This window comes from Balaenoptera ricei, chromosome 16 (genome assembly GCF_028023285.1).
Source record: "Balaenoptera ricei isolate mBalRic1 chromosome 16, mBalRic1.hap2, whole genome shotgun sequence".
Classification (NCBI taxonomy): Eukaryota; Metazoa; Chordata; class Mammalia; order Artiodactyla; family Balaenopteridae; genus Balaenoptera; species Balaenoptera ricei.
In genome coordinates this window covers 13,207,852-13,496,209 of record NC_082654.1, presented here as the reverse complement: position 1 = coordinate 13,496,209, position 288,358 = coordinate 13,207,852, and the positions used below count along the sequence as shown (strand labels likewise).

Below are 288,358 nucleotides of genomic sequence, written 5' to 3'. Positions count from 1 at the left end.
CTCTCTCCAGTCTCTCCCGGGAGCACATCCAAATCACTTGTAAATAAATTGTCATCTCAAGATCTGCTTCTGAACCCAACCTAAGACAGGTGCTGAACAAGGGCCTGGGGATCAAGACTGTGAACGGAGATGGGATCAGGGAGGGAGGGGAAGGTCCTTTGCTAAAATCTGACCTTGGAGGGGAGCCCTTAGTGAAGCTGTGGCCGGCACAGAGGTGGGGATGAGGTTGTCTGAGAATGTGCTAGAATCTATTTGACACTGAACCATGATCTTAGAAGGCTGAGATCTCACCCACTCTTCTGAATGACAGAGGTGGGAGGTTGGGGAGTGGACCCTGGCTATGAGAGGGACACAGACACGCTGGGTACTGCCTTGGGTCTGAGGCAGAGATTAGCCAGCAGGATTCTAACATTAGGGAGTGCTTTTAGGAACAAAAGCCGCACAAAAGTTAGGGAGGCAGGATTGGGCAGCGGGAGATTGGGCTGCAAGGCAATTGTAAAAGAGCCCCCAGCTGATCCCATGGGAACCTCTGGAATGGGCTGGTCCTTCAGAGATGTCCTGAATCAAGGCTGGGGGTGGGGTCTTTGTACTCACCCATGGACCAGTCACCGGACACTGGCTGCCCCAGGGAGAGGTATAACCTTGGACTAGGCAGCTTCCTCCAGAGGAGGGCAAGGTCTGGAGAAGGACTCAGTTGTGAAGGATCCAGGCTGCGCAGCATAGCAGACACCTGTTGACTGACGTCGACCTGTTCTCACCTGGCAGTTTCTTGTCACTGGTTCATCCAACCTTTGCGTAGAGAAGTTGTAGAAAGGAAACCTGCCTGCTTGCAATTCCATTTATGTCAACATGGACTTCCTGAGGGCTTTGTGTGAGTTGGGCTTTTAGAGACCCGGTGAAGATGAGAGATGAATAAGGCAAGGTCCCTATTCTTGCAAAACTTCAATTCCGACAGAGAGACACAGCCTTTGCCTGTGCAAACTGAAATGATAGTTCAGAAGAACTGATGTTTTAATGACTAGTGTTTACTAAGCACTTACTATGTGCCAGGCACCATGCTGAGTACTTTATAAGCATTAGCTCAGGCATCCTCTCAACAATTCTTGATGGCTAGAGAGTTTCTTAGCCTCATTTCACAGATGGATTCACTGACTTATCCTTGTTGCTGGTAAGTGGTCAAACTGGGGTTTTTAACTCAAACATTCTGACTCCAAAGCCTGAGCCTGAAGAACCACCCTAACTGTCTTTGTAGGAACTGAGAGGATGCTGGGGTTCCCTATAGTCTGGTGAGGAGTATCAGGGAGGACTGCCTGGAGGTGGTGGCACTGGGTCTGATATTGGAGCATGTGTATTAGGGGAGTGGGGTTTGCCCCAATGTCACAGAGAGAGAAGTCAATCTCTCATTGTGTAAGTGGTTTATGAAATGCTTTTTCCTCTGAGAAGTCTCCCTATATTCATCAGTAGAAGTTTAATGGTTTAATGGTACCCCCACTCCTGAGTGGAGGAGGAACTTTCCGGTACAGTCTCTTCAACTTTTGCAGATGCCTCCAGATCCCAACAGCTACATCCTGTCTCTGCTGTCACTCAGTGATGTACTGGTAAGTGTTTAACAACTGCTCTCTGAGAAACAAAAACAAAAAAGCAAACGAAAGCCACTCTGACTTGTAGTGTTTGCCAATTCTGTGGCATACATACTTCCACCTTGGCCAATTCATGCTACTAACGTGATGTCGCCGAAGGCAGAGTTGGGGAGCGATGCACTGTCGGCTCTCAGTGTGAGCTGGCTCCAGTGGACCACAGCCAGTCCCCCTCGGGGCTCGAACATCTCTATTGCCAGAGCTGGATCCTAAGGGTCCAACTTCTGCAGTGTCTGGGAAGAGAAATGATTCCCTCGGTCCATTTGGCTGTGGCTCAGTGGGTGTCATACTGACAAGCTGAAGACATGGATTTCGTTGTGAAAAGTCAGCTGTTGCCATGGAGGGGACATCTCCCAACCCCACTCTGGGACACTGCTCTGCCCACTCACCTTCCTCTGTGTCTGATGCTTCCAGGTCTGGATCTGCACAGGGCCCTCTCTGATGCCACGATAACCCCTCACACCTAGAGAGCATGTTACAGTTTGCAAAGCACTTTTCACAGCCATCTGATCATATAACCCTCCCAACAACACCACGAGTGGGTGTGATTACCATCAATGGACAGATAAGTCACCTAAGGGTAGACTTGCTCAAGGCCACACCGACTAGTAACTGGTGGCAGAGCAGGACCTAAACTCCATGGTCCGTACTGCCCAGTCTAGTACATTTTCATCTGTTTTGGGCAGATTGAGCATCACGAATATTTCAGAGTGCATCATAAATTGAAAGCTGGATTAAAAACCATGTGCCTGGATTTAACCTTTTAATTTAGAAATATTAATCTTAAAATATACCCAATTTTTTTCCATCATCGCCCATTTGGTTGTCAGTAGTAGGCACAGAGATTTGGGAGAAGCGGGGGAAATGACACTGGTCTTAGGTGATTCCATCCCTCCCTGGCTGGTTCTTTCTCTCCCCAGCCCCTCCCAAACCCCAACACTGCAAAGCTCAGGTGACTATGGAGAGGGAGGCAGAGGTAACATTTCAGCCCAAGGTGTTTTAGGTCAACAGCTTCTATAGTCAAGATGACAAAGGTATTTATTACAGGAAATCCCTGGCAAGGATGACCTATGCTTCTCAAAGAGACGGCAATAAAAGCACTTTTGCCCGGAGCATGGGACTTCTGAGGCTGATCTGCAAGTATCCCAGCGAGGCAGTATTAACATTCCTGCAGGAGGTGGAATCGCTCCTCTGGTTAGGAAGTCATGAACAGCACACACTGGAGCAGGCCAGGGAGATTTATACCCATGACCTGGCTTGCAATCTGCTGTCCTCTTAACTCCAGGATGGGACAGCTGCAGTGCTTGCCTAGGCGTCCAGGAAAGATAAACCTGCCCTCTGCCGGACACACCCTCTGTGTGAAGTCTCATCTTTTTTCTTCCAGTACAGTGTTAAATCTTGGATGAATGTTTCTAAAACTTGACTGATGTGGGGGAATTTGTTAAAAATACAGATTCCCAGGTTCCCCTCCACCATCTGATTTAGTAGGCTGGGGGAGTGGTGCAAAGAAGCTATAGTTTTAACAAGATCACTCATAATTCTTATGATTGGATACGTGTGATCGGATTTATTCAGATATATTCCATATATTCTGTAGGTGTGGCCCAGTGCTTCTCAAATGACACAGGGTCTGAATCAGCCCAAACAGTGCTAACCTTCTTATCTGGGCTGAAAATTTGCATCTCCAACACGCCCCCCAGTGATGGGAATGCTGCTTGTGTGGTGACAACACTCTGAGAGCCACTGGTATAGACAGACCTTGGAGCCAGACTTAACTTGTGTAGGCCTCCGTTTCAGCATCTGTAATATGGGGTCGGTCATAATATTACCTCTGAAGGGTTATGATGAGGATTAGCTGAGTTAATGTTTGTAAAGCACTTACGGCAGTGGCTGGTGCATGGTAAATTAGTATTATGTAGAAGTTTGTTAAATAGATAAAATAAAATGCAGCTTAGATTATAGGTGCCTATTCATTCATGCATTCAATGACTACTTAATGACCCTTACCCTGTGCTGGAACCAGGATAAGTATGGGACCAGGTAGTGGTGTGGGAGGTAAGGAGTGCTGGATTTCCTGCTTAGGGCTAATTCATTCTTCTAGCACGCCATTTCTCTGCCCAGACCTTAAATACAATGCAATGATCAACATCAGGACCAGTCCTACTGTCCTAGCATCCTGGACTTTGTCTTCACAGCACCCATCCTGATCCTTAACCACACATCCTTTTGTGCGATGGTTTAGTAGCTACACCCTCATGGACAGCATGCTTGGTAAGGACAGGCTCTGTCTCTGTGGCTCGTCCCTGCTGAGTCCCCAGCACATGGTGCAGTGCTTGGCACGTTGTAGCTGCTCAATAAATTTGTCGAATGCATGGATGGTGTGCAAGGATCAGCCTGGGTCACTCACCAGTCTTTCCTGACAGGCTTTCCCGCTGCCGTTCTTCACCCCTTCAATCCCTTTTCCCTCTGAACCTGGGGAGAGCATTCTAAAACCCGGGTTTGCTATGTTCACTCCCCTGCTTGAAACCTCCCCTGGGGTACTCTCTTTAAATAATTTCTTCTGTGGGCATGTGGAGTCCAAACTTCATGACTTATGAATTAATTCATGTCTCCATTTACAAATAATCAAAGCCACAAGGCTGCCAATCAGAACTGTTGATTAGCCAGAGATAAGAAGTGCTAATAAAATTTCAGCCCAAAGCAAAGAAACTTGATGTGTTATTGACCTTTGCAGATTTACCTTGGGAAGCAGGGTATGGTTCCTGTTAAGCTTCTTGAAATCCTAAAAATAGCTCAGAGATACCCTTTCCCCATAACTGCCTACTCAGACTCTCAGGGGTCAGGGATGCCTGATGGGGAAACCACATGATTAGGGGGAAAGGGCAAACTCCTAACCAGGAGTCGAGGCTCACATACTTGGCTTGAGCCTCCCTTTTGAGTTTTGTGTCTTGCTCCTTCCCGTTGGCTGTCTGTTCGTGGGTGTCTCCCTGACCAGGTGGGAGGGACTTGAGGGCTGAAGTCTAGCCCAGTACAGCATGTGCTCAAAAACTATGGAATAAATGAATGGCACTGCATAATGTACAACAGATTTACTTTTAAATTATTTTCTCAGATTATTTTTCTCGTAATTCGAGTTTTTCAAATTTTAATGCACAGGTGACCTTTATGAAGACTCGACATATAGGTTCTAGATCTTGACGTTTATCTACATGTAATAGGATGCTAAAATGTTACTCACTGGCAATTATAAAAGAATTGAAATAAAGAGGCCAGGACAGAGGATTTTCTTGAAAGGAGTAGTTGGTTGGAATGTGGTACATTTTCCCTTTTCACAACCTTTTTTCTGCTTCCCCCGTCACCCGCCAGCTGCCGCTGCCCCGTGGCTGCCCTGGCGGTGGTATTTGCTCCTTACTTCAAGCCAAAGGAGACAGGCTCGAGGGGGACCGCTCAGAAAGCTTGCCATATGTCCCCTAGAACTGGGGGCCTGGGTGCATGAGCATTCCCATGAGTCATCCCATGAGGCAAAGGGACCTGCTGTTGGCTGGTGGAGCAATGTGACCCCCAACTTCGAACATCTGAATAGGGGGACCTTTAAAAGGCATGCCAGTGGATGGGATGCCTTAAGTAGTGGGAGAAGGAGAAACTCCCAGCAGGCAAGTCTCCTACAAACCCAGAAAAAGCACCCTCTCCCTCAAGAGAGAGAGTGAGCTTTGAGCACCCACAGCAGCCAGCAGCATGTGATTACATCTGCAAGAGGCAATCCCCTTCTTCCTCCTCCCCTCCAAACCTGTGTGCTCACGGGCGGTTGGGGAACATGGGGAGGAGAAGCGTAAGGCCACCCTGTCATCATGGTCCAAGGCGGCCTCCCTGGCTAAAGTGAGGGTGGGGGGGCTGAGGAATTGTAACCCTGGGCTTGACATTTTAATCACTGAAATTAGACTGTGCTTGGGACTAAAAGTGACAGCAGGACTGTTTGTTATTGAAGAGTGACCAGAAAAGGGATGGGAGTTGACTGAGATTTTATCCCAGGGCAAGGAAAGAACACCCCACGAAGCTGGTTTGAAGGGACAGTTGGGCTTGGTGAGGGGAGGTTGGAGAAAGTTGTTCAATACAATGGTTCCACTACCACATTTACAGAGATATATGAAAACATATTTACATACATATACATATATAACACAGATTTATATCTGTACATGTGCATACAGATATAGCCATATGTATAAGACACGTATCCATATATACAAACTACCATTTTTGAGAATCCATTACTGCACATGCTCTAAGCCAGGCATTTTTACAGACATTAGCTTTAAATTTCAAATAGGATAGGTATTATCCTATTTTACAGATGATAAAACTGAGGATCAAGGGCATGAAATCTTTTCTTTAATATTGAAGTATAGTTGATTTACAATGTTGTGCCAGTCTCTGCTGTACAGCAAAGTGACTCAGTTATACACACATATACATTTTTTTAATATACTTTTCCATTATGGTTTATCACAGGATATTGAATATAGTTCCCTGTGCTATACAGTAGGACCTTATTGTTTAGCCATTCTAAATGTAATAGTTTGCATCTACCAACCCCAAACTCCCAGTCCATCCCCCTCCCTCCCCCCATCCCTCTTGGCAACCACAGGTCTGTTCTCTATGTCTATGAGTCTGTTTCTGTTTTGTAGATAGGTTCACTTGTGCCATATTTTAGATTCCACATATAAGTGATATCATATGGTATTTCTCTTTCTCTTTCTGACTTACTTCACTTAGTATGATGATCTCTAGTTGCATCCATATTGCTGCAAATGGCATTATTTCATTCTTTTTTGTGGCTGAGCAGTATTCCATTGTACATATGTACCACATCTTCTTTATCCATTCATCTGTCGATAGACATTTAGGTTATTTCTATGTTTTGGCTATTAAGGGCATGAAATCTTTTATCCCAAGATCACATAGCAGATGGCGGAGCTATAATTCAAATCCAGGTCCCCTTCCTTATCCAGACTATATCTTTGGCTCCCCTACTACATGCGTGAGCTGGGTCTGTCCCAAGGTCCAGGTTTTTTCCATGACCTTATGTGGCCTATAGATTTGGCAATTCCTGTGTCTCTTTATGGAGCTCTCTCTCTATGCATAGATAGGTTGTGATTAATTAAGCTATTGGCTCGGACTAACAGATTCCCCCTCCCTCTTAGCTCTCTCAGGTCTTGGGTGGCTTCTTCTGAACAACATAAGGTCACATGTCTAAGGCACATGAAGAAGGTGACTGGGCTGTGGAAGCCTGGGGGACCAAAATAGCGCTGAGGGGTGGGCAAGGTGGGAGTGGCATAGGGACTGAGCTCACAGCTTGATTATTCAGTAAAATAGGTTCACTTGTCCTGGTTGAATTTCAGCGTAAGCACATCTCCCTCCTTTCTCCCTCTGGTCCTCTGTGCACGCTGCCCATGTGGTCAAGAGATGTCCTTTGTCTCTGGAACAGTCACCTTCTGGGACCTTGCACAGCCCACAGAAGGCCATTTATCCCATCTCATTGGGCACCATTTTTGGTACCCACATGTGGTCTCCCTGAAGCAGGCTGTAACCCCATGGGGCTGCGCTGGGGGAAGTGGGGGAGAGCTTGTACACCAGCATTTCCCACTCTGCTGTTGTTTTCCTGACATTCTTTTAATTAGGTGCCCTGCATTTTCATTTTGTACTGGGCCCAGCAAATTATGTGGCTAATTCTGGAGGGGGGCACCTTGGTCTGACAAACCCCTGGGTCCTCCGTAGTGCCCAGCACCATGCAAATTCAGCCCAAACCATGTTGTGTGTGAAATTGTTAAACAGCAATAGGCCTGAGCTGCTTTGCGTGGTCTGTGTGGGTGTGGCCTGGGCAGGGTGATGCACGTATGTGTTACGTAGGAAGGCACCTCGTTTCCTGGGTTCCACCTGATGCAAGGGAAAAAAAATCCACTATAAATTGAGATCTCAATCAGGAAGTTACTCTTCTCAATGAAAGGAAAGAGATGAATTATTCCATCCATTCCTACACCAGAGCCGAACCCCAGAAACAAATACACAGAGCCAGGCATCTGGCCATAAAACCTTGAAAACAGAGAGAAACCATCCCCTTGGGTAATAAGTAATTAGCAGCAGGTATTTTACTAAAAGGATCAGAAGGATACCAAGCTTCCCTGGCAAAGTGACTGCTAGAGACCTGGCACTTACGGTGGCAAGGACAAGCACAAGGCAAGCACAAGCACAAGAACAAGCACATAGGCAATGACAATTAATGTTCTGCAAATCCCAAGAGCCCTACATACCAGGTGACCACTGATATGTAGGATCAGGGGCTGATCAGGAAAACAGAAACCATGTCAGGTATTTAAAACAGAGGGAGTGTAATACAGGGAATCTGCTACACAGGTGATATGCGTGAGCCTAGATGGCAAACAGGGTTCAGTGAAGTACTTGAAGATGAGTCAGGGGAGGAAGCCACGCCCACCTGAAGCTGGAGAAACAAAGGGAAGAGATGGCGCTCCTGGATCCCAGTGTGATCTGGAATCAGGCAGGACTGTTCAGTGAAACCTGGAGCTGCTGCCAGAGAAGACGCCCCAGGCAGAGAGGTAGGAGGAGAAACACCTGCCTTCTTCCCTTCCCCGACCCTCCACTCTCTTGCCAGTGCCTCCCACTGGCTGACACAGGAGTCTGGGAAATGCAGCCTGCTGGGTCATCCTGCTGTGATACAGAGCAGGGGAAGGATGTAGAATGGACCTGAGAGCAAAAAGGCCCAGGGCTGGCACAGCATCCTAGCACAGAATGGGAGGGTAAAAGACTACAAGAAGATCTCAAGGCTATGAGAAAGTCAGATAGATTTAGCAATAATAGTAACGCCAGCCATATATTGATAACACCATGTGCCAAGTGATACTTGATTTCACGGAAACTTTTATGACAGCCCTGTGAAGTAGGTGGGGTCTGATCCCCATTTTATGGATGAGGAAACTGAGGCTCAGACATTAAACAACTTGCCCTAGGTCTCAGCCACTCAGTGGTGGAGTTGGAGCTGGAGGTCAGGTCTGTATCACTCATAACTTTGCCTCTAACCACCACAATGTGCCCCTTGCTTAGCTATTCCTGGGCAGAGTGAGAGGGGAGATTGGTGATATCAGAATCCCCGGCAAATCATTCATAGTTTGTGGATACAGTTGTATTCAAGGGAACTGAGCCATAAAATGTCTAGAATTGTCACTTTGTGGACTGGTTCAGCAAATTCTTCTCCTCTCAACAAATTCTTTTATTGGTATCATGAAGTGTCAAGTTAGTGGCACCTCCAGGTAGGATTTTGGCCAAATAGCTAATCTGGTCAGATCCCTCTCCTGACAGTCTGGTCCCCAAAGTGGGAACTTCTAGTGAGCAGAACACCTTGAACAAATCTTATTCTGCATTGTCTTTTTTTTTTTTGGTAGCAATTCCAGTGGTTGTGTAGTGGAATCTCATTATACTTTTAATTTGCATTTCCCTGATGATTAAAGATGTTGAGCATCTTCTCATGTGCTTATTGCCCATATGTACATCTTCTGTGAGCTCTCTGTTCAGAACTTTTTTTTTTTTTAATTTTATTTATTTATTTTTGGCTGCGTTGGGTCTTCGTTGCTGTGCGCGAGCTTTCTCTAGTTGCAGCGAGTGGGGGCTACCCTTTGTTGCGGTGCGCAGGCTTCTCATTGCGGTGGCTTCTCTTGTTGTGGAGCACGGGCTCTAGGCACGCGGGCTTCAGTAGTTGTGGTGCGCAGGCTCAGTAGTTGCGGCTCACGGGCTGTAGAGCGCAGACTCAGTAGTTGTGGCGCATGGGCTTAGTTGCTCTCCGGACTAGGGCTCGAACCCGTGCCCCCTGCATTGGCAGGCAGATGCTTAACCATTGCACCACCAGGGAAGCCCTGTTCAGAACTTTTGCCTGTGTTTTTTTCACTGGGTTGTCTTCTTATTATTTATTTATTTATTTATTTATTATTTATTTATGGCTGTGTTGGGTCTTCGTTTCTGTGGGAAGGCTTTCTCCAGTTGTGGCAAGTGGGGGCCACTCTTCATCGCGGTGCGCAGGCCTCTCACTATCGCGGCCTCTCTTGTTGCGGAGCACAGGCTCCAGACGCGCAGGCTCAGTAATTGTGGCTCACGGGCCCAGTTGCTCCGCGGCATGTGGGATCGTCCCAGACCAGGGCTCGAACCCGTGTCCCCTGCATTGGCAGGCAGATTCTCAACCACTGCGCCACCAGGGAAGCCCCGGTTGTCTTCTTATTGAGTTGTAAAAGTTCTTTATATATTCTGGATGTATATTATTTGCAAGATATCTATCTATATATATCCATATATCTATCAAGTGATCTATCTGTCATCCATCTATCTGGTGAATCTTTTCTTATATCTGTTGCTTGCTTATTTTTTTTTTCCTTAATAGTGTCTTTTGAAGAGCAGAAGTGTTAATTTTGATGAAATCACTTTATCTTTTCTTTTTATGATTAGTGTTCTTTTTTGGGGACCCATCTAAGAAATCTTAGCCTACCTCAAGGACACAAAACTTCTCCTATCTTTTCTTCTAGAAATTTTATAACTTTAGCTTTTATCCAGGCCCATGACCCATTTAAAGCTAATTTTTAAATTTTTATTTTTTGTATAGTGTGAAGTCTGGGTCAAGATTAATTTTTTTTTCTATTTGGATATCCACTTATTCTTCTGGTGCAGTCTCTGGCACTTAGCAGGTGTACCCTAAAAATCTTGTTTTCTAATCTCCCCTTGACTTCAATTCCTAGGACCTGGAGAAGCTCCATGAGCAAATGAATGGGATCTCCCTTTACATGTGTTAGGAGAAGGTAATAAATCAACTAAGGTGTTCAGCAAGATAAAAAGAAGATCAGGGCATCTGCTCCGTCCAGGTGGTTGAAATCAGCACGTTTCCTGAGGAAGCTTTGCCCAGTCTCCTCAAAAGTGTTCTGCTGTTTTAACTGCTGGAAGAGTTTAATGATAAAAATATGTCCTGGACATGCATTTCTGTCAGATACGGAGCCCAGCCAATAGCCCTATTTTCAGACCTGACTGTAAGATGCTGGTGACTATGGATACCAGAAATGATGAGAAGTGTCATGATAGGCAAAATCAGACAACTCTGCTCTGACAAAGGTAGCTCCATGGCCTCAGGGCTTTCTCCTCTGTGGGAAGATGGAACCTTATCCCCATGTCATCTTTCTAGCCATGTCAACCTTATTCACATGTCATCTACTGTAGACTTGGGCACAGAGAAGCTTCAGGGAAGGTGTGGATCACCTGGCAGGGCAAGGCTGACCCACTTCTTACCTGCAGCTCTGAAATGACTGAGCTGGGGTGGGGGAAGGGGAAAGATAAGGAGGGATGAGGGTAGGGAAAAGTGAGGAGGGTGTGATTGATTGAAAAATTGGACAGGAATTCTTCACTTCTATCTAGGAGTATTCTACATCCACACCCTTGTCAGAGCTTCATGGTGGACAGGGGGGACCTCCCTGTCCTTTGACTTTGGACTCAGTCATGGGACTTGCTTTGGCCAATGGGATATTCACAGATGTAATGTGAGGGAGGATTGAAATGTGATTGCTCAACTGGCTTCCTCTCTCTGTGCTTCTGCTATTGCTGTGAGGTGTGTCTGCCCTGAGCAGCCACTGCCCTTTCAGTCTAAACCCCAGAAAGTGACATGTGGAGGAGAGCAAGTCCAGTTGAGTCACAGACCTACAAACAACAAAAATGAGTATTTGCTCTTAGTCACTGATATTTTGAGGTTGTTTGTTATGCAGTGTTATGTGTCCGTAGCTGACCAATACAGAGGGGAAAGCTGGTGTGTGTCGGGGAGGTGTCATGTTGATGGGAAGTTCCAGTTTCTTTCTTAGGATTCCAGCTCAGCCTGACAGCCCTCAACTAGCTGCTTCTTGATCTCCCTGGCTCCCCTGGTGGGCTTCAATGCTCTGCTTCTCAGAGGAGTTTTTGGAATGCGGGCTCAGCCAAGCCTGTTTTGAGTTACCCAGTATGGTAGATTGTTGGACTAATGACCCCCAATACATCTAATGCTTTCTGTGTCAATTTTCTTGTGTGCTTCTTTCCCAGAATGATTCTGAGCTTGGCTGTGTGACTTGCCGTGGGCAGTAGACATTAGCAAATGTGATGTGAGCAGAGTCTTAAAAAGTGCATGTGCATTGGGCTTGCATCCTCTTGCTGTTGGGAACTCGTCTGCCACTTGTGAAAAAGCTGGGCCAGCCTCCTTGAGGATGAAAGACCATGTAGAGAGAGGCCCCAGTCATCCTAGAAGCCTTAGACATGTGAGTGAGGATATCCTGGACCATCTGGCTCCAGGCGAGGCACCCAGGCCAGAAGAAGTGCCAGCCCAACCACAGGATCATGATAGCTAGTACATGTTTGTTGTTTGAAGCCACTACATTTTAGGGTGGTTTGTTATGCATCAAGAGCTAACTAATACACCCAGGCAAAAGATAGTTTGGAAAATCAGAGAGGCATCATTCATGCATATACACTTTTTGAGCACTTACTATGTTCTAGACATTGTGCTATGGGCTGGACTTGGGATCTTGAGGTAGGAAACAAGTTTGACTTTTCAAATGGAGAATCAGAAGGCAGATGGCCATGCAGGGGTTTTCTCTAAAGTACAATCAAGATCGGACCTGTGAAAGGTGGATGTTGACACAGTGGAGAGCAGGGCATCCAAGGCTGAGAAGAGTAAATCAAGGAAACACTGGTTAGTACGAGGGCAGAGGTCTGAGCTTCAGGTTCAGTTTAGGCTGACTGTGAGAGCAGCAGTGGGTGAAGAGAACAAAGGGGTCTAGCACTTGGGAGATGCCTGCCCCACACCGGAAACTCTGGTTCCTTAACTGCAACAGCAGGATAATGAGAATAATCCCTGACATCTGTTGCACACCCTCACACCTAGTTTCTCATTTGATTCTCATGACCTTGTGAGTAGGTGGGCCAGGTGTTCTTAGCTCCATTTACCAAAGTGGAATTGAGGTAGAGTGACTTACTCCAGGCCAGACGGCCACTAAGGGGCAAAGGTGGGCTCTGCTTAAGTCTAAGGCTCACTATGTCTACCCATCCACTGAAAATCTTCCAGGACCTGGAGCCCAGCATTGGTCCCACAATAGCCCTGGAAGGTCCAAAGGATGCAGGATCATGGGGCAAATAGCAAGGACTGGGATAAAATGGCAAGTTCTGGGTGTTGGTCAAGGCAGGGAATTAGGTTCAAGGGAGTTGGGTGGGTACCAAGGGCCCTGGAAGGAGGGAAGGAGAGGTTGTGTAGTGAGCAGGAAATATATGACACCAGTTAGTGAACAAACCAACCTCTCCACTACCTATCTACCCAACCATAAACCAACCATCTGTCTACTCATCCACCCATCCACCCATCCAACTATTCAACCACCCACTCAACCAGTCAACTATCTATCCACCTAACTATTAACCAACTACACATCCATCCAGCCATCCAGCCATCAATCCATCTAATCAAGCAACCATCCAAATAACCCACCAACCAGCCAACCTACCAGCAGACACCAAGCATCCATCTATTCGTTAGTTCCTTTTGCGAGCAATGCAGAGTGCTGGATGCTGAGTCTCACTTGACTCTTTTTTTTCCCCCTTGCCTCCCACATCCAATCCATTAGCAGGTACTTAAAAATATCTGCCCTAAACTATGTTTCAAATATGCCTCCTTCTTTCCATCTCCGTTGCTTCCTCCCCAGGTCATCATCATTGCTCCCTGACTCCTGAAATAGCCTTTTATCTGGTACTTCTGGTTCTGCCCCTGTCATTATACTGTGAGATGGATCACATCCCTTTCCTGATTAGAGCCTTTCAATGGTTTGCTCATCACACTTAGCAATAAATCCAGGCTCCTTACCAGGGTGATGGCACCCTGGCTGACAGCTCCGATCTCAACTTCTACCAGTTCTCCCTCTATTTACCCAACTCCACCCTTACTGGTGTCTTTTTGTTACTCACCTTCATAAGCTTGTTCCTGTCTTAGAATCTTCTCCTTTGCTTTCTACTCTGGAATGATCTGCCTTCAGATCTCAGCATGGCCAGGGCTTCCTTGGGGTCCAGTCTTTGGATGTCACCTCATCAGAGAGGCCTTCCCTAAGTTCCTGCTCTAAAAGAAACCTCCAATCTCTCTCTCATCATCCTGTTTCATGATCTTCAGAGCACGTATCACTTGAATGTATTTATTTAAACTCAATAATGAGTGAACAATAATGAACAATATGAACAAAAATGAACAATAAATACATTGTGGGTTGTTTGTTTCCATTTTTAGAATAAGCTAGATGAGAGTAGGGCCTTGCCTGTTTCATTCACCGTTGTATCTCTGGTGCCTAGAACAGTGCCTGGCACATGGTAGGGCCTCAGGGAATGGCAGTGGTGGATATTATATGCACCATCTGATTTCTCCTTGCTGCCCGATTTCTTTTGTCCCAGAGTGCACTGCTCAGTCTCACTTCCATGGCAAGGTGACCTAGTTCTTTCAGACAGAAGACGTGCTCAGTTCTCTGCCATCATCCTCCCAGCAGGCCCCCTGGGGGATGCCCACACCGTAATGTACATCCAGGCTGGTGCCTGTGAGGGCATGAGCTGACCGACTTCATTTTCAGGGCCCACCCCAGTGGGGTGTTGGCTTCACCATTTTCATGCAAGGACATCCTTCACCTTTTTTTTTCTGGGGCTTTGCCCTCTTGGATTCTCCCCCAACCCCAAAGAACGCTCCTTTTGGTATGAAATTAAGCAGATGGAGTCAGAGCAGAGCCTTGCAGCGTATGGCAGGACCGAAGCACATTGGAGCAAACATTCTAAGTGGAGAATGTCCCCTGCCTCAGTGAGCAGGGGGTTAATGCTGTGCCCTTGCCAGGAGTGCAGTAGTGAACGTGACACTGTGCTCAGCCGTCCCAAGCTGAGAACTTTCCAGATAGCTAAGTGTTTTCCTTCAAGCTCTTCACACTTAAAATATACTTTTAGTTGAATTATTTTGAAATGCACCATCCACATTATTTCCTTATTAAGAAGAACTCATGGAACATAGTTAGTCTTTGGCTTCCAGGCTCGGGGTTCTCATTTTGACCAGAAATGATTTCTGAGCCATAACACCGTGAACCCAGTGACCACAGGGCCAAATGGCCCCAGGCTGTAGAGATGTGGAGAGAGATCCTTGAGTCTGCTTTTCCTTTTTTTAGAAGGACTTTATTTTTTAGAGCAGTTTTAGGTTCACAGCCCCTAGAGAACGGCTAGGGTAAATAGGACTGGACCACCTTGGAAATGATGTTCCCATTCAGGGAAGCAGCCACAAGACTCCGTCGGTGGCTGGAGACTCATGCTTTAAAGGCAAAAGAGAAGGGGGAAGCCGTGTCCTTCTTGAGTCTTGAATTCCTACTGCCTTAAGCCTTGTAGGTGGCAATGGCCCATGCTTGGAGCAGCTGCTCACACATCTGTGTCCCTCTGCAGCCCTAAGAAGTGTGTTTGCTTGGCGAGGAATGTAGAGCAGTAGACTTGAGGTCTGGGTGGGTGGTGTGGTGGTTTACGGTAAAACCTCTCTGCTAAATTCTCTTCTTTATTGGATGTAAGGCTGGATCTGGGATTCTCTCATTCTTTACTCCTAGTATTGCAGGGCAGAGGTGACCCTATCTGGCAGCCAGACTCACAAACTCATTGGCAGTCACTGACATCTTTCTGATTGCCTAATGCGTGGTGGGCCAAATGGGAGTCCAGAACAGGGAAGGGGGGTCTTGCCAAAGAGGCATCTGGGGGACAGGAAGGAGGCTGTGTGTCCTTTTGTCCAAGTCAGCACAATGCAGGAGGAAAGTATACTGTGGAGTTCACCCCCATGTTCCTGGGAAGACCAGAATATTTTGCAAAACTAGCAGATAAGCGGTGGGTATGGGGATTCTGCCTCTGCCCTTGACACAGAATCCTGGAAAGATCAGGTCTTTGGAATCATGCAGATCTAGTTTTAAATCCTAGCACAGCCACTTACAAGTTGGGTGGCCTTGAGCAAGCAACAATCTCCCTAAGTCTCAGTTTCTTCATCTATACAATGGGAATACTAATACCTATTTGCAGGGTTTCATGAAAATTAAATGAGGGGTGGGGATGAAAGCTCGGCAGAGGTAGACATTCAATACATACTAGCATTTTCCATTTCTCCCTGTTTATAAAGACAAAACCCAGCCTGCTGCTTCTTTTCTCTTCTCTTTCCCTTCTCTTCTTTTTCCCTTGTCTGCGTGGGAACCGTATGCAGATGACTTAAGTAGTCTCTAATTATGAAGCTGGGAAATTGGGCAAGAAAGCACGGCAAACCTTTTATTTCTCTGTAGACTGAGTGTGTGCATGTGTGTAACAGGAGATTGGGTGAAGGAGAGTTAAACTTCCCCAATTCTAACCACAAACATACTGTAGGTACTATGATTCCTGTCTCTTTGTATCCTAAATGTTTTATTTTAAGGTCTGCTATAAAAGCAAGACATTGCTTAATTGTCTTGCTATAAAATATGTAAAGTATTACACTATTGGGGCTCATTAGCTAAAGCGGAGCTGCTGTTTAGAAATCCATACGGTGATACTTGTTAATGAATGCTGCAAATAATGCTGCTAACTACCTAAAGAGTAATAATAGACATGTCAGCTCGAACAAACAAGTCCCCAGTCCCCAGGGGGCATGGAGACGCTGGATCATAATTAGAGGGGCAGAGCAGACACTCGTATTTTTGTGGATATGGCTCTCTGTGTGCTTTTCCATCATTCCTTCTGGGTCAGCAGAGGTGGAGCGCCTCTTCCATCTGCACCCTCGTCTGGGTGAAGTCTCTTTTCCTGCCCACAGTGGAAGTCACCAATGGATGATCCTGAGAGTCAGAGTTCCATTTGCCAAAGTGTGGAGCTGTTAGGATTCTTATTTACAGGTGGAGCGGTGCTTCCAGTGGGTCTCTCAATCCCTTGAGGCTAAAGCTGAAGCTCATTATTGTTATCCACTCCACGGCTCTGAAGTCTGAAATAAACCAGAGTGGGTGTGGGGGGAGAGGGAGTATTTGGGGCGCTGGTGTGTTAAAAGCCATTTGGTCCTTGGAAAACAATATGACGGTTCCTCAAAAATTAAACATAGAATTACCATATGGTCCAGCAAGTCCACTTCTGGGTATATACCCCAAAGAATTGAAAGCAGAGACTCAAACAGATATTTGCACACCCATGTTCTTAGCAGCACTCAAAAGGTGCAAAAACAATCCAAATGTCCATCGATGGATGAATGGATAAAGCAAATGTGGTATGTACATACACTGGAATGTTATTTAGCCTTAGAAAGAAACGAAATTCTGGTACACGCTACAGCATGGATGAACTTTGAAGACGTCATGCTAAGTGAAAGAAGCCAGATATAAAAAGACAAATACTGTATGAATCCACTTGTATTAGATACCTAAAATAGTCAAATTCACAGAGACAGAAAGTAGAACAGAGGTTACCAGGGGCTGGGGGTGGGGATGGTATGGGAAGTTATTGTTTAATGGGTACAGAGTTGCAGTTTAGGATGATGAAAAGGTTCTGGAGCTAGATAGTGGTGACAATTGCACCACAATGTGAATGTACTTAAAGCTACTGAACTGTATACTTAAAATTGGCAAAATGGTAAATTTTGTTATGTATATTTTGCCGCAATAGAACAAAAAGCCAGTGGGTCCTTATTTAAGTCAAACTGGTACTCTATGATCAGATATGGCTAGAAACGTCCCACATTATGCCCTGACCCAGTGGTTGGGAGGAAGTGGGGTGTAGGCAGGTCAAAGGCATGGACAAACATTGGGATACTTCGTGGGCAGTGAACTAGGCCAGACCAGGGATGCTGGGGCTGAGGCAACCAGAAGTTGTCTCTGGTTCAATGTCGTGGCCTTTGGTCATTGCAGAAATGCTTTTGGGACTGGTGCTGCCTCTGTTCTTTGCTTTAGTTTTGACAGTGTCACTGGACCCCTTGACCTTTCTGTGAGACCCCTGAGAAGTGACATTCCCTTTCTTGGTTCATTTCCCCCTTCTGCCAGGGGAAGGGGCTGGTGAGGAGGCTCTCAGAGGCACCTGAAGCCTGGCATTCTAAGAAGCCCGGGACACCCCTGGAGGTCTTTGAGAACTGAAAGGTCCCCGCATCCTAGGCTGGGCTTGTGCACAACTTTTGAGGTCCTTGACAAGGAGGCATCCTGGACCCCTGCCCAGGCTGGGGACCTGGGCCAAGACAAAACCATCTCTCTACTGCTTTATGAAGTTTCCATATGAAAGTGTTAAATCCCAGGACTCAGGAGACAGACCACGTTCAAATCCTGATTCCTCATCTTACTGTTGATTTTAGCATATTAACCTCTCCAAAGCACCAGTTTCCACATCTAAAATAATGGGACTTGCCTCATAGGCTCATTGTGAGAATTAAATGAACTAATGTGAGTAAAATGCTTAGCTTGTGCTTGAAACATGGCAAATGTTTCGTATATAGTGGTCATCATTGAAATTAATAATAGGCATTTTTAATACTTAGGAATATACCTACCTAAGGAGACAAAAGACCTATACTCAGAAAACTATAAAACACTGATGAAAGAAATCAAAGATGACATAAACAGATGGAGAAATATGTTCTTGGATTGGAAGAATCAATATTGTGAAAATGACTATACTACCCAAAGCAATCTACAGGTTCAATGCAATCCCTATCAAATTACCAATGGCATTTTTTACAGAACTAGAACAAGAAATTTTACAGTTTGTATGGAAACACAAAAGACCCTGAATAGCCAAAGCAATCTTGAGAAAGAAAAACAGAGCTGGAGGAATCAGGCTCCCAGACTTCAGACTATGCTACAAAGCTACAGTAATCAAGACAGTGTGGTGTTGGCACAAAAACAGAAATATAGATCAATGGAACAAGATAGAAAGCCCAGAGATAAACCCACACACATATGGTCACCTTATCTTTGATACAGGAGGCAAGAATATACAATGGAGAAAAGACAGCCCCTTCAATAAGTGGTGCTGGGAAAACTGGACAGCTACATGTAAAAGAATGAAATTAGAACACACCCTAACACTATACACAAAATAAACTCAAAATGGATTAAAGACCTAAACGTAAGGCCAGACACTATAAAACTCTTAGAGGAAAACATAGGCAGAACACTCCATGACATAAATCACAGCAAGATCCTTTTGGACCCACCTCCTAGAGAAATGGAAATAAAACCAAAAATAAACAAATGGGACCTAATGAAACTTCAAAGCTTTTGCACAGCAAGGGAAACCATAAACAAGATGAAAAGACAACCCTCAGAAGGGGAGAAAGTGTTTGCAAATGAAGCAACTGACAAAGGATTAATCTCCAAAATATACAAACAGCTCATGCAGCTCAGTATCACAAAAACAAACAACCCAGTCCAAAAATGGGTGGAAAACCTAAATAGACATTTCTCCAAAGAAGACATACAGATGGCCAACAAACACATGAAAAGATGCTCAACATCACTAATCATTAGAGAAATGCAAATCAAACCACAATGAGGTATCACCTCACACCAGTCAGAATGGCCATCATCAAAAAATCTACAAACAACAAATGCTGGAGAGGGTGTGGAGAAAAGGGAACGCTCTTGCAGTGTTGCTGGGAATTTAAATTGATACAGCCAGTGTGGAGAACAGTATGGAGGTTCCTTAAAAATCTAAAAACAGAACTACCATATGGCCCAGCAATCCCGCTACTGGGCATATAGCCTGAGAAAACCATAATTCAAAAAGAGACGTGCCACAATGTTCATTGCAGCACTATTTACAATAGCCAGGACATGGAAGCAACCTAAGTGTCTATCGACAGATGAATGGATAAAGAAGATGTGGCACATATATACAATGGAATATTACTCAGCCATAAAAAGGAATGAAATTGACTTATTTGTAGTGAGGTGGATGGACCTAGAATCTGTCATACAGAGTGAAGTAAGTCAGAAAGAGAAAAACAAATACTGTATGCTAACACATATATACAGAATTTTAAAAAGCAGTACTGATGAACCTAGTGGCAGAGCAGGAATAAAGACGCAGACATAGAGAACAGACTTGAGGGCATGGGAGTGTTGGGGGGAAGGGGAAGCTGGGACGAAGTGAGAGAGTAGCACTGACATGTATACACTATCAAATGTAAAATGGATGGCTAGTGGGAAGCAGCTGCATAGCACAGGGAGATCAGCTCGGTGCTCTGTGACCACCTAGAGGGATGGGATAGGGAGGGTGGGGGGGAGGCTCAAGAGGGAGGGGATATGGGGATATATGTATACATATAGCTGATTCACTTCATTGTACGGCAGAAACTAACACAACATTGTAAAGCATTTATACTCCAATAAAGATGTGAAAAAAAAAGAAATTAATAATAGGTATTTTTAATGGTGGAAGAGAGAGCACTTGGATTCCTGTGGATCTCGGGCAATAGCCTGGATCAGCCACTGCAAACTCTAATACTTATCTTAACAGTTCATGAGATTGGAGGGCATAAGATAAGAATCTATGACTTCATACTCATGATAAAATAAATAAAGGGGAGGGAAGCTTTTCATTATAGTAGCTTTCAAACAATAGATGTAGAAAGAATGATGAAATTGAAAATTAACATTTGACATCTACTGTAGTTATAATTGTTTCAGGCAAGAATTATCAATGGGCGCTGACAATATTGGTTGAAGTTAGGATGAGAAACAGGATATTTACGTTGTTTCAAAGTCTTTCTCCATAAGATACTGATTAGTTACAGAGAGGAAAATGGTAGCTCTACAGTAGAGAAACCTGGAGACACCAGATGAACTTAGGATCAAAGTGAACATTACAGTAACAGAGACAAGTCAACACTGTTTGTCTCCCCATGTGGTGCTCTGAGACAGTGTAACACCCTTACCATGGTTTTCCTCATGAAAATGCGTAACCAGAACCCAGTCCTGAGAAAAACTCAGACACACTCAAATTGAAGGACATGCCACAAAAAAACTGCTTTTCCTCTTCAAAATGGTCAAGATCATGAAAGATAAAATTGGAAGACTGTTCCACATTCAGTGAGAGTTAAGAGACATGACAAGTAAATGAACTGTTGTCCTGATTGGATTCTGGACCAGGAAAAAGACAGTGGTGTGACAGTTGGTGAAATCTAAATAAAGTGTGTACATTAGATAAATGCTATTTTATCAATGGCAATTTCCTGATTTTGATAATTGCACTGTGGTTATGTAGGAGAATGTCTTTTTTTTTTTTTTTTTTAAGAAATACACATTAAAGTAGAGATAAAAAGGCATTATGCCTCCACCTTACCCTCAAAAATTCAGAGAAAAAAATTAAACTTATACACATATAAATTTGTATATATTAGAGAGAAATGGAGAGAATGATAAAGCAAGTTAGGAAAATGTTAACATTTGAGGCAGCTGGGTAAACGGTATATGCAAATTCTTTGTACTACTTTTGCAACTTTTTAAGTCCAACATTATTCCAATAAGAATTTTAAAATTTTTTTAAATTTATGAGTATTATCCTACTATGTAACTTCTCTTACCGTTCATCTCATTTAATTAATTTATTCCTCTAGGCCACTGTGGAAAGTAGGTACTGCCATTTCCCCCATTTCAAACATGAGAAAAGGGAGGCTTCAGCAAGATTCAATAACTTGCCCAAGTCTCAGCGCTAGTAAATGGCAGAGTTTTGATTTGAGATTTGATTATAGGTGGTTTCACTGCAGTGCCTGCATGCTTAAACACTTCATAAAAGGTATTGATTGTGTCCAATAGGGGCTCAGTACTCTGCATATGATGTTTTATTTAATTCTCGCTGTAACCCTTTACAGTAGGCAGTGCCATTCTGGTTTAATGCTTGGGAACTTGGCTACTCAGGAAGGCTAAAGGATGGGAAAATGTCCTACAGCTAAGAGACAGCAGATACGGGATTCGAACTCAGGTCCTTCTGAGGCCAAAGTGTCTCTCTCTACTATGCCATGTGCTTCCAGGCTGGGTCCAGGCTGGGAGCAGTCAACAGAGTATCCGTATCCTGGCCCACATCAGGCTAGCAGCTGTGCTGCCCTTCTTCCTTGTGGAACAACTATCTATCAGTTACAAGCATGGGCTCCATCTTCCAAATCTGAGGAGCAAAGTGCTAGTTGCACACTGGCGTGCACTGTCATTGATGGGGAGACACAGTATCATTGCGGCTGGGTAGACTCCTGGGGAAAAGCCTGCAGACAACACCATCCACACGATGATCTGATCTCCGTGAACCGTGCCTGGCTCTTGACCCAGCCTCAGTGGGAGTGGGCCTAGGGTTGGGGATCCTCTTCTCCCAGGGGCATTTCACTGTGGCCCATGGGATGTGGACTCAGGGCCTCGTTAAGAGAGTCTGCAGGATTTATCCACAGCCTCCAGGCCTGCCCCCCTCTCCGAGGGGCGACTGTGGACAGCATTTGCTCACAATTTTGGCAAGGCAGCCTGATCATGAGTTAGGTATAAAAATATTCAGGGGAAGACAGTGACTCATGATTGGGGAATTCGAGGGGACACACGCGATGTAATGTGGTTTTAGCACGAAATCCAAGGGGCCGCTAGGGTGTGAAAGAACTCGATCAGCAGAGGAAGAGGCCCGAGGGGGGACTATTAATTCCTTCAAACAGGCTGTAGATGTCACTTTGATATTTTCTTAGATTAAAAATATGTATGATGTTCATAGATGTGGGTGTTGGAATATGCAAATAAATCAACTTCCAAAACAGAGTCTTAGCCAGTTAGCGCTGGCTGCAGCTCAGAGGTCATGGAGTTCAGTGCCCGTGTTTTGGCCTGAGGTGGAAGAAGCCCCATCAGTCCCAACTCCCAGCCCAGTGCTTTTTCTCACTAAGTTCTCTCAGCCTAGCCTCCCCGCTGAGGCCTTCCCCAGCTCACCCTCGGCCTGCATTCCCCAAGCTGTTTTGCATTAGAATTCCCCTAGGTCAGTGGCTCTTACACTTTTTAAAAATTGTAACTCACAGTAAGAACTATATTTTACATTGTGACCCAGTACACACACACACACACACACACACACACACACACACACACACACTTGCCCCGGATCAGCAGTAGACAGGGTCCCAGTAGGAAACAAAATCTCCCTCCAAATGGTTTGAATAAAGAGACAGTAAAGGAGGGATACTGCCAGAGGTGTGGGCCGACTGAAAGAAACAAACAATGGCCGCTGAGGCACGCAGACACTCGCAATAGTGGGAAGCTGTTACCACCCCCAAGAGTGTGGAACCCTGAAGAAGGCTCCTGGCAGGAGCTGTGGTCCTGGGAGATGCAATCTTCATCAGAGGCGCTGCGCTGAAGCTGGGCTCGCGCTGAAGCCCAGCCTCTCTCTGCTCCAGCCTTGTGATCTCAGGCAGAGCTACCCACTGGCCAAACCCAACCGGCAATAAAGCCAAGGAGCTAGACTTGGAGGAGTCAGCTGCAGGGGCCCAGAGCAGAGCAGGGAAGGGAGGAAAATGGACGGTGACCGCGACGGGGCCCAACGGACAGGGTCCAGCTCGTGCACACAGACACTACTGGCCCGTGCGCCCCCTTTGTGAGTATGAGAAAAAGGGCACCCCCCTCTGGGGAGACACAGCCCAGTTGGCACACAGCCTGGCACATGGGAGAGCATCTCTGTGCACATGGCAAGCAGGTGCCCTTTCCTCCCGGAGATGTGGCCCCATATGAGAGCGTGGGTGGTGAGTGAAGGTTGGGCTGGTGCATGAAGGCCAACCTGCCAACTGTTCCCCACGGCCCTGCACACACATGTGCAAAAGCGAAATAAAATTTCCTGAAACAGTACTTACCATCGCTTGCTTGCATTGCATCCGTCTAGCTTAATCCCATTTCATCCCATTCCTTTCTTTCATTAAGAAATGCTGGTCTTGACCTGACAAATGGGTGGTCTTTGCAGTTTAAAAATATGCTCCTGAATGTGGGTTGGGGAGCTTCCAGAGCCCAATAACTAGGTGTAGCATTGTTTTTAGGGCCCAGGATGGACTTCACCTTGGCACTACTCACCCCCTGGGTCTAGACTTCTCAGGGGGTGCCCAGCCTGCCTGCAGGGGTGGGTAAGGCACAGAGCCTGTGCAACATTATTGTGGCTTTGGTGTTAGGAGGATTTGGGCTCAAATCTGGCCTCCATCATGAGTGACATTGGCTAGGTGACCCAACTTCTTTAACCTTCAGTGTCCTCATCTGTAAAATGGGCATGATAATTACCCAACTCTTAGATTTATGTAAGCATTAAATTAAACTAGATGAGGTCAGTAATACACATGACACATCTACATGCTCAACAAATATTGCAGCAGTTATTATTATTGTGATTATGGCTCCTAGGGACTCTGATTCTTTGCAAGGAGTCATCTCCCACCCCTGGGAATGGCAGGCAGAGACTTTTTTCTCAGGCAGATGTTGGTAACTCGGGGGTTGCCTGGTCTGGAGGGAGAGCTGGCTACCAGCTTCTGCTTTTCTAAACTGTGAATGAAATAGGCCAAGGATCAGCTTCTCTGTGCCCGGGGGGTACCCGGAGGATGGGAGAGGCCCCATATAGTCACTGGACACGTACATACAACATCCTCCTGGTTACTGAGAAGCTGGACTGAAAAGTCTGAATATTCAAAAATTTTTTCTGCACTGTGCTTTTATGAGGGAGAGATACACACAGATAAAACAGCCAAGAGCCAGGGTTTGTGCAAGAGAGCAATTTCCTGGGCAGGTCTTAGAGGATTACAGACTCAGCCCCGCCGTTCAGCCCTTCTGCCCGGATGATCACAATAAAGCCCGCTGCCCTCTTCCCCCAGGGCCGGAGTGGGGCAGCCTTGTCACTGCACAGCACTGGCAGAGTCTATGGTCACCAGCTACAGCCTTAAGAGAGGACAGCGTGCCACCCTTTCCCTACACTTTGCTTGGCCCAGTTTGGTTTCTCAAGTCTCACCTTGGAACTCCTTTGCCAGAAAGCCTTTCGTGACCATCCTAGTCTAGCCAGGCCCGCCCAGCCCCTGGGGTCCCTCTGTAAGCCCGCGCTGATCTCCCTCAGAGATAGCCCCTCCCACACTTAATGGGAACTCTCCTTTTGCTCATGGGACTCCTGGATGGACCGTGGGCTACTTGAGGGCAGGACCTGTCTTGATTCATCTCTGTGACCCCTGTCCCAAGTAGGAAGCTTTGCATGTGGCAAGCACTGATTCCAGGCTTGGAATGAATGGTGTGAAAAACATTCAAATGAATAATTTTTGAATTTCATGTCATTTTCCCCGTGTGCTGTGTGCTGACTACATTTGGAGGAGGCTACTTAGTTAAATTAAAACCAAATGCAAACCCAGATCAAATCCCTCCCACCTAAACTTGTCGTTTGTGTAAGTGGAGCATCAGGCAAAATAACTTGGGGGATGAAAAAGAATCAGGGCACTCCACGTTTCTTCTTTTTATTCTTAGGAACTTAGCTTAGGGTTTGTGGATTCTTCCCCTCACCCTGACCCCCAGGCCTGGGATGCACTCACTCACTCACCATCCCCCCACACACCAAATAAAAAGATCTCTGTTCTGATCACCAATGTAATATAAACTTATCATAAAGAATCAGACAATACATGGAAAAAAAAACCAAGGAAGAAAGTAAAAATTACCTACAAGCCACTCCCGAGAGATAACCCCTACTATCAGATTTGAGTATGTTCTTCCAGACTTTCCTTAGTGTATGTAAACACATGTACACATTTAAAAATAGATGTCATCATCTCCACAGCACTTTGTAACATGCTTTTGTCAACTAACATCACACCGTGACAGGTTTCCACATCAGTAAATACAGTTCTGAGTCATGTCATTGTTTTTAGAGCTCCTTTAAGTTTTATTCATTACATGGCTTTACCATACAGTCTCTCATGATGGGACATGTAGGTTGTTTCCAATCCCTCTGCTACTGGAAACAACACTTGCTTTGGACACAAACTTGTACCCAAAAATCTAGGTGGAGAATAATATTTTGTGTCCTATGAAAGGCTTCACAATACAGCTGTTTATTCCCCCACTAAATCGACTAATTAGTGTGGTGACAGCCTTAGAGTGAGAAAGAGTGTTTTCTCTTCCGCCCAGATAAATAGCCAATATCATCAGAAGGAAGACGAAGCCTTTTGCAGGGAGGCTGGGTATTTTTTCAAGTTGGTGAGGGAAACACCTGCAGCCCTCTCTAGCCCAGCGAGTTCAGGGAGAACAGTTTTCCCTGCGGCCATCGCGCCCGTCTTAGGGGCTGAAACCTTCCCTCTACCAGTACACAGATGCATGTTTTACTCTCTGGCATGACAACCTACTAGGGAAATACAGACAGAAAGCCCCAGAGAGCTCAATAAGGTGACATAAACATGCCTATGTCTCGAAGGTGAGAATTAAGATCAAGACCCGAAATCTTCTATCAACTTCCTCCCTTTTCATGAAAAAGGGTTTTCTTCCAACAGCCTGGAATCAAATGCGAAAACGTGCACCAGGATACAAAGGCACTTACATTTGTGAGCTCCAAGAAAAATCCTGGTGATGTAACTTGATTGTGTTGACAAATTAGCCTAATGAGAATAGTTTCCCACTACGAATTCATTAAGCAAAAATGTGCAAAGTAGGTATTTGCAGCCTATTAACCCTTAATTGGCTCAACACTGAAAACACTTAATTGTGACGTGTGTCACCAAAATCCCTAATGTAGTTCATCACTGGTAGACTTACAAAATTATACATTTTAAATGATGATCTTTAATTAAAAATTATTTGGGATTATCTTTAGCCCCTGGTTTAAAATGAGCAGCTTGGGTACACTTGAGAAAATGGTGGCAAAGACAGTAATTTTGGGAGGGTTGCTGTTGGCTTGTAATAAGAATTCTGCATATGGGGAATATGGAGATAAGACACAGGCAGTTTTCAAATAAGCTTCAAATGTTTCAAAGTCATATGGTGGAAAGTGCTGGACCAAAAGAGAGGAGAGGCCTTGCTCCTGTATGGCTGTGTGACCTTGGATACATCACTTCTCTGCTTTGGGACTCAGGGTCCTGATCAGTAAAATGTGGGGATTGGATTGGTCTGGTGCACACAGGAGAGAGATGAAAATAAGTATGTTAATGTACCCATTGGCTCAAACAAAAGTCAAGACACAATGGATAAGCTTCTCACTCAATGGGTCAATGAGCAATTGTCCTATAGACTCTAAAATGTGCCATGGAAACTTAAAAAATGGAAACAACAAAAAGTGGGGCTCAATTCACTTTCCTTTCTGGCTTCTGACCTCAGAACACTCACTGACACAGATATCTAACTGCCTTTCTCCTTCCTTGGTGGTCCCAGTGGGTGGGGAGGAAACTTTCATCCTAACCAACAAGCCCCAGATTGCAGAGAAAATACTTTTCCTAAGCTGGAAAAAAAAAAAGAAATTTTGGAGTTGCACTAATTTTCTTTACACCTTCTATATCCTGCACACTCCATTTCAGTGTCAAATACAAATTATAGTAGCATCTTTTGGCTCCCTGGTGACCCTTCATCACGTACACAATTTTAATGATCTACATTCTAAGGTGGTTGAATAGTGGTCTCCCCCAAGAGACGTGGAAGTCTCTGAGGTGTGTGTTCAAAAAACACAGCTGGTGGCAGACCTGGAAACCTCAGTGGGGTTGAACATGGAGCAGGTGGGGGAAGGGAGGAGGCTGACGCGATGACCTTGTCCGTCCAGACTGTTGCTGTCACTTCGGCAACATGGCAGCCTCTGGCCTGACCCACAGTGAAAGGAGGGGTGTTGGGAAGAGGGTGAGTATGGACTGGAGCAGGGCTGAAATGTCAGAAATACCAATCAAAGGGAAGTTGGGTACTCTTTTGTCACTGTGACTGTAGACCAGGAGTAAAGAAGGCCAGGTTCTCTGGGTGAGGCTCACCTTAGTTCTAGCGTGGCCCCATGGTAGGTCAACTGAACTTCACCCATCAGTTACTCAATGTCACTTGTGTACAAGACTCCAAGCTGGGAGGCAATGGAGCCTCCATCCATTTCCTCTCCTCTGCCTTCCACCCTTCTCTCCCAGCCAACCGGCTCGATATAATCAGACCATAGCTGCTCACTGATCACCTCTGGAGTTTTGCTGGCCTGATCTCACCAGGTCTCTAGGCTCATAAACTTCTATTGTTTGGGCTTGGCTGTTCCTTGAATTGCCCTCCTTGTCAATGGCGTGGACTCCATGACCCTTGGGCTCATTATGCTCTGACTGGGCTGTTTTTCTGGACCTCCTCCTGGCCAGGGCAAGCACTATGGCTGCGGGTGAGAGGCACCCACCTCTACCACTGTGGGGTCTCCCTGAGGCGGTCCCTCTCCCTTCTCAGTGAGCGGTGAGATGGGACACTGTGAAGCGTCACTAGCGGGATGTGAGGCGAGGTGCCTGATGTCATGGGCTTCAGGCCAGTGGGGGAGGGCTCATGACATCCAGGAACCAGCATGGCATGGACTCTGGGAGGAGCCACGTGGAGAAAAGCCAGAGGGAAGTCTTTTGCAAAAATCAAAGTATTTTGCAAAAATAATTTTGCAAATTACCTCCCCTGCTACCAAAGGAAACTATATAATCAAGTAAATCCAATAAAGGCAGAGCTTCCCTCATTGAAGTGAGGAATGGGAGTCTCCAGAGAACACTAAAAAGTTATAGTCACTCAGTGAATTCATGCTCCTTTAAAAAAAAAAATAGAACATTAAACGATTACACTAAAATCTACTGACGCCCCATGACCAGGCCCACTTCCCTCCCCAGAGGAAACCACGTTACAAGTTGGTGGGTATTCTTTTCGACCCATAATCCATGCTCGTATACACATCTCTGTCTCCATAGCATTGTCTTGAGTGTGTTTTATATCATTGTTATCCTACTGTTGATGATACAGTACCTGTACACACCTGGTTCATTCCTTTTAACTGCTATATAGTATTCCATTGTATGTATACTCCCCATTTTACACAGCAGCCCCCTATTGATGAGCATTTAGGTTATTTCTATTTTTCCTGGTCACAAACTAAGCTTGTGCATGTATTTTTAGGCATAGGTAAGAGAGTTTCTCTACTCTATGGAGGAGAATTTTCCTGAGAGCTTGGAAATCACTATGCTGGGGACTTGGGTGCGGGTGTGGTGGGAATGGCAGAGGGGAGGATGGATGGGAAGGCTTCAGAGAGGAGCTGGGCTTGCAGCAGGCTATGAAAGGTGAACCTGGGCTTCACATAGATGGAGAAAAGGAAAAGGGGGTCTGGAGTTGGGAGAGGCAGGTGATGTGGTCAAGGTGCCGACCCAGAGGAAACAGGAGGTTGGTGACTGGTGCCAGGGGAGGGGGGTTAGGTTGGCACGGAAGGGCATGCTTTCATGTTTTCTGGGGGTTTGGCGTGGGACAAGAACAACTCACAAAGGTGTTTGTAGGTGATGTTGGACCCAAGGCTGGCTCTTTATTAGGCACCAAGGTTTACCTCTGCCTTCAAATCCTCGGGGAGGCTGTGATCTTGTGCCAGCACTTGTCCTCTTCCCCTTGGCCCGGTAACCCAGGCCTCTCCTTTCTCTTGCCATCATGCTGCCACTCAGCTCTCACCCCTGCACAGCAGAAGGGAAGAGCCAGCAGCCAGGGTCACCGGTCTCCCCGGGGGTTGAAGGTCAGTGGGCAAGGCCCATCCAGGTGCTCACAGAACCCTTGGGAGGCTTGGAGGAGGATGGTGCAGGCGAGCCCCCTCTGGGTGATCCAGGGAGGGTCCATCTCTTGGGCCCTAGGTGGAGCCTCATTGCTTCACAGTGATGGAAATCATGGCCATTGTCTGCTCATCCGTTTGTTGTGCGCCTGGCAGGGAACCACGGTCCATAAAACTACTGTGGGGATGTGGAGAGGTGCCCTTCCAGACTGGTCCTGGGAGTAGTCACAGAAGCAGGACTCTGGGAGGGACATGGAAGCCTGAGGAGGGGGCTGCAGCGGACGTCCCTTGTCCTGGGTGGGGACATCACTCCTAAAGCTCACTTTTGCTCGAATACAGTCATATCAGGAGAAATCCTCTGACTGTGCCTGTTTCCCCACGTGCCTTAGGACTATCTCCCCAACCTCTTGACATCTCCCACAGTGGGCCTATGAGTTTTTTTTATCTTGCCTCTGGGGTAGGAGGTTCTGAAGACCACTGGGGAGTGGAGACAAGGGGTGACAGCATGCGGGAGGTCTCAACTGTCCTCCCAGCCTCTGTCAGTGTTCCCGCCCACGGCCTCTCTCTCCAGCCCCCTCTGAGGTCAGCACATGTTCCAGGCAAGAGGTCTGACACCCCGTGGGCTTCCAGGAGAGGGAGAGGTCTGAGTAGTGGAACTAAGGTTGGGGGGTGGAGGGCAGCGGGGTCGCCAAGGAAGCTGGGGCTGCCTTGTGCAGGTCCTGAATGCCAGGCTAAGGGGTTGAAACCATCTCCTGTGGGCAACAGGGAGCCACTGAAGGTTTCTGAGTAAAAGCAGCAAAGTGATCTGCTAGGGAAATGCAAGATGGATGGGCGGGGGCACGGGGAGTCCAGCTGGGAGAGACCGAAGGACAAAGAGCTGGTCTATGGGATAGTAGAGCAGGAGGCAGAGAAGGAAAAGCTACAGAAGAAAATCTGGAAAACTGAGTAACTGCACTGGAAAGCAGGGAGGTGATACACACACAGCACAGCCCCTAGCGGCTGCATTTTCTTTGGGAAGGACTTCCTAATTAAGGTGACTTTTGTCAGGTGGATGAGTAATTAAAAGTGCAGAACTTCTAAACTCTGAGGCCCTTAGCAGTCCCGGGTCAAAAATAATGGTCGGGTCCTTGGAGACAACGAATGCCAAGGTAACAGAGAAAGAGGTCTCCTTCACTGGAAGAATGTGTGGCCACAGCCTCCAGCAGCTACATCCACCTCTGCCCCCAGCTAGCGAGGATGAAACCTCTCTGACTTTTGTTTTCTCATCTGGAAGATGGGCACAGTGCTATCCCCCGTCTTTATGTTGTGGAGCCATTAACTGGGCTGGTGAACGCGGTGGGTGTTGACCGCAGAGCCTGGCACAGAGGGACCGCTTCGTAAATGGCAGCTGTCATTCATAACAGCCCGGCGGAAGCTTCTCTCAAAGCTTCTTCCTTCTCTCAGTGCTTCTCATGAGTCCCGTCTGATTTCAGATGAGTCTCTGCTCTCAGGATACCCCACGTGTCACTTTGCCCTGTCCCATCAGCCAGTCCTGAATTCCCGTAAGGATCCCACAAGGGCCATTTGAACTGCAGGCACTCACGGTTCCACGGGACTCTCCCCGGTGCCCTTTCTGAGGTCACCGCTTCCACAAGGGCCTTTGGATTCACAGCTTTGCCTACCTGTGGATTTCTCTCCCCTTTCTCCTGGCCGGTGATAGTGAAGGTGGGTATTTCTCTTGAACCTGGATTGGGGGAGTCGTGTGCTTTTGCTTGTAATAAAACCCAGCAATTTTGTTGGTCCAACACAGCCAAGTTTTTAAGACGATGGCTTTGCTAAAAGCCATGATATAAAAGGGACTTATTAACACTCTGTCCAGTTAGCAGACAGCTCTGAATGCAGTGCCCTAAAGTGTCCTACATGCTCTTCTTATCACATTGGCTGATTCTTCCCGGCATCAACGAGGTGATGCTAAACTTGGGTGCCTCTGGGATGGAGGGAGCCCCACATGAGGAGAGGTTTGGGGGCATCTGGGGTCCAAGGAGGCCAAGTGAATACACTGAAGAAAAATGCCTCCATGGAAGTGGACCATGGCCCAGGGCTGAGACCTACAAGTTCTTGGAATGTGCCTGATGGAGAAAGTGAGGATGGGTCGGTATTAGGGTTTCTTCTTTTTGCCAAGAATGGAAATGAAGCAGAGCATCAAAGTCCACTCAAAGCCTGGTGGCAAATTCCTGGCAGAGAACTGAGCTGTCCCCATGACTTCAGAGGTCCAGGGGACTTTGCTGTGGGGGAGAAGTCTGCCACCTCAGCATATGCATTAGGATTTGCATGTGTTCCTGGAATTACGGAATGTGGATGAAGACAGGTGCACCATTTGTGGCCTCGTTGTTTGCCTGTGCGTCAATGGCTGGAGGGCTCTGTCTTAGGAATGCAGAAAGGGTTAGGGAGCATTATGACACATGGGGGAGGCAAAAAGCCTCGCCAAGCAAGTCACAGAATTTATGGTGGGAGGTGACTGTAGAGGATGCTTTGTTCTCTTTTTATCAGCTCAGCATTCATTTCAACCTTCACTGGGAAACACAACTCATTTTTTTTCCCCCTGGGAGAAAATTGTCCCTTTCTATTCTTAAACCATTAGGTTTGGGTCAGTTCATATTACTCCCCGATCCAGGGTAAGCACGTGAGTCAGACCTGGCCAATCAGAGCATTCTACTCCCCCTTGGCCATGGTGAATTGTTCAGGGATGGGGCAGATGACCCAAGCCCATCTAATGATGCTGAATTCAGAGATTTTTCTTGATAGTATTGTGAATGAGGAACATTTTTTTTCTACTAACACTTAAGTCTGGAATTATTAGCAATCAGCTCTCTTTCAGAAGCACGAGTTCGTGTACAATTCTTCTGGAAGAAATTTGTAAGTCCTGCCGGCTCGTGACTGTCCCTTTTTGTTAATTCTTTCTGCCACACTCAAACTTGATTGCTGTTTAAAATGCTCTGACCAGTACCCGGGGATGCTGGATGTGTGAAATCGGTAAGCAGGCCATCTCGGAAAGGCAGGCAGCTGTGGGGGACCCAACATCATCCTATCCCCAAACCGGAGCTGTGAGCTCACGACCAACTAAGTCAGGTGCACGAAGCTCTGGCACCATCCCATTACCTGCCTATTAGTTTTGCCATCTTTTTTTCTTGTCCAACAATGAATTGATTTTCTTTAAGATAGGACGTGGTTACATCCTGCCTACCTTTTTCTTGCCTACTCATTGATGTTTTGCACGTGAAGACCCAGGCTCTGGGAGTGACTGAGAGGCTGTTAGTGCAGCTGGTGGAGTCCTTGCACAGGGTCTGCAGGGAGCTATCCGAGTTCTTCCCTACAAAGGACCGATTTGTGAAAAGAGCTTAAAGATGCAAGGATGCAGATGCATCCACAGAGCGGGGCATGATGAATAGAGCAGCCCCATCGGTTCCAGCCCCTACTGGCTTCATCGCAGGCATACTAAGGGAAAGCCAGTTATGTGATTCCGCAACGAAGACCATGGCATTCATTGACTTCCATTGCATAACAGAACTGGAAAGTTTGTGGGGTAGACCTGGCTTCCTCCATGACTTAAACGTCTGTCTTTCTCTCCCTTGTCTCTGCTCTGCTTTTCCCAGTGTTGTCTTCATCCTCAACGTAAGCCCCACATTCACATCTTTCTTGTGGCCAGCAGTCCCAGGCCGAGTTATTGCCCTCTTTCACCCTCATTTGGCTTAATCTCTGAAACAAATTCTGATTGCCAACTTGGGTCACAGGCTCTCCCCAGTCAGGCCCTAGGGATTGAACATGGAGTATTCTGATTGTCCAGACACCCTGGAGGAAGTAGGTGTGGCCCCTTGATTGACAGCCCTATCAAAATCAGGTGGAGTCAGTGCTGTTAATTTACAAAAGGAAGGGAAGCAAGGCATACCCCAAAGTAATTGAGATCTTCCATATTCATGGTATAAATTTCTTTTCACATGCCAACTCCAGCAGATTGATGTTAGCTGCCCATAGTTAGTGGATTAGAAGGCTACCGTTGATTAGCAGGGCCTGCCATGGGTGTAGGATATGGGTGCTGTGGACACATGCTCTGTTTTTTGCTGCATCTGAACTTCTAGGGCATGAGAGGCTGGAAGGTTCACATTGATTTACTTTGGAGGGAAGTTCCTAATCACACATCAGAGTTGCTGATGCAGAAATCCCAAGGCACATCATTAACTTGCTCCCAGCCTCTCTCCCCTATCCCATTTCCCTGCTTCACAGGAGCGTTTCCTCCCTGTTAAGGGCCTCTGCTTGGGCTGGGGGAGGAAGCCGGATACCCTAGCTGAGGACCCTCCTCTTCCCCTAGTGCCAAACAGAGGTCCTCAAATATTCCCGTTCTTGGGAGGAGGGGCTGTCCTGGGGCCAGGCTTTTCCATCCTGGATGGAGAAGGAAAAAAACAGGAGAAGAGACGAGATGACAGAGAAGAGAATAGAGTTCTGTAGCAATCTGGACGCTTTACTCTGAGCTGATTCTTCTCTCCCAGTCAACAGCATCCTGGCTGGTGAAGGGAAAAGGGCAGTGGCCAGGGCAGCTGGGGTTGAAAGCCATCCCTGACTCAATGAGTGGAGGCCCTCGGCACCTTCTCTGGGCTCAGTGTCCCCATTCCTGAAACAAGGGGTCAGTACTTTACAGCTTTCTCTAGCCCAGACTTTCTGGAGTTTGATGACAATAGTAGCTCTTTTTTCCTTCTCATAATGGTTTGTCACACAGGGCCAGAGAAGTGGTTCCTTCTAGGCACAGACAGATGCAATCCCATACAGATTTTTTTAAGTTTATTATTATTTTAAAAAATTAAAAAAAAAAAATTTTTTGCCACACCACTCGGCTTGCAGGATCTCAGTTCCCTGACCAGGATCGGACCCTGACCATAGCAGTGATAGTGCCAAATCCTAACCACTAGACCACCAGGGAACTCCCCAGATTTTTTTTTTTTTTTAAACAAAGGTACCTTTCAATAACAAAGAGAACTTGGACCCACGTGGTCCTGACATATTTGACCTCCATTTGCTTCACTCTCATAGGACGATGGTTTAACTGACCCCCAGTCCATTTTCAGTGACCATGAAACATGAGTTCAAATGCCAACTGTGCCTTACTGTATTACTTTTCTTCTCTTCTGCTGGGTGACCTTGGGCAAATCACTTTGCTTCTCTGAACATGATATCCTTCCTCCGTAAAGTGGGGATGTCCACTTATTGGGCTGGTGAGATATTCAAATATTTAATAAGTGTTTTGAAAATCATAAAGAATCGTACAGGAGACAGGGATGAGCTCTTATTAAACTCTCACTCAAAACTGGCCTAAGAATGGGCCAGAAATTCCTTTAGGCCTGTTTGTACTGTGCCTTGCACGTAGCAGACACGTGGCAAATATTTGTTGAATGATTGGAATCCCAGGGGCTGTTTGAGTTGTGGTGGATCTCCACATAGCACTCGGGCTGTGCTACTTTACGTCCCAACTGCGGATCTCTGATGGGACAGCTGGGAGGGTGGGTTGTGGGCCTGGAGGAGCAGGGCTGTCTGGTACCTGCTTGGTGCCAAGTCCACTAACTCGCCTGAGATGGGGCATCTGTCAGCCAAGGTAGGAAGATAGATTTCTAACAGCCGGTGGTGGGGGGGTGGGGGGGGGAAGGGGGCTTGTGTTTTTCTGATCGTGTTGTAGCTGTTTTGGGAATAAATTACTGTGACTTTATAGCCCTTACAGGAGTTTCTGGAAAATCTAATTGGATGAATCCCAAAAACTGAATTCTTTTTTGAGTTTCCAACTCCCTCAGATGCTCATTTGGAAGGAAAATGGGGTCGGCCTCTTTGCCTTTGACAGACACCCAATCACCCTCCTAACGGGGTCACCTCTCCTTGATCTTGGAAGTCTTTCTTTTCCCAAAGGACTCCAAGAACATGGCTGAGCCACTCAGACACACAGCCACTCCCCAAGGGTAAAGAGGCAGCTTTGGAAGGCTTGTCACCTCCTTGGCCAAGCGATCAAGCCAATCAGGACAGAGCTGGGGGGTGGGGCGGGGCGCGGGAGAAGCCGACTTCCCGCCCAGGCTCCTTGCCCTGTCCTCTGTTCCTCTCTCCTAAGAAATAGGCATTGACATCCAGCGAGTGCTTTTACACCGATGTAGGTGCACACGGCTTAACAAGCACTGGCGATGCTCTCTTGTCAATTAAATTAAATACCCAGCCCCCCGCCCCAGCCCCCATCTTAGAAAAATGCTCTGTGTAGCCAAACATCTGTAGCCCAGGATATGTGATCTCCCTCTGTTTTGTTTTGCTCCAGACAAAATGGTGGAAAAGCTGAAATTTATGCCTTTGGAATCTGAGGCATTAACCGTTGTAAATCAGCATTTGGTGCCCAAAGGTAACAATTACTGCTCTCGTTAATAGATTTCCCCAGCCTCCATCATAAAACAACTCTGGAAATGTCTCCAGGGACAGGGTGGGGGAAGCGTGCCTGGGGATCATTAACAGTCAAGCACCCTGGGCTAGAGGGAGGCCGCATTCCTCTCCCCAGGGCCAGCCCAGGGAACGTGAGAGAAAGTGTGCACACACACAGGGTCTCCCAGACAGGGCCGGGGTGCTGCTGACGTGAGGTGGGTGTGCAGGTCGAGCAGAAGCCCCACATCTGTGCAAGGCTTCCCAGGCAGGGGATCAGAAGCCCTGGGTCTTGGAGAGGAAAGGACTGAGGAGGGAGGACGGGGTGGGGGGGGGGGTGCTGGTGCTGAGGGAGGGAGGGAGGGAGGGAGACGTGCGGGTTGGAGGGCAGGGGGAAGGAAGGCTCGCATCTCTATGACTACAGGTGCCTTTCTTCTTTTGGGAACACCAGGGCTGGAGGGCATCTTGCCTTCAGTAGCGACCTGGGCACAATGGGGGGCCCCGGGGCTTGCCCAGGGTCACCTGGCAAGTCAGTGTCTAACTCAGCCACGACCATAAAGAAAAATGTAGAGGCCTGCCCAGAGGGTTGACCATGGACCCTTTCTGTCTCTCTTTGGTTGGAACATAAACTGGATTTGTACCCAGGAAATAATTTCTTCTGTTCTGCAGATGGAAGCAGGGTGACCATGCTGAGGCCACACACGTGGCCCCTGGAAACGGTAGATGAAGAGGCCTCGCTGGGCTGGAGGGGCTGGCCGATCCCCCTCCGGGCATCCCTTTATACCTGGGGATGGGTGTGACCGCGGGGCAAAAGAGAACAGAGAGTTCTCTCTGCTACTTGCTGATCCCCACCCTAGTTTTGTGTTATTTTTCTTTTCCGGTGGGATTCTCACATCTCTTTTTCTGGGATATTCGTTTGTAGAAAGAATCCATATGGGATTTGGATTCGACGGGGCCTGTGTAAGAATGCTAACTGCATCCTTAGCTGATGAACAAGCTGTGAGGCCTTGTGAAGGAAAGTCTCAGGACCTCTTCCCTCCTTGTCTGCAACGGGCACCGTGGTTCCTCCGTGAGACGGTGCTGTGAGGGTGGGTGCCCAGCTGTGTGCGCAGCGTGTGTGCCAGGCTGAGCAGCTGGCACGGGGTAGGTGTTCACAAAGTACTTTCTGAGTGAATGGAAAAGAAAAGGTATCTATTGGTGTAGAACAAGAGCGGGGTATCCTACCCTCCTGGGTCAGTTTAATTCTCCCCCTTGCAATTTACTCAGATGCAAGAAATCAAAGGCTTCCTGGTACTCGGGCAAAGCTTGGCTCAGAGAAGCTGCCACGTTGCTCGGGGCGCACAGCGGAGCCCCAGCAGGTGGTCGGCTTCCCATCCTCCATGTCTCCCGGCCCTGAACCTCGCTTCCAGCTCATAGCAACTCCACCAGGCTGATTGACAGAGAGCATTGCCCCTTGTTTGTTCATTTTTGCTGTGGTAAAATATACATAATATAAAATTTACCATTTTGTCCATTTTTAGGTGGGCAGTTCAGTGAGATTAAGTACCTTCACTTTGTGGTACAATCACCACCACCGTCCGTCTCCACACCTTTTGCATCATTCCTGTACTCGTGAAATGATAACTCCTCCTCTCCCTTCACCCAGCCTTGGTAACCTCTAATATTTCCTGTTTCTATGAATTTGACTGTTCTAAGTAAACTCATGTATGTGGAATCATACAATACTTGTCCTTTTGTGTTTGGCTACTTTCACTTAGGATAATGTCGTCAGGGTTCATCCGTGCTTGGCATGTGTCAGAATTTCATTTGTTTTTAAGGCTGAATAATATTCCATCGTTTGTATGTACCACATTCTGCTTATCCATTTGTCCATCAATGATCATTTGCGTTGTTTCCACATTTTGGCTGTTGTGAATAATACCGCCATGAACGTGGGTGTGCCACATCTGTTTGAGTTCCTGCTTTCAATTTTTTGGATATATACCTAGAAGTAGAATTACTGGATTTATGGTAATTCTACATTTACTTTTTTGAGGGACCACCATACTAACCCTTTTTAAAACTTTCCCAGTGGAAGGGCAGTGCTGCAGTGGTGGTGTCTGATGAGAATAGATGCTCTGGGCCTTTCCAAAGTTAGGGCTGGGGGCTGGGGGTGGCAGGGAGGACCCTGGAGCTGGCACAGGGCACCCTTTGGCAGTTCAGCACTGCCCCCCACCAACTGGGACCCGTTTTACACTAAGCCCTGGGAGAAACGAAGCACTAGCTCTGTTCACCATGGATGGACAGAGATTGTTTTGCTTCTTATGATTAAACAACAACTAAATCCCCCACCCCATGTATGCACACACCAACTCCAAATTTGGTTCAGAAAGGTAACTTAAGAAGATTTAAGACGTTGTGATTAAATACATGGGCTTTGGTGCCAGTTCAAATTCTGGTTTACAACAAGGACCTACTATATTGCAGAGGGAACTATATTCAATATCTTCTAATAACTTGTAATGGAAAAGAATCTGAAAAAGAGAATATGTATATCATTATATATATTATATATATATATATAATATATATATAACTGAACCTCTTTGCTATATACCTGAAACAAACACAACATTGTAAATCAACTATACTTCAATTAAAAAAAAGAACAAAAACCCAAATTCTGGTTTAGTCACTTACTAGTTAGGGATCTTGGACAAATCATTGAACCTGAGAGCCTCAGTGTTCACATATAAAATTGGTGTCACAGGTTGTTGTGGCCTTAGAGGGACATTGGATGTGAAAAGCTGTACACAGTCTTGGGCCAGAGGGAGCTCTGTCCAAGGACTGAGATTTTGTTCTCAGAGGCTGCTGACCACGCCATGAGCGGAGGGGTTAGAAGATGTCCCCGACTGGCCGCTTGGCTCTGCCTCACCTGCCTGCTCTGGAGGTGGAGGGTGCTTGAGCCCCGGGAGTTCCACGTTCACTGCCGGGCCTCCCAGGTCCCGAGGCTGGCGCTGCCTGTGGGGAACGGCCCATAGTGGGGGGATTTATTATCTCTGGTCTCCGGTGCTTCACGGGTCATGTGACATGGCTAATCCTTAATTACACCTAATGTTAAAGGTTAGTCCACCTCTGGGATGTTTCCCAGCTTGAAGGTGCCTATGGAAAATTAGTTCATTCATAAAACACAGTGTCAGGTTACAGACCCAAATGGCTTCCCCCAGCCTCTGGTGGAGATGGGGTTGGCGGAGGCCGCTGAGAAACATCCCCAAGCTTGCCTCCTGACTCATCCGTTACCTCTAACAGGGTGTCAAGTGAATGATTCCCTTCCAGAAAGATAGCAATCGTGCCCAGAGGAAGGGTGAGTTCAAAGGGCTTCAGAAGCATCGAACGATCACTCAGATGGACAGAGGTCAGCATGGGGGAAGATGAGGCCCAGGAAATTTCATGGTGGTTGTTCAGCTTCCCTGTTCCTCAGCAACTGTCCCCCCACCCCCATGGCTGCTATACTTTGTATGGTCAACGGAGACATTGCCAAGCTGCTGAGAAGTGCCGGGGCCCCGACTCCACCCTGGGCAGTGCCCCAGTGGGCGCAGAAATCATCACAAGTGCCGGCCCTCCAGGGCAGCTTTGCTGGGGCCAAGTTCTGCTTGCTCTAAAGATGACTTCCCATCAGTCCAAAATTTATTAAGTCATCCAGCAAATATTCATTGGGTACTCACTGTGCCAGGTACTATTCTAGAACCTGGGGATGGATTGCAGTGACCAAACAGACAAAACAAGAATGGCTACCCTCCCAGAGTGTCCATTCTAGTGGTGGGGGGAAAGACAGACAATGAACGAAATGTAGTAGTAAAATGATAGCGTTATCTGATGGTGATAAGTGCTATGGAGAGAAAGAAAGCAGAGGAGGGAGAGAAGAAATACTAGCCTGGGTATGTGCTGCAAGTTTTGATAGGGTAGTCAGAGAAGGCCTTACTGTAAGTTGAGAGTGGAGCAAAAAAAGGAAGGAGGTGAGGCAGTAAGCCATGAAGAGATCTGAAAGGACCGTTGCTCCAGGCAGGGCGAATAGCAAGCGCAAAGGCCCTGAGGCAGTAGGATGCAGGTATGTTTGAAGAGTAGCAAGGAGGCTGTGCAGCTGGAGCCGAGAGAGTCAGGGGAAGAGTAACAGAAGACGAGGTCAGGGAAAACAAAGACCATGCATCGGTTTCTGTGCCTCTAGCCCTGTGCTCAGTGTTTCCTGGCCTTGACCATGGATGTAATATGTCGGCTGTAATGTTTTAGAGTAGGGATCAGCAAACTACAACCCTTTGGCCAAATCCATCCAGCTGTTTTTGTAGATCAAGTTGGATTGGAACAAAGCTGTACCCATTCATTCACGTATTGTCTATAGCTGCGTTCAGGCTACCAGGTCAGAACTGAGTCATTGTGACAGTGACTGGATGAACTGAAAGCCTAAGATATTTACTACCTGGTCCATGTTTTAGGGCACGGGCTTTGGAGTTAGACCACATCGGTTCAAATCTCTGCTCATTTATTATCCAAGCGGCCCTGGGCAAGTTACTTAACTTCTCGGAGCTTTATCCTCCCATCTGTAAAATGCTGATAATATCTATCTTACAGAGTTTTCTGAGATTAGATAAAACAACTAATATGGAATGCATGCACCTGATAAATCCAAATACTTTTTAAGGAGTCAGCAGTGGGTGCACAGTCCTGGACTCACAGGGACAATATCTTAGCAAAAGTTTTCATTGGTCTCAGTTTTCATTAGTCTCAGTTTCTCTATCTGTTAAGTGGGGATAATTATTTGTGAAACTAAAATGAGATAAGGTGTATGGCTTGTAGCAAGCACATATTAAATGGAAGTTGCTGCTTTTATTTTCATCAGCTTTACCCTCCATCGTCTCCTGTGTGGGGGGCCATCTTCAAATTCTCCAGGATCTGGGAGAAAAATCCAACATCTGTCTGTATATCCATGTGCTGCTGCCCTGCTACCGGCTCCTGGTACGTACCTCAGCTGGTGGTGCCCAGAAGGGAGTGAGTATTAAAAGGCCTCCCTTTCCCACATCTTGACATCCGGCCTAAACCCACTGCTACCTGAAAGAGCGCCAACCTGTTCAGCATGTTTGAACTCGCAGATAACCTCTTATTTATTCTCAGAGTATCCACAAAGCTGAAGCTTGTCACGGGTTTTTATTATGTGGCAATAAGTACTGTTGGGGAAGGTCTATCTTCGCAAAGTCCAATTAGAATATTTATTTATTAGGCTCTTTTATCATCAGGTAAGAGTAATAGGAGGGTCATTGTAGGATTCTGCCCGCTGAAGCCGGTTTGAGCATTTGCCGATTGGCGGGGGTGGATGGCAAGTGGTAAGAATTTGGGATGGGATGGCGGTCTGGGCTTGGGAAATGTTGATTTTGTTGGAGGACTTTGTCACGCCGCCTGGTTGTGATGACAGTCCACTTGAGTTACATCGCATTAAAAAAAAAAGTGGCGAGAGTCCAGTGGTTGAAATGCAGACGCCCACACGTATTTATATTTGCAGTGCCTGGGCCATGTGTGCAGTGATACAGCGAACAAGAAAGTTGTGGAACTGAAAATAACATATGTCTGTCTCAAGTGCCAGAGGAAATTGTAGCACTGGCGAGAAGGGGAAGGGTCCAGATTTAGAGATGGGGAAAGAAATATGCTCCTTGTTCAACCGTGGTGTTTATACACAAGCCCTCATTTCTCCTCACACATAATGAACAGCCACAAAACTGACAGGAAAACAAATGCAAAACGGGGGGCAAGTTGATTGCTTCTTTGAGAGCTGGTTGGTGTAACTGAGTCCTGGATTGAAAATAAAGTTCAGGCAGATTGAACTCTGACCCCCCCACCCCCTTGTTGCAGTTTTCTGGGTCCCTGGGATCTTGTTCATGAGAACGAAGCTGTGGATGCAGCTGAAACGGGTCGAGGTGGAGATGGTTAGAAAGGGATTCCTGCTTCACCACAAACCTCCTTGACTTAAAAATGATTAAAATAAAAAATCTCCAAACCAATTACTTTCTGTCTCTTGAGAGCCAGAGGATTGTCTAGGGTTTTTCTGGACACAGGGACCCCGAAGATCATATTTCTCTTCTGGGTGGGGTGCTATTTTTAAGGCTTGGTTACCAGCCTCCAACTCTTAATTCCATGTGTCTATATGTATAAATAGATGTGACTAAATTTAAAAAGAAATAATATTCACATCTTTGGTTTTTTTCCATCCTCACAAAAAACAAGTAATGGTTTTGACTTCATTTTCCACATTTCTCTGCCGTTTTGACGTTAATCAGACACAGCCCAAGACTAGGAGCACATTTGGTCTTTGCAAAAAAAAAATTGAATTGGCCTCTGACTCCTCTGGATGGTTCTGTAATTCATTGCTCTCAGAGCACCCCTGACAACCCAGAACCCCAGCTCAGATCTCAGATCCAGCTGGAAACCTCCTACCACGGCCCTTGGCTTGAAACTAGACCCTCAAGATTTTAACATACATGTTGGCCAAGCCACTTACATCTAACTCCCCCTGCCTCAGTTTTTTCATCTGCAGAATGGACGTGATACTCTCACCACCTGTCAGGACCAGAAGAGGTTGGGAGGAGTTGGAGAAACACCCATGGTGGGTTTCAGAGTAGCTGCTGAAGTGAAATAGAGCCCGATGGCCACTCAGCTATTGTTTTCTGCTTCTTCCTCACCTTACTGGTTAAGTGTGGCCAACACCCAGTTTTCATGTCAGGCATGCTGGCCCCAGGGACCTGAGCCTGGGGGCTAAGCTATCACAGCCTGAACACCTCCTGCAGGCCAGCACCAGGTGCCTGGCCTTTGTTTGCTTGGTTACACCTCGCGACAACTGCCAGAGAGGCATTGCTGGTTCCATTTCACAGATGGGGAGACTGATGAGCAGCTGCACCTTTCACACCAACTGAAACGTAATACTCCCAGCGGTTAAAAAAATATGCTACAACCAACCAAAGAAAATGTATGCAGCTGTCTGTGGAGGAGGATGGGGCACGTGGGCAGAGAGCAGGGCATTCAGGCTGGAATCTTGGGAGGAGAACACCATATCCTTCCACATCCTGTGTAGTGGGTCTAATAGTATCACCCTTACCTCGAAAAAAAAAATGTGTGTCTACCCAGATGTCAGAATAAGCCCTTCTTTGGAAATAGAATCTGAAGATGTGTCATTCGTTAAGGATCTCGAGAGGAAATCATCCTGGATTTAGAATGAGCCCTAAATCCAATCACTGGTGTCCTTCCAAGGAGAGGAGAGGGCACAGACACAGAGGGAAGAAAGGCCATGAAGACAGAGGCAGAGACTGGAGCCAGAGGACGCTGGGAGCCACGAGGAGCTCCCAGACAAGGAAGGATGCTCCCCTAGCGCCTTTGAAGGGAGCGTGACCCCGCTGACACCTCAGTTTTGGACTTCTGGCTTCCAGAACGGTGAGAGAATAAATTTCTGTTGTTTTAAGCCACCGAGATTGAGCAATTGGTTAGGGCAGTCTTAACAAACTAACACCTTCTGACGAGCTGTTTACATTTGGTCACCAGAAATAAAGGCAGGCAGGAGCTAGTACTGAACACACACAAGCAAGGGCTAACTCTGTAAAGGGAAACATGAAATCTCTTTGGTAAAACAAAACAAAAGGCAGAAAGTCCCTTGTTCTTTCCTTGGAGCATGCCTTAGAGATAGAACCCCTGAGTCTGCGAGGAGCCCAGCAGTGTGAGGTGTGGGATCAGGGGAATGATGTAAGATGATATGATTTATTGCTTTGTTGAGCAATGTTTTCAGCTGTGGATCTTGCTTTCAAGCTTAAGCTATTGCTGAAATAACAGGCAGGCCAAGGGACTTTTGAACACACACAGAATATCTCTGGTGACAGGAGAGCGAGCGTGGCTGATGTTTCTATGGGGAAGTTGGGAGGTGAGCGGTTTGAAGACTTGATTATGGAAACACTGCACAGAGTGACCAATAATTGAGTGACATTGGGGTATGGGGAACACTGAAGTAGGCTGGTGCAGCCTTATCTCCAAGGGACTGATATGAGAAGTCCTTTACAACAGGACAGCAGTTGGGGGCCTCTAACCCCAACAGGTGAGCGGAAGTGCTGTAATTAGCATTATTGTGGTAACTAGAGACCTGGGAAGGGTCAACACAAATGTGAGGCCAAATTTTGAAGAGGACACATGATATGACAGATGAAGGAGGACCAGCCAAGAGCAAATCACAGCAGCTCAGCTGGGAGATGATGACAGCAGAAACCGGAATCTTGGCAATAGTCGTTGTTAAGTATCCCGCCATCCATGCGTGAGATACGCATGTGCATGTTGTATTTTTAAAAAGAGATTAAAGTATAATAATTAGGAGACTTTATTAATGCCTTTGGAGGAGTTAGAAATGATAATCTATATCCGAAATGACACACAAATCTCTTACCTGGCGCTGAGGGTATTTCTGGGATGACTTAATCTCAGGAAACTGGCAATCTGTCACTGGGGGAGGGCGAAGACAGACCTGCTAGGGAGGGGGGAGGGGTTTGTCCGGGAGAGGATGGGAGAGGGTTCTCTGGAGCGAGGGCTTCATGGCTGGGTGTCCGCCCCGCAGAGGAAGGACCACCTGCTCTCATCCATCTCTCTGTTGGAGTCCAGGGAGCTGGTCTTCCCACCAGGCTCTCAATCTGCGCTCAAATCACAGAGGTCAATAATTATTCAAGTTGATGAAAATGAAAACGTGATTTATAATGAGATAACAGCTCCCACATTTTGAAGGAGACAGTATAAGCCAGAGGCTCACAGCCTGCGCTCTGGAGTTTGAAGCTCGAGTTCAAATCCCGCCTCTAGCTGTGTGAGATCCACCTGTGTGAGGTCTCAGAGTAGTGGATGCCTCTGAAGTCATGAGATCAGCACATTGTATGTGAGTCTCGCATTGCTGAACATTAGAGGAGTGGGTCCTGGAACCACTAGTGGTTGTGTTAGCCGACGTCATCGCATTTAATCAGCACTACTGCACGGGGATGGGGTGGGGGTGTGTGTGGGGGAAGGTGTTCTTCCCTGAGTCATACACGAGGAAACTGAGGCTCGGAGGACTTGAGCGCTCGTTTGCCTGAGGTTCCTCGCCTGGCGCCTGGTGAGCGGCATCAGTGCAAGTCACTGTCTCTCTCGTGAGTCCGTGGCCTCACCATCCTAAAGGCACCGTGGAAGGTGGGCAGACCCACTTGGGTCCTCTGCTTCTGGCCACCTCCGCTTTCTCTGTGCCCTGCCTCCTTGTCCCAGCCCTTCATCTTAATTACCATTGGGAATGGACCTTGTCGGAAGCTGCTCTGGGGCCCAGTGGCAGGGCCACCCAACAACGATGCTCCCCCTTAAGAAAAGACCATCTATATTCCACCTTCTGCAACGCCTCCGTGAAGTTCACAGGCATGGCCTGTCCCTGGGGAAATGGACACCACGGGGGTGGGGCAAGGTCAGCCGTTCTCAGGTCTGATGCACACATTCAAATCACCTGGGACCACTTGCCAAGGGCCCCATGCCTGTACCCCAGCTGAGTCCAGCTGCTGCTCTATCTGCCCAGGTGAGTCTGATGCGCGGCCAGGCTTGAACACTACCACCAGGGCACACTTCTCCTTCTGGGTCACAGCCCTGCCGACATTGTTTTACATTTTAAACCCTCTCACCTTAGAGCAGATTCCACGTAGCTGGTGGAAGGCTCCAAGTCTCCGTTTGGTGGGTTGTTACCTGGTCACGTGAGGGCCACTGGAACCTGCTAGGGTAGGGGTGGGAACTGCCTTGTGAGGGTGATGTGCAGACCGTTCCCATCAAACAAGCAGGGGTGGTCTGCTCCCCAGGGACCTGTGAGCCCGTCCCCACTGTCCCTGCGGCTGGCACTTGGGGGGAATGTGGTCAGAGTCTTAAGGATCTTCATCCTCTGCTTCCTCAAAGGTAAGTCTTTAAAATGGCTCCCACTTTATGTGAATCTTCTAATCATGAAGAGTTTCCTTTATTTACTGTAATAATAGCTGAGTGACACTCAAGTAGCAGTGTGAGTCTTGTGACAACTCTGAGTTTTTGTAGGTGTTATTATTCTCATTTCATGGGTAGGAAACCTAGAAGTTACACTCGTTGGATGAATCACACACCAGGAAGAGGCAGAGCTGGGACCTGGCGCTGCGTCTCTGCCCTGCACTCTGTCTTCTCCCTGCTTGAGGCGGGCAGCTAGGTTTCCATATCACAGATGATCCTTGACATTGACACATATTCTGGGTGATCTTGGACAAGTCCTTTTTCTTGGAGCCTCTGTTTTTTTGTTGTAAAATTCTGAGAGGGTCACATTCTTTAAGGATTCCATCAAAGCTGATATTTTAAAGACAATACAGCTTTTAAGGTCACAGGAGACAAGGAATGTGAAAAATGTTCTTACAAGGAGAATGCCTCCTTGAGACGTGAGGGTTATAATTATAGTTTTCTATAACATTAGCTCTGGCCATTTTGAAAACATCTGGGCTACAATTGCTTGGGAGCAGGGCCACTTCTACCTTGTGTACCACTGTATACACTACATACAGGTAACATATACAGGTGTTCAGTAAAGGATTTTAAGCAAATGTTTTAACTTTGAAGTATAACATAGAGAGATGTGTATAAATCACAAGTGTACAGATAAATGATTTTTTTCAATTGAGCATACTTGTGTAACTACCACCCAAAATAAGATGCAGAATATACCCAGCACCCATCACAGGCCTCCCTCATGGCGCCTCCTAGTAATTACCCCCTGACTACTAACTGCTATCCTGACTTCCAACCACATGGATTGGTTTTGCCCATTTTTGAACTGCAATTGAATGGAATCATGTAGGATGGACACATTTCTTTCAATCTTATGTTTGTGACTGCACTCAAGTTATAGTGTGTAATTTTATGTTGTTCATCCTCATTACTATCTATATTCCATTGTATAGCTACCACTCAATGTATGTATTCATTTCACTGATGATGTATGTTTAGATTGTTTCCAGTTGGGGGCCATACGGAATAATGCTGCAGTGAGTAGGCTTGTATTTTGGAGCACATATGTACTCATGTTTGTTGACTATATAACTAAAAGTAGAATTGCTTGGTTATAAGGTTTGTACATGTTCAACTCTAGAAAGTCCTGCCAACTTTTTCCCCATTGTACTTGTACCAATTAATATTCCCATCAGCAATGTAAGAGAGAGGATTCTACCAGTTGCTCCACAAACTTGCCAAGACTTGGTATTATTGTATTATTTTAAAAAAAAGCTGTTCTGGTGAGTATGTAGTGGTATAAAATTGTGATTTTAGTGTGCATTTCCTTGATGGTTATTTATTTTGAACACTTTTTCTATCCAGTTACTGATATTTTTCTTACTGAGTGCTAGGAGATCTTATTTATTTATATATTTATTTTAATATTTATTTATTTATTTGGCTGTGCCGGGTTTTAGTTGCCGCACGATCTTCGTTGTCGTGTGTGGGATCTTCGTCGTGGCATGAGGGATCTTTAGTTGCGGCACGTGGGATCTACTTCCCTGACCAGGGATCGAACCCAGGCCCCCTGCATTGGGAGCCCGGAGTCTTAATCACTGGACCACCAGGGAAGTCCCACTAGGAGTTCTTTATATATTCTGGATATGAGTCTTTTAGGCTTACCTTCTCACTTTCTTCATGAATCAGAAATGAACAGAACAGAAAATTTTTTTGTTGTACAGAAACTTAAAAATTTTTTTGAGTAAGTTAATTACATATTAGTAGATGCTGCTAATGATAAAAGACTGAGTCATTATAGGAATTATTTCCTTTGGAATATTAATTCCTACATTGCTTTTTTCAATTTTTATTTTTTAATTGTAGAGATATTCTTAATTTTAATGAAGTCCAATTTATCAATCTTTTCCTCTATGATTTTTGCTTTTTGTATCTTGTTAAGAAAATGTTGTCTATCCTAAGGCTACAAGAATATCCTCTTATGTTATTTTCTAGAAGCTTTATTGTTGAACTTTCACAAGTTAGGCCTGTAGTCCCATCTGGGATTGACGTTTATGTATGGTGTGAGGTTGGGGTGACCATTGCTTCTTCTCCATTCAGATGGATCATCTTTCCTCCATGCATTGCAGATGTATGTTTATTGTAAACTGGGTAACCATATGTATGAGCCTCTATTCCTGAACTCTGTTCTACTGGCTCAGTGACTACTTCAGGGATGAATGGTGGATGGCCTGGGCCTCACATGTTCCTCATGAAGATGGAGGTTCTGAACTCTTGCTTTCTGAGGAGATCCTGTGCTTCCTCTGCTGAATCATTTGGTTTATCTCTGCCCTTTTCTGACTTCTTCCCATAGACACAGTTAATTGGCTGACAAAATTATCAAGATAGCAAAGGCTTCCATAACATTTACCAGGTCCTGTTCTAAATATGCTTGAATTCATTGAATCTTTACACAAACCCTTGATGTAGTCACTATTATTATCCTCATTTTCCTGATGAGAAAATTAGGGCACTGAGACCACATGGGTGGCATGTACCAGACATGGAATTTGAACCCAGGGATTCAGCCTTGGAGTCCATGTTCCTAAGCACAACACTGGGCTTTTTTTCAGCCAACAGCAGGAAGTAAAATGGTAGAGGACAAAATCACCCTGGCCTAGGAATGAAGACATCTGAGCTCTTATCTTGGCTTCTACACCTATTGGATGGGAGATTTTGGACACATTGGTTAATCTCCTTGAACCAGTTTCCTCAGCTAGAAAGCAAGAGAGTAAAATGATATTTTCAGCTCTGACATTTTACAATATCATCTCTCTGGAAGATTCCTAGAGAGACTGTGGATTTTTTGGAGAGAAGACTATTGTACAATGGAGACTAGGGTGGAGGCACAGATTGGGGAGGAGCCCAGAGAGAGTGGTGAGAGCCGGGTTGGGGGGAATAAGGAGGTAGGGAGGTGGGGGGAGTGGGAGAGGGAGAGGAGGGAATGTCCCAGCCCTCCAACCTGTCTCTTCCCATCTGCTTATCCCCTTCATGGACCCTCAGGTCCAGCCTATCAGATTACATGATGGAGGGGGTGGTGATGCCTAGGTGCTAAGTTTTCTAACTGACTCGCCTTCTGGGAATTTCTTTGAGAGGCTCCTGTTTGTTCCCAAGGCCGTGGTTCCTGTGTGAGCCTCCTGGGGGGCAGTTTCTCTGCCCAGAGCTGGCTAATTGTTCACCCACCGTGTCCACTCACTGGTGAAAATCACGCCAGGCTCTTCCATGTAGACACCAGAGGTCCATGGGGGTGTCTCGTGACCTTGGGGGCCCTCACAGCCCGAGGCCGGGGGCCTGGGAACAGTCTTTTATCATTAACTTCTGGACAGCGACATTGGTGGTGGTAGTGGCGGGGGGAGAGGAACGGTTAAAAGATAACTTAGAAATGTCACACAAGGAACATATGCTATTTTTAGACAAATTTAGAAAATTCAGATACACACAAAAAAGGAAACCAAAAAAGTGATCTGTAATCACTTAATCCAGAGATAACCACTATTAACATTTTGGCAGTGATTTTCTTTAGAAGTGTTTTGGATATCTCTGTTTCTCTCTGTCTTTGTAGATCTTTATCTCTGTATGTATGACATACGTATATATCTTTTTATAAAAATGGGTTGCAGTCTTCTGGAGCTAGATTTTTAAATTTGGCAATATATCGTAAGCATTTCTTCAATCACTCAACATCTTTTATCATCTTTAATAGCTGCATGACAAGCCATAGGTGATAGTTTCCCATCTTTGTTATTATTCGTTGTGAACACACTTTTTCATACATTTTTGAACATATTTCCTTAGGAAATTTTTGAAACTATCAGAATGAATACGTCCCAGTGATTTTTGAAAGATAATAAAGTTAATACTGTCCTCATCATTATCGATAAACATTTATACAGTACCAATAACAGTAGTAATTATTTTTTAATTGAAATCCTCATAGATTACCAACTCTCTCAGTAGGTCATCTCATTTAATTTTCTGAGAGGTTCTATTAGGTTCATTTATTCCCATTTTACAGCTGTGAAAATTGAGACCTTAGGAGGGGAAATGACTCCCCCAGGTCACCCAGTTGAGCAGGGCAGGGGCAGGAAGTATGTCTGGGCTCCCTCCTCTCCGCCGGGCTCCCTGCACCCAGCAGGGCATGTGAAGCCGCCCAGAACGAGGCCTCGGCTCGCTCTCCGATGCTCTGGACAGGACGGGAGATCGGCGCCTGCACACGGGCTGAAGATTGACGTCTGTCAAAGGAGGATCCCAGGTAACGCCCGCTTCAGAGCAGCCTTCCTGGAGCTGAGCCTTCAAGCGGGGAGAGAGGGAGCCACAGAAAAGCACAGAGAGCATGCCAGGCAGAGGAGGCACGGTGTGAGCAAAGGGGTAGGTCAGGGAAACCCGACACCCCTCCCTCCTCTCGCTCAGGCCCCTGTGCCGAGATCAGCTTACAGGAGGCCTGTTCTAGCACCTTTGCCAGACACTGACAGCGAATGTGTAGTGTCACAGGCAACGGGATAATAATGGAAATTAAATTTTCTGTTAAGCAGCCTTGTATATGTTTAAATCATTTCATTATACAGATAGAAATGTTTTTCTGATTTCTTCTATTTTCCTCAAAATGGTAATAGCCTTTTGCCTGATTCTAAGAATGATATCTATTCAATGGTAAAAAATAAAATTTTTACACAATACAGACAAGCATAAAGATACAAAAAAAAGGCAAGAAGCAGACCCTCCCCATCCTGAGGTAACTGCTTGGCGTCTGGGCTTTCCGACTCTCTCTGGGCCCACAGATTCATGGGGGATTTTCCTTGACAGTTTTACATAAATGGGATGGAGCCAAACACACTCTTCTAGTGCATGTTTTCTCACTCAGCAATCTGTCTTGGACACCTTCCCCTGTCATTACGTATGGATTTCCATCATTATTTTTATTTATTTTTGCAGAGTCTGACTTAACATTAATTCAAAAAGGTCAAATTGCCGGTGTATAAAATGTTGATTAAGGTGCACAGAAATTGGGGTTTGACTCTTCTCAAAATGACAAGGGCTTTGTCAGCCCTGGTGGCCTATGAACAAGGTATCTTCCTGTTTATTTTTTTTATGTTTACTTTTTTTATTAGGCAAATTTTCAAACTACTTAAAAGAAGAGAGAATAGTGCAAGGAACTTTCCAATACCCATCACCTGGATTCAACAGTTATCAAGATTTTGCAACATTTGCTTTATCAATCCTTTATTTTATTTTATTTTATTTTTTGCTGAAATATTTTAAGGCAAATCCAGTTATCTTGTCATTTTAGCCCTGCATCCTTTAGTATGCATTGCTCAAAAAAAAAAAAGATATTTTCTTATGCAGCCACCATGGCTTTCTTTTCCAACCTTCCTCCCTCCATCTTTCTTCCCTTCCTGTCTTACTTTCTAGGTAAGAAGTCTTAAACAGGCAACCTCATCTAGCTAGATTATAATAACATGATTTCTTTGTATTGCGGTTACTTTTACTTATGGTAACTGACACTAATATTCTGTTTAGGGTAGTGTAGTTTTGTTTTTTTTTAAGACAATACATTTATTTGAATAAAATGAATGGACAAGTTTAAAGAAAAGCCATGGAAAGGGTGACATGCAAATACAACAACACTTCCAGAAAGTGATTTGAGAATGGAAGATGCTGCTTTAGCTCATCCTCTTCTGAAAGGCATTTAGAGTGTTTCCAACTTTTTCACTACTAAAAACAATGCTGTAATGAATAATCTTATATATACATACCTCTGGTGCTGTCTGGTTATTTTCTTAGGATATATGCTTTAGAAGCAGAACTGCTGATTTTACAGGCTATGAATCTCTTAAAAGCCATGGTTTCCTAACCAGAGTGTACTGTATTTAATTTAATATTTTGTTCCTGTTTTTATTTTCTGGTGACTCAGGGTCATATTGAAGCATCAGCAATTGTACACTGATGGTCTTAGGCTTTCTGCACTTTTTCTGTACGTCTCCAGGCTATGATGCTGAAGCTTTTGCACCCACTTTTCATAGTGTTTCTGTCTCATCCTTTTCAGTAAATTTTCCTTTGTCGTTCTCTCCCAGCCTTTTAATTTGCTACTTCTCAAGTACTGTGAGCTGGAACAGATAAACAAGTTTGTGCTGATTGTACCTAAATTAAGGGTAAATAGACTCTCAGTAAGGGTCTGATGGGACAAACATGAGGCAAGATTTTTCTTAGGTCCTGCCCATCCCACTTCCTTTTAGATCTATCCTGCTTCAGATCTCTAGGGCTGTTTGAAGGGTGGCCGCTGGTGATGGTAATGGGAGTTACTGCTACTTAACGGCAGATAAAGTGACAAACGGAAAGTATTGTGGATCCCTTGTGCTCCCAGAGAGATTTTTCAGGATACAGCATGGATTTGCTACTTACCTCCCTCCATCCTTACAAGCATTTTGATGTAGCTGGAGTCAGTCTTACGACCTCTGATTTGTGGAGGAGGGATCTGTGTTTCACAGAGACCAGGTGATTTTCCAAAGGTCACACCGCTGGCTTATGGCAGAGCTATGACTCGAATTTCTTCTGCTTACCACCTGGACCAGGTGCACCGGGGGTTTGAATAATGGGTGTTTCTAGGAAGAGTGATGCTAATAGCAAAGAACCAGCGCGTCATGGGGCACTTGCCCAGCCAGCGCATGGACAAGGTCCAGGGACTGGGACAGACAGATTCACGGGAGCTCGACCGCTAGGGACAAGGCTTTTACGTGACTCGAGATGTCCTCAGCCAAAAGGACAGCTGGGCAGGAGTGGGGGCCAAGAACGCTAAGTCCTCATTACTGCTCAGCCTCCTGGCTGTGGAAGAAGGATCAGGGCCCCAGGAGTCCCCGAGCTGGGTTCCAGAGCCTTCCCGGCTGTGTGCCCTGGGCCAGGAAACACCCCACCTCTAAGCCTCAGCTGAAAAGAGGGGCTCGGACCCAGATCAGGGGTCTTCTAACTGTAATCCTGGGGAGGCCACCCCCCATGCACCTCTCCAGGTACCTCAGTCATTGAAGAGGCTCTGTTTTTTGTTTTTTGTTTTTAATTCTTCAGACTTAATTGGAAGGATTCTGATGCCAACATTTTTCTGAACAACTGACCAAAATGATCTTGCATGTTTCACTCTCATCTGCTCCTGAGTTTCCACCCCTGGGTCATGGTACTTCCCCACCCCACACTGACATTAACCAGCCCTTGGGGGACAGCCCGGGATGCTACCCCCGCCTCGTCCCCTCTGCTTCATTCTACCCATCCCGCTGCCTCAGTTTCCCTTTTAGCCCCTGGTACCATCCTGCCCCCTCTCAGTTGCCTGGTCTCCTCACTGGCCTCAGCCCTGCACTCAGCCCTCCACGCAGTTGTGTTCACTGCCAGCGGGAGAAAGCCCAAGACATCAGGCTTTCCAGGCCCTTCGGTCCTGCCCTCTCCTCTGTGTCTAACTCAGGGGACGGTTTCCAGGTTTCTGAACTCTGCTTTCTCTCATGCATCGGGATACAAGATTCCCTGTGCCCGGAGCTCTCTTTCTGGCCCTTGTCATCTTGGAGCTACTGGACTCATCCTGAAGACTCAGCTCAATTGTCATGTCCACAGTGAAGCCTCCTGCAAGCACCCGCCCCAGCCGATGAGTCACTTCTGTGTCCCTGCAGCTGCTGCTAAGATCTGTCACATCAATCCTCCCAGGCCTGGTTCCCCACTCAACCCCAGGCTTCTCAGGGTCTGAGATTTAAAACTTCACCCCAATCACAGATGTTCGGTGTTTCTAGCAAACCTGAGCTCAGCAAATGCTTGTTGAATGAACAGATGAGTTTCCTCTGCAGCCGGGCCCTGTGCCAGGTATGGGGGGCTTGCACCTCACCATTTGGACCCTGTGAACCTGTAGATCCTACCATGTCGACCCCTAGAATTCTCTGACTGCAGCTTTATGAGCACACACTTTAAAAAAATACAGAATTATACAAAATCAGATGTACTTACAACTGACAGATTAGACACACTCTGTCAAGCCAGTTTAGTGGATTGATTACTTTTCTATAGAATATGGTTAAACGGGTCCTGATTTTTGTCCGTTTTTATCAGTATTGATTCTTTTCCAGGTAGATTTTATAATGAATATTTGCTTCACTGACCAATTTTTTTTGTCCCTCATAAGGTTTTACAAATTATAGCATTTTCTGTTGTAATTTTCTTTTGTGGGTGTTATTTTTACCCAATCCAGGTTTTCTGGAACAAATTTTGTGGTAGACTTAAGAAACTTAATTAGCTTTTTATTTTTTAGAAGCAGTTTTAGGTTCATAGCAAAAACTGAATGGAAAGTACCGAGAGTTCTCAGATACTCCCGTCCCCATACCTGCAAGCCTCCTTCTCTATGGCTGTCCCCCACCACAGTGGCACATTTGTCACAACTGATGAACCTACATTGACACATCATCATCCTAAGTCCAGAGTTCACATTAGGGCTCACTCTTGGCGGTATACATTCTGTGGGTTTGGACAAATGTAGAACGACGTGTATCCGCCATGATAGTACCATACGGAATAGTTTCACGGCCCTAAAAATCCTCTCGGTTCTGTGTATTCATCCCTCCCTCCTCCCTAACTCTTGTGATAAAAATATGATCAGAATGATTTCAGTCTTTTGTTAATTCCAACTGTAAAATAAATTTTAACATGTTCAATTTGAACTATACTCAGTTATATTTTGTGTAAGTTACTTTTACAGGTAACAATTGATTAAAAATTAATCTGTATTTATTTTTCAGGTTATTTATGTGAAAATTGTGAGGAACCTTCTGTTGGATATTCCAGGCTTCTTCTAGGGACAAAGAGTAGCCAGGTGAAAATGGAGAAGTCAGACTGTCCCTTCTCAGACCCTACTGTGGCTCTCTTTACTCTGAACAAAAGCTGGTCTCGGACTTCCCTGGTGACGCAGTGGTTAAGAATCCGCCTGCCAATGCAGGGGACACGGGTTCGAGCCCTGGTCCGGGAAGATCCCACATGCCGCGCAGAGCAACTAAGCCCATGTGCCACAACTACTGAGCCTGCGCTCTAGAGCCCGTGAGCCACAACTACTAAGCCCAGGTGACACAACTACTAAAGCCCGCACGCCTAGAGCCCGTGCTCTGCAACAAGAGAGGCCACCGCAATGAGAAGCCCGTGTACTGAAACAAAGAGTAGCCCCCGCTTGCCACAGCTAGGGAAAGCCCACGCGCAGCAGCAAAGACCCAATGCAGCCAAATAAAACAAACAAATAAATAAATAAATCAAAAAACCAAAAAACTAAAAAAACCCCAAAATGGCCTGGTCTCTATCCCAGCAACTTAGAGAGCTTCAGTCTCTGGTCAAGGTCACGGAGCTTGTGTTGAGGACAGAATCAGGACCCAAACCCAGCCAGCCTGACTCCAAAGCTGATGTTCTTTCATTGAGCGCCTGCCTTGTCCTGCGACTGTCCCAGGTGACGACCAGGTTTTGTAGAGTCCCTTGGTGGAGGGTGTCCATCAGGTTTCGATGAAAGATCGTGGATCAGATCAGACCAACCCTGGGTTGGGAGACTGGGGAGGGTAATGAAAGCCTGTTGGAAGCAGGATATTGCCTTCTAGACCCAGTACTCCAATCAACATTGGGTATGACCTTATGCAAGCCATTTACCTTCTCTGACTCCTGGTTTTCTTATTTGTAGGATTCATTCATCCAACAAATATTTGTTGGACACATATGACATGCTAGATGCCAGACAGTGTCATAGGTACCAAGGATACAGCCACAAATAAAACAAAGTTCCTGACCCCATGGAGTTGACTCTGAACTAGATGGTCTCTAAACCCTCTAAACTCCATGATGCTATGGGGGAGTGCGGGGGGCATTTTGTAGGGATACAGAATCAGTTCAAGGCCAGTTCTGATCCGAGGGTAGTTGATCATTGGGCAGGAGAAGACAGGCTGCCCACTGTAAAACAATCAGAGACACAAATTGCCTCTAATGACATCAAGGACCTGCATAATTTGGCCCCTCTTGTCCTCTCTGGCATCCTTGCAGGCCAGTTTTCCTTCAACTCACCAGCCGAATCCTTTCCAGCCTACCTTAGGCTGGATCCCCCAGAAGCAGGCTCTGAGGTTAGTAATTTGAGTGCAAGCAGTTGATTTGGGAGGTGATCCTAGAAAGCAACAGTCGTAGAGTGGGGCAGTAAGGCAGGGAAGGAAAGGAAAGGAAGCCAAGTGTGTTCCATTACAGCAGGTTATTGCTGAGAGCAATTGGAACTCAGTCCTGATGGAGAATTCTAGGGGTGAGAATTCTAGGGGTAAACGCTAGGGCATTTACCCATCAACTCCTATTGAGCATTGGCTGAGGGTTGCTCCTAGAGGTATTAACTTCCTGGCATTTCCGGCCTGTTCAAGGCACCATCCAACAGAGAGCCCTCAGGCAGAGACTCTTGGGGGCTTGCAGTAGGGCACTGTGTGTGCTGAAAAGGTAAGTGCTGAGATGGAATATGGGGGGGGCTGCTATAAGGCCTCAGGGCCTTTGCACTTACTGTTCCTTTGATTGGAGCAAACTTCTCCCCAGGTCTTTGAAGAACTGGCATCTTATCCTTCAGCTCTCAGCCCAGAGTCTTTTCCTCTGACAGATCCTCTGTGAATTAGCTCCCCCCCCCCATCCCGGTACTCTCCATCATATCTTCTCGTTTATTTCTTTCATAGCGCATGTCACAATCAGAAATCAGCTTCTGTGTTTGTTTGCAGGCACTTCTGTATCTCTAGTGCCTAGAGAAGCATCTGGCTCATAGTTGCACTTCCAGAACTATTTTCTGCACACACATGTGCCATGTCATCCACACCCAGCTAAATACCAACATGCCTTCCACTCCCACTCCCAGACTTGCGACCAGAGAATGGAGTAAAGATTGAGTTTGGGTTATGGGGACACGAAGACACTGCTCAGGTTTTCATGTACATTGGCTAGACGTCTGCTCATCAGAAAAGTCTGAAGCCTGTATTGTGCTTTGGGAGATCGATGGTAGTAACACTCCAGCAGGGTAAGGGAGGCAATGACCGATACTGATGAAAATAGTGGAGTCTGCAAGTTCCCCGAATGACTGGATATTTTTACTTCTGATGTAAAGTACGGATCCCTTCTAACAGCCTACTTGTAGGTGTTAAATGGACAAGAGCCCAGTGAATGTCCTTCAAGATAAATTTCATGTCATCTTTTCTTGTTCAAAGAGGTTTATTCCATCCCTTCAAAAATCTGTAGGGTATCCTGCTTCTGTTTTTTAAAAACTATATTTAGTTTGCTTTGAAGATGAATAAAACTGAGATGCTATTATGTTCCTTTCCTACTTTGCAGCATCCAGAAATTCCTTTGCTATTAGTACTCTAGAGAAACAGATTTCTTTGATTTTTTTTTCCAGTTTAGAAGATCAAAAGCTGCCAGAAACTGTTTCAGAAGAAAAATAAATCTCTGAGAAGTTGGATTTGAAATTCTGAGAGGCCAGTGCCTGTGTCCACTGTGTCAGGAGCCATGTGATGAGAGTGGCTCTAATTGTGGCATCTGCCCCCTTGTGCCTCTCCGCCTCTCCTAGGGAAGCCCCGCCTTAGCCTCGACCTTCTGCTTTCTCTTGTGAAATCATAGAATATTGGGCTTAAAATTAAATTTATTGTAAATCTGAGCAGGCGGAATCATTTCCCAAAGAGAGTGATTAAAATAAATGACTCTCAGTCTTTGGAAAAACCCACTGTTTCTTGGAGATGAGGACTCAGATTATGGAAAGTTTTGAATGAAAGATTCAATTTTCTTTTGGGTCTGAACATACACTTCACATCTGTATTTCATCATCCCTTTTCTATCATAAAGGTAGTGCCTGAGGGACTTCCCTGGTGGTGCAGTGGTTAAGACTCCATGCTCCCAATGCAGGGGGTCTGGGTTCAATGCCTGGTCAGGGAACTAGATCTCACATGCATGCCACAACTAAGAGTTCACATGTTGCAACTAAGGAGCCTGCGAGCTGCAACTAAGGAGCCTGCCTGCTGCAACTAAGACCCGGCACAACCAAATAAATAAATAAATACTAAAAACAAAGTGCCATTGATTAAAAAAAAAAAAAAGTAGTGCCTTGACCAATTCCTTACGTTACTTCTCCTCTCTGCCCCGGGAAGGTTGAGGGTTTAGCAACCATCTCTCCGCACTTTCCTATGTGCCTTGGGACATTTGTGCTTTGGGCTGCCAAGAGGACTTGGGGAATCTCAGAATGCTGGTGGATGGAATATTTGGGAAGAACAGAAAAATCTCAGAAACCCCACTGGTAGAGGTCAGATACCCGGTAGGAGATAGAAATCAAAGAAGGGGAGAAAGGTCCAATATCACCTGTGTTGATGCTCTGGGAGAAAACAATAGAGACTGGATTCAGAGAAGACAGTGACCACAGAATCTTGGTGACCACACACATTAGAGCTGAATCCTGAAGCTGGGTCTTTCCCTGGTTTCCCAACTCAGCTTCATCCTTGGATTACACATAAATATTAAAATGATAAAAGTCAGAACATACACAGTAAAGTGGACTAATGGCAAAAGAATTAGAAAATAAAGACAAAGGAAAAAAATTAACACCATCCACAATCCCACCCACTCTGCAAAATGAATGGTAACACTTTGGTATTATTTTATACTTTGGGTATGATATAATATGATATTGGTATATATACATTACACAGTAAGTATATAAACAGGTGTATGTACATATATACACATTTGAACAATAAATATGTACGCATACATAATTGTTTTGATAAGTAAACAAGCATATTATAGATGCCTGTTTTTGTGATTTGCTTTTTCTCCTGGTATGTTGTAAAGATCTTTCATGTCCATAAATACATATTTTCATCTATATAATTTTTAAGTTTTGGGGTAAATAATTTTAGACAGTGAAAAGTTTGCAGAATAGTACAGAGAGTTCCTGGAAGGCCTTTGCCAAGCTTCCCCTGATGTTAACATCTTGCACAACCATAACATGATGATCAAAACTCAAAAATTAATATTACTAAACTACGAGCTTTATTTGGACTTCTCCAGTCTTTCCTCTAATGTTCCTTTCTATTCCCAGATCCAGTTCAGGATTCCACAATAATCTTAGTTATATCTCTTAGTCTCCAATCTGTGACAGTTCTTCAGCTTCTTCTTGTTTTTTGTGACTTTGACCGTTTTGAAGAATACTGGTCAGTTATTTTGTAGGATGTCCCTCAGTTAGGGTTTTTCTGATGTTTTCTTATGATTAGATTGAGGTTATACTTTTTTGGTAAGAACACCACACATGTCCGTTTCAGTGTATCATCAGGGGCTGCATGGTGTTGTTAACTGTTGATGTTAACCTTGATCAGTTTGTTAAAGTGATGTCTGCTGGATGTCCCTCCAGTGTAAAGTCATTATTTTTCCCTTTGTAATTAATAAATCTTGGGGAAGATACTTTGGGAGTGTGCAAATGTCCTTTTTTTGTTCAAATGTTAGTCTGCTGACTTTAGCATCCACCAGTGGATATAAATTGCAACAATTATTACTGTGATATTTTAATGGTGATTTTCTATTTGCTTCATTCCTTTATTAACTGGAATTCTTCAGTACAGAAGGGCAGCTTTTCCTCCCTCCCTCCCCCTCTCTCTCTCCCTTCCTTCCTTCCCTCCCTCCCCCCTCCTTTCTTTCTTTCCTTCTTTCTTTCGCTCTCTCTTTCCTTCCTTCCTCTTTCTTTCTTTTTCTTTTCCTTTCTTCCTTCCTTTCTTCCTTCCTTCTTTCCTTTCTCTCTCTCTCTTTCTCTCTCTCTCTTTTCTTTCTTTCTTTCTTTCTTTCTTTCTTTCTTTCTTTCTTTCTTTCTTTCTTTCTTTCTTGTTCTTTCTTTCTTATTGATTGCTCACTTGCTTTATATTAGTATGGCTGCATAGATATTTGTTCTTCTCTATGGTTATAATCCAATGTTACCTTTATTGATTTTGTTGCTCAGGTTGTACCAGCTCTGAACTTTGGGAGCTCTTTCTGGTTGGTCCCTAAGCCTTTTCACCAGATCCTCCACACCCCCGCCCCACCACCTTCCCAACCTTCCTTTGAGCACTTTCTTACTTTTTGGCACCTGGAGATGCTTCATGTGTACACAAAGCATTGCGTATTTTCCTTGACCAATGTTGGAAGCAACCTCTTCTCCAAGGAGCCCTAGTTCCTTTTATTGGAGAATGGTATTTAGAAACCAGGATCTGGCTAGATGTCCTCATCACTACCGAGATGTTATTGCTTCTAAGCCCTTTCAGCAGACAAAACTTGGAAATACACACACACACACATACACATACATACATGTACACTATTTGGTGCACACACACATATTTACCTTCATTTCTTAAAAAATCCCACGAGTTTATACTAATACCTCTTGTTCCAATGCAATACCACTAGTCTCATTCTAGCTTTCTCACTTTCCTTATTTATAACTTCCTCTGACATGAGAAACCCGGCCCTCATTGTCTACAGTATGTTGACTTAATCGTTCAACTAGTATATACACATAAAGCAGTTTCAGAATAGCTAACTCTTCCTGTAACAAAAATACAGTATTTGTGCACAGTTCTTTTGTCTTTAGCCTGAAAACATCCAGTCAACATTTTGTTTCACAAAGTAATTCAGGTTAGTTGTTTTTTCCTCACCCTCTTCAGTGTGTTAGTATGGTCCATTTGTAATACAGTCAGCTTCACTTGTTACACTAGGTCTTCCATTTGGGGTACCCTCCGCATCTTGATCTTTTTGAAGTTACACACAGTAGAATTCTCTCTTTGTGGGGTATGGTATTATGGCTTTTGACAAATTCATGGAGTTACATATCCATCATTCTAGTGCCGTAGAGAACAGGCCATCACCCCCAGCACTTCCTTCACGTGGTACCTTTATAGGAAACCCACCAATTTGTTTCCATTTCTGTAGTTTTACTTTTTCCAGAATATCATATAAATGGAACCATACAATATGTCACCTTTGGGGTCTGACTTCCACCGCTTAGAAAGTGCATTTAAACTTCATACGTGTCGTTGTGTGCATCAACAGTTCATTTCTTTACATTGCTGCAGAGTATTTCATTTTATGGATGTACCACAGGTTGATTTTTCTTTTTCTATATGCTGGTTGAAATATATATGGGTTGTTTCCAGTTTTTGACAATTACAAATAAAACTGCTTTAGGGCTTCCCTGGTGGCGCAATGGTTGAGAGTCTGCCTGCCAATGCAGGGGACACGGGTTCGAGCCCTGGTCTGGGAAGATCCCACATGCCGCGGAGCGGCTGGGCCCGTGAGCCACAATTACTGAGCCTGCGTGTCTGCAGCCTGTGCTCCGCAACAGGAGAGCCTGCGATAGTGAGAGGCCCGCGCACCGCGATGAAGAGTGGCCCCCACTTGCCACAACTAGAGAAAGCCCTCGCACAGAAACGAAGACCCAACACAGCCATAAATAAATAAATAAATAAATAAATAAATAAATAAGAGTTCTCATCACAAAGGAAAAAACTTTAAAAAAAAAAAAAAACTGCTTTAAACATTTATGTACAGGGTTTTTTGTGTGTGTGTGTGTGTGTGTGTGTATGTAAAACTTTATTTCTCTTGGATAAATACCTAGGTATGGGATTGCTCAGTCATGTGTTATGCGTATATTTAACTTTTGTAAGAAACTGTCAAACTGTTTTCCACGGTGGTTGTACCATTTTGAATTTCCAAGAGCAATGTATGAAATTTCCAGTTCTCTGCATCCTCACTTATGCTTGGTATTTTCAGTTTAAAATTTTAAACATTGTGGCCCTTCTACTAGATACATAAGTGGCACCTTATTGTGGTTTTAATTTGCATTTCCCTAGTGACTAGTGATGTTGAGCATCTTTTCATATACTTACTTGTCATTTGTATATCTTCTTTGGTGAGGCTTTTGTTTATATCTTTGCAATATAAATTTATATAATCTTTAAAACATCTTTTTGTCTATATCTTTCACCCCATTTTTAACTGGGTTGTTTGTTTTCTTATTGCTGAGTTTTGAGAACTCTTAACGTACTCTGGATACAAATCTTTTATCAGAAATGTGATTTGCAAATATTTTTTCCTACTCTGTGACCAGCATATTAATTTTCTTAACAGTGTCTTCTGCAGAGCACAAGTTTTAAATTTTAATAAAGTTTTATTTATCATATTTTTTTCTTTTATGGATTGTGCTTTTGAGGTCATATCTAAGAAATATTTGTAAACCTTAGGTTACAATGATTTTTTCCTGTATTCAACTAGACCGTTTTATAGCTTTATATTTAAATTTAGGTATATAATCCAATTAGGATTAATTTTTGTATAAAATGTAAGATTCAGAATGAGGGTTTTTTGTTTGTTTGTTTTTGCAGGCAGACCACCAATTTTTGTAGGCACCACTTGTTGAAAAGACTAGCCTTTCTAAATTGAATTGTCTCTGAACCTTTGTCAAAAGGCAGTTAACTATTTGTGGGGGTCTCTTTTTGGACTTTCTAATGTGTTAAATTGACATATGTGTCTGTCCTTTTGCCAATACCATGCAGTCCTCATTACTGTAGCTTGATAGTAAGTTAAAATTGGAGTATGAGTCCTCCAACTTTCTTCTTCTTATCAGGATTGTTTTGGATATTCTGTTATTTTACTTTTCCATATAACTTTTGGAAACAGATGTTGATATCTACAAAAAAGCTTGCTTCCATAATTCTCTGGCCATCCAGTGGTTAGGACTCTGCATTTCCACTGCAGGGAGTATGGATTCAATCCCTGGTTAGGGAACTAAGATCCCACAAACTTCACTGTGTGGGAAAAAAAAAAAAAGCTTGCCTGGGGTTTAGATTGGGATTGCATTAAATCTATAGATCAATCTGGAGAGAATCAATATCTTAACAATATTGAGTCTTTCAACGCATGGACATATCTTTCTCTATTTATTTAGGTCTTTTATTTTTTCATCAGTGTTTTATAGTTGTCAGCATACAGATCTGCAGATTTTTTGCTTGATTTATAGCTAAGCATATAATCCTTTTGTGCTACTAAAAATAGTACTGTTGTTACAATTTTAAATTTTAATCATTCATTCCTAGTAGATAGAATTACAATTATTTAATTTTTGTGTGTTGATTTTTAAAAAATTCTGCAACTTTTAGTTCAAGGAGTTTTTGATTCAATATTTTGATGTTAAAGATGATGTTAGCTGTAGTTTCTGATAGTTTTTTTTGTAGATGCTCCTCTATTTCGAAGTTTCTGAGATTATTAAAGATCATGATTTGAGGTTGGATTTTTTCAAATGCCTTTTATGCATCTATTAAGATGATCAAATGGTGTCTCTTGTTTATTTATATGGCCATTTGCATCACTTGGATTTTGAATGTTGAATTCGCCTTGCATTCTTGGACTAAGCCTCACTTGGTTGGGGTATATCATTCTTTTTATATATTGCCAGAATCTGTTTGCTAATATTTTTTGAGGATTTTTGTGTCTATGCTCATGAAGGATATTGGATATTGGATAGCTGTTGTTTTCTTTACTTGTAATGTCTTTGTCTGGTTTTCATATTAAAGTAATACTGGCCTTTTAAATGAGTTTTCAATTTTTTGCTTGGTCAACTTAGCTAGAGGTTTATCAACTTTATTGATCTTTGCAAAGAATCAGCTTTTGGTTTCTCTGTTATTTTTCTGCTTTCAGTGTCAATAATTTCTGTTGTCATATTTATTATTTCCTTCCTTCTGATTGCTTCAGGTTTATTTTGTTCTTCTTTTTCTGTTTTCTTAAGCTGGAGGCTCAGATTACTGACTTGAGACTTTTCTTCTTTGCAAATACAGGGAATTAATGCTATAATGTGCCCTGTAGGCACTGTTTTAGCTGTATCCCACCAATTTTGTTATGCTGTATTTTCATTTTATTACAGTTCAAAATAATTTTTAATTTTCCTTGAAATTTCTACCCTTTGATTTATGGATTGTCTAAAAGTGTGTTGTTTAATATCCAAATATTTGGATATTTTCAGGATATCTTTCTGTTATTAATTTTGAGTTTAATTCTGCTACAATCTGAGAACATAGTTTGTGTGATTTGTATTATTTTAGACCTGCCATGGTTTAATGGTCCAGAATATGGTCTATCTTTGTGAATGTGTACTTATGTTATCATGGTCCCTTAAGACACTGTATTTTGATGTTTTGGGCTGGAGTGTAAAATAATTTTCAATTGTTTCAATTCGATTGATAGCATTGTTCAGGCCTTATAAATCCTTACTAATTTTCTGCCTCCTTTTCTATTAATTATTGAGAGAGCAGTGTTAATATCTCCAAGTAAAACTGTGGATTATCTATTTCTCTTTTCAGTTTTACCAACTTTTGCTTCATGTACTTTGAAGTTCTGTTTTTAGGTGCATACATGCTTAGGATTGTTACATCTTCTTGGAGAATTGACTTCTTTATCATTATACAAGATTCATTTTTTTTTATCTCTGATAATATTCCTTGTTTTGAAGTCTACTTTGTATGATACTAATACAGGGACTCTGGCTTATTTTGGTTAGTGTTTGCATGACTTATCTTTTTCCACCTTTGTTTTTTTCAACCTATTTATGTCCTTATATATCCAGCATATAGCTGGATCTTGCTTTAAAATTTTTTAAATCTGAATCTTTTATTTTGTGTATTTAGACAATTCACATTTCATGTAATTATTGATATGTGTGGATTAAAATCTACCATCTTGTTAGCTGCTTCTTTTTGTTCCATCTGTTCGTTTTTCCTTTTTTCCCTTTTACTGCTTTCTTTTAGGCTAATTGAGTATTTTTAAATCATTTAATTTTTCTTTTCTATTGACTTATAATTTATGACCTCTTTAGGATTGTTTTAGTAGCTGCCCTAGGGTTTAAAATATGTATTTTTAACTAATAAGGGTCTGCCTTCAAATAATATCATACCATTTCATGTATGGTATAAGGACTTCCAACAGTATAGTATTCCCAGTTCCTTCCTCCAATTCTTTGTGCTACATTTTCCATACATTTTACATTTACATATGTTATAAACACATAATACATTGCTACTATTTTTGCCTTAGAGAGTCACTTATCTTTTAGAACAATTAAAATTAAGAAAAATGAATTTCATTTTACCTTCTCTTTTCCATTTCTTGGTTTAGATACAAAGTTCTGTTTGACATCACAGTCCTTCTGCCTGAAAAACTTCCTTTAACATTTCTCCTAGTATAGGGGTCTTGGCAATGAATTCTCTCAGTTTCTGTTTCCCTGATAATGTCTTTATTTCTCTTTCATTTAAAAAATATTTGTGCTGGGTATGAAATTCTGGAATGTCAGGGGTTTTGCTTTCTTTCAACACTTTAAAGATATCACTTCATTATCATCTGCTTGCATGGTTTCTGATAAGTCTGCTGTCATTATTATTTTTTATCCTCTATAGCTAAGAAGTCTTCTTCTCTGGCTGTCTTCAGAATTTTTTCTGTGACTTTCCCCCTCCCTCTCATGTACCTAGGTAGTTTTTTTTTTTTTTTTTTCTTTATTTTTGAATGTATCTTACTTGGTGTTCTATGACCTTTCTGGATCTGTAGTTTAGTGTCTGTCATTAATTTTAGAAAATTCTTAGCCTTTATTTCTTCCTATATTTCTTCTGCCTCTTTCTTTTCCTCTTCTTATGTGTCTGGCTGTGTCTACCCCAGTTAAGCAAGTGCTCTTGCCTTATCTCTCCTTCTAAGCACCTGTCTTTCTCCAGATTTTCAGTTAGTTGGCTGTCCTATGACCTCAGCTCTCTGATGGGTTCAAGAAATGTAGTAGTCTTGAAGCTTCTCTGGATTCTTTTTCTTATAAGAGTAGGAATGATGCTCTTTCCAGTTCTTTCCATCTCTTAGTGGAAACCAGGAATCTACAACATAATTTTAAAATAATTACATTAAATTTTATTTTATAGATGTGTTGTGCCTTGTTAAAACTATTCTCTATTTTTTTGGCATTTAGATTACTTAATATTTGTTTTTGTTATTATTACTAATGAAGCAATAAATATATTTGGACATACATCTTTGTGCTCTTATCGGAGTAGGATAAACTAGTAGAAACTGGATTGCTAGGTATGTATCTTTTGAAAAATTTTTATTAAGTGTTGCCAAATTGCCTTTCAGAAAAGGCACCCACCCATCAGCAAAGATGAGAATGTTCATGATTACAGTTTTGGGACCCTGGGGAAGCTGCCTCCATGGCATGAGTGACTTTCCCTCACCACAGACACGTCATTTGCTTGGACATGCCTAATCCTGACCCAGGATTTCCTAGTTTCCATCTCTGGCCAGCTCTCACTGCATGAAGCACTGCCAGAAAGGAAAGTCTGAAGTGGGACTAGATTAAATATTGATAAACCTCAGCCCAGGCTGTGACTACAATGTGCTCTTCTAATGGCTGATTAAGATATTGGAAGGGAGTTTGACATTTCCTGTCTTAGGAGTTCTAAACCAATTCTAAGGCACAGACCAACCACACTCATGCAAGACTGATAGCTTAAATTGGACATGGTGGAGATTAATTTCTGATCAAGGCAACTTTTAATTATTGTGCTGGGAAATAAATAACTGAAACAATCTTTAAATATTTTTGGTAGTGGGGGATGTTGTGGTTTGGATTTTTAATTCCAAATTAAAATATTTAATGCTTTATAAAGCAGTTGCTGTTTAAACTGCCAATAATATTTAACATGAAGTTACTCACCATTTCTTATCCTCATACTGTATAATTTATAACACTAAGCCCTTTCAATACTCCAAAATGCCAGATAAACTTTTCTCATTTGCTCTTAATTTGGTCACGCAGGATAATACCAACATCTGAAGGCTCTTTAAACTGCTTTTTAAAATGCATTCCTGTGAGATCACCCGTGCCCCCTCTGCTCCTTGTCATCAGCCATAATTATTTCCAATCCAAAGCGGCCCTTAATGCACTTATTAATCTGGCATTCTCCTCAGTATGAAGCATATTCAGCTCGATTAATTTTTAAAAACACCCCTTTTTTTATAGGGGACTGCAGATGCTTGGTTATTACTGAAAAGCTATTAGAAGCTAACACCTTTCTCTCCCCGGAGACTGGCATCGTCCTAGGCCTCCAAATGCCACCCTGTTTTGCATTATCAGCTGCTAAGATGAAGTATTAGAGTCTTTTTTTTTTTTTTCCTTTTTGCTTCAGGATTGGTAATGCTATTATTAGCTAATGGCAGAATCCTGCGTGGCCTGTGGATGGAGAGAGATGGTTCCTGGGCTAAAACAAACAGATTTTTAGATTTTCTGGCCTTCTCAGAGTGTGTACCTCCAGCTCTGGAATGCCTGTGATTCCAGGTGACAGAGACAGGACTGGACTGTTGGGGAGAGAGAAAGAGAGAGAGAGAGAGAGGAGGGAATGAGATTATCTTCTCTATCTTCCCCAGTGACCCCTTCCACTTTGGATGACACTCATAGACCATTTCAGGCACCCTGAAAACATCAAAAAGTCGCTGAGGCTGTTGTGTAGTAACAAAAAGGCAGGCTTCCTGTTTTCTCTGAAACTACAACAGGGACACAAGCAAAGTGATGGCTCTTGGCTTCATAACGCCTGATGATACACTGGCGGCTTGGGTGGGGACCAGGAGAGGATGCTAATAGATGATTTGTCAAGGTCTGTTTAGGGATATCAGGTTTTACAGCTTGGGGCTATGCTCCAGGTCACTTGCTGGGAAGCACTAGGGACAGGGAAGCCAACCTCTCAGAAATGGCTGTTCCTTAGGAACTGGTCACCGCCTGGGGTCCCCAGTGAGGAGGGAGTTAGGGGAGGACCATGCCAAGATTCAGAGTCTCCAGCGGAGGTTCCTAGGCTCTGGGGTTGAGCTCAAAGAGGCAGATATGGCTGCAAACCAACCAGATTAACAGGATGCTGACAATGCTTATCTGGTCTCACGGTTTCTCTCTCTGTCCTTCTCCGCACTTGTATTTGGGAAAACAGAGGGCCAGGATACAATGCTGGAGATGCTGAAGGAGAGACGACCATGGGCCATCCTGACTGCAGCTCTTCCCAGGAGCATCTCTGCTAGGGTGAGGACAGCCCTGGCACCCACCCACTGAACCTGGACCTCTGACCATGCGTCCCACCTTTGCTTTCCTGAGGCTTGGCCATTGGTCACATTACCCTCACCTGTAGATAGCTTCCTTAGGGAAAGTTCCATTAAAAGATTCATAGCCACAGTGCTGGGGGAGACTTTCTTACGTCCAGCTTACAGATGAAGAAACTGAAGCTCTGAAAAGTGAAATCATTTCCTGAGGCCATACTCTGATAGAGACAGGGGTCATCCCAGGCCTTGCTGTTGCCAGGGTCTGTGCTTATTCTACTCCAAGGCCCGCCTCCATGGCTTGGATGGATTCACTGGGGTCCTAAATCCTCACCAGCATAAATAGCCAGAAAACACACCACCGTGGTGAGTTTAAGTTGCCAGAGCTGGTCTCTGTCTGGTCGTCTCTACCACCATAGAGATTGATTTCCTACAGAAACTTTTTCAAGGCACTTTTCTAAAGGGCAGTAGTAAAAAAAAAAATCTTAGAAGGAGTTAAGATGTGGAACAGTGGCCCAAGAATAGAAACAACTCATGACTGAACTGTTCTAATATAAGGCTTTAAAACAATACTATTTTTTGTAACGCTATAAGGACTGTTTTACAGGCAGTTCTATTTTTTCTGGATGCCCCAAATAAATGCATTTTGTTTTATCTCAACATGACATTGCTTGTAATTTAAAACCCTCACTCGACTAATCTCCAAAGATTGTAGATTAACTATGATGATGCTAAAAATAACAATAATAGCCTCAACACTTTCTATATGTTGAGTGCCCCTGGACCACTCACCTGTACATGTTATTACCATTTTGGGGGCTCTGAGAAGTTCAGTAACTGTCTCAAATTTGCAGAGGACCAGTTGAAAGGATCCAGGCTCTGTAATTCATTTCTGATACACATTGTATTTTTATTTATCTTTTTGAAGAAAGTAATCTGACAGTAGCTACCAAGAATAAGTATGCATATACACTTGACCCTGCAATATGCCTTGAGGAAATCTAATCTAGGGGCAGTTTGACCTCTGGATCTTCTGCTTCTGGAGCAGACAAATAAGGATGTTTTTCTCTAGCATTATTTGTCATGGCAAAAAAAAAAAAAAAAAAAAAGAAAGAAAGAAAGAAAGAAAAAGAAAAGAAAACAATCTAAAAGAAGTCTATTAAAACAAGATTGAACGAACAAATTAGAGTGTTGATGTGGAGTGGTCTCTGATATATTAAATGTCAAAAGCATACTCCAGAGTAATATTTATAGTATGATCTTATGTTCGTAAAAACAAAATCAAACCAAACCAAGGTCGTATATGTATCTGTGGTCTAATTTGCATTTGTGTGATTATGGACGATGTCCTCCTGGCTGTTAATATGGGTTGTCAATGTGGTTGGAGGATTATTAACTTTTCCTTCTGTATCTTTCATGGATTTACTTGTTATAGCAAGCATGCATTACATTGTAATAAAAACACCGAATAAAGAAAATAAGAGGAATAAAGTCACCAGGCAAAGTCAAGGCTGAGGATTTGGGTTCCCACTTTATAGTCAGAGGATGTTAAAAATTAGCTGTGCTCTTGTTATGGGAAAGGTTATTCCTGCCACTAGTCATTTTGAATATGTAATGAGATTTTTCCATTTTTTAAACTGCTGGCTCCCGATGTTGTGTTCCTACACTTGACTGTAGAAAAGAATTTACATGTTAACACAGCTCAGCAATAATATAATCACTGCAATGGAGAATATTCTTCAGTTATCATAGAGTGCTTGTCTCTCAAATAACTTAATTTTTCCTCATGAGTTAAACAGCAGATATGGATGGCAGAATAGATAACAGCAAAGTAGAGGTTTGAATGAGCTGTGGTTGAACCAGAATGTTCTATCTTTCTAATAAAAAGTAATGCTGATTTAATGCCTGATAATGCACTCAACTGAATATTTTTAAAAGGCTGCTGAATAGATTGATTTTCTAATGGACTTTGCTCAGACTCATGCATGCCTTCCCGGTCCCTCAAGGAAGATTCTTGTTTCAAATGACTGAATAACTGAAATGAGTTCTACTCTTAGTCTAAAAGTTGTAACAGAATGATCAACCTCTGTTGAGAAATGTTTCTGAGCTCTAGGAGCCCTGAGGTGAGATTACAACCATGTGTGCAGATTCATTCTTACTCTAGATGTTCCAGTGACTTTTGTTTGATGGCTATCATAAGACCACTTCCTTTTGTGTCTCTCTCTACAGTGATTATTCTTGTAGAAGTCTTCAGATGACAAAGTCAGAACTCTCATCTACTAATTCTATCATCTGTGTCATTTTCTGTTTCTATTGATTGATTTTTCTCCTCATTACGGATTGTATTTTTCTCTTTCTTCGCATGCCTAGTGATTTTTTTTTTTTAATTTTATTTATTTATTTATTTATTATTTTTGGCTGTGTTGGGTCTTCGTTTCTGTGCGAGGGCTTTCTCTAGTTGCGGCAAGCGGGGGCCACTCTTCATCGCGGTGCACGGGCCTCTCACTATCGCGGCCTCTCTTGTTGCGGAGCACAGACTCCAGACGCGCAGGCTCAGTAGTTGTGGCTCACGGGCCTAGTTGCTCTGCGGCATTTGGGATCTTCCCAGACCAGGGCTCGAACCCGTGTCCCCTGCATTAGCAGGCAGATTCTCAACCACTGCGCCACCAGGGAAGCCCATGCCTAGTAATTTTTGATTAGATACCAGACATTGTGAATTTTACCATGTTTAGTGCTTGATATTTTTGTGTTCTTTTAAATATTCTTGAGCTTGTTCTGGGATACAGATAAATTCTTTAGAAACCATTTAGTACTCCTGGGGTTTGCTTTTAAGCTTTGTTGGGTGGGAACAGAGCAGTCTTTAGTCCAGGGCTAATTCTCCTCTAGTACTGAGACGATACCCTTTTGAGTATCTACTTGATGCCTGTGTGTTATGAGTGTTCCACTCTGGCTGATGGGAACACAAACTCTTCCCAGGCAAGTGTGAGCTCTGGTGATTGTACTGCTTAGTTCTATCCTGTGGTCCACCCCCCCACCCCCGCAACCATTCCCTTCTTGAGTAGCTTTCTCACATGCATGCACTGATCAGTACACCGCTAAAGACTCAAGGGGAGCAGGTCCATGGACAGTTCTCTCTGTAGCTTTCTCCTTTCTGTGCCACTGCCTTCATAGGTACTCCACCTTTCAAATTCCAGCCACCTTGGCCTCCCCAAATTCATAACAGTGTCTTTTAAACTCAGTGAGATTGTTGGGCTTGTCTGAGTTTCCCCACCTTGTGCTATGGTCTGGACACTCTCTCCAGCAGCAAGCTGGGCCAATCACAGGGTTCATTTTACTTATTTCTCTTCTTTCAGGGATCACTGGCTGTGCTGATTATTGTCCAAGATCTGAAAAATAGTTTCTTTTGTATCTTCTCCATTTCTTGGTTAAGGTGAGAGGGTACATCCAATCCCTGCTACTTTATCATTGTTGGAAGTGGAGGTCTTAGAGTGAAGATTCCCAACCTAAAATTCCAGGTGGGTTCCTCATCCCCAAAGGGTTCCATCATTGTCTTATAAATCTGTGGTGAAGTGGTGTCCCTTAGTGAGGCCCAAAAGCTGGAAAGTCTGACTCAGGTCTGGGAATTTTGAACAGGGTTTTGGATGTATGAAGAAACAAGATGTCCAGGGAGGCTTTGCTAGTGACAAGAAGTAAGATGGAACCTGCCATGTGGTACCCACAAGAGCTTCTTTAAATCACAAATTTGTTGCTTTCCTGCTCAAAACCCTGCAGCGGCTGCCTGTTGCTCCTATGGTGAAAAGAAACATCCTGGTCCTTGCCTGTATCTGCAGACTCATCTCCTGTCCCTGCCTCTGGCCAAGCTGGCTTTCTTTCAGTTCTTGGACCTTGCCAGCCTGCCTCGGGACCCACTCCTGGGCATGTTCTCACCTGTAGTCTCTGTTTATCTCTCAAGTCTCAGCTGTGATTCACTTCCTTAGACTAGCTAAGACCCCTTAGGGGTCTCAGAGCCCTCTGTACTCTCCTTTATAGCACTTACACCAGTGTGATGACAGGAGGCCTTGTTATCCATGGGTAATCATACTGGAAAGGCCACTTTAGACCAAGTTCACTTAACAAGGGAGCCAATATTTCATGGGCAATAGAGGGGATTTCTTTCTTTTCTTTTTTTTTTTTAAACATCTTTATTGGAGTATGATTGCTTTACAATGTTGTGTTAGTTTCTGCTGTATAACAAAGTAAATCAGCTATATGTATACATATATCCCCATATCCCCTCCCTCTTGCATCTCCCTCCCACCCTCCCTATCCCACCTCTCTAGGTGGTCACAAAGCACCAAGCTGATCTCCCTGTGCCATGTAGCTGCTTCCCACTAGCTATCTATTTTACATTTGGTAGTGTATATATGTCAATGCTACTCTCTCACTTCAACCCAGCTTACCTTTCCCCCTCCCCATGTCTAGAGGGGATTTCTTTAAAAAGGTTTGATTCAGACTTTAGCTGGAAAACTGAAGCTATACACTATAAAAATAAATTTATTTTAATCTTATTCTTTCCAATTTTAGAGTCTAATTTCCACCACACACTGCAGTTTTAGTATGAACAAAGAAAGAATCGTGTTGATAATTTTGAGAAATGCAATTTTTATGACAAAATAGGATGGTGGCAAGATATGGTTTCCCTAGCTTCATGTTTTTTATACTTTTGCAACACAAACATACAGAAAGCTGTTTATTGCAAAAAGGGTCTAGGGTTTCATGGGTTTTCCCAAAGGCTTTCTTTTTTTAAAATTTTTTTAAATTTATTTTTTATATATTTATTATTTTTGGCTGTGCTGGGTCCTCGTTGCTGTGCGTGGGCTCCCTCCAGGCACGGCGAGCGGGGCTACCCTTCGCCACCGTGCACAGGCCCCCCATTACGGTGATCTCTCCTGCCGTGGAGCACGGGCTCCAGGAGCACGGGCTTCAGTAGTTGTGGCCCACAGGCTCAGCTGCTCCGCGGCATGCGGGATCTTTCCAGACCAGGGCTTGAACCCATGTCCCCTGCACCAGCAGGCGGACTCCCAACCATTGCACCACCAGGGAAGCCCCCCAAAGGCTTTCTTAAACCACGTGATGGTCCAGCCATTCTGTTTTGACCATCAGTTTATCACCTCTGCCAAACCCCCCTCTTCCTTTTGTTACCTGATGAACTGTCAGAGCCCCATCTGTCATTGGCTTGGTGTGAGGTTTAAGTAGTTCTCTCATTGACGTCATAAAATTCTACAGCTTTGGTAAAGTCTTCAATTTCTCTCTGCAATTTGTTTGCGTTGTAATTGCATTGTACTGTCAGATAACCAAGAATGAAAGAAGATGGATCAAAAGTGATGACAACTCTTTGGGCCATGATAGACTCTGATGTTACATAGGTTGTTCAATTGGAAACTGAGCTTACAAGTGGTTGGTTCACTAATGCAGATTTTAAAAATTATTGTGATCATTTTTGTTTCTGTATGAAACCTCATGAATGTGGACACTTACTTAATATGTACTCAAGAGTATGAAGTCCCCTTACAAATGTTCTTGTACTTACTTGTATGATGTTGTCTCCCCAGATGGACATCAGCTCCACCAGAGAGGGACCTCTGAACCACAGGTGCCTAGAACAGTCCTGACCCAGAGTCAGGGATCAAGAAAATGTTTGCTGAAAAAGTAAACACACTAAAGAAGAGCCAGGAGGAGAGGCACCTGGGTAGAGTGGTCTCAGCTCATCAAATCATTCCATTGTCAGGGATTTGAGCTCCTTAAGATCAGAAACCTACACTTTGGTGGAAACCATTGTGTGGATTTGTCAAAATTCTTGCCTTGTTCTTAAGTAGTTTCCTAAGATGAGTGCATGACCCGGGTCTTTAACAAGTTCCTTGCATGGTTTTGGGAGATTTAAGCCTGTCTCCTAGGACTCACTTCTCAGGCCCAGGAAGGTATAATAAGGAACCAACATTTAAGCCCCAGACCATCTCTCAGAGGAAATGAAGTGCTTTTGATGATTTTCTTTACTCAGGAAAATGTCACTTGAAAGTGCTTACTTTGGGGATATTTTAGCCCCTGGGGATTGCCTGAGATTGGGCTTTCACCTGAGCCATATCAGTATCCCTGATGGCAGAGGAGGGTACCCCTGAAGACACATGCTGGAAGGACAATTTTTGATGTTTTATTGCAAAATTAGTGTAAAATTTGCATTTGATTTCAATATCATCCCAAGCGTACTTTTATACAAAACTAGTATCCTCCACAAACCCCCCTGAAACAAACAAACATACAAACCAAACCAAACCCTGAGAAAACAGTCCTTCAAGTGAAAATCATTCTCCTGGAAGATTCAACAAGTGGATTCTGTAGGCTTGTGTACAGTCAGGCAATAACCCCAAGGGTTTACATAGTCCAGTTTGTGAAACTCATGTTAATGACTCTTTTCTGGAAAAGTATCCAATTCCCTCCACTCCCCTCCTGCAAATTTATTCCCAGATGTGCCAGCAACCTCAATATCTGGGTCCTTCTAAGCACTGATTCTGAAATAGAAAAATAAAGTCACTCTTGGCTAATATATGCTCTTTATCACTTCCAGCCCCAGTTCCAAGAACACAACTTCATGAAATATCAGTTCTGTTCAGAGAGCATTTAGAGTGTTATTATGATCTAGTTCAATCACTTAAGAAACAGAGAAAACCCATATATGTTCCTCCCATTTCCATTTTTTTTTTTCTAGGTAACTTTTGAAAAGAAAATCTTTGGGTCAGTTTCTAAATAGATAAAAATATGAATTTAGGGGTTCAGCAAATTCTTAAGATTCATTAAGATTTTTCCTATTGCAATCTGGGGGTTTTCTCCTCCACAAGACATAGTCCCAGCTCTGCTTTTGCATTTTCTGAAAGCCTCACATCCGAGCAGAAATCTCCTTCTGGATTTAGATGTTGATAGTAATTTCCTTTCTTTGCATGCCAGGATCAGTTACAGTTTCTTTCTGGTCAGCTTTTTGCAACTTCATATTTTAGCCTAGAATCCAACAAGATCATAAAATGCTGAAGAAACGTTTTATGTTTATGCTCATACGTCAGGTAACCAAATCTCAGAATCCCTTGCCTCGAGGCAAGAAAACTCCAGAGACCCAGTTATGCCTCAACTCAGTTCATAGAATTTTAACTGCACTCATGAGTATTTGTTATTGAGATTTAGAATCACGGAATGTGACAGAACTAGAAGGGGTTTTTAATGCTCATTTAAATTTGATAATTTAATTGACTGTCCTCATTTTATAGAACAAGAAAGTAGGCACACCAGAAAGGTGCAGTGACTTGCTGAAGGCTGTACAGTGAGTTATAGGTAGGAGCCCTGTCTCCTGACTCATTGTGGGATACCACAGTGTATAGTTAACATTTGCTACATATCAAACCACCCCAAACTTAGAGGCTTAAAACAACCACCACTTATTTAGGTAATGATTCTGCAGGTCAGCAATTTAGCCTGGGCTCAGCTGGGTGCTTCTTCTTGTCTGGGTTGGGCATGGCTGATCTTGGCTAGGCTTGCTCATGTGTCTGCAGCCAGCTTGCACATTGGCTGGGGCTGGCCGATTTATGATGGCCTCATCTGGGATGGCTGGAATGACTGAGGCTTCTCTCCACATGGCAATCATGGGCTCCAAGAACAACAAGGGAGAGACCCCTCAATGTGCAGCCACTTTTAAAGACTATGCTTGTGTCGTGATGGCTTCCATTGTTCACAGCAAGCCACAAGGCCAAGCCCAGATGACAGGTGATGAAAAGAGAATAATTTGTGGTCAATTTGCAATTTGTGACACAGGGTGATATCCATTTTTGAATGACAGGATATCTTACAGGCCATCTTTTTAAGAGTCTCACTTCTGGTTACCTCGTATGACAATATTGACATGCAGTCTTTGTAAATTAAGTCATGGGATAGTCTCTTAAAATCCAATTTTTTCATTTCATCTGGTGCTGGGAGATTGTAATTTTTTGTATAGAATTTTCCTCCTGGAGTATCATCTTAGACGGACATATAAGAAAATTTTTAAAAAGCCATTTCTAGGGGCTTCCTTGGTGGCGCAGTGGTTGAGAATCTGACTGCCAATGCAGGGGACACGGGTTTGAGCCCTGGTCTGGGAAGATCCCACATGCCGCAGAGCAACTGGGCCCGTGAGCCACAATTACTGAGCCTGCGCGTCTGGAGCCTGTGCTCCGCAACAAGAGAGGCCGCGATGGTGAGAGGCCCACGCACCGCGATGAAGAGTGGCCCCCACTTGCCGCAACTGGAGAAAGCCCTCTCACAGAAACGAAGACCCAACACAGCCATAAATAAATAAATAAATTAATAAAAAAAAAAAAAAGCCATTTCTAGTCCCCCAATTTTTGGTGGAAACAGTCTTCCGTCTTCCAAAATGCTGTTGAAAAGAAACCCAAAGGATCTGTTTATCCACCCCATTATTTCTTGCATAGTTCCAAAGGGCAACAATAGTTTCACCCTTCATATTTTTAGGGCCATTATATGGTTTGTACATGAATCCTGACCTTTTGGGATATCAAACCCCATTGACTCCCATAACACCTGTGGAATAGTCAGGCATAGATTATTTGCCCCATTTTATAGATTGGAAAACTGAGGCTCAGACAGATTCTTGGTACCCTCCAGGAATTCCCATGGGGCCCCATAGGTGTGAATGGCTGTGTCAGTTTCCTCTCCCTTCAAGTCTATTCTCTAAGTCTTTGGGGGACTTAGAGAGTCACACATACAGTCCTTACATCTGCTCTATGACCTCTCCATCCTCAAGGACCATCGAGATGCAGCCCCTCTGGGCACAGGGTCCTGCCTTTCCTTCACTGAGCTGATCCAGGCACAAGGTGCAAGTCCTGACCTCCTCCCCTGCTCTTGGCACATCTGGGTGTCTGCATGTCACCCCCACATCATCCTCTTCTCCTCCACCTCCTTCTCCTCTAGGGTTAGTCCTTCACCCAAGATCCTGATTCCATCTGCTCAGGGGGACCAGGGCACCTTCCCTGGAGCAGGTGACATGTAAGCTGACCCCTGAAGGATGAGTAGGGTCAGCCCAGTGAAAGGCATGGGCAGTACTATGAAGCATTTTCTAGGCAAGAGGAATTGGTGGTGACCAACATGAGAACTGCACATGAGAGTTTTTATGACTGGAGGGTAGAATGTGTGTGTGCAGCGGGGGCAGCGGGAAGGGAAAATATGGATTCATCCCTCAACTGGGCCCACCACAACCTGAATTCACCTCAAGAGAAAAATCATTAGCTGGTGGGAATAAGTCTTGAAGGAGTGGCCATATTGATAGCCAGAGTCCAAAATTCACGGCCACCTGGTGCTTTCCTCCAGCTGGGGCCGGTGAGCACATATGAAAAGCCTGGAGTGGTGTGATAAGGGCCCTTTGCTGGTTTGTTGAAGGCAGGTTGTGAAGATGCTACCTCCACACCAGTCAGCATCTCCTCTATCAAATCTGAGTGCCTGGAAAAGTTGTACTTCCTCTGAGAAACTGCTGTGCTTTTGTTGGGTTGGTTTGTTTTAATCTGGTGGGTACCATGCATGGTTTGACTGTAACTGAATGTAGGTCCCTTTTTTCTTTGGCTGCTAGGAAGCTCAGGGATGACTGTTTCCCTAACATATTTTAAAAAATTAAAATAACTTTATTGATCTTTATAAATACAAATAGAATAATAATTTTAAAATTTCAACAAGACAGTGATGTATGAAAAAGAGAGTTTAAAAATCACTACAAATATTACCATGAGGTGAAAAATATTCCAAGTATCATTCTGTGTTTGTGTGTGTATATTTATCTGTATCTATCAATATCCATGAATGGACTTCAATACATCTATTTATTTTTACTTACCTACCTATGTATCTGTCTATCATCTATCTATCTACCTACATGTGTAAAAGTCCATTCATGAGAAAAAGATTGTATGAATTATGCATGTTATTTTTAATATAAAGTCTTAAAGTCAATTTTATTTGAATTTAAAAGAAGGAAAAGAAACTAAAGGGAAGTGGAAGGAATTGTTGAACTTGAAATCAAAGTTCAAGTTCAACTTGAAACAAGAGATATCTTTTTCTAAAAGATCTCTCTAAGGTTAAGAAAAGAGGTTTTGAAAAAAAATTGAGGTTGGAGTAATTATGTTTTTCTAACTGCATGTTTCAATTTTAGACACTATCAGTTAACACCCTGCCATGAAAGATGACGTTCATACCTCCTCTTCCTCCCTTCGCCCCACTACTTACTTTCTGTAAGCTTTATCATCATTTGATGATTGCCCTTTGAGGACTTATCATCATTGCCCTTTATCATCACTGCCCTTTGAGGACATATAAAATGTTCTCCGTTCACGCAGTGGTTTAGTATTAATTCTATGTCTAAGTAGAATCTTATGTCTAAGATTCTATTGTCACCATTGGCTCTTTTACCACATGTACTCCATTGCTGAAGTCTTGATTCTAATTTATCTCTCGATTGGCTGGATTTCATAGCCAAGTAGTTTGGTCAAGAAGCCACTGTATTCCCTCAGTTTTTAAAATGTGTGTCTTTTAATTCTTCTAATGTCTGAAAATGTTTGTTTTTTGCCTTTATAGCTGACCGGCAGCTTGAATGGGAGAAGTACCTTTGGTCTCCCTTTCTTTTCTTTCCTGTTGAAGTGAGTGTTCTTGTGCCATTGTGACCTTGAATGTTGCCTTGGAGCCGAGAGAGGCCTGATCCTCTCCCTCCTCGATGGTCATGGGCTTCTTTTTTTTTTTTTTTTTTTTGATAAATTTATTTATTTATTTATTTATTTATGGCTGTGTTGGGTCTTCGTTTCTGTGCGAGGGCTTTCTCTAGTTGCGGCAAGCGGGGGCCACTCTTCATCGCGGTGCGCGGGCCTCTCACTATTGCGGCCTCTCTTGTTACGGAGCACAGGCTCCAGACGCGCAGGTTCAGTGATTGTGGCTCACGGGCCTAGTTGCTCCGCGGCATGTGGGATCTTCCCAGACCAGGGCTCGAACCCGTGTCCCCTGCATTGGCAGGCAGATTCTCAACCACTGCGCCATCAGGGAAGCCCCAGTCATTTGCTTTTTATGCCTGGATTCTTGAGGAATTGCTACTTCTTTACTGAAGTTAAATTACTTAATCAGGACACATCACGGTGTTGAAAATTCTGAATTCATTTTTTTCTTTTTTTTTCCTGAAACACTATGGACTGTGGATTCAGTCCTTCCTGCATTTCAGACAGTGCTGTTTTATATTATCCAGTACTTTTTTCATTCAACACTTTTTCCATTCCATTTTTTGATTTCTCTATATCAGGGACACTAATTACCCTTGTGTTGGATTCTCTTAGCACTGATTTCTTTGTCTTTTTCATCTATGTTCTTTGCAATCATCCAGGTTTTCCCTCTTTGCCAGTAATTCAATTTTTCATATCTGTGATATTCTTGCTGATTTTCATTGTTATTTATTTTAAAATATTGTTGTTTGGTCCACACTTTATTTCCTCTAGTTTGCAATGACCATTTCCCTCTCATCCTGTTATTTTATCATCCCCTTCATCATTTTATTATGAAAGTTTCAAAGATACAGTCAAGTTGAAAGAATTTCGAATGGACACCCATATGCCCACCACCCAGATTCTATAATTAAAATTTTACTCTATTTGCTATAGTCATATATCTGTTAATCAGTTCACCCCTTAATCCACCAACCTCTCATATGTTTGCTGTTTCAAAAGCAAGTGTTGACATTGGTATAAGTCTCTCTAAATACTTCAACATGGATATCATCAAGTAGGGTTTAATATTTGTTTACAGTTATTTATTTTTCCCTTTGAGGTAAAATTTGCATATAATGAAGTACACGAATCTTAAGCATACCATTGCACCATTTGATGAGTTTTCCCCCAAAAATGTATTGTGAAAATTTCCAAATACACAGCAAAGTTGAACGCCTTTTACAACAAACAATTATATATGTATTACCTAGATTCTTCCACTGACATTTAATTATACTTGCTTTATCATACATGTAGGGGTAAACTGTATACACAATGAACACAAATCTTAACTGCACATTTGATTAATTTTAACAGATACATTCACTGTGTACTCCAAACCACTATAAAGATATAGAATATTACCTCATAAAATTCCCTCATGCCCCTTCTCAGCCAGTGTCCACCCCTACACCGAGGTAGGCACTGCTGTAATTTTTTTCTCCCGCAGGTTAGTTTTGCTTGCTCTAGAAGTTCATGTAAATGGAATCACATAGTATGTACTCTTTTGTGTAAGGTTTCTTTCTCTGAGCATACTGTCCTGACATTCATCTTTAATGTTATTTGTCCCTTTTTTATTGCTTAGTAGTTTTCCATTGTATAAATGTACTATTATTTATTCATCCATTCTCTTGTTGATGGACAGCGGGCATGTTTCCAGGTTTTGGCTACTATAAATAAAGTTGCTAGGAACACTCTTTTTGTAAACATACGCTTTCATTTCTCTTGGATAAATATCTAGGATTGGAATATGGGGTCATAGGGAAGGTGTACATTTAGTTTTATAAGACATTGACAGAAACTTCCCTGAACTGTTGTATTGCCTTTCACTACCACCAAAAGTATTTGAAAGTTGTAGTCGCTCCATATCCTTGGCATCATTTGGTGGTGTCAGTTTTTAAAATTTTTGCCCTTCTGGTACTGTTCATTTTGAGCTTCTTTTGAAAAAATCGGATCATGTTCTTATTGCCTTTTTCTTTTAGCTAAGGGACTTGTAAAGGATTTTCTTCTGTGGTTTCATTAATGTTTCTTTCATGATACATTCATGTCTGTCTTTTGGTGGCTGTGTTTCTTTTCCCCTTTGGGAAGAATGACCATAAACTGGACGTTCCTAGTTGCCTAGTTGCTATACCATTACTTTTTATTTGGCTTATGTTGAATAGTTATCTTTAGACATTTTGCTCTCATGGAGTGTGGTTGGCTTCTTGACTTTCTTTCCATTGTACTTGAGGATGGTTTGATTTTTCCCCTTAGGCTACATTATCTTTTTAAGTCAGGTTTATTGAGGTATGATATGCATCCAATAAAATTCATCTTTTTCCAAGCATACAGTTCTATGAATACTGGCAAATATATGCAGTTGTATAACTGCCATCACAATCAAGAGATATGCTGTTTCCATCACCTCACCAAGTTCCCTTGTTCCTTTGTAGTCAGTTCTCTCCCCTCCGCTCCCCTCTGTCCCCTGGCCCCAACCCCTGGCAACCATTGATGTGTTTCCTGTCCTTGTAATTTTGCCTTTCCTAGAATGTCATATAAATAGAATCATACAGTACGTAACCTTTTGGGTATGGCCTCTTTCACTTAGCATAATGCTTTTAAGATTCATCCATGTTTTTGCACGAATCAATAGTCTTTACTTTCTATTGCTTTATTCCTATTTTTTATTTATTTATTACTCAACTTTTTATTGAGTATTTTTCCACTCTACGGATGTACCACACCTTGTTTATCCACTCACTAGTTAATGAATATTTGAGTTATTTCCAATTCTAGGTGATCGTAAATAAAACTTCTATAAATCTGCACAAATATTTTTCACTGGGTGTTCATATCCTTTGCTACATTTTAAGGAATGGTGTTTCATATCTCCGTCACACGTTTTTATCCTGATGAACTCCAGTAAAGAGGCGTCTGAGTTAGATTCCCGACTCCCACTTTTAAAAATTCGCTAAATACCCTCTCTTGGGCTCACCACACCCAATCGGGGGCGTGTACACTATTCCCACTCTTGGTTTTGGATTATTTTCTACAATCGCCTGTCAGAGAGAGTCAGGACCCTGATTACAGCCCCATTTTTCCTGGTTTTTTTTTTTTTTTTTCCCCCAACAGCATTTTCTACTCTCTCCCAGTCAATGGAGGTAAAGCTGTGGATCCCCGTTTGGCTGGCTTCACTCCAGATCTGACAGTGCTAGGGGGGTGCTGCTGGCATACCGTTGCTCTCCTGTATTAGTCAGGGTTCTCCAGAGAAAGAGAACCAATAGGAGACATATATGTTTACATTTATATTTGTGTTTATTATAAGCTATTGACTCATGTGATGATGGAGACTGAACAGTCCCACGACCTGCTGTCTGCAAGCTGAGACCGAGGAACTAGATGGTGTGGTTCGAAGGCCTGAGAGTCGGAGACCTGATGCTGAAGATGCCAGTTCAAGTCTGAAGGCTGAGCACCAGGAGTGCTGCTGAGCACAGGAGAGCATCGGTGTCCCGGCTCAACCAGCACATGGAGGGCGAATCCAACCTTCCTCCCCCCTTTTTTGTATTTGGACCCTCAGTGGATGGGGTGATGTCCAGCCACATTGGGGAGGGCAATGCACTTGACTCAGTCTATTTATTCAATTGTTAACCTCTTCCAGAAACACCCTCACAGACACATCCAGATATAACGTGTACCCGGATAGCTGGGCATCCTGTGATCCAGTCAAGTTGACGCATACAATTAACTTTCACACCCCCAAAGGCTTTTGGGTGTGGGGAGAGTGGCGCTGGACACCTTGCTGCACTGAATCGTTTTGCTCTGCTCCTTAACTTTTTGTTTCTTTCCTTGGCTGACGCTTTTGAAGTTTAAGGCTTTGGGCTGAGCCTCTTTCCTTGAATACTGTTTCTTTCTTTCCCTTTTTTTAAAAAAATCAATTTCTTTAGCTATTAATGGAGGGCGGTTCCATATGCTTCCATGAGACATCCTAACTCAAAAATCTCCGCTTGCCATTACAAATTGTGCAGACATTTTCAACTTGTGCTTTCATGTCCTAACTTTTCCTCTGGCCTTTTCCTACTGTCCTATTCTGATTTTCCTTCCTTTAGATTTCTTCTATTTTAAAATTTTATTGTTATATGTTTATTTATAAGTTGTCTCAAATACTTTTTGGAATGAAGTGGGATATAAATAAATCCAAAAGATTAAGAAAATATCAGGATCAGTCAAGGGTTGCCTAAGACCTGCAGGATCCAGCAGCTGTTGGTAAGTCAGTGTTTTGGATCTAGTGGTGACTTCTCTGAAGGAAGCAGTTTCATGTTATGGCAGCCGAGACTGCGTTGATAGGAGTCACAAACTCAAATGCCTCTGGGGCCAGGCAGGTTCTACCAATTAGTGAAACAGGGTGGTGTAAGGCAATAGGGAGCGGTGGGGACTGTAGCAAACCATAGAGCACCTGTCCTATCTAATGATGGCTGCCATAGGCAAGCATGTGGGCTAATCTTGCCAGAGCTTTTAGAGGGACCAGATATAAGACAACCAGCCAGGCACTAGTTTTGAACAACCATTACTACCTTTTGTCATGAAAGCCTACCTTCGATGGAATCTTCGATGGAAATCCAGTAAGTACAGGAGTAAAGGTCAACTGGCTTAGTGGGTTTGAATGGGGTCGCCTGAAGCAGAGAACTCCAGAGCCCCCCCCCCCTTAAAGGTCACGTGACTCTGAGGAACAGGTTGGAAACCTTCAGACTAGATCACAGGCAAGGTCTTCCTGCTCTGATCTCCTCTTGTGTCTCTGTGCCTCTGGGAATTTTCATTAGCTTCCCAGCCCTGGACATGGTGGCTTTGCACATTATAGATTGTCCCTGAATTAACTTTTGGGCACGTGTGTGCTTTGCAAATTTGGAAATTATTTTCAAAGAATGTGGTTTTGTCTCATGGACAAAACACTGACTGTGTGTTTGTGTGTGTGTGTGTCCATGTGTGTGAATATGTGTGTCTGGGTGTATGTGAGTCTGAGGATGAGAGCACATCTGCTTCTCTTCTTATAGTTCCGTGAAGACCAAGTTGATCTTGTAGGGAATGTCTTGAGTTAGTGATATTCTAGACAGAGGTCAACAAACTACCACCTATGGGCCAAATTCAGCCTGTAGCTATAGTACAGTGTGTGAGCTGAGAATGGTTTTTACATTTTTAAAGGTTGTTAAAACAAAACAAAACATGTTACAGCGACTGCATGTGTCCAACAAAGTCTAAAGTATTTACTCTCTGGCTTGTTACTGAAAAAGTTTGCCAAGCCCTGTTCTGAAATATCTCATATTCTCATTTAGTCTGAACCAACCAGTCATAAGTCTTTAAATAAGCATCCACTATAGGAGCTGTATCAGCAGGCTGCTTTTTTCTGCTCTCAGCAGGCTGCTACCATGGGCTTGCTCACCGCTTCTCCTCCTGACCAGAGTGCTGCTGCCCAGACAGGGGAAGGCAGCCCGGGACTTGACCGGCCTGGAGAACAGCGGCTGCAGCCCTGCAAAGCCTGTGGCCAGGCTGAGCGGTTCACATGTCCCTCTCCAGGCCTGGTCCTCTAAGAGCTGGATTCCCCAAGGGGCTGAACTGCTGCCACATCCATGTTTGGGGATCTGCTGGCTTCTAGCAGCCCGGGTGGCAGCCGTATGATCCCTTTGCCTGAGTGATTCTCCAGGGCAGTGAAGACTTGGCTTAACTTTTGAATTCAGGTGGTCTAGTCTTCTCTGAGCCCAGGTGGGTCCCACTGACACTCTTTGGGCCACGTAAGAGGGTTCTGCTCTTGCAGGGGCCCCACGGCTGTTGCTTCCACTGCTAAAGCTCCGGGAGGGGCTCTTGGAAGCCATTCCAGCCAGCCGTCCAGCCCGTGGGCCCCTATGTGTGCCTCGCAGATGCTGGCTCCAGCTGTTACTCATGGTGTCTGAGGGCACAGCTCCCTCCCAAAGTCCAGAGGAAGACATTCACATTATAGTCAGTGGGCAAAATTCTACTCTGGTCAGCTGTTCTTGGGGGCTCCTGTGGACCCACCCTTGGGCTGAGAAGGGGTGCAGTGCACTGAGACTCAGCACATCCCCATTCAAATATGGCTTCAGCCCCAACTCCCACCGTGATCTTGGCAAGCTACAGTCCTCCTATGGGACTCAGTTTCCCCATTTGGAAAAGGCAAAGGATGGGCTAGATCTCTGCTTTTCAAACTGGGATCCCCCAACCAGTGGACAAAGCTTCTAAGAGATTTTTTAAAATATTCTATTTTTATTTTACTGATAATTTTAAAAAATTGTTGTAAATATTTTCTGGCTCATCTGCCTTGTCACCTTATACCTGGACATGGCCGCAAAATTTTAGTGCCTAACTTTTAATTGTGTTCAAGAGGACATCGGGTCAATCAGAACGACGTACTTAAATTCTCATGGGCTAATGAGAGAAAGAGCAGATGTGACTGAGTATTTGTAACCACCAAAGGCCCATGATGTCATGGCTTTCTGTGTCAATGAAGGTTTTTGCAATAGTTAGAAGAGAAAAAGTGAGTGGGAGGATGGAGTCATCACATAACACTTTTTAAGATCAGTCTTACCAAATGCAAACAAATCTGTACACTATCTGCCCATCCATGCTGTGAGCAGCAATGCCTCTTCAGCAAAAATGTCGTCGGCTGCATTATTTTAATGCTCTTCATTTTAATTTTAATGTTTCTGTCATTTTGTTGGCATTTAATCCAAGAATGCTTTTTGGTTTTCTAGTTGTGTAAGCGCTGAAAGCCTAAGACGTTTATTCCTAACTATCTCTGTGTCTGTGTGTATATTTAATACTACTATAATAAAAATAATTTAAGTCAAAGTTGGGGCTCTGTGGACATTTATTTCCCTTTCAAAATGACATGCACTTTACCCAAGAATCAATGGGTTAACAGAGGGGCTGTGGACAGTGTCTGTAAAGGGCCAGAGAGTAAATATTTAGAATTTGTGAGTCATAGTATCTCTGATGCAACTTCTCAGCTCTGAAGTTGATGGGCACAAGCTGTCATAGGTAATACGTAAACACATGGGCATGGCTGTCTTCCAATAAAACTATATTTACAAAAGCAGGCAGTGGGATGGATTTGGGCCTCAGGCCATAGTTTGTCGACCCCTGGTCTACAAGATGGCCGAGGCGTCTTCCTTCTCAGATACTTACTTGGCAAAGTAGTCTTACTGAGGAGATGGGTTTTCTCTGGTTTCTCAAAAGACCCTCCTCTTTTCTGCTGTATAAATTCCCCGGGGCGCTCAAAGGAGAGTTGCTGACAGCCCAAGTGAGGAAGTAAGGTTCTCCCTCAATGCTGGAAGGTTCCTTGCTTTGACTGTGGTTTCCGGCTTAGTCCCGGACCCGGAGTCAGGTGAGATTCCCTGTGTCTCTCCAGGTGACCGCCTCGGCACCTTCATGGGGGGAAGTGGTCCCCACTCCCTGGCACACTCACCTTGCCAACATTTGGAGGCTGTTATCGAAATAATCCTGTAGCCCAGCTTTATGAAGCTGGGCCCTTTTATCTTTCTTTATAAATCACCCTCTCCCTCCACTTAATCCTGCCTGGCCCGCTCCTCTGAACTCCCTCCAATCTGTCTCTGGTGAGCTGGTTCCAAGCATTGCTGGCTGCAGGCAGCCAGGTGCAGCCTCGCTGAGGCTTCGGGGAAAGGGAGGAGGCTCTATTTCATCTGCCGGACATGGGGCTTTAGCTGCAAATCCGCACACCTTTTCTCTGCTCTTGCTGAATGGAGCCCAAGCAGGTTATTTATTCAACATTCACTCAACTTTCATTTACTGAGCTCCCCATTAAGTGCCAGGCAGTGTGCCAGGCACTGAGGGCACAGCAGTAAAGATGATGGTGGTGCCACACCATCTTGGGACTAACAAGGAATGGATGGGCAAAGGCACAAATGCTTACATATTTTCAAAGTGCTATGGAAGAAACCAACAGGGTTGAATTGGACAATGGGGCAGTAGAGAGTACAGGGACATCTGTCCAGATAGAGAGGTTGAGAAGGTCCTCCAAGGAGGTGACATCTATACCTAGGCCTAAAAGATGCAAAGGAGCCAACAATGAGACCAGTGGGGGGAGGAACATCCCATACAGAGTAATAGCATGTGCAAAGGTCCTGTGGTGGGAAAGGACTTCAGAGCTTTATTGTGTGAGGAACAGAGAGAAGAGTATCTGCTCAGAGATTCCTGCCTAGTGGTTCTCAGGGCTGTTAGGGAAGATGGGCTTAGTAGAGCCCTAGTCAGTGCACGAAGTACATACCCATGCAGAGGTGAATACATGTGAATACTATTCACATAAAAGCCTAATAATCACACAACGAGCTTAATAATCATTATCATAATAGCTTCTGCTTAATTGCAAGGACCATATGCTCGACACTTCATTAAATTTATTAATATTCAGGGCAGTCCTTTGAAAGCATTATGTCCTCTCTTGCATTTTAAAGATGAAGAAACTGAGGTTCAGAGAGGTTAAGTAATTTGCCCAATGTCACACAGCTAATAAGTGATAAAACTGGGATTCTAATCCACAGCAGCTGGATTCAAAGTCCCTGTTTTATTATCACTTTGAGTCAAAGTTATTCTATTACATTTGGAAATAAATTAAGTCTCAGCTTGTTCATTCACACCCTATGCAAGATGCAGGCAGTACAGAGGTAAAAAGACACAATAGTGCTCTTGAGAGCTCATTGTTAATGGAGGAGACATGAAGAGGCAACTACAACGCAATGTACTGTGTGCTATGCCGGGGTCAGTGCAGGGGCTGTGGATGGAGTGGGGATGGGAGGTAAAGGAAGGCTCCCTAGAGCTGAATCTTGAATGGGAAAGGTGGGATTTGGAAAGATGCTTGAGGCAGAAGGAACAGCAAGCACAAAGGCTCAGAGGCATAAAAGCATCTGCTGTGTTCAGCTGTGGTCTTTATGTCATTTGGCCTGGCTGGAGCCCTGGGTGTGGAGAGGCGATGAGGACATACTTGGAGTGTTGGTTGGGGGCACCAGGTTGTGAAGGGTTGTGTTCTGAGGCCAAATTTATCCTGCGGTGATTCTGAAGAAAACCACTGAGGGTATTAAGTAGGTAAGGCTGGGGCCAGACTGCCTGGGACCCCAACCCTGCTCTTCACTCCTGTGTGGTCTCAGCATGTGGTTTAACCACAGTGTGCCTCAGTTTTCTCATCTGAAAAATTGGGATAGCAATAGCGCTTCCTTGACAGAGCTGCTGGGAGGCCTAAATGAGTTAATTCAGGCAAAAGACTTGGGAAGGGGCTGGGCACAAAGACAGCACTGAAAAGCATCAGCTGTCGTCGTCACCATCATCGCCACCATCATCATTTGCCGGGTCATGAATGCACCCACCATGCAGCTCTGTGGGTGCTGCCCTGGAGGAGGTCTCGCCAGAGACTGGAACACCAGTTAGGGGCATTGATACCAGTGCAGGGGGGCTGTGAAAGGAGCGGGACTGGGACACTGGGCATGGCAAGGGATGAACTACCTGGGAGATGAGCAGGAGGTGGAGGTGACAAAACCTGAGAAGTAGCTGGGAGCCTGGCAAAGGGTTGGCGAGGGGAGACTAGGATTAGGCCAAGGGTTTGGGGCTTGGAGGTCTGTGGAGAAGGTCCTGCCGGTCCCCAGACTGGGGGTGTACGGGAGGGGGAGCTGAGGAAGGTGGTGAGTTCAGTTCTGAGTATGTAACTTGTGAGGGGTCCCGGCGACATCCATGGGGACATGTCCTTGGATGTGTCACCAAGGAAGTGAGGCAACCACACCAGATCTCTTGGTTGGTGTGTGATAGACCAGGAGTCCCGTCCAGTTTTCCTGCTGCCCCGGGATGCCTGGGATGGGTTCCCAGATTCCCCATCCCCTGTTTTTCCTGGTACCACCTTCCTGTAAGCCGGTGATGTCTGCAAAGAGGCCCAGTCCCAGCCTCCGGCTGTTACTGGACATCTCAAGCAGACCTTGGTCCTTGCCTCCACGTTGCTGGGAGAATGAAGAGGACCCTGCCTTGCCCTCCCTCTGGCTGTGTTCTCGGGGTGGGAAGGCAGACATCTCAGACTCTCTCATGGCCCCGAGTGCCCCCATGCCGGCTCCTAGCCCCACCTCTAGCCACAGCTGGGGTCCTGGCCTCTGAGAAAGGGGAGCACCCCCAGCAGAAAGGAGGGCAATTCCACAGCACCTGGAAGGGCCCCTTCCAGCTGATGGGCTGGAAGGGCCATTCCACAGGGAGGTAGAGAAGGGGATCTGTAAGGCCAGTGAGTGAAAATGGGGACCAGGGCGGGGATGGGAGGGGAGTAGGGTCCCAGGGACTTGGGAATGTGAATCTTCTGCTTCGTCAGGCTCTGAGGGTTGTTTTTATTTTTATTTTATTTTATTTTTTTTAAATTCATAATTTTAATGAGGAGAGGAGGGAAAAAAAGCAACATCGAGTACAACAAGACAGTTAGTCCAATAGTAGCAGTCACAGCTTGCCAGTAATGCCATTTGTAAGTCAGTCAGAAGCTGCATTCACAAAAATGAGATACTCATTCAGTGTCTGCTTCCCTGAGGGTTGTTTTTAAAAGGCTGGATTTTGGAGGCTCAAGGACCCACGCATGTCTCCGAGTCCCAAGTCCTCTGCCTCTCTCTTGATAGACTCCAAATACATCTGGGACAGTCCAAGAGAGTGACTAGGGGCTGAAAACAGTCCGAGCTGAAGGGGGTGGGGGGAGAGCGGCCACTTATTACTCACACCTTCTATGTGCTCAGCACTTTACATACACCATCTCATTTGCTGTAAGGTAGCTGCTCTTACGGCTCTTTTATAGATGAGGAGAGAGTCTCAGAGAGTTTAAGTAACTGGCCTAAAGTCACACAGCTGATTAGAGGTAGAAGGTGGCCTGTCTGACTTCAAAGTCTGTTCTTTTTCCACTTCACTGTTTTAGTTTTCCCACTTCATCTGCTGCTTTCCCCAGTGGCCAGTCTCTCCACCAGACTCCTGTGATTCCCAGGCCTGACACAGAGTAGATGCTTATTTGTACATACAACACTGTACTTCCTGTTTCCTGTACACAGCTGTGTTTCTGATAGTGGCTGAAAACTGGTCCTTTAGCACAGCTTTGCCAGGTGCCTGGCTTAGCGGGAGGAACTCAAGTATGGGGATTACAACTAGTGTTTTTTAAATTTGAACCCCCAAATGGCTGAGTCAATGGGGCTGGACACTATCAATGTCTCCCTCTCCTGGGCTTAAAAATGGGGAAGAGATGCTATTGTCTGTGTAGATTCGAATCCACTAGGAACTTACCAGAAAATGTCCTGCCATGGAGCAGCCCAGAGAGGCCGTGTGTCCTGGTGGCCTTGGTTGGGAGGAACGAGTCCTCCCGGCTCAGCCTCCCACTGCCGGTTCCCCAGCTCAGTCCAAGTGCAAGGAACCGGGGCCCCAGGAGGGCCAGGAGCTGAGCTGCAAATGTCCGGCCCGGCCTAGCCTCTCTCAGCACATGTGATGCATTAGGCCCCAACGGCTCCCTAGGGGATTCCGTTCCCATCAACTCCTCCGCAGCAGTTCGGAGGTGGTGGGAAGATCAAAATGAGCACATTTGTGGATCATGTGCTGAAGCCTTGTTGGATTTGGGCCGTCGCGGCGGGGGTGTGGGGAAAGAGGCGACACTTGAGGCCCGAGTGAGGAGAGGGGTGAGCCCAGGCAGAGCGGGGGCTTGCAGAGGCCCACCCAGGGGCAGTGACCGAGCTGCAGTCAGTAGTCTGGCAGCCGAGCGTCCACGCTCCCAGACCCGAGCGAGGCCTGGACGCGGCTGCCTGGGCCCTTCTTCCAGGGCCAGGTCCTGGCTCGCAGTGTGTCAGGCTGTGGATCTAGTCCTGGGGAGGAGGGCGCCTGGCGGGCCGCAGCAGACAGAGCAAGCACCCGGGGGACCCGGAAGCAAGCTGCAGAATCTCTGGGGCGCGGTGGGACACAAATGACTTTCCCCAGCCTAGAGTCCATCCTGCCTGGGAGGCAGCCCTGCCGTCCCTGGGGATGGAGACCACAGGACCTCAAGAGACATCATGCCCAGAGCTTTAGCTCATGCCTGACCCCAGCCTGAGGCTGGGCAGAGTTTTTCTGTGGGTGAGTAGTTCTTTTAGTCACTTATTCATTGATTTAAAAAATTATTAAAAGACTATTCCATGCTAAGTGTGAGGAACGGGCCAGATAAGTTTCAATTCCAGCCCTTGAGAGAAGATTGATGCCTATGTAGGTATGAAATAATGAGCTAGTTATAGCATTCCTTTGTGTTAGGCAATTTTTGGTCATCCCCCAATTCAAGAACTCCACCCCCATAGCAGTCAATATCCCTTGCAAAATGCAGTCAAGTTCACTGGACCCCTTCTGATCCTTAGCGAGTCTATAAGTGTGGTGCTAAATGCATTTTGAGATGTGAATCCCTCCAATTCTCCTCTGGGTTTCCATCCCAGCGCAGCAAGGCAACCCCAGAATCTCCAGCTCCGGGACATGACCAGGAGCCCCGAACACTGGCTGAGCTGAGATGTGGGTGCTGGGCCGTAGGCTAGGTGCACACCTGTAAAGCTGTACTTCTCCCACTCCAGCCATAGGTCATGTGGAAAAATGAATATAGGTGAGCTTCCCAGACCACTTGCTAACAGCGCCAAACAACTGCCATAAAAGCCCCGGATGTTTGGCTCACTCTGAAGGGGTCGGCCTACTTTTCTGTTGCATCTTTGCCCCTGGGCCCATGTGTGTATGCCAGCTCGAGTATACTTCTTTCTCTTAAGGGGCACATCCTCTCCTGGACCAGGAAGATTTCACATTTGAAGGGAGCTCTGGCCAGACAGGTGCCCCAGGAGAGCCCGGCTCGGTGGGGTTCTTCATGGGCCTTGGTCTCCTGGCTTCTGGGCTTGAAGGCTGTGTCTGTACAGGTTTGATGAGAGCAGGTCCCATGATGGCCATGGCCATGGGATCTGTCCAAGTAGCCCCTTCCCTCTACTCGACCAAGGGAGGCAGGAGCAGGAGGGCCAGGCTGACCCCTAGAGTCGAGACGTGTCCACTTCCTGGCAGGTCACCAGCCCCTTCAGCTGGGATGATGGTCCACGGGAAGACCCGGAGGGACGTGTATACTGAAAGAAGGTTGAGCTCATCTCCACGGACAGGGTGAGCTTCATGAAACCCTCCAGTGAGGGCCACCCTTCGAGGTCCTCTCTCAGCAAACCAGCCCCATTCGGACACCAGGACGGCTCACTCAGAAGGGCTGCCCTGGCTGTGACTATCTGCTCGCACCTTCCCCCAAAGCAAATGCCAGGATTGCTAGAACGCTCATTTAAATTTCATTTGGAAGTGTCAGGCTGGGTGTTAATGAACAGAGCAGTTCTATCCCTGAATCCAGAGTTTTCAGGGCAGCACTCAGCCAAAATTCTCCAGCAACCACCTCAGTGGACCTACCTCCCCTCCCACATCAGAGCCCAGAACCATCTGAACCAAAATATAGCCTCCACTGATGGAGCCCCACTGTGTGTCAGCTTCAGACCAGGCGCTTTGCCCCTGATTTGGCCCATTCTCAGCACAAACCTGAAAAATAGGTATCATTATCTCCATTTTACACAAGAGGAAACCAAGGCCCAGAGAGGTTAAGTGACTCACCCAAGGCCACACAGCTAGGAAATGGCAGTGCTGGGTTGCAAACCTAAGTCAGCCTGCCTCCAGTGTTCGTGTTCTCTTCATTTCACGAAGCTGACTCCTATCTACCCAGGCGAAGGGAACTCAGGTGTGATACTTACCTGCATCACAGGATCTTAGTGTGGGCTCTTGAAAACAAAATGCAAGAGGGAGTAAGTGAGGGTGAGAGAGAGAGAGAGAGACTCTGTATGTAACGGGGTGTGTGTGTGTGTGTGTGTGTGTTTAGGAGGAATTTACACAGCTTTCATCAACTTCTTAATGCCCCCCAAATCACAGAGCTCAACGGTGGGGTTTCTCTGTCCACTGCAAGGTACTGTGTGACATTCTCAAGGTGTCCACAGCTTAAGTGAACTCCTGTGTCAGAACACAGGCAGAGGCCAGTGTCATTCTGTGGAAGCACGGAGACCTCTGATATGCCCCTTCTAGATGGAAGATGGCACGCTGCTAGTCTTCCAGTCTGGTACTTAGGGCGTGAACAGTTTGGAATCTTGTGGAACAGATACTGCCTGTGGCTTTATCTCAAAAACCGGAACCCTGAGGCTCAGAGGAGAGTAGGAAAACCCTGTTTGTTTCTCTGTATTCCCGGGGGCCTGCAGCGACCTAGCAACGCGCTGGCTCTGAAGAGCAGCATGCTCCCCTCCCATCCCTGAAAGCCAGTTCCGCCGCAGGTTCCTAGCAATTTGTGTTGTGTCACATTTCCACATGCAAAATGTGTTTCAGCATTTTTCATTAGATTTTTAAGGCTCAGATTGACGAGGGCGAGGTGAGAGGCAGACACGGGGGTCTAAGAGACAAAAGGTTTAGTAATGAGTTAGAAATTTACAAAACACGACAGCAAATATGGCTTCAATACATGATGTGACCCTTCAGAAGGCTGGAAATTACTCTTCGAAAATCATTCTGGCCTGACTTCAGAGTCTAATGGATGCTGGGATACCACAGATTGACTTTGAGAAGTGGGTTGGTATTGCAGGAATTTTTTAATTTCCTGTAACTCACAACAATTTTCTCCCAGTGAGGCTTTAGAATCACTCCTGCGATGGTGCATTGAGTGCATTTGTTGAACGATCTGCTGCATGAACCAGCTCACGCAGAAAAAGAAAACCCAATGAAGGAAGGACACAAATGGGATTACCTTCCCCCAAATCATTAAAAGTTTAGAAAAGACTTCCAGGTAAACGAAGGATCTGCCACTTAAGTTTATGTGTTTGAAAAAGTGAAGTAAAAATGGCATCACTTACACTTCTGAACTGAAAAGAATTTGGGAAAAGCAGATTATTATTAATTATTTTTAATAGCTTCTTAATCAACCCTTCAAACAAGTTTTTCAAAATCCCCAAAGGTGTCTAATTTGCATGACGTGTTTTTACTTTTCTATGCATTTCATTAGCAGCACTGTTTTTTAAAACCTAATAGCAAGACCGTATTACGCTTTCAGAAGATGGACCAAAAAAAAAAAAAAAAAAAGAACTCAAATGATTGCTCCAAAAAGTCTTGTGTTTCTTGTTCCATTTCAGTGGTGTCTTGCCTGTATCTTAGGGCGCTTATTAGAGCGTATCTGTCTTTCAGGAATCACTAAACAAATCCGTGAGAGTGAAAACCTCTCTGGAAGATGGGCTGCTGGACGTGATCTGCCGGGGCAGGGATTTATTAGGCAGATGACCCCTTCTTTTTCCCAACAGCAAATCCATTACAATAATGGGCTCCGGAGCCATCAGCAGGTCAGGAGGAGCCCGACGTGTGGACACGGAGCAATCCGCACACGGTTGCTTTTTACAATGTGTGAAGCCAGGCAGAAAAGCGGCACATTTGATTGAGAACAGAGGAGAGCGGCCGAGAAACCAGCCTTCCCTTTCCTCCAGCTTCCGGGGGCGGATTCGGGGCTGGGGAGCCTGAGAGATGACACTTGGCAGCCGAGGGTATGGGGCTGAACAGAGGGCCTGGGACCCGGAAAGAGAGGAGGGGGAGCTAATTAATGCTTTGCCCTGCTTGCCCCGCATTCCGCCTTTCCCCACCCCTGCTGCCGACAGGACAACCAGAAGAATAAATAGCAACGTTATCTTACCGTGTGCTAGGCCTTGTCCTAAGGGCTTTACTTGACTTCTCTCTTTATCCTGGCAGCAGAATAAGACATTTTATTACTCCATTTAACAGAAAACAATAATTTCATAGCTAACTGTTACTGAACACTATGTGGCAGGATCTGTACTATACATGGAATTAACTCAATGAATCATCACAACACCCAGAGGGATTGGTGCTATTTTTGTGCCCATTTTACAAATGAGGAAAGGCAGACACAGAGAAGTTAAGTAATTTGCCTTGGTCACACAGCTGGTGAACGGCAGAGATGAGATTTGAAGCCAGGTGGTAGGACACCATCTATTATCATCCTTCACGGTCCATCCTAGTTGCCTCTTTCCTCCCAGGAAGTCTTCCCATGGATCTGCGTGTCTCTTCTTCTTTGGCCATAGTTTATAGTGTGTGCTGTCCTCTGGGAGTATAAGCCCCAGGAGAGCAGTGCCATGTCCTTTTTCCTCTGTATTCTCAGCATCACCTAGCCCATTGCCTGACATGTAGCAGGTGCTCAAGACATATTTGTTGAATGAAGCATGTAATCCCAAAACAGCTTTAGTTTTGAACTTGAGCACTCGTTAGAATTTAGCACATAGGACATTGCTAGGAGATAAGGGACTGCGATGGTTGATTTTTTGCGTGTCAGTTTGACTGGGCTAAGGGATGTCTGGAGAGCTGGTAAAACATTATTACTGGGTGTGTCTATGAGGGTGTTTCCAGAAGAGACTAGTGTTTGAATTGGTCGACTGAGTAAAGAAGATCACCCTCACCAACGTGGGCGGCATCATCCAATCCCTTGACCGTCTGAATAGGACAAAAAGGTGGAGGAAGAGTGAATTTGCCCTCTTGCTTGAGCAGGCAATCTGTCTTCTTTTAACCTTGGACATTGGCACTCCTAATTCTTGGGCCTTTGGACTCAAATTGGGACTTACACCATCGACTCCCCTGGTTCTCAGGCTTTTGGGTTTGGACTGGATCTAACTACTGCTTTTCTGGACCACCAGCTTGCACAGGGTAGATCATATAATTTCTTGGCCTCCATAATCATGTGAGCCAGGTCCTATAGTAAATCTCCTAAATATATATCTATATCTACCTATCTATGATCTATCTTCTATCTATCTATGATCGATCTTTCTATCTATCTGTCTATCTATCTATCATCAATCATTTTTCTATCTATCTACCTAGCTAGCTAGCTAGCTATATCCTGTTGGCTCTGTTTCTCTGGAGAGCCCTGAAAAATACAGGGCCCAATACTGCTTATTAGATTTCAAGGTTATTTGCCTTTTTTTCTTACCTACTAATGGAAAATTCTCTTCCGGAGCCACACTCATTAGCACTCAGAGGCTGTCGTGGCAAAATCTTTCCAAAATAGCCCCAAGTATATTTGTGGGAGGAAAAGAAGCTAAGCCATGGACAAAAGTATTACAGCTCAGGACACAGGAAGAGTTTGAAATACGGGGCTGGCAGCCTCTTGCCTCTGTGCTGGGGCAAGGACAGGAAATTGCCAGGCCCCAGAGGGCTTGCATAGCTTTGGGGTTTCATGGGAGAGCAGCAAGGAGAACCAAAAAGACTTGGGCCAAATCCATGTGGAAATTATGTGGCCACGGTTCACCTTTTCAACGTACCTAGTTTCCGGCAACACAGAACTGATCAATGGTAGTAAAAGGCATGTAATTGGCACCTCTTTTATTATCAGACACATCAATCGAGAGAATCTTTCTCCAGTTGGAACAGAAGCTTAATCAAAGAGGTGCAGGGCTCTGTTTTAGGACAAGTCTTCCGTTTTCCTCTGGGCTCTCTCTTTGTTCACTTTATTCCACTACATGCACCTTTTGTTCACTCGCTCATTTTAATTCTTCCAGCAACCTTTGAGGGAGATGTTAGTCCCGTTTCACAGATGAAAAAACCGAGACATAGAAAACTTTATTCAAGAGAACTGAAGTCACACAGTAAGCTGGGATTTGAATCTGGGACTGTCTGATGCAAGAACCCAGGGACCCGACGCTATGGCGCTTACCTTCAGCCTGCCCATCCTGCCCTTTCTTCAGGAACAGGAAGGGATGCCAGAAACTTCTGGGTGGTCCTGAAAGATGTCACAAGAGCCCCAACTAGCCTGCTCACCTGTGCACCTATCATGGGCCTGGCATTTTACTACTAAGGCGATGCCTTTGGGTTAAAATACCGTCCACAGAAGTTTCTTGCTAAAAGATCCAACAGAACAGCTCTGGATTCTTCTAGAAGATGATAGTTAGAAGCCTGAAAAAGGGGGTAATAAAATCTACCTCGTAGGATTAGCACAACAATGAAAGGAAATACTGAATGTAAAACTCTGGCACGGGAGCAAAATCATCATCATCGTCACCCACAGCTCTACAAAGTTGTGGAGATTAAATACCGATTTCTGTTTCCATTTCATTTTAGCATGTTTATTGAGGGCTTGCCATGTGTCTGGCAAGAGGCTTTCACAGGCTGTCCTGTATACTTCTCTCATTGAATCCTCCCAAGGAGAAAAGGTTGAAATCCAGACTCATAGTAGATACTCCCTAATTGCTTCCTTTTCCTGAAAACAGAAAGGCTGAGTTGTGCAGACAGAGTCGAGGAAAGGCCCAGGGGGCGGGGCTCCCTGGAGGTGCTAAGGATGAGGTGGGCGGAGCTCCACATTCTGAGTCTCTCTGGGATGGCAGGCTGGCTCGTGAGAAGGGCTGGTGGGTGTGGGGTTGGACTCCGGCCAGGAGAATGAAGCAGGGTGCCCAAGACCCAGCAGGCTGACCTAAGAGTGCTCAAAACACAGTGAGGTGCCCCTGTGGGACTTGTAAGGGTGGCCCGTGCTGAGAGGAGGGGCTGCAAGTCCATCCTGATTCAGGACGTAGATTGAGACTTTTAATGTTCTCCTCTATACGGCTCTTCTCTCCTGAGCACATGAGAGGGTTACATATCCTGGACCTCTGCTGCTTGGTGGGCTATGTTAATAAATTTAGCCAATGGATTATGGCTGGAAGTGAAGTGATGCGTTTGTGTCTTCCCAGCTGAAACGCTGAATGGTCAGCATGTGACCTGCTCTGTTCTTCTCCTGTCACAGCAACACCCCCAGAATCATGTTGAGATGGTAGCCTCATAAGATGTGGAGAATGATTACGAACATCCTGTAATGTAACAGAACTCCCCTCCCTCCCCATTGGCTCACACTGGGCTTGTAGTATGAGCAATAAATAAGCTTTTATTATTTCACATCATTAAGATTCAGGGGTTGTTTGTTACAACATCTTAACTTGGCCAATCCTGACTGATACATTTTCTCCTTTGGGAAGTCACCCCAGTCTCCCCCACCACCCCCAAGAATTCATGGCTGGCCCTTCCTCTTCCTTACATCAGCTTAAAATTCCACAACCAGATCTCCCAACCATTCCATAAAATAAGTCCCTCCCTTATGTGCTATCATGTCACCCTGTTGGTTCTTCCTTTTGTTTAGTTATTTGTTTAACATCTTTCTCTCACATTGAACTGTAAATTCCATGAGGGCAGAGATCATGCTCTTTGCTCATGCCTTATGCCCAGTGTTTGGCATGATGACTGAAAGAATGTTGCTGGTGAGGAAATGAGCTCAGAGAAGAGAAGTGACTTGCTTAGGACCACACAGCAAGCAGGCTGCATGTCTCCACCCTCCCTAGGCTGACGCTCTTCCCATGTCTCAGTTCAATCCCCCGGGACGATGGTCCAATTAGGAAAGATTTTCAGTGCTGCGCTTGTCACGAGGGCTTCAGAGAATAAAAGAGCCCAGGGCTTGGGTTGGGACATGCCTTGAAGTGGCTGAGAGCTGAGTCTGAATCCAGGCTTTACCATCTGACAACTGTGTGGCCTGGGCATGTTATATCACCTCTCTGAGTCTTAGTATCCTCGTCTGTGAAATGGGCAATAATTATACCTACTTCAGAGGGCCACTGGGTTGTTGTGAAGACTAAATGAAATAATGCATGTAAGCTCCACACGGTGTCTCGTTAGAGGGGCTCAATGACCACTGGCAGTTATTAGTATTAGTATTGTATTACGGACTCCATTCTCTCTTCTGAAGGAACTCTGAGAAGCAAGAATTTCAGTCCATAGACGGGTCCTCTGTGGGGCCAGCCTCTGGGGAGATGGTGGCTTCATGGTCTGGAAGCTCTTGTCTTTCCATCCTTTCTTCCCATGCCTCCCGCCTACAGGAAGGAGGAAGGTCCCCAACACCTTTCCCACCACAACAAAACTGCTTCTTGGGAAAGGACTCACAAGCAAGTGAAGAAACCCTACAGGGCAGCTCATTCCCATGTCCCTCTTTTTACAAATGAGATACTGAGGCCAGAGAAGTTAGTGACTTGGCTAAACTCACACAACTCATTAGAGGCTGAACCAGCTGGACCCTCAGTGTAAATTGGAGGCACCACGTCTGTTCTCTCCAGGCAACCCATCATATCTAAGGGCAGAAATACCATGGGTCCTACTAAAGCAATGGTTCTTGACCATGGATGAAATTCCCCCCAACAGAGAACGTTAGGCAACGTCTGGAATATTTTTGGTTGTTGTAAGTCTGGGGGAGTGGGGCTGCTACTGGCATTTAGAGGGTAGAGGCAAGAGATATTGTTGCCTATCCTACCATGCTCAGGACACCCCCTCCCCCCCCCCCAACAAGGGATTATCCTACCCTGAACATCAATGGTGCCGAAGTTGAGAAAACCTGTACTGAGGGAGTTTCAGAGATCAGAAGGGGAAATCAGTTTGGAGGTCCAGGGACAACCATTCTACTTCCCTTGGATGAGGCCACAGAATAATAACAGCAATTCACACCAGGAAATCTATTTTACAAGGCAAAGGGCTTTCATGAGCATAGTATTATTTTTTTCCTTTTTTTAAAATTGAAGTATAGTTGGTTTACAATGTTGCAGGTGTACAGCAAAGTGATTCAGTTCTTTTTCAGATTCTTTTCCATTATAGGTTATTATAAGGTATCGAATAGAGTTCCCTGTGCTATACAGTAGGTCCTTGCTGTTTATCTAATTTATATATAGTAGTGTGTATATGTTAATCCCAAATTCCCAATTTATCCCTTCCCCGCCTTCCCCTTTGGTCACCCTAAGTCTGTTTTCTATCTGCCGTTTGCAGCCACATGGATGGACCTAGAGATTAACATACTAAGTGAAGTAAGTCAGGAAGAGAAAGACAAATATCATATGATATCGCTTATATGTGGAATCTAAATAAAATGGTACACAAGCATTGTATTATTTGACTCACAACAACTCTGAGAAAGTAGGTGTGATTACTCATTTTACGGATGTGAAAACAGAGCATCTGAGAGTAGGTACAACCTGCCCAAGGCCACACAGTCAGGAAGTGGGCAGTGGCAGGGCAGGGCTCTAGGCCAGATCTTCTGACTGCAAGGTCCTTTCCATCCTCACACCAGCTTCTCCCTGTACTAGGGCCAGGCCCTCAATGCGACAGAGCTGCCGGACTCTGCGGGAGGAGGGACCCTTGACCGTTTAGAAGGGAGACAACTTCCCAGCTACCTAAAATAAACCCTGCAGTAAATTCCACCTCACTGAGTCTCGCTGATCAAAGAAGAGGATCATCAGGAAAAAAAAATCCTGGGTCTTGGGAACCACTTCAGGGTGAGTGTGAAATTTTAACCAAAAGCACTGGGCTGGGGAGGTTTGTGGCGACAGGCGAGGGCCGTCGGCACCGTGCAGACGCCAGCTCACGGGTCTGTGGGCTCTGGGGAGGCTCAGCATCTGCTCAGAGTGAAGACACAATGGTGAACTTCTCTTTGAGGAGTAAACAGACTTCTTGCTTCTTGCAGTCACCTGGCTTCCCAGCAAAACTTTCCAGAAGGAGATTGGACCTTGAGCTGCTACCTCTCAGCTCTTGGCATTGGGGCTACCAGGCTGAGAAGGCCCAGGCTAGGGAGAAGGTTCACACCATCCCCATCTGTCAGGCCTTCTACTGGAGCAAAGGGTTAATCCTACATCACCCACTGCCTCCTTCAGCCTATGCTTGCCAAATGCTTTCATGTGCACGCAAAGTAATTTTGAATGTAATCATAACCTGTCCCCAGTAGATTTGAATGTAATCATAATGTGTCTCCTATTGTTGTCAATTGGTTTATCATTTATTGAGCCCCTACTGTGTGCTGCAGATTCACTGGTGAGCAAACCACACAGGATCCAAAACTTATGGAGTTTATTGTTTGAGGTGTGGGATGTGGGGGTGGACCCATAACCAATACATCAGATCAAAATGTGACACATGCAACAATGGCATCACAGAAGATTGATCTATTGATGGTCAGGGCATCAGGGAAGGCTTCCTGGAGGAAAGGACATCTGAGCTAGCATTTAAAGGATGGCTAGGAGTCTGGCAGCTGGAATAACTTATCCTACTCTTAGAACCTCTTCATTCAAACCCCTTCCTTAGGGTTCTCAGAACGTAGAACTGGGAACCATTGGGTGGGGTGGGCAGAATGGCTTCCCTGGATGAGCTGAGGGTTCTTGTAATTTCTCCCGGAGACGTGGCTCAGAGCGGGGGCAGATGTACCAACAAAGGTAAGATTTCGTTCATTTCATCCACCAGCCAGTGCTAGTAAATTGTGTACCTATTTTGTCCAGGTGCCATGCCAGGCTCTGGCTGTGCAGGCAGGTGGATCTCCAGTGCAGCTGGGGAGACAGACCTCAGGCTAATTACAACACAGAGAGACGTAGCACCACCATTGTCTATGTGGGTACTTTCTTGCTCTTAAATACTCTGTGTAGTTAAAGGCATGAACATTTATCAAGGAGTGGGAACGTGAGGAGGAAACCAGGCAGGTAACGAGTAAATGCTGTTCCCTGAGCCTGGATTCCTCTCCTCACCCTCTGGCCTACTTACCTGTTCTTTAGTTCAGCTCCAAAGGTCTCTCTCCAGTGAAGCCTTCCAAGCCCCCGGCCCTTGCCCAAGCCCCCTCCTGGCCTCCATGGCACATGTCACAGATTGTAATCACATGCGTGTGTGTATTAACCTCTTTTACTTATCTGCAAGGTTCTCAAGGCGGGGGAACCATTTCTGTTTGGCATCCCCAAGGATGCCTGGCGTATAGTAGGTGCTCGGGAAATGTTTGTTGGCTGAATGAACCAACATAGTCATGTGGTTATGCCTGCTGCAGAGATGTCTTGGGTTACTCATCCTCTTCTCCCTGAGGGACCATTCAACATACTCTCAGATTCTTCTTGCATTTAAGTCCCCTAAACATTCCTGCAGGGCTGATTTGAATAGCCCCAATCTTCATATGAGCAAATCAAGGCATGACATGCCAGGCTCCACCTGTCAGCTGGGCTGAAGACGTGACCTCCCTCTAGTTCATGGGTTCTGGGCTTGGGCTGTGCATTAGAATCACCAAAAGACCTTTGAGTACTGCGAATGCCCAGGGCACACCCCCGAGATTCTGATTCAGTTGCTGGGGGTGGACTCTGGAATCGTATTGTGAAAACGTGCTGAGCTGATTTCAACGTGCAGTCCCAGTGGAGAACACAGCTCTAGCTACAGCCAGAGAACTAGAGGACTAGGCCCCACTTGCATTTTACCCATGAGGCACCAGAAGCTCAGAGAGGGGCAGATCTCATTGAAAGCCACACAGCAAATGGGAGGCCCAGCCTGGTCCAACAGCCAGGCCTCTGGACATTGCCTCTGAGGCTGTTTCCCTGTGAAGGAAACTTCTCTTGAAGGCTGCTCAGCCCTTCCATGCCAGAGCTGGGTGCCTTTCAGACAGAGGAAAGGTGGCCACACAGGCTGAGCATCAGAGCTTGCAAACCCGGATCCCAGGTCTGATAGCAGCCAGGGCTCCCCCCGGGGCTCACAGAAATGCTTCTGTCTCTCTTCCCGTTTGTCCCCTACCTTCACTGGAGCCTGGCTGCATCACACGTGGTCCCCAGTGGGGCTGGTGCTGTTTGAGGACAAGAGGCTATCTCTGAGTCTGGGGCCCGTCCAGGCGCAGCCTCTCCTGGACCTTGCTTTCTGGAGCCTCGTGGGGAAAAGGCCACAGAGGCAAGCAGAGGCCTTCTGCTGGGTGGAAGTGGGGCCTCAGTTTTCTGCCTGGTCATACCCATTCCTGGCGGAGGATGAGAACACTCCCGCCCAAATGGGGCTCCATGATGGATGTGGAGAAGCAACCAAATGTCCCTCATTAATCACCAGCTCCATCTGGTTCCCCGCCTGATGGTTTTCAGCTGACTTGAAAAAGACCCAATTAGATCAAAACATTTTGACAATTTGTCTTGTGGCATGAACAGGTCCAGATCAAGGCTATGATTTCATCATCCGGGAGGGAGGAAGGAATTGCGGCGTGGGTCACGCACAGAGCTCAGCGGGACGTGGGGGTCTCCCCTGGGAGCCTTCCTGTGAAAGCAGAGAGTAGCCCACCTCCCCCTGGCCGCTGACCCTGTCAATCCCAAGGCCAGCAGGGGCTGCAGGACGGTGAGTGTCCCTTGGTTTGGGTGGAAAAGGCCTGGGTTGGGGGAGTATGGGTGGAGCCGAGAAGACGGACAAACAGGAAGGACCAAATATTTCAACCACTTGGGATGTGGGTGTCGGACGTGGACCAGAGTTAGAAGCTGAGATGTGACCGAGGCCAAGGCTGTTCCAACTTGTGTACCAGCAAGATACCCGGGGACCCAGCTGCTCAGCCCAGAAATGAGTGGCCTTGATTTCCTGGGGTTCTGGCCCCTTGAGATGGGCTCACAGATCCCAGAGATTCCCACGCTTCCTTTTCTGCGCTGGGAACTGGGGGGGGGGGGGGGGCCCAGCCGCAGTGGGCAGCGTTTCCTTGGAGCCAGAGCCCTTGGTTCTTAAAGACCATGGGTTCAGCTGCCCCCTGGGAAGTCCTTATGGGGAGCTCACCAAGAGACAGCCCCCCAGCAGACGGATGGCCACACCTCAGATTTGCTCACCGCCTCTCTCTCCGTTGCTTCCAGAAGGTGCCTTAGGACTGGAAATGCAAGTTAGAGTATCTCTCCCGACAAGTTCATTTCCCCAGCCCCCGGGCCAAACATGAGGTACGTAGGCACACTGGGGTGAGGAACCAGTCTTGTTTCTCTGGGCAGGACTGCTAACTCGGGCAGCCGGCCAGGCCGGGAGGGCCTGGGGTGTGCCAGCCCTGCCGCTGGCCTTCCTGGGTATCTGGGCGCAGGCTCTGGGAGGTGGGGCCTTGATGTGTGGGTCTGTCTGCTGCCTCCCCTGGAAGGGCTGGCAGGGGCTCCCCCGGGGGGCTGCTCACCCCCAGCGGAGCCCTCACTCACATCCCGCAGCCCCGCCGTATACACCCAGCTGATACACCCCACCCACTCCACTTCCCCGGGTCAAGTCGTACTCGCCATTTTCATGGCCTGTTTTGTTGTGTGCAGGCACGTGTGTGCGTGTGCACAGACACACACACACACAGACACGCACACAGACGTACACACGCACGGTGTTCACACATCCCCTCACCACTCTTTACCCCTTCTTCAAGTACTTTTCACTCACAGCCCCGCCTCTACCCTGTCCCAGGCACCCATGCCCACTCACCCCGCCATATTTACATCACATGCCCCTGCCACCTCACACAGACACTCACACAGGGACCCCATCTCAAGTGCCCCCTCTCAGGTCCTGGGACGCACTCACTTTGGCACACACACATGGACACATACACATGTGCATACATGTAATCTTCATCCAGACACACAGCTGGGCGGGGGCTGAGCTGGGCAGGGGACCAGGCACAGCTGCTGTCCTGGAGAGAGCCCATGTGTAGGGCAGGGTACCCAAAGTCTGACCTGCAGGCCTCTGGTTCCCTAATGAATGCCACCAAGGTCCCCTTGACTCTGAGCTCACTCTTACTGGCCTGTCTTCCTGGAGTCCCGAGCAACGCTTATTTCCCCTCCATTTTGTTCTTTTGGGAACGTGTTTCTTTCCTGTCTCTTTCTCACTGAGGTCTGTTTCCCTCCCTAAGATTCAGTTCCCCTTTGGTCTTTTACGCCTGTCTGCAGCCCAGCTCTGAGCGTGAGGGTCTTTCTCAAGTACGTGCTGGCACTCGGGAAGGATCCTGTCCAGCACGCTGGTGGGAGTGCAGGACCCATGGCCCAGGACTGATGGGTCTGGTCTGGTTCTCGCTTTGTGTCAAATAAGACTCCCCTCTCCGAAAAAGAATGATGGTTTTTGAGGAACACGGGCTTACACGATCACCAAGGACCCAAGGGGCTCCTGGTCTCTGAGCCTCAGGTGTCCCTAAGATGTAGCTCTTGCCCACTGGTCATGACCAGCCGCAGTACTTCCTGGCTGGACTTGGTCAATGTATTACTCAGAACACTTTTATTTGCAAATGACAGAAACCCAACTCAGACAAAATAAAAAATAAATCAATTGGCTTAGGTAAGTGGGAGGAGGAGGAGGAGTGCTTCCAGGGATTTGGATAGCCGCCAGATCCCCTCTCTACATCTCCACGGATGTTTCTGCATTGGCCTTGTGTTCTTAGATGCCTCTTTGGCTGCCAGCAGCTCTAGAGACAGATCCATAAGGTTTGTTACCTTAGGAAGGAGAGTTATTACGCCTCTCCTCCCAGTTTGGAAAAAATCAAGGAGATCTGTGATTGGCCCATCCTGAGTCATGTGCCGTCCTCCGAGCAATCACTGTCTCTAGGGAAGGTTCTACTGTGATTGTCCCACCCTGGGTATGACCCCACTTTCATAGCCAGAGTGGCAGATCCCTCCTCATCCAGACCCCTGAAAGAGGACCAGTAGGGAAGCATACTAGGTGTCCGTTACAATTGCCCGTTGCTCCCTCCCCCACCCTCCCACCCAGGATACGGGTAATGACAACAGTAGAGACTGGGACTCTTTTCTTGGCACAACTGTCTCCATTTGCATTCTCCTTGGCAAGCTTCTGCCCTAGAACCCCTGCTTCATGCCCCTAAATGAGGCATCCCTCCATCTCTCCATCCCCAAGGGGCTTGGGAGACTGTTCTTGGGTAACAACCAAGAGGGAGCTGAACAGAGCCCTGTTTTACAAAATTCAGCCCCAAGGCCAACCTCAGCCTCTGAACCATTTCATCCCTTATGCCATCTCCCTGAATCGCAGGTGTCATCTGGGTTTTTGCCCCTAAGGGCCCCTGGTCAGCACGGCCCACTGAGTCATGAGCTTGGCTTGTCAAGTATCATGTCTCAATCTCATCCAGTTCAGGGGTCAGCTGGGCACAGGACTCCTCTGTCCTCTTTTCTTTTGATTTCTGTGAGCACCCATCGGCTGAGTCTCCTGTGGCTGTTGGCCTTTCTGTGTTGGTTAAGGTGGGAGGTGGTCCACGTTAAACCTACCTTAGCAACATGAGCCTCTCTAGCCCCCCAGGATGGGTGCCCTGTAGTTGAGTCAGTTCATGCTGGGAAAGAGTTTCAAGTCTTTGGACACGGGAAACTCCATCATTTGACCCACTTTCCCTAAAGGATTTTGATGGCATTTCTGGGTGAACTGGCTTCAGCAGACCACCAACTAACTAGATTAATAACAATAATACAAATAATAACAATCAGGCAAATAATAATAATAATTGATGTGTGGTAGTAATAAGAGCAAATTCTGCCACTTTTGAGCACTTCCTTTGTGCCAGACACTTCATTCATCCCTTTTACACAATGTCATTGAAAACTTAAACTCTAATCCTGTGTGGTTCTCATTTGACAGACAAGGAATCCAAGGCTCAGAGAGGCTGAGGAACTCCTCCAAGGTCACACAGCTAGTTCAAATTCAGATTTAGGTTTCTGTGATCCTAAAGCCTTTGCTTCTAACCACTGTATCCTGTGTTTCAAAGAGTCCAAAACTGGAAACAACCCAAATGTCCATCGAGAGGGGAGTGATGACATCCAAACTGTGGACTATTAAACAGTTGCTTAAAAACGATGTCTGCCTGCATGTCCTGATGTGACATGATTTCAAAGACAATGAATAAGTGAGAAAAAGCAAGTTGCAAAAGATAAGTACAGAGAAGTTTCATTTAACTACTCTCCACACAATGGGACTGGAGCTGTATGCATTCGTGTACATGGAGAGAAAAAGGCCAAAAGATTATCCACCAACTGTGCCTCACTCTGGGGAGGGGAGCGAATCTGGGTGAGGGCCAAGGGTTCTTTGGCTTGATCTGTATTTCTGGGATTTTTCAGATGAACTTGGCTTCCTGAAGAGAGGAAACTTGTATCCTGGCTAGAAGTTTGACAGCCTAGGTTTACACCCTGGTTCTGCTGCCACTTAGGAGCTACGTGACCCCAGGCAAGTCATTTATCTCTGTTTCCACATCTTTAACATGAAAATAACCATCAGCACCACCGCCATTACAACAAGGGCAACGACTATAATAATAATAATAATAATAATAATAATAAAATATCACGTGGGGTTAATGCAGTTTCCCAGTCATAGCACTACTCGCATTTTATGCTGGATGATTCTTGGTTGTGAGGCTGGCCTGTCTATTGCTGGGTGGTTAGCAGCGTCTCTGGCCTCTACCCACTAGATGCCAGTAGCACCCCCTCAGCCCAATCATGACAAAAAATACCCCCGAGGGGGCAAAATCACCCCAATTGAGGACCACTGGATTAATGTGATGACAAAGTGAGTTAATTCACGCAAGTTGCTTAGGATGGTGCCTGGCACAGAGTGAGCCCTGGATAAATGTTAGCTCGCATTATTACAAGGGAGGGAGAAGATGGATGGAATGCCCTTCTCCATCCAGCCGAGCACGGGTGCAATGGTTGGTACAGGGGAAGAATTCAGGGCTGGAAGTCGGGGTGTCTGGGGTCTGCTTCTGCCCCCATCCCTCAGCGGGGTGACTCGGAGCTCACCTCTTCGGGCCTCAGTTTCCTTATCTGTGATAAATGTGGGGAGCTGCATGCAGGCACTCGGGTCCCCCCGGCGTCCTCCTCTGTCTCTCAGGGCAGGAGGGGGGAGGGGGATGAGCTCCCCGCCGGCTCCCCTCCATGACGGCCTAGGCTGCTGGCTGGCCGGCTGGGAATCCTTCTCGGACGTGGCCCCCTCCCTCCCTCCACAACTGTGGAGCAGATGCGGTCGGCGAGGCTGCTGCCCAGACACAGGTGGTACCACCTGCCACAAGTTCCTTGATTCTTGATCGTCCTACAATCACTTTTGGCCCCGAAACAATTTGCTGGGTGAAGGGAGAGGAGGGTCTGGAGGGAAACGAGGAAGAAAGGGAGGGAAGAGGGGTGGTTCGGGGTTAAGAGTGGCCTTTGAAGTTTGCAAGCATCTTATATAAAACATCCTCAGTCATTCCCCATTTGGATGATGTCAGGAGAGCACATTACCATCCCGAGATCAAATGCAACAGCCAGAATCACTTGTTGCTCACCAGGCTACAGTCATATATCAAGTATTCCAGGCACACGCAATTCGTAACTTTCCCTGAAACAGATTGATATTTTCCTCTTCCACTTTCTGGGAAGGAGACATCTGACTTTGCTTCGAGTGCAGTTTGGGAGGCGGTGAGGAAATTAAACCAGTGCCCATTGTCTTTGCACGCTGCTGGCCACACAGCTGGCAGCATGATGCCATTTCGTCCCTCCTTTGTGTTCATTTGGTGATGGGCCGTTTGTTGTCAAAGCCACGCAACAAACAGGAAATCTGAATTATTCTCTTAGGCTCTCCAGAATTGGGCCTAAATGATAAATAGAGCAGCAGGAATTGTTTGTGTTTTTTTTGTATTCTTATGTGTTCTGTCTTTCCCTTTTCCTTTTTGGTTATTTTGAACCCATGGTGTCTTCCTAGAGCAGAGGTACTGAAGAGCCAGTCAAACAGGGAGATGGGGATTTTCTCCTGCTTTCACTCCCTGAGAATAGCAGATTATCCGTTGTGAATCACCGGGGTCAACCCTTCTGTTTTACAGATGAGAAAATCGAAGGCCAGAGAGGGAAAGTAACTGCCCAAGGTCACACAGGCCTTGACTTTGGGCAATTTGTTTACCCTCTCTGGGTGCCACTCTCCTTATCTGTAAACGGGGATGTAGCTCCTTTCACGAAGTTGAATGATAGGAAGCTGAGAGAGTGGAAGTCCTTTCAATAATTGCGATGTGTCTTCCAAAAGCAAGGGCCTCTGAAACTCCCTGTTAGGAAGGTTTAGGAGCTGGAATGATGAACTGACATCAAACAGGATTTACCTACTTTTCTCTTCTGCTTTCTGTTTCTCTTCCTTATTTTACAAATCTGCGATAACTGCACAGAGCTGGAACTCGGAGTAAATGCAGGCAGATTTCTGAGCCCTTTGTGAGCCGGGGGTCACCTTGTGTCCTGTGGAATAAGGCAGGTGGAAAGATTCAGAGGCAGATTGTGGTCCCATGGAACCAGCTTGGGGAAGAGGACAGGCCAGTGCTGACCTCCCCCTGAAGGGGTGTCTGACATGGGGTGTCTGTACCTGTCCCTTTGTGGAGTGGGATGGATCATTAATATCAACCCACCCAGGCCCCATAGTCATACCCATGGATAATATCTGTAGCTGCTCTTGAGGGCAGCCAAGCACACAACAGGCAGCATAGCTCAGGGCTATGTGGGCTCTGCAGCCAATTGCCTGTGTTCAAACCCCAGCACTACCAATTACTAGCTGTGTAATCCTAGCCAAGCTCTTCAGTCTCTCTGATGTCAGCTTTCAACATTTTAATTATTTTGGAAATTATAACAATGCACAAATAAAAGAAGACAGACAACACACAAGTAAGCCATGAATCCCTGTGAACTCACTTCCCAACCTAAGAGGTAGACTTTTCCCAATATCTTTGCATCATCAGTGGCCCTCTTTCCTTCAGTCCCCTACCTCCACCAGAGAAGTAACTGTGATCCTGAAGTGTGTCTATGGTTCCCTTCCTTAAAAACAAAACAAAACAACACAACATAAAACAACACAAACTTTTTGTTTTTACTATTTACATATGCACCCCTAAATAATATATTGCTTATTTTTGCTTGTTTTCTTTTTTTTTTTTGAGCTTTAAAAAAGTTGTATTATACTCTACTGAGGTCTTGTGTGACTTGCTTTTTTTCCCTCTTAAAATTATATTTCTGAGATTCATCCTTGTTATCATGCAAGGTTGTGTTTCATCCATTTTTTTTCTCCCTGCTGGAGAAAATCTTGTTGTATAGATACACTAAAATGTATTTATCCAAAATTGAGCAGACCCAACTGCCTGGTGTGGTCCCTACCAGAACATTCCAAAGAAAAGCTTAGGGAAGCAGTTTCCTATCGTTGGTCAGGTTTGAGGTGAGATGCCCATTTTTCTCACCCAAGTTAACTCTGAGGCCCCCCAAAGCATGACCTGATTCAGCTCGGACTCCCATCTGCAGCCCAGGGATTCTGGGGCCAACCAACAGGGAGACAGTGCAGGGACCACCCAAAGGTGCAGGCTGGGATCGTGCCCTTTTCCCTCACCCAAAAGCTGCCTCTGCCCTAACTGTCTCTAGGTAAAACAGTCGCTTAGCTTTTCAAAGCCAAGAACTTCTTGGGATATTCCAAGGAAGGGCATTTCTTCAGAAGGTACACGTGACAAAACTCTTGTTCTGCGGTGAGCTGAGCATGCTGGGCTTTCGGAGACTAATTTCTTTTTTTTAAAGTGGAGGCTGGTGCTTTTCCCTCATCTCCATCTTTGCTATTGACCACCAGACTCCCAGGAAAGTGTGCAAACGCAGTTAGCCATGGCTTGTCACCAAAGACATTTATCACTTCTCAGCACGGTGCATGACCCCTAAATGAGACACCCAAATGCACCTGAAGGGGGTGCCTTTTTTTTTCTTGCTGGGAGTGACAATTTCCAAGCCATCTCTGACGCCAGGGTAGTAGTGACTCAGATTTTCCGACTTTTAAGCCCAAATCCACACGTCCCGCCCTCGAGGACAATGCTGTGTGACACGGGAGTTCACTTCTGCTTCTGACTCCAGTGAGATGTTCACCTTTGGGCACCAGCAAACCCTTCTCTGGTGTGGTGGTCCCCGAGGTCTGTCTTGAGAGTCCCCTCAGTGTGGTAGGAGGAACCCTACACCAGAGTGTGGGTGCTCAGCGAGACCCCAGGTGTGCCAGCAAGAGCCGCGCGATACCAGCACGTCTCCCCACCTCTCTGCACCGCAATCTGGTCATTGGAAAAACAGTCAGCAATTTTCAAACATTTTGTAAAACGAAGAGCCCTTTGGTCAAACAGAATCTTAAATGGAGCCTCAGTATAGGACAGAAAAGAGCCAGGCTGATTAGGCTGAAGCAGGCCTGGAGATCCAGATTTCCCCTTGCCGTCCGCTCTCCCAACCACAGAAATCCCCTAAGGTCACTTCAGGCACCGCAAGGGCTCCAGGGACCACAATGTGAAAAACCACTGAACTAGATAAGCCTCCAGAGCCTTCTTACCATTGAGCCTCTACAAAGTGAAGGTAAGATGGCCGGGCTGGAGATGTGGAATGTTAGGGGCTGAATTGTGTCCCTCCAAAATTCATAGGTTCAAGTCCTAAATCCCGGTACCTCAGAATGGGACTGTGTTTGGAGATAGGGTCTTAAAGAGATCATTATTGAAGTGAGGTCACTCAGGGGGACCCTATTCCAATAGGACTGGTGTCATTATAAGAAGAGGAGGTTAGGACACAGACACACACAGAAGGAAGACCATGTGAAGACATTGGAGGAAGATGGCCATCTAGAAGCCAAGGGGAGAGGCCTCAGAAGAAACCAACCCTGCTGACACCTTGATCTTGGACTCGTAGCCTCCTCGACTGTGAGCAAATAAATTCCTGTTGTTTAAGCTACCCAGTCTGTGGTACTTCGTCATGGCAGCCCTATGGACTAATACATGGGGAGATAGTTTCCCATAGGTCACCATTTTAAGGAATCCTGTTTATCCCATTCTAAAACGACTAGGAAACATTGTATGTCTCCTCTCAGAGGGTCTGAGCTCATGCCCTCTACAGAGTACATCCCTTTCTTTGGGAGGATAAGAGGCATGTTCTTGAGTTTGGCCGTGTCTGGTAGGGGGTCTGGGTTCAGCGGGCATCCACAGGGGTGGTGATGGTGGGCATGGTGACCAGAGCTTTGGGATGGCCTCCTGCTGGCTCTTGGTCTGTGAAAGGCTGGCCACAGGAACATTTAAGGCCTTTTAGGAATATAACCCAGGTTTTATTTTTTCCTGATCAAATGGTGTTGATCTAGTGCCCATAGTAACAATAGACATCAGTGGTAGAGCTGCGTGAAACTAGCAATTTTCACTTCACAGGAATTTGCCTGGGAAAATAACAGTTTTTCACCTTTGGAAACTGCCATTTGGTTTCATGAAAAATTCAAGGTGAAAAGAAACGTAGAAGAGCATTTTTAATTTTTCATGAACTGGATTATGGCAGAGGTGGTAGCTGTCCTGGATCTCACTTAGCGGTGAGAGGGTCCCCCGTGCTGTGGGACTGGAGAAGTGGGGGCTGGTGGAAGATGAGGGGAGGTGGGGAGCCCGGGTGGTGCCATCGATGTCTTTCCAAGGGCCTCTCCGGGGAAGGGGCAGGGCAGGGGTGGCCAGAAGCTCTGGGCAAGTAAAGAGGGACACAGGACTTTCGGACAAGTCACTGTCTTCTTTGACATCTTGCCCTGGGTTGTCTGGGAAAGGGTGAAGTTTATTTATCATCTAGTTTATGAAACTCCCCTACGTTCAAGTCTCAGTGACTGGCCATGTGTATCTGGCTTGTGCCTCCTTGGGGTTTTAAATGCGTGGGGTTCATTCATTCAATTACCCAGTTTCCCTTGTACATCTTGTTTGTGCAGTCACAATAGATACTGCACAGGTGTGTGTATGTGTGTGTGCCCACGTGCACGTGCACACGTGCGCATGCTCACTTGTGCACAGCTTTGGGGGGGAGGGGAGGGAGATGGCAAAGCTGAGGGCAAGGCATATAATAGTAGGATAAGATGTCACATCTTTACACTTGAAGAATTGGAAGTCTGATAGAAGAGACAGAATTTCTGCTCAGGAGACATCTGGAAAACAGTGTTGGAGTGAGCAAAGGTACAGGTCAAAGTATAAGGCCTGGCTCAAAAAAAAATTTGATACCTACTGAAGTTGTCAGTATGACTCGAGAGCCTTAAAATTGTAGTTCTTCTGAGAAACTATACTAAGGAAATAATCAGAAATGTAGTCAGGGATTGCAGCACCAAGATCTCTGCAGACTTATTTACAAAAGCGCTAATACTATGTATAAAGTAGACAACTGATGGGAACATATTGCATAGCACAGGGAACCCTACCTAATGCACTGTGGTAACCTAAATGGGAGGGAAGTCCAAAAGGGAGGGGTTCTCTCTATGTGTATGGCTGATTCATTTTGTTGTGCCGTGGAGGCTAACAGAACATTGTAAAGCAACCGTACTCCAATAAAAATTTTAAAAAGAAAAAAAGCTCTAAGTTGGGCACAATCCTAAGCTCTAATGATAACAGGGATTGGCTCAATAACCAAACAAGGGCCAATCTAGCTCTCTATCAGTTTTTTTTAAAAATTTATTTATTTATGGCTGTGTTGGGTCTTCGTTTCTGTGTGAGGGTTTTCTCTAGTTGCAGCAAGCAGGGACCACTCTTCATCGCGGTGTGCGGGCCTCTCACTGTCGCGACCTCTCTTGCTGCAGAGCACAGGCTCCAGATGCGCAGGCTCAGTAATTGTGGCTCACGGGCCCAGTTGCTCTGCGGCATGTGGGATCTTCCCAGACCAGGGCTCGAACCCGTGTCCCCTGCATTGGCAGGCAGATTCTCAACCACTGCGCCACCAGGGAAGCCCCTCTCTATCAGTTTTATAAGTAAAGTTTTATTGGCACATAGCCACGGCCATCCCTTTATGTATTGTCTGAGGCTGCTTTGGCACCACGATTTATTTCACAGAGTTCTGGAGGCTGCGGAGTGAGTCCAAGATCAAGGTGCTCTCAGATGTAGTGTCTGGTGAGAACTTGCTTCCTTATTCATGGATGGCCATCTTCTCCCTCTGTCCTCACAAGGCTGAAGGGACAAGAGAGCTCTCTGGGGTCTCTTATAAGGGTACTAATTCCTTTCATATCTTCCCTTATGACCTAATTACCTCCCCAAAGCCCCACCCCCAAATACCATTACTTCAGGGATTAGGTTTCAACATATGAATTTTGGGGGTGGGGGGACACAAACATTCAGTCTACAGCAGGTGGATAAATCAGGGAGGCTTCCAGAGGAGATCTACTTTGATTTGTGGGGTGAACTGGTGAAGGGGAAAGCCTCCATCTTCCTTTGTTGCCCGTGAGAGTCTTGAGCCTTCTGGGGTATGTAAGGGAAGCCTGGAGACAGGCCGCCTGATTGGCTTCTCCCATCCTGTGCAGGAATGAACCACTGGGATTAGCCCTGCCCCCATGCAGGCCCCTGGGCAAGGCCACATCACGTGGACTCAGAAGCCATTGAGGCCCCACTGATAGGGCCATGAGTCCAAAAGACCACTCTGGCAAAGGTGACCCTGGCTCCTATAGTAGGTAGAATACCCCCCAAAAATGTGTTCAAGTCCTACCCTGCAGTACTTATTTGGAAACAGGGTCTTTGCAGATGTGATCAAGTTAAGATGGGGCACACTGGATTAGGATTGCCCTTGTCCAGTGACCGGTGTGCTTATAAGGAGAGGGTAATTTGGACAGAGACACAAAAGACATAGGGAAGAATGCCACGTGGAGGTGGAGGTAGAGACTGTGGTGATTCATCTGCAAGGCAAGGGACGCCAAGAATTGCCAGCAACCACCAGGAGAGTGGCTTGGAACAGATTTTCCCTCAGACCCTCTAGCAGGAACCAATCCTGTGACACCTTGATTTTGAACTTCCTTCCCCTGGAATTGTGGCCTTTTGAAATTCTGGCCTGTTGTCCTAAGCCAGTGTGTGGTAATTTGCCATGGCAGCCCTGGGACAGGAACTGCTCTCTCCTGGGAGGATGGGCAAGGTCTGGCCCTCTGGCCCTCTTGTGTGTCCTTACACAGGGGTTCTCCTGCAACTTGTGTGCTCTACCCCATGGACCGTACCCCTCCCCACTGAAGCCAAAGGGACAAGGAGACCACCTGGCTGGGCTTCCAGCCTCCACAAAGGCCAACGCTTAGAAGGAGGCACACAGCTCTTTACTCACGCTCAGAGCAACTTCATGACCCCTCTTCCTTCAAGCACTCTTTGCCCTGCCCCCAGCATCTCCATCAGCACCGTCTCCAAAGCCCCTCCCCAGTAAAAATACAATCTGCATCCATGCAGCAAGGGAGGTCTCAAGCTAAAAGCTGCTAAAATTTGGGGGTGAGAATACAGAATCACAAATGCAAAACCATGTACAGGGCCTTGGAATGCTCAAGTTCAGAGAGGGGTCCTCCAGTGGAAGCTTCTGGATATGAATCAACTCAACATGCTTGTTTTGCACGTGCACTTTCAACACAGCATCCCTCTTCCTACCAGATTTCAGCCGCCTCTGCCGGGGGACTATTTCTGCTCTGAGGTGTAAGAGGCTGCTAGCAGATCCTTACTTGAGAGCCGGCGCTGAGGGGTGGGGAGGGAGAGCCCAGAGGCTGCTGCTTTTCTGAGAGGGTCAGAAGCTTGGCTTTGACACTATCTGTTGTGACTTAGTATTCCCATCTGTCAAATGGGAATAATGGTTAAAGAAAGACCAGAGGTGGAGACTCTGGCCTACAGCCTAACAGCTGTAGGTGCCAAGTAAGTGTCTATTCCCTTCCACTTCCCTTCCCTGGAGGGATCAGGAGCAGAGAGCCTGAATGTCGAGATCAGGGTCACTAATCACAAGCTCGACAGAGTGCCCCAGGGTTGACCTCACCTATGGGCCCTGAATTTCTTTTCTCTCCAAAAGCACCAGATAATCAGGGCTCACCACAGACTTTGACTTGGCCCTGAAAGCTTGTTTGTCAGGACGCAGCCTCGGGAGGGCAAGGGAGTTTCACATTTTCTGTTAAATTGCTGAGCAGCCACTTAGAAACCCCTGTTCTTTTGGTGTGTGCTGGGCCAGGCGGCTGCCCAGCTCCACGGCCTCAAGTCTGCCCACGGCAGGCGAGCCAGGCTTCGTGCGCTGTAGGTGAAAACTTAAGATTTCTTCTCTTGGCTGAGTCTCTCATTCAAGCAGAAAATGAGACATGATATCAAAAGCACATGGGCTCAGGGTATTAGGTGGCCTTTATGCGCCTGTCAAGTCTGGTGTCCGAGGGGCGGAATCTTGTTTATCTGATATCTGTAGTAACTTTTGGACGATTACGATTCCTGGGTCCCAGACCCTGTCAGATTTTCCTGGACACAGTAACAATTCTCTCTACACAGGGCTGGGAAGACAGTCTTTTCTCTGAGGCTCATGGGTCTGGAGGGCATTGAATAGTGGAGCTCATACCCCCATGCTAGGTCATCATCTGAGTGGATACACGGAACAGGTTTGGGGCTGTATTTCATGCTGCTTCTCCATGAAGAATGCGGGGTCCTGGTGTCTCTTCCCCCGCCCCCAACCCAGGGGGGAACAGCTGGGAACAGCTTCCATCAGCATCCACTGCCTCGTCAATGTAAATGCTGAATTTGGCAATGGGACTCCACGAATGGCCACGTTCATTCATGTGATTTGCCTTCGTGCTTCTCTGGGGTGGGATCTGGCCTGCTTTTTTCTCTTCACATAGAGCTTGGTTCAAAAGTAAGGACTTGAAAGACCCTTGAGGGCCTAACAAGGAGATGTCTGTGCCACCAGGGCTGCCACGGAGGCTGGAGCGCTGCATTTGCCCAGAGGAAGGGGTGCATTTATCTTATTCACACAAACATGACCTAAGGGCTAGCTGTGGTCCTGGGTGGCACCTGGAGATGTCGGCATGAAGGATGTTAACAGGGGAAACCCCAGTAGGTGAGTTAGTGGGGTGCACTCCTCCTTGTAAAGCTTTTTCGGTCTGAGGCCAGCAGAACTACAAGTCACTGTTACCCTTGTTTCCATGTCTATCTCCGTTGCTGTCTGCTGAGCTCCTACCTATGTGCTGGGAATATATATGCTCTTTATATGTGTGACTTTTTAGTTCTCAGACAGGTATTTTCAGCCCCAGTTTGCAGATAGAGAAACTGAGGCTTGGAGAAGCTGTTTAACTTGCCTAAGCACATGGCTTGCCATTGGTGGAGTGAGGAGTTGAACCCGTGACTGGCTGGCTCCAAGGCCAATATGTTGGAAGGCTTGGGCTGGCAGTTTTCCATGGTCCCTTGAATACAAATGGTTCACAGATGATGGGTCCACATTTTAAAAAACATATATATAATTTTTTTTAAATTGTGAAACAAAACTCACATATAGGAAAGTACATAAATCGTTAAGTTTACATATTAACGAATTATTGTAAGTAAACATTCAGGTAACTTTCCCTTAAGTTCCATTATGAGTCCCCCAGAAATCCCCCATACCCTCCACCGCTATGGCCCTCACGTGCAGTGGTGAGCCCTCTTCTGACTCTTACAGAAGACACTTCCCTGCTTTTCTTTTGTCTGCCTACACAGCAGTTTCATTTTGCCTTTTTTTTGAGCTTTACATAATAAGGATCATCGAGTACAGATTCAGCCATGTCTGTTTTTTTTTACTCAAAAATGCATTTGTGAGATTCATCTAGATTATCGGCAGTTTATCTGTTTTCATTGCCGTGCAGCATTTTATTATATGATTATTCCACAATTTATTTATCCATTCTTCTACTGATAGACCTTTGGATTGTTTCTAGTCCAGGGCTACTATGAATACTGTGGCTATGAACATTCTTACACATGTTGCCATGTCTCTGTTGATATACACCTAAGAAGGGAAATCTCAGCATCAGAGGACATGCATATCTTAACTTCAGTAGATACTGACAAAATGTTTACTAAAGTCCTGGTATCAGTTTGCACACCCACAGGCAGTGTGTGAGTGCCAGTTGCTCCATATTTTCATCAATGCTTTGTGTCATCGGTCTTTTTAACTTTAGCCATTTTGGTAAGTGCGTAGTGATGTTACATTGTGATTTTCAGGTTTTATGACTACGTTTGTTCTGGTGAAGTACGGATTAGTTTTTTCTGAGTAGATAGGACTTTACCACATGGAGTGAGGCTTATAGCAAAACTTACCAACGTGGCTGCTGTCTGGGCATTTTGTACCCTTCCTCTCTAATCATGGAAGTAGATAACTGCTGAGGATTTCCCTGGCTAAGCTCTCTGCAACTTGCAGAAGAGTGGTGTTGACCCCTATGTTTATAGCAGCACTATTCACAAGAGTCATGACGTGGAAACAACCTAAATGTCCATTGACAGATGAATGGATAAAGAAAGTGTGGTACATACATACAATGAAATATTACTCAGCCATAAAAAATAATGAAATAATGCCATTTGCAGCAACATGGATGCAACTAGAGATTATCATACTAAGTGAATTAAGTCAGAAAGAGAAAGACAAATACCAGATGATGTCACTTACATGTGGAATCTAAAATATGACACGAATGAACTTATCTGCGAAACAGAAACAGACTCACAGACGTAGAGAACTGACTTGTGGTTGCCAAAGGGGTGGGGAGCTGGGGGAGAGATGGAGAGGGAGTTTGGGGTTAGCAGATGCAAACTATTATATATAGAATGGATAAACAACAAGGTCCTACTGTATAGCAGAGAATTATATTCAATGTCCTGTGATAAACCATAATGGAAAAGAATATAAAAAAGAATGCATATGTATGTATAACTGAATCACTTTGCTGTACAGCAGAAATTAACACAATGTTGTAAATCAACTATACTTCAATTAAAAAAAAAAAGTGGTGTTGAGAAGATGGCTTATGGGAAATCAATGTGGGTGTTTGGGATCCAAGATCCTCAGGCACGTGTGCAAGTGGTCATAGAGGCCAGCCCTGCTCCTGGGCGGCCCTCTGCCAGCCCTGCACCCTAATGCCCGTCATTCCTGTTGTTTTCTTGTCCTGGTGCTGTCAATCACCCAAGATGTCTGGGGGCTGCTGACAGTCATACTGACATTTCCTGCATCTCTCTCTTGGTTCAGTTTTCCCAATGGAAAGAGGGGCTGCTGGGAAGATTGAATGTGATGGTGCACCCAAGCCCTTGGCACACGCCTGGTGCAGAATAGGTGCCCAGTTACAGGGCCGAGACTAGGATGTGACAGGAGAGGTAGGTAGGGGGCAACATTTGAGGAGGTGCTTACTCTTGGGTGCCGACCCCGAGAGTGAGTGTCTCCTTTTTTTTTTTTAATTTAAAAAATTTGTTTAACATCTTTACTGGAGTATAATTGATTTACAATGGTGTGTTAGTTTCTGCTTTATAACAAAGTGAACCAGCCATATGTATACATATATCCCCATATCTCTTCCCTCTTGTGTCTCCCTCCCACCCTCCCTATCCCACCCCTCTAGGTGGTCACAAAGCACCCAGCTGATTTCCCTGTGGTATGCGGCTGCTTCCCACTAGCTATCTTTTTTACATTTGGTAGTGTATATATGTCCATGCTACTCTCTCACTTCCCAGCTTACCCTTCCCCCTCCCCGTGTCCTCAAGCTACATGTCAAAGAATGAAATTAGAACACTCCCTAACACCATACACAAAAATAAACTCAAAATGGATTAATGACCTAAGTGTAAGGTCAGACACTATAAAACTCTTAGAGGAAAACATAGGCAGAACACTCCATGACATAAATCACAGCAAGATCCTTTTTGACCCACCTCCTAGAGAAATGGAAATAAGAACAAAAATAAACAAATGGGACCTAATGAAACTTCAAAGCTTTTGCACAGCAAAGGAAACCATAAACAAGACGAAAAGACAACCCTCAGAATGGGAGAAAATATTTGCAAATGAGTGTCTCCTTAAATGTCAGCTCTAGGCATCTCAGTTACCTCACCCTGGTCCCGCCCCTCTCGGCTGTGAAGACCCCGCTGCTTCTCTGCCTGCTGCTGCTTCCTGCATAACTTACTCCAGCCAGCGCTTTCTTAACTACTCATTGCGAAACTTCAGGGGATTCCAGGACCAATTTGCTGGATGTTTTCCACAGCACTTACAAAACACGAAATAGGACAGAAGAGAAAATATTAAAGTGCATGCTGCATAATAGGGGTAAGTATCGACTCGGGAAACTCAGTCTCAGCTCTACCTATGTATACATGTCCTAGGTTACAGTTTAAAGTGCATTGCTCACTATGGGTCACAGTAAAAAGGCATCGCGAAAACTGTCACTCCATCGATGACTTTGTATCATCAACAGTGCCCAGAACACCACCGACTTTCCCCTCTGCCTCTCTTCACCTATCAGGTTACTCCTGCCCCTCCGCGTCCCCAGCTGAGCAGCCCCTCCCCTCTGAAGCCTACCCTGGCTTCCCCAAGCAGAGGCCACTTCCTGCTGCTTCGTGGCTCTTCCATGCCTGGCATACCACAAGGAAGTGCCATTGGATGGTGAGTTACCTCCTGGGAGGTATCTGCCTGGGCTTAGATCCCAGCCTGCCTCTTACTAGGTGTGTGACCGAGGGCAAGTCACTTGTGCTCTCTATGCTTCAGTTTCCCTACTTGCAAAGGAAGGCTGATAATAATAATATCTCCCTCAGAGGACTGAGTTAATACATGAGAGCCTAGGCCAGGCCTAGTGAGCTCACAGGTGCTCACGGAGTCCTAGCAGTTATTTTACTTACAGCACAGGCCCTGGTGTTGTGGTCATTTCTTCGCCGTTTGGCGATTGGATTCCCTGCCTGCCTGCCCTCCTGGACTATGGTTCACCGCAGGAAGGGTCTGTGCCTGGTTAGCGTGTGTAGCTCTAGCTCCAAGGCCCGGGCCTGGCACACGATAGGTAGAGCCTCAGCCTCGCCCGCTTTGAGTAACCTCCATCCAGGACACAAGGGGCAGCTCAAGGTTTGTCTCCCGTCTACCTCTCCAGGGTGTCCTCTGGCCCTTGTTCTTCATCCTTGGGACCTCTGTACACCTTAGTGACGGTCACCGCCTGGTACTCTTGACAGGTTAAGTGGTTGGGGAACCTCTGAGAGGTGGGAGTGAGGCAGAAGACGCACAGGCTTGTATGGCCCTGTTGCTCAGTCCCTGCACCTTTGTCACTTGTTGCTGCACTGCTGGGCCAGCCTTTACTGGAGATGGGAGTAAATAACAGGAATTACAATGCCAGAAGGGGAAGATGGAAAACTGCCCGGTCCATGGGATTCCCACAAACTCTGAAGGAAAAGCACAAAGACAAGAGCAACCACCCATGGGGAGTCTGGGCTCTTAGCCGGGATGGCCCTGTCCTCCTTGGAGTTTGCCTCCTTCTTTAAACCTTGTAGATGAGTCTCTACCCCACATTGGGAAAGCTCCGTGCTCTGCTCGGAGGATTGGCCTGGCCCTGGAATTCATCCCCCTCCTTCGAGCAGCTACTCTGTGACCTTCAGTAATCTTTGCACTTCCTTTCCAGAAGCTGAGTGATTTGGTCAAGATTTAAAAAAAGATGAGCACGTGTGTGTGTGTGTGTGTGTGTGTGTGTGTGTGTGCGCGCATGTGTGTGTGTTTGGGAGGAGACCAGAGGGACTCCAGCAGGACACTTGTGGTGGGGTTGGCCACACCAAGTCAGGTCTTCCTCCAGATTTCCCACCAGGGGGAGGTGTGAAGGGATGATTCTTCCTAGTCATCCAGTAACAACTGGCAGATCGCCACCCTCACCCCCGAACACAGACACAACAGCAAATGAACACACTCACACACACACACACACACAACTGCACACACATAACCACAGCAACACGTGTATGATAGACACACACATCACACATACATCTATACATATACAACAGCATACATACCTGCCCATACACACACGTTCTCACATGGGCACACATATATGTGTACATGAGCAAACATACACACACACACACTTAGCTGTACCTCTTTCAATGAGAAATATTAATTCTCAGAGGTCAAACAGTGTAGACCATACTAAGACAAAAAACATTTCCCCAAATGCAAACTCATCCTCACCGACTCCTGCTCTCTAAGGGAAAAGCCTTTAGAATATTAATCAAGGTGGTCTCCATTTCCCTTTTAATCCTTCTCTGTCCACTCCCCGGCTGCCCTCTGAGAGTCACCTACAGAAAGAACTGGCACCCATTTCAGAGCCATTTACTCACCTATGGCTTCACAAAGGTAGAAGTTTTGGAATTAGCTCTCATCTACATCTCAGGAAAACTCACCTCCTGAGCAGGGCATTCTCTTGAGGGTGGAAGGGAGGGAGGCAACATGTGGGTTTACGATCCTCCTGTACAGGCAAAGCCCTGGGATTCTTGCTTCTATTACATACATAGTCCATAAGGCTTAGATGAGTGAATGAGTGGGTGAATCATCTTGCAGAGGTTTTGGAATCCAACAGACGTGGGCTTGAATCCTTGCTCTGTATTCGTGTAAACTTGGGCAAGTCACTTAGTCTTTATGAGCCTAAGTTACCCAATTGTAAAATGGGCATAATAATACTGCATCAGTTAAAGACGAAGCTATAGTAAGAAACAAAGAGATGCCAAAATACAGTGGCTCAAAAAAGATATGTCTATTTTCCTCTCATGTATCAGTCCTGCATGAATGACCACAGTTGGTGTGCAGTTCTGTTTGTGTGGTCATTCCAGGACCAGGACCCCTTCCATCATACTGCTCTGCCTCCCTGGGCCATTGTTTCTCAGCCACATGGTCAAAATTAATATGCAGAAGTGGGAAGGAGAGAGAGACATCACAGTAAGGGGCTTGCCTTTGGAGTTAAAGAACGACCCCAAAGTTGAACACAGGGCTCTCAATAACATTCCACTGATCTAAACATAGTCACATGACCAGACTAGCTGCAAAGGAGCCTGGGAAATGTAGTCTTTAGCTGGGCAACCATGTATTCGGCTACAATTATCTTCCTCTGGAAGAAGGGGGAGGTTGCTCTTTGGTGGATAACTAGCTGTCTTACCACAAATAGCCACATCAGATGGCTGCAGGAGGACTAAATCAGATAATGTGCATAAGCTGCAAAGCACAGGGCCTGACACAGTGCCTGCACTTGAGAAATGGGAGCTATTATTTAATAATTTCAAAGGAATTCTTTTAAGTTGAATGTTATAATATTGTAATCAGGGTGCATATTGTCTTGGTCCTTTGGTGGGGCAGGGTGGGATAGAAAAAATAAAAAGGTCCAGCCACAAATGTTTGGACAAGATCAAGGAGTGTATAACCTAGAAGGCAAAAGCCCCCTGTAGGATGTGACACCTGTTCCAGGTACATCTCAAGGTGGAGTTTTAGAGGAGCACAGGCACCCTAGAGATGTCTCTCAGGTATAAGGATATGAGGATCTGGCAATGGCAGGAAGCGGCAGCAATGAACATCGGGCAACCTGTGAATTTGTTCTCATGCCCCGGGTACGTTCTGCTTGTCACACTCAGGAAGTAAGTTTTCAGGAGGGTGAGGGAGAAAGCCAGCAGGATATGCGTGTTCATGGGGAAGGCTGAAGGATGCAATGTGATACCTGCATTCTAGTCGTCTCATCACTGGGTGAATCACCTCCCCTTTCCACAGTTCATTTTTGCCCACACACAAAATGGGGACCAAAACAATTCTTACTCTAAGGGGTGGATAGGAAGCAAAAGCAAGGTAATGGGTGTGCTGTAAACTCCGAAAGGCTCTACAGATGTGAGGAATTAGGGTAATTAAATAAAAGTGGGGGAAATCCATCACCAGCAGTCAGGTGTGTCCCCAGACTCTCTTGGGCTCATGTGGTGGGTGGGTGGAGCCCGCTTACCTGTCCAAGAGAAATGCCGTCCTGTCCCCCCGGGAGTGGCAGCAAAGCTGTCAGTCTTAATCAGAATTTCCTTTCTGGGAGCGGCTTCCTTCGTGTCACAAACTTGGCGCAGTTCAAACCTCTGCTTCAGGAGTTATTTTCTTTGGATTTCGCAAATCCTCTTTTACCCGGAGGAGACAGAAAGCTCCACATTTCTTTCCACCTGGAAATCACCACGGTTCTAAGGCTGTCCTTGTTTGCCTGCTAAAGACATGTTTGTGTGTCTACACCCCGCAATTTCCCCATGTAACTTTCATTACAGTTAATTGGCGTCACAAGATTAAGGCGGGCAGCAAGAGACAAAGAAGTCAGTGCCAAACGGGGCCTGGCCGGGGTGCTGGGAGAGTGACAGGCTTCTGGGGGGGGGATGACACCAAGTGGGAGACCCAAGTTTTTCTTTGGGAGTTTCTGCAGAAGGGGCTGCAGAGGTGCCCTGGGGGAAGAGCCCCAGACGGGGGTCCCTGTGCCAGGTTTAGGGCTGGAGGCACCTTTTTTTCTGATGTAAACTGGCCTGGAAGGAATGTGTACCCCTTTCTCTTTCTTATGGTAATTGGTAATAGTGGCACACAATACATTCATGACAGCAACCTTTCATGGGGTATCTAACGCGCGCTCATCTCCAGGGTGGGCATTCTCTCTGCACTTGGATTCTCACAGCACCTCTACGAAGGGTATGGTTATCTGCATTTTGTAGATGGGAAAGCCGAGGCTCAGAGAGGTTCCCTGATTTGGCAGAGCTTGTGCAAACAGTACAGAGCAGAGCTGGCATTCAAGCCCATGTCAGCTGAAAGCATAGCAGGACACTGGCTGAAGGTGGGGCGGGAAGGGAAGCCTGCCTGCCTGACATTGTTTTTAGCTGATGCCACACCACTTGGAGAGGCCCTCCCGGGCAACCTGTTTGGGGGCTGGCTGGGCATCTGGGACCCATCCTGTGCAGGGCTGTGGAAACCTGGTGTGAACATTCCTGGGGCTTCTAGGGTTGAGCCCCCTTTGTCTCCTGCTGTATTTAGCGGGCTCTCCGGAGTGCACAGCCCATGGAATCCACCTGTTCTCACCCCTTTTATTTACAAAGATCCATTTAACATGAAAACATTCCAAATATTTTTAGTATCTATGAATTGATAAAAACCAAAATGATAAAAATATACTCCCAATTTAATACTACTGTATTTTATACATCACAACATCTACATACATTAATAATAATGGTACAGATATAAATAGGTAATTCACAGAGGAAATTCACAAATGGCCCATAAGTATATGAAAAGGTGATCAATCTTACTAATAATCAGGGAAATGCAAATTAAAACAACAATAAGACATCATTTCATTCATCAGATAGACAAAAATTAAAAGATTGATACTATCTAGTATTGGCTGGGGTGTGGAGAAATGGTTACTTTTATCTATTTTCTGTTCACAGGAGTATAAATTGATGCAGCCAGTTTGGAGGAGAATGTAGCAGTGATTATTAAAATACAGCTCACGTGCACGCGTGCACACACACACACACACACACACACACAAACACACACTGGGATGTGGCAACTTTACTTCTTGGTAATTTTTCTAGTGTACAAGATGAGATGAACTTTGAAACACTGTATGAAATAGCAAAAACACTGGAAATACTAAATGCCTGTCAATGAAGGGGTGATTACACAAACAATGGAATATTCACACAATGGAATACTATGCAGCCTTTAAAATGAGTTAGCAGATCAATATATACCGACAGGGAAAGATTTCCAAGACATATAGCTGAGTGAAACAAACAAGCAAGCTGCAGAATGATAACATTGCCTGTGATGTTATGTGGTGGCCCTGAGAATAAGCCTCACACATCACTGGGTAGCACCACAGATTGAGGATCTTAGTTGTTGCACTTTGAAATCCATCTCTGTGTTTGAGTCAAGGCCGTGCTTCCCATGGGCTGCTCCCCGACCATGACTGGGTGTGGGAAGAACACTAAAGCCAACCTGTTCCTGGGAGACATGGGACTCCTTTATTGGCCAACTTTGAGCTCAAGGATTCTCTACTGGCAGTCTAGGCTGCCCCCACCTAACCTCTCCCCTTTCCTTCCTCGGGGTAAGACTTGCATCGTTGTCAGACGGTTATCTCAGCCTTCCTCCTATTTCCTCTTTGCTCCCTTCCTGCATGGCTCCCTCCCTATATCCTCTCATATAGGAATTTCCCTTAATGAGGTTCTCACGTGCTTCATCCTATTTTGGTGTCTACTTCTTGGAAGACCCAGTCTAGTGCACACCATTGATTCAGTGGTTCTCAAACTTCAGCGTGTATTAGAATCACCTGGAGGATTTGTTAAAACACAGATGAGTGGGCCCCCGACCTAGAGTTTCTGATCCAGTAGGTCTAGGACGGGGTCTGGGAATTTGCATTTTAACAAGTATCCAAGTGATGCTGATGACAGAGGACCACACTTTGAGAACCACTCTGTAAATGTATAACAAATGCTATTTTAAAAATATTTTTATAGGTTTGCCTAGGTATGTAAACATGAAGAAAAATATCTGGGAGGCATCACAGAAAAGTTATAACTGGGAGGTCTATGGGTTGAAATTGGCATGTAGTGGTGGTTAAGAGCATGGGCTCTGAAGCCAGACAGCCTGGGTTCAAATCCCAATTTACAACATGCTGGCTGTGTTATCTCAGGCCAGTCTTTAAATTCCCTGTGCCTCAGGTTTCTCACTGTAAAATGTTATAAATAATAGTACCAATCTCTAGAGTAGTCTGGAAAAGAATATAAATTAATACATGTAAAGCCCTTAGAATGATGTCTGGGACATAGTAAGTACACAAGTGTTATCTCATGCATTTTGAATGAAATGAATGTTGAAGGGGTCTTGAACTCTGAACTTTGTGCAACAAGAATTAGTTGTATTACTGGTATAATTAAATTTTTTTCAATAAAAAAGAAGAAAAATAGTTGTGCATATATGTGTGCTTGAAGCATATTCTGTATTCAATCTACACGCAATGTCTGGTGAAAAAATGAAGGCAGAGATTTCTTGCAAGGTTTTTGTTTACCCTCCACTCCCTGAGCGCCCCAAACCCATACATTTTGCAACTTTAAATAAGTCAACTGCCACTGTCTTGGTGGCTGAGTTTTTAAAAATTAGTGTAACCCAAATATAAGTTAGTCCCTATGTGACCCAGTCTATCTAGGGTCATATTCAAAGAAGTGCTATCCATTGGCCAAAATTAATTAAAAAGGAATTCCAAATTTGACTTACATCACCACGAAAACAAGGGGCGATACATTGAATAACCTCCACAATAGTTCTTAAAATGCTCTTTCCTCTCTCTCCCCGGGGAGAGCCTTGGAGCACTAGCGTGTTAACAGTTAAGTGTGCTGGTCTCTGTCACAGTGGATTTATCAAGAAATCAGTTTAATTAAGCCTGAATGTTAACAGGCCTCCTGTTTTTAAAGCGAGCCACTGCTACTATAAAATGTTCCCTTTCCTTGGGCACATAATCCTATTTTAATATTGAACTATTGACCAGGAACCCTTCCTGTCTCAGGCAGATTATCAAGCAGATCGTGTCCCATTCAGCAAAAGAAGACTGTCTGTCAGGGAGTAAAAATTAGAATGGTCTTCTTCTTTTTCTTTTTTTTGTGGGGGGTTTGTTTTCTAAATTTTTTCATACATTTATTTATTTAACACTTTTTAAAGACATATTATATTCTGGATCCAAAGCTAGGGACATACATGTAATATCTTATTCTGTCCTCAATACTCCACCTTTGAAACATAATTATTTCCATTTTTCAGATGAGTAACCCGAGGCTTAGGGAAGTTAGATAAAAGCTTATTTAAGTCACTCAGCTGGTCATTGGCTGAGCTTTTGTGATCTTTTCACTGTAGTAGCTCTTTTGCTGGATGAGGACATAGCAGGACAAAGCTCAGCTCCACCATTCACTATCTGTACGATGTTGAGAAAATTTCTTAACATCGTGAAGCCTCAGTTTTCTCATCTACAGATAAGGTAGTACCTATCTAGCTAAGGGGATTTTTGTGTCAATTAGATTAGTTTACAGATGTAGAAGTACTACTCAGCATGGATACACTGTAGTTATATCATGAGCCTTAGCGTGTACGGGTTAGTTTTTCCAAAAGGAAAACCACGACCAGCATTACGGTGGCTGATTTTGTCCATTAGCTCCCTTGTCACTCATCCCAGCTCCCTCCTAGCTTACCTTTTTGTATTATAGTTGCTCTGGAACTGAAAACAAAGCAAAAGTACATTTCCCAGATCCCCTTGCAGCTAGGTATTTGCATATGATGTGAATTCTGCTCAGTAGATGTGCCACGCAAATCTTGGAAGTGAAGTGAGCAATAGAAGATGGTAGCCACATGCAGGAAGATCAGACATGCTGGGGAGTGGGGTGTAGGCATCTGTGTTTGGAGCTGGCTCTGATGAAGTTTGTGGAGCCCATAATTCGGTATCATAGGTTCTGATCAGTGGGCCACAGAGACCATGGATTTTATAGCACAACAGTCTCATGGGTTAGCTTCCCAGTGAAGTGGCCCCCTGGCTACAGTATTTCTTGCAGCATCCAAATCTCGTTCTCTAGCACTCCTGGAGGTTCTGTGAGCTACTCAGTCTTCCTTAATAACACTCCCCTTCTGCTTAAGCTGACTGGAGTGGATTCTCTTGACTAGAAATAATGTTCAAAGACTGACATAGTATCATCCAGGAATATGGAACTGCAGCTGTTAACCTTGAGTGATCAATCAGCTGTCCATTGGCATATGGCCAGTGCTCTGAACTAAGATATTTAAAAATACATAACATGTTTCCAGGTTGCTCCATCAAGGCAAGGAATATAAGATTGATGGGGAACAGAGATAGTTTCTGAATTTTCTCTGGATTTTTCATTTGATGAATTATTTTAACAATCTATGGTAATTTCAAACTAAAAGTACTCATGGACTAGGAGACATTGATTGCAAAGGTAACATGGATATTTTAAAATTTAAAAACTAAGTTATAATTCGGCAAAACAGTAAAGGAAATTTCCATGTCCCCAAACACAAACCATATTTATGATACTGTTCTAGTTGCTGGTTTTAAATGGAAAACCAAAATATGATATTTGGACAAAATTAATAGAGATTCTACATGACAAAGAGATAGTGTGGGACGTCTCACAGAAAGCTAGAGCAGAGAGAGAGACTGGGATATGCGGTACCTAGCACCAGCTCTGCCACATCCTGGATGACGTGAACAAGTTAGGGACAGAATATGTATATGGCCTACTTTACTGTGTGGTGAGAATTAAGCGAGACGGTGTATGGGAATTGGTCTAACATGTAATAAATATTCAACTGATGGTGGATCCCTCTTCTTGTCTTCCCCTTACCTATTTCAGTAAATAGAGAGGTATAACCCAGTCAGTTGCTACTCTTCTCAAATATTATGCGAATTGAATTTTGGAACATGAAGTCATCTTGACATATGTCAGGGAGACTCCTGAAGGCCCCACTGTAAATCTTGTAAAACAAAGCTCCTTGTGCAATGTGGGAAACACTTCATATTAATTTCTTACCTTTCTAAGTTTGGATTTCTGCTTGAACTTTCATATTTTTTGTAAGGACAGGTCATACTTCTCCCACAAGCTTCAAGATGAGAGTGACCTTAAGAAAGTCCATTGTCTGTTACCCTAAATGGGTTTGGAGACCTCAAAATCTGAGGGTGAGAAAACAAGGCTGATCAAAGGAGAACCAAACCCAACGTCTGCTCTGTGGTGGGCCCTTTATAGAAATCTACTTATGTGAGCACCTGTCAGTGTGTTGATCTGAAACCCATCCTCCCCACCTCCCACTTCACCCATTCTTGCTTCTGCAGTTCTTGGTTCGCTGTTTAACTCTCCACCTCCACACCAGATTGTCCCTTCTACCACTGTTAACTTTGGTGACCCTTTTTCGACATGTCCTCCATTCCGACCTGACACTCCCTTTAGGCATGAAGACACCTTTGCCTTCTGGCTCCGTGCAGTAGACTGGGGTCAGAGTCACTCAAGGCACATTCTGTGTTGGTTCTTGGGATGTGCTCGGGAGGGGCACTGGGTACTTTCTCTTACCACTTGTTTTCCTCCAATGTGCAGTTTCCCCTACCAACCATAAAGACTTCATTTCCAAGCCTCTCTTGCAGCTAAGTGTGGCCATGTAACTAAGTTTTTGTTTTTAAGATATAAGAAGGTCTCCGAAGAATATATATTTTTTTGGCCTCACCTCGCGGCTTGTGGGATCTTAGTTCCCCGACCAGGGATGGAGTCTGGGTCCACAGCAGTGAAAGCACCGAGTCTTAACCACAGGACTGCCAGAGGATTCCAAGAATATGTTTAGAAGAAGGGACATGCCCTCTCTACCACTCTACCCTTCCTCCTTTTTTGATGACTAGAGATGAGGATATGATGTCTGGAGCTGGGCAGCCATCTGGAACCACGTGGTAGAACAGAGCAATCCCAGGTATATGAAGCCTGGGATTCTGATGATCATTGTGCTGCCATATTAGTCCCGAACTGCTGATCAGTGGACCTCATTTATGTGGAAGAGGAAAACATTTCTTCCGACTTAAGTCACTATTATTTTTCGCTTCTTGTTACTAACAATTGAATATAATCTTAATTGGTCAATAAACAGCAACTCCAGCATGCCATGCAGAGAAAGATCACAAGACCAGAAGTCTAGAGGTGGGATTTCAGCCACCATCCATCAATCATCTTGAGAATCATAGCGTTCACTTAGCCCCCTGCTTTCCCATGTATAAAAGGGATAGAAAAGTGGTTTTTATTCATTTTGAGTTACAGAGCCCTTTAGAATGTTGATTAAAGCTGTGGGTCCTCTCCTCAAAAAATGAAAATATATTCAAATACCAAGTTTTGCAGACAATGTCAGGAGAATTCTGGAGCCCTCTGAAGCTAGTCAATGAACTCCTTATTGGTCTAAACATCCAAGGATAAGAACCATTGAGGAGATTTCTTAGCTTTAGGATTAGATAACAAAGTTCAGTTTTTTTGGTTTTAGATTATTGTTTTAAAATACTTTTCAATGCCTTTCAATAAGGAACAAAATCAAAATGCATCTGAAAAAAAACTCAACCCCAAATCTCCCAAGAATACATTTCTGGGTATGTATATCTATATAAAATATATCAATATATAAAAATATCCATTAAAAACTGTATATGTATGTATATATGTACATATATTTTGGGGGGGGTTTTCTGCTGCAAAGAATTTAGATAAGTATATGATAAGCAGGGGACCTTCTGCCTATGGAAAGGGTCCTTATCACCATGTTAGTGCCAATCCTTAAACCTTCAGGTCGACTCCTATTTGGTACCTTTCTGGCGACTAAGCCAGGAGGCCACAGAGGGAATGGGTTACACATGCCGAGTGACCCCTTGAACAAATCCCCAACTCTGGGTGTGGGGTATATGAAGTAAGGATAAGAGCTCCTTAGCACTGCTGCTACCTGGGCTATATTTCTTCCTTAGATAAACAGAGGTAAATCTCTGTCATTGTCTCTATAAGGTATTTTTAACAGCACTGCTAAGTGAGCACTAAAGGGAAATAAACAAAGAGAAGAGAAAGAAAGAGAGAAGGTCAAGGGTAAACCAAGATGACCACACTTTGCCACTTAGAGGTTGCCCAGATTTTGCAAAACTCCATCTTCCTCATTTAGCTAGCTGTTTCTACACTGGAACAAACAGACCTTTCGAGAAAATAAAAGCTGAATAAGGAGCTTGGCTGTGTTCTTAGACCCAAGTGTTCCATGGGTTAGGTTAGCTATAAATTAACCAGTCTGCAAAGTATATAAATAAATGAATTGCTTTGTTCTGAGCTATCTCCAGTAGGGCTTTGCCTGCTCTGAAGGCTGGTGGACGTTCCACTGCCCAGAGCTTTTATAAATACTAATGAGTGACATATTGAGAAAAATTGTACCTACAAAAGCAAAGACTTCTTCCATGCAAATCAGGCCCCAATTCCCCACAGATAAGGATCTTTTTGATGGAACACATGCAAAATCTCCAGCTCTTAATTCTTTCATTAGTATTCTAGGCAGATGGCTGCCAAATAACAGAGAAAACTGTCTGAATTGCTGTGTCTGAAACCTAATATTGATTTGTTTAATAGTGTCAGGAAGTCAAAATTCACAAATCTCCTGTCGATTGTTTATGAGGCAGTTAGCAGAGAATTGGTTGCCCCTGCTTAATTAATAACTCATTACTGAAATTTGATTATATGCTTGAATGCTTTAAATGGGTTCTAACACAGCGTCTGCAAAGTGGTGTAGCAACGAGGTAAGGAGACTCTGAAAGCTTCCCTTTAAGGATTTCCCGAGGTCGTACGACCCAGGCCATTTTTGACTTTCCTTCCAGGGTCAACCTCGCTGGTGTTACTATGTCAGTTGAAAAGGTGTTCTGGGGTCACATGGACTGAGTAGAGGGTGCGTCTAAAATTTGGGATGGAGACATTTCTAGAAAAATCACTGACGTGAATATAATTTATTGATAACTTGATCAGAAGAGACGTATACGTGGTGTTGTCTGTGAAAGCATCAGTGTTGACAGTAAGAGCTCCTGGGGGGAGGTTAACTGGGGGAGATCAAAAACACTACCCCTTAAGTTTTGCTGTTTTAAAAAATAGAAATTCAGCGTGTCTAGTCACCAGGTGTAGACAGACTGGCAGGATTGGAGCCCGGGAGGTCCGAGCATTACCTGACCTTGTGCTTTGGAGGCTGGGGGTGGGAGGGAGGTGCTGTGCCACATGGCCCCGTGCCAGGGACGGGAGGGGAAAGATGAGGGCTCTCGTTAAAGTAACAGTAGAGCACACGGGTGTCTCCGCTTTATCTCCTGATTAAAATAATGCCTTTGGGAGATACCATGTCTGAGAGCTGGGCTTGGGCATGCTTGGAAGGGCAGCTCTCCACAGACCTGTGATGTAGGCGCTGCTTCCCATGGTCCCTAAACTTATAGCCCTCACCCCCCCACCCCTACTGCCACCATCCATCAGAAAATTGGCTTTGCCAGGGGCATCTCTGGCCAACTAGGGCTCTCTGAGTCTCCCTCTCTCTTTTTGTTTTAGGGGCAGACAGGCTGACCTGATCAGGGGAAGAAAGCAGGAGAGGGGCCCCATAGCTTTGTCCCCGTTCCGTACCCTGCCAGCTACTGTGGCATGCGATGGATGGGAGGAAGGGTGCGGAGGTGAGTGTGCCTCTCACCAAAGCATTTCCCTTTAGCGGATAATGGGGTCAAGTTCCCAGGCTAGCCCATAAAAAATTATTTAGCTCCCAGTGGATTAACCCTGTTAATTGGAGCATGTCTGTTGAATAGTATTGCAGTTATGTTACAGGCGAAATAGGACTTTGTGGGCTTGCTTGCGACCTAGCCTCCACCAGAGCATTATTGCATCATTCTAGAACATGGTTATTTTGGAAAAAATAAAAGAGCACATTCTGAATTCCAAACAGCCTGACTCACAAATGAACTTTTGGAAGCCAACCCTTTGCCATCAAGGGCTGCCTGTTTGCAGGCTCGCACAGACATTATAAAGGCCCGTCTTCAGTCAGTGGTGAGGCTGTGCTCACGGAGGCCGTGTCCCGTGGCCAGGTTCCTCAAGGAGCTTGTAGTCTGGTTGCTCTTAAGTGGGTACAGAGCAGCTCGAGACAGACCACAACAAAACCCCGAGCGAAAGGATACACAATATGGCTGCAAGATTTCAGGGGGAAGAAAGGTCCCTGCCAGCTGGTCGGCCCACGGAAGGCTTCTGGGAGGAGGTGGGAGCAGAATGAGGCCTTGAAGGGTGGTCAGATTTCATTAGGGGGTGGTGGAACATTCCAGGCAGGCACAGGAGTGGGCTGGTCAAAGGTAGGTTTTGGGGACGGCGACTGGCCAGGCGGGCTGGAAAGGAGGGTAATATGACCGGCCCGTCTCCTGCCTGTGATCTTAATTGAACCAGTCAAGCTTTCAAAATGAACAGTTGATCATTTGATTAAGAAGAGCCTTTGACTCTTTCAAGACCCACGGAGACTGATTTTTATCACAGTGGATCAGAACGGTTTGCACGGAGGAATGCTGACCAGATTCGGGAGGGAGGTGCTTGGCCGCTCCTGGGGGCCAGTCTGAGCCTCTCCTTCCCAGCAGACTGGCCCTCGGCCGGTGGGTGTTCAGGGCAGAGAGGACGGAAATTGCCGCCCGCTCAGGGTGGCTGGGTCCCAGGGCAGCGCTCACCCCTGCCAGCGGCAGGAACTTTATCAAGCCCTGCTTCAAAGGTAAAACCTGGGTTTCTCCCAACGGCCTCCAATCAGGAATGTCTCCGGATGGCTTCAGCTTGGCTTAAGCAGCTCCAGTGCAAGGAAAGTTCGCTGGTGTCTGCCATGAAGCCGATTTGTCAAAGTGCTATTAAGGATTTTCAGTTATACAAAAAAAAAAAAAAAAAAAAAAGGAATCAACTGTTTTTTTTAAACTCTAATTTATTATGCTTGATTACGCAGCTGGAATGGGAAGGTAGCTGCTGTTTGTAGTTAAATAACTCCTCACAATTTCTTAAAGAAATGATCTTCAAAGCTTTAACGGGTCAGTGGCTCAAGTACAAAGGAAAGATTGATTTTCTTCCTCCCACCCTTTGTTCCCAGAGTTTAAAACAGACACGTTTGGGTAAATTAGTTTGTCTATGTTATTAATGGAAGAAGTTATTAAACTCCCATAAATATATGGTGGTATCTCGCTTAAGATGCCAACTTTGCTTTAAGGAGAAAAAAAATCTCAAGAAGATAATGTGCAAAAGGTCTCTTGGTTCCTTGGGTCTATTGGTTTTTGTAAATTTCATTTCTAGATATGAATTTGGATCAGGGAGCTGGAGAAGGGGGCTGGCTCCAGATATCCCCCAAGTGGTGGGATAAACACCCAAGGAAGGAGACCCCTGCACATTTTTTAAAAACACTGAATTCAATGGAAAACATTCAGAGGCCCGACTGTGGTAGAGATGCGAGGTAGGGATGTGTGGGTAGGAAGATGCCGGAGAGCTATTCTTTCCACCACGAAGGGGATGATAAAGGACTATCCAGCTTTTAAACCTGAGGGGCTGGAGCATTTGATGGCTGGAAGGGGAAATGTTTTCCCTGCTCAAGGAGCCTTCTGGGGAGGGGGCTCAGAGAGGACTCACCGGAATGAGGGGGGCAGCCCCCAACCCAGATCCAGGGCCAGGGTATGAGGGAGACACAGCCATAGGACCCACCCACAGGGGACCAGGCCCAGAGAACTGGAGGTTCAAGGCTCCAGGGTGCTTATACAGGCAATCCCGCAACTGTGTACAGCACTTCACAGTTTATAAACCCTGAGTTCCGCGTCTCCTTGAACCTTGCAGTGACCCTGGGAGATACGTGGCACAAGGTTTGGGATCCTGATTTTTCAGATGATGAAAGTCAAGCACAAAGCACTTTCCCCCCTGAGTAGAAAAGTAAAGAAAATCATTTGAAAAGTAAAGAAAAGCATAAAGAAGAAAACCCAAACCACCACCAGAAGACATTTAGCATTTCAGGTATTTTTTGTGGGAACTTTTCTCAGGGGCTGCACACACCCACACTCACACGCAGGCACACGTGCACACCCATGTACACAAATACACATACACACGCACATGTACACACACAGGAGTGCTCAGTGTGCCAGGCGCTATCATAAGTGCTTTTTACATACGAAATCATTTAGTCCTTAAAACCACTCTATCAGGTAGGTACTGTTATTATCTTATTTTACGGATGAGAAAACAGAGGCACAGAGAGGTTTTGACTTGCTTAAGGCCACACAGATAGAGGCGGTGGGAGATCAGATTTGAGCCTGGACAGACAGACTGGCTCTAGCACCCTCCGTGTGTTCCTAACCACTCTGCATTTGGCCTTTTTAGGTGCCCATAGACTTATCTAATATGGGGGAAATCATGTCACATCTATACTATGCCTCATGAGCTTTGCAGATGCAATTGTAATTCTTCCAAAAAGGTTTTCAGTGGCTGCACCACCAGATGGAGAAGTTTGGGCCAGATTTATAGCTGTTTTGTGTGGGGTCCCACAACCCCGGACTGGACCTGGAGTTCTCAGGCTCCCAGATCACCACTCTTCCCACTGTGCACACTGTGGAAATAGTCACAAAATGAAACAGAAAGCATGAATCCAAAAGCAGCCCGGAGGCACTGGCAAACTCACCAGGGGCCCTGGGATCTGCAGAGGCTGCTGAGGCGGGATGTACAGCCCTGGGATACGCTATTTTTCCTGTCACCTAGTGGCCCCATCTTAAACCCCGTGTGAAAAATTAATTTTTTAATTTAAGACTAGGAAGAACTTTGTGTCCCCTGAGGAGCTGAAAGGCTTTGCTTTCCTCTTTCATAACTGACTGTCTTTCCCTTTTCGTTTTTGCCACCAGGAGGCTCAGTGTTAAATCTAAACTAGGGCAACTATGTGATGTTTTATGACCTGCACTTTTGCTCTCCCTAGTCTTGATGGTCTGCTCTTATTTGCATTTTCTTAGTTTCTGTTTCATGTTTACAAGGTGCCCTCACCCGCGTGTGGGACAAGGTTTCCTGGAACAGCACCCTCTCTTGTGCACACCTGCATCTGCTCAGGATTGGCGGCCTCACACAGCTGGGAGAGCTGGGAGCAATGATCGTGATCATTCAATTTTGTGCTGTGTCACTGTTTATAAAGCTCACAAACAGCCACAATCCTAATTAATTGTCCTCCTAAGCCTCCAGGGAAGGACAGAATGATCACGCTCAGCCTCACTTTTGAGCTGAAGAAACTGAGCTTGAAATAGAAGTGGCTTCACCAAGGCCATGTCCAAGCCTCCTTCCACCCCCTGGGATTTCTCTGGAAAGCACTGTGCAGCCTCCGTGCAGACATGGGAACCCCTTCCCTTTCCTTCTCCTGGCCTCACCTTCCCATGTGTGTTGGCATTTCCATATGCATTATGTGTCATGTTGGTGGCACGTGCGTTGGTTGGAGTTATTGCACTGATAAACATTTTATATTTTGAAAGTTATATATTGGTTTTAATGAATTATGGTAAGTGAAGCTGGTTTCCCATTTCCAGCAGTCATGTGATATGTTCTTCTAAAATAAATGTATTAAAATTGGTAATAAAAAAGTAAATCAACTGAAAGTAAAATTTTGAGTAAATAATAAAAAGACAGGTGTGTAGATACAACCAAGCTGGTGAGATGGCCCTATTCTTGGCTCACTGCCGACTTATGACCACATTTGCAGATAAGGGCACTAATCTCACAGGTAAGACTCTTGCCCATTGTTGTTCTCCAGATCCAAAGGAATGAATCCCTAAGATAAGAATTTTGGGCCAGCAGCAAATCAGAATCCTTAAGTCTGAAAGGCAATCAACACTTCCAATCAAATATTCAAGGATCAAGTGGTGTCAGGAGTTCAGGTTAGGTCCCCTCAGCCACCAGGGCAAGCCAGTTAACTAGCTCTGCACCTCCATTTGTTCATCTGAAAAATGGGTGAGCTCTGCCTGGTTAGGTTAAAGTTGCAGTTATTTCCCCCAAGATAGCTCAGGCTGGTTTCACCAGAAGTTGCCATATTCCTCTCCTTTCTTCTCAGCAGGCCCAGCCATTCAAGGTGATTCACTCTCAGGTAGCATGTAGTTGCAAGTAGAATTACCTCTGTGAGGCACTCCAAGCTCTGCAAATAACTCCATATGCCACAGAGGAGTTACTGTCTGGGCCTCAGTTTGCTCATCTCCGGGATGAAGAGGATGGATTAAGTCAGGTCTGGCAAATACGTAGTTGCATGGAGTGCTGTGTGTAGAATTCACCCAGGATCTGTGAAAGCGAGAGGACCAGTGATTGACCTCTAGCATTTATAGCTGGTGGCATGATTGTTGACATAGAAACAACCTCAACAGCCAGGATCCTCTGGGCCACTGTGGTCTTGCAGCCTATGCCCATGATCTCTACTTCTAATTTTTCTAATCACCCAAAAGGCAGATCCTAGAAAAAGTCTGCCCACCTGTCTTCCTTCTTTCTTTCTTCCTTCCCTCCCTCCCTCCTTCCCTCCCTTCCTTCCTTCCCTCCCTTCCTTCCTTCCCTTTTCTAGCCCAGTCTCCATGGTGATAACACGGTCCCCATATCTTAGGAAGGCTTAGGCTCAGGTGAGCCATTTGTAGGGACCATACAATTTATTATCTGTTCTGAGATATCTTTGAGGATGGAAGCGGCACTCGATAATTGTCACAGTTGTAACCTGGGACTCTTTTGGGGAAGCAGCATCACTTGAGGCGGTAGTTCTCAAACTTTACCATGCATAAGGATTGCCAAAGGACTTTCCTGGGCCCCCCCTTCAGGGATTCTGGTTCAGTAAGGTTAGGGCCTGAGAATTTGCCCTAGTTCCCAGGTGATGCTGGTCCTGCAGGTCCACGGACCACACTTTGAGAAGCCTGACTTGGAGCATAAGTGCCTAACAGTTCACAGAACTCATTCACAATGTGTTCTAATTGATCCTGACAAAAAGCCCAAGGGGGTCTGGAAAGTTGATATCAAAGATTCCATGTTAAGCTGAGAAACTGAGACTCAGAGAGGTTAAGTGATTAGCCCAAGGATACCCAGCCACAATGGGAGAAGCCCTTGTTCAAATTCAGGTTTACCAGCTCCCAGGCTCTGCTTTGGCTCAACAGGTGCCCAGCTTCTCAGCTCAGAAGTATGTTCAGAGCTGGCTTTGTGGCAATGCCTCCTTCTCAGCAAATCCTCTGACCCAAATTAAAACTAGCTCTTTTAAAAATAAGTCACAGGAATGTAATGTACAGCACAGGGAATACAGTCAATATTTTATAATAACTTCATAGAGTGTGTAATCTATAAAAAATATCAAATCACTATGTTGTACACCTGAAATTAATATAATATTGTAAGTCAACCATGCTTCAATTTAAAAAAAAAACTGGCTTTTTTTTGCTTTATAAATACCATTTCAGGTCAACCAAGAGGTCAGAGATTTGGGGTAAGAAATTACTTTAGCAATGCTTTTGTCTATATCTATATTTAATTAATATTTTAGGGTTTTAATCATTTTGATATATGAATGACTTAAAATATTTAAATTTAAATAATACATTGTACATAGTAGAATATTTGTGCTAGATAATTTCTGTTTTACATTATTGAAAAGGCGCTCCATTGCTAACACATCAGTCTGTTACTCAACTTCTGTACATTTAATCCTCGTGTATATTTTCAGGAATGCAGTAGAGGAATGCCTGTGTTATTCAACCTCTCTGTGCCTCAGTTTTCTCATCTGTAAAATGGGACAGGTAATAGTGCCTTCATGATAAGACAGGTGTGAGGATTAAATAAATTATTAAAGCATGTTAGAGAAGCATGCCTGGAAGATGCTGAGCATTTGAAAATATCAGCTATTCTTGTTTTATTCTCTGCTGATGCCTATTTTATTCTGCCCGTCAACATCTTTTGTCATTTTTATACCTGTACAGCAGTGAGCTCTCTCCAAGCGTAGGTCTATTTTCCTCCCTCTCTTTATCCGTCCAAGTCTTGCTTGCTCATAGTAGGTGACTAAGACCTACTTATTGAATGAATGCAGAGTGTAAAATGCTTAGGAATTCCAGGAACTCATAGAGCAAAACTATGAAACCTAAAGCATGAGTGATGGAACATTTCCTTGAGGCTCCGTGGAGTTTGCTGGAATAGCCCAGCTTGGCCACGACCCAGTTTCCAGCATCTCACTTTCAGCTGCATGGAACGTGTTATGGGCTGTATAGCACTGTTCCAGACACAAGGTCTTACAGGATTTCTAATGTGAGTTGCACTCCGGGCTTGGGAAGGCCTGAAATTGATGGATCCAATGGGAAAATGGAAAATGAGTCAGGTGGGTCTCATTCAGCCCTGAAGGCTGCTGATGGATTTGGGAGGGATAAACATTTTCCTCTGGATGCCTGGTTATGAAAGGAAAGAAAATAAAAGCAAGAATCTTAGTGGATATGGGAGATTTTGTGGTTTGGTCCAAAATCAGAACCGAGAGTGGGAATGAATCTCATGTCCAATGACAGGAGATTAGAGTCTAGAGTTGGACTTTTTAAAATAAAAATTCTCAATTGTCAGTTGCTTACTGAGCAAGGAGGTTTCATGGTGCTCAGGACTGGTGACAAGAGGAGTGCTATTGAATTTCACCGGGTTGGTGGGTTTCAGGGTCTCCAGCAGAAGCTCTGACATAGCCCTAAAGATAACCAGTCAATTAAAGAAGAAAAACTATTTGGCTTGGAAGTTGTGCTGTAGTTAGAACCTGCTGTGAAACAAACCACCCCCAAATATAGTGGCTTAAGCAGCCACTATATAGGTCAGCAAATATGGTTGGGCTAATGGTTGGGCCATTATAGGTCTAATTTGGTTGGGCCTAATATAGGTCAGCAAATTTGGTTGGGCTCAGTGGGCAGTTCTTCCTTTTTAAGTATGCTTCCTCGTGCATCTGTGGTCAGCTGCAGGTCAACGAAGTGGCTTTGCTTCCCAAGGCTGGCTGGCTATTAGCTGGGCAGTGGGGACAACTGGGACATTTATCTCTCATTACTCCAGCCGGCAAGGCTGGGCTCATTTAAGTGGTGGTGGCTGGATTGTGTGTGCGTTTGTGTGTGTGTGAGAGAGAGAGAGACAGAGAGACATAGACAGAGAGACACACGGGGGGGGGGCGGGCGGCGGCGAGAGCAGGAAAGGATGCAATGCCTCTTGAGACCTACTCCGAGAACTGGCATGGTGTTGCTTCTGCCCCATTTTATTGGCCAAATCAAGTCACAAGGCCAACCTAAATTCAGAAATACACTCTGCAAAATGCATTCCATCGCTTGAGGAAAGGAGCTACAAAATCCCATTGCAAAGGAGGCATGGATATGGGGAGAGGTAGAAATGGGGCCATTTTACAAACCACCACCGATTGGGAGGGTGATCCATCAAGAGCTGTTAGCAGAGTGAAGAAGGTAAACGCTTTGCACACTGAGAATGAGTGTGGCTGAGGATTTGGAAGGCTAGGCACTCTGCTTAGCTTCTTGTATGCCTGCTGGCTCTCTGGCTTTGTCCTTTGACCCCCTATATGTCAGTGTCTCTGGGTAGGGAAAGATCAGGACAGATAGCAGAGAATTACGTAGAGTTCTAGACCAACACTCGTGAACAGATTCTGTATCTGCGCTGCCCACGTGGTAGCCGCCAGCCACACATGGCTACTGAGAACTTGACATGTGGCTAGTGCAGCCAAGAAACAGAATCTTTAATTTTAGGTCAGTATTTATATAGCCACTTGTGGCTAGTGGTTACTGTACTGGACAGTGCAGTTCTAGGTGGTTGAGCCTCTGAAGAGACAAGGCTTTAAGGAGTCTGAACCAGCCAGCTGCTGAACCTTGGTGGGTTGGGGACATTGTCTTGGAGCTGTGTGGGAGCCAAGCCAGGCTCTGGGTACGGGTCAGCTGACCAGCAGGGCCTTGGTGGACCCTCCAGCGTTGTTGCCTTGTTTCTTCCTATTTCTAAGTTGGGCTGAGAAAAGAGGAAAACTTGTTGACTCCATGGAAGTCCAGAATCCCCTACAGATTTAGCCACTCTGTGTCCCTTGCTCTACTCTGAGTGGCCACTAATAGTGCCCAGAAAGGCTATGGTGCTATATACGCCCTGGTCCTTTCCTGTGCCAAGGAAAAGCAGAGCTCAGCAGTCCAGTCAAGGAGAAAGGAGGGTACCTACCAAGGAGGGAGACGGGTCCTTCCCATTTGGATGGTTGCTTCTGAACAAAGGGTCCACGTGGTCCAATGTAGCTTTTGAAGAGATTAAATTACTGTGCTAGCACTTGCTCACACGTGTGTGTGCGTATGAGTGCTCATGTACGTGGGCACACACACACACACACACACACACATACACGGAGTTTATTTGTGAAGGAAGGTACTTTTGGAGAGTTGGCACAAGATGCCCCAGTTCGGAAAAACTAAAGGTTTTGCTTCTGCTTTAATTGGGTTCAAAAAGATGACAAACCAAATCTGCCTCAGGGTTGGTTCTTGAAACTCACATTGGAATTTATTTTAGGACCTTCCCCATGTCACAGCACAATGCAGCCTGCAGAACTGATGGTGGACTTTGCCTAGAGATTTTTTTTTCCAATTGCCTTTCAACTCCAGCAGCAATAAATTGCCCAAACCAATCAGTCTTTGTATGAAAGCTGAATGAGGAAGGCTGCTCCCTGCCTACCTCACCAGTCTCTCGATCCCCTGATATTTCTTAAAGTTGGGACTCTATTGCAGGTAAAAGTTCTAGTTCCCTTTAAAGGATAGACTCTTTCTGGATCCTTCGATTAATTGGCTGCGGTGGAGACCTGCGGCTCCCGCATGGGCTTTTTGCAGTGGTGTGGGCGAGATTAGTTTTCTGCTATCACCATAATTTACAAGGCTCACATAACCATGTAACGACTTGGTGATTACATGGAAAATATCGTATAAATACATAGTAATTACAAGTTCATGCAGATTACTTGGTATATACATTTGAAGTTACTGAGTAGTTCAAAGATTAATTATCCTATAACTGGCAGTATTTAAATCATTTTTTTCTCATATACGAATACACTGAGGCGGATTTCAAGGCTGGCGAGGATGAGGATGTGATGAGTAGGATCTGAAAAGAAAAAATGAAATTTGACAGGCGTGGATTATTTAAAGCATGCGTATGTGAGCTGAACAGCCACGGACACTTTGATGCAAATCGTAGGGGAAAGAGCAGGGGGATGGTGTGTAGAGAAAGGTGCTGAACAAAGTAAGGATTTCCTGCCGGCGACTTGAAATTTAAACAAATAATCATTTAAATGGCGGCCCGGCATTACGTTCCGAGTTGTGTGCATTAATGTCAACATCTGGTACCAACATTTTGACAATTCTATTAAAATGCCCCAGCATTCCCTATCTAACACCTGTTAGCCCTAATTTTCTTTCCTGAGAAGCACACCAGTAGACAGGGTAGATTCCAAATCATTTATCACTTTTAAAGTGCTTCCATATGCGTGTTGGACCCAGCCTGGCCCTAGGCAAACATTTTCTGAATGCATTAAAATTCAGGACTTTTTTTTTTTTTTTTTTTAAGTGTAGACACCAACGTTTCATTGAATTCATGTCTGGTAATTATTAGCTTAAATTATGGCTCACACATGACTTGACAAAGTAGACCATGAATTAAAACACGCACGCACACACACGCACACACCCCAGAACTCTTCAATAGATGCGCCCAACTCCTACGTTGCTTGTTATTGAGATGTCAGTCAGTAATCATTAGGCAAACACTCTTCATGTAGGGAACTGCTAAGAGGCCCAGGAGTCCCAAGAGACAATCTAAAAATGTCAAAAATGTTACAGTATACATGAATGACACCAACAAGAGAACATGTGTTAGAGATGCAAGCAATTAGTTAATATATTACAAGTTTCAACCTCTGAGCAAAACAGGCAACAAAAATTTCCTCTTGACAAAAGACTACAGATAAGATCAGGTTGATTCCCAGACAATAGGATCTCCCTGAATTGGAGCAACCCTCCAGCAGGCTGGGAGGGAGGGATGATCTGGGGAATCTGGGGTCTGTAGGGTGTGAGTCACTAGGGTAGGTCTCGCTTTCCCTGGAAATGACTGGCTGGACGGCTGGGCTCTTGCAGTGGAGAAGTGGAGTCTGAAATGAAGGAAGACATCCGGTGCCCCCTGGATCCGGCTCACCACGAAGCTGCCTGCTCCTTGCTGGGGCTTCAGAATGAAAGTTAGTAGGTCGAATGAAATCTTATTGCTGTGTTCAAAGGAAAGGAGGTGCCTGTGAAAGGTGATGGGGATGGGGATATTATATGGGCAAATGCTTGTTCCTTGCTTTTCAGAGGAGATTTTAAAAACTAAATATTGTATATTACATAGTTTCTCTCCCTTTCTCTCCCTCTCTCTCTCTCTCACACATACACACACACACACACACAAACATGAAGAAAAAATGTTTTAAACAAAAAATCTTCCAACATATATACACATACAGAAAATGTGTTTTAGGCAAAGTACACATGATGTGCACTTGGGCGGGCTAAAGATTTGAATAGGTCCCCCGGAAACATCAAAGAAACACTAAGAATGCCAGAAGGCATGAAAACCTGAGTTCACCAACTCAAAATGTAAAAAAAAATTGTAGACAGTTAAAAATGTCCGCCCCTGTACACACGCACGCTTACACTTTCACACTTTCTCTGTTTACTAAATAACATTTCAGCACAGTTTTCATCTTATAAGGAAAGTGTTTGAAACTTGGAATAAGTGCACTTAATTAAAGGAAGGCTGTGAAAATGTGCATTAATCTGATATGACTAATAGCAAAGTGCATGAAATTGCTAATTAGAATTTCATTAAAGGTGCTGCTTTATCAGACTGTGAATATCACAACCTTTAAAATTCTTTCAGGAGAGCTTAATTCCTTTTCAAACAGAAATACTCTTTAAAGACATTTGATTTGTTCTGAAGGAATTCGTGGCTTAGGCTAGAACTTAAAATGTTGCCGATATTCCAGGAGGTGATATCAGAATAGGCATATAGATCAGGGACTTTGTTTCATTTGCCTGATGAATCCCTTTCTCCCCACCTCTATGGATTATTGTTCAAAAACCCAGTCATGAAAATAGAGTTGAGTCCTGGGTTTATTCCACATGTAATTTGTTTTCTGCTGAAGCCAAACATTTATTCTCTCCTAAAAGAATAAAGGAAAAATTACCTTAAAAGATTTTAAAGTCACTAAATATAAAATTAAACATGATAATTTTCATACTCACTTTAAAAAATAAAAAGAAGCAGACAATAAAATATTTTTTTTTCCCTTAAAGGAAAAAACCATCCATAAAAAAACAAAAACAAAAATAAAAAACCTCTTAAAATACTAATAACATTTCAATGATAAAACTGCACTTTTTAAAATTAGGGAAGTCCACTGTTAACAATAGCAAATGTATTTTTATTCTTTCTCTGACTTGCTTTCCTAGGTTACAGGGTTTTCTTACTTCGCAGTTTAATTATTCCTGACACTAAATCTGCATTTCAGCTTGCTCTTTTACCACTCAGATTTCAAAAGTTCTACCTTTCTATTCCTTCATCTTCTCCATCTTCAACCTTATTTATAGATTTATGGATATGAAATAGATCACCTCTATTTCTGTTCACTTTCCCTGAACCCAGTTCCCAAGGTTACCAATTGTATTTTTGAATTTGCAGCTTTTCCTGGTTGTTCAAGGGTTCTCACAATTAGTAACTGGGTTCTTTTTAATATTCAAGCTTGATTGAACAGTTACATTTTGTTGCTGAAAACCCATTAATGTTAATGAAAACTACAGCTCACTGAAAGCAGCAGTTTACTTTTACAGAAGTTGTTAAAAACTTAGCCTGGCTTCAAATTTGCTGAACACACCGGTTCACATTGATGTAATTTTGCAGAATTGAATATTTTAAATACACTTTAGAAACCTTGGTTTAAAAGCTAATCAGTCATATTTACCTGACGACCATATCTGAAAGGAGAGAAAATGAGAACAGAAGTAACTTTATTTGAGAAACAGTGATTTCTTCGGACATTTAAACAAATCTCAAGTGGCTTAATTACAGTTTGCTCTGATTTTAGCCCCAGCAAGAGGGATTTTCATGGCATTTAGATCATTTACCTACTGGGCTAGGTAACAGACAAAAGATTATGTTTTCCCTTCCAACATTTGGGAGGTACATTAGGACAATAAATGCAATGATTTTAAAAGATCGGTCTAGACTTAAATGAATGAAAATTAGGCTCGTTAACTGTAATGTCTGCAGTCCGAGGTGGGGTGTCAGTCTTGCCTATCTGTGGGCCACCGTAGTCAAACAAAGCTGCTAATTCGAATGTTTTAAGTTTCAGATTGAGAAATATTGTTCTAATATGGCAACAACGGGGCTGTTGTCTTTTCAAGCGCTCTGCGATTGCAGCCTCCTTCTGGCTCGTTTTATGCAAAACGAATGGCAGGTAATTGTGATTTAATTCTTTTCAAGTAAATTACAGTGAGTGCGTGACACAAAGCCACGGCGGACCCTCCTTTCCCTGTCAATAGTTGAATTGATGATGGCAGGAGTAAAAACAGCAATTGTGCACCACAGCCCTTCCTCGGCCCCCACCCCAGCCAAGGGCGGACCTGCCAATCAGGCCGCGCCACCGCGAGACTGGGACTCCTCGGGTCGCCGAGGTTCGGGGATGGAACGTTCAGTGTCACGGCGCGGGGGTCGCGGGGCTCGGGGCTCGTCCGGAGCCCAGGTGCCCACAGGGGTCAGCGTGTGCGCCCCACCGGCCGGGTGCCCACCGCGTGGTCACCGTGGTCACCAGGGGCTTATGGCGCTGGACACGCGCTGCCGAGTTGAGGGCAGAAAGGGTTCCCCGGGGGGGCTGGTGGTCCCCGCGCTCGGATCGTGGCTTAACTTGGCCACCCTGGCCTCCCCGAGACGCCCCGGAGGGCTTCCGGAGGAGGCGGCACGGCCCAGCTAGAGGTGGGGGAGACCGGGCTGCGAGCCGTGTTTGCAGGCGGCGCGGCGCGGCCGGGCTCTGAGCACCGGGGTCCGAGGGACCGAGGCCAGAGCACCAGTTCTCGCCCAGAACCTGCGAAGCCCAGGTGGGGAGGGAGCCGCTGGGGGAGGCCCCGAGGGGCATGGCAGGAAGGCAGGGTCACCTGAGAGGGGCGCATGTCGAGACCTCAAGCTCACTGCAGCCTGCCCGGGTGCAGTCGGTGCTCAATAATCATTGAACTGGCCACGAACGTTCAGTGTGATCTGATCACTTCCCATTGCACTTGAGCGAAATCCCAACTCCTCTCTGAGGCCCACAGGGTCTGTGTCCTCTAGCTTTTGCCTGGATTTGCAATGCCTGTCCTTAGTGGATAACTTGGAGCAAGTTACTTGACCTCAGCCATATCCACCTTTCCCTTTTCCTGGACCTCATCAAGCACCATTGGATCAGGCCTAGTAACGGGTGCCCAGAACATTAATACAATAATAGCTAACACTTGTTTAGCACTGCTCACGTGCCAGGAACTGTTCTAGGTGCTTCACGTGTGTTACACCACTTAATGAAATACTCACATCTCTCTGAAACAGGTTCTATTATTATCCCGTTCTATGCAGGCAGAAACAGGCTCAGAGCAGACAAGAGAGCTCGCCAAGTTTACACAGGCAGGAAGTGATGGGTATGAACTTGACACCAGAGCCTGCACTTCTAACCACCACACTGCATTGCCCCTCTGTCTTAGTCTCCAAGATGGATGAGATGCAGACTCGGCCGCCCAAGGGCACAGAGCCTCAGAAGCAAACAGAAGGTAGGTGGGTGCATGTGGTTTCCCGCACAGGGAATCAGTAGTGACACGCGATGGTTCTTAATATACACTGTATTATTAATTCTTTAAATCTCACAGCACACACAGCACTCTAGGAGGTAGGAAGTGATGTCATCCCATTTTATAGATAAGACGCAGGGAGGTCCAGCCGCTTGCGCCAAGGTCTCAGGGCAAGTAGGTGGCAGAGCTGGGATCGGCACCCACAAAGCCTCTCTCCAGGGCCCACGCTCGTAGCCCTGCCCTGGGTCAGGCCTCTGCATGTCAGTCCTGGTGTCCTGTGCTGTCCTCAGGTGGTTAAGAGGGTGCTGAGTCCCTTCGGTGTCACCAGAAACACCCTGCGCTTGGAGCAGAGCTGCTGCTCGCTGACGGAAACCCCTGGGGAGTTTCCATGACCTTGTCTTTGAAGTGGGGGGGGGGGTCACAGGTCAGCTCTCCCCGCCTCCCAGGGCTGCTTCCAGGAGTAATGGAAAGAATGGACAAGGAAGAGCCCCATGAAGTGTGAACTCTGACCTCAGAAACACTTGGTTCTGCGTGCCTGGTCCGTGCTGGGCACCCTGGGGAGGGGCCAGGCGACTGACCGACCTTAAGGATCAGGATGCAGGCCCATGAAAAATGAAGAGGTGATTATTTTAGTTACAAAACCAACAGCTATAAAGGAGGAATCTCGTTTGATGATGCAAATGATTAGAGAATTGGCTGTTACTTTGTTTGTTTCTAAGAGGACTGTATTCAAAGGCCCCTGGGAGAGCTTCACACCAGGCCTGGTGCTCAGTGTTTTATGTACTCCATCCCTGGGTCCTCCTGCAGCCTTGTGAGGTGAGATGACACTGTGCCCATTTTACAGACAGAGAAACTGAGCAGTGAAACCGTGGGGCTAATGAACGGAGGAGCTGGGCTCTGAACCAAGCCCTGCTGACTCCAGTCCTGGCATCTCTGCTCCAGAGGGTCCTGGCACAGACCTGGTGCAAGGGGGCTGCCCCTCTTCTCTTCTGGTTCTGAACTTTCAGCTTTCGTTGCAGCTTTGTCTGAGGGTCTCCCTCCCTCGACCCTGGTACTTTTACATCCTTCACCCCTCCTCAGTCCTGGGGGCCCCCACCCACACAGTACCTCTGTTGAGTGCCTGAGGGACGATCCCACTCCTCCACCCACCCTCCCACCAGCTCGCTGCTTTTGTGTAAGAGCTTGAAGTCAACACCTTGACTCTGTGCGAGGCTCAAGGTGAGCTGTCTTCCCATCCCCAGGACCTCACCCTGTGTGAAGCGGCACCTCAGAGGGCCAAGGGAGCGTGAGTACCGACCAGGCTGCCTTGGTTCCCCATCACGTTCATCCCAGGTCTGCTTCTAGCCCCAGTAGCTGAATTTATTTTGGCTTAAATGACAAAGTGGTCAGAGATGTTAAAAATCTACCTTCATGAAGCCATCAGGTGGATTGAATGGGGTCATGAAGGGGATGTCAGCTGCTCGTGGGCTTGCAGTGCCCACCCTACACGGGCTGGTGGGCTCTGCCATGGGGCTCCCAGTTTGCAAGTGGCCGGTGACTGTACTGCTATGTCAGCCTGCCCTTGGGCAGGTGCCCGCCCTCAGACCATGACTTCCGAAGGGGAGGGGCAGACTGGGCTGCAAGATGGGGGCATGAGGTTGAGGGAGATGCATTCTCTGTTTACCTTGAAGTCATGGGGTGGCCAAGGGCAACTGCAGTTGAGTGAGTCCAAGCATGGGAAGGAGTGTTTGCCTACGGAACTGGCTTGGGCACTGGGGATGGAGTCCCGGATCCCTCACTTACTAGCTGTGGGGTCTTGGGCAAACAACATAACTCTGTGCTTCCATTTCCTCATTCATAAACCTGGGATAGTAATAGCTGGATGTAGCTCAGAGGGTTACTGGGAGTTAATTATTCAATACATGGTATCTGTCATAGAGTAAGCAGTCAATAAATGATAGCTGACCCAAAAATACCAGCTCAAAATTATCTTCTCCATTCACGTCTGCCTTCACACTCAAAATACATTAATATGCAAAAGTCGTAAAATGGGATGCCTTTAAAGCTGTATGTTGACAAGAGAGAAACCTGAGGTGTATTCTGGGCCAGAACACTCACTACTGTGTGATCCTATGTAAGTGACTTAGTCTTCTGAGTCTTCTGAGTTCCAGTTTTCTTCTCTATAAAATGTATATAAAATTTAAAAACCTATTATTAATAATGAGAATTAAGTGGATAATGTACATAAAGCAAATGGTACTTACCAATCTTCTTCATTCCCTGCCCCTTTTTTCCCCCTCTGTACAAGTGCCTTTCCAAGGCTATGAGATGTGTTCTCCAAACCAGTTTCCTTCCCTCCTGGGGACACAGGAAGACTACAATTACCAACACCCTTTGTGGTAGAGGCCTCATGTGACTAAGTTTTGGCCAATGGAATGTAGGCAAGAGTAACCTATTCTACTTCCAGACCTGGGCCCTAAAATTTCTTATAAGGTCTTTCATGCTCATTTTCTCCTCCACCTGCCAACAGAATGTGGCTCAGGGTGATCTTGGATGCCCACATGTTGAAGACGGTGGAGCCCCGGCCAGCAGAACCCTGCCCTTCACTGCCTACTCCTTATCAGCGTGCTTGCACTGGGACATATGTATTAAAACCATTGAGATTTAGGGGTTATTTGTTACTGCAGCTAGCAGTTAGCCTATCCTGACAAATACAGAATATTATAGAACCTGTACCTAGTATATATACCTGCATATATTTATACAAGATTTGGCATGTATTTTAGGGTCTTCCTGGTCCCCATCCTCCTTAAGCTCATCTATATGACCCAAGTTCAGAACCTTACTGCCTTAAAGAACCAGACCCAGCAGTTGTTATTAGTGATGGTGGTGAGATAATTCCTGAGAGCAACTTCCTGGCTTCAGGGCCTCCCTATAGCAGAGAGGTTTTGAGGACAACTCCTTACTAAGAGATTATACTGTCAGCCTCCCCACTCTGGGCAGAGGTCTCCTGAGAGGGCATTGCTAATCATACAGACACTCTCCTTCCCGCTACAGTTGGCAAAGTGCCTGCTTTCCTCCTCATGGCTCGTCCACCACATCCGATGGGTCACAGGTCACAGGATCAGGCAGCGGCTCCTCTCAGCTGAGCCCCTGAGACTTGGCTCAGCCCGCCCCCCACCCCATCCCTGCCCTCCTTCTGCCTCAGATGAGATGGGCTCCTTGCCTGCTGGCTTCCCCATTAAATCGAGCGCCCCCTGGAGGCCAGGCTGGGCTGCATCCCTCCCCTTTCTCCTTAGAGCCAGCTGCAGGGTCAGGGTGTAGCAGATGTCATTTTTTTGGCACAGGATTGTTGATTTTAGGGATCAGGGGCCATCTTTATGGTGTTCTGGAAAAAAAAAAATCCTCAGCTTGGGTGAAGTTTATAATTAAAAATAATAATGATCTTAAGATACTGAATGTCTGTTCCTTTCCAGACCTCCTGTTATTTCTTTAACTTCTCCATAATCCTGTGAGGTGAGTTTTAAGTAGCCCGTGTGTAGAGGTGTAGAGATGCCAGGCCTAGTGTCCCAGAGCTGCAGGAGGCAGATTTAAGACTCCAACTGGGGTCAATCCAACGGTAATAATAGCTATGTTTTCCTGAGCCCTTACCACGTGCTGGGAACCATGTATCATAAGAGTTTTTTATGAAATATTTCATTTAATTTTAATAATTTCTTTATGGAGAGGGGACTACTATTATTTCCATTTTATAGGTGAGAAAAACCAAGCCTCAGTGAGATGAATGGTCTCTTTTCCCCAAGGTTTCATGGTTAAAAAAGGTGGTGCCCAGATTCAAATTCAAGTCACTCTTTCTTTAGAACTTGCACCTTCACTCGGCACCTTGCAATGCCTCCTCTGCCACTGGGAAAGTGCAGTAGGGACCAGGTGAATACTCTTCCAGGGGTCATGGCTTTGGGTGGGGAACCAGCCTGCGGTCAGGTTGACAGCCTGCTGAGTCAACACCTACTATGTGCAAAGTCTGACCCTGCGCCCTGCTGTGGTACAAGGGAGACCCAGACTGTCCCATGGCGTTGGCATCCTGGGAGAGAAGAGAGCTGTGTATCTCTACCTGCAACCTGAATAAGTCAGTGCCCTGGAAAGGATAGATGCTGCAAACTTCAGAGGAGAAAGAAGGCACTCAGGTACGGGCAGGGATGGCTTTACCAAGGAAGTGGAATTAGATGAGCCTGGTCTGCCTGGATTTGAATTCCAGCTAGCTGAGTGACTTTGAGGAAGTTACCTAAATTCTCTGAACCTCCATTTTGCCATGTATAAAATGGAGATAATAAAGGTACCGACCTTAAAGGATTATTGAGGATTAAATAATAATACGTCAAGTGCTTGGAACATAGGAAGCTCTATATTGTATACTTTTATTTACTCATTTCATTATCAAGGGCTAGTAGACTTTCCATAGGTGAAGAAGGGAAGTTTAAGGAACCAAGTGACCGTCATGAGCAAAGCTTCAGAGTTGAGAAAACAGAGAGTGTTTTTTGAGAATAATAAATAGCTCAGTTTGGCTGGTTCATATGGGAACAACAGAAGATGAGGCTAGAAAGAGAGCCTGGGGCCAGATTGATGAGGCAATGGGGAGCCATTGAGGGGTTTTGAGCAGGGAAGTGTCATAGCCAGAGCTGGGTTTTAGAAAGATATCTTGGCTACAGGGTGTAGGGTGGATTGGAATGGGACTGATGGGGAAATCCCAGGAGAAAACTATTGTCATCAGCCAGGGGAGAGAGTGGTGGCAGCTGGTAGGGCAGGAAAGTGTGAATTGGACCTTGTGGCAGGGGAAGTCCTCTGGAGCCTGGGACTCTGTAAACTTGGTGCTGCATGGGGCGTGGGCTACACACACCCTTGGCCAAGGGCAGGTGCGGCAGTGGTGCCCATCCTGGTCCAAGTGAATGGCTGGAAACCCACAGCAGGGTTTTCCTTTTGCAGGCCCAGGCTTGGGAGGTGGTCCTTCTGGGCATCATGTCATCACTGGTGTCTTTGTTCCAAGAAAGAGACAAAAGCAAAGTAGAGAAAGGGGGACCAGTCTCCTTTTTGTCCTGAGAACCCAGGGCACCTGGTATCCTCAGGGTGGAAAAGCCCTTCGATGGTCTGCAAACAGGTTCCAGAAGACTCGCTTGGAGGGGAAAAAGGAGGCAGGCTCCTTTTGGGTTTTCATCTAGGTTTTTGAAAAGCAAAGCAGACTGGCGAGAGCCGCCTGTCAGAGGCGTGTTTTATCTTAACATTTCCATGTAATCCTGAAAGCCCACCTAATCAATTGAAGATCATAAAATATTAGACTTAATGCTGCAAAGTGCTGCTTTTTAATTCACATAACAAGCTCCTAAATAATTCAAATAGCAAACAGACCCGGCAAGTCAATGGTGGGAGGCTGCCTGGATCAGCGGGAGAGTGTCAACACGTGCCGCACTTCCCGGATCGACTCCATTTCAAGAACCCTATTAAGTTAATTGCCGGTTGCTGACAGCAGAGAGCATGCTGGGAGCACAGCAAGCTTTATTAGCCTCTGTGGCATCTGGAGGCATCAGCCATTTTGCCCCTACTTGCAGGCACTGGGAGCAGCATGGAAAAAAGCAAATCAAATTATGAGACAATAAATGCTTTTGGCAACATGTGGGCATCAGATTCATTGGAGAATCCAAAAGAGTTCGAGTGTCAATTGTCAGCCTGTTAAATATTTTACAGCAACGCCATCTGTTGCAAAAGTCTCATAGGATGCCACGGAATTGTTACATCGTTTGGCATTGCATGGCCGATGCAGGTAAGCATTAGTGCCATTGAGGGGCCCCCATCCCCTAAAGAGACTACTGGGTGAAGAGAGTCCGTAAATAGAGCAGGACATTTTGGGATGGACGTTTAGAGAGCCCTTCCCACAGATCCCAAGTGTTATACATTCAGGTTTGTAGGCACACCTGCCTGGGTTTGAAGACCCAGTGGAGACACCCATGGGGTGCTGGAGATGGGCAGGGAAGGGAAGATGTGTGAAGTCAAGGTCCCCAGCCTTCTGTCCATTGGGAGATTCCCAAGCAGGGCATCACTTCCATGACTACCTGCTCTCGCCTTGGCAGCCCTGATATATATTGAGTATGGAGTGGGGTGGGGGCAGCCTGGCAGCTTGGAGATCTACCAACAGGCACCACTCTGTAGAATGGGGCTCTGATCTATCCAACGCCCACTTTTGATACATGAGAAAAAGCAGGCAGAGAGAGATTCCTCGACTGTCCCAAGGTCACACAGCCAGCCAGTTGTCTTCTGGCATCACCCCACTTTGTGCTGTTTCTCTTTCAGGCCTTAAGAATATGGTTCTATGGTGACAACCTAGATTAGATCGAGATTTTGATCCTGGTTCAACCATTTATTGTCTGCGTGGCCTTAACTTAAGCAAAATATGTAACTTCGCCGTCTCTCTATCCTGTTGGCAATATGAGAATGGGGGTGCTTACCTGGTGGAAGTCTTATGGAAAGGATTGAATTAATGATGGATGTTAAATGCATGGTTAGGGTCTCAAGCTCGATAGCTGAGGACTCAGCATAACTTCCTTCCCATCATGTGAGTGAGACACAGATGAGCAAGATTATTTACGCTTCTTGATGATTCTTTTACAAACCAACAATCTTCCAGTTTATTGGCTTTGCACATCTGAATTTTTACATCAAGTTTGCAGAAAGTGAGGCAAACGATGCTCTCAAATCTCTCCTTGCTCCAGTCCTGAGATCTAGTCTCAGTGTCTGTAGAAATGACACTTCGTCCAGAATCAGGCCCTTGATACGACAGGAATTCAATAGGAAAGAACATTGTGAATGACTGGTGGGTCTGAGGAAGCTGGGGGCAAAATCAACACAGGTAGAAGTACAGCAGGTGGACTGACTCTTTTGATCCTGGTCCTCAGGCTGCCCTGTGTTCATGGGGTCACTGCACTTCTATGCTAGAAGGGGTCTCAGAGGTGGAGTCCGGCATCCTCATTTCATGGGTGAGGCTCAGAAAGAGATGGTGACTAGCTTGAGGTCACACAGCTAGTTAGTGGTGAAGCCAGTAACAGGAGCTGGGTCTCCCCCGCCACCAGTCCTGTCCTCTTTCCAGTTCTCAGACGGTCAGGATCAACCTTCGTGGCACTCAAGCTGATTGTACCTCACCTAGGAAGAAAGACAGCGATGTCATTGGCTAAAGCCTCCCTACCTCCTGGCTTTATGAAGAAAGGATGTGCCATTGCCCCAAGACCTCTCTCTGAAAATAATAATATCCATTCATAACTAATCTGTATAATCACAACCAGCATTCCTAAGGGCTGAATTCCAGGTACTTTATTTACATTATCCATGGAGCCCTTTGGGGTAGGCATTACTGTAACTCCCATTTTTCAGAGAAAGAAGTTGAGGCTCAAGGGTTAAGTGGTTTGCCCAAAGTTACACGGCTGTTAAGGTTCAAAGGTAGGACTTGAATCAGGGTTTATTTTGACTTATATCCTCTTCCTGTGGCAGCACCCTGCCCCCACATTGGATTTGGGCTTAGGCTGGAGTTCTCTAGAAGGTGAAACAGGGAGGAATGGATCACTCACCTGGGGCCTAGCGCTAGCCAAGACCAGTGGGCACTAGCAAGAAGACGCTGTTGGATGCTCATCCGGCACCATGATGTTCTGCCCCCTTCTGCTCCCTCCCCCGCCTGTTTCCTGCCAAGAATGGGTTGGGAGCCAGGGACCCAGAGCTTCCCTTCTGCACAGTCATCAGACTCTAGTAACTCAATATATATGTTAGGATTAGGTCCAGCTGCAGCCAACAGAAAACTCCAGTAACAGTGCCTTAAAGGCATAAAGGTTTCCCCTCTGATGTACAAGATGTCCTGGGTAGGCTGGTGTGGTGGCTTCATGATCATCTGGGGCCCAGGCTATGTCTCTCTTCCTGCTCTGCCATTCCCAATACTTGGCTTCTATCCTCAGTTTTTCAAGGTGCCTGCTGCAACTCCAGTCATTGTGTCCACATTCCAGGTAGCAAGAAGGAAGGAAGAGGGTAAAGCAAAGGGGTCTTTCTCCTGTCATCTTTTCTCCCGTTCAAAGAACCTTCCCTCAAGTCCTTCCCTATGAGTTTTTCTTGTTTCAATGGCCAGTCTTAGTCACGTGGCCATACCTAGATGTGAGAGAGGCTGGGAAGCAGAATCTTCAACTGGGCATATGGCTACCTCAAGAATATAGAGGCTCGTGAGTGAGGAGTAATGGGAGAAGCAGCAGGCAGACTCTGACGTGGCACGATTCCGTGGCACCTCTCCTACTTGCCAAAGTGCTGATGACTGAGAATGGTGACTTTTTGAATTAGAGAAAACTCAAGCTAGCTTTGGTCCGAGTTTTGTAACGTATTTGGAGATAATTGGAAATGCCCTGGGATGCCACAGGCCTAGGATTGGAACCACTGTGCTTTCTGGGGCTGTTTGTTCCGGGGATGGCAGCGATGATGAAATCAATGGTAATTAACACTGTCAGCGACTTTCATCCCTCATGGTCCCCTTTCAAAATATGGATACGTTTTATTTCTCCTGTTCGTGACACATTTATTCTGCAGGTCTTCTGAGGTTGACTGGAGGATGGGTATCCTGTTCTGGAGGATTCAGATGATTACTGGGCTGTAGAAACAAACACAGACACCGCTGAGCCAGCTCCACCCATGTCCCAGGCACTGTACATGTGGCAGGTCATGTTATCCTCACAACAGGGGGAGGGATTATGATCCCATTTTACTGATGAAAAGTAGAGGCTCAGAGAGGCTAAGCAACTGGCCCAAGATCACACAGCTGGTGCTATGGACTGAATGTGTGTCTCCCCCCTTCCCACCTCACACTCTCTAATTCATATGTTGTAACCCTAACCCCCAATGTGATGGTATTAGGAGGTGGACCTTTGGGAGGTAATTAGGTTTAGATGAGGTCATGAGGGTGGAGCCCCATAATGGGATTAGTGCCCTTATAAGGGGATGAAGATGGCAGAGCTCTCTCTCTGACAGGTGAGGACACAGTGAGAAGGTGGCCATCTGCAAGCCAGGAAAAGAGCTCTCACTGGACACTGACTGTCCCAGCACCCTGATCTTCTAGGCTCCAGGACTGTGAGAACTAAGTGTGTTGTTTAAACCCTCAGTCTGTACTTCTGTTATAGTAGTCCGAGCTGACTAGGACAGCTGGTCAGTGCAAGAGCTGGTAGCTGTGTTTTCCGTCGTACCACGAGGCCACCTGGTGCATCGCCAGCCTTCATGCTCACTCCCCATTGCAGACGATGGCTCCTTGTGACAACAGGGTGGTCATCGACACCTCCAAGCATCTGCTGTCCTCAGAAGTCCTTTCTTATCTCCACGTCCTCCTTCTTTCTCCTCAAGACCCTCCTCTCATCTTGGAAAGACCCTGCACAGTTACCGCAGGGATCCAGCCCCATCACCTGCCCCCCCACGTGGGCTCTGCCAGTCACGCCTCCTGCCAGGACTCCACCTGGCTCACACTCTGATCCAGCCCCCATTCCCACATCTCAGCCCATCAACTTATAACCCACATCATCTGCCATCTAGGACCAGGGTCTGTAAATAGGAACAAAACATAGGCAGTCCGCAATCCTGGCACCCATCCCCAGCTCAGTGAGGGAAGCCACTGAGTCCGAGGACAAAACCAGAAGCCCCAAGAAGCAGGAAGAGCTGAGTGCAGCTGAGGCCCTGCTGCCCACCGGCGCCGCTCAGATTTTCATATGCGTAATCTAAATATATACTTTGAAAATTGAAAAGTGCTCACATATAGAATGTGGCTGCGGGGAGGGAACGCTCTCTTTGAACGTGTCTCTTTAAAGACAAAATTTGCCAAATGTTTTCCTGCCCTTGAGGAGACACTGGAACATGGCAGCGGATGTAAAATGGAAGTTGAAGTGTCTCTCCCAGGCCACCGTACACGTATAAAACAGGCACAATCTCTTCTAAGCGCTCATTAATAGCTGGTCTCTGAGGGCCCTGACAGCAGCCAGAGGATTTTGCTCATTAAAAAGGTGGCGAGGTAGTTTTGTGCCTTCCCCGCTTCTTGCTGCGTGATCCTGGTGTTTAGATGTCGCCAGCAGGCCCCGAGATTGCTGGACATGGGTGACTATTTTCGGAAGGGTTTGAGAGTGTTGCCCACTTGTTGGGGGGGAAGAAACCCTTGCTGTTTATCGAGGGGATTCGTCTCTCTTCAAGGTGGGCCCAGAACAGCATTGTCTCAAGACAGGTGCAGAGAGGAAAGTGCTTTAGTTTGTCAGCTAATAAAAGATCATCAGTGATGCTCAACACAGCATCATGGTCCTCTGAATGCCACTGTAACGACACAGAACCACCAGGCTTGGTCCTGGCAGGGAGGCCTGGGGTCTCCAGACCCTTGGAATTGCAGGGGATGACAGACAACCCCCTGGGTCTCGTCTCACATCCAGCAGTGCCCACTTGCAAGAGAGCCACTGGTTCATTCTAGAAAAAGAGGATCCCCAGCTTCTTTTACCCCCCCCCCTTTGTTTGTTCTTTGTTTTATTCTCCCACTTGTTGAGATCAATGTTTTGTCCTCTTCTTCTCCTCTTTTGTGAAGGGAGTGACATTGTCTTGTCCCCCTCGGCACATTTGTGGGGATGCTGGACAGTTTTCCCGGCATCCAGAGGGCCGCCTCTCCACCCTAAAACCTAAGTGGAGGCAGGAAGCCTCACTGGCCTCTACACTTCTGCACCTTCCACATCCACGTTTTACTGCTCTGGACCTTTGCTGTTGTTTTCTTTGACTTGCTTTCAGTGCCCTCCTCGTGGTGGCTCAGATGTCACCTCCTCGGAGAGACCTTTCTTAATGTGTCCACCTCTCCCCACCCTCAGCTCACTGTTACATGAACACAATTTGGGATGACCTTGTTTACTTGGTAGCTCCCTTGTTTATTGTGGTCTCACCCCACTCTGAGGGTAGGTCCGGGGGGGCACGAACTTTCCATCTTTTTACCTGTTTCCTCAGTGCTCAGCAAGGAGCCCGAACCCAAAAGGTACTTGCTTTATTGAATGGGCCAACAAACAGAGGAATGAGTGAGGGGTCCTTCTGTCTCAGAGCTGGGCTCTTAGTCGCTCCACTTGGAGATTTTTTTTTGTGACCCTTTGTAGCTTCTGTGCTGTGGTCCCCAACTCTCCCTGAGGCGTTCCCTGCAGTAATGCTATGGGGCTGCCCTACATGGCACATTAAATCAGGGTCACCCCAAGGGTACAGAGCTGAGATTAAGACCAGAAGAGGGTCACGGTATAGAGTTCCTGCAGGGAATGTTTCCTTGTTTGTTTTTATGGCATAGTATCAACACTGTGTTGAGAAACTCATTTATCTATTTTTACCCCTCACTAGCAGGTAGAAAATGTAATATTTTTGAAATGCTTATAATAAATTGAGTTGTTTAAATTAATCTAAACTTCAAAATAATTAAGCTCAATATTAATAAAATGGGTTCAGCGTTGGAAGGGGAGGGGAGATAGGGAGAACATTCTGAAATTATGATTATTTGTACACAAAGGGTACCTGGCTCATCCCTTGAAGGATTTGAGTTGGCCTACAGACATGCAGTCATTACCACTTCAAAAATCGACCAGAAATCCAAGGTGAGGGGAAATAAGACAGCAAAATCTGTTCAAGGGAGGACTTACTATGCAACACGTCCACCACTAGGGTTCAGATGCTTTGGGCTGCTACATATTTGGCTCTGAATGTCTGAGAAGCCAAAGCAAAGAGAGAAAGAAAAGCAGATGAGGTTTGCAGGAGGTTCGAGGCCTTGAGCTTTGGAGGGAAGGCAACCAAGAGGGGAGAGCAGGGGATAACCTTGACTCTTTTTAAAAAAAGAATTTCAAATAATTTCTTAAAAGATCAAAGAATTGTCACTCAAGGTCTCAATGTACCCATCAAGCTGCTGAAATGTCCCACCCCAGTTACTTAAAACTGCCTGGGGGATGGAGCTCTGATGGCCCAGGGGCACCACTGCTCAGAATCCCCCCAGGCCTCTGTCTGAAGACCCGCAAGTACAGCATCCCTTCCTGGGAAGAGCATATGATTATGCAGCTGTGTGATGGAGGCTCTGGGCGCGGGCTGTGATCAGGGTGAGGGAGGGCAGAGGGCCGGGGCCCTGAGACTGGGTTGGGTGGGAGGATGAGGGTTCGGGGCCATGCTGAGGACAGGTGCACTGATTTCACAGGCGCGGCACAGTGGGGTTGGATGACGTGGATGGTCAGTGGGATAAACGTCCAGTTGGGGCACTACTGAGCCATGCTCAGATGTGACCCTGGTCTCGCCTGTGCATGAGGCACCCAGAAGTGTGACTGGTCCACAGCATCCTTCGAATCCCCAGACTGTCCTGACAACAGGATCAAAGTCTCCTGCCCGAGGAGCACTGCGTGTTCTCAACTTTGTGTTGTCAGCAGCTGATAGGACGCTCAACAAATGTCCCTGAGCGAGGGAATGAATTGATGACTGAACAAGTGAGTGCCATGACTACCGTAGTCCAAATCCCATCTTTCTTTCAGCTGCTGTTCAGGGCCACTTCCTCCAGGAAGCCCTCCCTGAATTCTCCTGCCCTCCCTTCTCAGGACTCTTACGGTGCTGGGTGTGCGGCCAACGTGGAAACGCTTCCATCGGCGCTAAGAATAGGTAGGTCTTTCTTGTGTTTTCTGTTGTTCCTCATTCCAGCTGGACAAACTCATTTCTTCAACATACATTCATTCCATTCTTACCATACGGCCCACACTGTGTGAGACAAAAAGAATTCAAGACTAAACCAGACAACAAGGAGCTGATAGTCCAGTTCAGGGACTGGCCAACTACTGCCCAAGGGCCAAATCTAGCCTCTGCCTGTTTTGTAAATAAAATTTTATTGGTGCACAGCCATGCCCATTTGTTTACATATTGTGTGTGACTGCCTTTGAGTGATACAGGGCAGAGTTGAGTTGTTGTGACTGAGACCATAACGGCTGGCAAAGCCTGAAATATTTGCTCTCTGGCCCTTTTAGAAAAGTGTGCTGACCCTGGTGGAGAAGACAACCTAGAAAAAAGTCTAGGCGTGATGTGTGTCCTGAGGGGCAAGAACAGGGTGGCATAACTGAGACTAGCTGGGCTGGGAATGTGTGCTCCTGTAGATCAGGTGGCTAGGGAAAGCCGCTCTCCTGAAAATGTTATGTGAGCAGAGACACGGAGAAGAAGGTTGCCATGTGAACAGCTGGGCAAGAGCACTCCTGGTGGAGGGAACAGCATGTGCAAAGGCCCTTTGATGTGTTGGAGGAAAGGACAAAAGCTGAAGCTGTGTGGCCGAGAGCACCGTAAACAGGAGGAGGGTAGGAGAAGACGAGGGCTGGAGAGGTAGGCAGGGGCTAGATCCGTGGTTCCCAAGAGGGGGTGATGTTGCCTCGAGTTTGTTTGGGATATTTGTTGGGAGGGAGGCGCCATATATGTAGTGAGTAGGCACCAAGGGTGCAAGACTTCAATCAGTGCATCTAACAGTCCTACACAAAGATGGGCTGATCTGGGTCCTGCAGATTTTAGGATGTCCCAGTAGATATTCATGTAGGTGAAAAGCCAATTTCTAATGATCCGAGCCTGGACATAACTCTCTAATTCATATAAACAGAAAGTAATTTTAGCACAGTGTTAATTATATATATTGAATTTTCTAGGAATGGAGCTACTATATAAATTAAGGGATGATTGCTCTGTGTTTTGTTTGGAATATTACCAAGCGGTGTTCGCCATGTTGGGAAAATCATGTCACCCATGGCAACATCACTCTTGGTATCTGAGTCTCCAAAATAACACCCCTGTTGTTGTCAAGTCTGTGTTTCTAGTTGTGGCATTCACTATGATTTTACACAAACACACGTCCTTGTGTTGATTAGTGAAGCCGTGTCAGAGAACTTTCCAATTGAAATGCATCTTGTTTTGATACGAATTACTTCTTTCCCCCCCCCATATGAAAGTTAATATATTAATATATTGATTAAAACATCTTGTGTGTAGATAAATTATATCACCCCTGAATGCTGTTTCAGGATAGCAAAGGAACATTAGAAAATATTGGCTGAGAGAGGTCCCAGGGCTGGATCCCAAAGTCTTATGTGGGTCTTGATACAGGGTTTGGATTTTATGCTAAGAAAAATGAGGAGCCACGGCAAGATTTTAAGAAGAGTGATGGGTTCTTTCAGGCAAGAGTGATGATTACGCCTCCTCTTTTTCTCTTTGATCTTCCATCCCTCTCCTTCCAGCACCTGGCACAATGCCGGGTGCCCAGCAGGCACTCTGTAAATTAAAGTGCTACCAGCCAGAGCAACCTCGGCCCATGAGCTAAGCAGGTCTGTACGCCTCCCATACAAATGAGATCGCCGAGGCCGAGAGGGGTTAAGTTGCTTGCCTGGACCAGGTAACATCCAGTAAGTGATATCTGATAAAGAGGGGTGTATGTGTGTGTTCGGGTTGGGGGTACCTGTCTCCTTTTCCTGCCCCTGCGAGCAGTTCTTTGTGGTTTCCCTGGTTGCCGAGCTGCCCACTCACCCTGCCCAGGCCCACCGCTGCCCGCAGGCCTTCCTGCCTCGATCCTGTTACCTGACCGATGTTGCAGGCATCCCTGTGTCCCAGGAGTCAGCTTCTCCACCTTTAGACCCCAGGCCAGGATCTAAGAACATCTCTGAGAATATTCCCCAACACCTGCAACAGATGTGCCCACAAATTACCTGGTCCCAGGGGTGGGGTGCAGGCGAGGAAAGGGCAGCGCTTTCCTAAAAGCATTACGCACTTAATTTGCAAAGTTACATCACACATTTGTGCACAGGTCAACTTTCTGGGAGCTCATTTCAAAACCAGAGACAGGTCAGGGATCCCAAGTGTGTCCTTCACAGGGAAGGCTGAGCGGGGCTGTAGACACCCATGAGTATCAGATACTTTCACACGTGCAAGGGCAGATGGAGAGAGATGGATATTTGAGGGGTTTGTTTCATCTCTGCCAGTGCCCCGTGGCCTCCTCCACAGACGTCATCTCACTTCTTCCCAAGAAAAACCCCTGCCAAGTGCACATGAGCGGGTCCTCATCTCACAGGTGTGGAAATTGAGGCTGGACGAGGTATCACAGACCATGGGACATGGGCAGAGCCTGAACTTGAACCCAGGTTTCCAGCCTCCTAATCCCACATTTTCCCCACCACCCAATGCAGTAAGAGATGTGAACGGGGGTGATGTGTATAGAGTGTAGATGCACATACACATATAGCTACACTTAAAAAATTTTTATTGAAGTATAGTTGATTTACAATATTGTGTTAGTTTCAGGTGTACAGTAAAGTGATTTGGTATTCAGATTCTTTTCCATTATAGGTTATCGCAAGATATTGAATATAATTTCCTGTGCTATATAGTAAATGACCTTGTTTACAAGACAGAAACAGACTCACAGACGTAGAAAACAAACTTATGGTTATCACAGGGGAAAGGGGGGGAGCGATAAATTAGGAGTATGGGATTAACATATACACATTACCATATAAAAAATAGATAAGTGAAAAGGATTTACTTAGCTACATTAAAAAAAAAATGTAATAGGCCTGGGTACTTTATTTATAAGAGTCACAGAGAAAGCTATGGAACCTATGTGAGATTACAGTCAGGAGTGGATAAAGAACTGTTCACAGAACCAGTGAAAATAGCAAATTGTAAAAATATATAAGATTGAGTTCACTCTGCAATCCCGAATCCAGCTCATTCAATTGACAAATTAATTGTCTTGAATTACTATAGGTAATTTTAAGGTTTTTAAAAATTAACTCGAGGGTAGTTTCATACTCAGAAGAGACCATTTAGAAGTCTATTTGGTTTCTGAAATTAATATTAGATATATTACATTTGCAAAGTTAGAGCCCTAATTCTTCCTTATGCTTTTAAATTCTGCTTATAAAATGTATTATTCTAGTTATTCTCCTGGTAATTGTTTTTATTGTGGTAAAATATATATAACATACAATTTATTGTTTAAATAATTTTTAACTGTATAATCTAGTGGCATTAAGTCCATTCACACTGTTGTACGTATCTATACTTTTTTACGAAACATAAGAAATCTCTTCTGAAAATTCTAGCAAAGAACAAATGCATCAAAGGTTTCTGGGAGAAAAATCAGCCACTCATGCTCCCGCGTCCACTTCCCAGGGTCCAGAGAACACTTGTAAGCACGTCTGCATGTCTAGTAAGATGTGTGTTTCTGCCAGATTTTCTCAGTCTCTGAGGCTTCATTGCTTGTTACCACCTAGAGAGCATCTCAAACCCAAGCTGCCTCTTCCTCCCTCTATATTTCAAAGCAGTGTTTCCCCAACCAGATTTACATTTTCAAAAACCCTTCAGATAATCACAAACCCAAGAAACTTCCAGTCCTCTGAGGTTTAATTAGGAGAAACTCTCTTTCTGGTACTTCCGAGAGCCTGGCTCTAAATTTCTCAGCGGAAAGGGGAGGTTCACGGCGGGTGCGCGGGAGCCAGCAGAACCTCCCTTCGGTCCCCCCCTCTCTCCTGCAGTGGAGAGAAAGCTGTGTTGCAGGTCATGGAAATCACATTGTGAGTGTGCCCTGTATCATTAGGACCCAGAGAATGGGGACGATTGGAACACAGGATAACACATTAGCAATAGATAATAGAGTCTAAATAAACATAATCAGCTTTCCTCTATGTCTCCAGACCAAAGCTTATCTATAAATGCCCTAATGATGCCCCGCCAGCCAATTACTCATTTCTTGGAAGAGCCCCTTATTAATGGCGTTGCAGTGGCGGAAAAACATTAATTATTGGACACAGTGGGATCTTTTACGTTCTGTCTGGTCTGGACAGCACCAATTAATGCAACAATTATTATCAACGACTGAGGCAGCGTCCTGAGCTCAGCCAACCCGGGCTGACTCGATGGGGTGGGAGAACGCGTGCTGCAGGACCGTCACCCACACGCTTTTTACGGAGCCTGCTTCGTCCTCACTGTGGAAACTGCTGGAACAAAGCAGAGGGTGGCCAGAGTGTGTTGGTTTTTCCTTTTACGCCTCAGGATAGCGCTCCTGGAGCACTAAGTAAGGGAGAGGGAGAGGGGCCAGGCACTGGTCTGTTGTGTTGAGTTGCTAAGTGAAGCCGGTAGAAGATTGGAGAAGACGGGCCGCCTTCAGAGAGCGGAGCACCTGGCTTGGCCCCGCCCACTCCTCCAGTCCCTTCCCCCTCACTCATTACACTGCATCCCATGGCTTCTCTCTCGGCTTCTCCAATTCAGCTGTGCTCCATCCTGCCCCAGGACATTTGCACAAACCTGTAAGATCTTCTGCCCTTTGCAAGGCTACCTCCTTTCTGGATGCAGTATGAAGGTTCCCTCTGTAGTGAGGTCCTTCTGGAGCCTGAGCCCATAATATACCTTTCCCTTAATATGAGTCACTTCTTGTTCCTATTCTTTGCTCAGCATCTATCCCAAGTTATATTTTGAAAATGTATCTTATCATTTTATTTGTGTCTGTTTACTCCACAAGAATGCCACCTCCATGAGAGCAGAGACTTTGTCAGTTTTCTCCAGCATCTCTCTGAGTGTCTTGCACTTAGTAGGTGCTCAATAAATATTTGGTGAGTGAATGAATAAATCCATGAATTGTGTAGCAGCAGTTTATACTTAAGGGGCTCCATACTAGGTGCCACAAAGACTAAACCAGCTATTCTCTTGCAGAAATTCCATAGAGAAACCCAAACTCTTCTATTAATAGCAATAATGTCTCTTGCAAACTCTATGCTGACTCTACCTCTGCGTTTTAAAAGTGGTGAGCGTGCTTGAAGGGCCTTTGATGGGCCGTCCTGTAAAATACTGGCCTCTGTTATTACTCACATCATGGTACTTTATTGGAGATGGCTAAAAATGATTCTGCTCTGCCCAAGGTATAAAAGAGTTGCAGGAATGCTTTTATTTTTCTTTTCTCAGTGACGAGAAGAGAATCTCTTCTGGGAGGCATTAATTACAGAGCACTTTGGAAATTTGGTTCAGTGAAGGCTGGGAGAACTCCCCAGAGCCTTAGTCAGGCCTCTGAGAAGAGGGTATGCCCTTGTGGCCCTCCTGGAGAAAGAGCTCCAGGCTACTTCCATTACAAGTTACCCTTTGGAGTGTTAAAGCAGCTCATATGTGTTATTCAAAGTCAGAGCCAAGTTCAAGCAGCTTATTCAAACTTGCTGACTCTCAGCAACCCCCGGGGCCACTAACCTGGGTCCAGCCTTGTGCACCCTTGACTTAGATGGTCTTCTCCTGAGGTTGTCTCACCAACGTGGGACCATGGAAGCTTAAAGGCAGCCATGGGGAGTCCTTAGCCTGCGGCTGCTGTACAGATGTGGCCATGGCAGGCATTACCATCCCAGCTCTCCTAAATAACCTCTCCAGGGAAACATTTAGAAGTGACAGGGACACTCAGGGCATCTGTCAGGGCTGTTTTTGCTTTCATTTCCTGGAGAGTGGCAATGACCTCAACTCGCAATGATCTCACCCCCTCCGCACGCCTCCAACACATTTGGTCTTGACCCTGCACTTGGGCTCAAGTGTGGACTGCCCAGCGTCTAGGCTGTTTAGGGACAGACAGATTGTAAGCTGCTGGGTGGCAGGGTCTGCAGTGTCCCCACCCTGCTCAGTGCCAGCTTGGCGGTGTTGAGCAGAAGTCTGCTTCAGTGCCACGTTGCATCGACATCGTCAGTCTCTTCTTCCCTCCCCGCCTCCACGAGTAGCCTGTGTCTCCTGGAGAGCAGGAACCACAACCTATTCATCCTTTTATCCCCGGTGTCCCCAAAGGACTTTCAAATTCAAAATGAGTGAATGCCTGGGCCCTCCAATGAAGCTGTCCAAGAGGCGTGTGTCAAAGGTGGCGGTCCCTGCTGCAGAAGGTCCTTCCTTTTCCTTCTCCCCGAGAAGGAGCATTTTGGGTTACTGTGGACTTCTGGATGCCCAGGATGAAAATTAAAATGAAGCATTAGAGTGACGTGATTCCAAACAAGGAAGTTAGCTGATCTGGGTTCAAATCCTGGTCTTGCCACCTACCGTCAGGAGGCATTGGACATGCTACTGAATTTTCTGGCATCTTGGTCTCCTTGTGTCTAAGGTAGAAATGGTCACAGTCTCATCATGCGGGTGGGGTGTTCCGTGGGGCGATGTTAGTAGTGTTTAGCGTGATGTCTGGGACAAAATAAACCTCTAATAAATGTTAGCTGCTGTGATCACTACACTATAAATGAAGAGCTTCAGCACACGGGACTGAGGTCAGTTGACAGATTTGTACTGGGTGCCCACTGGGAGCTAAGCGTTGTCCTCGGCCCTGAGGGTGTGATGGTGACAAAGTTTGAATCTGTCCCAGAGAATCTGTTGCACATTAACCAAGCACGGCTTCCTGTCGACCAGAATCTCACTTATTCTGGAGACCCTGTCCTGCAGAAGGACACCTTACGTGGACACAGACTGTTTGATGAAGGAAAGGAAGGCCAGTGACCGTGGAGCGTGGGCTGCTTCCAAAGGCACCAGTGGCCGTGTTGGGGTGTATTTCACACGCTGCTGTAGTCCCCAGACTGTGCTGGATAATCATGAACCATCTTTAAATCAACCGGTGCCTGTAGCCAAGTAGAAATGCCCATGTCAGAGGATCTAGATCATAAATTATGGGCTGCAGTTCAGATGGTCTGCTGTTAGGACTTTAAATCAGGACTCGTGTTTGAAACTACTGTTTGTTTTCTCTGTTTGTGGCATCTTGATGTGTTTGACATTTCTTAATCAACTGATAGTGAAAAAGATCTGGTTACTAACAGCTGCTCAGGAGGACGACTGTCTCTTTCTCCCAGATCCCTTGGAACCACCCAAGTGAATGCTGTGTGTACCATACAGCAGCTATCTTGGTTGACCACTCAAATATACTTTCTAAATTTGGAGGAAATCAGTCAGGCATTTCATGTGATGTGGAAACAGAGAGGCAGAAAGGTATTTCATTTATGCAGATTTGATGTATAGGGTCTCCGGTTAGTGCCACTTGATTTCCTTTGATTTTAATTCCTCCTTCCTCCTTTTATTCACTCCCCACCCCTACTGCTTCCATGCCCAACTCTTTCTCAAACACGCAATAATTCTTGATTTTCCAGAATGTTGAAGAATATGGTAGTCACTGAAAAAGTGTAAAATTCCTTACCCCAAATTGCAGTGTCTCTTCCAATGATCTCCATTACTATTCAAGACAAATGACTTTACTTTTGAATTGAGAGTATTGTTTATTTCCAAAACAACAGCATAAGTTCCGTATCAATATTCAACCCTCTACTGTGCAGTCAGCAACTCCGGGCCGTTAGTGGAAAGACAGATGGAAAGCATTGTTCTTCTGGTCTGTGGGGTTTACTAACCCACAACAGTTAAGGAGTAAAACTCCTTCGCAGTTTGCTCGCTGCTCTCCACTTCTTCCCCCATCTGACCATATTCCCATCATGCTTGCTTCCTCGTGACATTTTGTGGCAAGTTCAATAGCTTCCTCAGTGCAGTACCCATCTGTGAACCTTGTATAATTGGGGTCCCTCACATAATATGTGTACTTTACATAATTGCTCTAACCGTGTACCTTATTTAATTGGAAACCAGGAACCCCTGAGCTATCTAAAGACATCATATGACTTTTATTAACTTCTGCCTATTTGCTTAGTTGCCCATTTCTATACTTGTTCTAAACTTTGATGAGGAAAGGAAATGCTGATTAGGTAGATACCAACAGAGTTTATTCACACAGTAAATGAAATATTGAATGAAAAGAAATGAAATCGGTAATAAATGAAACTCACAAAAATGTAAAGCCATGGTACTGAAGACTGTCTCTCTTGAGTACAAACAACACCTTCCTTTACTATGAAGATGGCAAAATCTCCTGGGCTCCGAATTGCCTCTGGGTAGGTTGCAGGTGGTGCCAGCAGGCAGAGGGTACAAGGAAGTCCTGGTGTAGTGAGTGGCTAAGAAAACAGGTCCTGAGACAGACCGGCTAGCCTTGAGATCTGGGGTAAGTTATTTGCGTTTGTGGGACCTCTGTTTTTTCATCTATAAAAAGAGCCATAATTAGCCCCCATCTCACAGGGCAGTGCTGGGCTTAAATGAGATAATTCATGTGATACACTTAGCACAGTGCCCAGCTCATAGAGAGTACTCAATAAAGGAAGGATAAATGTTTTTCTAATCATTAGAACCAGTTAAAGATGGCATGCACTTCCTTGGGGATGGGCTAGTGAGTCCCCTGCCACTGGAAGTATTTAAGAGGAGGCAACTGGCTTCTCAGAGTGTCTCGTGCAAAACAATTACCTGGAGAGATCGTTAACAGTTGACTTCTGATTTACATAGGTTCTGGATGGGGCCTGAGGTTCCGTATTTCTGGTGAGCTCCAGGTGATACTGATGCTGCCCTATGACCACACTTGGGTAGCAGGGAGCTAGTTGGTTCCTTGGGGGCAGGGGGATGCTGGAGAAGGTACGTGACAACCCAGATGGAGCAATGTGCTCCATGTTGTCCTATGTGGTGGCCACTGGACACGTGTGGCTATTGAGCATTTGCAATGTGGCTGAGCCCAAATGCAGATTAACTATGAGTGTAAAACACACAAAAACTTAGTATACAAAAAGAGGATGTGGGCTTCCCTGGTGGCGCAGTGGTTAAGAATCTGCCTGCCAATGCAAGGGACACGGGTTCAATCCCTGGTACGGGAAGATCCCACATGCCGCGGAGCAACTAAGCCCGTGTGCCACAACTACTGAGCCTGCGCTCTAGAGCCCGCGAGACACAACTACTGAGCCTACGTGCCACAACTACTGAAGCCTGTGTGCCTAGAGCCTGTGCTCCGCAACAAGAGAAGCCACTGCAGTGAGAAGCCCGTGCACTGCAACGAAGACCCAACACAGCCAAAAATAAACAAATATATAAATAAATTTATATAAAAAAAGGATGTAAAATATCTCTAATTTTTATATTGATTGCAGGCTGTGGTGATAATATTTTTGATAGGTTAAATCTTGTAGTAAAATTAATTTTACCTGGTTTTTTTTACGAATTTAGTTAATTTTTTACTATGGCTATTAGGAAATGTAAAATGACATGTATGGCCCACATTCCATTTCTTTTGGGCAGCGCTGAGCTGGACTATCCCCAGGTTCCCTTTGGACCACACGCACCCAGGAGCCTATGGTTTTTCACGTGGGCTCTAAGCTGACGTCCTTACGTGTCCAGCTGAGTGTCCCCCAGGGAATGTATGGTCTGTTTCCCCCCACTGCTGACGGCAGTGAGCAGGGCAGAGACAGAGCCCAGGGTCTCCAGCCTCCTGGCTGCCTGGGGCCGGGGCGGAGGGTGGGAGCCAGCCTGTGTGTCTCTCCCCTCAATCTCCCTCAGAGCTAACAGGCGACAAAATGCTGTGTCACTACAGGGATAACCAATTTCTACCTTGAAAATGCGACTTCTTGAAACTGCCTTTCTGGGGGAAAGTAAACTTCATCTTTCCTCCAGAGCTCCTCACTGAATTTACGCCTTGCCAGCCAAAATAACAAAGGCTGCCTGGGGGAGGTGTTTCCTTTGGGAGCTGGGTGTTCAGGAGCCCGGGGGTAGAGGCTCTGGCAGTGCCCATGGACGCAGCGCTGCCTCCTGGAAGGTCGCCTGCTGGATGTGGCTCGACGTCCCCTGAAGGTCTGGGGAACTGAGTCCTGTCACCCTGCAAATGACGTGGCAATTAGAGGTGGGGCAGCTGCTAGCCCAAGCCCCATAATTGCAGATTTGTAACATCATCTCTAATCTCTGCTACCCATGTCTAGCCCCCAACTTTTTTTTTGCTGTGCATGGTTTTTGCATGCATAGAAGTGAAACTGGAATCTGAAAACCACCTGCTATGTCATCTCCACCATTTCCATCTTTCCTGGTCCATAGTGACCGCTGGATACGAGGTTCTGATTTTTGCACGAGGAATGGGCTGTAACCCCCCTCCTATGACTTTGCACGGCCATCTCACTGGACGAGACCCAGCTCAGTGAGCAGTTAGAAGCTTGAATCCAGTCCCTACTCCTTTCTAGCTGGGGACCTCAGATAAATGGTACAGGCACTCTGTGCCTTGGTTTCCTTTCTGTAAAATAGTGACGGCGATAATACCCACCTCTCCCCTCGGCAGAGATCTTGTGAGAATTACTGAGATGATATGGTAAGGGGCGGAGAAGAGTTCCCCTCGCCTGGAAGGCTGAACATGTGATGGCGGTTATTCTTGGCTAATAAGGGCTCCCTGAACGGCAGCCCATTTTTTTCAGCTGGCAAATTACCTACAAGAGCCCCCAGATTGCACACCTCGTTGAGTAAGTCAGGTCCTGTGTGGCGATGATGTAACTTAACGTACCTATTTTTGGTGGACTTGGCAATTCAGGGAGTGACCGATTTCCCTGCACTTCATCGAAGCCATTGCAATGGATTTCATCAACCAGCAGGTTTTGAAATGAGCAAGGTTTGAAAGCATTTTCCTGCGACCCTGGACTGCTTTCACCCTGTGCAGCTCAAGTCAGGGCTGGGAGGGGGACGGGACGCTTCCACGATGACATCTATGTTCAAAATGATGGCAACGGAGATGGGAGGAGGAGACGAGCACACATGCCCAACTTGACTCTCCAGGGGCATTTGCTGCGTCACCAGAAGAGGCGAGAGGATTTTTGTTTGTTTGGTTTTTGGCCTGGAAAAGGGAGGCTTGAGTTTCCAGGTGTGTGTAGGACCTTTTGCAGATTGAATGACAGCGTCCTGGGGGAACACATATTGTGAAGCTCCGGCTGTAGGGAGACCTGCAGCTCCTGACAGAGGGTGGCATGGTTCCTAAGCATCTTGTTGGGCACCTTTGTCTGTGAGAATTTCTTAAGAAGTCTGAACTTGCACCCTGGGAAGAATCCTCGTGGATTTCTGTACCACCAATCCAGTCAGAGCAGAGGACTCTATCTGAAGGAAACTCCAGCAGGTACAGAGAATCTAGGGTTTTAAACTCTCTTTGGAATGAGGCTGCGTATGAATAAAAATGTATAGATACACAACTAACTCGTTCACTAACTGACTCAGTGTAAATTGAGTTACCAGTGCTGGTGGCTGATAAATCAATCGAGTCAAATCAAATGAGGTCGCTGCTAAGAGCAGAGGTTTGGGCTAGATGGTCCTGTATTAAAATCTTGCTCCACTGCTGTTAGCTGTGTGGTCTTGATCAAGTTACTCAACCTCTCTGAGCCCCAGTGTGCGTGTCTGTGTGATGGAAGACGAAGCCAAACTTGCAGGGTTGTCAGAGCAACTAGACAGGAGGCAGCCTGAGGTCTCTTGAACCTCCTGGTGCAGGTCCAGGCTCTGCTGGTCCCACGTGGCCCTCAGCTCACTGGCTGCTTCTCATCTTCCAGGTTTAGCTTAAAAGTCACCTCCTCAGAGAGGCCTTCCCTGATCACCCACGGAAAGCACCCTGTCTGCTCCCACTCCCTCTTACTTTCCATTGCTTTTTCTGGTTTGTTTCCTTCCCAGCTTGAGACAGAGTCTGCAATTTTCTTGTTTGTTTGTGTTTGCTTGCTGTTCTTTTTTATATGTTGATTGCTGGCTCTCTTGGGCCATAAGACTGAGGTCATTGAAGGCAAGGGCTTGATACCTATGTGTTGGGACCCGGAGTGCCCTGATCGGTGCCTGGATCACAGCAGACGGCTGGAGTATTTGACCAAAGATCCTTGTAACCAGGACAAACTTCTGAGCCTCGTCAGTCCTCCGTTTTTCTGTATCTGTGATACCAGGAGCCACTTTAAAGTGTTGTGGTGTGATAAGGGTACACTGAGATACAGTGTGGATTTCACTGAGTACAGGAGGTGAGTGACACAGAGCAGAAATCAATAGCGTTAGATAATATCATGAGATGGCGTATGGAGTAATCAGTGTCCCCTCTAAAACAAATATTTTTATTCTTTTTCCCCTCTGCTCTTCTCTCTCTGAGTTTGTACTTCTTACTTGCAGATACAAGTTACACAGAATGCAAACTTTGGGATAACAGACGTAACCCTGAGAAACGAGAAAAGAGAAAACAAGAGTTTTCGATTTCTCCATTTACAAAATGCATGATTTCATTTACAATGTCAGTGGAAGTGTCCACTGGGTGAGTTCACCCATGAACATGTAAACTGACCGAAGGAGTCAGTCTAGGTGGGAAAGTAGTATCTTTAGACTTATTGGTATATTCCATCAGAAGAAGAGCACAACTCTTTTCCACTGTGAGGTTATACAAGGACATTTCTACATGAACCCTGTGGCTGAGTTTTCTGGGATGGGCAAGTTACCCTTTCCCTTCCTAACTTTTGCCACGGCATTTGTTGAGACATCTCTGTTACCCGAGCGTGTCTCTCCTCCTGGCTCTGGTATGAAGCCTCCTCAGCTATTAAAAGAAGAGCTTAGACTGAGGAGAGTGTCCCGGGTACATGTAGAGTGAAAATGCTTTCACTCTTTCAATGTTCTAATGAGTAGTGAAGCCCTCTCTTCCCGTTCCGCTGTGTCTCAATGCAGTGAAGCAGGGATTCTTTTCGAATTTTTTTTAAAGCCACATTGTCTTTCGTCCAAAATAAAACTGAGGGGGAATCCAAGTACATGAAACAGATCACAGAGAGCTCTTGCGGTGGAAGTGAGGGGTGGGGCTGTGGGTGAAGAATCCTCCCCCCTCCCTCCCCTCCCTCTCGCAGCCCCCAGAGCACCTCTGAAGCGTCCCTAGAGCTCTGGGGAGCACAGTCTGAACCCACAGAATTACAGGATTGCTTGACAGAGCAGAATGGAATTCACTTTCTAAAACCTACCCGCTTTGAAGCAAACCTGGATTATAAGCTTCTCAAGGGCCAGGAGTATCTGGCGCCTATTGAGAACACCAGTGTGTGTTATGAAAGGAATTAAATGAGTTCAGCAGTCTGTTCTCATTTCAGAGACCCGCGTGGCTTTGCAGGTCCTGGACACATCTCCCTGAAGACCTTCATCATCTTTTAAGGCCACGGAGTCCCTGACTGCTCAGGGACTATAGAGCATGTGCTTCTGTGGCCTTTGCATCAGAGTGATTTGTGACTTCTCAGGTGGAACTGCCAGTGATATAATTAACATTTCAAAACTTTGCAACCACAAATTTAATTTCTTTTGAACATTTGGGGGCATTTAAACAGTAGCTTGAGTATTAAATTTGCACTTATGGGAATTGGGGAGGAGGGACATGGGGTAGGGGAGAAAGAGGGGAGAATTTCCCAAAACTGTATGAAAAAAGGATGGAAAACATTGTTGAGTTTTTGCTTAAAAAACAAAACAAAACAAAACAAAAACTTTTTTTTTTTTCTTCAATTGAAATACTGCTTTAAAGCATTGGCAGGCTTACAGAAGTGAAATGAAAAACAAATCCCACAAAAATCCTGGAGTACCATAAAAATAATGAATAAAGTAGTGCAAAATGCTTTGATTTCAGTAATATTTTTCAATAAAGCTGGTGCATTCCAAACAGATTGTGTTTATCTTGAAAGAGGCCTCTGCACCATGGCTTAAGAGTTTACAAAAAATCTGGTGGTCTTGGTTGTGATATGATAATTAAAAAGTACTCACATGGTGAAAAAGGCATGGGCTTTAAAAGTGGGCTGACCTGGGTTTGAATCCCTCCTCTCTTTCATATTACATGGGCCTTTTTAAGTAAGTGACCATCCTGTCTGGGTTGAGTTTCCTCACCTGTAAAAATTGAAGAATAATTCCTGTTTCAATGGGAAGTTTACATGTGTGAAAGCTGCTGAGAGGGTGTGTGGGCACTAGGACCGAGCTTGTTTGGGTAAAGATGCTAATTCTGTATTTGTGTCCAGAGCATTGCAAGATGTCTATAGTATCACACAAAGCTCATATCCCAACAGCACAGGAAATTACAGCTGTGTCCTTGTTCTTAGTTTCAATGGCATTTTTTACTGGAGAAAGCTTGAAAACTAAAGATGGATTTTAAGAAGGAAAAGAAATCACCCACAATCCCAATAAAAGATTGGTGTGTTTTTCTATGTCTATATATAATTTTTCTTTGGTCAATTTATATTTCTTGGCAAGAAAAGAGGCTTATTCATTGAGATTTTCAAATATATTAGAATATGATTTTACATACTATTCTAATTTCTTAGAATACTATTTTTATTAGTACAAGAGTAATGCATGTGCATTAAATTTTTACAGAGAGTGAAGGCACAAGAAGAAGAAATGAAAATATCACCAATGATCTCAATTCACAGAAATAGTCACTGTTGACATTTAGTTGTATGTCCTTCTGGTCATTTAAAAAAATTATATATATATATAACACTTTATACAATATATCAATATATATAATTTTCTTCCAGTTTTATTGAGATCTAATTGGTATATAACATTGTATAAATTTAAGTTGTACAACATAATGATTTGATATATTATATATTGTGAAATGATTACCACAATAAGTTTAGTTAACATCAGTCACCTCACATGGTTACAAATTTGTTTTTCTTATGATGAGATATATAAATTTAAATTTTAAAACTTAAATTAGGGACTTCTTGAGTAATCACTAATACAGACTACTTTCTTTGGATGAATATTTCATTGAGAATCCTTTCTACATCATTAACTTTTCTTGTGTGTCATAATTTTTAATAGTTGATATTATTTCATTGTTATATATCATAGTTTATTAATTCCCTATTATTAGTTAGATTTCAGTATTTTATTATAATAGACAATTTTTTGGTGAACATCCCCATAGCTAAATATATGTTATATCCATGATAGGTTTTTTAAAATAAATTTCTGGAAGTGGAATTTCTAGTGGACTTGCATGCACATTTTTAGGTCTTTTGCCAACGTGCCCTCCAGCAAGGCTATACCAATTTATCCTTCCACTAGTAATACATGAAAGTACCTGCTTCCGGGCAGAAATAGAGACACAGATGTAGAGAACAAACGTATAGACACCAAGGGGGGAAAGTGGCGGCGGGGGTGGGGAGGTGGTGTGGTGTGATGAATTGTGAGATTGGGATTGACATGTATACACTGATGTGTGTAAAATAGATAACTAATAAGAACCTGCTGTATAAAAAAATAAATAAAATTCTAAAATTCAAAAAAAAGTACCTGCTTCCTTGTACCCTTATGTTTATTATACTAGTAATAACAAAAAGAGGAAAGCTTTGTTAATTTGTCAAAACTTTTTGTACCTCATTGTAATTTACATCTTATATTAGTAGTATATATTTTCTATTTTGCCTTATCTTCCATATCTTTTACATATTTTCCTTTTTCATACTGGTTTGTTGTAGTAAAGCAAACATACAGAAAATGAATAAAGTACATTAATTAAGAGTACAGATAGATTAGTTTTGACAATTGTACAAATCTGTATAAACACCCAGATTAAGGTAAAAAATATTTTCGACACTCCAGAGTAGAATAGAACCTCCATTGATCTATTTGTCTAATCTTGTGGTATTGTCACATTAAAAAAAACATCATATACCCAGGAATGAATCTTTAAAAAGGTGTGCAAGACCTCTACTCTGAAAACTACAACACGTTATTGAAATAAATTTTAAAAGGTCTGAGTTAATGGACAGATACACGATGTTCATGGATTGGAAGACTCTATGTCATTAAGATGTTGATTCTCCCAAATTCATCTATAGATCAAATGCCATCCCAAACAGATTCTAGAAAGCTTTCTTTTTCCCCTGTGGATTCAACAAGCTGATTCTAAAATTTATATGGAAATTCAAAGGCCAAGAAAAGTCAAGGCAATCTGGAAGAAGAAATGCAAAAGTGGACTTATACTACCAGATATCAGGACATTAGAAAATGAGAGTAATTAAGACAAAGGAGTATTATGTGTAAAAGACTTGAACAGACATTTCAAAAAAAGGATATTCAAATGGCCAGTAAACATACAAAAAGGTTCTAAACTTTATTAGTCCTCAGGAAAATACAAATTAAAACCACAGTGTGATACCACTACAAACTCGCCAGAATGACTAAAATTAAAGGCAGGCATACTATGTGTTGGAAGGATGTGGCAAACTGGAACCCTCAGCTACTGCTGACAGGAACGTAAATTGGTACAGTCACTTTAGAAAATGGTTTGACCGCAGCCATTTAATTTAAACATATGTCTACCTATGATGCAACAATTCCATTTACATATTCAGCTGAAATGCACACATATGTTCACCAAAAGACAACCTTCATTAATGAAATGTCCACCAGCAGTAGAATGGCTGAATTGCAAGATATTCATACAATGGCATATTATTTGGCAATGAGAGTGAACAAACCACAACTACAAGCAAAAACATAAGGTTCAACAAAAGAAGCCAGACACAAAAGACTCCACACTGAATGATTCCACCTATACATGTAAAATTCTAAAATGGGCTAAACTAACCTATGGTGTTAGGAGTCAGGAAAGTGGTAACACTTTGGGGATATGCAGTGGCCGTTGGGGCATGATGAGGTTCTGAACTGGTGGGCATGTTCTGGTCTTAACTAGGTACTTACTATAAGGGTGTTTTCTTTTTGAAAATTCATTGAGCTGTGTACTTATGATTTGGGTACTTTAAATTTTGTATATTTCACCTCAATGACCAATGTTGTATAATCTTTTTGCTTTGTGTTGCTGAGGAGAATTTTGAGACCAGACAGGTTTTCCTTTCTTGGGTGAGATTATAGAATTTTCCCTAACCTAAGACTAAAACCTAATTATCAGAATATTTCTATATATTGGCTATTTTAATTAATATTGCCTGATCTTCAGGGAGCCCTTTTTATCTAAAGACTTATTTCTTCTTCTTCTTTTTTTAAGTTTTATAAAGTTTTCTTCTATTACTTATTAGATTACTGTATCTTCCATCTCCATCTTTTTTTTAATAATTTTTTTTAATTTAATTAATTAACTTATTTATATATTTTTTATTTTTGGCTGTGTTGGGTCTTCGTTTTGGTGCGAGGGCTTTCTCTAGTTGCGGCAAGCGAGGGCCACTCTTCATCGCGGTGCGCGGGCCTCTCACTGTCGCGGCCTCTCTTGTTGCGGAGCACAAGCTCCAGATGCGCAGGCTCAGTAGTTGTGGCTCACGGGCTTAGTTGCTCCGCGGCATGTGGGATCTTCCCAGACCAGGGCTCAAACCCATGTCCCTTGCATTGGCAGGCAGATTCTCAACCGCTGCGCCACCAGGGAAGCCCCATCTCCATCTTTCTGGCTATCTACATTGACATTCTTGATACATGATAATTGAATCTATTGAATTTTTTTTTTTAATTCTTTCTTTTTAAAATGTTCATCTCTTTAGGACTTCCCTGGTGGCGCAGTGGTTAAGAATCTGCCTGCCAATGCAGGGGACACGGGTTCGATCCCTGGTCCGGGAAGATCCCACATGCTGCAGAGCAACTAAACTAAGCCCTTGCACCACACAACTACTGAGCCTGCTCTCTAGAGCCTGCAGTCCACAACTACTGAAGCCCGTGTGCCTAGAGCCCATGCTCCGAAACAAGAGAAGCCACCGCACTACACCAGAGAGTAGCCCCCGCTCGCCGCAACTAGCGAAAGCCCATGCACAGCAACAAAGACCCAGAGCAGCCAAAAAAAAAAAACAGTTCATCTCCTTATTCTGGGAAAATTTCTTGGCCTTATTTTGTATTTCACTGACTTACAATTTTAAAAGTATTCAAAAACTGCTACTTGTTGCTTTCAATTCAGAAATTGTGCTTCCCATCATTTAATAGAATTTCCTGATCTCTGATGTTCTTTTTAACTTATCACTTGCTCTTGATATGGTGTTGAGAACACAAATTGGATAATTCCTAAAAACTTCTCCGCTTCTTGCAGTACCTATTTCTTAGGAAAGTATTTTCTCTGATCCCTCAGAGTGGTCCTCTCTTTTTGCGCATCAGAACCTTTTTGTAGAGACACTCAAAAAAGGGAGCTAAGATGGGTTCTGTTATTCCATACATCTTTACTGTATATTCTCCAGTCCTTCCCCTAGGTCCTGAAGATATAGCAGTGAACTCTCTAGAAACCGTCCCTGTTCTCATGGTTCTTATATTCTAACAGGGAAGGCTGACATTGAACAAGTGATTACACGTATGATGCATGGTGTACAGGTAAAGGGCAGGATCTGACAAGAGAGGAATGTAATCTAGTCTTGGTGAGCGATACATAGAGTCTTCTGGAAAGACTCCCTAAGAGAGTGATGTTCAAAATAAATGGCAGTTAAGGAGAGGGTGAAGTGAAGGCCTCCTTCAGTACAGAGTTGCTGAATAGCTGGTGGGGTTTCTCGAGCTGTGCTCTGTTTTTTGTCCTTTCTACTTTTAATGTATATGAATGTGTCACATGTATACATGCCAAGGCAGGCAATTCATGGGATAGGATGTTGTCTTGAACCTGAAAATATTAGCCGCCTGGGATCACAAGCCCAATTTGAAATCCCTTCCTATCAACGGTCATGAAAGACCTCTGTGGTGGTCAGTAGTATGTTATATAACAGTGGCCAGGACTCCAGCTCCTCTCCAAAGCTATGGAGGACCTGGGACCCTGACACCTTGACAGATGTCTTCCTCCAGCATTGACCCATCTGCTGTGAGGGTACCGAATCCTCTCTTAGGTGATCTGCTTAAGGGACGAGATTTCGGTGTGCACTAATATGCAAAATGCAGTGAACACTTGGGAGGAAATTCCATGATTTAGTTGCACAGCTGGGCCACATTATGGGTTAAGTACAATGCCGTGGGCTGGCCTGGAAGCTTCAGAACCAGGTACAATATATTTCTTTTGGAAAGTAGGTTGTGTGGTCCAGACAAACTTTGGGAAGCCAGTGCACTTGGGACCTGGACACTTCCTGTAATGCAGGAATATTTTCACACTGAATCTCTTATTTTCATATATTATGTGAAAGACCGTACACAAAAATAGTCTATGAGGGTCATGGGATTGTAGATGTTTCTCCCCCACTGTTTTCTAGACAGATGGTACTAAATTATGTCTAGAATTCAAATATAAAAAAATTCACTTGACATTGAGACATTATCACTGCTTCTGTTTCTTTAAGCCCCTTTTGGGACAGAGAAGCTTTTCCAGTCTCCTGAGCCAGACCTTCCTGTGTCCATGGGAACGACCAGCATTTCTGGGTGCAGGACTCAAATGTGTTCAAGAAGGAGAATGAGGACACATTCCAGATCTGGCAACAGAGGGAACGTTGACACCAGCTTCTTTTCCATGCATGCAGCCCGTTGAGAGCTGATGGAATTTAGGGAGGCTGGCAATGTGGGATTTGATCTTTGCAAATATGGATCATGAAAAATGTTAACTCCAGTCATAGATAGGAAACTCACTCTCCAACTTCATGAACCTGAACTTCAATAATTAATGGGCCAATGGCATCCTGGAGAATATACGGTGGCCCTGAAACTCAGTCAGTATTGAAGAAGAGACAGTCAGTGTCGTTAGGATTCATAGAAAGAGCAAACCCTCCTGCTGTCATTCCCTAGGCAAACATTGCTGAGAAAGTCAGCAGATGGGAAAGGGAGAGTTAAAAATCACTCTACGTGATGCTGACATCCTAACTTTGTCTATTGGGTTCATTGTGTGGCTGGTTGGCCTTGGAGAGCTTTCCAGGAAGTTCTGTTGCCCAAACATAGATGGGAGACGGGGTGTTACTGATATACAATGAAGACCCGGGTGGGACTTGGTTCCGCGTGCTTTAGGAGACCTCTCAGCCAAAATGAGTAGCCGTGCCGGGTGGTGGGCTTGTGAGAAGCTCTACTGCTGATCAGGCTGAGTGTCAGCCCAAAACCAAACTCACAGTCCAAAGAGAATCTGAGCCTGCTGTAGGCTCTCCCCGGCTCACATCCAAACAGAAGTGGGACAACCCTCCTTTCAGGCAGGAGCTCTAGTCAGGTCCCCCAGTTTTCACAGGAGGACATTAGTGGATCTTTTCCCTGCTCATCTGATGGTTAAAACACGTATCTGTGGACCCACTGGAAACCCGGAATGGCAGGTACCTGACAGGGAAGAACAGGTCAAGTTCACTGACACTCATCTTCAAACTTATGCTAAAGGACATAATACCTAGAGCAAAGTATCTCACGGGTGTGTGATTCACCCTAAAACACCCTAAACGATGCTGTCAGATGGAACATTCTGATGGAAGTTTTCTACATCTGTGTTGTCCAGTGCAGTAGCCACTGGCCATGAGTGGCTTTGAGCACTTGAAATGCGGCTAGTATGACTGAGAACTGCATTTTAAATTTAATTTAATTTAAATTAATTTAGATAGCCACAGTAGCAGTGGCTACTGCATTGGAGAGTACAGCTCTAAAATCTACTCCTAAATTAAGGCAGATCTGCACAGGCTCTTGAGTGTGTGATTAGAAATTACTGAGCTTTGATCCCTGGTCTGGGAAAATCCCACATGCTGCGGGGCAACTAAGCCCGTGCGCCACAGCTACTGAAGCCTGAGCACCTAGAGCCCGTGCTCCGCAACAAGAGAAGCCATCGCAATGAGAAGCCCGCGCACCGCAACGAAGAGTAGCCCCTGCTTGCCGTAACTAGAGAAAGCCTGCATGCAGCAACAAAGACCCAACACAGACAAAAATAAAAATAAATAAATACATTTATAAGAAATTACTGAGCTTTACTTAGGTTTATTTTTACTTCATAAGTATAATCATATCTCTCTCTCTGCATTCCTTGCTGGAAAATTCGTATCAAAATCTGAGACCCGGTTTGCAAACATGGAAGGCTCTAAGGCATCCACGTCACGTTTTAGCTTCATTCTTGTCTTGGTCAAAAATTCTCTTTTGAAGCGGAGGGACAGGCCGTGTTGGCTGAAAATTACTAAGCTTGTCTGGCAGTGAACTGGCTGAGACTGTGCACCACCCCCCTAAAATTTCCCATCTCCAGTGGGAGGAGTTCTATCAACTTAACTGGCCAGAGTCATCCCTCCATCAGAAGGGGCTGCAGGTCTCTTAAGTGCTGGGTAGTGGCATTTCCCAGCAATTTCTGTAAATAGTTGGCATCCTAAACTCAGTAATCTGTTTGTCCCCAAGTTCTATAGGACCATTCCCATGCTCACGTGGTAAGAGGCAGACCAGCGGAAGCCAGCTCTCCCCTGGAATGCAGACCCACTATGTGCTCAGCAGCCTTGCCCAAGCCCTGGCACTCTCCCCTATGGAATGATGAGAGGAAAGGAGGTGAGACTGAACCTCTTCTTGTGGACCCTCACTTTGTAAATTCCTCACCGCCACCCAAATCCCTTTCTTTATCCCATATGGTATCATGTTGTTGTAGTATTTTCTATCCCTTCACTATATCCACCCCGTTTTCTCTCTTAATTAAATCATTTTATCTTGTTAGGATGTATCCAATTTTTCAAGCTGCATTATACTCTTCAGGAAATAAGTCAACAAGACACCATTTAAATGAATCAAAATAAATAAAACATGGCAGGACGGGTTCCCGCTCACCTGGCCACCAACACTGCACTTCTGGGAGGCTGGCTGTCTTCGTGTAAATAATAGGAGGGGGGTTGCTACATTTCATAGCTTATCACTCAAGGCTGAGAAGGAGTCATAGGCTATTCTAGTACAAAAAGGCACAAGAACTATTCTTTCCAGCCTAACCTTTCCATTAGCTTGGAGGCAAGGCATCCTGAGAATTCTCCACTTTTCCCCGCTTCCTTCTGCAGGGTCTTGATGCATGAGTGGCGGGGATGGGAAGGCAAGAGTTAAAAAGAACCAAAGAGATGGTCATGGAGGAGAGAGAGGGCCTGAGAGAGAGGAACTGGGGGAATTCTCTGTGTTCACTGAGGGGCCAGTGACATCTTCATGGTCTAGGAGTCAGGCCCAAATCCCCACCAATCCACGGACTCTCTGGATTGAATTATATTGCTTGAATCAGAAGTAAAGAACTAATAGAATATTCTTTGGGATTCTGTGCTTGCTCTTGCCTGGCCGTGAGAGGAAGCTGCCTACCTCTTCTTTGCCCATCCATCCTTCCAACCACCTCCAGCCATATTTCCATGGCATTCAGGAAGAGTTAATAAATGCTGGCTCTTATGATTGTTGTTTGTTACATTTTGTCCATTTCAGTGTCTGTCATAGGTGAGGCCATTGCAGACCTCCTCTTCCAAGAGGCCAGGATGGGAGTGCTAGGGACCACATGTGAGACCACGCTATGAATATCTAGCCTCAAATGAAAAATGCAAGACTTTCCATTTCTTCCTATTTTCTCTAATCATTCCTGCTTCCCAGTCAAAAGAGAAACTGTTTAGAAAAATCAGGCCACAATTACCCCCGAGAGAAAATATGTTTTGAGTCTAGTGAAGGCCTTTGCTGAGTGACATTAATTATACTCATTTAGGTTTGACATTATTAATTAACCTTCTCAGCTGTTTATATTGTAGCCTTTTATTAAAACAAAATGATTAAAACAAATAATTAAAGAATATTACTACCACCTTAAATGTGTACATCATTTTAAGCTTACCAAAGGCTTTTATCCACAATCTCATATAACACACACAGATTCTACAATGTGAATATGGCAAGGCTTATTCTTTCTTTTTTCATTTTTACATTTTGGTAAAATATACATAGTATAAAATTGCTCATTTTTAGCATTTTAAAGTGTACAATTCAGTGGCATTGAGAACATTTACAACATTGTGCAACCATCACCACTATCCATCTCCAGAAATTTTTCATCATCCCAAACAAAAACTCTATACCCAGTAAACAATAACTCCCCATTCCCTCCCCTCCCCTCCCCCAGACCCGAGGAACCTCTAGTCTACTTTCTGCCTCTATGATTTTGACTATTTCAGGAACCTCACGTAAATGGAGTCATGCAATATTTGTCTTTGTGTGGCTTCTTTCACTCAGTATAATGTCTTCAAGAGTCATCTACGTTGTAGCATAGATCAGGATCTCATTTCTTTTTAGGGCTGAATAATATTCCATTGTACGTACACACCACATTAGTTCACCCATTCATCCATTGATGGACATTTGGATGGTTTCTACTTCTTGACTATTGTGAGTGGAGCTGACGTGATCATCGAAAAGCCTCATTCTTCTTTGACCAAGGTGGCTAAGTGATCCACCGAGTCTTGTGGAGGTAGAGCTCAGTGTCCAATCCTGACTGCATGTTAGAACGGCCTGGGAGTTTGAAAACAACAAACAAACCACGCTGGACGACCAGGATGGCAGATTCTCTGGACATGCAGCCTGGATGGAGCAGTTTAAAGAGCCTCTAGGTGATTTTTCTGTGCAGGTAGAATTGAGGGCCACGAAGCCCATAGCACAGGACCTCCAGGCCAAGCCACTCACGGACGTTTCCAGGCTTTCTCCTTTGGGTCTTCTCTCTCTCTTTTATTAAAGCCACCCATCACGATCAGTGCACCAAAGTAGATCCTCTTTATATCATTTTAGCCCATAATTTGGAGCAGGAAAAATAAAAAAAAAATTTTTTAATTCAAAATTCAAGCAAAAAAACAAAAACAAAAAACCCCCCAGCATATGCTCAACAGCGTGAAGCCAAATGCTGGTTTGTTGGCTAAATATATGGACCTATTCGTTTCTTGCATTTTAATCATCTCGTTTTAATAACACACCACAATACAAACAATTGTGCGGGTTAATTCAGCTCTGTTTAAGAAGTCTTGTTCTGTACGCCAAAGCTTGTTGTTCTGTCTGGTTAAATGCTCATGCATTAAAATGCTAATAATTAAACTGTTACGACTGACTAATGAACTCTGCCAGCGATAAATGATGGTCTTGTTAGATTCACCGCTCAGCAAGCCTCCTTTTGTACTGAGAAAGTTAAAGGTTAAAGTGCTCTTGAAACCAGTGAGTGGATCTAGAAGCAATTACAATTTTTCCTTGAAACTAATAGTTACTACAATAATGGTTCAATTCCAACCCAGTAAGAGTAAAAAAGACCAAAAAAAGGGGGGGGGATGGGGTTTGAGGGAGAATGACGCTGAGCTCTATTCATGGAGAAGGAGGTGCTGCTTTCTTTAGCCCACAGGGCAGGTGGTATGGTTTTTCAGATGAAAGTCTGCTGAGTTAACAGACATCCTTCCTAGAGCCAGTCTTCCCAAGAATGCAGACAGGAATGGTGATTTTTCAGGACACAGCAGCAGGTGACCCAGCGTCATGAGTACTATTTAGAGCATGATGGTTAAACAAGGCAGGAAGTTTCTCCCTGATTCTCTGTGTGATTTGGGGGAAGTTGCTTAATCTCTCTGGACCCCAATTCTCTCATTCTTAAGAGCAGAAGAATAATTACAACTCTCTATGGCAAACATTTGCTTTATCCTGCTGAGTAGTTAGTTCTCATTTTTCCATTCAGAGCCTCCAAGCCAAGCCTTGCTCCTGGGCTCTAGGGTTCACAGGGTTTGCGGGGGGGGGAGTTGATTCCAACCCCCCAGCTCCAGGGGTGAGCATGTGACCACGCCTGGTCAATCAGAGCCTCACATCCCTGTGGCCTCAACAGGGCCCAATCAGAAACAGTCAGAGCAAATCCTGGGGCTCCGGCCAGAGCAATCCAGAAAGCAGCGCACCCTTTACAGTGGACTTGAACCTAGAAGGCTGTGAGCCTGGAGCTGCCGGGGCCACTGCAGCAGAAGGCCTTCCAGACAAAAACAGAGCTGAGTAGGAGAGGCAGATTCTTGAGGAGCTGGATCCAGACTTACCCAGAGATTTTTCAGTGACTTGAGCCAGAATTTCCCTTGTGTCCCCCCTTTAAGCCATTTTGAGCTGAGTTTCTGTTGCTGGCCAGGAGTTTTTTCCTCATGGCTGAGGAGCGAAGGTAAAGCTCAGGCTCAGCCCTGCCTCCTGGGGCGGCCCCTCTGGAGGCTCCAGTGTGATGCCAGCTTCTCCCTTTGTCAGCGTCACAGGGCCCTGAGCATCGCCTGGGGCCGACTTTGCAGTTATAGGAGCTTTCTGTCTCCAGCAGGGCTGGGAATTCCTCAAGCGCAGGGTGACCGTACCCACCTCCCATGTGCTCTTCCTCAGATCCTTAAAGCCACGGGCAAGGTGAGCTTGACTTGGTCAGCTGTGGCAAAGACGCAATACTGCCAAAATTCCACAGTGACAATAGAACCAGAAGGCAGGGCTGGGGATGGAAAAACCTAAAGGCATTCAGGGCCTTCCCATCTGGAGACACTGTGCCCTTTTCTAAACATGCATTTTTTTTCTGGAGGAAGAAATGGAAGAGTCTGCTGGAAAAAAAAAAATCAACCAAGATCATGAACTCAATTCATTTGCAAGTTTCCTTAGCCATTCAGCTTGATCTTCGGACTCAAACTTAATGGTGGTCACAATTAACCAACCCGCAAGGTTTCTCCAAGCGTTTGGTGAGAGCGTGTGTTTGGAAGGATTATGGAGAGAGCAAAGCTTAGGATCTCAAGTCAGAACACTATCCAGCAGGTCATACATACAGTGACATACAGCAGGTCACTGCGCCTCTCTGAGACGCCTCATCTCTAAGATGAGGATAAAATCCTTGTCCTGGTATCAGGGGTGCTGGGGATAAGCGGGACCATAGGAAGGATAGTTACCCATTCGCATGGAGATCTCTAGTTTCCATAGAGCTTTCACACCTACCTTTGTGTTGGGCAAAAGTCATGTAAATGAAAAGCATGATACAAATATAAGAGGATTATTATATTCCCTTAAATTCTTTTCTGGTCATTTCATGTCTTCCTCGCCTCCCTAAAAAGTTAGTTCTGTTGGTAAATATTTACTGAGCATCTATTACTATGTGTGCAGTCCTTTGCTACGTGCTGAGGATACAGCCATGAAAACAAGGATGTGGTCTCGAGAGCTTTTATGGAGCTTATAGTCTAAAGGGGGGACCTACCAAAAAAAATCCTACAGAAAAATAAATGTATAATTACAAATGTGATGAGTCCTATGATGGAAAAGAGGGTTTTCCTATGATGGAGAGGGTTAAGAGAGTCAAAGGGGTCTCTGGAGAGTTGTGGAGGGGAAGGCAACTGAGAGATCTCTGAGAATGTGAGAGTTGGCTTGAGACCTGCAGAAGAATTCAAGTTGGGCCCCCAGTGGGCGAGAAGAGAGGTCCAGGCAGAGGGAGCAGGAGAGAGGAAGCAGCTCTGGGATCCCTGAGGACAGAGCCTGGGTCTTCTTCTTTATACCCTGTCTCCTGCTCCACCACAGTCCTCCCTGCCGCCTCAACATCCAAGGCTCCTAGCCCAGCACGGGGCACAGAGCTGGCTTTTCAAGGAGAAGAACAAGATGATCATTAGGGCTATTTATCTGCAGACCCATTTTCTTCCTTCTGAGCCCAAGGTTGGTGGTGTTTCCCTCCTTGTTGAAGTTGGGCATGAACAGGTGACCTGCTCTGGCCAGTGGGGTGTGGACAGAAGTGATGGGGGTCACTTCCTGGCAGAGGCTTGAAGAAGGATGTTGGTTTTGCCACCTGCCCTCTGCTGCAGACCAGATAGGTTCCTCAGTGGAGGCTCTGCTGGTATCCTGAGGTGGGAACACAGAACAGACCCCCGCCAACCCAGATAGACATGAAGTAGGACCTAAAAATAAACACTTGTGCTCAGCCACTGAGACTTTGGTGTGTTTTTGTGGTGACAGCATTGTACAAATTACAATACCATGGTACAAATTACAATATTATGATAATGATGTGAAATAAACATCATGAGTACTTCCTAAGAAGCACAAGTGAGGGTGGGGGAAAGTGAAACAGGGAAGGAGAAAAAGCCAACATGAAGGTATGTTATTGATGTCACTGTTGTAGAGCAATGAGGGCTCAACTGCCTGACCCTTGGAGCCCTCTGCCTGCCTTCTAGAATTTTCTGGCCATGGGACAGGACTCTGGAACACTCGTCCGCAGGACCTGCCCATGGCCCAGTGATGCTTACTCTTCCACAATTCCACACTGCACCTGCAGGTGGGCTCAACAGGATCCCTTGACTTTGGAGAAGTTTCCAAAGCAGAAAAGGTAGAGACATTCAGTATGCCCTGGAGAGCACTCTGCTAGCTGGCATAGAACTGTCCGCTGCTTTTGGTGAAATCAGAGTTGGTATCAGACACAGCCTGAGGGGCTGTGACATAGGACTCAGAAAGCATGTGCTACAGAGTCCACCAGCTGCATTACTGTCCCTTCTTCCAGTTTGTGTTTTGAGAAGAGCTTAGGAGATGAGGTCACATAGCACTGAGAATGCAGCTCCAAGTGTAGACCATGAAAGGCTAGGAAAAGATGCTGCTTTGGGGACTAAGTTAGGTAAATTGTGATTCACCTCTTCCAAGAAGCCCTCCAGGATTCCCTCTGCGAAAGTACCCTTGCCCTCTTCTAAACCTCTCTCTGAACTCTCTTTTTGTCCCAAGTAGAACTATCTGTTCTGCCCATGATGCCCACGAATCTCCCTCATGTCTGGACTCACACCAGATTCATCTTTGTGGCCTCGCTGTGTCCAGCATAGTGCTGGAACATAGCAAACACCCAATAGTTATATATTTTTATATTTATAACATATATATATATTTTTAAAATAGTGACTGAAAATTACAACCAGAATGACAAGTGTTATCAAGAGTGAAAGTAAAGTATAACTTACTGCACTAAATGGTATGCAGAATGAGTACTGAGCATCAGTACTTCAAGTGCTCAGTTTTTAATATGACAAATGAGTTTCCTTAACTTACTGAATCTATGTTGGATTTACAGCAACACTCCTCACAAGCGATAATATAACTAAACTACTAAACTACGTTTTTTTTTTATTGTGGTAAAAGTCACATAATATAAAACATACTATTTTAACCATATTTAATTGTATAGTTCAGTGGCACTAAGTACATTCACATTGTTGTGCAACTAAAAAATAAAAAACACAAGAGTTATATTTTTTGAGTGAATGGACAAGGGCATTTCAATTGGCACCAGTGGGATTGTCCACTTTTTTTTTTTGGTGAGGGTCATTGACCACTAATCATAAAAACAGTAAATATTTACTGAGGTTTTACTGGCTTGTGTTAGAAAATACTTTTACAGCCATCGTTTATATTCCACTGATGATAAACCTGAGGCTGAGGGGGTGAAGTATCCCAAGGTCCCACGGCGGGAAGTAGCAGAGCAAGGATTTGAACCGAGGGAGCTGACCCCAGTTTGAGGGCTCATCTCTCTCCCAGGCTGCACTGAAAGGGCACCAGGAGAAGATGGGGAGACTCAGTTGATTCCTAGGTCTGTTTAAGTCTCGAAAGAACCCCCTCCCCAGCTGGCATCATTTGGCTAAAGTTGCATTTTCGATCTTGTTTTGTGACCCCACTGTGGTGCATCATCTCTGTGTAATGAATGGGAGCAAGGGGGGAAGCCTGAGCCCCCCTCTCTTCTCTGGGGGTCACAGCCACCTGCTGACAGCCCGCTTCCTCCTGAGAAGCCTGGCTTCGTGTTCGTGACCTCTTCCTCAGAGAGAAGTAAGCAGAGAGGGAGAAATGGGATGCAAGGTTTACACAACTCAAAACCATATAGTTTATATCTTCTAGTGGATTCCTCCTAACTGCCTGATCTTCCTCACTCCACTTTCTCAGACTGGGACCCCCCAGATCAGGCCAAAGCCTTCTGTGAAATTCTTCACTGACGATGGGTACATCTTCTTTGTGACATTTGACATAATTGCAATTTTACATTGGTTTTCATGATTCTTTAATTCATGGTCTCCTTCACAAAACCAAAAACCACAAGGGCAGGAACCATGACTGTTATCCATCCTTCTATCCACCTATCCATCCACCCAAAACAAATATTTTGAGTGCCATCCATGCGCCAGGCGCTGATCTGGCCACTAGGGAAATTACAGTGAATGAAAGAAAATGTCTACATGTACGCAGCATTTTGGTGGGTGGAGAGAGACGATAAATGAGAAATCAAATACATGTAGAACATGTCCAGGATAAGTGCTATGAAAAAAAAAGTAAAGAAGTGTGGTGGTCAGCGGTAGAGTGATGGGCAATGGGGGCTCCTTGCCCAGGACTTCAAAGAAGCCTACAGATTTGTCTCCCAGAATTTTCTTCCAAAGGACAGGGCAGTCACCATCCCCCAGCTGGCAGCTGGACAATTTTCTACTGAGACCCCTGGGCTCCTGCTTCTGTCCCCTGCTTGGGAAAGAAACAAGTGAAAAGAGAGAAATAGGGAGTAAAATTTCCAGTATCCAGCAAAGGGCCTGACATTTAGTGAGCACTCAATATTAGACGAACAAATGCACAGATGGATGGATGTGTGGTTGAAAGGGTACTGTCATGGAGAAATTTGGGGATGGGCTGGAGGCTGAGGACAGTCCTGAACCCATCCAGAGGAGAGGTGGGCTTTGGGAGTGTGGGTGCCTCATACTGACATTTGCCAACTGCCCATGAAGGATCCTCTGGGGAAGATGAGACGGGCCCACGTGGCACCTACGGTACTCTCTGAGTCTCCTGAAGCCCCCCCTTCTCCCCCTCTCCTGGCATGAAAGGCAAGTCAACCTGATCCCTAGGTCAGTGTCCTGAGCCAAAGCCTTGAAGCAAAGGGTGGGGTCCTGGGGTGAGGCTCAAACCCAGGTGACCACAGGAATTCCTCTTCCTGGATCCACTCAAGTGCAACAAAGGCTCAACTGGCAGCTAAAGTAAGTTAATAAGAAAGTCGCATTGTGTACCTAATGAATTTTTTAAATCAATTATGAAACAGTCTCATTGGTCATTTGTTAACATCTTGAAACATCTTGAAACCTTTACAAATTAATTTGACTGTATTAAAAAAAACCTCTCACAGTCTGTTAACTCCATAAATGTGTTTTAAATTTGTTTTTGAATGCAACAACAAGCTGTGTATGTGTTTGTGTGTGTGTATGTGTGTGTATGGTTCAGAATGACCATTCCCAGATACGCTGCTCTGCATGTGAATGGGGTGCCCTGGCCCATTCACAGAGGCTGAGTGTTTGACTGTCAGTGTCAAGTGACAGTCCCGTCCAGGGGAGTGGCAGCGCTGGTACAGCTGCCCCCGTGTTTCTGACCGTCCTGGGCCAGCAGGGTGGCACCTCTGGAGATGCTGCTTAAAACTGCCACGCAGCCTAGGGCCAGCTCTTCTCCTGGGGCAGAGTTAGTGGCTGATGACTGCGGTAAGCGGCAGTGAGAGAGAGGGTCGGGTGGATGCAGCCATCCTGAACCCCAGAAGGCAGAGGGACACGGGAATCAGAGCTGGGAGGCCTAGCTAATGAGGGGGACACCGAGGCGGGCCCCCAATGCCAGGCTGCCTGGCGAAGCTGACAGCGGTCCTATTTCAGTGAAGTGCTGTTCTCTTTTAAGCCGGTGACATGGGAACAAATCAATAAGAGGGGGCTTTGCAAGACCCACGAAGCAAACTTCTCTGCCATTTTAGCTTCAGCCAGGTCCATGCCTGAGTTGTTTTAGGCACCCTGTTTGGAGAATGATACCCGCATCCTGGAAAGAGGCCAGGGGAGGCAACAGTCACTTGGGAGTGTTGAAAGGCAGGATTACAGGAGCTAAAAGTATTGAGCATTTGGAGGGGGGAAGGGACAGAGGGCCGGGATGTGGACAGTTGGGGACAACTTAATGGCTCCCCACTTTCAAGTCTGCAGAGGGTTTTGTAAGCACATCACCAGTCTTATTTCCATGGAGAATAATGATGGGCTTTCTTTTGAAACAGGAGGGAATTAAGTTAGACCTGAGGAAGACTGACTTGAAGTAAAGGTGATTTATCACAGAGATGATTCCCCCGACTGAGGGTGTAGAATCTGTCTCTTCCTGAGAACCTTTAAGAATCAAGCAGACATATCTGTTTTCTGAACAGTAGGTACAGTCTTCACCACAGAACGAAGTCTCATTCTGATCTGACGGTTTTCTTAAAAATTAAAATTTTCTTGTTCCCCATCTTATATTTCTACATAATCACATTTCTTATAGTGAAATATAGCTACGTTAAATTTGTATTTTTAAAGTTTTTTTTTTTTCTGACTATATGCTTACTGTTAAGTAATTGTGAAAAACAGAAAAGTACAAAGCAGAAGAAAAAAATTGAGATAGTCACTGTTACACTTCTTTCTTTTCTGGACACATAAATCTATAGAATTATTCCATCTAAAGGTTTGTACTTTGACTTTTTTTTAGCTTAACCCTGCTTCAAAATTATTTGTCCACATCATTACAAAAACCTTCAAACTTTTCCCCACATTAAATAATGTATCTTTCTTGTTTTGTCTACAAATGAAATACAAAGTAATATAAAATTTAAGTATTTCAGAATTAATTACCTAACAGGAAAAAGGGAAGGCATGGCCCTTCCCATAAAACTACCCATAGGAATAATGACTGTGAACAACTGGGGGTACATTTCATGACCCAAAGCATGTCTGATGACTTTATAATATCCCTTCAAGTGGATGTACTATATTTTATTTACTTCCCTGTTCCCATTGTTGAAGAGTTACATTTTCAGCTTTTCACTGAATCTCTGGTCTTCACTTATTCACCGTTTATGTGTTCATTTAATTTGTAACCGTTGGTGAGCTCCACATGCAGTCTTCTAGGTCATGAGAATGAAGAACAGATGAACAAAACAGATGAAACCCATGACCTTAGGGAGCTTCCAGTTTAGATAAGGACACTTGACCATAAACAAGTAAACACAGAGCATGTGGGAGGTGGTATGTGCCCCGGAGAAAACTCCGCAGGGAAGGGGGCAGACTGTGCCCGGTGGGTGGGGCCGGCTGGAGGGGCTGCCATGCGGGTTCCTGGGCCTGGGTGGACGCTCAGCCCGCAGCTGAGCTAATGACCATGACCGATTTCCTCAGCAGCCCTGGGAAGGCTCGGCCCCTCACTCCCTGATGCCCTCCTCCTTTCCCATGTCTGCTAGGGTTGAGTCTGGAGAATTCTACCTCACACTTTCTTCTCCATGTGAAAACTTCCCGAAAATTAAATTATCATCAGGTCTTTACTGTGCCCATTTTCTCACCTGCTCAGTACGCAACACAATTACAACAACCTGGGCTGATTGACAGAGACCAAAATCCCACGGGATGAGACAAGCCCCTCCCTCAGGACCCCAATTCTGCCTCCTCAGAGATGATCCCCCAGACTGGGCTTTCCACACAGCCTCAAAGCCTGCTTCTAGGCGGCCAGCTGGTGGTCGGGCCACCCCAGCCTTGTCTGGCTATCAAAGGACCCCTGGTCCGTGTGGGGAATGTGCTTCCACCAGCACCGTGTCCAGGCCACCCTGAGCCTCTGACAGGAGACACTGAAGCCCTTCAACCGGGTGACCAGGGAGGGGAGCCAGCTGCCTGGCCCCAGATGCCGAGAAAGCGCCTGTCCGGGGCCTTCCCCTCGCTCAGCGACAGCCCTCAGCTCAGAACGCCGCCTGTTTGGTAACGGAGAATCACTTAATATTTCACTTAAAGTCGCCCAATAATAAGTATGTTGGAACATTGAAAGCATCACCAATTTGATACTTTTTAGAATGCAAAAGTAAAAAGTTTTTGAAAGCATTTCGTGAGACAAGAATAAACGACAGAAAAGAAAAGCTGTCTCTATCACAGGGCCCATCCCAGCCCTCTCCTGAGTATCCAGTGTTCACGGGCCTGAGGCCTCCCAAGCAGGCCCCTCCTCCTAACACATATGCACATACTAGGAGCTTTATTTGTCCTTTTCATGGAAATGGAATCCTACTTAATAAATATCTCTCAACCTATCTTGCTTTGAATTCTTAATGGCTCTACAAGTCAGTGAATCTGAATCTACCTCAATCTCTTTTTTTCAAGTTTCTAAGCACCCACACACATATAATTTGCATATTTAAGATTTTATTAATATGCTGATTTTGAGGGCAGGTGTTTTTTTTTTTTAACTTGCTTCCCTCCACTATTCCCCCACCTCCCACCTCCAACTCATGCTAATATCCTGTTTTCTGTCCTTCTATACCCTTTTCAGTGCTCACAGAATCATACAGAGATAAACAAATATAAACACATGTATAAGATGATACATCAATGAAATGCACCACTGCTCTTGCTTTTCTCACTCACCATGTTATGGAAATCCGTCCCCACCCCCCAAATCTGATAATGAAGTTCTCATTCACTTATAGTGGGCATAAGCCTGATTTATTTGGCCATTCTTCTATTGATGGGAATTCATTTAATTTTTAATTTTAATTTTTGGCTACTGCAATGTTGTGCTAAACATCCTTATGTGTTTACACGCAGATCCATATCTCTAGGTAATTGTGTTTTTACTTCTATGGAATAGATTCCCAGGAGTGAAAATTCTGAAACTTTGACGTGATTTAAGGTTTAAAAGGAAAAGTTCTAGGGAAGGAAAACAAATGATGCATGTGATGTAAGCCCCAAGCTAGGAGCTTCTGAGGTTGGGACATTTTCCGTGGTCTAATTTTCTACCCTCATTCCTAAATGGTTCAAAGTTTTCCTTCTGCCTTTTATAGATAGAGCAATGGGGCCCCCAGCCACTCACATTCTCCCTGAGCCTGGTAGGGGAGAAAAAGCACTGAAGTAGGGGCAGGGACCTCTTACTAGCCTTGTGATCTTGGATATTTACCCAGCTTTTCGGCACATTTCTTAGTCTCCCCATCTGCAAAGGAACCCAGCTGGTCTGGTGCTGAGAGCCAGGCCACTGGGGACACCCACAAGGAGGATGTGGGTGAAGGTTTGGGAAGGTGCAAGCACCAGGCCCTAGTAAGGCTCCAGTTTGAACTTGCTCCCGGAGGCCGTGGCAGGTGCTGGGCTACGACAGCCTTCCTCTCCTTCCCATACCTACTTCTATGGCCTCCCTGGAAGATACAGCTTCACTTAAAGTTTCTTTTCCTTGATGGAAAAATCATGCAATTGAGCAGAACAAGCAACCATACATTTTAGCCTCAACACATGAATGAGTCATGATGGATGAGAAGGAAAAACCACAGACGCTTAAGGTGGTTTAGAAAATGAAATCTTTGTTTGAAGCCGGCTGGTACAATCTCCACTTACTCATTTGGCCATGTTGTTTATTAACCATGTAGCTGGGCCAGGATGAGCCAAGGGGTGGGGCAGGCCGCGGGCGGGGTGCTGTCTCACACTCGTCCTCCATACACAATGGAAGCTTGGACAAGAATAATGTGCTGATATCTGGTGTAACATTCACCGGGTGTCCTGGCACATACATTGTGATGTGCGCCATTGACGTTACAACCCCGGGGGAAAGGTGTGCAGACAGACGCAGTAAGGGGCACATTTACTTTTGAGCCAATCGAGGGATGCTGAGTTTCACTGAGAGGAAAAGGGGTTCCATGCAGTTGACTTTGTGGAGACAGTCCCTCCATGTTTATAAAAATCTCAGAGACATCACAGGACTTTGTGGAAAGAATGGGGATGTTAGGGAAACTGGCTCTGCCACCAAATAGCTTTGAGGACCTTTGTGGAGGCACCACACTTCTCTGGGCCTCGGTTTACCCACCTGGAAACTAAGGCCATTAGACTAGATGAATTCTAAAGCCACTCTCAGCTGTGAAACTCTAAGTATATTTTTAAATTAAAAAGAACGTTTAAAAAATATAACAAAAGAAATCATGTTCCTTATAGAGAAATCAGAAAATATGAATTGACCAAAGAAAGAAAATTGAACAAAATATTAAATTTGAAATCACAGTACTGAGAATAAAAATTGAAGAAAAATGTTTAAAAATGGAAATCATAAGACTGAGCAGTAAACATTATAAACCAACTCATGTATGCCCTCATAGGCTTTTTAAAATAGGCATTTATATCTTTTAGTATTTATATATAAATAAATAGGCATTTATATCTTTTAGTATTTATATATAAAATTTGTCCTTCTTGTAAACAGGGGATCATTCTAGACACAGAGCATTACAGTATGCTTATTTGTAACTTAGCATGACCCGTACATGATGAACTTCCTTTCACGTCACTATCAGCCGTGTTTAAAATGCCTGCAAAGTTCTTCAGCAGAACTAGGATGGATGCTCCAAATTTTATTAATGCTGGACACTTAAGATGTTTTGCATTTTCCAATATTATAAATAATGCTTGAAGACCATCCTGGTAACTACCTCTTCATATACATCTTAAAATTATGTCCTTAAATAGGATGATCAGAAAGGTATAAATGCATAGTTGATGGGTGCTGTGTGCAGAGCAGAGAGCAGAGGCCAAGCAGGGTCCAACATGCTTTGAGGGGGAGGCGAGGAGGGATGTCTGAGCCAACCAATAACCATGATTTTGTTGAAGGGAATCTCTAACTGTGTTGACTGGCCGGTTGGGATGGGGGTGGAGGGTGGTAGAGCAGGAGGGGGTTGGGTGGCTGGTTAGTGAGATGCTCGTAACCGTGTTCACGCGGAGTACCTGCCATGTGGGCAAGGGTCTATGGGATGCATCTGCAAAATCTTTCAGAGATATGCACTGAGTAGTGGGTGTTGATGAGGGGGAGGTGAGTAATCCTGTACTGCTGGGAACTCAGGAGAATGTTCTCTGATAACAATCACTGCTCAGCTATTCCCTGAGGAAAGAACTAAAAGGTTCTCCTCCATTGACTCTTGGAATGCCATTTCATTGCCCTCCTCATTATGAAAGGGAAGGATAAAAGTTGAGGTCTCATAAACAAGTGCTTGGAAGATTACTGAGATAATATGTAAAAGCATTTGAATTCCTTCATGAATAAGAAAAAATGCAGAATGAGAGTGGGTTTCGTAGCCCTGATAACTCAGCAGATGGTGGTGGTGCCAGTTCCTGAGTATGGTATGTGCTATGATTCAGAGGGAACCTCTCTGTACCCATTTCACAGATGGGTGCCCCTGGGGCGTGGCAGTCCAAATGATGGGTCCAACTCTATGCAAGAGAGCCACAGCAGAGCTGGAAACCCATTGCTTGTCCTTGGATGACCATCCCTGCCTTGCCAACTTTACTGTTGAGAGGTTGGAATGAGGTAATGTCTCAGAACGTCCTTTGTAAACTATAAAATATTATATGTCTATGTGAGAGATTACTCTGACTTATACAGCTAAGGTACAGCAAATTTTAAATGAAAAAAATCAAATGGCCAGGCTGTAGAACGCTAACTTTTCATATTCATTTTTCCTAATGGAACAATAAAGATGGAGAACATGTATTGAATTCTGCTGTGATCTAAGAGAGTCTATGATGTTTACCCATTTAATCCTCACAAAATCCCTGTGAGGTAAGTGCTACGGTTATCCCCATCTTACAGATGAGGAAACTGGGGTACAGAGAGGTTAAGTAATTTGCACAAAATCACGCCATCTCTACGTACTAAGTCTGCTGACTCTCGTAGTCTTTGATGCATCCCTAGATCAGAAAAATGTACTCATGTGCAGAAAAAGAGGACTTGGATTTGAGCTGACCATTAATGTGCCTTCAGAAAGTCTAGACCAACCCAAAGATTTGCCCCTCTGTTTTGCCAGCACAAGGCTGACCCTCCCAGGCTCCTTTAGTGCTCCGTGCACGCTTCTCTCCTGGAACAGAAAGGGTTAAGTTGACCCATGACCTGGAGGACCCTGAGACATTTTCCTTCTGTGCCACATATGTAGATGGGCTCTGAAGACGAACACCTCTCCTCATTGGAAATCATGAATTTTTATGAAGCCTGTCCAGAATTCCCAGAATTCAGCCGAGTGCACTTTGCAGACCCTAAAATGCTGTCACCATGGAAGGTTTCATTGCTTGCACCTGCTAAAACATTTGAGGCATTTGAGAGGCAGTGAAACACATTTGCTTTTCATTTTATCTGACTTTGGAAACCTTTGAAGTGTTTAATCGTAGAGCCCAGGAAAGATCCCCGCCTCTTAATCATTTACTCTGTAAGGCACATTCTCGGCTGGTAGCCTGTCAAGCAGAAACTGACCTAAGCCCAGTTTTATTAAGTGTCACATGCCCAGTCACTGTTCATTAAAGGTGTTTTAAGGTTTGAATTATGTAATTTATGAGAAAAAGAAATAAAAATTCCATTGTTTTATTAATATGCAGCCCAGGATCTCTCGCTCATAACAAACTTGAAGGAAAGTCGGGCGAAAGGACAGGAGGGGGGTGGCTGGAGGTGGTCTTCCCCGGCCCCCAATCCCCCCTCCACATCCACTCCACCCGACCCCAGGCAGGAGCCCGGCGAGTGGGCAGTGCCATCTGCCCCCTCAGAAGGGAGTGGCAAGGGAGCCATCCCAACCGGGCCTCCTGTCTCCCCGGCCTGAGACTCAATGACAAAGCAGCCACCTTCGTTCTCTTTCCAGTTCTTCTGTCTCTTTTCCAGAAATGCAGGAAGAAGCATTTCCAGAGTGACCCGGGGTGATGGTGTGAGTCACAGTCATTGAGAACTAATGCCCCTTGCTCTCAGGAGAGCTGGGAGAGGGCGTGGTGCCAGGTAATCGGCCACCTGTTTTAGGTGAATGATCTCATCGGATCCTCACCTTACTCTCACCTCATTGGAACCTCACCCCTCAAGGGGTGACTGTCCCCGTTTTACAGAAGAAACAGAGGAGTCAAGGTGGGATCCCTGGGCTGCCCTTGTCCTTTCCTCTCAGGTGCCAAAGGCAACCTGAGCCCAGGTTAGACTTCTCGGAATCATGCAGCTGGACAGGCCAGGAGGAGGGGACGGACCAGACCGGGTAACCTGTGCCTTATCTGGACTTGGGCTCTGCACAGAGGCCCAGCAGGACCCCAGCAGGGTTAGACACCTTCACAAAGGATATTTTTCAGAGAGCATTTACAAGTCCATGTCCACTGGAGGCTTTGCGCGTAGGTTGCTCCTTGCTGGATCTCCCTTATCTGATATGGTGGGACCTCCCCTTGTTCTGAGGCCCCCAATATCCTCCCTGGTTTCCCAACAAAGGTGAGGGAGCCAGCCCTGCATGCCTTGTGGTAGGGTGGCTTTGAAATCCTCTGGTGTTGTATGCTTATATACATCTTCCTCTGACCAGCACAATAAAGCACCCATGGGGGAAAGTCATTTTCCCAAATGCCCACGTCTCAGAACATTGAGGCCGTGATTAGGGTTTGAAAGCTGGTGCAGCTGAAGGTATTTCTCACCCCCCACGTGCTCCCCCCCACCACCAACTTTCCCCACACAGAGAGAATCATGAACTTGATTTTGATTTTGAACTTGATTTTCTTAATCAAGTGACTCATGTGCTACAGGTGCAAAGTTGCAACAGACATTTCCCCCTTGGTTCAAATTTGTGACCTTTTATTTCTGAAAGGGGATCTCAGGTGCTAAGTCTTTCTAAGACATCTCACAGGAATGGTGCAGAGTTTTGAGAACAAGGGCCCTTTAAAATCCAGGAGGGATAGGGGCAGGGCATGGTTAAAGCTAAATGAACTCCCATTTGGGAAGCTCCATGCTCCCAGCCAACGCAGAAAAGGAAAGGCCCTGTTTGCAAGAAGAGAGTTGGTGGGCCAGGTTTTACAAGTCGATGTCAATCATTAACCTACTTAATTTTGAATTACCAATTCCACTGATATTTTGACAGTGTTGGCTGCTGGCAATCTGGACTATAAGGGCTGTTGCCTTTGATCTGCCCAGCCAATTTCCATTAGCAGTAAAACCACAGACCTCTGCTGGGCCACAGGCCTCTGAGTTCTGATGTCTCCCAGTGCCTTGGGGGAGCTCTGAGCTGCTGGTCCCAATACCGAGAGAGCCTTGGGTAGAGTCTCCAGAAGGAGTCATCACAGATCGATCAACTCATTAATTCTGCTCAGTTTTCAGCATTGCACTAGGCACTGGGAAGCAGAGAGGAGTGAGTTATTTCAGACAGTTGGAGAGACAGGGTTTCAGCACACAGGGTTCGATACATGCTTGGGTGGGGAAGAACAGACAGCTGTGGGAGCTTTGAGAGGGGCATCAGGGAAGACTTCCCAGAGGAGGTGACACCTAAGCTGAGACCTGAAGCTGGGGTAGGAGTTAGCTGGGCGATGGGCAGAAAAGCAAAGGCGAGCTCAGAAGAACCTTGTAAACCCTGGGAAGGAGTTTGGAATTTCAGCCGAGGGTAATGGAAGCCATTGATTGATTTTAAGAAAGGGTGGGTACCATAGTAGATTTATATTCTAGAGCGTCAAGTGTGGAGACAGGAGTGCAGAGGAGCGGGAATGGGAGCAGGGAGACCCGGGAGGAGTCTGCCATTAGAAGGGGGGCTGCCAAGTGGGCATTTGGGGTTAAGTAAAGCCTAACTTGGGCAGATGTGTTGCTAGGGATTAGAAGGGAGATCCTGCCAGGAGACCTGACTCTTGGAGATGACAGAGCCTCCCCAAGACCACTAAAGGCAGGGCCCTTTTGGCATCTGTCTGAACCTGAGCCCACTGAGCCCCTACTCAGAGATGGAAACTCTCAGGGAAGTATATACAGTTACAGAGAAGGGAGGGCTCAGAGGCAGATGGGGAAGGGGTGCTCTCTTTTCAAGTCTAGTAAGATTTAACTAGACTGTTGGATAACTTTCAGGACTGAAAATTGAGGAAAGAATACCATGGACTCTAGACACACATCAGGCAAGAGCCAGCCCAGCTGCAAGAGGCAGCCATGGACAGTAGTGCAGGTTCAGCACACAAGCAGGTTGCCATGGCGGGTGGCCCTGGGTGGCAAAGAACTTTTGCCAAACATCGAGGTGTCTTGGCCTGAGCGTTGGAGACTATTTTTTTCCCTCATAGTGTGTGGTGAGGTTGGCAGAGGTACTCACCATACCCAATGAGACTCTCAGCACTTCCTTTCAAAAAAAGGTGTTAAATGTGGCCATCATCTCTCAATCATTATGATTTTTTAATTAATTGAACACTTACTATGTGCCGGCTCTGTTGCGTGTTTTCACGTGTTAGCTCATTTAATTCCCCCATCCCTGAGAAGTGGGCATCATTATGTCCATTTTCACTGATGGGAAAATTGAGGCTCAGAGAGAGTAAATCATCAGTGCCAGGTCACATGGCTGATACGTGGAAGAGTGGGAAATTGTCAAAGCATGACAGGGTCAGAGCATTAAGGGCTGGGGGTGGGGGGCATGTGATCCAATCTTTTCCGGCTGCTCCCTTAACCAGACTGTTGAACAGGAAGGCACCGTCCACCAGCTTGGGCAGCACATTTCCGATTCCCGCACATCCTCCCTTCATTCTGACAGCGCTGCTCACTTAGATGAAGCCACTTAATCTAGCTTTTTTGAGGCACTGGATGCAGATGAAGCAGGCAGACGAGAGGAGAGGTTTGCCTCACCTGGCCCACCCTCTAGCCACTTCTCCCGCAGAGTCAGTGGCCTGGTGAACGGGAGGAGCCCACTGAGTCTGGAGATGCAGTGCACTGCATCTCTGCTGCCACTGGCAGCTCTACAGGGATGTCTGTGGCTGTGGGGATGGTGCGTGGGACAGCGTGCTGCCGCATTAGAGCTGGTGGTAAATGTTGACCCCAGAGAAGCTGAGCGAAATGGGGAGAGTACCGCTTATCACTTGCTGCCACAAATGAGAGCAGTCCGATACCATCTCTGAAAAGTTGACAGCATCCGTTTGGATGATGCCTTATCCAAATAGACCGCTTTGCCCTGGGGGGTGGCCAGAAGGAGAGAGGACCCCCTTCTGATTTCATAGTGAGTTCTAGTGGTGAAGGGGGAGGACTTAGCCTCTATTCTGCGCCAGGCCCTCTGATAGGCACCTTGGTTATTTCACTTACCCCTCCTGGCCAAACATCGAGGTACGCGGCTTCAACATGATGTCTAAAATCTCAGCAGCGGAGCTGGTGCTCACTTACTTCTGACTCATTCTGAGGGGTGGGGCCTCATGCAAAGGGGAAGGATTGGGCAGATGGGGTCCATTTTAGAAGATGTGTAAAAATGTGTTGGTAAGCAGATTGCCATCATTTTAGATGGATTCTGTTATTCATAAAAGCAGTGCCTACCTTCTGACTTCAGTACAAGGGATATTTCCAAGATATCCCAGTTTGAAATTTAACCTACGACCATTGAGATTTTCATCCAAAGGAGGCAGTTATCATGGGGGAAAAATAAGATGAACACAAAAACTCTCCCTGCCCCCAGAAGAGAAGAGGACAGGTGCTGGCTTGCCAAGCGAAGGAGGTGGGTTTAGTGTTGTGGGAATTAGGTCCAAGTTGCCACACAAATGCTGGGGGTGGGCACAGGGGCCCAAGCCAGGTGTCCATTCCCTGAGGCTGAGAGGTGACATGATGGATGGGAAAGGGTGTCATGGGCCATCCCTCCAGGTTGGCCTGGCCTTTCCCAAATGACCCCCATACCGCCGTTCTCCCTAATGCAGTGACTTTCAAATTGTTTATACACAGTCTTGGGAAAGCCCGAAGTCCCATAAAAACTTTAAAAAATCATATTTTATCTCAATAATATAAAAATTAACAATTCTTTAACAAGACATCTAAACACATACTCTCTGTTGCAATGATAATTTGCTCTATTGTAGAATAAGCCTTTCATTTTGCTGTGTCTCAGACTGGGGTTCAAGACAAATTCTCCAGAATCTCTGAGTTATTTTTTTCCTTTAAATGGAGTCCAAGCACAGTTGGGGTTTGAGAAACCTGGCCCTCACGTAACACTACACTACCAAGCCCCCGAGATCAGAAATGGTGAGCAGATTACAAGGAGAGCCCCTCGTAGCCTCGCTCTGTGCCCGCAGGCTGTGGGACAACGGGAACGGAAGAAAATCCGTTTGCCCACTTGGCTCTTCTTCCGACCTCTAAGCAAAACCTGGCTTCAGAAATGATGAAACCCAGCCTGGTGGCATGGCTGCCAAGGAGGGGGACACAGCAGGGTCCCCGGAGACCCAGCCCATGTTAAATGGGAGTAATTTCCTGACTAACCCCTGATTCTCTCTGGAGGTGGCTCCTGGAATATTACTGAGTTTCCGGTTTGGCTGCTTCGGTCTGAAACAGCAAACATGTGCTTCCACTTTCTTGTGCACTGTTAAATATGTAGGATTTGGTGGCGGGGGCGTTGCCCAGAGCACGCCGTGGATCTGCAGCCATCTCAGCCGCTGGCTGGACACAGACCGCTGGGTTTGCCATCAACAATAATAGAAACATAGTAACAGTGGCAGCCATTGTTTACCAAGGTCTCACTATACAACGCTGTCTCATTTTATCCTCCCTCAGGGAGGATGGAGGGTGTTATCCTCACCCCCTTTTATGGATACCCAAAGCTTGGAGAGGTCAAGTGACCAGCAAGATCCCCTATACAAAACTGCATCCACAACCACTTCTCCCAACTTCAAGCTGTCACGAAAGGGGTTTGCTGAATACCTACTGGGGGCAGATCCTTTTAGAACCATGTCCAAACAGCAGCCACTTGTCCCACGTGGCTGCTGAGCACTTGAAATGTGTCTTGTCCTAAGTGAGATGTATTGTGAGTGTCAAACATGCCCTGGACTTAAAGACTTAGCGCAAAAAGGAGAATGCAAAACATTTCATTAATATTTTTATACTGATTATATGTTGAAATATTTTACATATATTGGGTTAAATAAAATGTATTATTAAAATGAAGTTTGCCTGTTTCTTTGAACTTTTTGTAAATGTGGCTACGAGAAAATTTATAATGACCTCCGTGGCTCTTGCCCTTTTTCTACGGACAGCGCTACCCGAGAGGTTCTGCTGCGCACGCGCACAAGGGTTCCAGCCTGGATCTCAGGCTGGTTCAGACAGTCCCAATCTTCAGGCTTCTCTCCTTGTGATGATGATGAGTCCTGGGAGAAAAGGGCTGGGTTTCTCCTTCTGTCCCCAATAGCAACACGCAGAGGGCTGTGCACACAGAAGAAACTTTAGAAGTACAGTCGATTCTTACTATTTGTGGCAGTTAATGTTCTATAAAGTTGCTGCAGACAATGAAGTAGCGAATAAGGAAACACTGCCCTTCAGGGAAATACAGGGTTAGGTTCCTGTGATCCACCTCTTACAACATTTTTGCCATCTAATCAATACATAATCTTGTTTAATTTGTGCTTCTGTTTAAAGAAACCTTATTTAATATATACATACACGTGTGTGTATATATATATATTTATACATATATAGTGTGTGTGTGTATATATATATATATATAGTTGATATGTATAGGTGATTCACTAACATTGAACTCACAGCCACCAGCACTGTATATAACTCATGCCTGAATGAAGCTTACCTAACACTCCATAAGGCATGTCACAGTCTTCTCGAGCTTAGGGGTACCAGAAAATATTATACTAGGAGGCCTTTTTAAACAGTGAAATCACCAACAAATAGCACAAAAACATGAAAAACACAGCACTAAATATACTGCAAAAAGGACATTTATGAACATGCGTGTCCAGTGACTCACACTTTTCACTGTTTTATGCATGTCTGCAAATGACGGCAAAAGCACCTGTGAATACTGACTGATTTGGGGGTTACAAATAAATTTTACTGAGGAAATGAATACAGAATTCACAAATAATGAGGATAGATTGTGCTTGCTAATCGAGGTCAGTCCTGCTTCTCAACTGCTACTGGTCTCTGGTCTTTTGTGCTCAGACTGTCACCTGAGAGTCCTGGTTGTATTTATTTAGCATCAGCAGGCTCCCCATGCTGGAGTGGCAGGCCAGGACATGGTGAAGCCCTGGCCTCGGAGGAGAGGAGAGCAACTGGGGTCAACCCTGGACTCACAGTTTGTAACTCATGGGACTTGGGCAAGACGTTTCACCTCCTTAAGCCTCAGCTATCCAATCTGTAAAATGGGGGTCATGATGCTTTATCTTCCAGCCTTGTGAAGATCTAACGAGATGACTTTGCAAAAGGGCTGTGGAAGCAGTAAATAATCCACAGATGTGCATGATTTACATGCTTTCCTGATATGCATTGAGCTAGGGAAGGCAGAACCCTGCCTGCGTTTGAATCCTGACTGGCACTGACTGCTTACATGAACTTGAGCGAGTGACTGAGCCTCTTAAGGCTTCAGGTCCCGCCCCGTGAGATGGGGTTGATACTAACATAGTATGTATAGGGATGCTGTAAAGATTCAATGAGACATGCAGGTAAAGCACTTTAACTCCCAATGAGTGTGGCTATTCCTTCCGTAATGAGTGACTGTGCTCCTCCTCTGAACTGAGTGATTGGACGTGGGGGAAGTCACGTGAGCCTCAGTTTCTTCATCCTTAAAGACAGGTAATAGCACCTCCTCCAGATAGTGGAGTGAGAGGTAAATGCCCCATAGCACATCAAAGTGAGGCTTGTAAATACTTCAGGGCTTCTTTCTCATCTCCCCTCTTTTGTTTAATCCTTCTGGACCTGCATCTCCTCACTTGTTAAAGGGGAGTAAAAGCACCTGCTCAGCCAGGTGGTCATGTGATTGGAGGAGGTACTTTACCGAGAGCACCAAGCACAGCGCCCAGCACCTGGGGGCGGCAGTGGGGAGCGTGGTAAGTCCACCCTCCTTCCTCCGTCTCCCCTACAAGTGGGTCCAACAAACTGCTGGACAGAAACAAACAAAACTTAGCTAACTGGTTTACGGAGAACATGAATTTCAGGAAGACCAGTCTCAGTGATTCCCAGGAGGACGCCTGGCTTAGGGGAGGAGTTGGGAAGGGGGTGGTGGCTGGAGTGGGTCACCCTCTGGCCCAAGAAATCTGATTCTCTGGACAGCTTCACATGTAAACCTCTGGGTCAAACTGGGGCAGACCTGCTGGGTTTGGAGAGCTGGCGGGGGTGGTGCCAGGGGTCATTTGTCTTTAGCCTTAGGAGATAGTGAACTCCAGGCCTCCTGAGCAATAGTACCGGGGACAGGGAGGGATGTCCCACCATCCTTCTGCTTTCTCTCACCCAGCTTCTAAGGAAATTCCATTGCATTGTATTTACAAGGCATCCCCAACTGTCAGCTTCCTTGAACACAATGTATTTAATAAAAAGCCATTAAGCCTTGTAAAGCTGTCAGAAATCTAAATGACACTTGTAATAAAATCTTGTCAGTGACCTGTTCCGGTTAATCAGGTCCAGCGACATCATCACCCACGGATCTGTCTGATACTCAGGGCGCTAGGTATATTTAGACAGCTTTATGATCCACGCAGATTTGAGTTATTAAAATTGTACAGTTTTGCAAGGAATTTGGGATTTAATAAAGCAGCGGAGAAACTACAAAAGGAGCAATAACCTTCCCAAAGGCCAATCCTCCGCGTGCTGGGGGCGTGTTCTCGGGCTAGTCAGCAGGCACATCTGATGCCAGGCGCTCACAGGGGCGATTTTATGTATCTATAATGTGTGTATCTGGCATCTGCAAGGCTAGAAAATATATTACATGATACCCAATGACTTCAAGGTGGTGAATTGTGCTTAAATGTAAAGATTTATGGATTTATTCAATTACAAGAAGACATTACCACCGATTGCATATTGGCTCTATTAAACCTTTTTTTTGAGAAAATACAACCGCTAGATTGTAAATATCTTTGGCCCTGCTTACCACCTGGGTAGTTTCTGAGGCTCTAGTGCCTTTAAGGCATAACTTTGCTTATCTTGAACTACAAAAGTCAGGCTTCATGTAACAATCAGGATGAGACAGACAGACAGACACGGACAAGGGTCATCCATTTGCTCAATAATCTATAAATTTAGACTAATGGGGCAGATATCAAAAAAATGTATTGGGTGCAAGGTAAATAAATCACACCTGGTCTCCTGGCATAAACTGGCACAGCATTCCTGATATTTCAGTCAAATTATTCCATTTGTTTCTAAAGATATTTTAATCCCACATGACCTCAAACTTCCCATGAACCAGGGCCTGGACCCAAGGCCGCCCACGGCCTTTGCAATAAATCCGTTGTCTCCCTTCTCGGCCCTCAACCCAGGCCCATAGATCACCTCTCCCTGCATCTTGCTTCAATTACTCAATTAACTGCAGTAAAGTTCTTGTAGGTTTTGCAGATGTTGCTTTATTATCAAGGCCTCAGACGAACAGGAGAGTTCAGGAGCCGAGGTTATAGGAAGGTTGATGGGGGAAGGGCTGGGATGGGGCATAGGGGATATTCCCAGCAACTGCTGGGGGCCGAAACCCCGGAGAGGAATATTGTCGTCCCCCCCATTCCGTGTGCTGTTAAATGCCCTTCACTTCTTGGGGAATTTGTGATGTTATCTCACTGAGAAACTGCTTGAGAGAAGCAGGTATTCCACCTTCTGATGAGATAATGCTGTGATTAACAGATGTTTAATTGGGTCATTTATCAAGAACAGGACCTGCCCCCAAGTCAGTGGGCTAAGTAAATTATTACCCACCCTGCAGGTGTTGGACTGGCAGATCTATTACTCTTCTCGAAATGGTCTTCAGAAGATTTTATATGAAAAGATGATTTATTTCCAAAAGGAATTCTATTGTGCTGTTATTTATCCAGAATGTAGCCTGGTTCTGCTCGGCCCCTCTTCCTTCATGCACAAAAGAGGATTGTTGAAAATTAGAATCACGGAGAGGGTCAGAGCCAGAAGGACACTTTAGAAATCAACTAGTACAACCTGGCCATTTGACAGATGACAGCACTGAGGCTTGAGCAGACTATGTCAAACTGTACAGCCAGTTAGCAAATTGGCAAAGGTGTTTCCCTCCTTTTTTTTTTTTTTCTTTAAAGTGTGGTTTCTCTAGCTGATGTTAATAGAATTCCTAAAAAGCAAGAATTTAACTCTGAACAAGACATTTTTATACTTTAAAATGGAGTTTCTCAACCTTGGCTTTATTGACATTTTGCAGGGATCATTTTGTAGTGGGGACTGTCCTGGGCATTGGGGGATGTTTAGCAGCATCCTGGCCTCTACCCACTAGATGCCAGTAGTCTACTCCCTCCCGGATAAGACAGCCAAAAATGTCTCCAGATATTGCAAATGTCCCCTGGGAGGCAAAATTGTCCCTGGTTGAGCACCATGGCTTTAAATATTGTCATCATTATTATCATCATCATCATGAAATTAATAATGTGAATACTAGCAGCTAAGATGTATTGAGTGCTAGAAATGGCTGAATGCTTTATATACATTCTCTCATTTAATCTTCACACTAACTCGATTATGTGGGTATTAGTATTACTCCACTTTACAGGTGAGAAAGTCTAGGCTCAGGGAGGTTAAGGTCTGCCTAAGTTCACGCAGCTAGTAAGTGCCAGAGGTAGGGCAAGCCCTGGAACTCCCGTCCACACCACTAAATAAAGGATGAGGCTGCTGAATTTGGATTCGTTATTAAGTGATAAAACTGTACAGATTCGTTTCCTATTGTCCCTCTTAGCGAACTTCTCTTTAAGAATGTGCTGGGGGGCTTCCCTGGTGGCGCAGTGGTTGAGAATCTGCCTGCCAATGCAGGCGACACGGGTTCGAGCCCTGGTCTGGGAGGATCCCACATGCCGCGGAGCGACTGGGCCCATGAGCCACTATTGCTGAGCCTGCACGTCTGGAGCCTGTGCTCCGCAAGAAGAGAGGCCGCGATAGTGAGAGGCCCGCGCACCGCAATGAAGAGTGGCCCCCGCTCGCCGCAACTGGAGAAAGCCCTCGCACAGAAACGAAGACCCAACACAGTAATAAATAAATAAATAAATAAATAAATAAATAAATATTTTTTTAAAAAATGTGCTGGGATAATAAGTCATCTTGTCTCCACATTACAAGGAAAGTAAAATGCACCATGTCGCTTGTCAATGGATGAGCTGGTTTCTCTATAGATTACAGAGTAGCGTCGTTCTGGCATCCAGAAGAAGCACTATGGTCATCCATGAAGGCACCCATGGCTGTAACCACACAACAGAATTAAAAACATCTGAACAACTGTATTTCACGGAGCACATATCTCTTCTGCTGTGTCCAAAACTTCCAAAGAGGCTCAGCCTTCTCTTCTTCAACAGGCTGAGGCAGATGGCTTCCCCAGACCTGGGAGCTGTCCGATACCTGGGAAATTCCCAGGTGAAAAATGGCGAAGGCCACGGCTCTAAAGGTAGAGCTGGTTTCATGCCAGGAAATAAATTAGATGTAAAACGGTGACGTGAGACAAGACACCACCAGGTGGGGGATTTGCTATACCAGTAGCCACAGGTGTGTCCGGGCAGCTCTGAGGATGGGATCTGGGGGTAAACTAAAAGGATGTCTTTGCGTGAGTGTAAATAAAGCCCACTTCCCCATCCCACAGGTAGCAAATGTTCCAGATTTTATAGCCTTATGCTTGGATTAATCTGATTTTTACTTCTATTTCCCTTTCAGCCTGATTTCTTCATCTATTTATTTTATCCTGTTATGAACTGTATGTGTATGTATGTGTGTGTGTATATATATGTGTGTGTGTGTATAGATATGTATGTATAATATATAGAGAGTCTTTGTGGTAAGTCATGCCAAATCCTTCTGAAAGAGGAAAGTATAAATAAGAAAACTGTGACAGTATAACAGCTCCAATGAATAGGTTTCACTATGGAGTTTTAGGGGCCTGGTGATTACTCTGATCACTATGGAATTCCCTCTTTACCAGCCTTTCTACCAGCGCTTCCAAAGGCCACCGAGTGCTGTTGGCACCCTGCTGTCAGAGCAGGCACAAGCCACTGGCAACACCTCAAGCCAGATGCCCGCTCCGGGACTGGCGGGGCTGCTGAACCGTTTATTTACTTACTTCCACCTGTTTTGTGTTTTTCATTCCAACAAGACTCCTTGTCTGTCAAGAGAGGCCGTCCATAAAAATGCTGCCAACTCTAAAGCACTTTTCAAAACTCAGGCTCTCTTGTCTGTTCTCATCCTAATCATTTACTGTAATTTTTCTATCCAAGCTAAGAAGATGTGCAGGGGAAGTGAATTCTCATATGAATCATAGTCAGCTCCAGACTCAAGAAAGCAACGGGAAACACTGGCATGAATCCTAGCTCAGAGAGAGGCAGGGGGTGGGGGGAGAGAGACACCCCATTTAAGGCCATGTTTTCTGGCCAGGGCATACATTTTCTTCATTACACGGGGAAAGATGCTGGTGCGTGCACAGGGGTAATACGTGCAGGGTACCCATAACTTCACCCATAGCTATCCCAAGGACCTCATAAGGGGTGTATTTAACCCACATGGAAGATCAAGGAAGATGAAACTAGATAAAGCTAAGAGAGATTAAGAGCTTGTTCAGCAAGTGACCAAGTTTGGATTTAAACCCTGACCTGTCTAACCCCAAACCCAGCATTTCTCCCTTTACATTTCACCGCTAGAGGAAGCGATCCCAGACCCTTCTGTGTGCCAAGCCTTGCCCCTGGTACTGTGGATGTGGAGAAAAAGACGTCCCCATGGGGTTTTCTGGGAGGCCCTTGGCTGCTACCGCTGGCATCTGGGGTCTCTAGTGGGGACCACCCCCCTTGCGTCCCCTCCTTGTAACAGGCCCCAACGGAAGGCAGGGCTTGGCTCCATCCTTTTCTTTTATCAGTGTTGTTACACTCGTTTCTCTCTGCCAGACAGGCATGTCCCTGGTTCCCTGGTCCGGCAGCCAGCTTGCGGCCCCCTCACAGCCGCTGGAACAGGCCGGTGGCAGGGCAGGCTTCGTAAGTACCCGCGGATAGGCTGCAGATGGGTCTGGCCTCAGCTGTGATGGGTGAGGACGGACTCGCTAAGTTGCTCCTGACAACTGCCATCTCTTCCGTCTCCACATCCAGCCTGAAGCCACCAGCTCATAACACACCTCCCCACAGACCCGCAGAGAGAGGAGAGGAAGGCAATCATTTCAGGTCCTGAGATGTGAAAACTGCCTGTGCCGGCCCTCCCACCCCCTGCAGCTACCCTTTTCTCCAGCCTCCCCGAGGGCTCAGCGGCTTTTTACCTCGAGGGCAGGCTGCTCTGGTGGCTCTTGTATCTGGGGGTGGGAGGGGGTCGTGGAGACTGTCCCCAAAGGAGGCGAATGCCAATCACGCTCCCCTCTGGGAAGAGGGGGGGCATTTTATTTTAAGGGAACATTTGCTGGCTTTGGCTGCTGTTAAAATCCCTCTTGACCACAGCCCTGAGGTTCTTGTGAGTGAAAGGGGTGGTGGGAACTGGGGCTCTCGCGGCAGGGGCAGAGGGCGGGCGGGGGTGGGTGGTGGTACCCCCATCCGAGCAGACAGAAAGCAGACCCGTTCCTTCCCCGACGTTTGTAGGTCACATATCCTGGGCTTCAGGGTAGAATTGATGACTTGGGCCCAAGCAACGTTGGTAGTCATGCGTATTCACTCGTTTACCAAATCTTTATTGAGCACCTACTGTGTCCCGAGCACTGGGAGGACTGTAGTGGGAGGCCAGGCGCTGCCTTTGTGGACTGTGTAGATTAGTGAGTGTCAGAGGTGAGTGTTGATCAGATATTCCCACAAATAGGTATTTGAAGGAGAACTGGGATAAGGGCCATGGAGGAAAAGAACTGAGGAGGGGGCCCTGTTTGGATTGGGCAGCCAGAGGTGCCTTCTTGGAGGAAGGAGCTGAATTCTGAAGGACTTGAGCTGGGAGTGAGTCGTCAAAGGAAAGGAAGAGGAGCACGTGTGAAGGAACAGGAACAGGAGAGAGCTTGCTTCGTTTGAGGGTCTGAAAGGAGGACGGCAGTGAGGGCCGGGCTCCCCAGGGTGAAGCAGACAGAACTTTCCAGAACTTGCCGAGATGGCAAAGGCTAGCTGTACACAAAGCTGTGAGGTGGCCGCTCTCTGGTGCTTCCCTCTGTGGCAGTGCCCTCCACCCCGACGTCTGGGCTCAGTCCCCCCCCCCCCCCCCCCCGCCAAGCCTTCTCTCCAGAAATAATCTCAGGTCATTGGCTTCAATTGAAAGAAAGAAAAAAGGAAGAGAAGAAAGAAAGAAAGAGAGAGAGGGAAAGAAAGAAAGGAAAATAGAAAGAGTTGTTGAAGGAAGGAAGGAAAGAAGGAAGAGGGGGGAGGAAGGAAGGCTAAGAAGGAAGGAAGGAAGAAAGAAAGGAAGGAAGGAAGGAAAGAAAAGAAAGAAAGAAAAGAAAGAAAGGAAAGAAAAGAAAGGAAAGAAAGAAAAGAAAGAAAGGAAAGAAAGAAAGAAAGAAAAGAAAGAAAGAAAGAAAAGAAAGAAAGAAAGAAAAGAAAGAAAGTAAGAAAGAAAGGAAAAAAAGGGAAAAAGCAAAGGTTCCTAGACTACGTACTGTGAGGGACAGAGATGAGCAGGAAGTGATCTCTGCCCCAAGATGCTCGGAGCCTCATTAATCTGCCCCCATGGAACCATCTGCAAGACCCCAGTAGTAAGAGCCCAACAGAGGGAATTATGGGAATTCAGTGACGACCACATGGCCACCAGGGGAAGTGGATGGGGAGTTTCTTATTGGAGGTGGATTTTTGCAGATTTACCTGGTGCCAGGTTCAGGGAACCACCTGGAAGGGAAGTCCTGTGTCCCCTCTCCAGGGAGCTCGGTCTTTCAAGCCTGATGTCTGATGGGGAAACAAAAGGAATTTTAGGAGCAGGGAAGAGAGTCTTGGAAAGATTGGAGCCCCTTTATGCGGAAGAGCCCACGCTCCTTGTGAAAAGAGAAGCCTCCTCCCTGTGGTAGATTTCGCCTCCTAGCTGTGACATGTGTCCTGTGCTTTGAGGAAAGCTGTCAGGACAGGACTCAGCGTCTGATGGACAAAACCAGAAAAGACCCCCGGGTCTTGCCCCTAAAGACCTTCTGGAGGAGGGTGGGACTCAGATCCCACCACCAAACTGCTTCTTTATAATGTTTTCAAAACTCAGTTCAACTCTCTTTCCCTGGTCTTTAGGGCAGACGATGTGCAGGTCACTCTGCCTGTGCCTCAGTTATCTTATTACGAGCCCATCCATCCCCACCTCAGGGCCTGAGACCGAATATGTGAACGTGATGGTGATATGGCCCTCGAGGGTGTAGTGAGTCCCCGGGTGCAGGCCCTGCTCTCTAGTCCCCCACCATCCTGCAGGTGGTGGATTCCCTTAGCGTCCTGCCTTTCCAGGAGGGGGCGCTGACCTGAGAAGGTTCATCCCTTGGCCAAGGTCACACAGTCACCCTAATGACTTTGAGACTGTGACAGCAGAGCCTGTCCTCCCCGAGGCTCTGTGCTACCCTAGGTTGTCTCTCCCAGTATTTTTCGGGTGCCCCGAGCAGCAGCTAAAGCACGGTGCGGCCGGCCGGGTGGAGCCCTCCGGGCAGGTTCCTTGATGAGCCTCCTCAGTCCCATTTTACAGATGGGAAGGATGTCGCCAAGGGCAGGAGTGCAGAGGGAAGTGGGTAAGTGAATTACTCCAGCCCCGGGGGAGTTGGCGGAGGCCAGGATAGTCGGAGGCGGACGCAGGCCAGTTTCCACTCGGCTGCCTGAGCCGCACTCTTAGGGCCCAGCTGATAATTGCTCATTATGTGCTTAATCTGGGCACAGCCGGGCCTGGCAGCAGAATTGCATCACATCAAAGCGAGCTCTTCAAAGGAGCAGAAAGCTGGCCCCTGGGGTAATTAGCAGAGGGCCTATTCTCTCCTGCTTAGGACAGTTGGAGGGGTTTCGGGCAAGGTCCAAACAGCACGAAGCGAGGCTCAGAATTGTCAACTCTGCTGAACTTGGACAAGCAAGGTGATGCCTCAAATCGCTCAGTGTGTGTGTGTGTGTGTGTGTGTGTGTGTTTCTTTTGTAAGCTGCTAAGACAGTTTTCTGCCCGCCTGGCCCAGATGCCCTGATCAACAGTCCTCTGCTTCTCTGGAACCCCGTGGACCCTTTCTCTAGACTGCCACGTTCTAGAGGAGCTGGAAGAAAACACACATTCACATGCACATACACGCACACACACACTGATCACCACCATGGCCCCAAAATAAAAGCTGAAAGAAGGCGACACAAGCTTGCTCGTGCAGAGAGGTGTTCAGACCGCATCGTTGTGACTCAGTTCCCCCAGCTGCCCGCACGGAGGAGCCCCAGATGACAGCCCCGACTTGAGGCGTGTTGGTTCACCCATCAAAGTGGAACTTGGTCAGGGGGCAACAGGCCTGGCACGAGGTCTCCAAGAAAATCAAAGGATACAGCTGCTTGCTGAGTGCGACCCGCCTCCTCCCTCGCCCGGCTGGAGGGGACAGGCAAGGTGATGCTCTGTCTGTAATCCCATTTGCAGGCCCCTCTTGCAGAGCCAGGTACCCACCAGCACGGCGTGGTGGTGCAGAAAGTGCTAAGAGACGTTATAATGGAGTCCGCTGCCTCTTCTTGATGGCCTGTGGGGCACTCAGGCTAACAGGCCGAAGTGAATCTGCTATCTGAGAAACAATGGTGCTGAACTGGCCTGCGGGGGACCGAAGACCCTTTGCATGTCTGGCAGGGGGAGTGCTGATTCCAGGACTCGTTGGTGCCAGAGAAAGAGATGCTTCTTTCATCCCTGCTTTAATAAATGCAAAGTTTCACTTGCTTGAAAGTTTGGAAGAGAATTCATCTTACCCATCTCTTAACCATAATTGAATAATAGATATCTTAAATAACGAGGTCATTAAAGTGGCAAAACTCTTCTGAGCTAAATGAGGAAGGCGTTCTTAGACACTGAGCAAAATTCATCAGACTGGGGAGTGGCGGGGAATCACGGTACACAGGTGCTTTATGTTTAATGGAAATAAAACCATCGGCTTTATATTTGCCAATAATGCAGACTGTAGCCTAACATTGTCTTCATTTATAATTTCTGAGCGTGGAGCTTTCTTGTATCAGTTATTTTGCCAACAGTGGGAAATAAATGATTGAGCAGACACTTGGAGAGTCAGCAGAGAGTGGACATTATTACTCCCCCATAAGAGGCCCTTGTGGCCCCAGGAACAGACCCAGACACTATTGTTTCTAAAATGATTTAATCCAAGGCCATTCCCTTTTAGATATCTCCTCCCCTGGTTTCAGGCTCTCTATGCTGCAGCCAGCTCCCATCCACCTTTTGTGATTCATGAGCCCCATGCTGCGAACATGAGTACTTCACAAAGTACCTGCAGCCTCGCTAATCATCAGGTGTGAATATACCACACACCTGATCCATGTTCCCTCGGTCTGTGTGTTAACTATATGGGAAGTCACACAGGGCACTTCTGGGAGTAGTAAGACTTCATGGAAAGAGGACGTTAAGACCAGGGTTGGAGTCTCACTGACCAGCTGGCTGAAACTCAGGCAGGTCAGCCTCAATCTCCTTGTCTCTAGAATGGGCTTTGGGTGGTGTGAAGCCATCGAGAGTGGGGACGCGCCTTCCTTGGTGCTGCCTTTCCTTCCTCCACATTTGGACATTGAGCTGTTTGTCTACAAGCCTTTCCAGCTGTTCAGCTCAGCTTCCTAGAGGATAAGATGTGAGCTTACTTCTTCTCTGTGTTTAGGAGCAAAGTGCCTGGTGCACAGCAGGTGCTCAATAAATGCTTAGTAAATAAGAGAGCACCTACTTGGCCTACCTTGAAGAGTGGAGACGTGTATTAATGGGTACAATCAGGACTGACTAAATACTTTATGGCCCAGTGCAAAATGAAAACGTGGGGCTGCTCGTTCAGAAATTATTAAGAATTTTAAGACAGCAACAGCAGAGCACTGAGACAAGTGCAGGGCCTTTCTGAGCACTGGTCCCTGAGCAATTGCACAGGTCATATCACCATCGTTATAACTTAATGGTGCTGTATCAGTCTGCTTGGGCTGCCATAGCAAAGATCCACAGTGGGCACCTTAAACAACAGAAATTTCTTTTCCCACTGTTCTGGAGGCTGGAAGTCCAAGATCAAGGTGTCAGTGGGGTTGATTTCTTCTGAGTCCTCGCGCCTTTGTAGATTGCCATTTTCTCCCTGTGTCTTCACATCCTCTTCCCTCTGTGTGCATCTGTGTCCTAATCTCCTTATAAGGACACCAGTCAGAATGGATGACCCACCCCAACGACTTCATTTGAACTTGATTACCTCTTTAAGGACTCTATCTGCAAACAGGGCCATATTCTGAGGTACTGGGGGTTAGGACCTCCACATATGTATTTGGAGGGGGGAGATGCAATTCAGCCCATGAGAGGTACTATCACATATAGATGCTTTATGGTCATCATTCTGAATTTGGTTTCAACCACATGCTATTTCAACCTACCCTGTAGAGATTTGTGTAACACCTGCTTTCGCTGGTTATAAAAGAAAAGGATGAAGAAGTAAAGCTCACCATTAGCCCGCCATCCAGAGGTTAATGTTTTGATGTTCATCCTTTCCGTCTTTTTTTTTTTTTTAATGATATTTCTTAGGTGTTATTTTTTGTTGTTGTTTGTTTGTTTGTTTGTTTGTTTATGGCTGTGTTGGGTCTTCGTTTCTGTGCGAGGGCTTTCTCTAGTTGTGGCAAGCGGGGACCACTCTTCATCGCGGTGCGCAGGCCTCTCACTATCGCGGCCTCTCCTTGCGGAGCACAGGCTCCAGACGCGCAGGCTCAGTAATTGTGGCTCACGGGCCCAGCTGCTCCGCGGCACGTGGGATCTTCCCAGACCAGGGCTCGAACCCGTGTCCCCTGCATTGGCAGGCAGACTCTCAACCACTGCCCCACCAGGGAAGCCCCCGTCTTTTTTTAATACATGTGCATCTTGATGGTACCGACTTAGATTGTACCATTTAGGATCTTACTTTTTTTTAGTTCATCACATGTCCCTAGCCCACTCCACTGAATATTTTGAATCGGTTTTGGGAATCTTAACAGTGACAAATCATATTCCAGATTCATCCAAAGTTCGCAGATGCTGAAGTCACCTCCCAGGATACGTCAATAACAATTCTGCCCTGGTTCACACAGATGATGCCATCTCTGGAGCCACCTTGGGGCACTCAGACCATAGGGCAATGAACCCACCCAATCCTTGCCAGCCAAGGCATTTCTTGACCCTCTGTTGGCTTGGCAACGTGGAGCAGAAAGGAGGGGGTGAAGAATAGGATTGTGGCTTCAAGGAGGAGTCTCCATCTGTCCGCAGTGGTTTCAAAGCTAATTACCACGGATGTAATGGCCCAGCATTCATTCCTTAATATAGTTCCCTCAAGAAAGAACCATTTAGTCCACCAATTATTTTATCTCTTTTAGGGATACTTTCTTAATTGCAAAAGAATCTAAAAATACAATTGGCATACTTGATATGTGCGGTATCTTGTTTAGAAAGTTAGGCTGGGAGAAAGAATGCAATTAAACTGTCAAAATGTAATTGTGTCTCATAGTTAATTTAAAGTGGCTCATTCCCATTTACTTTTCATGGTTTTGGAGTTAAAAGCAAAGAAAGTTACCAGGACAACTGGTAGTTATGAAATGAAGATGTGGGGCTCTGAGCATGGACAGCTGCTTTCTTGCTGCTGTTCTCAAATGACTTTGCTTTAATAACACAATCTGATGTTCAATTTCCGAGATACTGGAAGTATGGAATTAGCCGGTTTGGGGCACAATGGACCGTTCTGATGAAAGAAATACACTCTGAACTGATAGTAACTCCAAATCTCCCCAAAAGAGCAGGTGTGTATGTGTGTGTGTGTGTGTGTGTGTGTGTGTGTGTACAGTTTCCTGGGTTTCTGCTGTGTTTAGGTGGCTCCTGACTTCTTTACAAGTATAACTGAAGGATGATTAGTTCAACAGAATGGGCATTCTTAGATAATTTCCTCAAAGGAAAAAGTCACCCATCCATACAGGCTGGTTATGTAAATGCCGTTTATTCTGGAAATGCGTATGAAGCACTGATGTAACGTCTTGGTCTAGGCTCCTGGGAGCTGCATATGGACCTGACTTGGTTTCTCTCCTCAAGCAGCTTGAAGACAAGTTGGGGAGACAGAGAATTTTGATTGAATATCGTAAGCACTGAGATAGAGGTAGGAAAGAATACCTGGGAAGCCACTGAAGAGGGAAAAACACCCTGGATGGCTGCACACATCTGCTAGGATGTGGCAAAAAGCGTACTTCGATTCAGAAATATTCAGTTGCTTACTGTGCTTGGGGCATGATCCAAACCGCAGCACAGAGCTTGTGCTCTGGAAAGGTTTGGCCAACGAAGGAGGTGAAATGAAAGAATGAAAAGTAAGCACAGAGTTGTAGGTGTTCCAGAAAAGTTTGACAAATGAATGAAATGAATTGTAAAAGAGACAGGTACTAAACACTGCAAAGAACGTCCAGATGAATAAGACAGGGCCGTGGTTCCTGACCATGGAGGAGACAGGGAGTGGGGACTGGTGGGGAGTGGGGCTATATTCATTTATTAAGTCATTTCTTTTTCATAGCATTTTCCCTTTTATTTAAAACCTAATGCGTGTTTACAAGGACACAATATCACTTACGTGGTATTCCTGTCAAAGATGCATAACCTGAATCTAATCACAAGGAGATAGCAGACAAGCCCCAACTGAGGGATATTCTGCAACAAAATAACTAGCATATAATCTTCAAAAACGACAAGGGCAAGAAACACAAAAGAAGGCTAAGGAACTCTTCCAGGTTAAAGGGAAGAAGAAATGAATTTCCTGATTTTGATAAATGTATCATTCACATATTTAGGGATAAGGAGGTACAATGGCTGAGGGAGAGAGAGGGATGGAGGGAATGATAGAGCAAACAGGGTCAGATGTAATCATTTGGTGAACCTGTTTCTGGAATTTTCTTGTACTCTTCTTGCAACATTTCTGTACCTTAAAAATAATATCAAAATAAAAAGGTTTTAAAAAATACAAACTAAACTTAGAAATGTTGGAAAATTTAGAAAAGCACATGGTAGCCAAAATAGAATAACTCAATTTCGTCCTCCAGAAACCACCGTGCTCAACAAGCTGTCATTCCCTCCCAGTCTTCCCTCTGTGCTTTTGTACAGTGTTTAGAATGTGCTGGATGACCTTTTAACTGTGCACTGCATGACATCTTTTGAGTACGTCTTGTGGTTATGGACACACATCGTCAGAGAGGTCTGCCTTGCTTACTAACATGTTTGGTTTGGCAATAGGGGTCATAATCCTTATATGTGGGCATTTGACAAAGCGTTTTGGTGGCAGCTGCTGACTGCTTTCACCACAACCGGTGGGCGCTGCTTGTGTCCTGGCAGTCACGAGCCCTGGATGCCATTCCCACACTGTCCTCTGGCTACACTCCAGCCACTGGTCTTTTTTTGGTGTTTAAAGCGGGGTTTCTCAACTTGGCACTATTGACATTTTGAGCCAGATCATTCTTTGTCGTGGGAGCCGTCCCATGCTTTGCAGAGGTTCAGCGGCATCCCTAGCCTCCCCCCGACCTGATGCCAGTAGCACCGCCCCCAGATGTAACCAAAAACGTCCCCAGACATTGCCAATCATCTCCTGGTGGGGGCAAATTTGTTCCCATTTGAGAATCATGGCCCTAAGATCAGAGACCACAGAGGCAATGGAATTCCTTCCATAGCTCATGTCCTCATTGGAACTGATAGGGTTGGATCATTGGCAAAAAAGAACCCTGAGCCCAGGGTCACTCCTGCCTCAGCTTCCTCTGTGGTTAAATGGAGGAATTAGTGTACCTGTTCTGCTACCTCTCATGAGATTGAATGATACACGTTATGCCATGAATCTGTGCAGGGCTTGTAAATAGATGGTCTGTAAGATATTTCAGGGTTCTCTCTCGGCACAAGAATAAAATATACAGTAGTCACTGCAAACTCAAAAGAATACTTAACTTGAGGATTTATTATACTCATCTTCAAGTTGCTTGCCAAAATATCTACAGTTATAGAAAACTGTGACAGGGACAATATTATCTGGTTTCACAAAACCTGTTTTATTTTACTTCTGGGTGTGCAGGAAGACTCCATTTTCCAGCCTCCCTTGCAGCTAGGTGGGCCACGTCACTGAGTTCTGGCCAATGGAATATTGGTAGAAGTGAGGTCGCCATCTCCAGCCTGGTCCCTAAAACTTCCTCTGTGGGCTCCACATACTCTTTTCATTTATCAGTCAGCCAGATTCAGTCCAGCAGAGAACTCTGGGTGCTGGGGGATGATGGACCCACTAATCAAAAGGAGCCTTGGTTCCTAAAAAATCTGTGTGGAACGTAGCCCCTCCCCAACAGACTGTGAGAGGAGCAAGACACAGAACTTAGTTGTATTAAGTTACTGAGATTGTTTGTTACACAGCAGGATAGACTTATCCTGACTAACACAGGTAACTAGAGATCAGTACTGAGAAAAACCCTAAGGAAAAGGCAGAGCAAATCAGATGCTATTACCAGTTATTCATGGGAAGAATTCACAGACTTCTCTGAGTAACTAGAGTGTTCCTGCCTCTGTGCCTTTGGTCATCTCATTGGTACCCCTGGAATTCCTCCCTTTACTCCAGCCTCCACTCATGGCAATATTGTTTGTTCTTTCCGGTCAAGTCAAGGACCAACTCTTCCAGGAAGCCTTCCCTAACTGCCTAGCCTAGAAGTAGTCTTTCCTTCCCATGAACTCCAGTTCCATCCTGTAATGTCCTCATGGCTTTGTTTTACAGCTATTTGTCAACATTTTCCCTTGATCAGAACTGACTTTTTTAAAGGAATACCCCATGTACCATTCACCTTTGCACCCCACCCCCAAGTCCCTTAAACATAACAGTATAATGAAGTCAAAACACCAGCATACTATTAATCAGACATAGGTTCAATATACACACCCAGAACCAACCTTAGGAAGCAAATTATATTATTCACATCACAACATTTGTTAACTGCTTAACCAGTGCAGGGCTCCATGACGGTCCCTGCCCTTGACATAGACCCGTCTCATATAACCCCCACCAAAGAGCCTGTAAATTTGGTATCTTTATTATCCCTGCTTGGCAGTTTTCCCAAAGCCACACCCCAGAGCCCATGTCCAATGCACCACAGATGCTCTGTCCCCAAAACTGCCAAACGCCAATTACTTCCTTTGCCTTGTCATCTCTGAGAATTATCATTGGACCCAGAGGAAAAGGTGAGAAGTGAGACACAGCCCATCATCTGTAAAACAGTAAAGAGGGTAGAATGAGATAACCAGTTGACTGTGGCTGGTGCTAGACAAACACTCATGATGTGATCATTATGGTTTTGGATACGACCCGACCATGCCTCACCTTAACCAAGAAAAACAAATGTGGACTTGGCCGAGCTTCCCTGCCACTGACCAAAAAGCCAGACACCAATGGAGACGGAAGGAAGAGACTGTGAAAGAAAGAACCACCACCAAAAGGTGCAATCAGAATTCAATTCAGGACAGAAAAACTGATTTTCCAAGGTTGCTTCACACAATTTCCTGCTGTCTAATACTGGGCTTGGAATAGCTCTTCATACAGTCCTCAGCATAAAATAAATTCTTCTTTGATGCCCTTTTGGAAACAGCAGCATTGCTTCATAAAAACATGTCTTGTTTTGCTTTTCCTTATACTTACCAGGTATAACTACTTTTGCATTAGAATGTGTATTGCCAGTAGCTGCCAAGGCAGGTAGATGGTAGCCTGCAAACTGGTTGTGGCCTCACTCTTTAATGGTGAAAAGCAGCCTTGGGCATGTATGCTGCCCTTGGCCATTGAATGGTCTGTGGATGTCAGTGTGAAACATAGACCCGATTCACTTTCAGATCTTGGGACTCCTCTGGAACGTGCTGGACATTGGTCCTAACTTACAAACCCTGGCCAGCCAGGTGGTCTCTTGTGTTCCACCAGCTCTGCTTGGTTTCCAACTAAGAAATTATTTTGAGGGAATATCAACTGAAAAGAATTTGGATGCTTATAATCTGGGATGTTTTAACAATGGTACCAGCTATTTAGCCGGTCAGATACAGTGTTGAATTCTGGCCTTGCCTCTTACGGCTGTGTGACCTTGAGCAAGTAACTTAACCTCTCTGAGCCTCAATTCCTACCTCTAAAATGGGGAGAATAATAGTGCCAACTCCACCAGATTATTGTGAAGATTTGGATCATCAAGGCTTATAGCAGAGTGGCTAGCACATAATGAGTGGTTAATAACGGCAGTTTTTATTGTTGTTGCTGATGTTATTAGCACTGCTATTGGTTATGTGCAACAGCACACGTTGCTCTTGTACAGTTGAGAGTATATGCATTTGGTCCTTTAGATTGAATAGAACTGCTCGGATGAACACAACACGTGCTTGTTTGCGCGCTCCTTTATTTGCGCACGTGCGCACGCGCATACACACACGTGCACACACACACTTTGCAGGACATCTTATCCTGGCTCTCGGGGCCCTGGGCTGGACCACACTGGCCAGCACAGCTCGAGTTTCTCTGTCTTGCTCCTACACATCCGCCCTCCCCTTTGCACGTCATTACCTTTGATCCATCTGGTTATCGCAGCCAAGTTTTTACCTCTCCTTCATCACCGGCTCCCTCCTCACTGCCCACTCCAGCTCTCAGCAGCCCATAATCTTCTTATCACACTTCATCCGTCCACTCCTGTCTCCGCACACTGTGCTTTTCCCCAACTCACTCCAATTCTCTTTCTGAAGCTCCCCATTTTCCCCCTGCTGTCTTCTCACTCACTTCATCATTTTAAATCTGGCCTCCGGAAGCCTTTATCTTCCACATCCCTGGCAGGTACAGGAGTCTCCCTTCCAGCTCTTTCGGCTCAGTTTCCCCACCCTGGGCTGTGATGGATCATGGAGCTTTGCTGGTGGAGTCTCCTGTTTGGGTCCCACCTGGTCTGCTTAGAGTGTTAAAGGGCCAGTGGGCTCCTCCTCATCAGAATAGCTCACATTTATTGAGCATCTGTGACGGCACACTGCCTGCGTGATCTCACACAGTGCTGTGGCGGGCACTACCGAGTGAGGTAGTGGGTGTGGCGCCATATGCAAATACGTAATGCCGACAGCTGAGACCTGTGAGCCAGGCACTATTCCTGCTCATATGCACTGCCTGACTTAATCCTCACCACATCACTCTGCCTATTTTGCAGGTGAAGAAACTGAGCAGCAGAAATCAAATGACATGTTCAAGGTCAATTAGCCAAGAAGGGAAGAGTGAAAGCCAAGTCTAGCCTGGGCAGATGCAAAGCCCACACCACATGGCCCCAAGGAAGAAACAAACAGCCTGGGACCGAAGGGGACAGATGGTGGAGCCAGCCCACTGGTGCTCAGATCCCATCATTGTTAGAAAGCAACAACTTTCTGCTGCTGGGCTGCAAAGTAGCAGTCATCTTCTCCGGGATGGGTTCCATATCTAAATCCCTTCCTTAGTTCAGCCCACACAGAGGTGATTTTCTTTGCACCTGCTGTGTGCCAAGGAGTGACAGGGCATCGCTAAGTGGAAACAACATGGTCTCTGCCCTCAACTAGATGGTGGGCTGGAGTAGGAGGTGACAGAGAAGCATGAGCAGAATGTAGCATGTCGCCCCCGGCTCTGGGCCCAGAGGAGAGAGGAGCTCATCCTACGGGGGAGGGGAGGCTCTGGGAAAGCTTCTAGGATCTGGTGGCAGTTGAGCTGGGTCCTAAAGAATAACAGGCGTGGGACAGCTTGTTCAAGGGGTTGCATGTGACCTGGGACCATTGGCTCCTGGATACCCAACTTGGAGGCTCCATGTCAGGAGAAAGGTGACATTTGGGCAACAACCAGCAATTTTAAGTCTCATGGGTCTTCCTTTCAACAACTCCTCCCTGAAGCACTGTGGGGTAGTGATTATGGGCTCTTACTAGGGGCAGATGGACCAAGTCCTAAGCCTTCCTAGCTTCCTATCTGTGTGATTCACTGTGCCTCAGTTTCTGCATCTGTAAAATGGGACCAATTCTAGTAGCTCTCAGTTCTAGGGCTTGCACGCAGTGAATGCTCATTAAATCAAAGCCTTAGCATCATGATCGTCATCATTCACCATTATCATTTCTGTAGTCAGCACCCGGGCAGGAATAGGGAGGTTAAGGTGCTGTAGCAAGAATCCCAGTCTTGGTTTCCTCCACTGGGCCTCTTTAATGCCACAGCACCTTTTTGCCCGAGTCCTCCCTTTAGCTACCTTCTAGATTTGTAGGGTGGATTGTGTGCTCCGTAAAAGGCTGTGTGTAAGAGAGAGCTAAGAGGAACGGAGCTCCATGTGCAGAAGATGCCAGCTTGTCAACCAAGAGAGATTTGGTTTAAAAGGATTGGGTTATCTTAAACAAATCTGATCTCAGTTCTGCTACTTAGTAACTGGGTGACTTCAGGCACCTTACATCATTTCTGTCATCCTCAGTGTCCTCTTAACTCATAGGGGATTGAGGAGCATGAAGGAGTTATAGATGCCTGTTTCTGGCATGGTGCATTGCACCCAGAAAGCCCTTAGTGTGGGCACTATGGTCTTCTTCCCCCTCCTCTCTGCCCCTTCCTTCCTCTTCTTTCTCTTCCTTCTCCGCCTCTTCCTCTCTCCTCTTCTTCCTGTAAGCCTCCCCACTTCCCCTTTCTTGCCTAGAATGGCTAAGGGTTTCAATCGGCTTCTGTGGCATCCTCCATTGGGTACTCTGGTTATGACAGCCAGCAGCAAGCATGAATTACAGCCCACGTGGCTAACCCCCTGGCTAACCACCTGATTATGGCAAGAGGAAAACAAAAGGCCTGTGGGCCTGTGGCTGGGCCTGGAGCTCCTCAGGTCTGAAAGCAGGACATCGAGTGTCAACAGGGCTGCATCTGGGTGGCAAGACTCTCCAATCCCATTGGACAGAAACTCCAGGCTGTCCTAGGTGCTGGGCTCCTGTCACAGCAAAGGATGCCTTGTGTCCAGAGCCTGCAGTGGTGCAAGAAGATGACACACTCAACTTGGAATGATCTGTGACCATAGCCACGAACTGCAGCACAGTGATTCCCGGGAAAGCAGAGCTCTTCTCTAGTGTTGGACATTCTCGCTGTCCTTCAGCAACCTCAGCATTTTGGTTCTCTTTTTTATTCATTCAACAAACATTTATTGGGTGTCTGCTCTGTACCAGGTGCCCTACGTAATGAATATACACTGGGGACTAAAGTGGACAAAGATCCTTCCTCCACCGAGGTTTCTACTTAGACGGGAGACAAAAAAACTCAAGTATACAAACATATAACCATATCATTACAAATAGTAGTAAATGCTGTAAGGAAAACAGGCAGCGTGTGAAACAGAACATAATGGGAGGACACCTCCTTGAAACATTCAAGGAAGGACTCTTGGAAAAGGTGACATTTAAGCCAAAAGCTAAGGGATGAGAAGGACCATCGCACAGGAAGTGTGGTGGCAGGAAAGGGCTGCAGCAAAGGAATGGGGTCAGGGAAGGGGTCTGTGTGCTGGGGGGACCCAGGGGACAGGAGAACTGGGGCAGAGGCAGAAGGAGATGATGCAGGGCCTTGGAGGCCGAGGCAAAGGGTCCGCATTTCATCCTGAGTCGGGGCAGGGGGCATTCCTGGCAGGATTTGAAGTAGGGGGGTGACATGGATGTTACTGAACAGGGACCACTCTCAAAGGCAATAGGAATCGAACTTCACCGATCTCTGCCTCGCTCTGGCTTTTCAGAACCTACTTGGTAAATTTGTGGGATGTTAAGGCCATTGGACCAGATCTTGGTCTCATCCATCAGAGGATAAGGGGCCTGGGTGGGTGGATAATTGGGTTACCTAACTTGGATGGAGACTTACAATGCTGAAATTCCAGGGTGTGTCTGTTCATTAAACACTTAAACAGCACTTACTATGTGTTAGAGTGACCCTAAGAGACAGGTACAATTTCTAGGGAATGCCATCATTTCTCTGGGATAAACAAAAATATATCAAACCTCATTTTTGAGCTCCACCCATTTGGAATTTGCTACCTATTTCTGGGCAGCTCTGTGAGGCTCAGATGAGGTAATGAAGGCAATGTGCTGACCACATAGTAGTTTCTTAAGAAACAGCCGTTTCTCACCCCTTTGCCTTTTGTCTATAGAAAATAGGTTTTCCAAGCAGGAAAAAAACAAAAAACAAAACAAAAAAACCCACGTAGAATTAAAATGATAGGCACTTTGCAATTTGGTTAAGGCACACATTTCAATCACTTTGGAAACACCCATTCAGGCACAATTGCTGGGCTAATTGTAAATCTCTCCTTTTTATTCATTAAGCCAGAGTCCCCGAGGGCGCCCACAAAGGTGTGTTCTGTTGGACTAATTCAAGGCCCTCTTGTCTGACTGCCCTCCTTTGTCATTCTGGTGTGGGGGGACAGGCCTAACAGGTGTCTGACAGCTCAGCAGGGTCATATCAGATTCTTACGGAAAATGCTTAAATTTCAGAAAACACGCTTGGCCCCACACTTGGCCAAGTCCGCATGAGGCGAAGGGGTGTTGCAACGGGGCTCTTCTAAACGGACAGATAAAATGTCTCTTTCTTTAACATCAGTCCAAATTGGAGAGGTTTGAATATTTAATTATTAAAAAGTGTTATTTCTTTGGATGAGAAGTTGCCCCCTTAGAATGGGGCTGATTGGTGAAACTCTGTCACAAACTGGATTTTGTGGTCCGAGAGTATATTCTAAATTGCCTACTTGAAGTTATCCTGTGCAAGTTCCTTGCATTAAAAAAAAATGAGTGCAGTGTTTTTGTTAAGTTATAAACAGGGCTTTTGTGGTGGAAAAAAACTACACCCATAAATATTATTTTAAAAATGTAAACATATAGTGAACGCGAATGCCTCTGTACATAGTCCAACAAGATCAATTTAAAAGACTTTACATTGGTTGGTCACCATTTTTAAATTTAAAGGGCACAATTATCTGAATTCAATAATGATTCAAAAAAGAGAGTTTTGAGGTTCTTGAGGGTATTTTTTCCAACACTCCATCTTTGCCAAGCCCTGTTCAAGGCTCTTTCTTGATAGTTATAAAGGGAGTGGCACGGACATCACCATGAACACTCTCAGGGTCACGGTCCTAACAGGCCTGTTTTATTGGAGGGAGAACATGTGGCTGCTACTTTTGGGGTGTTTAGGGGGCCAGAGGAGGCAAGGCCAGACAAAATGGTCACTCTGGACCCCACCCTCTGGCTCCACCCCTTTTCTAACCTTTTCCCCATGGGATTATATTATCAAATATACTGTTATTTATTTATTTTTTAATCAAGTCTTTTTGGAACTTCAATGATGAGATTGCTTAGTTTAACTGAACCTTAGACTAATTTTCTCTCTGGCCAAGAGTGATAGAAGGGAGGTTCACGTTTGGGTTCTGGCTTATGAATGGAAACCCTCTCGTTTAGAGAAAGGTTTGCTTATATGAAAATGGGCCAGTGAGACTGGCCCAAATGCAAACAAAACAAAGCAAAATAAAATAAAAACAATGAGAGAGAAATGATAGTTATCAATCAATGGAACAGACTATGGAGTGCAGGGGTAGACCCACACATATGTGGTTAATTGAATTCTGACAAAGGTGCAAAGACAATTCAATAGGGAGAGGATGGTCTCTTCAGTGAACAGCCACAGTGCTGGCATAATTTAATACCCGTATACACTAAAACGCAACCTCAGTCCATTCCTCACACTCTAGATAAAAACGGACTCAAAATGAATCGCTGATCTAAATATAAAATGTAAAGATGTAAGACTTTGAGAAGAAATGACAAGCATATTTTGTGACACTGGGTAGAGAATATTTCAAAACCAAACTCCTGATCCATAAAAGAAAAAAAATGATAAACTTGACCTCATTAAAATTAAGAACTTCTCCTCTTCAAAAGACAGTTGAGAGAATTAGAAAACAAAACAAAAACAAAACCCACCACACATTAGGAAAAAAATTTGCAAATCACACATCTAATAAAGGACTTGTACCTATAATTCATATAAAGAACTCTCAAACCTCAATAATGAGAAAACATTTAAAAATTTCCTTAAAAATGGGCAAAGTATTTGAATAAAAGCCTTCACCAAAGAAGATGTACAGTGCAAATAGGCTTGTGAAAAATGTTCAAAATCATAAGTCATCAGGGAAATGCAAATTAAAACTATAATTTAGAAACCACAACATACTTATTAGAATGGCTTTTTATAAAATATGAAAATGCCAAATATTGGCAGAGATATGGGGAATTAGCACTCTCATACATTGCTAGTGGAATGTAAAATGATACAGTCACTTTGGGAAACAGTTTGGCAGTTTCTTATTAAATTAAACATACACTAGACATATGACTCAACAATCCCACTCCTAGGTATTTACTCAAGTAAAAGAAAAACTTATGTTCACACAAAAACCTGTATGAGAATGTTTATAGAGGCTTTATTCATAATAATGATCAAAGCTGAAGACCATTCAAATATGCCTCAACTGTGGAACGAACAAACCTCAGACAGATCCGTACAATGGCTACTCCATTAAAGGTATGCCAGGTAACATAACTCAGGATGTCACATGAATCTCATATGATGTCATAAGAGGGGTACTTCACCTTTGTTGTATTTTCCCCCAAATCATCGTCTAATCATGAAGATAAACTCAAATTGAGAGACATTCTACAAAACACCTGACCACTACTTCTCCAAACTCTCAAGGCTATGAAAAACAAGAAAAGACTGAGAAATGGTCACCATTTTTCTGGAACAGGAAAAAGGACATTAATGCGAAAATGGCGGAATCCAAATAGTGTCCGGAGTGTAGTTAATAGTATTATGTCAATGTTGGTTTCTCTGTTTAGACAAGTATGTCATGGTGACGAAAGATGGTAACCTTAGCAGAAATGAAACATGGTGAAGGGCAAGTAGGAACTCTGTTCTCTCTTTGCAGCTTTTCTGTAAATCTATAATTATTCCAAACCGAAAAGACAATATTAGAAAAATAAGAATGCCAGGCACATAGCAAGCACTCAATAAATGATGACTATTGCTGTTCTTTTGAGGAGAAAGCCCTGGTAGGAAATGTAAATTATAAAACTTCCATTTTAAATCGCATAACAATTCATAGATGGTAAATGGCTCTTACAAACGTTATTTCTCATCAGTTCAGAGCCAGAAGGGTGAAAATATTATCTGGGCCAACCCCTTCATTTTCCAGATAAAGAAACAGAACCCCAAGAGAAAGAAGCAAGAAGAAGAAAAATAACAGTGATTGAAATAATAAAATAACATTAAGAGTTTTAAAAAAAAGTAACAGTCATAGATAACAGTAAATAATACCTACTGTAACTCAGGCACTGTTCTAGGTGCTTATACCCACAATCTCATTCATAACAACCTTATAAGATATACTTTATAATAATCTCTATTTTACAGAGGAGGAAGCTGAGGTCAGAGAGGTTAAATAGCTTGCTCAGGGTCACACAGCTTGCAAGGCTGGGCCTCAAACTCAGGAAAAGAAAGGGAACTTAGATTCACTGAGCACCCACCATGTAGCAGGCAAGATGCCAAATGTCTCCTAAACCTTCACTCATTTAATTCCTCACAAAATTCTGTGATATCTGTACTGATATCCCAAATTCACTAATGAGGAACTCAAGGTTTACATAATTGTCCCGCCACACAGCTGGCAGATGGCAGAGCTGGGATTTGAACTTAGATCCACCAGACCCCATTCCTGTGCCCTCTCTATCACACTGGTCTCCTCTGGATACAGGTAGAATGGTCCAGCAAGAACAAACCAGAGGCTCTGCCTTTTCATTCGCTGTTTATTCCACATTCAGGAAATCTTAGCTTTCCTAGTGGTACAGCTTCTGCTATTTTCTGTTTTACAAGCAGAAAAGACATATTCCATCCATAATTCCTTCAGACTCAGGTAGCTGACCTAGGGCTTTCGAGATCCTCAGGACACAGGATGACAACTGTGTCCATTTTAAAAATTCAAATTTCATCCACTACCTAGAAAGTATTAACAGAGTCAGTAAGATGTTAACATATAACAATATTAGCTGAGGCTGATGCCTGATGCTCTTTGGCCAAGCTCTGACTGTCCACGGCTGAGAGGGTATGAAAAGCGTTACATGTATTTAAACATATTGAGGAAAAAAGTACAAAGCGATCATCTGTTTGTATCCCCTCCCACATGTGGCCACAAATGGAACATATTGGAAAGGTTATGAGAGATCAGGAGATTTAGTGAACAGGGCACAATACAGCTTTGTGGTCCGGCTTATTTTCTCATGACAATGTAAAATATAGATTGAGATGAACTCAAATCCCTCATATTTCGTTTTATAGTTCAAATTCATAAATTCTCTACATTCATTAGAAAGTGATGTACTATCTGCACCCACTTGAAAAGATAGCATCCCAAGGGACAGATACAAGAATATTAAAAAAAAAACCTGATCAAAGAAATATTGCTTCTTTCCTCCTTTCATTGAACAGATGTGCAATGTGTCCAGAGAAAGAAATAGAAAAATTCCTGAGTGATTTATTTGATGAACCCAGTTTTAACTGAGGTTATTGCGTGCCTGATATCATGATGGGGGTTATTAGTTTCTAGTTGAAAATGACCAGAGAGAATCCCGTTCACTTCATCAATATGGTCCATTTATAGGTTGTCAGGGAGGCGACATCATGCAGCCACAGCACTTTGTCTTAGAGTTATTTCTCTATTAGATGGTTGCCATCTTTATCATGAAGACTTTTGGTTATTTAAGAAAACCCAGACCAGAAAGATATATCTGTTCCATCCCAGCAGTCAAGTCATTAAAAGCAGATGCATCACTTAGAAAACTGTCTTCTATTCAAAAGCCCCATTGCCACAGAAAAAGGCATCACAAAAATCTCATTTGCCACAGAAAAAAATAAAAAACAGACCCCCAAACCATGCTTTTTCTAGGAAGAAAGTTGATTTTTGCTTTTGCTAGAAAGAATACTTTGTATAAACCAGGGGTTCCCAGACTTTGTGAAGCAACAAAATTATTCTTAAAAGTTCGGGGTGGGGGTCCCTCTACACAGGATTATCAATTTTTAAATTTGCCGAATAAAATCATTAACAAGTGTTTTTTATTGTCTCCATCATTCCATAAAGAAAGGGCATTTTAAGGCACACACACGAAATTTTAAAATAACATAAACATTTAAAAAGAACACAATCTCAGAAAGAAAGTATTCCTTCCTGGGAGAGAGAGCCTGAGGCTGCTCTCCCCACAGACTGAAGAAGCTGTAATCACTTATCAGCGTTGGTCTGCAGACCATCTTCGGGAACCACCGGAAAATCTGGTAAAATCAGTGACGAGCTATTGATATTAGAGGTGGAAACCTCTTGTTCTGGAACTTGTTTGTAATTTCGTAATACCTTACTAAATTGTTACAGCACTAACAGTAAAAGAAATAATGAAAAAATAATAATGGTAATAAGTAGGTAACACTATGTATTAAAGTGCAGACTAGATGTCAGCTCTTTACTATGTGCTTGACATGTTGGTATCTCTTAATTCTTACAACAACCTGTAACATCGGTATCGTTACTGTCACTTGAGGGACTAGGTAACCGTGGCCCAGAGAAGTCACAGAGCTTGCCCAAGGCACCCAACAGTGAGTGACAGAGCTGAGATTCCACTTGAAGCCCCTCTGAGTCAGAAGCCAGTGCACTAAGGACTCGGCATCCTGCCTTCTTCCAGTTATGCTCTGCTGTACTTACATGTCTCAGGCTCTGTTTCTACCCCATGTGCTCAGTTTGTTGTTGGTTTTTCTTTTTTTTTTCATCTTCAAGTCCTCAACACTCAGTCGCAGTGCCTGACAAATAGTAGACACCTAATCCCTATTTCTAAACAAATAAATAAATGAAGACTTCCAGTTTGAGAAATTTGTTTTCGAACATAGGGTGGTGTGAGAATTAAATGAGATCATATATGTAAAACACTTAACACTGTGCCTGATATAACACAGGAAGCTCTTGATATATGTGAGTGACTTTCATAACCGGTATTAAGAAATCAGCTCCCCTTTGAGAAAGCTGTCTTGGCTTGGTCTGTTGGAGAAATTCCAGCAGCCTTGCAGAGGAATCTTCACACAGGATATCTTCTACAGAAGGATTTTAAAATAATCAGAAATGACAATTTCTAAAATGCACACATACATCACTTTTTTCTTCTTCTTTTGCTATATATATTATTATTATAACATATCATTATATTATATAGCTATCGTATATGCCATATGATATATATGTATCATATGCAACATAACGCCCCTTAGCTCATGGATGAAGGATGTACAACTTAATAATAAAATAAAATCAATCCTTAGGCCCTCCTTTTTTTTAGGGGGGGGGACTATATTCCGTTATTTTTATTTTTTTTAACATCTTTATTGGAGTACAATTGCTTTTCAATGGTGTGTTAGTTTCTGCTTTATAACAAAGTGAATCAGCTATACATATACATATATCCCCATATCTCCTCCCTCTTGCATCTCCCTCCCTCCCACCCTCCCCATCCCACCCGTCTAGGTGGACACAAAGCACCGAGCTGATCTCCCTGTGCTATGTGGCTGCTTCCCATTAGCTACCTATTTTACATTTGGTAGTGTATACATGTCCATGTTAGGCCCCCCTTGATGAAAGGATTTTTAAAACAAATCTTGCTTTGTTGGGTCCCAAAGGAAAGTTATGTGGTTGAAAATTGGGGTTCTCCTGTGTATAAGATGGAAATACAAACTCTTCCTTATTTGAAAAGCAGAATTGACCAGTGTTATTTAGAAAGAGCTCCCTGACATTTTTTATGAATGTCATTTATAGATACAGTCTTAAGCTCAAGCTTAGATTTGTTTTTCATTCTCCTCTACGGCGCTGTGAAAGCTGCATTGCGAATCAGACTATATTACTAGTGTCAGGGGCATTGTATTATTCTCCCAGACCTTTGCTGGAAATTTCCCAAGATGGTAATGAGAAAACGATTACAGCAAGATCCATTTGTCTCTAATTTCTGCACCCTAAATTACAAGGGGTCCCAGGAACAATCCTCCCCAAGGCAAGCTTTGGGACCAGATAGAAGTGATGTTCTCGCTGCTTTTTATTTCAGTTGGTGATACTCCCTGCCTCCCCTGGACAGATGTTTCTCTGAGCAAAGCGACCCTGGCTGCTGAAATGATTTCTAAGTCTCTTGCATCAGCAGGATTGGGGGACAAGGAGGCTAGTTACTGTTCAGCTCTTCAGATGGGTCAAAGTGTTGAAAGTCGGAGTTACAGCTATAGCAGCCGGATTTACAAATGCCTCAACAACTTCATTGCATTTTGCCATATAAAATAATTAGAGATTACCCAAGATAAAAAGGACAAGAAAAGAAAATTTGGGATAAGTAGATTTATGTTTGTTTACTTTACCCCAGGCAGAAACAGGCTAATTTCTGGCATGTGGTACCCTGTGTTTGGGCTCAATGTGATTTCAGTATAGTGAGGTTTAGTCTCTGGCGCCGAGAGGTGAGTAACCATTTTCCATGTTTGCTCATAGACAGAGAAATGTAAGTGGCTTCAAAATACTGAACAGTTAGATGTTGCTTGTAATATGTTATCTTATCAGATAGACAATGTCTGGATGGAGTTTTATCAAAATAGTTTCACAGCTAAGTATACACTTTAAGGAGAACTAGAGGTCAATTAAAAGTATCTCTTCCACAGATAATATATAAAAATATAATCTTTCATAGATAGACATATAGAAAAGTGTATCTTTTTTCATCGATACATATATTTTCCAAAGATTTAGAAGTCAACTAAAAGCATCTTTTTTGCATCTTCTTCATGAATAAATTAGGCAGAAAAATCCTATAGTAGCCTAAACTTTTGCCCATGTAGACCACTTTCTTTCATTCAGGAACTGTATAATACCCCAGATCATCTCAGCCCTCTGCATGCTAAATACCCCTCAGATGAGGAACAATTGGACTTTTATATCTGAAATCTCACTTAAACAAGACTGATGTTAAGGATGCAGAAAGTAAAGATGATGCTTGTTTTATTGTCTTCAAGATAGTCTCAAAGAGTTGGTGGCTGACTGGCCCCAGCCCTTTTGCAGCAAATAAAACAATTAAAAACAAAAACAAAAACAACAACAACAAAAAACACCTCTCTTCTATAGTAGATCAGGCCCCGAGGGTTATTTTGTTAAAAAGCTTAGTCCAGAATTAGCTTATCCTCCTTCCTCCCACTGACTCCCTTTCAGTTTGCTTTAAAGGTTTTTGTTTTTGTTGTTTTTTTCAACCAATTCCGTTTGCACTTGTGAATGATAATGAATTGGTGCTTTTGCAGGAACTTGAACTTCTTGGATAAAAGATGTGTTCGATGTTTAGGTCATTAACATTGACATGATTATCTTCAGAGTTTGGCCCCATTAACTTGATTATTGAGTCAATGTTTATTGTCATAGTCTGTCACAGAGCTTAACGGCAAAAGGTCAGATCAGCACGAAAGGATCCAAGCGATGCGGACAGAATGACTGATCTTTCAGTGAAATAGCTGCTGTTATTTGCTCTTGTTTCGGGGTGGATGACACAAAATGCTTCTGACTTCAACACAGGAAAATTATTTTCAAGCTGTGTTGAAAATCTGCAGATTTGAGCAGGTATCAGTGTCCTTAAAAATGTCCATGCCCTTTCAGCCAGAAATTCTACTTCTACTTCTACCAAGGGAGCCGTAAAACATACAAAGATTTATGTTCAAAGCTAGTCATTTCAGTCTTGCTTAAAATAGCAAAAAATTGATGACAATCTAAATGTCCAGCTATTGGGATGAGCTAACTAAATTATGTTATCATACATAATGCCGTGATACAAAAGCATACCTTCAAATAATAGTTACTAGATATAGGAAAAATTCATGACCTATTAAGTAAACTATGGATTTTTTTTTTTAAATATAGAAGAAGTAAGCCTGATGGTCCAAGACATTACATATTTGTGTGTAGGTAACAACAAAACCACAGGATTTTTCCAGTGCTTACCACTGGGTGTGTGTGTGGGGAGGGAAGTATTTTTATTCATTCTTAATATTTTGCTGTGTTTCCTAAATTTTCTGCCATAAACACACATTTCTTTGAAAACTAAAAAAAAAAAAAAGTAAATGCAATTTTTAAAATACTAGCAAGGATGCAAGCCCTTGTAATTACATATTCATCTGAAGCACGGATCCATCGTCAAGTACACCAGTGAGTAGACATGCAAAACCGCCTCACGGCTCCACTATTCCAGGACCTACATAGAGTTGTCAAAAGGAAGTCCCATAACATGCATTTGCAGCTCCCAGCCCTTTATTAATGCCACATGTGCTCTTGTAAGGTTAAGTTATTAAGTGATATACAATAATTGTCTCTACTCCAAAGTAGACATTTCAATTCACTCAGCTCATGTGGATCTATTTCGGTATCATTTATCACAACCGCTTTTTCAGAATGATCTCAGTGGGCTGCTTCTCTTGTCCTTCTCTTTGAATGCAAGCCGACCTAAATGGCCCCGGTAAGAAATTAAATATAATTACCTATGGAATCGCACAGGGCACAATGAGAGCGCGCCAGCTTCCGAAATGGAAAAAGGCGTTTGGAGGCCCCTCATCTTCATTCCTCCCCAGAGTTAATTTGCCTGTATTTCCTCCCTCGTGGAGAACGCTTACATGTAGCCTCACAATGACCTGTTTAGTTGGCGGTGGAAAATTATGTCATTTGCAAGCAAGCTTTCAGCTGTGATATTTTATAATTGTTAAGATGAAAACCTGATAATCCTCTCCCCCTTCACATAAACTGCAATCCATCTTTAAACCTGTGATAATTCCTAAAACCTGCCGCTTAATAAACTAACAAACCCCAGGCCTATGTGATTTTACGGGGAGTCAATCTTTGATCAGCCAAGCTGAAATGGGTCTGATAAGGGGACGCCCTTCCACTCTGGGAGTCGCCACTTGAGTGGGTGATTGCTGTTTCCTCCCCGTCCTCAAGTGCCAAATAAGCAGAAGTCTTCCTGAGCTTCTTATCTCTTTCACTTTCTTCTCGAGATCTCTGTCGCTTTAATCCGGCATGTCTGCTGCTGGTTAACAAGGAAATCCTATGTCAATTATCGCCAACAACTTCCTGCTGTGAAGCAGTGGGGAATCAAAGCGTTTGAGAGCCTTTTCACACCAGAGAGTGGTGCAGGGCCTAATTAAATGGCCCTCATATCCTGCAGCCCGGTGGAGGCCATATGATAGATAGCTAATGAAAGATAGCCTAATTTTTCTAAGAACCGTTTGGAGGCTGGTGGGCTGTCTGGTGGGCTGCAAGTATGCCCCGGGGTGGGACGATGTGAGTTTTTTTAATCCACTTCTGCTAAATTTAGTGGGCCTGTTGTCAGCACAGGACAGCAGGATCGGAAGAGAGCCTACCTTTGAGAAGATTACATCTAATTAGAGTTGCTCTGTACGTCCAAGGTCCAAATGAAGCGGGAGAGGGACGTGCAGGAAGATACAGAAAGACATGAAGTTCAGATCTTGAAGGAGACCACTGCCTATGGAATGATTCACCAGGCCCCAGCATCAAGCTTCCCCCTCCCACCGAGGAATTCTCAGCTAATATGATGCTGCTTTAAAAAAATCATTTTATAAGATCACTGCCAATCATTCCTTTCAAATGACTTATTCCCTGGAGGTACACATACTCTATAGACAAACGAAACTAAAAATACACTTTTTATTTTATTACTTTTTTTGCAAGAAATACCTTTGTGACTCACATTTTCTCTCACCACTTCTCTTTATCTAGAGCAGTGATTCTCCAAGTGTGGTCCCAGGGCAAGCAACTTCACCTGGGAACTTGCTGGCTATGCAAATTTCTCAGGCCGCACTCTAAACCTCGTGGATCAAACACTCAAAGGGTGAAACCAGTGACCTAGATTTTAACAAGCACTCCAGGTGATTCCGAGGCACGCTAAAATTTGAGAGCACTGATCTAGCACATGTCCAGAAACTCTTTTGCAGATGGTCAGTTTGGGTTGTTAATCATAAATATCATCCTTTGTTTAAAAAAATCCAGCAAGTTACAAAATGGTTACCCCATATTATTTAACCTTGATGTGATGTCTGTCTACCTTTTATCAAAATGCATGTGTACAAGACTGGGATCATTTCCTGAGTTCTGACTCATGATGTAGTACCTTAGTGAGTGAGGTAAATTTTGTTTTAATTTGTGAAAGTTGGGGGTAGGAGGTGGGGAGTATATCCACTGAAATACTTAAACCTATTTTCTAGATTGTGATTTTTAGGCTTGCAGATTAAACAAAATCAAGGTACCGAACAGGGTTTGTTGCTTTTTATTTTGTTATGAACAACATTTACCCCCTCCGACACTTCATAAAAGAAAGGACATTTTAAAAAATGACAAAAAGAAAATTGTAAGGACATAATTTCAGAATAAATGTCAATCCTTTAAATGGAATGAGGTTTTGCTTATGGAAAGCTCTTTCTGTTGTTTTTATTTTTCTCTTTTAATTAAAGATTTGGGAGTTCTTTGCCATGAAATGGCATTGGCTTGCTAACTGATGTGTAGAAATGGCTAGTGTAGGTTTGGGTTACGGAGAGAGGGGGCAGGTAACACTTTAACTTGGAGGCTTATAACTCCTAACTTGGAAGCAGTCATGTTACTCTCCTGCTTAAGATTATTCAATATATCCTTTTAATGGAGTGAAAGTCAAATTCCTCATAACAGCATTTTAAGTGCTTTCTAGTTTGGCCCTCAACTCACTTTATTATTATAATTGTTACTACTACTACTCTTATTACATCTACTCCTGCTACTTCTACAGAATGCACCTGTCTTTGACAAAACTTTCACTATATCCAATCATTCTGTAAGGTCATTTGTGTGGATAACCTCATCAACGACCAGATACTATTGTTATCTTGAGTTTTACAGATGAAAAATTGAGGCACAGGAAAGTTAGATTGATTGCTCAACCGCTAAGTGAGGGAACTTGGGCTGGGATTCAAGAGGGTCCAACCATCACATCTGCATTCCAGGAAGGAAGAAGGAGGAAGGAAAGCAGCAAAACCCTCACCTAATAATTTTAGCCTACATATCATTCTCATGAACTTAGTCACATGGTCACTCCTGGCTGCAGGGGAGGATGGTATAATAGTTTGTTGGGTTTTTTTTTTCATTTTGGCACATGGCTTCCCCCAACAAAATTAGAGCTTTGTTATTATGAAAAGGGAAAGGTGAACATTGAGTCAACTACCAGCAGTCTCTGCCCTGAACCATGACATTCGCATTCACTACGGGGAAGAATTCCATTAATTCCCATTGTGGCTGAAGGATCCCCTGTAGATCAGGTGGGATTTAGCCTTCCGGTTCCTTCACTGGGACACAGACTTAAGTGGTGTACCGAGGAGCACATTTATCACTCCTTTGGCAGCGGGAGTGGTAATTATAAACTGGCCATAAACATGGTTGCATGATTGGAGTATCAAAAGAGGATGAAACCAACTATGTACATTTTATATTTTAGCTATGATACTATTTGATCTGTGACAGTATAAAAATCATCAACTTTTCATCAAAATGTAAAATGAAAGCTTATCACATTCAAGTCATCTGTGTCCTTTTCCCAAACATTTCACTCATACTCTGTCTGGCTTCTTGGTAAAGAGATACACCAGGGCAGCATCTTCATAGCCTTTGTTGCAGGTCTGTCTGCTCATTTACATTAATATGTTGATGTCAGAAGATGCACACAGGGGCATGGCCTCATCCCATGGTCCTCATCAGAATGAAAAAAAAAAAAGGATCATGACGTTATAAGACTAACAGTTACTGAGACCTTTAAGATTCTCTTTCCTTTACTTTTTTTCTCAGCATCATTCAGTTGACTTCTGCCCAGCATTCCAGAATATTCCAAAGATAACAGTAGTGGAGATTTCCTGGGACCCTTGTTCCTACATCGAAATGTGAACTGGTTGCTATTAGAATATTTTAATCGATGAAGATTTGAAGAAAACTTGGAATTTCCTTCAAAACTCTAATTTGGGTGTTTTCATTTTAAATGAATAATTTAAATGTCAAATATCTTTCTTTGTGTGTCTATATTAAATATCATGTTATCAACTTTTAAAAGTTTGTTACAGATTCACAGGGAAGAGGGGAAGAGGGAGACCCATGTTACAGCGTATTACTATTTGAATTCTGGTGAATTGGTTTAGCATCCACTATCCCAATGGGGTGAGGGCAGAGGAAACAGAAAGAGACATTCTCCCGCAGGGAAGAGCACACTGCTTTGGAATCAGATCAGTGTTTGAAACCAGGCTCAGATGCTTACTAGCAAACTTCCTAAGCTTTTCTAAACATCGGTTTTCTTATCTGTAGAATGGGATGATGTAGATGATGACGATTACAGCAATGAACATTTATTGAGGATTTCTCATGTGCTGGATGCTAAACGAATTACGTATATTATTTCATTAATTCTCATCATGATCCAATAATGTAATTACTATTAGCATTTTCATGATACTATCTGTTTTAGTTATCTATAGCTGCGGAACAACCCCTGACATTTTAGTGGTAAGCAATCACCCTCTCTTTAGCTCACTGTGAGTTGGAAACTGAGGCTGGGCTCCGTTGAGTTAGTTATTCTTCTGGTCTCTGCCGGGCTCCCTCAAATCTCTACCATCAGCTGCAGGTCAGCAAGGCAGCTCTGCCTCAGGGATTTGGCTGCTGGGTGACAGGAGCGATTTGGGTCCTATGTCTCTCCTCAACAAGCCTAGGCTTGTTCGTGTGGTGGAAGCAGTGTTCAGAGACAGAGACAACATAAGCCCTGCTGAAGCATTGGCTCAAAACCAGCACATCATCACCTTGCTATGTTCAATTGGCCTAAGCAAGTCTCACAAACCAAACCCAGATTCAAGGGGTGGGAATGGACTCAATCTCTTGATGGGAAGAGACACAAAGTCTCCAAGGAAGGAGTGTAATGGTAGCCAGTTTTGCAAACAGTCTTCCAAGTCTCTACCTCATAAGGTTGTTGTAAGGATTCACAAATAATAATAGCTAATCTTATTTAATTCTCACAATAATCCTGTGATATAGGCACGATTATCATCTCCATTTTACAGATAAGTGAGCTGAAGCAGAGAGATGTTAGGTTTCTTCCCAAAGTTGCAAATTACTAATGAGGACCCAGACTCAAATGGAAGCAGTGCAGGTGAAATCTGACAAGGGTGGTGCCTGGGTTAATATATTATACCAATGTCAGTTTCCACAATATGCCATGGTTATATAAGATTTGATCATTGGAGGAAGCTGGGAGAAAGGTATACAGGAACTCTCTGTGCTATAGATTGCAACTTCTTGTGAATCTTAAACTAAGCAAAATTTAAAGAAATATTTTAAAACTTTGAGGCAGTTCAAATACTGAGCTAATGTTCTGCAGACATATGAGGACCAGAGTATAGTGCCTGGTCACACAGTAGGTGTTTAATAAATGTTATCTTCCTCTGCTGAAAGCCCATTCTCCATTTAGAAGATCGGAGATAACATCTCAAGTTCCTAACTCAGTATAAGCATGGGCACCACCTCAAACAGCCTCAGAAATGACCACTCAGATGTGGCCAGGGGAAGTCTGGGACGTAGCAGGGGCTACGGCTGGTCTCCCATTAGGGCAAGCCCTGCAGTTATAGGGCAAAACCGGATGTGTTTCAGGCTTTCTGCTTTTCTAAGATTACTTTATGGGAAATCTTTTTCAGATCTCACAGATCCCTGAGAAGCCTCAACTTGGAACTGAGAAAACTGTTGGGAAGTCTAATTAAAAGAGAACAATATGATATGGGGATTAGTTGAACTTGATAGGGTCAAGCCAGGCACGGTTTCTTACCTCTCCTCCAAGTTAGTGGAGAAAAATTCTGTTACAGAAAAAAATATATTAACAAATGATAAGCTACAAGTAGACCTCGTTAGGTTGTATTTTCACAAAGAGTGAGGTAACAGGCTTTGAACAAAATTATAAAGGGAAATAAGTAGCCATGTGTTAAAGTCACAGATCTGGCAGAACAATAATAGTAACTATAGTAAGAATTAGTAGGCAGGTGCTGCCGGGCATGGACGTGGCCATGACCCACTGCTGAAGCTACGTCTATGAGCCCAGGGCCTGTGCGCTAATGACTCGATGAGAAGCGGTTAATGTCCAGAACACTGGGGGACGATGTTTTCTGGTAACGGCCAGTTGGTTTTACATGATATCCTGACAGAGGAAAACAAGGTCTATACTCATAATGATAATAATAACAATAATCATAGCTAACATTTATTGGGCATTTACTATGTGCCAGGAACTCTTTTAAGTGTGTTACCTTTGTCATCTCATTGAATCTTCACAATCTTTTATGGGTGAGGAAATTGAGGTCTGGAGATATTAAATAACTTCCCAAGGCATGCAGAAGCTTCCCATGGGGAAGCGGGGATAAAAGGATGTATTGTCCCAGTGTGGCGACAGGCTCATTTTGTAGAAGCGTTTTGGGACACAGTACCCATTGCCTTCACCTTCCCAATCGTCAGTTTGCCTGGGAACGTTGAGCATGCAGGCTTGGCGCAACGGGGCTCCTGTTACCCCTCCCTGAGGATGGAACCCAGGGCGTCTGCTTCTCAGGTGGAAAGTATTGAACTTTCTCCAAACTCTTAGTTTTTGAGTATTTCATCTGGAATTCATTTTTGTTTATGATGTGAAGTCTGAGATCTAGCATTCACCTCCACCCCAAGGGCCAACCAGTTACTGCTGTGTCATTTGGTATATAAACTACCCTCTTCACATTGAATCAAAGTGCCACCTTTTACATGTATTAAGTTCTCATATAGACTGTGATCCATTTCTGGTTCTCTATTTTATTCTTGATCTATTAATTTATTCCTATATCAATGGCATATTGTTTAGATTATAGTGTAGTATAGCATATCATATGCACACATATATATGTATAGTATAGTATAATGAGTTTCATTATGTTGTAGGGGAACCCCTCCAAATATTTTTCTTTTTCAAACTTCTCTTAGTCATTCCCAGATAGTTATTACTATATATAAGCTTTAAAATAGTTTCATGTACTCCCAGCATCCCCCGCACCTCGACACACAAAACGCACAGGGATGCTGAACTGAATTGCATTTTATTTCTAAGTTAATTTGAGGACTGATATTTTTATGGTATTAAGCTTTCTTTACTAGGAACATGATACGTTTCTCCATTTCTCTGGGTCTTATTTTAAGATCTTCAATAAGATTTTATAGCTTTCTTTATACAAGCTCTATGCCTTTATTATTAAATTTATTCCTGGTTAATATGGTGAATAGGATTTTTTTGACTTCCATTTTGTAACCGGTTTTTGCTAGTGTAGCAGATATTGTGGTGCTGGCCCACTTCCCCACAGCCTCCCAGCTTAAGTGCTCCCAGGTTGACATCCTTCTCGAAGTGCCAGTGAAGTAACATTCTCTAGGAGACTGATGGGAAATGAAATATAAATTCCCCAGCTCCCTCCCTTCTCCCCTAGCTCACCCCTATGGCCACATGGGAAGTTCCCGATGTCCAGCTGATGGAGGAGAAAAACCCAGTCTGGGGCTCACAGATGGGTCAATTCACTGTTTTGTGGCAAGCTATAAATAAATGCTGCCACACTACACGCATTCAGGGGTGACACTGAAAACACTGGGAGGGGAAGCCTCACCGTGGGCATAGCTTCCAGGAGTAAACCTTGCGTGGAGGGAGACATGACCCGACATAAAGATAAACACAGACTCCTGGGAAGTGGTGAAAGGCCTGGCTGGCTGGACAGGTATCTGAAAAGGTTAAAAGATCAGAGGCAAAGAGGTATAGGAAGAAGTATGTGGATGGACCCAAGGGAGTAGGTACAGAGTGACCCACATCAGTGCCCACCATCCGTATCCATTTGCAGAGGGGGCCCTAAGCAACCAGTAGATAGTAGGCATCAGTCAGGCCCTGCTCTGGCCACCCTCATGCTTGCACAACGGGTCCACGAATGGAGGAGTCATGGCAGCTCCCTTTCACCATGGCTGATTCATCTCCTGCAGATGCTGCTAACTTTGTGACCTGTCAGCTGCAGAGACCGATGCTGAGCCCTCAATGGGACCAGTCCTTGGGGAAGGAGAACATGACTTTTGGTGGTAAGCTGATTACATTGGACCCCTTTCACCCTAGAGTAGGTGACAAGTTCTCACTATTGGGATTGAAACATATTCTGGGCATGGGTTTGTCTTTCCCGCCTGTGCTATCTATGCCAGAATCACTATTTAAGAGCTCACAGAGTTTCTATGTTCCCCCCTCCCCACCAAATTCTTGTTTTGAAGCCCTAACCCCCAACACAATTGTACAGGAATACCTCATTTGACTGTGCTTCACTTTATTGCAATTTGCAGATATTGCATTTTTTACGAATTGAAGGTTTGTGGCAACCCTGCCTTGAGCATGTCTGTCAGCGCCATTTTTCCAACAACATTTGCTCACTTCGTGTCTCTGTGTCACATTTTGGTAATTCTTGTAACACTTCAAACTTTCTCATTATGATTATATTTGTTCTGGTGATCTGTGATCAGTGATCTTTGATGTTACTATTGCAAAAAAATTATGATTCACTGAAGGCCCAGATGATGGTTAGCACTTTTTAGCAATAAAGTATTTTTTAATTAAGGTATCTATATTTTTTTAGACATAATGCTATTGCACACTTTACAGACTACAGTATAGTGTAAACATAACTTTTATATGCACTGGGAAACTAAATAATTTGACTCGCTTTACTGTGGTGGTCTGGAACTGAACACACAATATCTCTGAGACATGCCTATATTTGGAGATAGGGCCTTTATGGAGACAATTAAGGTTAAAGAAGTTATGAGGGTGGGGCCCTGATCTCATAGTTTTAATGTCCTTTTAAGAAGCAACACCAAAGAGTTTGCTCTCTCTCTTTCTCCCTCTCTCTACCCTGTGAGGACATGGCCAGAATTTGGCCATCTACAAGCCTGGAAGAGAGTTCTTACCAGGATGGAACCAGCGGGCACCTTGATCTTGGACTTCCCAGCTTCCAGAAAGGTGAGAAATAAACTTCTGTTGTTTAAGCCACCCAGTCTTTGGTGTTTTGTTATGGCAGCCACACAGACTAAGACACTTCTCAAATTCCTTGCCCTCAAATTCTTGTCTCTAGATATGCTTTGAGGAAAATCAAAGTAAGAAAGTCAGTAGAGAAGAAAGCTATTGGGTTTTTTTTCCCCTAAACTTTTTTATTTCGAACTAATTTTAGACTTTGAGAAAAGTTGCAAAAATTGTTTCTGTATATCCCTCACCCAGCTTCCCCTAATGCTAACATCTTACAAAACAGTAGAATGTTGATTAGAACCGGGAATTTAACATTAATTTAATACTATTCACTACACTGAAGACCTGAGTTGAATTTTACCAATTTTTTTTCACTAATGTCCTTTTTCTGTTCCAATTCTATCCAGGACCCCACATTGCATTTAGCTGTTGTTTCTTCTTAATCTCCTGCAGTCTGTAACAGCTCTTCATTTTTTCTTTGTCTTTCATGACCTGGATGCTTTTGAAAATTATTAATCAATTATTTTGTCAAATGTTCCTCAACTTGGGTTTGTCTGATGTTTTATCATGATTGGCCTGAGGTTATACATTTTGGGCAGGAATAAAAGAAAAGTGATGTTGTGTATCCTTCTCAGTACCTAATACAAAAGAGATTCATGATGTCTCACCACTGGTGCTGTTTACCCTGATCACTAGGTTAAAGAGATTTCTACTGCATTTCTCTACTATAAAGTTACATCTTTCCCTGTGTAATTAATAAATATCTTGGGCAAAATACTTTGAGACTATGCAAATTCTAATTTTCCTAAAACTTTTGCCCACTAGTTTTAACGTTATTGATATTTGCAGATCTATCCTGCATCCAGTCACATTAGCAAATTCTTTTATTAATCTGAAAAGATATTTTAGAATCTCTTGTGCTTTCTATTACATTCATATCAGATATACATAAAGATAGCTTTATCTCTTAATTTTCATCGTTTATAGCAACTATTTCATTTTCTTGTCTTATCACAATAGCCAAACTTAAACCATTTCAGGCAATAATGAGGATAACAAACATCCTGATTTGTGTATTTGATGTGAATGATTTCAGTATTTTGCCATTTGCTATAATGGGGTAAGTCTTGATGTAAGTCTAGGGAAAGTGGTATTTTCCATATTTAAATAATTTCCTTTTATTTCTATCTTACTAATTTTTGTTGTTGTTGTTCAGAATGGCTGTTAAATTGGCAAATGCTAATATAATTATATTTCCTCCTTTAATTTGTTGATGCAATGAGTTATGTTGTCAGATTTCCTAATGTTAGATCTTCTTTCCATTCCTGGAATGAATCCTACTTAGTCATAATGCATTCATTTTAAAACGTATCACTGGATTCAATATGCATCTGTAACCACAAAGGAACTGAGTCTATAGTTTTCTCTTTTGGTATTATTTTATAAGATTTGGGTTTTGTTTTGTTTTGTTTTGCTTCATAAAATAAATCAGAGTGGTTTTCATTTTTTTCTATGGTCTGGATTTATTATGATCTTGATTCAAACAGCTGAATTTTGAATGCTTCCTTTCATAATTTTTCCCTGATCCAAACATCTTTACAAATAAAAAATCTCCATCATGGAAGGTGTGCATGTGCGGAGAGGAGGGTATATAGGTATTTTCCTCTTGACTTTGCTGTGAACCTAAAACTGCCATAAAAATAAAATCTATTAAAAAATAATTCCATCAGCTGGCAAAACTACTGTAGCATTAGCTGGATACCCCTGAAAGTATCCTGTTTCATACTTTTTCCCTCAATCTGAGTGAGAATACTAGAAACAGAAAGAGCAAAGAGTACAAGGTAGGTGGTGAGGTAGGGAAAACTAGTCTCAGTTAATTTGAGTATTAAATTAACAACATGTAAATCATATGCAAAGTAGCATCCGATTGCTTGGGGATAAGAACTCTGGCACTTTTTGAAAAAAACACTGAGTTACTGTTTATACTATTAACAAAACCCCAAATAAACAGAAGGTTCACCTTGTGGGGTACTTTTGTTGAAGAACTTCTGTGACAAATGTTTAGAAAATGTATTAATCACTTTTCTAACCTTAAAAGTACAGAGCAGCAAACATCACAGCTTCAGTCTCTGACAGTTGAGATTGTTGACCATTATAAAAATTAAGACAGTCTTAGGGATTTTGAAGAAGGGGGATTTTGAAAAGGGGGAAAGGGGATTTTGTTTTTAGGAACAAATTTCTGATTCACAAAGGTGTTCTTTTCCACTTGACCTGTCTATTTTTTTTATTGAAGTTTAGTTGATTGACAGTGTTGTGCCCATCTCTGCTCTACAGGAAACTGACTGTTATACACATACATACATTCTTTTTTTTATATTCTTTTCCATCATGGTTTATCCCAGGAGACTGGATATAGTTCCCTGTGCTATACAGTAGGACCTTGTTGTTTATCCATTCTAAATGTAATAGTTTGCATTTACCAACCCCAAACTCCCAGTCTATCCCTCTCCCTCCCCCACCCCCTTGGCAACAACAAGTCTGTTCTCTATGTTTGTGAGTCCGTTTCTGTTTTGTAGATAAGTTCATTTGTGCCCTATTTTAGATTCCACATATAAGTTATATCATATGGCTATTTGTCTTTCTCTCTCTGACTTACTTCACTTAGTATGATAATCTCTAGTTGTATCCATGTTGCTGCAAATGGCATTATTTCATTCTTTTTATGTCTGAGTAGTATTCCATTGTATATATGTACCACATCTTCTTTATCCATTCATCTGCACTTGACCTGTTTGTTAAAAGTGGATATACAAGATTATAAACAGTTTTGTTTACTTGTATATTCCCCATACCTCTCACAATGCCTGATATACAGAAGTCAAATATATTTATTAAATGAATAAATAAATGAACGAATAGCAATAATTCAAGTTAATCGAGCATTTTAGTTCATTGAAGCTAGTGATATATTTTGATGAAATATGTTTTTCATTAAGGAATGAGGTTAAATCATATGAAATTACCATTTTGCAGATCAAAAACAGTCATATATTAATAATTTCATATGGTTCAACCTAATCCATATCTAACCTCAAATCAAAATAACATTTTAAATCTGAAAATCTGAAATCTGAAAATAACATTTACTATTTCAGGCCTGTGACTTAAATCTGAAAATAACATTCTGAAATATAACAAATATTATAAAAAATCTGAAATAAATCAAATAATCAAATCTGAAAATAACATTTACTATTTCAGGCCTGTGACTTAATAGAATATTATTTGAGACCCATCTGAACTCCAGCCAGTCTGATCCCTCTTGATGATATAGCACAGTAGCTTTGGGCTAAAGCTTTGGAGAAATAAACCCATGTTCAAATCTTGGTTCTATCTCCTACTAGTTGTGTGACCTTGGGTAAATTCCATAATTTCTCTGAGCTGAAATTTCCTCATCTATTAAATGGGGATAATACTTTCCTCATAGTGTTGATATGAAGATAAACTATGATGGTAAAATGAAGTACTTGACACAGTGCCTACACATAGTAAATGATCAATAAATGGTTTCTATTGCTCTTATTATTATTAATTAATTAATTTATTTTGGTTGCCTCTCTCTAGGATATTGAATGTCTTGTCATTTCAAAACCAATTTATAGTGGTAGATAGTTGGGATAGATGTTGCAATAGTGTTTTGCTTCTGGGTGGGAATATTGACTAGGAAGAGGCCCAAAGGAACCACTTTTGGGCTGAAACTATTCTAAGTCATAATCTGAGTGATGGTCACATGAGTGTACACTGGTGTAAAACACCATCGTTGTATACTTAGGATTGGTGCAGTTTTCTGTTTGTGTTATAACTCCATAGAATCTTTGCCTGTTTGTGGGGTGGTACTAAGATGGGGAAGAAGCCATTTAAATACCCAGCAACACAAATAGAGGGGAATTAAGCACTGCATTTTATTTTATGAAAACCCTCATATCTTCATGTAAAATGCCTCCCCCCCCCCCATCTCCCCTCTCCCTGTGGCCACTCTGTCCTCCAGCCTCTCTGCCTTTAGAATCTGCAGCACACGCACATAACCCAGCACACCAGGTAGACGTGGTCATGAAAAATGGGAAAAGGGAAGTTTATAGGCAATCTGGTGAACAGCAAAGTACAATTTATATATGGTGTGTGTGTATGTGTGTAAGGGTGTGTGTGGAATGGAGATCGAGGGTCAGCACAGAAATTTCTTGTTTCTGGCAAATGAGTTGGTCAATATAGGATGTTGATTTAGTTGAGGGATTATCATCAGTACTCATGACATTTAAAAAAGAGCCAATGCTTCTAATTGGTGCATAACCTCCCCCGCCCCCCGCTCTCTCTCACACACATACTCACACACACACACACACACACACACACACACACACTGATATTTAGGACATTCCTTTTATTTAATTCCTCCTACTATAATCAGGGATCTCTCTTGCCATGTTCTCTGTAATATCTTTGTTCCCAGGAGAAATCCCACCGTTCTTCTCTGCTTGTTGTGTTTGTGAGGTCATGTCCACATACATCAGGAGCCTGGACTTTTCTGTGGAAGCCATCGAAACAAATGCCTACTTCGGCACAAATGAATATGTTTAAAGACTCCGGTTTCCACATGGCCTAAAACATTTCTGAGTGTGGGGAGAAAATGGAGCAGGTTTCCCTTGGATGTACGACTGAATAAAAATCTATCAACTTGGTCCTTATGGCAGCTGTGCGGATATTACCACGGTTTAAACTTCCTGGAAACTTCTGGAGCCTCATGGAGCATCATGGAAGATGGTCTTTAATCAGGACTCTCTTCCTAACTGTCCCCTTCACGTTTATCAAAAGCAACACCAGCAGTGAGCCGATCAATCGCCCCAAACTGTTTTTAGACGCGTCTCTTCCTCAGAAGAAAGGGAAGAGTTATTTCAATTCACACCACACACCGCTTTATGAAGATGATTTCAGTCATGATTTCCTATGTGCCTGTGTAAAAGAAAGAGTGGAAATAAAGAACAAAACCAATAAAGACCAAACCAAAAGCACATGTCCCGAAGGGGCGCACACCAGGCGAACAATGGCTGTTCAACAGATGAATCCACCGAAATGTAAAATATTCCACAATGTCATGGCAGCTTTGAAATGCTACACTTTCTGGTGCTCATCTGTTAATCATCTGAGGGGACTTTCTCAGCTAAGCAACAGGGACGGTCTTTTCTTTCTAAGTTCACACAGCCGGCAGGGCACGCAACTCAGGATAGAAGTGACAGATAGGACAGAAAGACAGCCAGCAAACCACTATACGAAATAAGAAACAAAGGAAGAACCAGAGAAAGAGAGAGGGCAAGCGAGCTGTTTTTACCCCCCTTCACTTCCAAAGGAAAACTCACTGACTATATTTTTGGCATATAAGCTTTTCTTTGAGTTAGTTTCAAGTCATAAAGCTATAATCATATTAACGATTAATGACACCAGAGAAGCAAAGTGACATACTGAGAAGATTTAAGGTTCTACACAAAAATATTTAAAGAATCTCTTACGAAATCCATCTATTTTAAATAGTATCTTTCAAAGCAAAGAAATCATCAACAGCCCTAAATTTAAAACCATAGATAAAATGCCTCTCCCACCGTTATCCCAGACAGGGTCATTCCAGATACATAGGAGTTAGAAAATACTGCTTTCCAGACAACAATAGTAACTCTAACCGGAGAGAAGATGTGAATCTCATAAATATGACACTCTGGGGACACATTGTATGAGTATGAAATAAACTAGATGCACACACCTGTGTACTAAGTATACATCCCTTCGTTAGCAACTGGATCTCTTGTGACATGGACCCGTGCAAGTGATCGAGAAGTCAGTCAGGGGACCCTGGACTGTTACATTACCTCCAAGGAAGACCTTTCTGCTTTTTGAGGGAGATTGTCTAAGTGTCCAAAGACAGACGAGGCTGTCCTCAGGGTGATGAGGTTGCCATTGGCATGATTCAAGCAGAAGCTTGAAGGGCCCTTGGTGGGCATGATGGACCAAACCAGTAGTTCTCTAGCTTTGCTGCACACAGAATCGCCTGGAGAGCCATTAAATGGTTAAAGCCATTCCTATTTACTGGCTGCAGGCTCCCGGGATGAAACTCAGGTATCTTAATCCTTTAAAGCTCCCTAGGTGGTTGGAATCACCCAGGGGCTAGATCAATGCTCGAGAGCCCCAGCAGACAAGTGTTTCTCAAAATTTCCTTGCACACGCGCCACCTGTGCATGCTGTCGAAATGCAGATTCTGACCCAGTGGGGCTGGGGTGGACCTGAGAGTCTGGCTTTCCTAACAGTCTCCAGGTGAGGTCCCACCTGCTGGTCCGGGAACCACACTTGGAGTCACGGGTCTCAGATGACTTAAGTCCTCTTCAATCCAGAGTTTCTCTGGGATTCAGCATCATTTGGGGGAAAGAAATAGGGTACTGTGGTCAGATAGGGAGTGGCCCTGCCGCCTTCCCTGGCTGCAGGCTGAAGGCAAGTCACTTTTCTCCTGAGCCTCAGTTTCTCCATTTGAACAAAGAAGGGTTTTGGGAAGCCCTGCAGGCTCTCCTCCAGCCCTCTGAGGCTCTGGGGAGGGAGAGCCCACAGTTTCGAGAATGCCCCAGGATTTCTAGAATGCAGGTTGCAGGGAGGCCTCTTGGGCTCCAGAATTATACGTGTGCCCTTGTCCTTATCCTTCACTGATCTGCATTTGTCCTCATATACATTGATCGGATGGAAATCTAGACGGGACAGTGGCAGTCAGTTCTTCCAGAGGGGTCAAGTCGGGAAGGCTGCAAAGACGAGGTGGCTAAGCTGAAAGATGAGTGTGCAGACTAGGGGACAGGGTAGGGATCAGTGTGAGCCCCGGTGGCAGCTTGAGGCCTTTGGATGGGGGGTGCGGAGTATCAGGAGAGAAGTGGTTGAGCCCCCTGGAGAGATGGGAGCAGGACCAATGGAAACGTGTGGGCAAGATGAAATTTGCTTTGCTTCCAAATCGATAGTCGTTAGTATCTGTTAGGCATTCATTTAGATTAGAGGTTGAGTGCCACCATGCGGAGAGCAAAGAAGGAGAAAACTCCCTCACCTACCTCAGTGGAATCACCTATGTCCTAGCAATTCAGTGCTGGCCCCAGCTCACAAAAAGCCCGGCAGCTAAATGAACACATCCTTATTCGAAAACAGTTTCAGAAGTGTCTGTGGTCCTGGAGCATGGCCCTGGGTCTCTACTCCCCCTTTAGCAGATGCTGTTGGTCCCTCCATCACTAGGGTGGCCAAGCTTCCCAGTTTTTTTGCAACTGAGAGGTTTCAGGATTTGAGACATTCAACACTAAAAGCCCTAGGAGTCTAGAAAGGTGGGGAAGTTAATTCTCTTAATGGCTGAATGGCCCAGTCTTCCCTTCTTTGGAGAGACAATTCTGAGACACATTCGACATGGTTTCTCAGAGCACTGCAGTGAGACGAGCCCCAGTTAACCTATGGCAGTAACTTCTTAAGAGGAAGATAAAGGGATATGTCACCAACCTGCTGATTTTGCCCCACATGACTCTGGGGACTCTGGGACCAAGGCCATCCTACGGAGATGGGAGAGTTTTCCTGCGATTGGCCATCCCTTCCAATTATCAGCACAAGTGGAAGGCAGCTTTTAGAGTGCAGCTTCACTCCCCTCCCCAGGGCTCAGCGGCATTTAAAATTCAGTCACCGTCATCAGCAAACCCCTCTGAGCAGAAACAATCCCATCATTCTCTCCGGCCTTGCAAAGGTGTTTAAGATATCTAAATATTTTAAAGGTATCTACGAGGATTGGATTCTTTTCTTAGTGGTGACTTGATGAATAAATGATGCCTTAATTTCAGTTTAATTATTGTCTAATGCTCTCTAATTCATTTCAGACTGGTGTTTAACTTCTTTCCAACTTGACAACCTTTCAGGCAAAACTGATAAAAAAAACCTGGAGCTTCCTTTACAATAGGAATGGATTAGTTGTCTCTAGATATCAACTAAAGAAAAATAGCTGTTCAAATCCCTAATATTTTTGGCACTTTGTAAATTTAAACCCCATCCAAAACACATATTTAAAAAATATTTTAAGTCAGGGAGGGATTCTTGCTCAGAGCCTGAGATTTTGTTCTGCTGAGTTTGAGCATGGAGCAGATTTTTACGGTTGAATTATAAGCCCCTGAAAATAGGTTTATTATGGAAGTGGGAGCACACAACTATAGCCTATAGCAACATGAATGGCCCTGTTATCATAATGCTTAGAGCCCCTTCTTTGTGCTGAATCGGCAAAGCAAGACACCTGCTTTGGCCTTTTTGCTAATACATGTCAATGTCAGTTAACAGCTGTGTCCCTCTTTAGAAATATGCCCCAAAGTTTTTAGTAATCCTTGCATTGCTAGGGACCCCTATGTCTCCATCTCAGGAATGAATGTATCATTTATAGTAGGATACTTGTGACATTAGAAATACATTCTCTCGTGGAAGGAGAAATCAGGGGTTTGGTGAAGTTTTGCTTTAGTGGTGGCTGTGTATTGCTTGGGTATTTAACTGCGTGCTATCGAGCAGGTTTCTCACCAGACAGAAAGGACAGGTGTAAATCCCTCAGGCACGTTCCTTGAGGCCGGGAAAGAGAGTACAGTGCGTACAGGAGGAATCTCAGTTTAAGATGCTATCACTTGCCCAAAGTTCAAATGCTCTGCATTCTTTTGGCGTCTGAAGTTCTCCTTAGGAAGCCTACATGTTTATTTTCTGTAGTTATTAAACTACAAAGTAAAACATTTGGAATTCTATTGCATGAAACAGACAATTTCCATAACAGAATTAAAATTACACTCAGCTGCAGGGTAGATCACCGCTGCGATTGGCTGGAAAAGGCAATCCTCAATTATGGGAACCTGCTCGCAGAGGCTCGGTCTCCGAGTGAAAAATCATAAATGTCAAAACTGCCCTAAACACGTGCAGAATTAAGCTGTGTAGAGGAAAGTTAGACATTCGTCAATTCAACATAGTCTAATATCAGTAAGCCAGAGCCCTACTACCTAGAACAGTTGACCAATTAAGTCTTGGCTTCCCTCCTCCTCCATCTCTCCTCAATCTCCAGCTCAGAAAGACTCAAGAGCATTTACTGAGTGTTTACTGTGTGCTAGGCACTACTGTAAGCACTTTCTATGTATTAATACATAAAATCCCCCCAACAACCCTAGAAGTAGGTGCTATTATTACTCCCATTTCTACGGAGGGAGCTTATTATTTCCTAATAAGCTTAGCAGCTGGGCAGAAATGCTAGGAACTTTGACTTTGCTGACAGACCTCCCCAGGTTTGCATCTCAGCTCTACCAGATATCAGTTGTGTGACCTTAGGCAAGTAAGTTACTTAGGCTTTCTGTGCTTCAATTGCCATTAGAATGTTATTTCTCTAAAATGGGGATAACAATGTGAAATTATAGTTAAGGGTTCTTGAGATAAAAATTTCTCTTTTATTACACAAGAGAGTCCTATATTCTGATTGCTAAACAGATTTTAAAATTGTCTCTTCAGGTTATTTCCCATGAGTTTAGGCTTTCATACTCTTCTCCAAACATCATGACACACCTCTAAGGGATCGTGGTGTATCTGTGTGTGTGCCCAGCATGGAAGTGAGAAGTGGAGTCAGGGAAGGAGAGAGGAACCAAGAGCAAGATGGTCTTTCTCCTTTTGAAAGCAAGGGCTGCAAAGACTACGTAAACTCAAAGTTGCCTGAGAGTGAAGCCACAATGGAGGGAAACAGAGGCAAGAAAGAAAAATAGGAAAAACCCCCACAAACTCCCAAGGATATCATTCTAGCAGCTTGATCCAGCCCTACCTGAAGTTATATGACTTCACAGTTACATGACCCATAATTCCCACCCCATCCTGGCTAGTTTGAATTGAGTTTCTGTTACATGAAATTTTAAAAAATACAGTCTATAGGTGGAAGAAGTTAACTGCATGCTGACCCCCAACATGTAGTCTCCAGACCAATTGGAACCAGAAGGTTGATAATTGAGATTCCTGAAAGATCACCCTGTTACTTCACCATCAACCAATCAGAAGGATATTCACAAGCTGATTGCACACCCTGCAACCTCACCCTTAATGTTGCCTTTATTATTTTTTAAAGATTTTGTTTTGATGTGGACCATTATTAAAGTCTTTATTGAATTTGTTACAATACTGCTTCTGTTTTATGTTTTGGTTTTTTTTTTTTTGGCCATGAGGAATGTGGGATCTTAGCTCCCCAACCAGGGATCGAATCCACACCCCCTGCATTGGAAGGCAAAGCCTTCCACTGGACTGCCAGGGAAGTCCCTAATGCTGCCTTTAAAAACCCTTCCCTGAAAGCCATCTGGGAGTTCCGGTCTTTTGAGCGTGAGCTGCCTGTTTTCCTTGCTTGGCCCCAGTTTGGGCACCTTGCCATAAATGCTATACTTTTCCTCACCAAAAAAAAAAAAAAAAAAAATCTAAAAAAAATTCTACTTTATTTCCCCTTCCCTCTTCTCTTCCATAATTCAAATATAATTGGAGAGATAGCATAGTATCTAGCCATCCATTCATTCATTCAACAAACATCCACTGAGCACTCACGTAGAGCCAGATGTGAAAGAACAAAGGTGAACGTGCTTCTGTTCCTTGAAGAGCTACAAGCATACTCACAAAACTGCTACTATTTTTTAGAAATGAACATTTAGAAAGGTAGTCCTATGAATGGGATGGTGTGACTTCAGAGCAAATTTCTTAATATCTGTGTATCATGTCTTAAAAGTTTCTTAAAATATTGTATAGATTATATTTTAGGTTTTAGTAGAGTTCCCACTTTTTCCTTCAATCCCCTAAACTGAATGGTGATGCATGTTTAAATGAAGGAATGAATTCTTAACCTTCAGGCCCCCCCCACCCCATGCACACATCCTTTGCACTGCCCTCAAAAGACTCCAGCCTGAGGTCAGGGGAGAAGAGTGTCAAGTGCGCTCAATATTGGAACTATTTGGAAACCCCTGTTATCTTCTGCTATAGAGACGTGGATTTACCTCCTGGTGAGATGGAAGAATCCTTCCTCAAGAGCTCCTCATAGGAGTCCTTCAATCACCCCCTGTGAGTGTCCTTTAAATGCAGGTAGAGACCCATCATCACGTGGATGTTATTTAAAACATGAGCTTAAAAAACTGAAGAAGAGACTGGCCTGTCCAACTGATAAATTATTTTTCAGCCAATTCTCTCTAGTTAGGGTCCGTAAATCTTATCACTAAAATGATCAAACATAATGCAAATTTATTAGGAATGCATCCTTGATTTGTTTTCATTTGAGATTACTGTAGGCTTATTTATTTATTTTGCAAATAAACTATGAAAACCTCTAATGTGCGATATTATTTGGTAACAAGATTGGATTTAGAATTCACGTTGAACATAATAGGCTATCAAAGGAGATGTCACATCAGAATCTTTTGTGTTGTGTGTGTGAAATGTTCAAAGTAATTACAAATGTGACAAAATCTAAACTGTACATTTAAGAAGGAAATCGTGCTAAAAACTCTTGCTTGATGTTCAGATAATACGAGCAGCTTATAAGCCTTTGTGTTTTGTTCTCTGTGTTGTAAATAGTATCAGAAGCATCCCAAAGTTGTGGATTATTTATAAAATACAGATTTAAAAATCTGGTGTTTTTGTAAAAAATAAAGTTATACTTTTCAGTCTGTTCCATACGGCAGTATTGCTTTTCCACATGCTTACCATCCTTTATCAATATTTTTATTTTTCTTAGTGACATAATCAAACATATGTTTACATTTCAACCCAGGGATGTCAATCACAAGTTTTGGATGGGTGAGAGTAGGAAAAACTCTCATTTTGGTGGTGACCAAAGATGGTGACCAAAAGATGACCAAAGATGAGAGACAGGAGACCCATCAGTCACTTTTTTATAAAAACATTTTTAGAGAGAGATGGGGTAAAAATTGGGGGTTATAGAAAAGAAAAGCTCTATTCCTTCTCCTTTTCCCTCTCTCCCTACATCACCATCTTCCCCTAACCCACTCTACAACTCAGGGCTCAAATCTTCCAACTGAATGCATGTCCCCAGCCTTCCAATCCCTGTATAAAAGGGAGGAGAATCTTTTCTCCTTTGGAACTTAGACTCCAAGTGTTTGCTCAAAGGGACAGTGTCAAGGTCAAAATAGGAAAGAGACATATCCTGATAGCACTTTCCGTAATGCCATGTTCTGTTGATATTTTGACCTTGAGCCACCATGGCATTTGAGGCCTCTAGAGCAGCACTTCTCAAACTTGGATGTGTGGAAGATTCACCCAGTGTCTCAAATGTGGATTCTGATTCAGGAGGTCTAGGGTGGGACCTGAGGTTCAGTGTTGCTAACAAGCTCCCAGGTGATGCTGATGCTATTTGTCTTCAGGCCACACTCTGAGTAGGGAGGTTCTAAAGAACCTTGAGTCTTGAATGAAGCATTGAGACAAGTGTGTGTGTGTGTGTGTGTGTGTGTGTGTGTGTTGGAATTGAGCTCCTAAGACTTGGCCAGTTCTATGCCAGCCAAATCAGCCCACGTGCTCTGATGAGTAACCAAAACATTTTTGCATCCTTGTGAAGTGCTGGGCACTTCCAGATTCCTACTATTATTGCAACCCCCATTTTACAAATGAGGCACAGAGAAGTTAAGTTTCTTGTCCAGGGTCTCAGAGCTAACAACAGAGGTAGGACTTTTGGGACCCCAGCCTGCCAGAATCTGTACTGCATGCCCTGAATCACAAGGCTATACTTCCTCTGAAAATGTGTTTCAAGCTCTTTTCCTTCTCAGGACCTTTGCATATGCTGTTCTCTCTGCTAAGATTGCCCTTCCCCACGTTTTGCCTGACTGTTCACCCTTGAGATTTCAGCTGAAATATCACTTAGAGAGGCTTTCTCTGATGGTTGTCTCACTGCAAATTAAATATGTCCTGCTTTTTTCCACACAACATTGCTTTCCCTCATAAGAATGCTCACAATTTTCAATTATTTGATTATTAGTGTTAATTTGCTTTCATATCTAGTTCCCTCACAAAACTATAAGCGCTGTGAGGCTGAAGCTGTTTATTTCACCAGCTCCTAGCACTATGTCCAGAACAAAATAAGGGCTGTCTCATTAGTTGACTGACTGATAGAGTGACTGATGCACTAAGTGAATGAATGAAGTGAATTTACATTCTGCAAATACCTACTAAGCCACTAGGGGGCAAGTATACTCACCACACTTACTGACTAGATGTAAATGTATCACATATGGTTGACATAACCAAGAAAATAAATGCAAACTGTATTGCACTTCTTACATGTGCCATTGGCCATACAATAGGTGGAGTAAAAAACTCATCTAAATTACATTAAAGAATGAGAGTATGGGTTTCAAAAGTCTACTCATTTCTAACTTCCTGATATAGTCCTGACCAGACATTAAAAAAAGAGCCTGAATTGATTTTCAGGTTTTCGGAGCACACATCTACTTTCATTCCTCTTTGCTCAAGTCCTGCTCCAGACTCAGCATGTTTTTCTTCCCAAGGTGTGTAGGGAGCTTGGGGAGCTGGCACCCTGGGAGAGGGATGGATATAGGCTGTTATGGAGACGTGATCCATGGATATGGCTCCAAGATGAGCCACCAGGACGTCCAGCATGATGATCAGGAGGACCGTTGTCATGGCTTGGGTTACCCCGGAAGCAGATCCTGATATGAGTATTCTGGGCGAGTTGTTTGTTGAGAAATGAGACAGGGATGTGGGTGCCCGAAGCTTAATCCCACAGGGAGACTCTGGGAAATGTTAGGGTCCCTCCTCAGATATTCCACTCAAAGGATGAGGAGCTCAGAGATTCACACCCAACTCCATCCAAGCTAATATGCAGACATTTCCAGCCTGCCTGAAGTGGGCAAGACCCCTCTCTTCCAGGACCTGAGAGAGGGCCCCTGAGCAGAGGTACAGACAGTGGCATGGTCAAGTGTTAAGGCCCTAGGGAGCTTGGTAGGACACTGATGTCCTACCATGGCAACGGCCATGCTGATTCACAACCTAGTCTAGAGGATGAATCTTGGAGCTGATGGACCATGAGTCTGACTCAGAATTTATGTCTTAAGTTCCTCAAACCCCTAAGTACCTCCAGTTCCCACAAAAGCCACCAAGAAGAAGGGAATATTATGGCCTAGAGCTGTCACTATCCCAGCTTCCACCATTAATGTGGTCATTTGTCATCATGAAGGAAGCCCACTTTGTCAATGCCACTGTCCCTTCATTTTCAGATTTGTGAAAGTACAGATACACTCGTGGATTTTAGTCTGCCATCCTGTGTGATCTTGGACTTGGGTCTAAAATTTTCTGGCCCTATATTGCCCTGTCCATGGAAGGAAAGTGAGGACACCCTTACCATGTCTATTTCACAAGGATGTTATGAGAAGAGACGAGATAGTATCTGAAAACCACTTTGAGCTCTGGAGAAAAGTGCTCTTATGAGCTAAATAAATATAAGTTATTACACAGTATTATTTTAACCTGGCCCAAGTTTAGATTAGTTGCATGAATCATTCATCAACCTTTACTTTGTATAATTAAAAACGTGTGGTTCTTGGAATCTTTGTTTGGGAGGCAAGTTAATGTGGCGGGACTGGGATTGGCAAGTCCTTAGAAGTCAAAGGCTTCTGGTCTAAAGATGGATGCACTGATTGATGGGAAAAGTTCTATGATCAGTTCTCATTTGGAGGTATCCTCAGTCAGCCTTTTTAGGAGTCTATGATTCATGTTTTTCCTTATTGGCCTGTTTCATATTGCCAGCCCTCCCATGGTATTTCAGAACGTATTCAAGTGTTGTCTCCAGTTTTTCATTTTACCCCCAAGTAAGTCTATGCCACGTATCTGTTGCTGAGGCCTTCTCTTTGCACGAATGTGTCAATGTTGATTGATTCTGGGAGGCCAGCTGAATAATTCACTCCTTTGGGAGGCAGAATCGTCTCCCCATTTGGGTTTCTCTCCAAATGTGCAAGTGCCTGATTTTAAAAAAAGGTACAGATGAACCTATTTGCAAAGCCGAAATAGAGACACAGATGTAGAGAACAAACGTATGGACACCAAGCGGGGAGGGGGGTGGAATGGATTGGGAGATTAGGATTGATGTATGTACACTACTATGTACGAAGTAGATGGCTGGTGAGGGCCTACTGTATAGCACAGGGAAAAGAAAAGAAGGTACAATCTGTTTGCAGGGCATATATTAAGTTAACCTTAAAAATGCATTCCAATATACATTAGGTGCAGACAAATACTGTTTGATTCCACTTATACAAGGTACCTAGCATAGCCAAATTCATGGAGTCAGAAAGTACATTGGTAGATGCCAGGGGCCGAGGGGTTGGGGGGAGGGGAGGGGGAATGGGGAATTACTGTTTAATGGAGACAGAGTTTCAGTTTAGGAAGGTGAAAAATTTGGGAGATGGATGATGGTGAGAGTTGCACAACAATGTGAATGTCCTTAGCACTGAACTGTACAGTGAAATATGGTTAAAATAGTATGTTTTACATTATGTGAATTTTACCACCATAAAAAAAACTTTTTTTAAATAAATAAAAGGTGCCCTCCTTAATACGAATTGCATTGACCACAGCAGTGCATGAAGGGACACACCAATATGACAGTTAATTCTTAGAGCCTGTGTGCTTCCTGATAGCAGTGGCTATGGTTCCCTCATTTTTGTGTCTCTTCCAAAATGCCCAGCACAGCACCCAGCATTCAATGGGCACTCAACAATTGCTAATTGAATGAGTAAATGCTAATAAAGAGGGGGAAAAAAAGAAATAAAAACACAATGAACCACTGAACCCAAGGATATCAGTAGCTATGGTCTCCCCATGTGTTAGTTATTAGCTATTAGTAGTGTGGGTGGTCTGGGAGAGATGGACTAATTCTTCTGTTGGCCACAGTGGTGTCAAACAGTATATTAACTATTGGGAACAAGGGTGTTGACTGGATTTCTGCTGTGTACTAAATGTCCCTAGTGACTCCGATGAATTAGATACATGCCCCCAAGGGCCCAAGCTATTCCTGGCTTGTAACTTACACAGTGGAAGGATCTGGTGGAACAAAAGGATGTCAGGTAAGGTCTTCAGGGACGTCCGCCCCTGCGTAAACACACCAGGAAGCAAATTGTTGACAAATCCCACCCAAGTGTCGCTAACGAGTGGGTTATGGAATAATGGGCAGGAGGGAAACTGACACCTTACAAGGAGCTTAGAGGGAGCTGTGTACCCACAATTTTGCTATTTCCTTCCTTTTAAAGCTTCATCACAAAATTTCTGCCATGGTCATGCACACTTATGATTAAGGAGTTACTGACAACACACACTCAAACTCGATCACAAATAAGCCAAAGTGAGCAAATGAAGCTCTATTACAGATGAATCAATATCTGTAATGACCTCTAGTTTTATTTTTGTCCATTGATCATGTAGAATTCATCCACTTTTTAAACAATTATATTTCCCTTAATTTTTAACTGTGGCCATTTCTTCTTTGTTTTAGCATGGGAAACATGTTGCCCACTTCCTAGATCCAAACTTCAACCAAATTGCACTATGTTTTTTTCTTTTATTTCAAGATTTAGGAGTTTTGATTCCCTCCTAAATTGTTAAGTGGTTTGTTCTTTAAAAGAAACCAGCAAACTATAAAAGGGTCCTTTAAACTTCTAGGACATCAGTTCACTTTTTCAGGAGAACAGTTTGAAGAGATGGGGTAAATGAAGTAGAAACATTCAGATTAAATTTCCTTTGAAATCCATGGGTTTTAAAATTAAGGGAAAGTGATTGGCAAAACATGTTTTGGTTTTTGCCGAAACTGAAATGTTTGAAAAATAGTTCAAGATGTTCTTCCACACCCCAACCAACCACATCCATCTGGGGCTATCCATCTCTAGTTTAAATCTATTTTTATCCATCCACTATGCAAAGAACAGAGCTCCTTATTGCAGCCAGAGGGCCACCATATTTTTCTAAGGGAGAAGAACATGTTGGTAGTCTGAAGAGTGGACATACAGTCTTATGTCCTATGTTATGCTCATGATGTTCTTTTCAGAAAAAGAAAGTTCTAGACTAGATGGTTGTGGAAAGACAGTTGCTTCTACTAGACTTTGAATCAGACCAGGAATGTGAGAACAGTTCCTTTGCTTGTGTGTCTATCGTCTATCTATCTATTCATTCTCATATTCAACCATTCATTCATTCATTCAACAAATATTTATTGAGTGCCTCCCACGTGCCAGAGATTGTAGGAATATAAAAGGAAGTAAAAGACAGCCCCTGGTACTAGGGAGCTGACCATCTTTTACAGATATTTTTGAAGTGTAATGTGTGGGAGGTGCCATATTTGGGGCTGAGTAGGGGCACAGAAGGAATGAACAGACCTGCTTGGGGATGACAAAGGGGAAGATTTCATGGAAGAGCCACAAAAGGTGACACAAGATGCAGGTGAAAAGTGGAGAGTGGTTGGAAAACCATGAAGCGTAAAGGAAGAGTATGTTGGAGCACTGGTTGGGATGTTATTCATTCTAACAGGTAGACCAAGGAGAGGTTGGGGAAAGCTAGGTGTATGCTCACTGGGGTGGAGGAGGGTTGGAGGAGCTATTCCCCTATTGAGGATCCTTTCCTTTCTTTTCAAAATTTGGTTGCTGACTCTCAACCTGTTTGGCAGCCTACTGGTTGGTGCTGTAAGTCAGAGTCATGGGTTGGGGCTGAGCTCTGCCTGGACACATGGGAGCCTTCCCTCCTCTCTGGGACTTGGCTAGACTAGATGATCTATAAGGCTCATCAGAGAATAACCACATAGTCCTGGTTCTGAAAATGACACAAACTGTAGATCCCCCCCCCCCTTTCTTTATTCTAATAATCAGAGTTGGGAAAACTTGGTGCAGAAAGTTTTGTCTTCTCTAGTTGCACCTTGCAATTCTGATGCCTGTGGGTCTGTGTTAGCCTCTTCACAAACTGAAGCACCACGAAGGGATTTCTTACTTCAGAGAACAGCCAGGGGTCCTGGAGACATGTCTGCCTTGCTGACTGACAAACAGGCTTGGCTGACACTCAGCTGTGACTACAGCTGTTTGGTTATGGTTTTCTTTGGGATGTAATAAGAATGGCAGTTTCCTCGTATTGTACCGAAACTGCCAGTTAATTTGTAGCTGTGCCTTCACCTAATCATAGGACTGAAAAGCTAGCTGTCCTTTGCATACATGAAAATGGTGGTATTAGTAATTTGGTTGTCACGTGTGGCATAATGTGTGGTTTGGAAGCCATTATGGGATTAGAGGCAATTTGGAGATTATCATCTCCATGACATCACCTATGGGTGTTGAGACTGACAGGTCCATGCTTTCTGTGATTCAGATGACATGGTTTGAAATATATGTAGGTCAGGTTTTCTGCTCTATTGTCCAAGACACTATGTATATACGAGAATCTGGATGACTCTATACCAAACAGTTGCTTGACATTTTTCTGACGAGCACTGTACTATTCCTAAAGTCAGAAAATATAAAAACAAAGCAGAGTACACATGTGTAGGCTGATCCGATTTAAAACTAGTCCTTCCCTTTTTCCAGTTCCAGTTCTAAAGTGTATAGAGCATTTGCCATCGTCATTCCTGCAAAGTGTCACGTGGAACTTCAGTTCCAATAATCAGCTTTTAGGAGTCTCAGCCTCTTTCTGAGTTTTGAAATGAGAGAGGAGGGAGTCTCTAAAGCTTTGGGGATCCATCCCTACTTTGGTCCTTCCTTTGGCTCCCTCTCCTCATCAAGGCTTTGTTTTCTCCCCTCCTGAAACCTCCTTCTCCTCCCTGGGTCCCGCCCCTGGACCCTGTCAATGGATTGGAACAAGCTAGAAGAGGATGCCTCTTTCTAGGGCTTAGGAGATACACGTGGAAGGGATCAGCAGAGGCCATTCTGGGGAGGTTTTTACTTTCTGCTCCAGCCTTCTGAGATCTGTGCCCTTGGACATGCTACTTAACTTCTCTCAGCCACAGATAAGAATGGGAGTGGGAAGAATAATGTCATTTCCACCCAGAATCCTTTTCTGACCCAATAGTCCTTCTAGATTCTTCCCCAGTGCCCTTGCTCATGCCTCTCCCAACACTTGTCTGCCTAGCTCTGTGAGTGAAGGGGACCATGAGGTTGACATGTAGACACACAGTAGTAGGGAATACATGAGTTAAAAGAAGACTAAATGATTCCTCATGGCACAGAATTTTGTGAGGCTAAATGAGGGAACACATGTACGCTCCTAGGGCACACGTGTCACCTTATAGGCATCAAGTAAAAGTCAGTGTCCTTTATTCATCATTGTGTTCCAGGGGCTTCATCAAAGCTCTAGGGCTGGTTTGTGTAATCACCAAGATTCCTCAAGGCCCTCTGCATGGCCACGCTCAGAGACACATCGGGAGGACTGGAAATGGTACACTGTCACTCTTCAAGTGTCAAGGAAGTAGTTCCAACTCACCAGGCCACACACCCCCAGAGCCATCCCTGTGAGCAGAGACTTCTGCATGGCAATGGCTGGGCCCCCAGTAACCCACAGACTCATCCAAGTGGGGACACCAAGCTCCAGAGATGAGGGAGGGCACAGGCAAGTCAGGAGTGTGCTATAGTGAGAAATTATGATGAATCTAGAAGCCACAAGAGGTATACTTAAAGTATATGAAATATGAAGACAGTCAATATAATAATTATGTTTCTTTGCACACTCGAATTTGTGGACCGACATTCATGCCTGCTACTTAGGTTGGCATTTAGGAGCTAAAACCATCCCTGGATAGGACTCAGACCTCTGCTCCTTCAGAGATCATCTGCCAGCCCCTGGGTGTGGAGTATTTGCGTGTGTGTGTGTGTGTGTGTGTGTGTGTGTGTGTGTGTGTGTGTATGGGCTTTGAGCAATGGGGAAGTCCATGTGTTTTCACTTTGTGACCAAGTATCCCAGAGTCCCCCAAAGTCTTCTTTCAGATGTTGTTAGCATTATCAGTTCTTGAATTTTCTTAAGAAGCACATTTCATGTGGTTCCCTAAATGTTAGAACTCTTTTACCCCCAGACCCAGCAGAAGACGTTCATAGGGTTTCCATTAAATGACCACAATGAAATGTGCATCATGCCATGTTTGAGAATCCCCACTTTAACAGGGGTCCGCTCTCATGCTGTCTGTTGGCGAGGCCTCCGAATCACTCAAGTATGTCTCTAATTTGTGCTGCTCTCGGGAGAAGTATCAACAGTAAGAGATCACTTTCATAAGCGATATCATATCCTGATTGAACATTGCCAGGGAGTCTTAGGCCACTTGGTGGTTGCATAGGCCTTAGATCCAATTACAGCTGTAAAAGTGGTTTGCATTAGAAGTTCTGACTCTACGATTTGATCATTATAAGTAGGATAAACCACCAAAAGAATGTGAATTGCCTTCACTAAAAGGATGTAATAGTCCAGAGAATATCTTTCATATTTCAAATTAGGGAAATCCAGCACTGCCTTCTTCCCTGCAACTACTCCTTTAACACTAGTCAAAGCAATGCCACGTTCTGCACTTGGTGGGTATCTCTGGATCCTCCGGCCAAAGGGGTTTTAGTTCTTGAATAACCAAAAGGGCCTTCCTATAGGACCTCTTGCAGAGCTGACCCTGAGAACTGAGGTTCAAGGGTGCTGTATCAACAAAAGGCAGTTGTCCTATGCTTGTACTAAGTGCCCAGAGACTTTGAAATGGTCCCCTGCCCACCTTCCCCTCCAAGTGAACTCCTCCTGAAGGTTGAAATAGTCCTGCCTGAAGCTGCCCAACTGTGGAAGCATTTGTGCCCGAGATGCTGCAGTGAGGAGGTTCACAGGCAATACGTCCATGTTGGATATTAAAGAAATCAGCGTCTGCAAGGACTTTGAAAGGCCATTATCCTGGCCAGCAGCCATGAAGGGGCCCCGGCCACTTCAGAGTCTGCACACAAATGTGACCTGCAATCCGTACGTCGTCCCATCTCAGAGCAATTTACCCACCACCAACGCACATGCCCTTGCTGTTCCCGGAGAAGGAATCCATGGCTAAGGAAGGGCTCGGACGGCCTAGAAGGATGGGTGGGAGCCTCAACATTCCCTAGAGGCCCCTGGTTACCCAAGCACACAAGATACCCCAGCTCTCTGTTCAGCTGGTTACTCCTGTGAAGACGCAGAGAAGCGTGAGACAGAAGAAGGGAAAAAAGAGCAGGCAGCCCTTGACCTCCATCTTCTCCACCCCGCCATCCCCCAGCACCCTCCAGCTCTCCCCACCCCCCCCCCCCCCACAGTCATGGGCAGTAAGGACAACCCAGTCACGGCACCTGGGAAATGGGCCTCTCGGAGGCCCATTTGACCAGGGTGAGATGTAGTGATGCGTCTTTGGCAGGGAAGGCTACGCCCATTTTCTTTTTTTTAGAAACAAATGTATTTATATAACCAGTTCATGCTGGGACTTCGTTTGCGGCATAGAATTACTTCGAAGAGAAGTCAACGTATAGACCAGTAAAATGGTTTGCAGAAAACTCTCAGTAGTGCCTTAACTTTCTGAAAGAAATTTTATTGGACATACTTGCTGCAAACTTGGGCATTTTACAAAAAGAACAGTAGGTCTCATTTAGTCGATTTTCCACAGCACTGCAAATGCTCTTTTCTCCCTCCCTCCCACCGTTTTATTTCCCCATCCCTTCCTTCCTTCCTTCCTTCCTTCTCTTCCTACAACTTTCCTTTCCGCCCTCTCTTATTTTTTTTTAAGAAAGAAATTACATTCTATCATCTTCCTTCTAAGTAATGACATTATTTTAAAATCCAGAGCTGAGCTGCAAATGAAAATTCTTACTTGCATTCTATATATGAGAACTTAAATGACTCTCCAATGCTAATTAAACTGAAAAATTTAATTGCCAATTACTTTTTTTAAACTACAGAATGTCAATTGTTATGAAATGGCCTAATTCAGTATGTGCGTGTGTGTGTGTGTGTGTGTGATTTCCAATTTGCTAAGAGAATTTTTGATTCTAAAGTTGGATCCACTGATTCTTACATGGAATAATGTCAAGACTGAGAAGCCAACCCATCTAGGACTTCAACCCTAACCAGAGATTCAGCAGCAAATAATCCATTGAGTGTGTACCTCTCAGTCTACTTGCAGAGTGATAGCAACTCTCCCTGCTTGTGGAACCCCAGGGAATTCTGATCCTGATAACAGCACTCAGATGACAATGCGGGAACTCACAGGAGAGCCGGTGCCTCTTGCACTTACCAGCTGTAATGCTGAGCGCGTTATACAGACAAATCAGCCCCCCCAAGTAATATGCTTTCACCTCGCAGCAAGCAGCGTTTGAGTTCAGGGAGAGAAAATGTGTATTAAGAGAGCAGGTTAAAAATCGACATTATCCCAGACTTTCATGAAATCAAAATTATGGCCATGATGTTAAGTTATTATAATGTATTTATAACGAGGATTGCTTTCATATTTAACCAGTTTGGCCCATCTCCAGACCTGTTTTAAAATGCACCACCTTGCCCACCTTTCCCATTTTCATATGAAAAACAGGAAAGCAAAAACTAATTTACTCAGAGAGACACAGAGCCTGTTTGCCCGTTTATCTCTTACAGACCACCCCTCAGTCCAATGTTGACAGTACATGATATTCCATTAATCTGCCTAATGAAAATTTAACCAGTGTTATAAACAAATAATTGGCTATTATCTTCTCAAAGATCCCGAATAAATTACTTCTGCTTATTTTCCCCCCTCTCTCAGTGCTCAAAAGCTAGTCCTTTCTGATGGATGTCACAGGCAGAGGAAAGGGGGAATCGGCACCATCCCAGTTCAGCTTTGCTGGCAACTGCTGTCATCGTCAGGGACAGACTCTACTCTGGGAACGCGGGGATGGACCACAGTGAGGGGTGGGGGAGGGGTGGCAGGAGGGACAACCCCACCTGTGGGTCACCGGCTTGGCTCACTTTTAGGAACCACTTTCTACATCTCTCATTATCTCCACACTCCCCTACCTTTTTTCCTGCTTTAGTTTTTTTTTTTTTTTTCTGCCTTCCATTAGATTTCTCTTTCCCTCCTGCTCCTAACCCTCTGAGTTCTTTTCTTTTTTTTTTTTTTTTTTTGAATTTTACTTTATTTTTTTTTACAGCAGGTTCTTATTAGTTATCCATTTTATACATATTAGTTTATATATGTCAATCTAACCCTCTGAGTTCTTACAAGAGTCTTCATCTCTCATTCTCAATTCAGCCACACACCCAGTACCCCATCCGCCTAGTCTTCTTACTGCTTCGCTGTTATAATTGTAATTTTCAAAACACAGGGTCTGCTTTAAAATGGAGCGCCTGGTGCCAAAATGGTTGGCACACCCTATATTGAATAATTCAACGAAACTATTTGGATAAGGTACAGACCCTGTTTGTTGCATTATGTTGAATCAGACAAATTGAAGGACTCTATTTCAAGCCATTATTGCTAAAAAGCGGTCCTGCCTCCACAGTTCCACATTAAAATTAGAATGGCTTGGCTAAATGGCAGGGAATTGAAAGGGAAAATCTGAGCCAGTCCTCAGGATACTGGCTTGCCTTTCTTAACTTAGTCATCTATCTTCTCTACTAGATCACAACTTTTTTTAAAGACAGGGATTACATCTTGCTCATCTATTTCATTAACATGTGACACATAGAAAAAGTCCTAAGTGAATAAATGAATGAATAAATGTAAGCACTGTGGGCTCCTTTAAGAAAAATTCCTCTCAGGAGCAAAGGTAACAAAATTATTAGAACCATAGATATGAAGATTTAATTTTTTATAATGGGCCTCCTTTCTCAAAGCCCTTAGATTTCCTAATACCCACAAGTCAAGTCCCACAATTTATGCCACAAACTGCAAAAATGAATTTAAACACCATTTGCATTTTCCCTTAAATGCCTAGTGAAAATATCACCACTGTTCATTATGAAACAAGAAAAAAGAGCCGAGAGGGGTAATTCTCACGCTGTGGTTCTCAATCTTCAGAACGAACAAATCATCTAAGAAGCTTATTATATGCAGATCCTCAGGTCCACTCTCAGATTGGAATTCGTGGACTTAGGCTTCTGCTACTGTATCAAGCACCCCCGGAGATTCTGATGTAGGTGGTTGGTAGACAACTTACTCAGAAATGCTGCTCTGATGAGAGCTTAGCACCTATTTTGGAATCACCTAAAGCTTCTTATTAGGCTGGGACTTCCATGTGCTATGAGCAAGAGGTTTACATCTTCAGAGAAGGCCTGTGGGCTCAGTCCTGGGCTGGAGGAGGGGAAAGAGGGAGCTGTCATCCCCCCCCTTGGCCCCAGTGGCCACTTCAGCCAGCGTTCCTTCAACATGAGTCTTCACTGCTAATGCTGTTCATTTCATCCATGCGCCATTCCAGCTTGCAGGTGAGTCTGGCCACTAAAGAGAATGGTTAGGGCTGGAAATCCAGAATTCGAATTCAAGCAAAGTCTCAATAATTGGATACTTTCTTCCAATGTATAAGTTTCCAATAAATAGTTGCTCAGATACTCAAGCCTGAGAGCATATCTGTCCCAGTGGAAAGATAACACCAATAACCAACATTGGTGCTGGTGTGTCTCACACTCGTCATCTCATTTGATCTACACAGTAACCCTCTGAAGATGTGATCCGGACTCAGTTCTTCCCGTCCAACGGATGTAAGAGCTGAGGTCCAGAGCAGCCGGATGAGAAGCTGTAGAAGTTCTTCGATAAGAGCGCTGTGACAGAGTCAGATGGAGATCACAGGGCAGATAGGACATCAGGGTATCAGGATGGCCTTGGGGAGGATGGGAAATGGTGAGGATCCCTTCCCAGACACTAAGGGCCCGTGTGAATGGACATCAGTGGGCCCACTGAGTTGGACTTTACCATCTATGTTAATGGTGCATTACCAGGGAAAGGACCTCAGCCTGACATCCCAGCATTGATGTCTCATCACTACTACTACTGCAAAATTTGCAAAGCTGCCTCTCGGGGTGGTTGAGACAGCATATGTAAAGCACGTGGCCTGACCCGCAGAAGGGGCTGGATTACTGATAGCTGCTATTATGGTAATTACCGTTCTGACCTCAGAAACGTGTACGCTGCCCTCCGGGGTAGTGCAGCCAGGCCCAGTGTGAGGCAAAATTGCAAAGCAGGTGTGATCATTCCAGGGCAGAGGGCTTTTCGGTGCCCTCAGACCCCACAGCTGCGATTATGGTCCCAGCACGGCTGCACCATGCCCTGCTCTAATCACCAGCAAGGCCACTGCGGGAACTGGTCTTCTCAAACAGGGATTAAAGTCCTTGAGAGACAGGAGGTTAGTTTACAAACTTCTGAAGGTGCTTTATGGTTTAGAGAGTGGCTAATGAACAGAAACATGTATTTGGCTTGGTCTAGGCTCATAGGAAAGATCTGGATTTCACTGGAAAATAGACTATTTCCTCCAGTGACCCCCAAAGCAATCAAAGACACTGAGTAATTTGATCTCTGAGAATCAGTTTTAAAAAATTAAATAAAATACAGCTTCATTTAGAGAAGAAAAATAAAATAATTCCCTCCAAAGGAGTAATCATTCAATCATTCCCACAGGTATGAGCAAGGGAGGAAGTGGTAACTCATGGATACAGTCCGCTGCATTTGTAGAGAAACCTGTGGGATTCACTATCCAGCTTCAGATGCAGACTTCATCAGCGGCCACTGGCTGAAAATGTGGCACCTGTGGTTGCTGTTGTGACAAAGACTGAGCTGGAATGGGCACAAGGAATGGGGACCTAAATGGAACTAAGTTCTCCTGCCTTGTCTCATCCTATCCCTGGTCTGATCAGAACTGCGGATGGAGGCAGGGCACCTACCACTAGTGATGGTCCTTTCCGTGTAATCCGCCAGCCACGTCCACCAGTCTACTGGGGTTTCCTGATATATTGCTGATCATTTGGGGGTGTGTCTTAGATCTAGTACAAATCTGCAATTGCCCGATGAGAACCCACCGTGGAGAGTCACCCAAGCAGCCCAATTCAAGCCGATTTGAATATCAGTCAAAGGGATGATCCTTGGGAATTTTTCTTCTCTCATCCAGTGACTCCAAAGACCAGGAAAATTTGAGCATCATTGCTCAAGAGACAGAGAAGGTAGCAAGCAAAGGTCTATGTAGCCTTGGGAAATTATTCTCCCAACATGCTGAGTGTTAGCATAACAATAATACAAATAGAGCTAGTATTGATTGTGTACTTTCCATATGCCAGGCAGCATTCTAAGTCCTTCCACGTGCAGTAACTCATTTCCTCCTTACAACATCCTTTTGAGGTAGGCACTGGTACCATCCCCAGTTTACAGATGAGAAAGCTGAGGCATGCATTAAGTGACTTGTCCTAAACTACACAGGGAGTAAGCAGGAGAGTCAGGATTAAACTCAGGCCATCTGTCTTCAGCGCCCATGTGCTTAGTTGCTGCACTAAACTAGGGTTTTCAGTCGCTTTAGACAACATCTCTTTCCAAATGTCTGTTCTATAGATTCCCTGGGAGAACCACGCTTTCAGAAATGCTTGAGTTGGAGTTTCTTCCTTCTTCTGGTAACGAAGCGCCAAGTATGCATCAGGGGCACGCGCTGATTGCCCAGAAACCACATGGCCTATCATATGTCATTCCTCATAATTTATTTTTATGAGAGTAGTAAGTGGTATCAGCATTTTATAAGCATGTATTTATATTTGTTAATTTAATTTATGCAAATGCCTCATTTACGTAAATCATACACAGATCCACCATCAGGATATCTTTAGGGAAATTATATGATCAAGATATTTAGGGATCTAACATATACAATCAGAGAATGCAAATTATTTTTACTGCATGTTCTTTACGCCATTAAGTTCATAAAATGTCAACAGTCTGGTTTTACTAAAGCTCACTTTGCAGTGTTTTGGTTGCTTTGGTCTTTCTTTCCCTCTTGCCCCATTTCATTGCTTCTGGGATGACCAGCTCAGGCCAGGGTGTTGCTGGGAGAGAGGGAATCTCAGCTGAAGCAACATTGGAAGCCCCGCTTTTTCGTTCTCTTCTGAGGGTTGAGGTTACAGTGTGTAAACACAATACTGTATTTCGTAGCTATCCCAGGGCTTTGGGCTTGATCCCTTCTTGATAGTGGTGTCCTCATTACCCATTCATGGCGCTGCCAGGCAGTTGCCGTGAATAATAAGCTTCCCCCTAAATCTGGACCATCGGTTCTGAGTTTCTGGCATGTTGCTTCAATGAGCAGGGTGGGGGGTAAGATTTTTATCTCACTTCAGGGAGGAAACCCTGTATGTGACTTTATATCCGGTTCTGGGACTGGAGAAATGCATTTAATACTGTGAGCCTTAAGAATCAAAGATGGCAAAAGGTTGTAGGGATTGATGTTTGCGCCCATGCTCATAAGACAAGAAAATGGGAGTTAGAGGAGGACCTGCCTGACATGATCTTCTGGTCATGAGGACCCAGAACATTCAGCTGTGCAGCCTACAAGAGCCAACGCTGCTTTTTACAATGAAAGCTGAGAATGTCATCTTTGTAGTAAAGTAAAAACATTATCATCACCAGCTGTCTTCCCCACCCCCTGTGTTGCTCACAAGAACCATTGACCACCACTAAATACATACATAAATCCTTGTTTCTACTTGCCCTGGAGCCTGCTACATAGGATTGCCCATGTGAGAAGCAGTGAAACACCACCTATGGAGCATGTGTCTTTCTGGCCTTCCCTTTGCAGCTCATATTTGGAAACTCTGTTGGTTTTCAGTCCATGACATCTTCAGGTGTATGACACGTCTCTATGGGTCCTCCAGGTGCCCTGGTTTATATGTCAATTTCAGGGGCCCTAGAAATTAACTCTGCCCTCAGGACCCAGAAAACTTCAATTTTTTGTATACCTCATGGCCTGTATTTTCAGCCAGTCGGTCCCTTACATAGCATCCAAATTTGGAGAAAAATCTATCCAACAATTTAGTGTAAATTGGATTATAGACAGAAACAATTTGAATATAGATTGTTTCTCTATTGAAGTAAGCATTTAATAGACTTTTAAAGAAAAGTCACTTCACCATCATTTGGGCTATTCACAAAGCAATTTCCAACCCACCCTGAGTTCCTGCAGTGGGGCGGAGCGGGGCAGCTCAGGGCACAGTTACTGGTTCTCCACAGAAAGCAACACAGTATTCATACTTTTCTAAATGGAAAGAGCATCTACTTTTAGCTCAGACCCTAAGAGAAATGCAGAATGGTCCTGCTCATCACCATGGTCGCCCAGCACACGGGGACAGGGGACCCTGGGCCACTGGATCAGAGCTGCGGCAAGAGACACTTGCTCCCCCTGGGAACCAGAAGGCAGGCAGCCGCCATATGCAGCACCTAAATGGGGATGAACGGAGCCTTCCCGCCACACTGCCATGGTCCAGGGATGGTGTACAGAACGATGATTGAGCGTCTGAGAAACTGAAGGTACAGAACTTGGTCTCCGTCTGAATCAGATAAAAAAATTTGCCTTGAACCTCAACTGTTTCTTACATTTGTGCTTTTGTGTCTGTCATGCCTGCTACCTGGAATTCCTGTCTCTCCTCTTCACCTGGTCAATTTCCACTTATCATTAACATGTGCCCCCCGCATCTCACTCCCTCCCTTCCTTCCTTCTCTGGGCTGCCCATAACAGTGGCCAGACCTCGCAGCACACTCTACCCACCACACTCTTACAACTCCCCATCCAGTGTTGAGCACTTAGAAGATATTTAACAAACACTTATAGAATAAATGGATTAACGTTTCTGTGTCTCCCCTGACCCCCACAGGGCTGTGGTTTCCTCAACAGCACAGACAGTCTTAGCCAACTCTGTGTCCCCAGAACCCTACACGTGTTTTGGGCAGAAAATATGTCTCTGAATAACTGAATGAGTTCTCTTAAGACAGTAGTGAGAGTTCTCAGAAAATGTTCATCCATAGTATATTTGGGCTAAAAGGTTTGATTTTAAGGGACTGAAGTGAGAAACATAGCAATTTTTCCTGAGGAAATTGGGGCACCGGGAGCTAAGCAACGTTTACACCAGTACTTTAGCAAAAGAGTACATTAAAACAAGGTGTGCCTTGGGAGGGAAGGCAGCTTTGCCAGGACCTGTCCCACACTTCAGTGATGATTGTTTGTTATAAATAAACACATGCGTCATTTATTTTTAGCCGTTTGTAATCTCCTTTGGGCTCTGCCTTTTCAACAAAGGTCAAGAAATAAGGAAATAAATGATATTCTGGAAGCCAATTCTCTTTCCTGGAATCTCTCTTGAGAGCTCAGGTGGTGAATAGAATCTTACCTTCCTTCAGCCTCTGGCACCTAACCGCTCACTGATTGTTTTGTGGTTCCTTACAAGTCAGTGAATCTCATGAACCAGGTCTAGGCCCAGTTACTATACAGAAAAGTGATTAAATGTGACCAGAACATTTTAATTCAAGGAGACCTATTCTCTAACTCAAAAAAACCCCACAAACAACAGAAGAGTTCACAATTTCCATACTTGCTCTGCATAGTAGATTCATTTCTGAGTAAGGAGCCGGCATTGCCTTGTTGCAGAGCCTCCAGTGAGCTGCTCTCAGTTGATGGGCAGCTGTCTTACTCCTTTCCTTTTCCTGTTCACATTTTTTTTTTTTAATGCAGAGAGCTTGCATCTTGCTTCTGCTAACCTTTTGACTTCAGGCTAAAGAGATAATTGGAATTTTTAAATATATGACCAATATGAAGTAATATGAAAAGTCAGTTTTGACATTAGTCAATGTCTGGTTTTTGTCTGAGTTGTAAAACACCAGGTAAGCGGGTTTTAGAATGCCTGTGCAGCTCACCCAGAGCAACATTAATCTGGGGGAAGGGAGATGCGAAGTCTAGTCCAGGCACAGGTTTACTCTTGACTCAGTCCCCTCTGCAAAGTGCCCCCCTCTCTGGGACTTGACTAAAACTTCTGAGCTGGGTACTGGCATCTAGGTAGGAGCTGTTTAGAAGGAAGAAGGAGGGAAGGAAGGAAGGAAGGAAGGAAAGAAGGGAGGGAGGGAGGGAGGGAGGAAAGAAGAAGGGAGGGAAGGAGGGAGAAAGAATTCTATTTTCTTTACTTTTAGACCTTTTTTGCAGAGGTGGTGATATTAAAATATTTAACAACAGAATGGCAGGGCACCAGCCAAGCAGAAAGGCTGCAGTATCGTGGCAGGTCTCAGTGGCTCTGCTGAGCCAGGTGTTAACCCTTCTGTGGCTAGGCGGTTGTTAAATATTTTAAAGATTATGTTTGACTAAAGTTATATTAACCCCAGATGGGAAAGGGGAGCCAGTAAGCTCCCCAGGAAGAGGGTTCAAGTGGTTTCTGCTGAAATTATAATCACCGTAATCCCCAGAAGCTTTCTCCTCCACGGAGATCACAACAAGGATGGGTCATTTTGCTGATCTGATAAAAGGATTCTTGGTGCAGAGGGTTGGAGTCCCTGAATGCCCCCTCGTTGGACATCAGGGTTTTACTGCATCCATGTGGCCAGGTTCCCACCTCTGTGTTCATGGAGCTGTGCGCTGATCTGTTCAAACATTCACTGAGTACCTGCTGTGTGCAAAGCACTTTGGAGGGAAAACTGGCCTTAAAAGCTTCCCACTTTTTACAGGTGTCACCAACAGTTGTCCACAGATTTTTTTCTTTGTTTGTTTGAACTGCTAAGTGTTTAAAAAATAATTGAACAAATATTTTAAAATCATGAGATTTTATTTAAAACTCCAGATTTCTAATCTTTTTGGGGAGAAACCCCCAAATCTCAGAAGCTCTGATGACACTGAGCCCACATGTCCCCCTGGAATTGTGGATTCTCCCACAATCCACTGGGGCAGCCCCTGCCCCATCTATTGATAGTTGTGGATTGAGTCACCACTGCCCGAACCCCACCCGGCTGTCACACAGCCAAGCTCCCTCACTTATGTCACAGAAACTGTAGGGCAGTGGTGGGGAGGGAAGGCTCTGGGGTGGACAGCTGACCCTTCTCACTGTGTTCCCTTGGGCAAGTTACTGAATCTCTCTCTGCCTCAGTATCTTTACTTGAAAAATGGGGATAATATAGTTCTGACTGCCTAAGTTTGTTGTAAAGATTAAAAAGAGGTCATAAGAATACAGTGTTTACAGCAGTTCCTGGCACATAGTAAGTGCTCAATAAACATGCCTGCCCCTAAGAATACAGAAGATGAGGACGATGTGGATGCTGTCCTCAACCAGCCATAACATGTAAAATGAGCATTTAGAAAACATCTTTGATGGCTTTAGTTCAGAGACTGGTCCCTACAATTCCCTCCTGCACCCTCTTTCCCACTTTATCTCGTGGGCACCAAGTACAAACATCATTTGTGTACAGCTGGCACTCAGAAGGGAAGAAGCAGAACAGGCAGAAGCAGATTGATTGTCTTCTCCTGATGGGACTGCAGACAGGTCTCTGAGAGGCCATGTTCCACCCACCACCAGAAGAGAACCTAGAGGTCACTGTAACTAGCCCACTCCCCCAGAGCCAGATGCCATCAGCAAAAAAAAAAAAAAACCTCCAGAAAAAAAAAGCCCTGAATGAACAGTGTTGCACATCAACTAATCTGTGATTCATACATATTCAGAAGGAAAGTGAGTGAAAAACCAGCGTTTCAGACAGCTTTACATTTTCAAATTAAGTTAATAAAATAAGATTTCCAATGTAATGACAAATTAATTCTTCTTTTCATAAGTTTATTAAAATAAGCATCTCCTATCTGCTAACTAGCGCTGACATATGCTTACATAGATACATCCCACCCAGTAACCTAATCTCCCAGCAATCTTGAAGCAATTAACTCCTTCTAATCTTGAGCTAACAAAGCCCACCATGCCAAAGGCCCCTGAGAGTGCCCCTCCAAAGGCCTGCTTGGCAGCCCCCCTCTAGCTCTGCTCAGAGCATCCGAGCAGGGAGCACTGAAGTGGTCCAGCCCAGTGATTCCTCTGAAACAACCAGATGAGTCATCACAGATCATAAGATCTTCATTAACTCCTTATTTCTCTGCTAATTAACACAAAAAGAATGAGTTGAACGCCTGACAGTCAATGACTGACCCACTGCTTGGTGGTTAATGGGATGCAAATGACATCTAATGAGGGTCTCTCCTTGCAGTGTGGGCAGCTGGCCTGCTATTTTTGTTGTGGATTTTCAAGTGTGGGAGCTCCATGAAAAGAGTTTACCTAATAATTTAAACTGCAGCTGAGTTTGTAATATAAAGTCCATGCGTTCATGTAAGTCCTACACATGGCAGAATTCACTTGAGCATTCATGTAAGTCCTACACATGGCAGATTTAACAGTTAACTACAAGGTTTAATTGAAAATACCATAATTTAGGAGGAAAAACAATCCAGCTCCACACCCTTCCAAATGAAGCACAATATTTGTTGATTAGCAAGTTCTGTGATGCATTTTGGATTTTGTCTTAATGTGACAGTGGTAAGCATATTATCAAAGCACTGCTTTTTTGTTCATCCTGAGCACAGCCTTTGCAATCTATTAGAGTTTTAAAATGCTGGCTACAGAAACCAAAGTTTCATCTTCAAAGACTGGTCTTAGAATACAAGTAGAAAAATCAGCCAAAATCTGATTTGTGTGTTGTCAATAAAATGTGGATTCAATAAGGAGATTTGAGCAATGAGGTCAATAACGTAGACAAAAGAAGGGATTTTGCTATCTATTATATCATCTATTGATAATTAAGTGACACACTTATAAACAAGAGTGTAAATGTTTAAAAAGTTTTAATGAAGATGAATTTTTCTTTATTCTACCCACTACCACCCCCTTAACCTGGATGGGGAAGACCCTCCGCAGTTAAAACTCTGAGTTCTCTTCTCAACCCAGATCTTTCAGAACCTTCTTTTCTTACTAATAAATTGAATTGGCAGCTCACTCATTGAAGAGACCTGGCATTGCCATGATCAATCCACACTAAAGTCTTTTTTAAGAACAAAAAGCATAGAATTGTTATTGTGAAATTCAAAAGAATTATCACTCTATAAAATAAATTCTCTGAGTTTGGACAATATCCAGACCCATCCCACTTGTACCTGTTTATTTTTTCAACAACTAGAACCTATCGGTGCATATGAGTAGTCGAATTTATGCATTCTTTGAACTTTCAAGTTTAATGACAAACAGTTTCTTGCTTTCTAGTGTGGGAGAACCAGTGGAAAAGAGGAAATCATAGTAGTCAAAATTATTAGTTGTTGCTTGACATTTTTAAGGAGTTTCTGGAAAGGTGATTTCTCCAAAATTGCAAACTTCTAACTCCTTTTAAATTTCAGGATCAGTTAGTGATACCCTTTCTTCTTCTTTTTTATGGAATTTCTCTTGAACCCAGTCTTGAAAGGCGTGAAGATATTTATCCTTCTTTCCATTCTTTACACAGGCCTCAGGCTTTTGGAGTAGCTGTTCCTTCCTCCTGGAATCCTTTGTTTTGGGTCTTCTCCTGGCTCTGCTTATTTTTCAGGTAGACTCAGCTTAAATGTCACCTTCACAAGCTGGATGGTCACCTGAAGCAGCCCCTGATCACTTCCGCCCTGTCAGCCATCGTTAGTGCATTACCTGTCTTCTTCTGTTCTCTGGTTGCTCTTCATTGTCTGGCATTCACACTGGTCTGTAAGCTCCCGGAGAGCAGGGACCTTGCCTGTTGCTGCATCCCCAGATGAAGTAGTGCTTGGTATGTAGTAGGGACTCAGTACATGTCTACAGAATGACAGGACATTGGATTCTCCCTCCAGAATGCAGGGATGTTCATACCTCCATGACCTCGATCCTCTGTTTTCTCTGTCAGATTGCCCTCTATCCTCTCCTCCTTCCTGGGGAAGCCCTGCTCATGCTTCAAAGACTCTGTTTAAGGTGTTCTCTTCTTCACAGCTTTTCCCAGGCCCCCAAAGGAGAATTCAGATACCCATCCTCACTGGGTTTAAATGTTAGTGCACTGACTCCTGATGGGTTACATGTCTCTCTGTTTCCTAGGCTACCCTCTGAGCTCACAGAGGCTGGAAATCTTATCTCATTCTACTTTGAACCTCTCACACCAAGCACAGTGCCAGAAACTTGAAGGTCCTCAAAAAGAAACGCATTGAACAATGAAGCTATCCTTCTATTTGAAGGAGAAGGCCTGGGAACACTAGTGTAAGTAACCATAACAGAGACGCGGCTACTCAGAGATGGTGGCGTACTTTATCTCTAATCCCCATAATCCTCTCCCAGACACCCCCATTTTACAGATAAGGAAACTGAGGCTCCAATAGATTAAGGAACAAGCCCACGTGCTCAGGGAGTATGGAGCTGTGGTGGGATTAGAACCCATTTGGAAATGAGGACAAACCCCAGGCTCCTTTTGCCAAACTTATGTATATTTTATTGAATGTTAACACTAACTCACCATTTTGTTGGCTTCTTGTGAGAGGTTCCCTATGGGTATTGATTTCTGTATTGACTTTATGTTGGTTGTGCAGCTGAGCAGAGAGCATGTTTTACTGCTAGGAGTAGGCAGAGTTAGTGGGATTGAGTCACTGGTATGCCTGTTATTTTAACTGTTATTTCCACAAAGTTTTATGCATCCCAACTCCTTAAAATTGGGCAAGTGGGACAGAAAAAATAAGAGAGGAAGAATGAGAAAAAAATTGAAAGAGAAAAGAAAAGTAGCTAGTGGTAGAGTGTTAGTAATTTTAAAACTTTGTATGAGATCATTGGAGGCCATTGAAACTCTATCAAATTCTATGGCTTTGGGGAAGCCTGCCTCAGTGACCCCATCTACAATAAGGCTTTCCTAGCACCTGCTCCAAACAGCTCTGTGGAAATCAGGAAGTAGGGGAAAAAACAACATTTTAAGTAGAAGTTGCTTTAAAAAAGAACATTTTTAATAAATACGGGGGTCCATGGTACCATTATCATTACTCGGCTTGACCTTCCAAAGCTTTCAACCAGTCTTTGACACTGTTTTTAACCAACTAAGCAGCAGAATTCCCTTTGCAGAATCCGTTCCCACCCCACATGGCTCTGGCAATCAGACATCCTGGGGAAGGCAGCTTGGAGTCCCGAGAGAGAGGCCACCTCTGGTGACAGTCTGAGTTTGGCTAGTAAGCCAGCATGAAGCATGGAGGCCTGTGTGATTAGTAAAAGTCGTGGAAAGCTTTGAGCTCTTCTCAGACGACATTTATAAAAATAGCGGACTTCAGGGGTTCAGGGAAATGCATTTCAGAGTCTGGTACCCTAGTTGGACCAGTTTTAATGATCAGAGAGTCCCGGTGTGCCTACAGGGCCTTGGGTTAGTCATTGTGTCTCTTATTTGCAAACTGGCTAAAGGTATGAACATGGCATCCAGGAGCATGTTGTTCTAGAAGAGATATTCATGGATTCCCCCCACCATTTGCTCTTGGCTGCCATCATTCATGTGCTGCCACCCCAGGAATTTTGAGCACAAGTGATTTGGAATCCTCTGGGCACCCACTCTGTTTCCTCCTGCCCTTTATGTGCACAAGATCTGAGGGTGGACAAAACGCAGTCAATTTAGTTGCCAGTGGCCTCTCATTAGTTCCCCATCTAAGAAAACCCATAGCTATAGATTAATAACTAAATAATACACACCAAATATGAGAATGTGAATTATATGAAATTGAAGCACACTGCTCGGGGAAGAAAGAAACTAAATATGTGAGAAGGACTAATCCCAAACAAATAAAAATTCTGACAATTGTGTTTTCAAGCACGGGCTGCTGAGAGAGCTATGAAAATGGCAGAGACTCGATATAAATCTTTTCCCCTTTTTATTTAAGTGAAAACATCCTTGTATATTATGTATACTTAGAATGTCACCAATTTTGGAGGTAATCTTTTAGGTTAAGTATGTTCCCACATTAAACTGATAATTATCCTTCCTTCTCTTCTTCTATCCTCCTGACACTCAACACACTGGATTTTTGCTTCATGTTTTATTTATGGGACAGAATTAAAATGCAGATTCACAAAAACTTAAAAACTCATAATTATTCATAAAGGGCTTTAAGGTTATTTAGTACATTTTTATGATACTCTGGATTTGTGGGAACGCATACTTGAAAGTTGTGGAAGTCGATTAAGGTTGAGTTCTACTATGAAGCAAATCCCAAAATGATCAAAATCTTTGAACAAAAGTATTTGTCAGTATTCGTAATCTATATTTAAGTGAAGTAATGGGCATAAATATCCTTGTAAATATATTCAAGACTGGCCTGGCAAGAGAAAAGGCTTGTATATTCAATGCAAACAATCAATGTAGGACAAAAGGTCTAGTTAGAAATCTTTGATCACTAAGCAAATGTAGCAAAATACAGAGATTTTTCTTGTTTTTTGGCTGTCTCTATGATATTATGTGCATTTACAAAAATGCTCAAGTCTAGGAAAAATTAACACCAATTGGAATTGGATGTGTTCTATTTCTTCTGGAGTAAGCAGAAAGAGTAAAATGGTCACTATTGATGGAAGTGACTGCTACAGTTTTATAGAAGTGACTAAAGAGAAAAGAGCATCTGTGAATAGCTGTGAGGACAGAGTATCTACCCTCCCCTACCTGATGATGACTTGGTCTCTTCAGTCAGCTCCAGATTAAGAACATTTTGATGGGGAGTGTGGTCCAAAACCATTGATCAAGTGACATGTGTGTTTTGGGGATGTTCCTACTGGAAACATCTGAAAATGTAAGATAACCAAATGCACGGAGTGAGAAGCCCATGGGTTCTTTGGAAATTCTTCTTTACAATGGAGTGGGGCAGGGAGATGGAATAGAAAGAGCGTGGACTTTGACCTTTGGTACCTAGAACTAGAACTGAACCTCTGCTCTGACATTCACCAGCTGGGTGACCTTGGGCAAGTCAGTTAACTATTCTGAGTGTTGGTTGACTCATCTGTTAAAAAGAGAGAGAGAGAGGAGGAAAGAGAGAGAGAGATAACATCTACCTTCAAACAGCTGTGAGATAAAATGAGATAATGGACATAAAATATCTCATACAGCACCTGGCACATAGTAGGCATTGAAGAGATGTCAGCTCTTTTTATTATGCCATGTTACTTTGCTCTAGGCTTTTTATTAATATTTTAACCTTAAGTGCACATACGTGCTCATACACAAAGATGAAGATGTACAAAATCACCATGATCTTTGCATTAAATGCAGCGATGGCTGAATGGGGTAGGTGCTAATCTATTTTTATCACCTTGTGTACATTACATTATTTTTAATAATATTCTATTTACCAAAGGCTTACAAAACATAAATGTATATGAAAACAGAGCTATCTTCACAATTAGAATCATTCTGCCTGAGAGAAAAAAGAGAAAGAGTAATCCTCTTTTAGCAGCTTTACCGTGGCTTTTGAGCACAGAATTTCTCACATGCTCCCTCATGTTTATCTTCAGAGATAATATAATTGCATATTTGATGTACTCGAGGCTTTTTCTTCAGGAACATGTACTTCTTGGTGAGGGTCAGGGGCCGGAGGGCAAAGGATGAACTTGGAGAATATTCCCAGTTCTGTTGGGGTGGGTGTCTCTCTTCCTAATGATATACAGCTGCAGAAGCCAACTTTTCAAATGACTCAATAAAAATACTGATAAACATTTAAGCCTCTTAAATACAGACATAACCTGCAGACATGACAGTTTGAGCAATGAGCTCCATTGATTTCATGAGAGTGAAATATCTGAATAAGCTCTCAGGATCTCACTTGTTCATTGAGCAAGCAGAAATGTCAGATATCTGGCTTTTACCTGATTTCCCCTCCTTCCTTTTCCTAATTGGAAATGGCATCTAATGAGGAAGTTTGACTAATTCTGAAGATAATGCTATTGGGTTGGCCAAAATGTTCGGGTTTTTCCATAAGACGTTATGGAAAAATCCAAACGAACTTTGTGACCAGCCCAATATATATGTGCTATATTATTACTTCATGAAGAGGAAACTATGTGGATTTTTTTATGGCTATATATGATTAACCTGTGCAGTGCTGATGTAAAAAATACATACATATGTACGTGCATGTGTGTATAATATATATATTCCCATCCACCCCCAGCCAACTGAAAGCTTACTCTCATGACAGACTGAAGCCCTGCTCTAGTAGGAAGTTCTATCGACCTTTGAGAAGGCTAGTCTCATCATAGTTTTGAGGAATTTACCCCTTAAGCTGTGGGGAAATGACAAATCAACAAATGAAATCAATATCAGCATTCTTAATTCTGAGTCACAGCACCAGACACTTAGCATGAGTTTAGACCCCATATTCAAAGAAAAAATGTCCCTTTGTCTTTTCACTATGATCTCGCTGTAGGACATTGCTGATGAAACCCCTTGATCATCCCCCTTCCATGATTCCTGTCTGTGAGACTCATAACTCTTCTCCTGGCTTCCTTGCTGCTACTTCTTGGTTTTCTCACTGGCTTCTCTTTTCCTTCAACTCCCAAAGGCTCCCCTTTCCAATATGGTGGTATTGGTGGCATTAACAGGTTTCCAGGTCTCCTCGATTTAAAACCAGAGCATCATCTCTGAGATACTCTGTCTGGTATCCCAGACAGCTCCCTGGACAACTCTCTCCCACCTTCCATCCTTCCCTCAGCTCCTTCCTACCGCCTGACACAGACTCTCATCAAGTCCTGCCAAGACCCTCTGGGTGGCTTCTTTGATTCCAGCTGCTGCCACAGCTGCTTCTAGAGCTCCTAATCCCATCCACCAGCTCCATCAGACTCCTCTTCTCTCCTTCTCCACCAGGGACCTGCACAGCTTAAGACATCAGAGCTCAAGTGTCTGCTTGGTTTGCAAGCTGCCTTTACAACACCCAGCCAGCTGGAATCCAACACAATGGCTCATCTTTGTCACGTGTTGCAAATTGTAGGCACTACATCTTTTTAAATTTTCTGTAAAACCCAGCATGATGCTGGGTAAAGGGAGGTTTAGACATGAAATGTCCATCTGAAGATCACAGAAAATATTTTTGGAAAGTAATTTTTAATTTCACAACTCGTACCTGAGTCCATTTCCCTTGAGAAAAAAGGAAGCATGAAAAGACCTAAACCCTCTTTGAGCATCATTCCTAACCCAGGTCCCCACCCCCAAGATGGCCACTTTTATATTTGTGTGTTTGTGTGGGTAGGGGTGGGGGGCCCTCTGTTTCTTTCAGGGCCTTCCTCTATATATTTGCATATGCGTATATGATACAGGTTTTTGGTGCAGCCGTTTGGAGGAAATGTCTCCTCTTTCTTCTAAAGTTAAACACTATTGAGGTGATGGATTTCACAGCTTGAGGAACTTCCTGCCTGAAATTTACCAAACTCTGTTGCTCACGTGTCTTTGTCCCTGTGACCTTCCCTCCAGATTTGCTCTTAACACACCACACATCTTGATGCAAAGCTTTATAATCTTCAGAACATTATAGCAATATATAGAACATTATAGAAAGTGACAAGGGGGTTTTTGTTGTTGTTTGCTTATTTGAAGGACCTCTTTTTCCACTTCAAACACCATCGCTGTAAGAGCTATAAAGCTCCAAAGATGCCTCTGGAAAGGCTGGAGTGACTGCAGGCTTGCTCCCTATACCCCCACCCCCCCCACTCCCCAACATGTTGTAAGAAGTGACTGGCTCCACTTGTGTTTGAGAGAAATCGCTTGTGCCCTGATGAAGTGCACAATAATTCCGTGGTTGGAAACAGAACTCTGGATCCCAGAATCGGCCGGCTCGTATGCACTCCCCTCTCTAACCAACAGCAGAGTCTTGGAATTTAATATACTTTCAAGTGAGTTTTAGTATGTGTGACATTTTTGAACCAAAAGCTAAGTTCAGAGGAAAGGCAGTTTGGTGAGACGGTTCTCAAGATGTGCTGTTGTATCTTAATGAGATCCTGATCCCAGAGGTGATGCAGTAGCTACCTCCAGTTAAGGATGCAAATCCCTTGATTCCCTTTGGAAGCGTGGTGGTTAATGAATTGAGCTAAAGGGAGAGGCCCCCCTGTCCAGACTCAAAGAGTTTCCCCCATACCGTTGGTTAAACTGAGCTATGTTAATAAAAATTACCCAGTACTTTTCCTATCAAAAGTGGTCAAGTTACTTCGAGGGCCCCAGAGCTTTAACTACCCCAAGGGAAGGAGTGACAATGATAATATCATTCCCCTGAAAGTGTTGGGTTTCTGTTTATTTTCAACACAGGCAGCTGGTAAGTAAATTTATCCTCAAAAGGAGTGACCCTTTCAATGGTTCTCGTTTACCTGAAGAAAAGTAACTCTTTTTACACTCACTTAGACTTAGTTCCCTGTTCCTGGTCCCGATTGATATACCTGGGAAATGGTTTTCAACTGCATTGTCAAGTCTAATTCATTGGTGGGGGGCTGCCTGGATTGAGAGGGGATCTGGGGCCATAGCTGGGCTCTGTGGAAATGTGTGACTTGGTTGATTAGTGGTGTCTGGGGCCATGATTAATGAAGTCTGCTAAGGAAAGGGCCTGGAAAGGACGGCTCCTTTATATTAGCTGTTGCTGGTAGTTACCATGGGATTCATTTAGCCCATAAACTTAGGCACCCTCAAGCCCTTCTTTTTGGACAACAGATGACAGTGATCCTGGCATTTCTGAGTTTCTCTGGAAGAGACATCTTAAAAAGCCAGAGATCCAGGGATTTCTAAGCACCGCAGTGATCATTAGAGAAATGACAGAGCTAAGGCAGAAAGAAGGTGTGTTCAGGGGACCTGGGATTGAGGTTCTGGCCTGTTTTTTTGAAAATGCTGGAGCCTTCACTTTCTGTGCTCTCAGTTCTCAGCTTTTCTTAGGAAAACTTCTTGAAATTCCCTGTGTACACTAAGCGTTAGTGCAAATATTATTCCAAAGGTTGGTCACTTACGCTTTGTGCCAGAAATGATGATTCTGAGACCCATGCGGGACCCTCTGAATCAGATGTTCTGGGGCAGGGCCTGGAAATCTACATTTCCCCATGACCCCACCCCCACCCCACCCCTCCGCCCAGGCAGGACCAAATACATAATTTGTGTGGCCCAGTACAAAATGAAAATTTGGAGTCCCTGTTAAAAAATTATTAAGAATTTCATAACAGTAACAGCAAAGCATTAAACCAGGCAGGGGGTCCTTCTAAGAGGAAGCCAGTCCCGCCCCCAAGTTATTCTGATGTGTACCAGTGTTAGAATCCTGAACTAATGCCTCACCCAGAAAGACAGAGGTGAGATTGTTCAGTTCATCCATCCATCCCAAGTGGTGGCTGGAGGCAGAGATAGGCAAGTGCCAAGCAAATTCCCAACTGCCTTCTAATAGAGTGCTGGAAGCCTAGAATTCCCGAGCCCTACTCGGCACCCTGTAAGAGCTCCACCAACAGCAACATTTAAACAGTTTCTAAAATCTCACTTCCCCACTAAATATTCCCAAGTTGATGATGTAGAAAATTCACAGCTGTTTTCATGGGATCCTCCCTGCCTCTTGACTCACTCATTGAGTTACCTAACTAAATACCAAACCAAATAAAGCCTGCAATTCAGTAGACCACCAGAGAATTATTAGAAATGCATTTATACACCAATTCCCCAGGCTCATTTGTTGGACTATCCGGTACAACCGCCACCACAAGAACCATTCACCACCGGTACCGCGTTCGATGCTCCACAAAAAGGTTTGGAATTCAAGGCTCAACTTCTGTGAACTGACCCCTGTGTTAAAGATATTGGTTATTAAGTTGGTGTCTTCCTTTACAGAAGCAGCAGATATAGACTTCTAAGACACACAAGTGTTTCTCTTATTATCTTGCTTTTAATACTCCCATGGCTTTTGTACTCTTTTTGTTTTTTTAAGCACAAAGCTTAGATTTGACCATTACCCTGCTCATATTCTTCCTAGTGCCTACAGAATAAAATGTTTTCCTCAGTCTGGCTTTTCAGACTCCTGTAGCTTGTATCTTATGGAGGGAGATAGACAATAAATACATAAACTGCAAAATAATTGCAAATTGTGATTAGAGCTGTTTTTAAAAACCCAGCGTGCAATGAGAATAATGAGAAGGGGGCAAGCAGTGGCTCTAGTGCTGTAACAAGAGGTGTCCTCTTAGAGGAAGCCCATAGTCCATATTTTATGGTTTGTAAGTGACAAATACTGAACTCAAACCAGTTAAAGCAAAGAAAGAAAAAAGGAGGAGGGAAGGAAGGAAGGAAGGAAGGAAGGAAGGAAGGAAGGAAGATAAGAAAGAAAGAAGACCCAGTGCACATGAGGCCTTAATCTATGTCACTGGTAGGGACCTGGCTTCTCTGTTCCTTTCTGTTTCTCGCCTCTCCCTTCCTCTCTGTATCCCTCTCTGAGATAGTACATTCCTGTGCTGTCAAAGATAGACATTGGAGGTCCAAGCTTAAGTCCTGCCAACATAACAGACCCAGTGGATGGAGAGTACCTCTATCTCACTGGTTCCAGAAAGACTTCAGAGGTTGATCCTCATTGGACAGTCATAAGTCACATGTCAATTCTTGAACCAATCAGTGTGGCCAGCACAAGGTTAAATGCCTTGGAATTTCCTGGAAAGGGTTGGTCCTTTTCCACTAAAACCTCACTGACTAAAGGTGGGACAGGCTGATTTCTCCAAAGGAAAATTTGGATTTTACTACGAAAAGAAGTGGAGAGAAATGCCCAGAAGGCATACACAACAGAAGTCCACCAAAGGAGATGACAATCTGAAATCTGATGAGAGGAATCTAGCCATGTGAAGAACTAAATGGGAAGGAATATTCCAGACAGAAGGAGTGGTAGGAAAAATTGACACTTAAAAGAAACTAATAAAAAGTCATTGCATCCAAAGGGTAGTGAGCCAGGGCACCAGTGACTTGAGATGAGTTTGGAGAGGTCAGCAGGGATTAGATCATTAGAATATTTTAGGCCAAGGGCACAGAATCCATTATGACTCTTCCTTTTCATAATATATGACATATTTCTTTGGAGATCTTTTAGAAAAATCTCTTATTTCGATTTACTAAATTTATGAGATTTTTAGCTACTCTGTTCCAAAAGGGACAGACTACCTTAAAAGTGGCAAAACATCACATCATCTCATTTGACTTGGAGATGCTTGATGCTGGTTAATCAACTATTTAAGACGCTTTTGATTTTAAGATGTAAAGAATCCATCAGGCTGTTACTGTTTAGACCAATTTAGACCTCCAATCTTTTAAGTTTGCAGAAAAATTCTAAATGCATTACACGCTGCTAAGACTTTTCAGATTCAACCAGAACAGGGGCATTTTATTTCCTGAGGATATGGAAGTTTGCCTGTATTAGCTGTATTTAGAAAATTATTCAAAAACTTTCTAAGTCAGATTGAGCCAATCTGGATTTTGACCATTGGCTATGATTTTAGCATTTGATCTGTTTATTTCTTAATATCTAGCCAGATTAGACTAAAGTCTTTTCATCTCAGATGGCATGGCTATGCATTAAAATGAATGAAAGGAAACTGACTTGACAATGTGTGTGTGTGTGTGTGTGTGTGTTTGTCACCAATCAGATCACACTTTTCTTATTAATAACAAAATGCTTATATTGAAAACAATGAAGAAAACAAGAAAGAACAAAGTTGACAGCTGTGACTGACATCTGGTTTCCTTGGGAGCTGGCCGTCATGACTTAGAACTTTGCACAAATATGCCAAGCATGAGAGGACTGAGCTAGCAGACCCTAAATGTTGGCATTGCTTTATTCATATATTATTACTTTTGCCCCACCGTGTTCCCACTGCAGTGCTTTTGTCAGTTTCCCTTGAAAGAAGGCAGAAGCTCCACAATGATTTATTACGAGTTTTTTCTTCACTAGAGATTTATTTGGTTTTGTTGTTGTTATACTTAACATAACAGATGTTCCGGAGCTTTTTCACATGATACCACTTTGAGTCTCATGTTATCCTTAAAACCCTACAAAATGTTAGGCGGTCCCTCTGAAATAATTTCCTCCTCCTTTGGAATTTTATCTTCAAGGAGGCCTTTTTCTCACTATTTGTAATGGTATATTAAAACAAAAGCTATGTAGAAACGGAACTGTTTACTATTATGTTTTATATCTTTGGAATTAATTGCTGTTCAAAGATAATTACCCCAAAGCTGGAGTCAGAGAGTCTACACATCTACTGAAAGGGAATAAAAACATTCCTTTTGATTTTTCCACTTCTGCCCCCAATTTATAAGCAGGACTCCATAGTGATAGTAGATTCACTTAGGAATATTCTAGAGACCAGTTGCAGGCCAGGTTTTAGTAGAATGTGTTTGAGTCACAGTCAAATGCCTGAAGCACACCCTCTATGCTCTTCTGGGAAAGTGAAATTCAGAAGCTCTTATATAAGGGTCCTTTAATTATTAGACTTAGGAGACTCTGACCTGGGTGGTTCCCCAGGTTGCCATCACCTCATCTTGGATGCATTTTCAAGACTAAGGTTTATCCAGAGTCAGCATAGTGGTTGACCGTCAGGCCTGACATCCCCCATAGCAGACTAGACAGTTATTGACAGGCTGTCGCCATCTTCCTGAGGGCTAATGGTACATTTACCTGACTCTTTGCCCTCCTGGGCAAGGTGACGGCCCCTTGCTGTGTTTGCTGTCCTGTCACCAAAGAGAACAGTACAATGTAAAGTATCCTCTAATGTGCTAAAAGCCTCTACGAAGGATGGTTAAACAAACAAAGCATTAAGTTGCCTTTCAAGCCAACTTGGCTCTCTCTCCTAATTGTGTGGAGAGCTGATTGACAAAATTGATGATCCTTAAGGATCAATTTCCTCCTCATCAGGTCATTACTCAGCACAGAATGTCCAAGGGCCACGGGTTAAATTCCAAACTCATTGTTCAGCTAGTCAATGAACTGGCCTCAGCCTACCTCGGATTGATTCCCACCTCTGCCCTCTGGAAGGTCCCCCAGCCACACTTTTCTACTCATGATCACACCCCAGTGAGCCCAGGACATTCTTTTTCTGCCACCTCCATCTTTGGCCCATACTGGACGTTCTATTGACCTTTAGTGTTTATTGCTAACATGCTTTTTATAGCGTCTCTATGTCAGGTAAGATTCTTTTGATTGCAAGTGACAGAAAATGCAAACCAAACTGACTTAGGAGAAAAAGAAAAGAAAAGAAGAAAATAATTTGTTGATTCTTGTAACTGAAAGAGTCCAGGAGGGTTGTTGATTTCAGGCAAATCTTGATCCAGGGTTCAAATGCTGTGCCTGAGATCCAGTTTTTCTCTTTCCGTTGCTCAGTTCCATATCTTTGGTGCTGATTTCTTTCTGTGGTCCCACTTGGATGTAAGGTGACTGCCAGTGGTTCCCAGGGATCCTATGTAGTAGGAGATAGGAAGATCTGGGTACCTCACTCCCACTCAAAATCTCCTTGACCATGGATAGGACAATGTGCGCTCATCAGCTTGATCTAAGCCACGTGTTCCAATCCTGAGCAGGGGAT

The 288,358-nt window shown here is 44.6% G+C and overlaps 1 protein-coding gene across 15 annotated transcripts; it reads left to right on the top strand.

Annotated features, from left to right (window-relative positions):
- The first annotated feature begins 139,258 nt into the window (after positions 1–139,258).
- LOC132350874 (uncharacterized) lies at positions 139,259–241,816 on the top strand. Of its 15 annotated transcripts, none has more exons than XM_059900434.1 (5): positions 139,259–139,311; positions 145,357–145,467; positions 146,738–146,803; positions 159,430–159,490; positions 172,819–173,871. In XM_059900434.1, exons 1-5 carry the CDS (start codon positions 139,279–139,281, stop codon positions 172,857–172,859), a joined length of 312 nt encoding a protein of 103 aa, XP_059756417.1. In that variant the 5' UTR covers positions 139,259–139,278; the 3' UTR covers positions 172,860–173,871. The 15 variants fall into 15 exon arrangements, 11 of the variants coding, with proteins under 11 accessions (XP_059756417.1, XP_059756416.1, XP_059756415.1 ...); XM_059900433.1 differs by having other exon boundaries at positions 159,367–159,490; XM_059900432.1 differs by lacking the exon at positions 172,819–173,871 and adding an exon at positions 161,095–161,189 and having other exon boundaries at positions 159,367–159,490.
- The last annotated feature ends 46,542 nt before the right edge of the window (positions 241,817–288,358 follow it).

What these genes read in the sequence shown, in the direction of transcription:
- LOC132350874 (XM_059900424.1), top strand. Translation starts at nt 143,133, where the DNA reads ATGAAGGAAGACATCCGGTGCCCCCTGGATCCGGCTCACCACGAAGCT. An exon ending in GGGCTTCAGAATGAAAGTTA is followed by an intron (nt 143,216 to 145,356) that starts GTAGGTCGAATG and finishes GAATGTTTTAAG; the next exon opens with TTTCAGATTGAGAAATATTG. An exon ending in GCCTCAGAAGCAAACAGAAG is followed by an intron (nt 146,804 to 159,366) that starts GTAGGTGGGTGC and finishes TCTTTCTTTCAG; the next exon opens with CTGCTGTTCAGGGCCACTTC.